Here is a 288358-nt window from a genome sequence, read left to right as displayed (position 1 = left end):
CCAGCATGGCCTGCTTGGAACAGTGACTAACTGACGCGAACAGACCCTGTCATCTTTAACACTACAAATGAAAGACTGGCTGGCTGGCTCCACAACGGACCTGCCAGCTAACAGTGCAACCAGTTCTCAGCCACCGCTAAATTGTTGTTCAAAATGTTATGCTTCACACAGACAAGATGTCTTTACATCAGGGGCGTAACAAGTTGGCTTGTGGCCCCCCCCGATGCAAAACGGTCATAGCGGGCCCTCCCATCACAATCAAAGTAGCATAATGTCATTAGCAAATTAAAGAAGTGAAAGCTTGCGGCTTTAAAACAACCAGCCACAGCGAAATGCACTGCACAGTTGACATCCAAACTAAATGAAACCAGACAGCATTCTATAAGGAAGATGAGTCATAATAGCAAAGCATATAGACTAGCCTGTGTGACCAAAGTGGTGTTGGAGCACCATAAGAGATTAAAACATAGCCTAACCGATGACAGCGCACCATCACACATATGAACACATGACCGGTGACAGCACACCTTAACGCATGTGAAAATATTATCCTGTTTTGCTGTGTAAAGTCGTTTATTAAACCCTTTAAATCCAGCTGGCAGGCAGGGCCTTCTCTGTTGACAGTGTGACAACTCCAGATTAACAGGTCTGTCTCAGTGAGCTCTTCAGGTAAGATTTGATAAGTTTGAGTTTGGAAAAAGATCGTTCTGGAGAGGCCACAGTCACTGGAATTGTTAAGAAAAGCAGTAAAAGGGTGCACACTACCTCAAAGCTTGCAGCGATGCAGTTGCCCACAATCAACATCTTGGTTAGTTCTTGTGCTGTGTTCACTTGTCAGATGCTGTCTCTTAGGGTGCTTTCACACCTGTAGTTCAGTTCATTTGGTCCGGACCAAGTGAAAAAAATGATAAAATGATACACAGTTGCATTTTAGTTCTGGCCCGGTTCAAGGTCACACTGTAGTTTTACAAACGAACCAAGAGAAGTTACTATGACGGTACACAGACTTACAGGTAACTTGTTGATTGGACAGCTTTGGCGATTGTCATCTCAATCAAACTCCAGTGACTGACAGAAGTTTATGCAGCACTTTAATGCTTCTGATCTGTATCGCAAATAGCTCATGAAGTAATAATTTATTTTTAGCATGATTAGTAGCCAAATGTTAAACAGGACATGTACACCCGAGTGCAACTGTTGCATTCACACCTGCCCAAATGAACCGCACCAAGGGGGAAAACGAACTCTAGTCCGATTCAACAACAAAATGAGGCAGGTGTAAAAGCACCCTTAAACATGTCATGTCGTTATGTCATTTTTTAAAATATGGCATAACTTGCTTGCTCAAAAGAATTTGTCTGTTGCAGCGTGCGGTGTTTCAGGCTGTAGTTTGAAAGTGTCCGGGGGCACGTCCTTGTCCTCACCACCACGGTGGATGGCGCAATGCGGTTGCTAGCAGCGAGTGTCCCCTTCAGCTCTTCTTGCCCACATTTCGTGCTTGCTACTATCCAATCTTTATTTTGAAGGAAAATTTATATTTTTGCTTTTTCTTGCTCGGCTGCTTCTTTCAATTTTAGCTTCTGAAATCCACTTTTGTGTTTGTACTTCATATCATGTTAATTTCCCAGTTTCTGTCACTTCACTACCTAGTTACTCTTCTACGTGGATTTTGCTATGCAGCAATGTGCAAGTTAATCAGTATTACCCAATCCTGTGCGGGCCCAAGTTGCACATGTTTAGCATAAAATTGCCCATGAATTCATTCTTATTTAAAATTAATGTAGATGTACCTACCATAGAGTTGTGTGGCAATAGAGTGTTTGTATGTAAAAAGTATTTAATGTTATTGGAGTAAGAGACCTAACTCACTGAGTACTATACAGCAACTCAAAAAAGATCAGTTGTTTGTATCAATTCACATTGTCAGGTTACTTTACTTAAATTAAAATTGTACTAACATGAGAGGTAAATTACAGGCCCTGCAACGACTTTGGGTGCCTATGCAACTGCATTGCCTGCGTATATGGTAATTACACTGCTACTTTACATGCTAACATGGCACTGTTACACAGATCACATAAACTAAACCTCTGATTTGCCCTGAAACACAACCACACATGTGGACAGAAGCTCAAAGTTTCTGACTTCATTGTGCTTCCTTGTTGTGTTCAGAACAAAGAGACAAAGACTCACACACACCTCTCTTTGTTCTCTAGTTTAGTATCCCTTTTGTAAGATTCATCTTGTGTGTTTTGCATAGTAAATCTTTTTTAAATAAATGCTTGTGTATATACTTGCTGGTTTCCATAATATTGCATAAGAGTGAATATGTTGCCAACCTCTTCTATGCAGAACTACACTGTCTGTTTATGGTAATTTTGTTGTAGTTATCAAATTTCTATTTTTTAAGAGCGGTGACCAAAGGAGAATTTATCTTTCATTTATATTCTACTATTAATTATTAAATAATAGTAATAATTATTTTTACATTATTTAATATGTCTTGATGCCACGTAAACCCTCATCTTCAACAATTAATAATATTCCCGCACCAAACTAAGACGCTAAACATTAACTGGTAAATATCAGCACTAACTCAAAGCACTGCTGTGCCAAAGCATAGCCTCCACGTGCTTCCAGTGTGGTTGTAAACACTAGTTCTTTGTAATCATTAATAGATACTAGTGCAGTGCCCCTTCACAGGGGCCGATGTGACACTTCCCTGTGCTTTTTGTTCAAAATGTGCTTCTCACATTGGTTTCACTCACAGCAGTGGTCGGAAACGTCTCCTCATAGTTTATTTGTTGAAGAGGTGGGAAAAAAGTGTTGGCATAAGGGGGGACCAAACACACAGCTCTCTGACTAAGCTAACCAGGTACCCCACAATTTATTTCCATCTTATGGCTTTAAAAGAAACATCCCTTTGCCAAACTTATTTGCTGCCCCTGACCCACAGCATTAATAACACTGAAACAACACAATGGCAGAGATACTTCTAGATATTTAGCACTTCCTTATAACTTAACATAAAACATAAAACTCTTACAACTCCGTTTCATCAAAGCTGCGTGATGACAATAAATCTGTTTCAACAATTCACTACCACATCAGAGCATATAAGCCCCATCCCATGACCACACTACCTCCTCGCCTGGATGGTGTTGCTAAGTCTCTGTGAGGACTCTATCAGTGCTACTCAGCAATTAAGATCTCACAGATCAAAGCAGTCTAAATGAGTTAATCCTCAGAGAACTGCTGCTCTCTCCTCCTCTGTCTGCCGGTCTCTCTCTTTCCTTCTTTATCTCTTCTTCACCCTAGTTACTTCCTCTTGACTCATCGCTCCAATGTGCTGACAGCGTTTTGATGCTTGACAGCGGTGGGTCTCCTAAATGTAAAATGGTGAATAAATGTGCATTAATGGATAACACTTTCATATCCTTAATGCCAATTTGCAGAGGCTGGGGAACATGTTTTCAAAGGTCTTAAGACATAATTGGTGATCATGAATCTGTAGTTACTCTATCTGATGCCCGCATGCAGTGAGGCTGAGCGCAGAAGCCTCACACAAACTTATGTAGAACATATAAGCACACAGGCATTTGAACAATGTTTAATAACAAATACAAATACATATAGGCCCGTATTAAAACTTATTTGTGCAACAAGCCCCTTATGAGTGTGGCGATTTGGAAATGGAACTGGCGTGAAACCAAGCAACAGTTCTGAGGTCAATTGTTATTCAAAGGAGTGTGACGTCGCTAGCTGCTTAACAGGTCGGCCATTATCATAGAAAAAGCAGAGCATCTGCCTGTGACTCCTGCGGACAGGTTTAACGAGGTAGTGCTGCTCGTCATGGGGGCCGCTTTGGCAGGGCCTGTCTGTCTCTCACCCCTCCTGCTGCTTCTCTACCCCCCCTTCTGTCTCTCTCTTTTTCTTCAATTCCTTCCTCTAGATCTGCCAAACAGGGGTGTTTGTGTTTACTGCTGCCTCTTTCCATCAGGGAACTATTGTTTCATGGCGGGCTTTTGTGATGAAAGCGTCTGTCTTTCCTCCTTTATTTCTTCCCACTGTAACTTGAATCTCTATGTTTTTGTGTGCCCGTTGTTTGCCACTAAACTACCTCTTCGTGTCCCTGTCAATGTGTCTCTCTGACTATCTTTCTGTGTCTGTTTCTACTCTAACTGCTTCTTTATACCAGCTCTTTGTTTTGTGATTTTCTGCCACCACCGCCACCTGTGCCTCTATGTCCTCTAATACATAAGACAACAGTCTTTGGATTAACAAATGTAACAAATTGTCAACACAGGTTTGTAACAAATGCGGAACAAATACTTTTTGTTAAAATAATATGCTTGTTATATAACAAAACAAAACATGATCTGATGTTAAAGGTTTGGTTCGCCCCAAATTACAAAAGAAAAAAAGAAAGACTAACCAACAAAAAGGCACCTTTTATCACTTAACCTGAGTGATATTCAGCTATGCACATAGCTGTGGTTTTATTTTGCGATATGCACTTTTGCTGCCACCTTAAGTCCCCATGGAAAATGACAGAAAGGAAATTATCCAGATGAGCTGGTCATTGTCCTTGGAAAATATTTTTTGCTTTTGAATTTGTAAGTGTAAGGGCCAACATACACTATGACATGCATCAAAACATCTGTTCCCATTGTTATCTAACTATGTAAGCCTGCATGGTGGCGGCTTATTGACCCCTGTCACTTGCGTTGTATTTCCTTGCTTTGTGCATGTGGACAATATGTGTTGGCTTAATCTTTTTATGTTGTGAGTACCACTACTGAAATCTTTTTCACCTCCACTGTAGGGTGGATGCAGAAATCTCATCGATCTTATAAATGTCTCAAAATCTGGACGAATAAAACCAAAAATATATGCATGTTTATATACATCTAGATAAGTGAGAAAATGTGGCCCACTTGTTTGTACCTAAACTCAAATACTCAATCAGTATCCTCTCTGGTGTCTGGTGGCTACGTAAAATATTAACTTTAAAGTAAGATTTTTCGGATATATCTACATTCTGTAGAGAAATTGTGTGTGCAATGTGTTTTGGAATGGGTGGTCTTTTATACATTCTACAGGTGTGTATTTAGATTTGTTTTGTTTTCCCAGTCCAAGGAAAAAAGAGAATAAACCGTTTTCTTTCGAGCTCCAGGAACTCTGGAACAGACTGTGAATGGTATCTTTTATTTATGGACGGATTTGGTCTGATACATAAATAATTTCTTCAACAGGGTGTAAGGGACTTGAGGTGCCAATCCCAGCCGGGGCTGATTTGCAATTTAGGTGTGGCACTGAAGGCCAGAAGAGCTAGATTTGGCACTGAGAAAAAATAGACAAGAGCTGTGATCGTGTGTGACACTGAATAGGATTACCATCTGTAGCCGAAAAGCCGATTGCTGCTCTAGATTGTATTGAAATGAGGGGACATCAGATTGGTTTGTGGTCGTGACAAGAAAGCAGAAATTATTTTATAGCTCTTGCTTAGTGCCAGAACCTAAACATCCTACTTAAATATGCTTATGCATATCAACTAAAGCATTTTAATTTCATAACTTTTTGCAATAATTATTATTTTTTGACACCAACATTGACTCCATCCCATCCCACGTAAAGTTTATTGTATGTCCTCAGCAATACAAGGATAGTTTCAAATGAAAGAGGCGACCTATATCATATGATTTCAAAAACAGTATTTTTATATATCTTTCTTGAACTAATGGATGGTGGCAGAGTGGAAACATTGCTTCTTGTTTAGTCTGTTCCAAGAACTCTGAAAGAGCAGTATGAAGAAAGGTATTTCCATTATGTTCCAGTGGAGGTAGCTTAACTTCCTCTTTGTCCTGTCTATTGATTCCAGTGTACTCTGGCTCTGTGTGCCAAGCCAGCACCTACCAGCTGTCCCCGCGATGTCATGGTTGTGAATACGAGTTTGATAAAGCCACATGGCATGCTGCTCCAACCCCTCCATAAGTGCCAATCCTGATGTGTTGCCACGTAAATGGAGTCAATACAACTTCTACCGCTGGAGCTGAAAAATTGGTTTAGGATACGGAGGGTCCTATTGATGTTGGTGAGTCAGTGTGCTGGCTGCGTAAATTCCCGGTGTAATGTAAAAATCCTATGTATTAGAATGACATTTTCCTGCAACCTTCAGTTTGCAATAGCAGCGCCCCCTGTTGTCCGAATTGCATCGCATGTTGCACATGTGTCAGGGGCCCGTGGTGAATAAAGAGACCGTTCTCATCTCAGGGCGTCCAATACCAACGCTTTCAGAAAAAGTGACAAAGCGTATTCATTTGACACTAAAGGTACCGATTAGCGTCTATGGGAGACGCTCTGGGTGCATCTCTATGAGACTGTCCTGGATGCATCTGTTTGAGATGCTCTGGGAAGCTAGCACTTCCGGTTTGCTAGCTAGCTAGCTATGTTTGTGTTAAAGGTGTTGACAGCCCCCCGAAGCCCCCTAGCCTTACCATAACCATCAGAAATGTTAGTGCCTAAACCTAAGTCACTGACTTTATGCATGTCGACTGGCGAACCCTACAGCTGTGTACATCGGCCGTGAGGCTAATAGCAGGTAGGGTTAGCCTCCTTTGTGTTGCTGCGACGTAGCAAACGGTGGCGTTTCATAGGGACACTGAAGGGTACCTTTAACGTAAAATAATTACACTTTGTCATGCTGTCTGAAAGCAACGCCAATGACGCACTGAGGTGAGAATGCGTTGGAATAAATGACCAGAGACTTGTGGTTTTGGAGATATAAAATGAATATATGTTTATGGGAGTGTCATTTGATATATATATCAATTAACAGCACCACCTTGGGAAGGAGTGCCACAATAAGTTTGGTGTACATCGGACAACCCTAACGTAAGACACAACATCACTTCCGGTTTTTTGTGTTCAGCGTAGAAAATTTCTATTTAAATAGGTTTTTCAGTTGTGGTAGTTTTGAAATAAAACCCCCATCATCGCCCAGAGGCATGCCTATCATATACGATTCGTCGGCACCACCCAAACATGTAGATGAAAGGTTTATGAATGTGCGATGTACCATAGTTATGAAGCAAGATGTCCTGTGGTTGGAAATGCCATTCAAATTAATAGGATTATCCCACACTATTTGAGCTTCGATTATAGCGCCACCTAAAGACCGAACTGTTCCAAGTTTTTCAGGTGTCATCAGGGGCCAATGTGGAAGAAATGGCACAAATTTGTTGGTTAGAGAAGAACAGATATTTCTTGTTAAATAGCGCCACTTAGGGGCTAATTGCACCAAATTTCACTCAGCAACATTGGTTAGCTTAGAATTGATCTGGGGACCACTAACTTTTATCAGCGTTGTCCAGAGATGGTCCGTGCCAAGTTTGGTGCCAGTGGGACTTGCCGGTTGGGAGTAGTTATTTAAATTAGGATTTTCAGATTTTGCAATTTCAAAAAAGTCTGGGTGGAAATGGGTGTGGCCTATATCATGAGATTCAGCTCGATCTCCTGAATGCATGTATATTAGGTTTTTGATAGGTATCTTCATATGCTGAAGTTCCATGCAGCACACCCTAGAGGTTGAAGTATGCAAATTTTTGCACCTGAGGTACTCTTGGGGTCTATACCTACCTACCCTATGAGTGTCGCGTCTATAGCACTTACCGTCTAGGTCGCAGTATGACTTTTATGTACGGAAGAATAATAATAAAAATCCTTATGATTACAATAGGGTTCCCAGCCCTGCTGGGCCCGGGAAATGCGATGCCCTTCTCGGGCTTGGACCTCTAATAATCCATTCTCTAATTCTATATATGGATGATTGCCTACCCAGCCCTGAACACCACACACTTTTTCCTCTTTCTTTCTTTTCGACATATTTACCTGCTCTGTTGTGCTTGTCACACAAGCCTGGGCTGAGTGCAGCCCCGACAAAACGTACTGAGATTGAACTCCCAGCTGGAAAGTAAACTCCTTTGATCGGCACGGTTGAGCCAATTAGATTTCAGCAAAAATGAGAAACTGAACGTGTTCTGTCAGGAACTGTACTAACAAGCTTGCTAAACTGACAGTTAATGCTAGTTCACTGACAGTTAGCAAGCTTGCTAACGCAGAGAGCTTTCTCCCCCTCTACAATAATTCTTAATTGCCCGAAATGTGGTGTAGTTGTGAGAACGAAATGCCAGGGGAGAATAAACAGTCCACCATAGAAAAAACAGAAAGATCTATTGTGACTAGCTATAGCATATTCCTGGCTGGCTAGCGTGCTTGAGTTTAGCTCGATTGCCACAGCTCTGTGTTTTTGTACCTATGCAAGTCCTTTAAAGGTGAAGGACTTTGTGTTGCATAAGCATATAGAGACTATATTAATAATAAAATAAAAAGGCAAAAAAATCTGTCCAACTTCTCTAAATGTATTCAGATGTGCCATTATTTCCCAACTGTATGTATGTATGTACTGTACAGTAAGTAGTTTTAATTTGCTGCTTGCAATCATTTTACAAGACTAGGTGTAACTTTTCTTCAAATGGTATCTCTTGCAACGAACAACAAACAAACAAACAAACAAACAAAAAACCCAGACAAGCAAATAAATAAATAAATTTACTTACACTGTCAGGGAGCAGGCAGCTTTTGCTCTATGAGAATAGTGCTGTTGCTCAAAGGAAGAGAAAGTCTTTGTGGAAACTACAACTCTCCATATAGAGCCACACTTTCATTCCTTTTGTTACAGTGACGTTTGAGCCAGCAGCTAAAGCTTGCTCAGCGATCAAGGACAATTTCTTGTTACAAATGAAGAACTAACTTTATGATAAGTACAGGGACCTGCAACCTCAAACTCATATTCTGAGTAAATATGTTCACAACATTAAATAGAATAGAAGCTGTAATTTTGTAATAAACGTTGTGGGGATGAAATATGGATATGAACCAGGCTTAGTATAATCATTAATATTATTTAAATGGTTTGGGGAAAAAATGTGAACCTGGGGACTATTATAGCGCCCCACATCATATATGCATGCTGCAATATTACTCACAATGTTGACAGACATAAAAGTTTAACTTTCTGTCCCTGAACAGCACCAATGTTTGGGTTGTACTGCTGGGCATTTCAAAGAGTGTCACTGATGAGCTTAATATGGATTTTAAAGCTGAGTGCTCCAACCACTTTTGCTGAGCCTCTTCTTTCCTAGATACTGAATACCCCTTGTCTTATGTTATGTTACTTTCTGTAGGTGCCACCAGTGCTGACAGTGGCAGAACACAAGGACTGCTCATGTCTAAAAATGTCCTCCTAATACCCCCTCCTGAGTCTTAGAAGTGAAAGGAGGAAGGACAAGGTGTTGCTGTGGCACGGAACAGTGGGGAACATAACTAGTGAACAAAATCCTCAGGTCTTTTCATTGTGCACAAAATTCTGACCCATGAAAAAAAAGCCTCACACTGCTCTCCAAAATTGTACCAAAAAGTCTTTATCATAAAACATTTCACTGCGGCCCTATGAAGATTTAAATGTCAGCTATTTATGATAGTATTAGAAAATATATTCACACGTATGTTCAATAATAATGTGGATGTTGCAGTTGCTGCTACTTTTTTTCTCTAAATCTGCTAAAAAAGAAAGTTGCTTTAAATAGTCCCAGGACCATACTCCAACAGAATGCAGGCCATGTAGAAGAATTATTTCCTCCGTGGCTGAGAATGTCGATGTTGGCAGCATTTTGCACTTTGTAGAGGCAGAGCAACGGTCTCAATCCAGTTGTTCATCAACCTTTTGTGCCATAATATGCATTTAAGTGCAAGAGACTTGGATATAACCTTAAAGCTTTTTTTGCTAATAGCTAAATACAGCCCAAAGCCAGGAGCAAGTGTCATAAAACACCAAGTTTATTGCACTAACATGTCGTAAAGGTAATTGTCTTTCACACACACACACTCTGGCCCTTAAACACTGCTCTAAAGCTTCTCCCCGAACTGTCACGATAAAGGGTCTCAAGTGTGCCACTTCACGTTCAGCAGAGCCAGTTCAGAGAGAGTTACCTTGAACATAACTACTGTAAAAATATAAACTTGATGGCTACATACATGATAAAGGTTAAAGCTGGTGTCCCAGTCAAAAGGTCAGCATCTTCATCGGTTTATGATCCAGGTGGAAGACAAGAAAATTAAGAAACAGCGTTGTTCTTGTATTGCAGTGTAACTAGTTAATCCTAGTATCACTTATGTGTGATGAACTTTTTGGCTGTTTAGTTTATAATACTTTGACAAGCATGCTTTGTTTTTTGTATTTTCAAACAGTATGTTTGACTTTAAATGTTACAAGAGAAAAGGCCTTTTGGATAAGGACTAACCAATGTGTGTGGCGAACGTAACATTATCTAGAATAAAAAGTTTGGCTAAAACTTCCCAAATCCAATAAAGAACAGGACAGAGGAATAGTAGCCTATACTCTGATATGGTAACATTTAGGACCTTCCACACACACCTTCCACATAGTGGGTAAAGACTACACAGTGGATGTGTTGTCTCAAACAAATATTTTTCTTTTAACCTGTAACTAGTTAGGGTTGTTAATCTATGATAGGACAATTGCTGATTTGGGGAGGAGTTTAGAAAATGGTCAATTCTTCAAGGACTTCCTGATGTTGCTAATTTATTTTCTAAGTGAAACGAATTAACATTAACATAGTTGCATGTTTTAGCTCCAGATTTACGCTGACCATGACTTATTGTTTTTTTCTTCGAAAAACGTATAATTTGCTCTGCTATAATATATAACATTCAATCCTCTCGATTTATTTCACAGTGAATAATTCATTTCAAACACCTCATTTTAGTTTTCCAAAACTTGCTTTCCAAGACAACAGTCTTGAAAAAAAGGAATTCGCTACTCTTTTCATCGACAGTGTCATTTAATGAGAGGCACTTACAGTAGACTCTAACACAATTAGGTGTCATGACAACCTCGGGAAGAAAATTAATCTCTCAAATGAAATTGGTCTCAGTGCTCAATATGTCACCCAGTGGGATGCAACTTAATTTCTATTCATTGACCCTCCATGAATTAAAGCTCATTTCCTGAACGTGTCGCTTCTCAGAGGCTCCCGCAGCAGGATGCAGGCTTTCAACTGTACCAGCTCAGAAAACCTTCCCTTCTTCCCATTTGATTCAAGGATTAGATCTGATTAAAGATTTGAGCTGGACAACCTCTGCCGACAGCCTTGCAATCTCCTTTTTTCCCCAAGACGTCTTGTCAAATTTACATAAAGCTGATGGCATTTTGGCTACTGATTCTCCCACATTTCATGGGCTCGAAAAGGATGGGTTACAGCACATTTGAAAAAAACACTTTAGTCATAGAACTAGGAAGTCATTTGTTGACTGATGTATTGTTACCAGCAACTGTTGCTTCAGTGAATAGGTCAACGGCATTGTTAGCTTTAAAATAACATTCTCCTATTGTCATTGGCTTGTACCTATCTACAAACACTTCTACACTCTACACATCTTGTCTCAAAGGTCATGTTACTACTTAATAAAATTATTACTGTTCAACAACAAGACAAAGACATGTTTTTCTTTTTCCCTTTGGTGGAAGTGTATTGTGTAAGTGTGTATGTAAACATAGTTTTGACAGCAGGTCCCAAATGAAGAGAACCATGTGCCACACAAGCAAAGAAAGAATACAACCAAACGCCTTATGCTCTCATAGTCCACATCTAGGACAGGTCGGCAGCAATAGAAAACAAGTAATACATCTTTTTGTTTTGCGTAGTCATGAAAATATCTGTTTTATACAAAAATTAAATACAGTTACAGTATGTTACAACTTTTTTTTCTCCATACAGCTGAGCTCAAGCATGACTACAAAGCCTCTGAAAAAGAAAATAAAAAAGTACTAGATTGGTACTAGTCAAGGGGCTTGATAATAATACATGTGCAGCATTTGGCAAAACAACAGACACCCTTCAGCAAAGTAAAATCACCAGAGTCACCAAAGCACAGGGAGGACAAAGTGGGGGCAAAGGGAAGAGTAAGGGAAAGAAGGGAAGAAGAGGGTGAAAAGTAAGGAAGGAGTCAGTGAGGCAAGATATTTTAAGATGTCCCCGTCCACATTATTTTTTAATAACTTCAGATGATCCTTAGAAATCGTGTGTCTAGTTTTGTACAGTTTGCTCTCAGAATGTGGGTAGCTCTATCCGTGTCTCCAGTCTGCCTTTAATGAAGTATCAGCCAATGACAATCACACAGTGAGGGCTCCAACTGCTTCCTCTGTGACATTATAAGACAGCAGTGACTTCACCAAGCCTTTCATAAATCCGTCTAGCATTCACTGATAGCAGATCAGTGCACAACCTGTTGCACTTGTAACACTGTCGCCCACAACTGTGGCCTTGGATATACAAAAGAGTTGCTTATATTGTATGCTGAGCACATTGGCTATCCTTTGTCCTTCATGTCCTTAAAGTTGACAGTTAAGTCTCAACATATGTGGTCTTAGGGTTTTGGTTGAGGATGGGAGGCCATTCAGGTCTCTCAGCAAAGGGAAACAATCAATAGTGGGAGCACTACGAGGGTAAGAGTGAGCTGGCGGCTGATGGGGGGATGATGGAAGGAGGCCTGTCCAGATAACTGGTCATCACACTCCCCGGGGCCCTGGCAGTGAGCTCTCTCGCACAGGACGCCCGTGAAGCCGGGGGAACAATGGCATCGCTGATGGTGGTGGCACGTGCCACCGTTCTGACAGCGCAGCATAGCGTTGTCACACACCCGAGCTGTGGAGACAAAGCAAAAAGGGCAGGGGGGACAGGAAGGGGTGATTAATAGATCATGCAGTAATAGGGCGGCAGCGAACATCAACAGGCAAGTTCACAGGCCACAAGCTGCCTCTTCATGTCCTGTCTGCATCGCTCTGTTTCCTTAGAGCACAGTTGACACATTAGGGAGGACAAAGCCAAGGACTTTTGTGTAGGAGTGCGCAGAGGATGAGGAGACAGATAATCAGGGCACATACTGTATGACCATTAGAGCCCGTGAAAACCCTTTCCATAAATGATTGTTTGTGACAAAATAACACAGACAGGCATTTTGTGGATTTATGGATATTGTAAGGAGCACCAAAGGTACTTTAGAGCAAATAATCCTGGCAAAACAAAAGAGCAAACAAACCATGGCAGTGATGACATGAAATGAATGATTAGTGAATCAAGGGATGCCAGATTATTGTGAAAAAGCCCCTCTGTGCAGGACAGGAGAATAACATTGTGCTTCCCTCTGGCACAATGACAGAAGAAAGAGGAGAAGACATGGGATGAAAATCTGGCTTCACCTACAACACCACTACCTTTAAGATGCAAATAAACATTTCCAGGTAATTCACGAATTGCTGTTATTTTCTTCTTTGACCTTACAACAAATAATACAACCCTCGTAAAAGAAAAGGACCTAATATCCACAACTGCGTGGCACTGTGTGGTTTTAGTGGCCACCAAATATTCTTTGTTTTGATATAGATAGACTGATTAGGACTACATAAGCTAATATTCACATTTCCAGACAAAAACTCACGACTCAATTATCCCAGGAAGCCCCTCTGCTGGCAGAGGTGAAATCCTGGAAGAGGTAATATTTGCCAAGAGATTTCAGTGTAATTGGATATCTCTCCTTGCATAAATAGTAATCACATTTTTGGTTTTCAGTAATTTCTCTTATGCATCAGAATAAACTCAACAAATAATCATTGCGCCTGCCAAAAGTAATTAAAAAGGCATTGGTCTTGCATTTAACTTATATATATTATATAATATTCCCATTCCCTTCATACAGACACCACTGTTTTTATGAGGCTTAAATGGAAAATCCACCTGTGAATATATATATGGTTTTATATGTTGTTAATATGACATGTGTATTTACAGTGTAAATCACTCTTGGTGAGATTTGGTGTGACAGCCTTCTTGTGTTTAACTGTTTATGTATTTATAGAAAGACTGATAATGATAGCAGTATAGGAGCAAATATAGCAGTTCTTCCAGTCAGTCAAACTCCTTAGTTAAAATGCCACATGTCTTTGGGCTGCGTTGCATGATAGATTTCTCCCTTTATGATTGTTGAACAGTGGTGCAAAATAATGAGTCTGGCAAGAAGCCACTGCTCTTTGATTCAGAGGCACCAAAAACCTGACATTTTGATGTTTTAGATAATTTTTTTCAACTATGAAGTTTCTATGAATTGATGCTGAATAAAATTGGCCAGATATCTAGCATGCCAAATATCTGGAGGAGTTGGCCGACTCGACATCCACATCCAGCCAATGAGAACAGGCAGCTTGCAGAGCAGGCAGCTACTTTTTATCTGCAAAACACTTTTTACTCACCTCCAGCTCTCTCTGTAACTCAGACAATCCCTGCTACCTGTGCTAATCCATTCTTTCACCCAAATTCTTTGTCTTTATAATTGCTATCTTTACAGACAACAGCTGTTTTGTGTGTAGTGTGGCGACATTTCCCATTTCACGTGTGTTTTCTTGAAAAAACGCAGTTTGGAGACCAGCATGGGGTGACAGAGCCGCTGTCAGCTCGTGTAGCGTGTGAGCCACTGTCTAATATCAGTCACATTGTGTAAACACTACAACCACTTCAAGACTCCCGTCACAAGACGGCAAGTTGTGTAGTCTGAACAGCACATTGATCTGCCAACACTGAAAGTCGTGTAATCTGCACGAGCATTTAGCAGCACACAAGTGTTGTCAAATTAGGCTTTGTCACTTTAAAAGGGTAACCTCTGACCCTGAGCTGTAACGGACTGTGATGTTTATTTTAAAAGAGGCCTCCAATATGTAGATGCCTATCACGTTTCTAAAATTGTAATTGGTTAAGGGGTGGGCCTAACAGGCAGAGCAGATAGGAGTTATGGGTCAGCCTGCTGATTTCAGTGTGTTTTTCTCTGGAGGTAACTTAGCGACAAGCTGCAGAAGACAGAAAGTGTAATTCAATTCATATACAGTGGGTCAGTAGCCTGGCTAGTTTATAATAAGTTTGTCACACTGCTACACAGTTTTGTGTCGTGTACTGTGTGTAAGAGCTACACTAGTAGCAGATAGCAACAGCAAGCTAACCTCAGACAAACACTGCCTCACTAACAGTGCCATGATGTCACCTGATAAGCACCTCTGGCTTTGAGAGAGACCATCCTGTTACTGTTTTCATCTTCATCTTTCTGAGAGGATTGCAAAACATGAGAATAGCAGGAGTGACCTGGACGAGTCTGTGAAACTAGGCTTAACGTTACTTTAAAGGGTAACCCTCACAGCCCAACACGGGCGATCCATTGAGCTGCATAACAAACAGGTGGAGGAAAGCCTGCTAGGAGCTATGTGACAGTTGGATCGTAACATTTATTAAACTCCGTGGAAAACGTTAAACAACACTGCAGGGCTCCAACCAACTCTGAAAAACTTCAGTCATCCAGATGTTTGCCCAGAGGATAAACCACCATGCCGCCTTTCTCCTCACGTGAGCCCTCAGCTGTGGTAAGTGAAATCATCTTTTATCATCCTGACTTTGTGCGGCTGCTACGTGCATGGGACAAATTGTTGTGCTGAATCGATTGATACTAGGCTATGGATTGGGGTTGTTGTCATGATGTTGTTGTCATATAGCCGCTTTCATGCTGCTTTATTATCCAACATTATTATGCAAATATCCTGGCTTGTTGCGTTGTATGAAAGGTATGGAGCCGGGTAGGGGATATATCTTGGTGGACATTCTTTCCGTTTTAATTGCAGGATCTCTGTGGAAAGTGGTTATAGAAAGGGTGTGAATCTCTAAAACGTAATCTGTGTGCCTTGTTGTTGACCTCAGTTGTGTTGAGCTCACTGCTGTTTGCTTATAGCCCTGTAGTCTCATTTGTTCTGAGCTTGGTTTTGTCGGCTTAAATATTGCATTCTAATATTGCATTGGATTTTTATGGAACTCAAAATGTTAACTGAACTGGTTTTAGTCTATGGACATTAGACAATTAGTAACATTAACTATAAAATAAGAAACAAAAGTATATCGGTCTGTGATTCCATAACTCATACTTTAACGTAGTTTTCAACTAGTCTATATACTGCATAATAGAATTCCTGAAATTCAGTTATGGCTTTTGGTTTTAGTGTGTCACCCCAGGTTTTTCAGTGGCCCCATCTGGCCACCCCTAGGAAAGGGAACTCCAAACATCGTCTCATTATACAACCCTGTTGCAAAATGACAAATGAATGTACCTTTAATTTTGTACCTTGTCAGGTGGAAAGAAACACAATTCCAAATAAATGGTACTTGTGTTGGTTGGACTGTTTACTAACAAGTTCACCAACTTCAAATCTTATAATACGTCAAGGTTTTGTTCATAGTTTGTTTCTACTGGCCGCCCAAAAATCAGTGTTTGCTGGTTTAATTTTACTTTAATTGAAATGTTTATAATCAAGCCTAACCCTAAACCAAACCTGCCTGCAAAACACTGTGTGTAATCTAGCCCAGCCCAACTATGTCTCAGGCCCAGACAGTGTTGGTCCAAGTCTGACAGGATCAAGACCTCTAGTCAGTCCACTCATGCCCAACAAAATGAAGACATTACTAGAGCAATAGTGTCTGTACTTGAACTCTGCATGCATGAAAATGGACTCCTGAATCACAGAGTGCTGCTGCACTGTCCTCAGTGGTTTCAAACAGTAATGGCCCTCTGGTTACATCCCAATCAGTCATGTCAAAGCAGCTTTCACATTTTATAGCTAATGGAAAACACATGCTCTGTGTGTTTTGGTCTAGTCTCCATTGTCTAGTCTACCCATTAACTTTGTTGCCTATTGCTGAAGGATAATCTGTGCGTCCTACAGCAGACCCTCAGGACCATTGTCTTACTAAAAGCATCTTTAGCCCAATTAGTTTGCTTATCCAGAAGCTTAAGCCTGTGGTGTCTTTGTGGAGCCACAGGGCCCTGCTGCCATGACAAAATAAAGTGTAAAATAATTCAATTATTCTGTATCACTCAGGAAAAAGCTCACATAGTTACTGGGTATGTGTGAAATAATAGAAACGTTGTAGTTTTGTCTATTATAGATAAGCTGTCAGTGACACTTTATGTTAATACAACACAGGGAGGTCAATTTGTGATTTAGGGGTATTTTACTTAACACAGTATGGTGTCTAATAAGTTGCATTTGTGCATGCATAGTAATCATCATTTAAACTTTTAAAATTTTTTAAATGTGACTATAATCTCACATGAAATAGCCAAAACTGTACCTGGAAATAGAACTAATGTTTAAAAGGCCACTTCAGAGATTTTGTAATTGCACTTAAAATTAGGAGACAAAATCAAAGCAGCAGAGCCTGAAAAATCATTAGGTTTAGTCTCAAGCAGACTTCGAAATACAGAGAAGAAGTTAATGGTGCCACTGCTTTTTTTCTTTAACCATTTATATTTTCCTGTATTTAGGTTTATGAAATAAATACTAGGATTACAGTAAAGCATTTGTCAATGTGCATTTTTATTTGTGCATAACAAGCATCCATGCGTGGGAACAAATGTTCGTAATTCTCATAGGATCCTACGGGGTCCTATACCACTTAATGGCTTCACCGCCCCCTTACCATGACGTCACAATGGGGTATAATCGCCAAAGACTATTCACATTTTTACATATTCAGTGAACACATGTTAGCAAATGATTTGTTCACTCAGATGAATCCCCTCCTGATTAAACTGTTTCACAGACTGAGTAATACTCTCTGTGACGAGTACACTGAACTTGTGTGACGTTTCCCTTTAATAATAGATAATAAAATACAATATCATGCTTTTTGAATGATTTTCTACATACAACTATATTTTACATAGGGGAGTCGACAAATTTGCCCTGTGTGACATCACTCAGTCTTGGACTTGTGCTGGCAGCAAGTGAGAAGACAGCCATTCGAATCCTGGCTAGGCACCAGTGTACTCTCTTTGAAACATATGTGCACCTAACACCTCTGTCAGATGTGTGATATTTTAGCAGTATAACTGTTATGACAGATCCATCCATGGGTCTTGGTGTCGCACGAAGCAACATGGAGAAAATTCATCAACAGTAACAGCAACAGTACAACAGAGATAGATAGGAAAGACAAACAGTATTGCTGCTTGTGGGATTGGAAGCATGATGCAATTGAAAGATTTCTTAAATTGTAATTTTGTATTGTCATACTGTATAACATTCTACAACACACTACTAATATAAAAATATTCTCAAATATTAGACATATTGTTACTTCTATTGTGACTTTTTTAGAGGATCTGGCAGTCTGTTTATGTCAAACATACTCGGACACTGTTGTCGGACACTGTGCGACTAAAGTCTCTGAGATACAGCAAAACACAGCATGATATCAGGTTAAAAGTCACAAATCGATGCTCTGGACTGTAGCTCCTGTCACTCCTTTTTGTAGAAGATCTAGATCTTATGTGGTATAAATATGTTCTATGGATTACCCAACCTTTTAAAATGCATCAAATATTAACAGACCTGATATTACATAAGTTTGAAGCCTGAAAGGGAGTAATAGTATTAAAGATCCCCTTTTTTTACAAGAAAGACCCCGGAGAGACATCAGCACCTCCATTTAATTACATACAGGGGAAAAAGCTTATTCATAGTGATTAATTTAATAGTTTTGAAATGCCTTTATAACTATAGAATCACCAGTGCAATTAACTATAACTGGAGACAGTTTTCAGATACAGGATCTGCTAATTATATTCTCTGAGACAGAATAGTGTTGCTTCAATTACATTGGATCAATATCTTTTGCCATGATGTCAGGGTAAGGTGAAACCAGCGTTCAGCTATGTCTCCTGTCATCATATTAACATTAGTTGAGACTCGAGGCTCTGAAGTTCAGTATGTACTGCAGGCTGCACAGTACCACTTGACAGTGGCAGGAATAAAAAATACTGCATCTGAAGACAGAAAGTACCAGATTGTCCTTTTACTCAAGTACAAGTCCTGTGTTATTAAATGCTCACAGCTGGAATTGGAATTAGAAAGTTACATTAAAGGAATAAATCAATTGATTTATTTTTTTTGAAATATTTTTTTTCTTGCTGAAAGTTAGATGAGAACATTGGTACCACAATCATATATACTAAGTTACAGCTAGCAGAAGGAAGAATTAAGCTCACTAATTAACATTGGATTGTGTTGGTTTAATCTGTAGACAAGGAAATGTTAAAACTGACAAGTTGTGGTTTTATGGGGAGTTACTTGGTGTAACATTCTTGGAAAACAGTAGCCAGATGCAGTGACTTCCTATGGGGTTTTACAGCATGTAATAAGATACACTGTGTAAGCTTTAGAGGTTCTGGTATGCATATTTCTGAACAGGGTCAGGCTAACTGTTCCCAGTATTAATGCTAAGCTAAGCTAAGCATGAAAACAAACAAATTCTTACTTTAAAATATAGCTACTTTTTAAGATAATTTAAAAAATACTTACAGAATATCCATTATTGTCCATGCTGCTTTACTGTAAATATTATGTATTAACACAAGAAGCAATGCATATAGTCATTAGTTTTATTTCATGGTTTCAAATTCAAGATGTCACAAAGGTATTTCTGTTTTGCCCTTCCCACCAATAACATTTTCAATTTAACCATGTTTAGGTTAGATTTAAACAGGAGCTGCCTTTTGTAAAGGCAGTCTCCCCTACACAGGGACGTTGACAGAAGGTCCGGCTACATAATGATATTCATGTTTTTTGTCCAGGATAACTTTTATATGGTAGTAGGGCTGGACAATAAAACAATAACAATAATTATTGCGATATAATTTATTTTCAATAACAATATAACAAATGTTCAATAAAAACTCAATAAATGTTGAAAAACTTGAATCATACATGAATAATAATTTTTTATGGAGATATTTATTTTGCTGAGGGAAAAAGGACTGAAAAAAGCATTTACTTAATTTTACTCATGCATTTGTTGACAAAAATTTGATAATAATTGTTTTGAATGTTCTACCTCAAATTTGTGAAGTGATCCACTGTTTGGCATCAAGTGTTGCCCATAAAGAAGAGTTTAAACCACAGTTAACTATCTGGTTTCTTCAAATTTCACTGAGGAGCAAAAATCAGCCTTTAAACTCGAAAGAACTAATAATTTGATATTTATCATGATAATTATCGATATCGAAAGATGAAACTTTTTAGCGCACTTTTTAACATTTTTTGCCATACAGTCCAGCCTTATCTAATAGTTATTAACAAAAATTGTTTTACACTACAGCAGACAGTTAACTTGAACACCAACTGTATGTCAAAGCAGCCACAGCAGCTACACAGTCAGCCAGAGGAACTAATGCATGAGAAGGAGATGAAGAGAGAGAGACAGCGCCTGGACAAGTGTGACCCGTGACCAGTTCATCACAGGTTATAATAATGCAGCGCAGTCAGGATACAGACATTTCATAGAGGAGACGACAAGGATTTGTCTGTCTGTCACTTTTAAGAGACGGCAGTCTACAGTGGCGTTTGGACACTGCACCACAGAACTGTAGAGGCTTCATTGTCAAAGTACATTTTATATCATCTGTCCATATTCGCACGTTTCCTCTCTGAATACAAATAAGTCAGGGCCCTTTGGAGGAGGGGCCTGTTTCAGTTGACACCGGAGAAACATAGCTAAGCCCTTCTCTGGATTTAAGAGTGTTCTAATTCAGCCATAGTACTAAACCTGAAACAGATCCAAACAGTCCATTAATTGTAGTTTATCAACCCTCCTACACAAAGTAATCTCAGTCCCGGCTGTTCTCATCTGTAACACCACAATGGTGGAACAAGCTACAACATGCCATCAGAGCAAGGGTGTTCCTCTCTTCACAAACTTCAAAAAGCTCTTCATCTCTCTCTCTCTTCCGGGAACCCTTCCTCTTCTGACACCTCTAACCTCTAAAATGCACTTCCTGTACTATTCTTCTTCTATTCCAATCAATTGTATTGATTTCACTATTTTGTTAACTCTTACTTCTTTCCTTAGATATTTACCCCATTGAGGCTGTACGTGCTATTACTAGTGTTTATTACTGTTCTTACTAGTATATGTTGTCACTTGTAGATCTCTTACTGTATTGATGGTTTATTGATGCTTGTATGTTGTTCCTCAAACGTTGGGCGCTTTGGATAAAAGCTTCTGCCAAATGAGAAAATGTAAATATAAATGTATCAGAAAATGCAACTACTTTGATAACTGATTTTAAAGTAAAATCTTCAAGCAAAAACTCAAAACGTTCTCTGCCTCCAGCTCCACAAAATAAGGATTTGACATTTAACAATGTCACCTTTGATATTTTGACATGTTTGATATGCCAAACTATTGATAGATTAACCAATATGATTTGTAGATGAATTAATAGTGCAAAAAATCATCAATCACAGCTTGTTTGTTTCAAAGATACAGCTGATGGAGCATACAATGTTTCTTCTCCTTTTAAAGGATTTTGCCTGTGAAAACGCTGACATGTACTACTGATATTAGGTGTTTAGAAGTGCTTACTAAAGTGCAGCCAACACAGTGCAACTACAAGTAAAACTAGACATGATTTATATGGAAATGATGCAGATTACACAGGAGCAGAACTGGTCGTAATCTACTCCAGTGCAGTAACTGGTTTCTTTTCACCTCTGACTGCAGCGAACACTGGATTATTTTCCTAGGTGCATTTTGTTCCCAGCTTTGTGAGTCCAGAAAAAAGAAGGAGATGCCCTCCTTTAATCGTGGAAATCCTGAATGTCTTCTATTTTTTTTTTTTTTTTTTTTAAATCTTCTGGCTGTGAGAGCAGTGGTGCAGATGCAAGTACATAGGATATCTGGGCTTGAGGATTAGCTGGAGATAGCTGGAGATCAATCTACATAAACCCCCCTGGAGCCTCCTCTCTCCTTCGCTCTCCTTCTCCTCTTTCCTTTTTTCCCTTGTGAACATGGCAGAAAGGGTGCATCCCCAGAGAGCATTCTGGGTATTTAAAAAGAGGGCATGATCAAAGGGGTTAGGAGGCTGGGGACTCTGATCATGAGGCAAGTGGTCCATTCCCTACAGTGTTCTTACAACAAAAGGCCTGCCTTGTAAAGACCAGCATGTGTTTGTGTGCATGCAGGATGAAAGAATCTGGGCTTTGGGCAAGCAACCTACTGCGTAATGCTATTTGCATATTTTACGTGACACTTTAAAAAAAGAATTGCCAATTAATAAGCAATCAAATCTTTCTATGTATTGTTAATGTCATGCTGAAGTTACAAAAGCCTATAAGCCTACCTTGGTTACGATTTGCAACACCAAGAGATGAAGCATTTGCTCGATCTGTGTAAAAATGGGAAAGGTTATATGTTACACTGAGTTATCATATAATTCATGCTGTTATGTAGTTAAAGCACAGGGACAGCATGCATAGATTTTGTTTTATTTTCTTCAATAATCTGTTTGTTACCTAGGCTGATTTGCCTCAGAATTATTGGAAAATGTCTGCCATGTGTTTGGAGTAGTAAATGGACTAATGTAGAATAGTGTGCATGCAGCTTAAATGACTGAATCTTCCACAAGACAAAGGCAGAGACATGTACATACAGTATATGTTAGCTGCCCTTGTTATCCAGTATGAGGAGTCACCTTCAGGCATCAACATGCGTAGAGATGCATGGTGGGAACCACGCCTTCATAAAAAATGCAAAAATGCAAATATCTGTCTGTGCACTAAGAGCAAATATTCTAGTGTGGTAGGGAGAAAATGATTCTCAGCAGTGCCTGCTGATACATTGGCCCAAACATGCAGGTCTCCTACAGTATTTTGTGAACTAGAAAGTAATTTAATCTTAAGCTATACTAGTGTTTTTGCAAGTTCTAGGTCTACTTTTTAAGAGTTTTAAGGTATTTTGTGCTTTAAAACAATGGATGCCTGGAGGGTAGGTCACCCTTAAGGCAACCATTGTTTTCCATTGGTCAGTTTTCATTAATTTCTGTACAATATAAAAAAACCTCTTGTGTGTAATTCAACACAAAGTTTATAAATGATCCATGGTCATTACATTTCTAAAGTATGACACAGGACAGCATGGTTTGCAAAACTGAATATGAACTGGCGACAACAAGAAAGATCAAGTGAAGTCCTTTAAAATGTTTTTTAAACATTTTGTCAATGGAATGAGAAAATCCCATTTGCTTCAAATGGGATGTTTAATATTAATTTCAAGATTTTTGAGACTGTCACTATTAAAACAGAGTTCGATTCATAAAAGCAGGATATTAAGATTTAAGTCTACATTAATGCCTTCTAAGGATGGATTTTGGAAAATATACTGGTGAATGATAATGGTAATGCACGGCACAATGTCTCACACCAACATCATCAGTCAAACAAGAGTTAGTCATCACTGAGGGAGGAAGCCATTAGTCAGCATGCCAATTTAAAAAGCTTGATCAACTTACGCACTGGTCCATGATTACTGGGAATACCTGCAGAAAGAACAAAGAAACGCATGTCATTTTACTAAAGTCACGAAACTGCAAGGCAAAACATTTTGGTTTGTGTTGTGCCTTGAATAATTCAAAGCCCACCAACACTTCTCCAATTGGTCCACTGTGTCCACTGATTAACAGCATCCACTGCACTGCAGAAAACCTGACCACTGTGCGGTCCAACACCCATCATCTTCTGATGATAATAACAGGTCTGCCAGGGATGAAATGTCAACAGAATCAAAATTTTAATACAAAAAAATGTTTCATTACCGTTTTCATTTATGTTTCAACTGTTTGTTGTCCTCATTTGCTACTGGCTTGTCTTAAAAGGTAGATACCGGTCGTTTTTCTGTGTCATCTTTGAATCAACAAATCTCTGAATCAAACCAGTCAAACACCATTGGCAAATAATTCAATCCAATCAAAGAAACTGAAGAATAACAAAAACACTTTCAAACATTTACCTATGATTGTCAAAAATTCTGACACACATTGTGTTGTGCCACAAGGAAAAACATCATGCTTTTTGAAGCACTGCGAGCTGGAGTTGAGTTTGGCAACCCTGATGCAGCCTTTGTCTAAAACATATGTGTTATGTGTGGCTGTGGATTCACCATCTTTGTGTTACTTTAATGTAATCAGCAGGTAAATCCTACCCCACAATTAGGGCAATTTTTGGTCCTTTTTTCAAGCTTTATCACTTTGTCCTTCTGTGACTATGTTTTGGTGGGGTTTTCATATAGCTTGCACCCCATTCATCACTTCATTACCAGTTTGGGGCTGTCACAACAACCGTTGCACAACACTGCAGCAGCAGTAAAAGCACAGATTTTAAGCTCCAATTTGCCAAAAAAGCAAGCAAGCTGTGATTCCTTACTAATAGTTGTTCTTTTAGAGAAATGGAGGGCAAACAATATTGCCCTTTAAAGCCAAAACACATTCTACAGTCTGATCAAACTCTCAGCGTTGGCCCCTCTTAACCTGTGAACCTGCTTTGGAACACAAGATGAGTTGACGCTCCCTGTAAAGTGGACTGTCAACATAATTCTCGAAGTGATTCCTCTTCTGCTCTGCCGGCAACTTACAGATTTTTACCTCCTTCTTTTAGGGAAGCCTTGGATTTGAATCACTCTCAGTCATTCTCTGCTGCTGACTGCTATGGCCCATAGCAATGCCGGGCTCCGTTTTTAGCTCTAATTTATTATCTGAAGGCTCACGTATGTTCATATATCTGCATGTGCAGGGATTAGAATATGTAATAGACCTACCTGTGAGATAAATGACTTCTATGATTAAAGAGGAAGACCTGATGACAGATGAAAGCTATTAAACCATAATTACATTTTGCACGTTCAGCATATTTGTCTTGGTATGAGAGCTGTATGTTTAATATCCTCATAGGAAATATGAGCTTCATATAATGAATAAAGGCATGTTGAGGGACCTGGGCCTCACTTATGCGAGAAATAGGAATAATTCAAGACAAAAGTGTGTTCATTCAACACCTGGGGGACCAATATTTTTACGTCACTTCCATGTGCTACATTATTGCATTTTATGCCATTGCCAAACAAGTGTTAATATTGCTTTTGATATGGCTAGACCTTGTTTTCATCAGTTCAGTGCAGATGCGGCCAAGTGTTGGATTTTTTAATAACGGCCTGTCAATCTGACAGTGAGCACCACAGTGCAGGGAGACTCATAACACAGAAGAGTTTCAGGGGTAAATCCAGCAATATCTCCTTAGAGTTCACAAACGTTCCCATAAACAAACTCAACACATGCATGGCATGCATGCACACGCGCACACACACACACACACACACACACACATCATTTTGTGCAGATACATGCATACACAATCACAGTTTTATAAGACACGTGGTCATACAAATGACTATGTGATCCTCCAATTCATCATCAACAAGTAGCCCAAAGACGAGCAAGAAAAAGCACCGTTACAGCTCAAACTCAGCGGATCAATAGCAATATAATATCTCTGTACAAATCTAATCAGAGCACCATGTCCGAGAATTCAAGTCAGACAATCAAACTGAGCATCTGAAAAACCTGCTGTCAATCCCAGCAGACTGCTGCCATGAAAATATCTGACTGTAAGGCTGAATCAGTGTGAACGGAGGACCAGAGGGCTAGATCTTCCACCATCTGGCCTCGCCTGGCCGTCCACCACCACATCCCTGAGTGGCTCTATTAGATTTATTGAGGCAATGAGCCCCCTGCCTCAGGCATGGGATTTGATAAATGTGACTCAACTCCTATCCAAGATTATAATGGGGATAATGCAAAAGAGCACCTTCTGCCTCAGAGATACCATGTGAACAGGCAGAAAAATAACCAGCATTAGTTCGCACTTGTCATGGAGCTGAGGTAGGAATAATACATTCAATGTTAATGGACTGGAAGGACTGCTATTTATGTTTACTTAATACTGAATGAATGAAACATAACTTGATATGTCAATTATTAAGTCCCTACTAAAGAAGCAGGCATGAAGTGGATCTCTAAATAACAAAATTGGTAATTTGTCGCCACTGCCTTACGAAATGACCCATATAACAAAATATTTCTCAGGGTTGTCAGGGTTTTCTGAATCTGCTTCATAAACGTACATAGACGAGAGGAAATAACAGAAAGAACTGGAGTTTCTGTGGAGTTCTGAGTTCATTCAGAGGATATTCAGCATCCAACTGACACAATCGGTGCATCTGTTGCTAGCGATAGCTATAACATAACATAGTCTGTACAGTTAGTAAAATGTGTTGTGGTCCGGCAGTATCTCTCTCTCATCCCTTGTATTTTCCTGCCATTTCCCCTCCTTCCTGTGTTTCCTGACAGTTTCCCAGTTTGTTTCTCTGTCTGGGTGTGGCACTCCGTTCCTGCTCCGACTGCCAGTCACCTTCTGCACACCTGTTACGCATCCACTAATCAAGACATTGCATTCTACCTACCCCGGCTCTTCACCTCATTTACCTTCAAATCGTTCAGCCAATGTGGTACTAGCGCTACGGCCTACTCTTCTAGTTATTCCTTGAGTTTTCTCCATGTGATCGCCTGATTAACCTTGTGCCTCCGTGTGTTCAGGTTTAATATCTGCCTTTCTGCCTCGCTCTGCACCATGGCAGCCGGATCCTCAGCCAGTACTGCTCACTCTGCTTGCCTGGATTCTCCGTGATCTGCCATACTGCTCATCCACCAATGCTTTGATCCGGACCATCTCCTTTGACAAATATATTTTTTGTGACGACCCTGTTTGAGTGACCATCCTGTTTTTTATTCGTGCTTTTGGGTCCAGAATTCTCTGTGTTTCGGTACATAAACACAAGTTGAATTCATGCAAATGTCAAAAGGCACTTAGCTCTTTGTATGAATACACCTTCAGAGATTTTGAGAGTGGACGAATGTCCTTCCATCTTTGATTCTGAGTACAGCCATTATTCACACAATAAAAGAGTAAAATGTATTCACAAATAAAAATTATGACAAAAGGGAGTTTATCCTTGGACTGTCACCAAGTGCTTGCTCATGGTCTCTGTAAACTATATAAGAAAGAGCAGTCTAGACTTGCTCTATAAAAAAGAATGCAATGAAATAACTTCTGTTATGAATAGGCGCTATTTAATTAAAATACATTGAAATTTCATTAAGTTTCATTATTCCAGCCTCCATGAGACACCAGTATCTGCTGTAGCTAGACTGGAAACGGAAACAGTATCACCAGAAAAGTAGCTGCATTGCAAGTGTATTTTTACCGAACATTAGAAATGTTAAAACTGATATACTCACATATATTTGCCGTTCCTTTGGGTATAGGGAGGTAGGAGCCCACACTCCAGGCTCTTCCGTGATAGTGCCTCTTACAGCGGCTGCAGTCTGGCCCTGTGGTGTTGTGTTCACACTCACAGCCCAGCTTCCCCTTGTCAAACACACAGCTGTTGGCATGCAGGTTGCACTTGCACCTGAGACAGAAAGATAACAACAAAAGACGAACACATGAATAGGCATCATTCTGCACCCATTGAATCAATACCCTCTGGAGGGAATACGCAAAGTCTGGCCTTGCTGCAGCATTTATTTGTGCTTTCAAATTTTTTGACAGGGGTAAATTGAAATCCTAGTGGGTTATCTGACTTGGATCGTGCCTCCACAAAGCTTCATTATGCTCTCCTTTAAAAAAACAAGGCCTCATTTGTCGCTGCCCCTGCGGAGAGAACAGCGATGCGAATAAGGTCACTTTTGCCACTTTGAGAGCTAAATGAAAGGCACTCTGTAAGATTTGCTAATTGAGCACAAAACAGGGATCTGATAGAGAGATGACAGCATGAAGAGAAGCAGCGTTGCCTGAAAATTATCTTTTTTTCTTTCATTTCAAAGTTACTGTGTTATTTGGCAAAGGAGCCTTCAGGCTGGAAACCCTTCCGGTCGGCGGAGCTGGTTTATTAGACAGAACTGTGGCAGAGCTGACAGATGCTCCTGACAGGAGAGGAGAGAAAGGCAGAAAGGCTCAACACTCAACCAAATCCACCCCCGTTCTGACCACATGGAACAAGCAAGCTTGTATTTCCAAGTGTGTGGGAAAAGTTGTTTGCAGTTTGACTCTCACTTGTGTGGTTCTAACAAACAGAATGAGCAGTGAGTAAATTGCATTTTCTCAGAAAAGAACCTTTGTTATTTTCGTTAGAGTTGTGTTTACTCCCAGTGAGGTACGCTATTGGAGGCAGAATAGGCTGTGTTTGTTGTTACATGATATATTACAGTTTCATATACCATGGGTATTCCAAATATAATTCTCTGTATTTGATTTTACTCCTAAGAGGATAAAAGGTTCCAACTAGTGACCTCAGCTTCTTGGGAGGTTGTGGAGCGATACAGAAACAGTTGGGAAAGGAGAACATGGAGTGGATCTGCCACACTACCCGTCCACAGGGGTTTTGGGCAGCTCACGGTTTCACATCATGCCTATGTTTGTTTTTACAAAGTGCTTCAGAGGAAAGATTCATTCCATTTGAGACACAGGAGCTAGGTATCTGTTGCCTACAATTGCCAGTGAACATGAGACAGAGAAATGACAGTGGTTGTCAGGAATACATCCATTCTAATTGACTTCCTGGCCGTACTGTGACATCTCACATTAATGATAGATAAGTGCGGGAAACCAGGGAAACTATAGCCTGTTCAACATAGCTGATAAGCAGCAGTAAAAGTTACTGAATAAAGTCTACTTTTAAACCCAATATTTAGCTTTTAATACACTACTGTATTGTAAAAATTATTTAAAAAATGAAAGTTCCTATATTAGGGTTTGAATTGCTCACAAATATTACATATATTACAAATATCAGCTTATAAACATGTTAAAGTGTGTTATAAATGATAATTATTACACGTTTGTGTATTAACTATTTCTAAATGTATTTAAAACCACTGACATAATAATATATGATTCTAATTATGTTACAATGTGTCATCAATCATTCATTAACTGTTAATATGCATTAGTTAAGTGTCGGGTATAAATTGTTAATAAAAACATTCATATACAAAAACGTTCCTCATATCAGTTTACGACTATGCAACAGTGTGTTACAGAGTGTTATAAACATTTTTTTACAGCCGATTTATTATTGAGAATTACTACCTCGTGATGGAGTGTTTCTTTTTTACCCCACGCAGCTTTTGTTGCATTTACTGTACTGGTTTAGTGGCCCAGGAAAGTCACAGACCAATCACATGTGCTCCAGTCGTCTCATGTGACACTGCTCAGCCAATCAAATCTGTGCATTCCGATGCTTGCAAGTCGGGTCCGCGAGATTCACCAGAGACGTTTTGGAAACACACATGAATTGAGGAGACGAAAGGGGAAAGAGATTTCACATGTTTTTAATCAAGAATGTACAGATTTCTACATGTACATTCCTCCCACGGGCAGTTCAACACCAGAATATCTCATAGATCTCCAATGCTAGCTGGCAGGAGAAGCTAGAGCTCACGTTTCTCACTGAACAAGAGAAAGTAGGAAAGAGGTTTATAAGAGGGAATGAAAGAGAAGAGGAGGCATTACAGCTGTTCATTTGATATGTTGAGTGTTTATTATAAAATTGGTTAAGACTACACTTCATCACTTAAAGCTACACTTTTTATTTAATTTTTTCTAAAAATTAGGCACTTTATTTTAGTTTACTTAAATTTAGAATTTATTATTAGAGTAGTTATTATTGTTTTATTACCGTTGTTGACTAAAAACATATGTTGATACAACTATACGTTATGGTACTGAATGATAACGCAAGTTAGTAGTTTTGATGTTCCAGAACTTTGCTTCGGGAAATTTTCTCTAACTGGACCTCTTTGAATTCTAATTGAACACCCCTGAGCTAAATGAATAAATGTAAATGTAAATGTAATACCAGAATCAGTGTTTGAAAGTCTCACTGCAATTTTAGAAATTTTACATTTGATACATGACTGACAAGTATTTATGACTTTAAGTACCAAAATCTAGTCATGTGTTCATGCAGGAATTCACATACATCTTGGAAGATCATGCAAACCTTTCAGTTCAAACCAGAACAAAGAAACCATAATTTGCATTACATGGACATCCACAGCTACAGCAACATCCTCAACAACTTCTTAAGTCTTTTTGAAAAAGAATATCATCCTCATTCCTTAGAGAGTGCTATCTCACAGCATCAACTAAATGCTTGTGCCTCTTACCATGCAGTCCCCAAAGTCCTTAACTTTTTAATCAATTAAAGTCTCGGCTCCCTAAAATTAATGACTCGGTGTAACTCTTCTGCCATGTAGACAGCATCAGCTCCCTGAAGTAAAGAGTGATGAGATTTGACCTTCCACTTAATTAAAAAACAGCAAAATTTGGATCATTTGGTCCTACTTGTGTGGGTAGAGTAGAGGATGTGGACTCAGGGGAGCTCTGAGATGTGGTGCTTTTGCCGCTGGCATTGTCATATTGTAATCAGATAGTTTTTCTGTCCCTGGTCTGGGTCACAAGAGGTAAGATATTCCCTCTATGTCCAGGCTTTTGAACCAGCACCATTACAGAGATACATTTTATAAAGTTTTAATGACCTTTTATCCCATGTACAGCCTAATAGCCATGGGTATTATCCATTATCCAAACAAGTGACCCTCCCTTAGGAGACCCTGGAGATCATTTAACGTCTATGTCCTTTCCATCAATTTCATTTCTTCAGCTGGGGGTGAAAATGTTCTTAAAGGATGAAATGAACACTGGTATAGATGCTGTGTGTGCTATTGTTCAGGTTTATGTGTGCGTTTTGTGTGCAAGAAAAGGTCAGTTCATCAAAATCACAAAAAATAATATTTTCTCCCCTCTAGTGGTTTCTAATCATGAGCTAGTCTTGTTAATTTGTTAGTTTTGAGATATCTGTGTCTGGGATTCCTGCTTCCACTTCAATGAAGGTGAATGGAATTTAGTTTGCACAGCACTGAGAATATAATTTAAAAGAAAACCAGCAACATCTTTGTCCAGAAAAAATTTCCCAATTATTATTATGTTGTAACATTTTTTATTGGGAATGTTAAGTAGTTTCAATGAAAACTGTTTACAGCGAGGTCTGGGAATTGTCTGGAGTAACTAGGACATCCCCTCTGCTGAAGTTTATAAATTAAATTTTTGAATGCTGTGAACACCACAAAAGTGATCCCCCTTACTTGTGTGTAGAAAGAGATTTCAGAGATTTAGATCTCAAAACCTGGGCCAGTGGTGGGTAGAGTATTGAAAATCTTTACTCAAAATACAAAAAATACAATTCAAAGTAAAAATTGCCCTTTGACAAGCCTACTCAAGTAAAAGTATAAAAGTATGTACATGGTCAATATACAACTCAAAGTACAAGTTACTTTGTTAATATTGTCTAATGTATGCAGAGAGAGATCTTTCCAAGTCATTTTATGCATGTCCAAGCATGTCTCAACTCTCTTTTTGGAATAATAGGTGTAAATAACAGCACAGGCACCCAATACAAAATGACTGTTCCTGAATACATGAACATAATCTTGTATCAATCAATGTAGATCTTTACAACAAGAATTATTGTGGCAATAACATGGGAGCAGCCCACTGTTGAATGAAGTAGGGTAAGTACATATAGAGTTTCATTGGGGACATTCTATTTAATGAATTCTCTGATGGGCATCGGTATAAAACAAACAGTAAACAATGCGAATTAGAGAAAATAAATAATTTCCATCAAAAGAAAGTCATGCTCTGAGGATTAACAAGAGGATTCTATTAACGTATCAGAATTAATCCTTTGGTCATCTGACTTAGATGTTATAGTGTGTAGGCTACGTTTGTTCTGCATAGACTAAATGTGCTTTTAATATAACGCTTTCCAACACAGTTACCAATGGCATCGTGTGCACGTTGAGTTACATTAGTAGAATAACCAAACCTTAAATTGAAAAGGTATCTTCCTGATTTTCTAAATGTTTGCATCTGCCCAGCTCAGTCATATCTGGCACAAGGGCACCAGTTCAACACATGCCCTTACTCGTCACATATGGACGCATACTCAAGACCCATCAGTGTCAGTTTGTAACACACTGGTGATCCCTATAGCGTGATAGTTCAACGCAGTGGGGGAAGCCCTGTAGTGTTAGTTTTTGACAGTAAAGGAAAGTTTATGATATTTAACAGAAAAAGCTGAATAAGGAGGTGGTTGGTGTGGATGGAGGGCCAGAAGCCAGATTTTGAACCAGGAGAGAGGTGTTCGTGTCCAGAGTGAAACAAAAAGTCAACATAAAATATTTTTATTTGAGTTAGGCAAGTTACTTACTTACTTAAGTTCCACAAGTAACGTCAGTCACTTATGGGTTAACTGATGTATGTAATTATTTTAACTCAAACCATGATCTTTACCTAATCTTAAACAAGTAGTTTTGTTGCCTAAACCTAACCAAATTGCAACGTTTCACAACTTTAATAACGTGCCATTTTAAGATGCCGATGTTTCAAATCGCTAGCGTTTTATTTTGAAAGTCCAATCAGATGTTGCGTATTTGTTGTTGCTAGGCGTTGCTAACTTGACCGTGGAGCCCTAAACTTGACGCCAAAGGGGTAGACAGGGCAATAAAAGCGACACCAAAGTGCCTTGATCAATCCTCCATATGTGACAAGTCGGGAGTGAGAATGTGTTGTGTCTAGGTAAGTAAGAAAACATATGTACCTTTTTTTGTAATTTGAACAGACCAAGATTTTATATTCTGCAGAGTAGGCTTGAATTTTCATCATTATGAGTGTTGTCATGACCTTTTCAATCCTTGCACAGAAAAAAACAGACACTGATTATAATATTCTGCATATGTGTTATGTCATACAGATCCTGGTCTTTATTCTGACTAAATTGTGGCCTGTGAATGTGCACACTAAATGTAACAAAGAATAAATCTCTGCAGTGAAGTACCTGAGGCGAGGGTCTAGTTTATGTTGAAATTCTGGACTAGACAGCAGCAGTGCCCTGTGTCTTCTCCTCTGGCTTCTGCCTAACCTTGGTTTCTCCTGCTTCTTTGGCACTGTGTTGACAAGCATTTCTTCCTTGTGACAGCTTCTAGCATCTCTGATTCAAGACGAGAGGAGCACAGCACTCATTTAATAAGAACCTCAAAGTAGAAGAGCCTGAACTGAATTAAGTTAACTTAACTTACTTAACTGTTAAGGAAACTTTAATTTTTAGCTAATTTTCAAGTTTAACCTTATAGTGACTTTGAAGAAAAATCTCATTAAAGTCAATGATTTCATAGTTTTAGTGAAATTCTTAGTTTTGTCAAAATGTAATCACCTTTTCCACTGGAAACCATATATCTTTTATTTAACCAGGCAAGTCCTATTTCCCCATCCTTTAAAATGTAATTATCCCATATTAATCTGCTGTGATAAGTTAGGTCACTCAGAACATTATTCCAGGAAGAAGGGGTAGCATATTTATAAGCTTGTACTGTAAAAGTTACGTGACTTACACGTCACTCACATAATAAACTTTTTTTATATTTAGACAAGCTGTTTTTTTGCCTAAACCAACCAAACTGGGCCATTTCACAATGTTAACCATGTGTTAAAAAAGCGTCTCATGCTACAGTAGGCTACCTTGGGGCATCTGCATGAGACACCGAGGGGCTTGAGAGAGCAGCATCGGTATTTGACAACCTGGGATGAGTGGATGGGCTGGAGTAGTTGTTCTGAGTGTCTAATATTGCCGTGATTGGGTGCCTTGTGCGTCTATATGAAATGCCAAGGGGCATTGACGAGGTGTCTGTATTTGACGATCTGGGAATGAGAACGGGTTACATAAAGAGCAGATCACCATAATCCAATAAAGGTAAAAAAGTTGTGTTTCCTTGCCTGGAGGGACAAACAAGATTTATTCCTAAAAAATAAACTTAATTTAAGCTTCAGCTTGGAAACAAGGTTTTCAATGTGTGATGTGAATGACAAACTCTGATCAATAATAATACCTAAATACTTACTCAATTCTAACCCCTTGAGCAGTTGAGATCTTATGAAGATTGGATGTTAACTGTTGCCATTTGAAAAAAACATGAATTTGGATTTGTCTGCATTTAATGCCAACTTAAGTTGAGTTAAGTGGGACTGAACAACATCAAAGGCAGAATGCCGTAATTCAAGGATTTGTACTACTGAAGGCGGTGAGCAATAGATGCTGTATCATCTTCACAAAATGAAATCCACAAGATTTTGTACATAAATTTTACCTGACACATAAATCATGACTGAAATGGCTGGAATACTGTTGAGTGGTTCGTTCCGAGCCTTTGTTTGTTTCCTATTTACAGTGCCAGGGCTGTGTACCAACACTGGATTATTTTTCTGCACACACAGAACTGACAGCTAGTGGACTGTGAGGAGAGATTTGCTGAATCTGACAAAAGACGTGTATTGGATTAGTATCGCTTACCCCACCTTCAAGGCTCTATAGACCCGTATTACATGAAGAATAAAATTGAATGGTTGAACCATAGAATTATTTGGGGATGGTGAAGAGTGAGCCCTCTGCTCATTTGGCTGTTTTGGATCTGGATGTAAAGACTCAGTTAAGGAACATGACGAATTTAATTAAAAGAACTAAAGCAGTTAAGAATGACTAATTTATCAATTTACAGTATATGATTACAGTCCCAAATTAGGATTTTATGACTTTTCAAATTTTTTTAGGATCATTTAATTTACTAGTAGTTTAGGAAGGCAGAACTCTGATTTAGCCTTCTTGATGAGAGGTAAAATGATTTGGGAGCTGTCTAAAAACCAGTCAGCTTGGGATTTGGATTTTCTGGCCTTAGCCCAGGCAACATCTCTCTCTTTTAGTAGACTGGACCGGGGAAAACTGATTGTTTGGGTCTTTCACTCTAAATTTGTGGAAGGGAGTGTGCTCATGAATAATTTTAGAAAAAACATTATTAAATTATTTCCAAGTCAGTTTTACATGATTAACGAGAGAGATCCTGTTCCAGTCAAAGTCCCACAAATCATGATGAAAAGCTTGCTTACAGAAATTCTTAAAATCTCATTTCAGAACAACCTGCACAAGCTTGACTTTGGGAGCTTAGCTTGTCTGACTGGAGCTATAACACAATGGTCGCTCATATCATTTGCAAAAATACTAGTATTGGAATATCAATGAGGAGCTATTGTTGAGTGGCACAATGGATGCATAGATCTTGTTATCTTCTGCAATGTTTTAATGGCACTCGACTGGAGGATTAGCGCCAACTGAGGATTGTTAATATTATTACTAACACCTTTGTATTCCTTAGGATGACATGTAAAAATGACTGCTATAAAAATGTCTCTTGGATTGAGTTTGGTGACTTTTTTTTCACAGTTCCTAGCATAACTCTGCCAACTTCGAAGCTGAGGTCCAATCGTACCGTATCGTATCAGCAGCATATTTATAAGCTTCTACTTATTAAAAGTTATGTGACTTACATGTCACTCACATAATAAACTCATTGTAACCCAAACCACGATCATTTCCTAACAATTTAGTTAGGAAATTAGTATTTAGTCCAGTCGGCTTCATGGCTTCCTTGCTACTATTACTACTAAATCTCACATTATTTTACATGGACATTTTCTAATGCTGACTAAAAGACAATACTGTGCCTGGTGTTTTATGTTGGTCCCTATGGTTTAACTTAGTGTTCTCTTTCTTTTTGTGGAGGCAATGATGTGGTTAACTTAAATGATTGTTTGTACCCGTGATAGGGTATAAATCCTGAGGCTCACAAGGCCGGGTCATACACTGATGAAGAGCTGGTAGCTAAAATGCGTTGCACCCCACAATGAAGATAAGAAAAATAAATAGCATATTGTCTACCTTTGGAAAAATAATGGCAGTAACTATAAATGTTATGCAGACATCACTTGTAAAATGGCTATACAGGATTTTAGAAGCCCCCTTTTTTTCTTTTTTCCATAACAGATTTAACTCATGACCACCATTCTGACTGAGAAGACAAACCAGTCTCCCTCAGCTCTAAATCTCCCCTGTTCCCTCACACAAGTCGCCCATGGTCAGAACCTGTAATGCGCCTCCATGCTGTATAAATTCATACTGAGGTTTCCTGAAACCTTCCTCGACAAGACACATGTAGAGCCTCACATATCCTGACCAGTGATAGCTCTGACAGATATGGAGAGATCAAGGCTGTTGAGGGAAACTTTGGCCTTGCTGAAAGTTTTTGATGAATATCAATGTGTTACCTGCGCAAACCAGGATAACCTGCCAATACCTTACAGGGAGAGGCTGTTTGATGTCTTTCACATGAAAAGATGGAAGGCTGTGATAGATGTGAGCTATACAAGGAGCACAATCTGAGAATTTCATTTAGTTTCCATTATGTTAACTAGTTGTGGGATCCTGTCTCTTACTGTTCTGTCCTTCACTGAAACAGAATATCAAACATTATGATTTGCTTTGTTGAGAGAATGATGTATTCAATAATCTTTCATTCTGTTTTCCATTAATTGGTTAATGAGAGTGCTAACATTATACAAAAGTGACACATGCAATATGTCCAAAGTGTCCAAAATGTGACAAAGATGAAACAGAAATGATTGTTTTTGGAGCCAAAGAAGAATGATTAAGATCAGTGGCCATCTTGAATCCCTTATGATAAAGACCACAAACCAAGCTAGAATTCTTTGTATAATTATAGACTTGAATTGTCAAGAATTAAAGGACAGTATGTCTCAGGATTTTATCTTTCCTACTACTATAAAGGTGTCTTTACAGGTTTTTCTAAAATAAGACAGCTGCTGCAGATTCAGAACTCTTCTCCTGGAGTCCTTATAACACCAAAAAAGTGGACCATCTTTCTCCAGTTCTGAGATATTTGCACTGACTTCCTGTGTATCAAAGAATTGAATAATTAAAATATATAAATAATAACAATTTAAGTACTGCTATTGCTTTATAAAGCACTGAATTCATGTTATATCTGCTGCTCTGTGAAGCATCCAGACCTCTCAGATTGTCTGGGAAAGGAGGACAAAAACCTTTCTGTTAATAATGTAATAAAACTATTTTTTTATTAAATTAAATTCACTCATGCTGTATCTTGCTCCACTGTAATTGTTATTTTCCTGTTTGATCTGTTTATTCAATTTCAGTTCAACTTATTGTTTATCTTCTATTTTCTTTTGCTCTTTTTAAATCTTGTCTCAATGCCATGGTTATGTTTCATGTAAAGCACTTTGAATTGCCTTGCGAATCTATAATTTTAGAAAAAACAAAAACATTTTGTTTATTTAAAGGCTGTTCCCAGTGTTCCCAGTGTTTTTTGTCACAATATATTTAAATTTAACTAGGTTTAGGCACACAAATAAAGTATTATTATAAAGTAAATATTTTCCCACTCGACTTTTCTTGTGTGGTTAAGGTTTAAGTGTGGATAAGGTTTTGAAATAGCATTCATACCTTAATGTTGGGAATAACCATCCAATAACATTTACAGAAAATATAACAGTTAACTGAATTAATGAATTATTAAATATGGGGACTTGGACTCATGACATTAAACTGTATTTTGGAATAAATGAAATTAATGTATATTCAAATACATTTTATAACTTACATTATATTTGCTTTAATGTGCAATGTAACTTCATATGAAGTTTAAGGCTCATAACAGTGAATTAAAAACAGAACCTATTCAGTTTCATAAACTACCATAAGGCAAAAGCTAAAATGATTGCATCCAGGCTGCCTTTAGAAATCTCCAGGGATAGGGAAAGAAAAGACAAAAGTCTCCATCTTCAATAACAGTAATTTGAGCAGGAACAAGGAAAATCCAGCTAACATAATGAGTTTGACAGTGTTACTTTACACTGACTCCTTTTACATTTCGGATGGTATTGAACTCTTTCATAAGGAGAGGAGGGGAGTCACAGCGTCACCTCATTACACCAGGCTGTGTCACCGTGAAATTGAAGAGTCCGATTAGGCTTGTTTTCGTCGCTCTGCGCTGTGGCCAATTTTGTCATTCTTCGGGGTGTAATGTAATACATATCAAGCAAATTGTTTGCGTCCCCTATCGAAATATAAAGTAGCCCCGCCAGGGCTCCCCAAATTGTTGGAGAAATATTAGGAATGGATCACAAGTTAATTCCCCATGCTTCAATTTTCTGCTGAGGCGAAATGAAATTTGAATTTGTGTGGCTTGGGCCGCTGCCACTGAAAGCCTGTGATTTGTTTCAATGACAGGGCCTATTATTGAAGTTGTGCATTGATGTAGGCATATAGTATGGTAATGTCTACCTCCTCAGCCCACCTCAGCCCTCATGGTGGAGGGCTGTCTCATTCATGTGATGTAAGCCGCTGAGACATGGAGGCAGCTGTGAAGAAATCGGCAATGGGAAGACATTAAAATGGAAATCGGTGGACGGCTGCATGCTCTGTGCACTGTAAGTGTGTGTGTACAGAGAAGCGTGCAAGCATTGCTTGCTGCATGCGCTCACCTACTACGCAATGAAGTACAAATAAAAAGAATCTGATTACAGAGCAGTGTTAATACTTTAATTTAACAAGAAATAAACACGCCATTCCACTGCATTAGTCAAGTGAGGACACACACACATAAACCTATACACACGTATACCATGTCTGTTACAGTTCAAGTAAAGCTATATCATACAATAAGTGTAGCAAAAGGACATGTTGATGATTTTACTATTCATGGATGCTGGCCCTCCAGTGACAGCTTATGTTGATGTACTTTCTCTCCATATATTATTTACAAAGAAAGCCTGGGCCTTAATGAGCACTAATTAAACGCCGGAGACTGGGAGTTGACTGGCAGAAAACATCACAGCATGTGACAGGCATCTGGTGGAACATAAGTGAGCAGTCGTTGCCAGAGCCGGTGAGAACCTTACAGTGGTAGCGAAGTAACGCTGAGGGCCGTGTGAACCTGCACTTGAACCTGACTTTCAAACTCTGTCAATCAAGCTGGCTACAGCTGTCATGGTTCACAGGGCACAGGCTTGGAGGATTTGGAGCGCATGTGTGTGTGTGCATATACTGTATGTGAGAGACTGGATAAGAGCCAGTCAGTTTGGGTATGTGTGCAGCTTTGTGTTGGCTCATGTGGCTGTGTGGAGGGCAAGACTGCAATTTAGCCATTTAAAGGGGCAACGAGGAAGATTCCTGTCCAGTACTACATTACTGTGTCTTGTGTTAAGCTTGACACAGTGTTTACTTTGGCTTTCACCCATATAATGTATCTCTTCTCAACTAGTCACATTTTCAACTGCTAAATATTGGACAATGCAACATAGCCTGTTCAGTAAACAATTCTGTTCGATCTTTGCTTGCTTAATTGCTTAATTCTTAATTCACTCCCCATTAAGAGATTTTTGACAACCCACAAAATGTTTTAAATTTGTATTATCTTATTTAAAATTATTTCACATTTTCTTCAGTCATTTATGCAATTACATTGCATAGTAATCTTATCTGACTAAATGATGGTATGGAAACAAAGGCCATACTTTTTGTAGAGAAATACTAAATCCTTTTTAAATTAGAGAATTAGATTTAAAATGAAATCAGAGCAGCCTTAGAAATCACCATGTATATTTGTAGAAAATAAACTCCTCAGGTCATTAAAAGCCCATATTTCCATAAACTATGCCTTGTGTCCTTGATAGTGTAGTGGACAACAGTGTGGATTTGTGCATTTTATATTAAATAAATTTGAAATTCAATAAATTCAACAGACGGCTGAAGAGACCCCAACAAAAGAAAGGGGGTGGAGAGGTCACTTTCTCTAAGTGCTATTCCTGAGCAGTTGATCGTAAAACTGGCACCTTTGATTCTACAGCCTGATAACGCGGTGCCTGACTGTTAAACTGACAAAAGGGACACTAACCAGTGATTAGCATTTCTCTGAACAGCCTATCAGAACTTCCCTTTAGAGGGGGGCAGGAAACCCTAAACTGCCCCCCCACATACATGTAACCGTGGCAATTGACATTGCTCTGTGTTCCATTACCCCATCAAAGGGATACCCGTTCACGCCTAAGTGACAAAATCCAGGACAGCCCTGAACTTTATGTAAACAAAGACTGCAGTCTCCAAAGACTCAAAGCATTAACTGTTTAGTTAAATAATAATTTAGTTACTTGATTGTTTGCCTCTATTTGAGTAGTTATGTTACCATGTTGTTGCTACCTGTTGTTGATATTATTGCTGAAAAGAATCTAAATAAGTTACTTTGCAGTGTTTTATTTTCAGCAAGATTAAGGACACTCCTTCATCTTATGTGTAACCAATGGTTGTTCACAATACTTTCTCACACAATTCCTTTAGAAATGATGATAAAGAAATGTCATACTATACTCTATTAATTGCCAGCTTGAATTTAATGCTAAATAACTAAATTCCCCAGTTCCTAAGGAAAGATTGTTCTGGATTAATCTAAGCTTTCCTCATGTAACCTGAGCTCCCCCAAGTGGACGAAATAAGTGTTACACTGCACTTTGGGGAACCACGGCCCAGACCACAAAAGAGTGACACATGACGTCACCCTCTCTCTTCTCTTCGCATCTCTTCCGCTCTGCTCTCTGGACGTTTCGGCACGCGTCCGGCATGCCTCTCCCGGCAACCCCCTAAGAATTCCAACCAGCGCAACGAAGTCTTTGTTTCGCTTGAAGCTACACACGCGAAGTGCCGCGACATCGATTTTTACCTCAGTTCCAGCAACTTTACTTGTTTTATTTTCTTTCTTTCTTTTGTTTTGTTAAAGTTATCAGTCTGTTAAGTTACACTGGTCTAATTCAGGAACGACCAAGTTCCCCTTTAAAGCTTTTTCGTCGAGCCAACTTCACCGAGGTCAGACCAAGCCACGTGGTCTCACCAGCGGCAACAAAGGAAACCTGAAAACAGCCGAATTGCCAGACGGAGGACGGCCAACCCTTGAGGTTTTTTTTCAATCAGACACAGAGAAGCCCGGAGAATCCCTAGCAAAAAGCCAGGATCAGGCAGCTAGCGTGGGACCCGTGCAACAGGCCAAAGCAGGCCGTCGACAAGCAGTAAGACCCAACAAACATTCTGTGGTCAGGGATGTCCCATAATGTTAATATTGTCTTTTTAACTCCTAAACTCATAGCTTACTTTCATTAGTTCTCCTCTGCTGTATGAGTCAAATGCTTCCCACAATCGAACCTCCATTCTCATTGTTTAGCCATTGCTTATTTTCACTGATGTATTTATATCACCTTAGTTAGTTAATAAATTCACTGTAACCAAGGGATTGTGTGTGTTGACTATTTCTACGTCCCTGCCAAGAGAATTGACCCTTTAGATATCAGACTGACTGATTGATTTAAGATAATTGAGCGATTATTAACTAACTGATCACTGGTGAATAATTGTATAATTATTAAAAGCTACCTAGAGTACCGGAGACTCTAGGATAATAACAACTCCGGTGGTGCCCTTTTTAAATGAGAGCTTTTTATATTTATATATTTTTATATATTTTATATTTTATATTTTATATTTTATATTTTATATTTATATATTTATATATATTTATTTTTATATATTTTTGAATATTAAAATTCATAATTGGGTATTAATTCTCATAAATTTATTAAATTTCATTGCTAGTTTAGACATGCTACAATAGCTACCACCTTGCTAATTAGCTTTTTGCAGATCTCTCTGAATTCTGGTGTAAGAAGGACAAGATGCGATATCTTTTTGTCACTTATAGAGGTTGTTAAGTTAAAGATACTTTATGTGTCTGGTCAACAACTGACTGGAGAACGTAGCATGTTGTTGGGGGAAACCAGAGCACCCGGAGGAAACTCACACAGACACAGGGAGAACATGCAAACTCCTCACAGAAAGGCCGGGGCAACCAGGGTTTGAACCCGCAACCTTCTTGCTGTGAGGCCACAGTGCTATCCACTGGACCACTGTGGCACCCGTTGAGTGCCTTACTGTGCTTCACTACTTACCCATGTATATCCTTGGATCTGGGCATGATATAAGACCAGGCGTGTCCCTCTCTAACTTCAAGAAGCTCTTGAAAACTCATCTCTCCCGAGAACACTTGTGAGTGACACCATGGAATGACGTATAAATAGCATGCCACTTTTAAGGACATTTCGGCGTGCCATGTCAATGCATTGTAAGGTTTTCATGTGTCATTTCATTTCATGCATATTTAATTCATGATGGTTAAGGATAGCAGTAAAGAACATCGGGGGGGGGGGGGGGGGATGTCAATGCTAGCATCGTTAGCTAGCACGTTACTTAAACTTTAACGTAGCTAGCGCTATGTCGCTAACTTACCAACAAAGTAGCATTATAACTAACGTAATGTAGTAGCTAACGTTTGCCATGATGTACAGTGCTAACTTATGTTATGTAACATAACGTACATAAAAACTAAACACTAATGTTGTGTAATTATTGTTTCACTCGGGAACCGAACCAACTTACTATCCACCCGACCACCCCTCCACCACCTTAATGTCGTACTTTCATGGCTATTTGTATCCCATTCATGCTGATTTTATTTTCAGTAGACGTAAAATGGCATGCCGTTTCGGCATAATAGAATTCAATGCAGTGTAAACGGCATGGAATGACACACGAAATGCAAAAAATGCGTTGGAATACCACGCCAAATGACTTAAAAAATCGGCGTGTTATTCATCCACCTTTGGATGATATCAGGCTGAATATGCACTTCCTGCGCTCTTCTTCTTCTATCCCCTAACAATTCTCTTGTATTGATTGCACTTTTTGTTAACTCTTACTTCTTTCCCTAGATATTTACCCCATTGTTGTGTTATGAGCTAGCTCTTACTAGTAATTATTGCTGCTCTTACTAGTATATATTGTCAGTTAGATCTCGTGCTGTAGTTGATACTTTGTTGATGCTTGTATGTTGTTCCTCAAATATAAGTCGCTTTGGATAAAATTGTCTGCCAAATGAGAACATGTAAATGTAAATAGTGGATCAACAATTGAACTCTGGCAATGGCTTCAAATAAACAGCAGGCTTTGACACAGCCTTCACCATACATAAAAAGAAAAAGTATTCATCTGAGGCAACAAATGTCCCAAAAGGGAGAGAAACAGAAATTGCTCAAAGATTAGGGTGAATATAGGTTAAAAAAAACATGTGAAAAGCAGTACTGAAGGAGTAAAAAAGTATAAAAACATGGGCTGCATTAAAAACGTAGCTACAAAGCTGTTTACACTGCGCGACTGGATGCTCTGCAGTCTTTTAGAAGCTCAGACATCATCCAGTTACATCTTACCCTTTAAGAATGTCCTATTTCAGTCCTCAAGATGGTGATATCACCATCTTGAGGACTGATGACTGAGGCCTGATGTAAGACAGAAGTAAGCTAGCTTACAATGTTAACTGTCCTGTCAGATACAGTTATGTTACCAAGTTTATACCCTAGCCCACTGTAAGTAACCAATAATGTTAGCAGTGGCAGCAACCTGGATGTAATGTAGTCAAAATATGTGAAAAATAACGAAACGTGTCGGCATCAGTGTTGTTTACACTGGGGTTGAATAGTATAAAAAAACCAACGACCTAACTGTATCTTCACATCCCAAATCTGAGTCCTTATGTCCCCACTAATTTTCAACACAAATGCCCTTGCGTGTTGGTATCTTTCTCTTGTTGCAGTAGACAAATGCACGTTATCTATACAACATGTAAGCTTAAAACAGACCCCTCTTATACTGTCTCTGTGTGTTTCTCTGCTTGTGTATGCTTCCCACCTTTTTTACCCCTAACCAATTTGCATGCCCGAATTAAGTTTGTGACTACCTTCTGCTATTAAGACAATTTACAGTGATACAAAATTAATCATAAAATTGGAAACAGAAATAAACCATTTTCAATGTGGCAGCAGAAAACTTCTTTCCTGAAAAAAACTCATTCCTGATGGCAGGAGGGTGAACAGGCTGGAGCTGGGGTGGGTACTATCCTTTCATATCATCATCATCTTAATAATAAACAAACATAGCTAAGCGGCACTTGAGTCTAAAATTACAGCTGCAGATATCTTAACATGTTTGTTGAAAAGCACATAGTCTACTTTGAATTATAACTATTCTAATTAGCACTGGGGCTTAATGATGTTTACTGTTTTAAAGTTTCATTCCCATGCCATGTGTGTGCCTGTGATGAGCTTTTGTTTTGTCTGGCTGCGATCACTTCTGCCATGATCACTACAAAGTCTCGGTGTGACATCCCCTATAAAAATTGTGTGTGGATATTAGTGCTGGAGTTTGTGGATTGGACTTTTTTGCAGTGACACTCATTTGCATAGAAAGGGTCCAGTTTTGCTCTAAATGTATGTATATTACTGATTTAAATATATATTAAATATTATTTAAATACGTGCAACTAGGTTCCAGAGCATCGAGACGCTATTTGCTTGGAAGCGCCGTTAGGGGTGCATTTCACCATTTGTGGTTTCTTTTTGTTTTATTTGTGCAGGTTTAGCAGCCACAAAAGCTAAGCAGTTCTTTGCCCATCTGTTTTTATAGTTGAATATTTTAACTATGACAATATTGATGAGGATGAAAGAGTGTCAGTTTCGGGGTTTATTTAATACATTTGGCTAATGCATTAAGAAAGAAAATTCTTTAATGAAAGTTTCAGGTAAGAAAATAATAAGAATTTACGGAATAGTGCATAAAACGTTAATTTGCACGGTTTAAGCACAGATATGTTTGTTTGTGAATGAGACTCCTCAGTTTTTCAAACAGTCTAGGTGTGCACATTTTATCTGAGTAATGATCATAAACTTGGTTTTGAACAGTATACTTTGCTACAGTCAAAAATGACTAAATATTTTCCACCCACTGAACTAAAAACTAAAAACAACAAATTCTATCAGGCTACTCAACAAAGTCCTTTACTCAAACACACAGAGGAATATTGATTTATTTCCTCCTGCTGCATTCTGTCCTACCTTATGAACTTACAAGCTAGAAAGAACGAGGGAGAGATACAAAAAGGTTGTGAGAAGGCTTCTTCTTCAGGATAGAAGGATGTGCAAATGTCATTAGTTTAAATGATGAATTGTCTTGTCACACTATACAGTGGATGAAATGGTGTAAAATCAACACGCTGCCTTTTCTTGAAGTTCCATATGCGACCATAGTAAAGCGCATACTGCAGATATCCTCCAGGTTTGGATCTTATATGGTTCAGCGGGGTGTGATGCACGTTATGCACTGTGGAGGAGTTACAAATGTAGACTCTTTTTAAGTGCAAGATACAGTTGAAGTGTGTGATATGGTACTTTTATGAGCTCAGAATTCCCACCGGGAAAGGGAGATACAGAGTTTGTCTATGGCTTGAGGGGAACATTGGGGAGCATATAATAACAGTAAAATGTGTCATACCTTATCTAAAACTATTATTCTTTTGTATCCAAATTGCCTTTGAATAACTCTCATGTATACCTCAGAGGGGAAGTTTAGGATAATTTTTTTTTGTTGTTTTTGAAAATTGCTTTTGTTTTCCATTTGTAAGCATTGAAAGTCAGTGGGGAATAAAACAATTCTCTCTTTTAAATTTCTACAAGCCTGCAGTTAACATGAGATATTCTAACTTCCTTATGTGTTACAAAGCAGAGTTTTCTGTGCTTTTTAGCAAATTCTTTGCGTCGATGCAAGTTGTTTGCAATGATGCATATAATTATATAGCACACTGTTTCGCACATCGCGCTTATGCTGTGTGCATACGACGTGATTATAATGGCACTGTTTGCAAAGTAGAGGAAGAGAGAGAAAGTAGCGAGGGACAAAGAAGAAAGTGTCCAAAGTATGGGATTATTTCAAGCTAAAAGAAAACAACAACTCTGTAATGTTGGAGAACGTGAGTTTGGGTTGTAACGTCACAGTCATGAGTAAACTTAAGCAGTTGATCCCATTATTACCCCAAAAGCTAAACTTGCTAAAAAAGTCTACTGGACAGGAATTAGTATTAGATCTGAAAAAAAGTAATTTCATTAGTTTTGATGCTCTCCACAATGATTTAACATTAATGGCACAGCACCAAGCCGTTTTGAGCCTCACCACCTAAGTTAAATCTTATAATGGCAGGGGAAATCCTGTTAATATGACCTCAGAATCATTACAGATAGGATTGTTCATTTTTGACTTTTGTGTCTTAATTTACAGATTTTTACATTTGTAGAAATTAACACAAAAAATAGGCAACCTGAGAGCCATCTCCCTTCTGTATCTCATGTATTTCATTTGTACATTAAAATCCAAAAGAATAATCTCCTCATTAGCTTAAAAGGACTAATTTGCATCTCTAATTTGCTTTACAAACCTCAGCTCCTCCACAGTCAGCACTATATTTTCTTTGTAATGTAATTTAACTATCAAGGTGTGTGAAACATGTATGTGGACAGGACAGAGCTGTAACCTGACAATTTAATGATAATCTTTTCCTCCGCTAAGAAGAATGAGGAGAGAAAATTAGCAATGCATTGAGTGTTACCGTACTGATTAACGATTGTGTGAAATTTTAGCAGCGAATTAAGTGTGACTCGAGTCCGAGTCTCAAACTCAAGTCCCCACCTCTGTCAGAATGTCATGCTGATTGTCATTATTGTAGTTCGGTATAAAATGATATCACGCATTTAGATATACTCATAAGTGAATTCATACAGCGGGACTGCTAAATAGTTAAGAGTGTCCATAATGTAAAGTCTGAGGTTTGTCAAAGTATCCTTGAGCATGACTCAGGACTGGATGTATCCAACAAATGCTACAGTTAAAAACAAAACACATGCATTCACAAGGCAGTGGAGTTTTTGGACCTTAAATAAGCATAATCTATGCATCTTTGAAGATAACCAAGTCTGAAATTAGGATGTGATACCTATTTGATAAGACCTGTGGCCCTGTTTTTATGGTTACTTTGACACGATGATTCAATAGATACTAGGTAAAAAAGAAAAAGATAGACAAACATTGAGGTAGGAAAAACAAGAGACATTGTAAGGGGAAAATAGAGAATGACATGGGGGATGAGAGAAATAACACATTAGCACTTATGGATTAGCTGCCTCTCATTCCCAGGCCCCGCTGCAGCCCTGTGGATGTGCAGCTCTGACCGCACAGCCAGCCAGTAGCGGTCATGTCTTAATTAACGAGCAGACATCTGATCAATAAGTGAGGAACGATGGAGAAAGAGACGTGAAAGGTGGGACAGCCTGCATGGTTCAAGGTTTTTGTTTTCTGTTGATGTGGAATAACATTAGAAATCAATATCATGGCTAGCCCCGCCACACACTCTGACTCTACTCAGGAGAGGTGAAAAAAAATCCCCCTTCTACCTTTTCCTCGTGGCATATTTCACAATCAATTTTCTGTCATACAAGATCATAGTACAGTAAAAATATTTTCAGTGCAATGTAATTCTGAGCCTTGTAAAGCCAGTTTTATAAACTTGTGCTCTGAGAAACTGGCTACTCTGGTTTTCTGGTTATGTTGTTATTTGTGGCATCTGAAGCTTCCCAGGATTCATTTCTGAATAAAATGTTGGGCACTTAAGTTAGGGATTTCTTACATTTGTCACAATGACCCTACAGATAATCAGCCTTAATCATTAAGGATTGATACACAGAACCAAACCCACAAATGAACCATGATATTGTGAAAAGGTTTGAACCATGATGTGTCTTAAAATCTTGTATTCATTGTCTGGGGTGAGGGTGTAAGCTGCTTAGCAACTCAATTGTTTTGAGTATTTATTCTGTGTATTTGTTTTCTCTGCATTTTTAATTTTTTAATTTAATTTTTTATTGTTGTATGTATGTATAGATGTGTGTTTTTTTGACCCTCTTGAAAACGAGATGCTGCATCTGAAGGGGCTATCCGCTAATAAATTGAATTAAATTGCATACATATAATATATAATGTTGTTTTATTTACTTCCACATAAATACATAATAATATTAATAATAGCCCTACAATATCTGTACTGTGTGTGTACACTATGGTTATGATAGGACAAGATTGTGATTTGTGATTATGGCAAATAAAATATGCAAAAGGTATGGTAAGGGTTCATTTTATTTTATTATTGATTAAAGGGGTTAATCGGAGTTCCGCTGTCAATATCTACAGTATTAGCTCAGGATCAGATTTCTCCCGTTGATAGCACTATTGCAGCACTAGATGGATATATCACGTGATCAATCACCACATTTACGTTGCTTCATTCACTGTGACAGAGAGCGAGGGGTCGCAGTGACCAGAAGGTACATATGTTACTTAAAAGGAGAATGAGCCTTTTTTCATGGTGTTCATGTTTTCTTCACTTGGATCTATCCCCTCTGATCTTCTCTGTTTGAGAGAATATAAGTAGCACAAGCTGACCAATCACAGCTCTTGCCCATGTGGTACCTCCTTAACTGCTTTCCCTCTCAACATGTAGTTACATTATTGAGGAGGTGCACATTATTTATGGCATAGCCTACAGATGCACTTAGCTGTAGGTACAGCATTACGGCAAATGAAACATCAGGCAAGATGTCTGTGAAGGTTCTCAGTCATCTAGTTATCCAATGAAGGTTAAAATCAAGGGCAATTGGACTTTCGTCCCTCACCCAAGAGATTTCTTCAGAGACAGTGCCAAAGTCTCTTGGAAAACTTTAGGCAACTAATACACTTGGTTAAAATTAGGGAAAGACTGTGGTTACATTTAGTAAAAAGGTAAATATAACTGCCAGGTCTGTGACAAACTCTGGTGTCCTCCATGAAAATCAGAGTTGCTACATGCCCATCCAGTGCCCTGACCTCCAAACCCTGGCTTTCCGCCTGACTGCATAAAGGGCTCAGTATTGGTACTGAACGCTGGCATTGGACATAAATCGGGACATGCAGAATCCTCCAATATGAATGGAATTCCTTTGATACTGGTGGACAAACTGGTATATCTTCTACTGCTGATGTTTTAAAAAGCTTACGTTTTCTGCTGTGCCACTCTATTGTGTCTGCAATTTTCCCCAAGAGAAATGACTTATCCATTTGTGACAAACTTTTATATTATCTTTTAATCTTTGCAAAGCACTTCTCATGAACCCTCGACAAATACAAAAAGTTTATATAACTTTATTTCTGAAATATAATTGTAAAATACGACAAAACAATTTACAGATGACTGTGGAGGAATAAATTAAGGTTTCTAAAGCATGCCAGTATCCATTAATTCCGAGCACTGACATTCATGAACATATCCGCAGGTTACCTGACACTGCACATATTCAGCTGGGTATGAGAGAAAGTTTATCAGCGTTTGTGGAGATTTCTGGGAATTCTCAGACAGGATGGCCATTCTGTGATAAGGCTTTCACATTTGGTTGTAGCCAGAAGGCTGCTGAGGCTGGTGGCAACTCTAATCAGTCTCTCCCCACCCGCCTCCATCACCCTCTTTCAAGTGAGTTACTGATCCACCTCTGGACAGAAATTGTATGTTTATTTTCTTTTCTTTCTCACTGCAAACTTTTGGTGGAAAATTGAATTTGATACCCAGGGGCAGGATGGAAAATTGGGCAAAATAGCTTATTTCCCCCCCAATCCAACCTTTTGCTACTCTTTGTAATGAATGGCAAAATAAGATATCTGTGGGAGATGCTATTCTGTGCTGGGTAGCAGGCCTTGCAATTTAGAACTCATCAATTCATGTTTACAGTACGAGTCTGAATACCAGAAGAGTGTATCTGACTGCATAACATTTATATCTCTCTAGTCGAGCTGAATTGGGAGTATCACATGCCACCATTATGAAAAACTTGTTGTGGCATGTGATCAAAGACAAGAAACATCATGAAGTGTTGTCATATTTTTGTCTTTTTTTTGCCAGTTATGACAGCCCATGTTCAGTGACTGATTTGTTCTGGTTTTGCTGCCAGAAGTCAAAGATCATTAAAAAATACTGAGATCTCTGAAAGTGTGCTATTTAAAGCAAAAACTGCAGCTTGCTCAGAGAGGAAACCCCATAGATTAAACCATAAATTTACTCATTATTAAACAGGGCATGGCTAAATTTGGAAGCACAGCCTGGCAGTTCTGAATGTCTCCATGTTTCACTGATGTGTCTCTGATGATTACCATTTAATCAGCTGCAAATGCTCTTAATTACAAGATTAGTCTCCTACCAATTAGCCAACGTGCTAATGGTTATAATCTGCCACTGAAGTTGACTGAATTCTAATTAGGGACTAACTGATTCAATTCACAGAGGGCCCATCTGATGGGTCATTACCAACCTAGTTACCCTCATATAAACCAACTGCAGCAAGCAACACAGGTCCCATTTTGGAAAGCAGCTGTAGAGGCTTTACGACCATCATGTGGGCCATTTCCATGCGTCATGAAACAACAATGTTTTCATTCTCTGAAAATCACAGTGGTGGCATTCTGATGACTCACTGATAAAAATATTATACACTGCAACACTGCAAGCTGTGTTAATGACATATGCAGCAAAAGTCCTTTTTATTTTACTGAAAGTGTAGGTTTTAAAATTGAAAATCAGTAATCCATAAACTTTTACCTTAAGTGGAGAACGAATAGTGTCTAAATTCAAACAGCAAAAATAGATGAGTGGCTCTCTTTAAAGCTGTGCTAATCAATATTTTAAATATTAATAATGGATCAAATGAGTTTTCATAATGGGAAGGAGGTTGCTTGTAGTGATGAACCCACCAAGAATTATCACCCAACTCTGCAGTCCCCCTCAACTCTACAAACCTTTTTTATGTAGTTTTGGATTGTTGTTTTGTTTTTTTGGCCAAAACAACACAAATGCATGCATTCATAATACTCTTTTCCAGCAATAAAATCTGATAAACCCACTGTACACTACCTGCTCAGCACCAAGTGGCACGCAAAGTTAGTGACTAGCTGGTGAAAATAGTGTCTACCTACCTACCTACCTACCTGACAATAATGCTTTAAAGAGGTCATATTATGCTCATTTTTAAAAAAAATCTTATTTAGGGCTTGCACCAGAACAGGTTTATATGGTTTCACTTTCAAAAAACACCATATTTTTTGTCATACTGCAAATTGCTGCAGCTCCTCTTTTCACCCTGCCTGTTGAATGCTTTGTTTTTAGCTATGGAGTATTACATCTCACCTCTACAGGATCTTTGTTGGGAGTTGCACATACGCAATTCCTATTTAAGGACTACTAGCCATTCAGAAGCAAAGTAGGGCACGTTGTATATGTTCCATTACCAGATTAGCAACATGGACTGGAGCAAGAGTTTCAGAGTGGTGAGTTATTAATTTGTAATAAAAGTTTTTCAACCATAAAGTTTTAACTGAGCTCTGTCTCTACATCACCGGAACAACTTTATGTCCATTAACTGCCTGGAGGGTAGCTAGTGTTTGGAAGGGAGAGGAGAGGCAGCAGGCAGACGTCTTGTTACTGTGTGCTGCAGCTCAGTGTGTTTTTCCACCGGTGATTTCTAGGGCGTGTCGGACTAGCTGCTAGGCGAGTATTATGACGCACATTTTGCTGTGACGTCACAGGGATCAATTGGGAAAAGGCTGGACTACAAACCAGCTGTTTCCAGGCAGTTCAGAGCAGTGTTTTCGGTGGGAGATGGGAACTCCCTTTGGCCTGGACTTTGGGCTTTTTCACTTTGTAAACCTCTTACATGCACAAAAAAGAGATATAACTCAATAAAGAAGAGGGGAAAAGCCAAAAAGCATAATATGACCCTTTTAAAGCAAAATATTTAACCAAAGTAAGTTCAAATGTTCAGACTTTATGTGCTGCCTGACCCAATAATGGTATTATCATATTATGGGATTATGAGATATATGTGGAACCTTGATATGTGTCAGCAATAAAAAAATGCAGCGAGACAGGCATTAAATTATTGTCTTCACAGGAGGCAATCTCAGCCCTTTGTCCTTGTCAAGTTAGGGTTTTAACAACTAATTTAGGAGACTAGAGTTCAATATCTGCTCAGGCTGCTACTTTTTTCTTGATCTAGACTCATTTTAGAAACAGAAATTTGGGCTGAGTTAAACTTATTCTAGGTCAACTAAACGCTTTGAACTTGTAAATACTGAGCAGCCATATTGTCCAAGACTAAGCCTATAGGAAGGAGGCACTGAAACTTCTTTCCTTTTTAGTTGTAATGTCAGTAAAATGCACTTAAAGCTAGGGTTATTATAGAAGTCGCAGGACTGTAATAAACATACACAATCATTTAATTCAGTGGGTAAATATTAAATTCTGTCAAAATGAAATGATTGTACTCATTACACATGAAAATGGGTTTTGGGGGAGTAGCTTTGGGGGTATATAGGCCTGAAGGGAGGGGGTAGGATTTCCTCCGGTTGGATACTTAATCTAGCTGTCTCTTGTTAGTTTCTCAAACGTTGCCTACCTGAGTTTTTATTAGGAATCCTCATCATCAAAATGATTTCATAGCCATTTATGTTTGGTCAATTCGTGTTTTCTAAAATCTTAATCAGCGACATTTTTGATGTCCTCTTATTGAAATGGGATAACGGATATGTTGAAAGTTTATTGTGTCAAAGCTGGGTGACAGTGACAGTTGATGGTGGTAACATTCAAAGAAGTACAGTGATGCACCAACAAATGCCGTGAATAAGACCGCTGACAAGTAAACGTGGTAAATTCACAATTTAAAATATTGACAGCTCTGTAAATGTTTCATGAGGAAGAATTTGAACTCGATATGTTTCTTTAGACACAATGGTGAAAAACAATGAATGTAACCACAACTTTTGTTTGTTTACCAGAAAACTCAACCAGGTACATTGTGAACTTCAAACCAGCAGCATGCTAGTTTTCACTTAAACTTAAAAAAGTACCCAAACGTCATGTCTTGATTTTATTTCAGAAATATAAATGAGTTTTACCTGCCCTGCACCTTGATGTCAGAGATGGCGTAGAAGTATCTGGACAGGTTATTTTCATCCACCATGGTGGCTCCAGTGGCTGGTTTCAGCAGCCTAATCCTCAGATCAGTGATGGTGAAGAAGTCTCTCAGGTTCTTGGTGGTATCCAGCTGGCCATACAGTGAAGCCATGTTGTGTAGCCGAGGACCAGCAAAGAGGGCAAAGCGGTCCTTTATCTCAAAACGTACTGTCTTGTCGTTCTTCCACACATAGCCTCGAGAGTAGTCCTCAGTACAGATGATGTCCAGCAGGGTGCGCTGGGTGAGGTCGCTGACTGTCTTGGGTTCCATGGTGAAGGCATCCAGGCAATCGGTGGCATAGAACTGGTATGGGGTCCAGGTCCGGCCGTAATCGAGTGACTTTTCCAGGACCATCTGCTCCGGTCGTCCTGACTCAAAGGTGAGTACAATGTCATCAGTCAGCTCGATGGTTTTGTTCCATGACAGTGTGATGTTAACCTGGAGGGGCTTTGGGTATTTCTTCCATGAGGTGGACTGCCAAAAGGTTGTGGGGTTGCGACCCTCAAAGTCAAACATCAACTCTGGAGGATGAGCCAGCTCCTCCGTGGTGGCGTCACATTCATTGTTGCACATGTAAGGATTCTCCTATAACAAAACAAATAGACACAAATGTGTAAGTGCACACTGCAATCAGGGTACGGTGCAACTCATAGATATTGTATTGTTACAATTTGTAATGACTTATTTGAGTGAGCTGTTAAGTCTAAGTGCAATGCCCTATGTCAAATATTAATATTTTAAATGTGGGGATACATACGGGGACACTAGCCTATGTAAAAAGAAGAAGAATCTGCAGTGAGGTATTACATAATCAAAAAAACTATCATAGTTCATAACATTGCAATGCAATTTTTACTTGTTGAACTTTGTTATTGGTGCATTTTTATATAATATATATACATACTGTATAAGCAGTACTAAATCATACCACCAATGACAAATGACATTGCTCAATTTTAACATTTGTTAATAACAATATTAATCAAATAGCAATGAGCAAAAACTTTAAAAAGTAAATAGTCAATTGTGGATTTATTTATTTATTAACATTCAAATATGTGGAATGTATGTGTACACTTTACATACACACAATAATACTGACAAATGGTGATAAAACTAAGAATAAGCTATTTTTAGTTTTGAAGATAACATTCAGAGGAAAAATTCCTGTAACACACATGTCAGTTATAAATCAGCTCACTGTAATGGTCCCACCCTCACGATGACAAAATTTTAAGCATCTCCAAGGTCAACTCTTGGTCCGCTTTGCCTCGAAATGTTATTTGCTTATCCAGGGACATGTTGGCTTGCCATCCTATGTTGTTTCCACCACTGTACTCAATAGCATTGAGGCCAATGTGTATTTTATAATCTGTACAAGTAATGTTGGCCCTAGGGCTGCAGGAGACAGTGACCCTATCATTAAAACGACACTGTGGATCCCATATTCTTGTTCAGCGCCATTCCTGCCTACACTGCCACCCAAATTGCCGATGTAATTGATATTCCTGTGTGGTATTTCAGCTGAGATGGGAATGGAATTCCGATGAGTGTTTCTTATGAAACACGCAAAGGGACATGCATTTTTCATGGGCCTGTGTCTGCTCTGTACCATAGACATCCACACAGTCTGGATGTTTGTGTGAGTGTGTTAGTGGGGAGAAAGAGGACCTCTTGATGTGTTTGTGTATGTTTGTGAGAGGAATAGAGAACTCTGAATGTGTTTGCTTGTGTGTGTGTACACAGGCAGTTTGCATCCTTCTGTGTGTGTGTGTGTGTGTGTGTGTGTGTGTGTGTGTGCGTGTGTGTGAATGGCAAAGAGAGAGAGCTGAAACAGAGCCAGAGAGCACAAGACACACTCCAATTGACATTCCTCTCACCTCTGCTCCAGGAACAATGAGGTTAAGTGCAGATGAGATTCAGATCAACTGTAAAGCAGTTCGATAATCAGCAATCATCCGACACTCTACACGCAAAATTATCTAAAGGTGAGAACAGTGCTATCTGCAACATTACTCACTTATCTCTCCAGTATTGCAGTGCGTTCAACACAGACTGCCACTTTGTCGAGTGAAGATCACTGGCAGGAATACTGATAAGCAAGGAGCATTATATTTTATTTGAAAAGACCAATAGCTGCTTTTTGTCTTTGAGTAAGGACTCTAAATTCCTCCCGCCGAAAGAAAAAAAATGATTTGATGCTTTATCTTCTTCACAGGAAGATCTATGTACGACTTCCCGGTTTCTAGATACAGATCTTCTCAGTCCATTTTATTTCCTGTGGGACTGTGATATGCTATCTGCGCCATGCTCCTCAGCTAGTAGTGATAACTATGCAATGAGGTAGAACAAGACTGAGGGATTGTGGGTCACTAGGCCTGCTCAGCTGACTCAAAGGAGCGTTGCGTGATCCAATTAGGAGGGTAATAAGGGTTATGCTGCTAAGACAGAGAGTGAGAGAATATAAGAGAGAGTGGGAGGGAGAGAGAATGTAAGAGTAGACCTTTCTTGCAATGTGTGTTTTTAAAAAAAAGAAAGATCTCAAGACCTCAGTTGCTAAAAGTATTCTTCTCTCATGCCCACACACTAATGCAGAGCCAACACAAAGCTTGAAAGGCCACTGTAGTCTCAAAACAGAAACACAGAGGAAGAGAGATCTGAAAGAGAGAGTTAAGGGGAAATAAGGAAGACGTTTGGCCACAGGGACAGTAAATTGTACTAGTGTCAACTGTTTGCCAATGATGTGTGCTGAGGCTCGTTATATTCCCTACTTGTGCTTGGACAGCCTTGGAGGTCTGCTCAGGGCTCAGACCTTGACCGTAAAAGGAGAGAGAGAGAGACACAGACAGTGTTAGGGAGAGTGATTTCCCTGTTGTCATTCAAGAGCCAGAATTTTCGGTTATGCTTGTTTCATTTGCTGTCACGGTAAAGTCTGGGGGAGCAGCGGGGTGGCTGCTTTTGCATCTTCTGAAATGAGAGCCTTATTCACAGAAGAAATAAAGAACTCAGACCGCAGCGTCCGTGGTTAACGAGAAAAACTATTTCCGAACAGTGAGAAGCAGAGTAAACAGAAGCTCTAAACAGAGAGGAATTTGCTTCATCACGCCAGCAGAAGAAGTGTTCAGAGACCAGTGGAAAGTCATAAATTCAATCCATAATCATTCTCTCGCTGCCTGCCTCAACTTCAGGCCTTCAGGGAAGTGATCATTCTAACCAAGGAGCCAGTTCACATATGGGAACTGGCTGGGGAAAAACCTTTCATAAAAGCCTCTTCTGTCATTAATAACACTCAATAATGTGAAGGCATTTTTCCAATCTAATATTAAGTGACATGTACAGTATTTACTGCCCAGTGAATCTGGGATGGTAAAGATTTAGAGAAAGGTCAGGACCTTTCATTGGAATTCCTGTGGTGGTTATTTAACAACAAAAACAGTGCATTATGAAGATCAATACCTTCTGTGGTCACTTAAGACCCAGGGCTTTAGTTCTATGCTGGGGGGGGGGTGCAGCTATTGAAAAACAATAAGCCCTCTCAGCTTGATCCTTTACCTGTGATCACGGCTGTGGGAGAGGGAAATAGTCAGCAGAGAATTAAAAAGAAACAGGAGTTCTGTACCAAAATGAGATATCGACCAATTGAAAAATTTGACCTGCCCTTACAAAAGAATTGTTGCCATGAAAGTATAATTTAGCCTGGATTATTATTGAGGTTAAAGGTTATCGTGGTGTCACTTTTAACTAAATGTACCAGGCTGATGTAATTATATTATTGAGAAATGCATTTATTTGTGTTTGAAATACTGTGAATCTGTATTTTGATATTTTGATGAAAGCAGCTTGCTGATTTGATTACACTTATTGATGTTTTTCATTATTGTTATACTAGTTGGATATCATATCACAGAATTACTAGTCATCCAACTATATGACAATATATATGTCTAATAATTTTACTCTATGATACCTATGCCATTATTCCATGCTACTTTATGCAGTTATATTGTGTTATATCATAATTGCATGACAGGCACTCCTAACATAAAGACCTGTTTACTTGTTACGAGGAGTCCCACTCAGCTTGCAAAAGCAGTTGTTAAATATGTTGTGTGGCTCTGGAGCAGCTTTCTGAAGTCGAAGAAAATAACCCAAATGATGTAATGGTGGTGTCATCAGGGTTATCTCAACTTGGACTGGGAGACTAAAATTTTATGAGAGGAAGTCTATGTTAGAAACTGGCAGCATATAAATGATCTATCTTTCCCTGTTTTAGTGTCACCTCTCTAATAACATTTTATTCAAAACCACATAAGATGCTTTTATCCTACATATTCTGCTTATTGTTATAATTATTTTATTCTATGTGTATGTTGAAAGGGTCCCCATTAGCATGTTACAACAGACAGATAGTCTTCCTATTTCCACACCTATTGACATTACATACAGCGCTGCAAGGGCTTCTAATGGCCCACCTTTTATTGGTATTGCTGACATATCTATTGCCACCATAGTTGCTGTGTAACTGAGCCCAGCTGGTTTCTATCAATGCTATATGATCCATCCGGGGGCAGTGGCTTAATGCTGGTTGCGGCTAATAATGTCCTGATCTCTGCAGCCTATAAGGTCAATCCAATATCAGGGTGTCACACAGTAGGAGAGCAAGAGAACAAGGAAGAGAGAGAGAGAGAGAGAGAGAGACCGATACTTGCAGCTGGGAGTGTGCATTCAAATGTCATTCACTGGAATACAAAGCGGGACATTCATCTCTTCAGACTGTCATGAAGGCTCAGTGGATATTTAAATGTAATTTCATGGTTGTGTTCAATAGTTTATTGAGGTTTCTATTATGGGAATCAACGGACCGTGACAGAACAAACAACATGGCACAGAATAAATGTTGTACACCAATTATATCAATAAAATCTTTGATATAATATTATCAAATATTGACACAATAATCAATCAAAAGTACAGCAATGAATGTTTTCTCTCTTAAATGGGCTGCAATGACAACACCCACAAAGTAACCATAAAAAAATTTGGAAATACCCACATCATACAAGAATCCATGCAAACACTAAACACACTGACATGCGCACAAACATGAGGATGTGATGTGAGGCAGATGTTTAAAAAAGGGACATATGGCCAATGACACTGAAAAATCGCAACCTGTTGATGTGCCTTTTGACACAAGATATGGCTCGGGAGATAAATTCCCTGGTCAATGACAGCTCCTGTTGAAGAATGGGTGCAGGCAATCCAACCAATCAGTTTAGCTGACAGATTTCTGGACTTAAAGCGCTGACCACAGATTTAACTTACCATAGTTTTCTAGTCAAGCCATCTCCCTTAAAGGGTAACTTTGGTAGTTTTCAAGCTGCTATTTTCCCTTTTTCTTGCGCCTATGTGACAAATTGGGACAACATTTTTTGAAACTGGTCTAGTATTGAGCGAGCTGCAGATGGCCGCAGCAAAACAGGGCTGCAAACAATCCTTGCAGGCAATTGTGCCCTCTGGTCCACCACTGCCTCGATCGGTTAGTTTGTGTTATTATGTGACTTTGGTGTTTTTAACCCTTTTAAACATCAAAGTCACACAATAACACAAACAAACTATCCGACCGAGCCAGATGTAGACCAGCAACTCCTGTGTTTAGCGAGGTAAAATTACTGTTTTATCAATGGAGTCTGGTGGCTTTGCAAGCGATACAGTGACTGTTCCTGGTTAATCAAAAAAGGATCTAATGCTTTAAAAAAGGTGTATCTGTAGGGATGTTCCACAATATTGTCAGACACTTCTAATAACAATCTGAGCCTGTCAGTGGTAAAAACAAGCACTTCAGTGGACATACTTTGATGGGGTGAATTGCCCGCAAGGATTATGTTACAGCCCTGTTTTGCTGCTGCCCACTGCAGCGCACTTGCTCATTACTGAAACAGTTTAAAAATATTTTATCTCATTTAGTCACATAGACACAAAACACGGGAAAATAAGGATAAGGAATAAGTTACCCTTTAAGGAAAGCTTGTCTTTTCACCTCTGTGACATTTTAACTTAATGTTTGAGATATGCTCACTGCATTGTTTCTATGTAAATCACTCTGGGACAAACTATTTTGCTTAGTACTGAATTTTGGCCTGACTTTATTTGACTGATGTACCGTTATCAGGAAAACAGAAGAAATATTGTGCTATCAGTTACCAAACAGCCCTGGGGGAAATTTATTTTGAGTATAAACAGAGGCCCAGAGCATATAAAGAGATCATTCTGTATATAAATTGCACAGAAATCCAGTCAGAAACTCTGGAAGGGTGTAATAATTATAAAACACAGTTTGTTAGTTGCAGCAATTAAAGCCTAACTAATCAAAGAGAGTCAATCAAAGAATCATTAAATTTTTTATTAGTTCTTATGCTAGAGTTTCCACCAAATTTCCCTCCTCATTTCCAAAAAATAAATACTGTATGGCTGGAGGAGATGTTTGTTTAAGATTATGGCAATGCACAGGTGTTTTTTGGGAATCTGAAGTTGATGACGATAATAATTAAGATGCTGGACTGTACAAGCCACATGCAGCTCTGTACCCTTGCAGGGATTATTTAAGTTAATGGTAGCTACCTGCTATTTCCTCCTATTTCTAGGAAAAACGCCTAAAATAATACCCAAAATGAATCTGGAATAACTCCTCAACCTTTTGGCCTAGATAAATAATTCTGGAGATGCAATCAAGGACAAAATAATATTTTCATCCTCGCCTGGTATAAAATGTGTATTTTCATAGCAATATCATCATCAAAACCATCATCCAACTCACTATAATGCAACAGAATATCTTCTAATACACCTGAAATACAGCTGTAACTGTAAATTTAATGAAAAGAAACAGTTACAAAATATACCAGGCGAATGTCCATGTTTTGGTCATATTTACTGTTTATATGTTCACTGGAGTTTTCTTCAAAACACTATTTCTGTCCATACAACCACATTCCAAATAACATAATGCTTCCAAAACATTGAAATATTGATAAAAACAGTGAATATTCATCAACATGTCTGTGAGCAAAAGCACTACCATACTTTACAGGCCCGTAACTTGAGAACGGATCATGCTACAGGGCTGGTAGTGGGCTCTATCTCTTTGTCTTGAGCAGATGAATTGTTTGGTATATTGGATGCAGCTACTAGAGGTCGGTCGTTAGACGATGATAAAGACCGTTTGTTCCAAAGCATCACTTCTCCTCTCCTGCAGTTTTAGGCGAACCAAAACTCAGAAAGAGCTTGTAGGGGTCTGCAAATAAGTCTGGCGTTGGGCCAAGTCAGGCAAAGTCAAATTATTTCAAATCCCTAGGCTACTCGTGTGCATTTTTAGCACAGTCGGTACTTTGTGGGACTCCTGTTAGGAAGTTTGTAAGATCGATACTAAATGACAGCGGATATTTTTTTCCTCCCATGTTAAACAAATTGAATTGAACACTTTTGCACATGCTCACAATAAAGCATGCACTGCAATGTGTTCGAGTCCTGGCGTTTGACCTACATTCATAAACCTATGGATGCTTATTTTCATTTCCCTGAGAAAATTCAGGGGAATCCAATCACATGTTTACTGATGGCTTTTTCAGAGGTGTGTCAAGCAGGCTAGAGTCTCTTTTGAATTTCCTTCAGATCTCTTCAAAGTAAAAGCTCTCAATAAACTCGACATAAAGCATTGCTGAAAAAAAGTTCTTGCACTTTTATTTTGGAGGCACAATCATTTTAGAAGAAGTGATTGTGTGAGTAACTGTTGCTGTCATGAGTGAGATCTATTTCAGCACCAGCCACTATCAATTTATTTATTTTTTATTTTTCTGCTATCAAAGCAGTCTGGCCGCGGACCAGATATTATTGCTGGCGGGCTAGTTCTGGCTAAGAGGGATTGCGCAATATCCAAAATGGTGGCCGGAATTATTTTTGTCAGCATTTATGTTTGTTGTTATTGTTATCCAGCTAATAACTCTGTGAGTTTGGTGATTTGAGTGATATGAGTTACACAGCTGATCACAGCTGGAGCTGAGCTTTCAGCTTTCTTTAGAGTGGTTAGACTGAGATGTTGGAGGAGATGAGAGATATCTGGATGGCAATAACTGCAGTCATGTACAGTGATTGCAAAGCAATTTATGTTGTGATATAAGCTCATTAAGATGCTTGGTGTTTGATGTGTCTTTGGTATGGATAAAAATGGTTGGTTTGAGATTCTAGATGAGCCTCCTAGCTTCACGGAGGTGTGTGGCATGCATAGGATAACATAATACTAGGATCTGACACGGATTTCTCTTCTGTGTTTTGCGTGAAAATGGATCTATCCACACTGTACAGGGCAGGTCAGGGCTTAACAGGTGCAGTAGACACAGTTCTGTAAACCTTTTAAAATGATAAGTAGGATTTAAATTACTAAAGACCCTAGACATCCCACAACTTATTTTGGGTTTTCATTTCAACACGGTTTCCACACCCAACAGTTTATGTAGATAATAACAATCCCTTAAAGCCCAGGAACTGTGTTTCACAGGTCAAAGATAAAACTGAGGAAGTCTAACTGTGATCACTGTTTACAATGTTCAGATTGGGTAATTAGTTTACCATTCACTTAATTTTCTCTTCCAAATAAGTTAAGCTAACCTTTGTTAAGCTAACCTTTAACCTACTGTATATGATCATCTGACTGCTTGGTCTTTTGGATTTTGTTGTTGACATTGTCACTGCATTCCCCAATCTCCACAATTAAAATCTTGTTATTACCAACAATGACGATGGCCAAAACAACTATGAAAATGAGACAAACATTGGTTTTTTTTACCAGAATTTCCCTTTACATATGGCATTTGAGGTAGCGCTGCAATGTGAACCATGCAGTAATGCAACATTAATGTATCTGTGACCTGTGTGTACTTTCATAGTTTGTGCTGAGCCCTCAGTAACTTCCTCGCTACAGAGCCTCTGTGACTGTGAGAGAAGTCTCTCCCTTTGGACCTGAGGTGTTGCTGGATTAATCAGCCCATTATCCTGCTCGGCCTTACACCTCCTAACCTGCCGCATGACACCTGCAGACCTGTCGCTGGCCCAAACCCCCTCTATCACACCTCCGGATGCCCATCCTCATTCATGGAGCGCACCAGAGGAAGAGAATTTGACAAATGACAGCTTGGTGATATCACTGGCATGTGATTCAGTGTTCAGGGAGTTGATCCGGGATCACAAAAATGATGATGATTCGCGCTGAAGCACCACTTCACAAGATGCCCATCAGAGACCACAATAAATTCTCAACTTTCAATCAGTGCAAAAAGGCAAGCTCTCTTTGCCCTGTACATGGTTCACATGGTTCCTCTATATAACCGAGGATGATACGTTTGTTGTGATACACAGAGTACTGGCCAAAAAGAATGATATCATGGTAGATCTAGGTCGGCTTTTTAGAAGAGGTAATGCTCAAGTGCATAGTGAACACAGAGACTAGGTGTTGATCCTTTCAGGACTTCCTATAAGCCCTGACGGCTGAGATGAGCCATGGTGAGATATTGGGAGAGTCAGAGCTTTGGCAGAAACTCAATAGAGCTTTAATGACCTGCAGTCAGGGCCAGCAGTGGCTCACAACAGAGCCAGGCTTTTCTCTTCTTCTGACCTTCAGAGGAATGAAGGGTAGGAGGATTGCTCATCTGACCTGTGAGTACTCCATCATATCATATCTGAGGTTTGAGGGTTATGAACGTCTCTCACCTGATAACTGATAATGGCAATTTAATATCAGGCACGTTAAAGAAACACTATCTTTCATGATAGTTTGATAACCTAAACGGTCAGAACATGTAAACCATTGCCTAAAAATCAACCCTGACATTCGGGCGTGTTAACGTTTGCCAGTGGTTTTGTATGTTTTAACTAGGGCTGGACTTGTTTACACGTTAATTAATGCCAACAATTATTTTCTCTCATGTTAACAGTTTTTTATTATTATTATCATTATTTTGAAAGTCCCTTGCTCACTGGCTCTGAATACACATAAAGTCAAACCATGGGTCACAGGAGGGGTGGGATGTTGATCAGCCTGCAAATCACTCACCCAAACAAGCGTATAAAGGCTTCAGCAGACTAGGTTGGATGCAGTGTGTGGGAGAAGTAGACAAACATAAGCGATAGTGAAGTGAATAGCTACACACTGCATGCTGATTATTATTGGGGAAGATGTCGATCTTAGGAACGTCCTTAAAACGTAGTTGCTTGGCCCTGCGGGTTCTCTTAGGTAAACAGAAAGGGAGACAGCACTCCGCGATTGAACGGCAGATGCTCTATTTATAGTAACCATGGCAACGGCTTCTGTGTGCTACACAGCTGTAACCTATTTAACTGAAGTTAAAATTATTGGCTACATAACTTTACCTGATAAGCCTACATCTAGTTTGCCATGCAAATTCCCTGCTGTTGATGTCCTTTTTAGTAAACAGTAATAAATTCTGGAAACTCTCAAACAGCGAGGATCAGTCTCTCTTCCAATGATTTGTGTCACGTAAAAAAAGTTCAAGGCAATTAAATTTTGCCAGCTGGCGAGCACAACTGCCACAGTTTCACAGGAACACACCCGCTTGTTGCTACAACTTATAAAAGAAAAATGTTTCTGCTGATACCTGTTCAGAAAAAAAACAAGAAAACTGGACTCTGATGGTAACTTGTAAAAAGCTAGATAAAAGATAATGCCCTGGCAGTGGCAAATAGCTTTGGTTTAATATTTGATTTGATTACATTAATGTTTAAGTTGAGATTTACAAGAAATATTTTATTACTACTGTGTAAAGGGAATACTGCTGGTAAAAAGCACCTTATTTGTTTAAAGTGTTTGCAAACCACATGTTATTGCACTTTTGTGTATATAGCAGTACATTTAAATTAAAAGTGCACTACTTTAGAATTCATTATTAAATTTTTTGCGTAACAATGCGATTAGTCGCAAGAAAATCATGTGATTAATCGCGATTAAAAAATGTAATCGTTGCCCAGCACTAGTTTTAACCCATTTACTAGAAATCACAGCTAAATATTCTGAAAGGCATATCAATGTGTTTCTTTTATTTAATTATTCCAGGCAACCATTCGCTTGCTTTCTTTTCTGTATAGCATGAAAAATAGCACAAACCAGCAGCTGTAGCCACGGATTGCCAACCTTGGGGTTCCCAGGAAAAGTTTTGAGGGTCACACTGTGATTGAAGAATAAATAGAATATCTCTCTCACACAGAATAAAGTTTCCTTTTTATCAGGAGACTGGATATTTCCCTTGTTTGTAGATTCCCTTTATATTTAAAATGTCTGTTTTTAGATGGCAAACACATAACACACAAATTACATGTTGTTCAGGCTGTCAGAGCAATACGCCATAGGTGAGAAGAGAGTGAAGTGATGTATTTCATTTGTTGTTGTTGCAGTTGTTTTTCAGCTTTTGAGATGGTCATTAATGTGGACTAAGTTGCACTGAAGAAGCTGTCCCCATGCTTTTACCTTCAGCCCCGTCCTGAAATCCAGCTGTAATGTCCTAGTAATAGTAGTAATAGTCATACTTGTAGTAGTTAACAGTAGAGATTTAAAGAGTCTGCCAATTGATTTTCAAATTGTACAGAAATTAATAGAAACCAATGGCTGCTTGGAACTGTGGGAAAAAAATCACATAGAATAATCTTAAACGGTAAAGACTGTATTAAAAAATTTTACTAATAGGTAAAATTTACAAAGACACATCACCATGTTCCTTTAAGTATCATGTGTGAGGCGGTGTGAAATTGAAAACATATGCATCAGGTGGTTAAGTAAACAGCAGATCAGAGGGTGTAGAAGTGATGGCTGTAACTTGATATCGGTGCAGGCGTCTGATCAAAACAAAAACACAAACTTCTCCCGCCGCTTGTGTTTCGATTTGCCACATACCAAGCACTCCGCCCTTTGGAACGTAGCCCTCACCACAGCAGTCCCTTTGAGGACTGCAGCACAACCAGTCTGGCCTTTTGAAGTGCACTGCTTGGCAAATCAACCGTGCCACGATCGAGGGCCGCAGCCATGATTGGGATTCACGGGGCGTCTGCAGACGACGGGAAATGCACTCCACATTAATTAACACCTGGCCTCATTATCTGTCCCATGTGGCAGAGTCCCACTGGGGTAAATTTAACACCACCTTATTATCATGGGGGATGGTGGTGGTGGGGGGCTTTTGTGTGTATTTTCTTGTGTGTATAAATTTTTTTTATTCAATTCTCCATATGTAAACATACAAAGTAATTTGTACATGTGCATTTGTTGTTTTTGTGTGTACTTGTTTACATATGTATACCTAACCTTAATATTTCCCTGTGCATTAGTGTGTGTGTGGCTGTGTCTTTCTGTGTGTGTGAGCTTGGTTGTGTGTGGGATTAGATTCCCTTCTGATGTCAGGATTCAATGAAAAGCTTTAACATTGCTATAATGAGGGGATGTTTAATTCTCTTTGGTAGATCTCTCTCTCTTTTTTGCGGCACTCCGTATTACAAAGCAGCCTGCTCGATAAAACACTGCTTGCTTGTGTGGTAAAAAATGATATCTCTCTTGTCAAGATACTATAGACAGAATACTTAACTCAGGCAGACATTTGTTTGTAAAATAAACACATCTCTTTTGATCCTGTAGAGATAGAGCATGACACTAACAGGGTTGTAGGTTGTTGTCTCTGCTTGAGCTGTGTGAAAAATCTTTATACCGGTCATATGTCATTGTTTCTGATTTGATCATAGTGCACAGCATTTCTCATAATTACATATTTTAAACAGCATTACACTTATACAACACAGGCACATTTTCGAGTGGTCTTTTATTGTGACCAGCCTAAGGCACACCTGTGCAATATCCATGCTGTCTAATCAGCATCTTGATATACCACACCTGTGAGGTGGATGGATTATCTCGGCAAAGGACAAGTGCTCACTAACACAGATTTTGACAGATTTGTGAACAATATTTGAGAGAAATAGGCCTTTTGTGTACATGGAGAAAGTCCTAGATCTTTTGCCTAAATTGCCTAAATGCCCTAATACAAAAGGCCATGCCCTCAGTAAGGGTAGGTGACCTTTGCTAATCCACCAGACTTCTGTGCGTTCTAAATCTTGATTGACATCTGTCACATCAAGTGTGCAACAATTTACTTTGAAACCCAGAATTATTTGCACAATGCCAGATCTGTTTCACTCCTAATAGGCCATATAGTTTGAAACAAGTTAAAACAAAATGAAAATGAAAATGTAATCCATTTGTTACCCCCAGAAAGCCTCCACCCTGACAATGATAAACTATTCTAAAATCATTGCATTATTGATTTTGACTCCTGCTAGTTTCATATAAGCAGCTTTAAAACACATGGAAATCTGCCACTGAGGGATTCTACGTGCTCTCTCAATGAAGAAAATCAAAGGACACAGACTCTTTACAATGAGATGCAGGGGTCATCGCAGAGAAATTGATAGAAACTGGGATGAAATTGAGAGAGCGAAAGAAAGAACGAGAGACAGCGAGAGTGAAATTGCTGCATTGTTCAGTGTGTTAGCTCATTGTGTGTCAACTTATCCTCCATCTTTTCAATCTGCATAGTTATTAGAGGCTTTTATTAATTTGAAATGCCAAAGTGAGGAATAAAGCATTACTGAAATGTCACCCTTTCACTGAGCATGATAAAATCACATCAGCCCCTTCTGGAAACAAACATTCTTCCCTTCTCTACTCTCCTCCCTACCTCTCTCCCCTCACTCTCTACAGCACAGTCTCTTTCACTCTTTCTCAGAGATCGATATGGCCTGACAACATGATGGCTGGGTATCCTAAGGGGAGGTAGGTCACAAGAGTTGCCTCTCATTTTGCCATTATTTCTCTCTTTCAAGTATTTACGCTTTGACTCAGTTCATAATTAAAATAAATAAATAAATAAAAATGGAAACTAAAACATAAAATTCTGCCATGTGATGCGTGACCTTTTCAAAATCACAGACTGCGTTTAGACTTCTAGAGATTTTACAGGTAAATCAATGTGCTGTATATATTAACATGTTCAAGGCATAGTTCAACATTTTAAGAAATACACTTATTTGCTTTCTTTCCAAGAGTCAGATGAGAAGATCAATATCAATGCCATGCCTATACATTAAGTAAAGAGCAGCAGCTAGGATGTCTTTAGCCTAGCTTAGCATCAAGACTGGAAACAGGGTGAAACAGCTAGCTTGGTTCTGTCCAAATGTAACCGAATGCTCCCAAGAACGTACTGCACGGTTCTGACTCGAACCCGCAACCTCGGGTACGGGAGGCGGACACGCCGACGAGGAGGGTAAAACCCATGGGCACTAGCGTCAGTTGCCAGTGCATTTCTTAAGGTGTTGGGGAGTGAGGTTTTCTAACTGCACAGCCTCGCTGGCTTCCATCACACAGAGACAGTAAATAAATAAATATACCTGCAACACTTTTGGGGGATTTTCAGGAGTGTAAATGTGCCTTTGCTACACCTGACCTCTGGGCTAGCCTCTGTTGCTATTCTTCTGTAACTAAATGCAAGCTCTCATTCAGCGTTTCTTTCATCTGCCTTTTTGAAAAGCTGTTGCTTATATTCTAAGATCGATTTGCATCTTCTACACCACTTGCTTTCAGAAAATGAAACCTTCGTGATTTTAAGAAAGTTATACAATTATACATTTTTGACATTCAAAAAACAGCAGCTCCCAGGAAAATTTACTGTCTCAGCACGGGAACTTTGTTTAATGCATGCCCATAATATTCATCAACACTCTCGCCTCAGGACATTTTTCCGACATGCCTTTACTCATAAAGTAACCACACAACGCACTACTGAGTAGAATTTTCTCTCAGGTTGGATTTCTAATTATTAGGAATTATTAGAAATGACAATATGATTTTGAATGAGATTTTCTTACTTCTGTAACAGAACCAGGAATTTCTGCTCCCACTTTGGCTCTTTTATAGCTGGAGACACTGCACAGACACACGGAGCAAAGGGAATACAGTACATAACTCCCTCAAAATCCCTGTCAATTTTACATTTACATTCACTTATTTTAGAAATAAGACTGCTTTAACGGTGTGGGCACTAGGCAACTGAAAAGAGACTATATACTTGTGTCTCCCTACAGTATTCTAGTCTGTATTTGCCAGTTGTCTGAATTATGTTAAATTGGTGAATGTGGCATTTTTAAAAAGGCTGTTGTTGTAAATCAGCTGTCTTCCCACCAACACAGAATTTTGAGGTTAAAGCTTTCAGTGTTCCTCTCCCATGAGAGATCACTGCTTGATTGCTTGACACTTCTCAGTCTGGCCAAAATTATAGCAGACAGTGTCTTGAGGGAGGGGAAGTCCTTCACATGCACATGCACATCCCTGCAAAGAAAAAAAAATATCTAAAAAACCTTTGGCAGATGGGTGAGCCAAGTTGAGTTTTTTTGGGCAGCAACAAAGACCCAGCCTGCCAAATAGCTTTTGCATAATTCAATTACTATATCTTTTACAAGAATCCCATTCAGCTTTTCAAGCAGAAAATGATACTGAATAGGAAATAATTCAATTTATTGGTGAATGAATGTCTTAAATTTATACAATTAGAGATTGGACTGTCATCGCTTTACCCTCTTATTACATTTAAATACACTCATTTGACACTTTTATCCAAAGCAACTTACATTTGAGCAACAACATACAAGCTTCAATAAAGTAAGAGATCTCCGAGTGACAATAGATCCTAGTAAGAGCTATTAGCTCCTAGGGGAAAAAGTAAGAGTTCACAAATAGTGCAGTCAATACAAGAGAATTGTAAGGAGATAGAAGAAGAGCACATAAAGTGCATGTTATAGGTTAGGGGTTAGGGGTGTTATAAGAAGAAGTGTTCAATCTCAAACTAACTGAGGCCCATCAGTTACCACAACAACATCATCACTTGGAAATTACTTTATTAAAAGCTCTGAATTACTGTTGCACTCTAAGAAGTACTGTCTTGTTGGTACTCATTGGTACAGGCACCACGCACACTGAAATAACTAATTGTTTCCTGTGTACTGAGGTGTAAGACAAACATGATGATTCACAGATGAAACATTCATACTGTTATTACAGTTATGCCTTTGCCAGGCAAGCGGCAAAAATGCCTTGGCATGTGAGTCTACAGAAAATTAGTTAAATTTGGCTGGACTATGGGAAGAAAGGAAGCTGAGTCATATCGTGAGCTAAGAGGATTCCTTTGAATCTTTCCAAAATATCATCTTATCTCCTGCAATATGGGTCCTCGAGCAGAAAATGCTAAAGAGATTTGACTCTGTCACCCTGCTTTAAAATTCAAACCTAAAGGGAAGAAAAATTATTAAATATCTTATGTAAAATTTGTTGATGTATAATTTGAAAAGAGATGAAAAGTAGATATGTAGTCAGTTTGCTTCCAGTTTGTTCATTTTCATATATAAACTTCAAACTACATTAGGCCAACTTTGTGTAAAAATACAACTGTCTTAATCAAATGAAGAGGGTCCCAATTTTATGTTAATTGGAAATTATGTTAGGATGAAGCCATGTTTTTTTCATAGCTGCACCAGTCATCTGATGGAAGTATCAGTCTAATCGCAGTCCTTGATGATACAAGTCCAGCTGTTAAATAGGTACATTGAACTCCAGCAGGTGATAATCAGACTTCAGCCTGGTGTCTGACACGCTGCTGTGATTTTCTTTTGTCACACATCACCACTTAATTATGACAAAGCTATTTGTCTTTACTTTTCCCAACTTGTAAAAACTCTTTTTATTTCCTTGACGCTGCAACATGCTCTTCTAATAAATCACAGCCAAGTGAATGTACAATATGATCAATCAATCAGTCACCTTCTGAGCTGAATCAGGCAGATCCTGATGCATCATCTTCTTATCAGTGTACGGTAGTTTCAATAACAATAACCTCACTCACTAAATATAGACATGTGACATTTTCTATGGGATATAGTGGTACTGCTTGTTGTCCATGAAGCTTGAAAAAACAATGCAATAACATAACATAAACTTAACATAAAAATTTTAGGCAAAGTTCTCTTTATTTCAGGTGGGGTTGGTGCTGATGCTCTAAAACACTGAATGAAAATTCTAGATTATTCTAGATATCCTGTGTACTGTGTATTAGGCCTACACGTTTCCTCATAGCTCAGCCTGACAAACTTGGTATGACTGGTAACTGGACTTTAATTAAATACATGTAAGTTTATGTCTGTGAAGTTTTTCTTGGATTTGGTTGAAGATACTGGAAGACGTTTTGCCACTCATCCAAGACGCTTCTTCACTTCAAACTGACTGGAAGGATGTCCCAGCTATTTAACCTCTGGTTGTTATCAAGGTGATGGATACCAATTGGTTCGTTATTAAGATGATGGATATCACTTGGTTCGTTAGTGCTCCTGGCTGTTGTAATGACAGTCGTTATGATCGTTAGAGTCACCTGAGGCCAACTCAGAATGACTGTTGTTGGCATTGATTGTTTGGTCTATCTTCTGGCAAGGGATGAAAGGATAGCATTGTAGGTGGGGGAGAAATGGTGTCACAGACATCCTCCCCCGTTGAGAGATGGGTTCTCTACTCTGGTGTAAATGGCTTTTACTCCTCTTTCAAACAATCCTCCTATCCAGAATATGGAGATTGTTGTCCTCAATAGAGTGTCCCTTGGCCTTCAAATAGAAGTACACTGCTCAGTCTTGACCTGAGGAGCTGGCTCTTGAGCCATGTGTTTGTGTAGCGTTGTTTAGTTTTCCCAGTATATCCCTCACTGCATTGGACAGCATACACTAGATTGCTTTTATTGTCATCTTTCAGTATCTTCAACAATTTCACCTTCCTTGGATATGTGGGTTTTAGCATTGCTTGCCAGTGTCAAGTGTTTACTTTCTGCATTCTAATTTGGGTAGAATTAAATCCCAGCTGTGTTAAGTGGAAACATATGTAATTTTCACTTTATCCTATCAAACACAGTGGACCAACATAATATCAAAGTACACAGGGGTTTGACAACCTGCCATGCCAGGCAGCTTGGTTTCATCATATGTGACTGAAAGTTGTGTGTGAGTGTAAAATATAAGAACTGTACAATATGTTTAACAGAATGATAATTGCTTATAAAATGCCTTTTTTTCAGTATGGATATTAGAGAACTTGAAGAGGTAAGAGAATGTATATGGATTTTAAACATTTATATTAGTCAAAGACGATGTTCTGTATGTTGAGTTTATAGCAACAAAAGGAAAAAAGTATTATTATTTGTGCTGTGAAAGTAATAATCCTGCATACACCTACGAAAGAATATTTCAAACAGACTGTCTACTTTGGAAAATAATTAAAAAAGAATTAAATACTCATGCTTACGCATTTCAGACAGCAAACATGCAATTCAAATGGTAAGCTGCTCAGAAAGACTCTGTCTAGGGGAACCACAAAACCCATCACTTTTTTATATCGCCATGCATAATTCATCTGTCTTTGTATTTACAACCCTCTAAGAATTAACCTGCCACAGATCGCTGGGAATAATGCCGACATATCTCTATCCGTCAATTGCTCACCTCTTATGGAGCATGCAACCTCCACATGTTCAAACAAGGCATGGATATTATGCATCATCAGCTGACAGAAAACAAGGGACAGGCAAATTAAAAAGCCAGGAGACAACAGAGGTGGCAGGCGAGTGAAAGAATAAATGATGACTCCCCCCTCTCCTGGAGTCAGGGGACATGTTGCATGTCATCTCGGTGTCTTGGTACGCAGTGGTGCAGTGATGATGTGCTGGGCAGGGCCAGTTGAGAACAGAGTCAAGGGCACAGGGTTGACAGGAAGCTAAACGCTCCAACTGTTCCCTGTCCCCAAACAAATATATGGATGAGTGAATTACCCCCCCAAAAAAAATGAAAGTTACAAGGATCAAAGAGGGGCAATGGCAGTTTCTGGTTTGACCTCTGAACTGTTTGTTTATTTTAGCAACTTGAGATTGACACTCTCTTCATGATACTGATGCTCAATCTGACTTGCCACAGACACCGGCTGTGTCTAAAATCACTTCCTATTTAATATATTGTGCACTATATATTCTAACCACTATTGTATTTGTTAGAGTAGGAAGTAGTGAATGAGTTAATGAGGCTGATGACTGGTTTTGGGCTATAAGCTCAAAAAGAATTGGCCAGTGGGATAAAGAGGTTATCAGTCCTACCTTTCAGTCTGCAATAGGCTGGTCATTTATTCATTTTACTGACGCTTTTATCCAAAGTGACTTACAATTGCTAAATATGTCAGAGGTCGTACTCCTCTGGAGCAACGAGGGGTTAAGTGTCTTGCTCAGGGACACATTGGTGTTTCACAGTGGAACTTGGGTCTTTCACAACAAAGGCATGTGTCTTATCCACTGCCCCATCACCACCCTCTATCAGAGCTTTTTCAGTGAAAGCAGCTGCCTTCTGCAACTAAAAATGGGGATGATGAAGAGTGCTGGGAGTAAACTAAAACAGTAAAGTTCTGTGCCACTAAACCAAATCAATGGGCTGTAAGATGCTAAAGAGCCCTATAGAGAGAGAAAACCTCAAAGTCTGGTGATAATTCTTTGTGGGTTCATCACCACAAGTAACCACTTTCACATTACAAGTAGTCTTTTTAGTATATCACTGTACTCTAAAGGTTAGTAGTATATAAACATATTTTGGAGGAGATAGAGTTACGACACTAGCCATTCTGCAGATTCATTATTTCATTCAATGACCTCACAGCCTATGTAGCGAAGGTTACTTCCCTTTCTCTAGTCTATAATCTATTTCTCTTTGTAAAGTCTATTACGTCAGTTCTTGTGGGCATGTAAGACACAGATTGAAAGTTCACAATGACTTCCGTCATTGCCTGCAAACGATAAGTCTGCTGCATTGACTGTCAATAACATGGCCGTCTCCAAGAAGCTTAGTGGGAGCTCTCGTCTCGTCTTTCCTTCTTAAGCCTCCGAGGGGCCTGTGTGGTGAACTGGCAGCCACAAACGCCTTTCATCCATTCTGAGAGAACAGAATAAAGTTCAGAGGAATTACAAGAATCTACCCAGTTAGACTCAGTGTAGCTGGAATAAGCACCGTTACTGATTCAGTCTCACAAATGTTTATACATTGCCAACATGACGTGGATGAATCAGCATGGCTGCAGATCCTGTGGAGCATGTGGGCAGATGACAACTAACCCATAGCTCACATTGGTTCATTTAGATCAACTGTCAGATCACTGTATGTTGCGGTAGAGCAGAGTGTCTCTTAACTTCTTCCTCCAAGATTTTCCCTGCCACGTTTCAAACCACTAAACCACTGGGTGAAAAGCTCTCTATTCTGTAGAGTAGTAATCCAAACACTACTCCACCATAGAAGTTGTAGTTAGAGATGCTTGACAGGGTGGAATATATTCTCCCAGCAGATTCAGATTGTGAAAATTACAAAACACTGGTGCATCCATCCGCCAATGCTTTTTTACATTTTGTGGCATAAACATGTCCATGCATTACTTGGCAACTACAAGTGAATTGTTCTAACTCTGAATTGCATGAAATTTAAACCTTCTCTGTCAATTAAGTTTAAGTAATGGTCCGCCACTTTTGTGAATTGCCTTTAAATCCACCAAAGCCAATCTGATTTACACCCAAGAGAGGGAGATAAGTGCTGTAATTAAAAACACTCTTATGTTTGTTAACCATATCAAAATGATTAGAGACAGGTTTTAGATGCAGGTGTCTTTCAGCAGGTGTTGTTTTGCAGTAAAAGCTATTGTTCATTAGGGCCCATGTGGTGTAATAGTGTAATAATTGTCTTGCTTATGACCATGCAAATGGGACTAATTGGTTAATTTGTATTAATGTATGAAAATGCTGAATATCAAAAAATGTTTTCCCCATTAGTTACAGCAGAATGCCTGACTAACAAAAATCACACACATTTGGAAAACTAATGGCCAAATACAGTATATCAATTAATCCAACCTTGCTGTTTTACCGTGTATATCAGTGGTTTAGCGTGCACACTGTCTGTTTCTGAATGTAGTTTAAAAAGGCTCCAAACTGATGTTGGATGATTGTGAGTGACAGTGCCACAGTGCACCACAGGAGAAAAGCCGCAATACCAACACATTTTGAAGAACCCCTGAAGGTCTGCAGCTAAAAATAAAAACAGAACAGGGCTAACTCCCTGATGCAGAACACCTGTGCTAGACACTGTTTATCCTAGACTACCTTTATCACTTGTCCTGAACATCCAAGCCGGCCTGGAAGAGGAACCAAAACCAAAAGGGTATCTTTACCATTTTATCCACAAAGTAAACATCCTCAAACCTTAAGTTGTAAAAGATCCACTCTTGAATGATTAATGCCCTTTTCATTGAGCACAAACTCTGTCATAACTATATTTGGCAGAGCTTAGTTTGGACAAAAAACATCCTTGAGCGACAAAGATGTGAATCATAAACACAAGACAGAGGGAGGGGGGATGAGACACCCAGGATTCTTTGGCCATCCGCTTTGAGGCAAACCAACTACTGGGAAAAGTGATTAGACTGGGCTCACAACGGCAGGGAACTTGGTGATTGGCTGAAAGAGTTCATTTGCATGCTCCTCTCATCTCCAACAAACGCTCAGGAAGGATAAGGTCACCGGTGTCAGTCTGCCTGTGTGCCAGCCGAGAATGTAAACAGATCAAATGCACAACAGTCATTTAGGTGAGTGCAGAAGGAGCCTGTGTTCTTGATCATCAGGACAATGATGACCTCCAAATTATGTCAGAGGTGATAGATATCCTGGCAGTAGGATGTGGGGACATCTGTCAAGGTACACATGTTGGGGGTTACGGTGATTGTCAATGCTACATTCTATTCATGAGGTGAACAGGATCACTTATGTCATGTTATGGCAGGTTGATAGTCTTTGTAGTTCTTGAACTGCAGTGACTACTCCAATGTCTAAAAGACAAAATGTGCATTTATTTATCTGGTGTTAAAACTCTTGACCTCTTTTTGTTGACCATTAAACTATCTGATGAACTGATGATGGCGCTACAGGAAATTCAGGGATCACCAAAGTTATTGAAAGTTATTCCGGTTCATCTCGAGGGGAACATGAACATCTCCATCTGATCAAGGCATTCTAATTACAAATGTCAAGCTCATGGAGATGCTAGAAGAAAAAGGATCACCATAGTCATTTGGATTTATCATCTGGGAACCACAAATGTTTGTACAAAATTCCATGGCAATATTTCCAATTTGCACATTAAGATGCAATTATACTGCAAGATACAGTATGGACAATGGTGGTGGACTGACCGACTGACCAAGCGACAGACTGAGATAATCCCTAGAATCACGCTGTAAAGATGGCTAAAAATGTCAACATTTGCTCTCCTTGTTTGGACGGAAACAACCGCTCCAGCAGATGCTCAATAGTGTCACAGCACCTAAATGTATGTGTAGCACCAGCTGTACATGCAGGTGACGTTATTCCATAACCACATTATCCACTAATGTCAAGAACAGATGCATCATTTGGTAGTGCTCTGGTCCTCTATGTACATCAAAGTAGACGCAGCTCATGTTATCATTCTCTAATAATTTCAAATTCAACAAATGTCCAGCAAAACATCTTGTTATTTAATTGTTACTAGCCAATGTAGTTAGCATTGTTCAATAAAAAGGGACCAGTTAGTGATCAGTCTCCATAAACACTCTCACTCACCAATAACCATAAAACATATTCTGACAAAGAAAAATACACCATAAAAGAAACATAATCAGAATAAAATATGTGACTAATTATAAAAATAATGAAGGCAGCATGTACTGTATATAGTATACCATATATTAAATTATTCAAGGAAACATTGTGACAAGGTTTCTTTAACACTACTGTCTCTAGTTTGCTCATTTATGCTCCCTGTTCTATGTTAATGCTGTGTATTTAGGATAATCTACTGGGCGGAAAAAGGTTTCACAGTTCGTTTTGATATAAAGCTTCACAGAATGTCATACACGACTGGAGACGGGCTCCTTTTTCATCCTACAGTGGCCTTAAATGTCTCACTGCCATCTGGAGCTGTGAGAATAAAAGCTCTACTTTTAAAGATGCCCATTTTAATTGGTAAATATTTACTTGCAGGAGCTCTCGGCGGGGACACACATGACTTCTAATGAAGCACTTTATGGCCTATGGGCTCTTGCTGCTTACTTTGAGTGTGATTCTAAACAAATTCAAACTGGAGATGAACTGTTGATAATGGTTGATAAGGGCCAATGAAACGCAACGGTGAACACTGGCAGTGAGCATATAGTGCATAACAACTGCACCAGTACAACTACCCTGTCAACGCTGAACCTTCCTCTGTGTGTGTGTGTAGTAGAGTGTGGTTTGACTGTGTGCAGTTGTATGTATGTAAGTGTATATTTGTCTGTGTGTATGAATGAAAAGCTGGTTGACAAAATCCAATATCACAATATTTTCGAACAATACCTTGACAATAATACTGTATATACTGTATTGTTATAAAAATGTACAATATAATTTTCGCTGCTTTCTATGGAGCCCCAGAAAATAATAAAAATAATAAAAAATAAGCTTAGAATTGTTTGTAATTTTACTGTAACTTATCTTCTATTATCTGTTTGTACTGTACATGTAGGTTTTCATGTATACCTGTGCATGTCCATGTGAATGTGTACTTGTGTGAGTGCGCTGATGCCTGTATGCCCTTGTGCTTTACTTGTTTTGGTGTGTCTATGTGTGCTAATGTGCACCTGTGTATCTTTACACCTGCTTCTCGGAGATTTGTGCATACATTGATGTGTCTCTGTGTGTGTATGTGTAACTTGTACGTATGCTGCTGGATATTAGCACTTTTATCCTAATGCAGGTTCTGTGTGTACATCAATCTCTGCTGCATGTTGCCTTGTATGCACCGCTCTCTATCCCTGACCCAGTATGCTGTGTGATTCTGCCTACAGCCTCATTTGTCTCCATCAGGGGACAGGCGAGGTTACGACTCACCAAAGCGCAGTATGTTTCTGGCGGATCTCCACACGTGATATTTGGGGGGTCGAGGGCCACTCGCAGGTACTTTGTCATGTCGGTGGCTTCAGGCTGACAGGCCATGTAGTCCCAAGCCAGGCCCTCCTCCGTATAGATCTGGGACTTGCACACGTCATAGTGTCCCCAGGCCGCCGGGTAATGTTGCATGGCATGTACCATGGTGGTGCACACAACTTGCAGAGTGAACAATACAGGCCAAAGCATCGCTAATCTCGTTCTGTATGGTTGCTGTGGAACTCTTAAAGCTGTTGATTCATCACAGAAATGTCAATATTGCCGAGAATTTTCTAAATTAAATGCAGTTTGAACGGTGCAATGGAGCAATTGGCAGCATGTTGGTACTTTTGTGTGAGCAGCGTCAGGCAACGATTAGCCCCCATTCAGTTATTACGTCTTCGATTGCTGCCACGTCTGCCTGGCTGATGAGGTGTGTCAACAATTGAGCTTCTTCACAACCGTTGAGCGCTGATGAAAGAGACAGATGTGATGTACAGAGAGGATTGGCACTCCTCATAAGTCAGTGGCTGTCAGATGTCTTAGTTTGATCTCTTGTCTATTGTGGTTTTTGCCACAGGCAGCATCCTAAAAAGACAGAAAAAAGTTTGGGGTATTAAACAAATCACAAAAACATTTGAAACAGTGTATTGAAATGTTAACAAAGCTTTAACATGGTATAAGGGCACTGAGGTGAATAAGTAGTGCTTGACACAATACTACTACACAGACACATACACAAACAAAATGCAAGCGTCCACTGTTTAAATGTACCACTCTATAATAACCTTTCCAAAATCACTGTATGCAATTCAAATCGAGCTTATTCTGCAAAGCCTAATCTACATTTGATTTTCATCCAAAAAGGCTTATTTCCATGTGTCAAGTCACTGCATTTAAGTTATTGCTTTTTCCGACTCTTGCTCCTTTATAACAGAATGTGGAGTTGCGTTTGTTACAATGCCTTCAAAAGCATTTGGGAAATATTAAAGTAAAATTGGGAGACAGAAATGGTCTATTTGAGGGATTGTATGTTTCCCAGAGCTATCACAAGGCATCAGTCAGATGGCCTAACTCGTCAGGTAATGGTGCTTGGCAGCAGTCAGTGGAGACCCACGCGATCACAATGTCTCAGGTAAAAAGTGTGTGCGGTAGTGGGGAAAATGAAATGGAGCAGCTATATACAGCTGCCTCCAACAGAGTGATGACACTGTAAATAGGAGTTAAGTTACTGTTGACTGTCAATGTGCTTGAAAAGAAGTGTGAAAAGAAGTATATGTTCACAGCATTTCAATTTAACCTTTGCCTGTTTACGGCAATTTTAAAAAGGATGTACAGTTTTCCGCTTTTAAAGCACCATATAAGTTTGTAATGTTGCATCACATTTATTCTAATGCAGATTCAGACCAGCCGGTAAATACAGTTGAACCAGTAACTTTCCGGTCAGCAGCTTTATTCTCTACCTTCAGGCTACATCCCCCACCCCCTGTGACAGAAAGTCACTGCTGAATTTTTTTTATTTTTTAGTTAAGCTGGGGTTTGAGGCATGTGGAGAGTCTTTTATGTTCGGAGGAAAGAGCCACTTTTCGATTTGTGTCAAAAGATTACAACTCTTATCAAGACATTATCAAGTCAAATCAAATTAATTGGGGAAGGAATTTAATAAAAGGTTTATCAAATGAAAGGACAAAGATTCAGATCAGATTTGGGAAACTCATCTTAATAAGATGCTGTGGCTCACACATGCAGGGTGGTTTCTGTGCTCCCCTGACATATGGAGGCATTAGAATTCAGTATTTTAACTTGGCCATCTTGACCAAAATTGTGCCAATTTCAATGGGTTTTGACCACATCTATGGCAATTACTGCTTTCCCTCTCCAACCTAATGCCCCTTTTACAAAATGACTACAGGCTTGAATACATTCCAACTGTAATGAAAGATGTTCATATGAGCCAGAGAAATCATCTGCACTGCTATTCGTGCTCAGCAGACCCTTCAAAGTGAGCCATGTCAGGATGGCAGCCTTCATTTGACAGACCTCTAGTGACAGAAAGGAAACTAGTGGGAAAAGAAACGCACGGCAAAATAATTTTGGCTCTTTAAATGTGTGCATGTCAGTCAGCAAGGCTCTTAAGAAGAGGCCAATTACAAATTTGCTAAAAGCTGGAGCTGTAAGTGATGAATAAGCCATTTCTTTCATGGGGATGCGTGGATCAAATTTCATAAATATAAATGTCAGTCCACACTCAGAGATACATTACGGGATGGACCACTCTCTCTCTCTCTCTCTCTCACACATACACACACACACACACACACACCTAGACAACCCCCCCCCCCCTTTCATAATACTGAGGTTGACTTATAAGACAATCAAATTAGGTACCAGGGGCAGGGAGGTCGCTTATCTTATTTTTATTTAATAGGGAACTTTCAAAGCTAATAAGCGGCAGCAAACGGGGTTAACCACAGGAATATTGGATTTAATTCATAGACACATGGATTAATGAAACCTATACAGATGAAAAGAAGGCGTGAGGAAGCTCAGTGAACCTTCCGTGGACAGATACCATTCAACATCAGAGGGCTACTAAGGTGACAGTAAAAGGGGAAAAAGCATAAAATGTCACATGTTTCAAATCCATATTCTGCTCACAAAATTATTATTAAGCGTTCTGACACCATTTAGAAAGCCAGATAATCTCCTACAGAGACTATAGAGGTATCTATACAAGGAGTGTATGAAAATAACTTTGATTCATAATATTTTTTTGTGCTTCCCTGGTTCTCAGTTCACATACAGCCCATAACATCAAAACCTTAACACAGAAAAACTATAAATGCAATCTCCTACCCTTGTGTCCCTTGTCCCTGCAGCTATACCTCATATTCAGTGGCACTCAAAATGCATGGAGGAACTCACGAATGTCATAATTTCACCGAGAAAAATATGAGGTCAGAATCTATATTAAAAGTCATCAATATTTGAGCAGCTCTCCGTATGCAGGGGAGAGCGAGCTTAGAATGTGGGGTGACCACCTCACCGCTCTCTCTCTCTTCCTCTCTCTCTCTTTTCCTTCACTTGTTTTTGAAGCCTCTGAAACACCCCCTTGTGTCCGCTTGCATTCCATCCCCTGGGCAGCTCAAGCATGGCAGAGTGTTTTTAAAGTCAGCAGGCAGCCCTGCCCTGTGGCTTATATTGGTTACAAACTCCCAGCCAGACTCTTAAAAACCATAACGGATGTATTCCATTCATTTTATAGTAATCCCGCTAAAGTGTGGCTCTGCTCTCAGTCTCCGAGTGTGGCTTTCTGATCCCCTCTTGGCTCCCATACAAGACAACGTGGAGGGGAGCTGTCCCCAGTCCATAGTGCTGACAAACAGGACCTCAGATCCGCCCCAATGCTCCACACTGGACCGCCAGTATCTTAAACACTGACATCAGTGTCTAGATGACACTTTCATTGATTTTAGAATAACCCCCCCCCAAAAAAGACTCTGACATCCTTGACATTTGATCAGATATGTTCTATCTGTGGTTTATCCTGCAACAATTGCTATTTTGTTGTCTTTCTGTATCAAGTACCTGGTCAGGATTTTGAATGTGCACACATACAATACTGTCTCATTGTGTTTATTGATTTTTCTGACTTCCAACCAATAACTTCTGATGCATAGCCAGTTTGAGCAGACTGATGCATTGTGGCTGGCTGATGAGTGCAACAATAAACGGGTTAATGCTTCCAACGTTCTCCAAGCCAAGAATCAACCCTTCCATATGAGTCACAGTGGGATCAACTGGCAGGCAGAAGCACGTCTGTACTGGCACACATTTCTCTTCTTATTGTCTTTCTCTCCTTCATTTCCTTCTCTATGGGTCCCTCATTCAATCTCTCATTTCTGCTCTTTTTCTCTTCAACCCTTCAAGCCTCTGTGTTTGTCTCTCAATAGCATGGTTGATGCAGTAGATCCGTAGGCACATAAAACATACAGTTAAGGGCTGCACTTTTAACTCCTGCAATTGGAGCCACTTTTTATTTACAACAAGGACTGGCAGTGGTTTCCTGCAAAGAGCTTTATCCTTGAGAGGATGTGGTTGGTGCGCTGATGACAACGTGAGGGTCCCTCAGTGAGGAGCCCAGCCAGACAGCCAGCCTGCACCACTGCCACACATGAAATCTGCTTCCATGCATTATTTAAAGTTCTTCTCCTGAACCACTAACATTCAAAAATGCAGAGCATTTTGCAAACATTTTATAATTTAGGTCAAGACATGTAACATTCATGCAATCAGAAAGACCGGATAGAGATCCAGACAAAAGTCCAATCATTTTATATTTTTTCAATTTAAATTAAAATGCAAAGAAAGAAAAAAATTGAAACCTAGATTACTTGTGGTAATCTGGGTATTTACGGTAACAGAAGATGTGTTCATTATGTTCTGGGTCAGATTTTCCGCAGAGGCGAGGCACACTTTAATGACCTGCTGCGCAACAGGTTAAAGTCACATAATGTCATTTATTAAATGACTGAGGGTAACGGGGAAACATTGAAAATAACAACAGCTTTAGATAAAGTGTATACGTTGCCAATCCAGATTTATAAGGTCTCACATCTAGCAAAAGTAAGCAAGTGTCAAGACAGTTAAAACTTCTTAAAGAGGGAAAATAGAAAAATGCTGCGGACATAAACAGCACTGTTTTTATTCAATTCCATGTGAGCCGCTCATTGTTTGGCCTATTCATTTAACCCACTTCAAACCGGATTACTGTTAACGTTTCCGCCCATGAAACAGCCCACTGTAATTCCCTTATTATTGCCCATTTAGTCACGATTGTCATCATCATACAAGTGACGGTATGCAAAAAGGAGAATGCACAATCTGCTCAAAACACAACAGTACTCACATTTAAATGCGCTCCTGGGACAAGCTGCTCATTCAACAAGTTATTTTCAGCCAAGGGTAGTTGCAGAAAGATTCCCATACGCCTTTGACTGATTCTTCTTTTTCTAATTTATTCTAATTTCTCACCAGATGGAATAATATAGGCGATGTATGCGCAGAAAGCGCGCATTCACATGGAGCGCACACAGTTTTCTTTTTCTCCCAACTTTTCTTTACACTTTTATGTCTCACAAAAGCAACATTTCCTTCCAAATAACGTTCCGGGAACTCGTTCACTATTACACCTGTTCTTTCGCGCTTACAAACGCCGCCGATTGTCGACTGGTGTCCACACAAGCTGTTTGCCTTTACGCAGCGCTGCTCTTGGCTCAGCATTCATTGGAATGGCGCACGACAAATACATCAAGGAGCCGTCAAGGGGATTCACGGTGGTCCCAAATTCAGTGGTCCATTAACGTGTATTAAAACACATCCCGGTGGAGAGCAACTCATGGGGTCGTTTGGACTGGATAGATAGATTTCTCAGCCCAGCCGAGTTGTGGATGGGAGAGCAAAAGAGAGACAAGCAATCTTCCTCAAATGGAGCTGCTATGTCCAGTTACATACGAGCGCTCCCTGGGTCCTAAAGATAATACTGACTGGCTGGCAAATCTCAACTTCAACCGTTTTTTTTTACGCGGCTGTTACTCGAACAACTGCGCAACATATCCAGCCTTCATTGAGTTGCATTTTGCCACGGGGGCTGATATTGTGTATAAAATGTAACTCATGGCTAGTATTTAACAAAGCAAATTACTAAATGTTGCAGTGATGCTTTTGAAAAAATCTTGAAAATCAATTGTCTCCCTTTAATGAAGGAAATTATTTTAAACTCTTGGAATAATACTAACTGACTCGTAAACGGAGACATATTTGCAGTGACACTAAAGTGGAATATTCTATTTAAAAGTTTCTCGATAATTACTTAGCAGTTGGCTGCGTCGTTTTTCTACAGCAGCGTCCAACTCTCTTACTGCTCAAACAGCTGCAAGCCTAAACGCACCGGTGCCGTCTGGAAAACACAGCAGTTAAAACATGGTCGACTACAGCATTCAGTCATTGTAATTACTAATTGTCCACCTGTAATAATACACATCGCACATACTGTTATAACGCCGTGCAAATTTTTTTTACGAGTACTCATATCATTATCAAAAAGGAGGCACTAAAATGACGAAGGACGCATGTGGAGAGTAAAGCCTCCGAAACTTATTAACAGAGGCGAGTCCTCAGGGCAGAAATTCACAGTACAACACAATCAGGATGTAAGTTGTTGCAGGACCACTTAAGAAGGGGGAAAAAACATCAGCATGTTTTTAGTTATTTGCCTACACAATGATATTCGCCCGGAGGTCATACACAGACTATTACAACACAGCTTTAGGACTCGACGCTTTCAGAAAACACAACAAAAGATCTTACCTTCCATTTAAGAATGTGTGGGGTTGGTACTGCGCTTGCAAAAAGGGAAAAAGTCCCCTGGTCGGAGTTGTTGGTGTAATTATTCGGTGAATTTTCAAGGCAGAGCTGAAAGAATAACTACAGTTAGGTACGTCTACCGGGCTCCCTTGGCGGAGGAGTCATAGATGTCACCCTCTCCTCTACACAGGGTGCCAAGCCGCACGGCAAACAGCCGCGGTGACAGGTCGCTTTGAACACGCATTTTAATTGTGGTGTAATGCCAACTGGTGGAGATTGCACGATAAGAACAACCGCGCCCATCCGAAGGTCACCACAGTAATTGAGCAGACCGTGTCCCGTGTCGGGGCAATAAAGGTTCAAATCTACCGGGTTGTAAAATCAGTAACTCTAACCTTTACATTCTCCATTCATATTTTTAGGGATGTGCAAATTGATTGTGTTTACTTCAAAGACAAACACCGGGGCAATTGTTTGCGCAGAAGAAATGCAAAGGTGCACACTGCTCTGGAGACCTTTTTAATTTTCTTACATTGTAATGTTTTTACGGTCTGGTGGAAATACTTGCATGCATGTTCAGCACCCCGGACAGCTCCTGCGCTCTGTAGGCAACTTCACCATGCTGGAGTGGATTTTCAATGAAGTAAACTATTATTAATCAAATTGATGTGACAGTTGTTTAGTAAAATAGTTTGTGATTCAAATAGTTTATTATACTAAAAACTAATTTGGGGATTCCAGGGGTGCCTTCCTCCCTTTTCTTTTTTCTTTTCTTACATTTCATCATGCACTTACCCCACACACACAAGCACACAAATTCATTCAGTAAGGAAGATTAAACCCACTGGAGTGAACCATCTCGTTTTCAGGGTGTCCATGTCCATTTTGACCTCCTTTGTTTCTTTCAGAAATCTGAATACAGTCTAATTTCCAAGCCCCTTTTCCTTGCTCTTCATCACTCCATTTGCAGAATATATACGCTAAGCAGCTAAATGATTAAAATGGCCCCAAACAGAACCAAAGCCCTTATTGATTTCTTGCAAATTAATATGCAATGAAAGACCTGTAATTCCATTAAAAAGTGACAATGCCATTTCTGTTCAGATAAAGGCAGATTCTGGTCAGGACCGGAGCTGAATGACAACAAGTCTCTCATCCCCACTGTGGTAAAGTGGCTCACATTGTATCAGAGGGTTCAGCCTTTGCTTGGAGCAACTGCTGCTCTTGACATTTCCATTAAATCATTCCTCCTGGAAATACTACCGTACCTCCCTGACAGTCACATACATGACTGTGCTTCCTTATTTTGATTCTAATCAGAATAGACAGACAGACAGACAGGCAGAAAGATAGACAGATGCATCTGTGTATGTCAACTTCTCCAACTATTTAGTGGACTATGAAGATAATACTACAAAATAAAGACTCTACTGCCATGCTAGCAGCTCTGTGAAGCTGCACTTACGTACTGTGGAGCTTTCAGCTGAATGCAATCAGTGACAATGCTAAGATGCTGATGTTAAATAGGTACAGTTTTTTTTATCATTTTAGTATAGCTCGTTAGCATGCTAATATTTGCTAATTAGGATTAAACACAAAGTACAGCTGAGGATGATGGGAATGTCATTGTGTTTGCAGGTATTTGATCCATTGTTGATGGGATCGTGTTGGTAAACCAAATTATAGGACAAAATTAAAGTTTTGACCTGATGATAGAGCGAGATTGAAAGTCAGAGTATCACCAAAGTGATTACAATTCATTTGTAGCTAATTTCATGGCAATCGATCCAACGGTTTTTGATCAATTGTCAAGTTCACGGTGGCACAAGAGGAAAAGTACAGGATCATCTTCTAGGGACTATAAATGTCTGTGCATTTCATGACATGTCATGCACATTTTATGGCAATCCATCAAGTTTTTGTTGAGTTATTTCAGACTGGACCAAAATGGTGGACAGATTGACCGACTGACTGAGCCAATTTGTCTGTGAAAAGTGACTTTGTGGATTTCTGTCCTTTGTTGCTCTATTTTGATTCCATCAAAATAGTACAGCACCAACTGTTAGACCATTGAATATCAGTATTTGCAAACTACAAAAGTTCAGGGTGGTGGGAATAAAATATGCTGCAGAAGATGGCTCTCCCCACTCTCTCCCAGCCCTCTCAGGTCAAAGGCTGCGGGGTCAGCTGAATGAATTCACAAAGCCTGCCTGAAATCACATCAGAGAGTCAGGAATTCCTCCGTAGCTTCTCTACGGTTTTTCAGCAGCACGCTACGGTGTACAATGAGGATGCAGAGGTGGAGTCTGCCCTCTCACCCGATGCATGTCCTCTCCCTCAGTGCCACCGAGAGCTCTGGCTGACAGAGATGGAGGGTTTGCTGTTTGATTCAGCTCCCGGGGGTCTATTGATAGTTTCAAAGTGGAGTCCACCTGCCACTGCTTTAATCATCCGTGACCCCAGCTGCATGTTGGAAGACCGCAGAGGGGGGTGGGATCAGCAGTCCTGTTCGTGTGTGTGTGTTTGTGTCTGAGCAGTCAAGAGAAAGAGAAAGCGAAGTAGGAGAGACAGATATAGACAGGATAAAGAAACACTCAGACCTAAAAAGATAAGATGGGGAGAAAGAAGGAGTCTATCGAGTCACTTTTCAACCCTGTTGTCATCAAAACATATGTGGGTTGGGATTTTCTCCACACTTGTGTCGAGATATGGAATAACATAGTTTTTATTCCATCCAGCTCCAGGATTTTTGTCTCATGGTGCATTTCTATCTGGTTTAAATGTATTATTAGAGTATTTAATCAGATTTTTCTCCAGAGGTAGAGTAGAGTGAATCAGCATGCAGGCACAACTTATGACTGCCAAATTAATTCAATCTATTCCAGAGCCTTTCTTAAGGCCAAGGTTGTAATTATGGCATGCAATTAGAGGGGATATAAATATTAGATAACTTCCCAATTCCCTATGAAAGTTAACCCAAAAGTTGTTTTTTCAGGTATTGGTGATTTACATAAAGATCTCAGAGTGCTTCTGGCTATAATTAAAGCAACGTTCACATACCACTAACAAACATCATCCATCTATGGTAGAGTTTGGGTTAGGAAGTTGTTATAACTGTTTACCATTGCTGATTCCCTGCATATGGCAGTGTAGCTGTACACAGTGCGACATAGTTGTGAATTTGAGTGGGTTGTTACCACAGATAAAAGTCTCTGTGTACAAGGAATATGTGACACTTTTCTGGAGAGTATGCCAAAGCCACTGCAGTGCAGCTTAGAACAGGAAGTGATCAGGGTAAGGAAGGAGATGGGAGTCAGGAAACAAACTTTGGAATTAGTTCAAGCACTGTGGCGTGTCCCTGTGTGTGTGTGTGCTGAGGAAAGTAATGCTTTTTTTGAGCAAGAAATGTATCCATTAAGTTTGAAAACATTCTTATTTACCTTTATGGTGGGATGTCAACGATAAAATTCACTGTAATTATTTTTCTGTTTCTGTTTCTGAGGAGAAACAATTGACCAGTAGAGCTTTGTACGCAGCATTAAAATTGTTGATGTCATCTCCCTACAAAGCTAGCTGGCTAAGTAGCTAAATCCGTGAAAAATAGCAACAGAAAAATGGCCCCAAACTGGCAACAAGTATAGATGGGATTGACATAGCTGTATGTTTGTTTAACGACATTAAGGGAACTGCTAGCAACCACTACTGTAACTTCCTGTAAGTGACCTCAGCGAGACGGATACTTCAGTTACTACCAAAAGCAACAATCTTTCCACAGTTGTTTGCAAGAGTAAAACTGCTGTTGCCATATCTTGTGTTTTTAAAGTCAAATCTATTTAATTTGGATGCAAAAATTTAGACGAAAATCTGGGTAGTGTCATTCCACTATGGTTCATGCAACTGGCCAAGAGACTGCAGCGCCATTTAAAATAATGTTAGTCCACTGTAAAATGTCACACTTATGCTTTTGGTGTGAAAGCCCAGAAACACGAACAAAATGTCAGGCTGACCAAATGAATTGAAAGGAAATTCAGTTTGACTAACACTAGCGGTATTGCTGGAGTAACTGTTTCTCAAAACTTAAACCACATTAAAGATGAACCCTGTTGTTTCCTGTTGCAAAGACCAATCGAGGGCCTTCCAGTTCCCATACTACCACACTATTTAGTATGCCAGAAAAATATTTAGTATATCCCAGACAGACATAGTATGCCAAATGCAGTATTCCAAAAATACCAGGATGTCCTACTGCATCTGGTCACATTTTGCCAGCAGTCTTTTCTGGCTATTCTCACCCACAATCATCTGCACCCATCAGTATGATCAAGAGGGTCAAAGTTCAAGGAGCTATGCGATAACAAAGTAATATGGCCCAATTTTATGCATGCTTCATGTAATAGTATGGGCATTGTAAGGGCAGCTGCAATATGTGCTAAAAGAAAAAAAGAAAATGTAGCACTTTTTTGGGCTTTTTGTTCCCCTGTCATTACCTGCATCTCTCTGGAGCTTTTCATAGGTGACTGTTCCATAATGTACCATGGAAACTTTGAAAGCCTTAGTGCATCTCCTTGTGCACCGGATATGTTCTCAATTGGTCATTTTCCTGTTTTGTACTGTACAGCAATCTGAATGAACTTTAGCCAGTGATACACAATGCAACATGCAGTGCTGGAGAAGGCTGGCATTTTCAGTTATGTTTTACTTGGTTTAGCATAATTAACATACTATTTATGTAATAACATAATGATTGGTTAACTGTACTTTTAAGTCTGACAGGCCATACATTCAATGCTTGCATCCACCAACCCAGTGCTTGAACACTGACAGCGTTTCCAGTGTGTACACACCCATTAAGATGCACTAATGGTAGCTGTACTTGGCTTTGTTAATGAGAACAGCAAAGGAAAACCACTGACAAAATGAAGACAAAGTCTGAGTAAACTGAAACAATTTAAATTACACATAGGATTGCTTTTGGGGATACATCATCACAATTTCCCGTTACTTTTAAGATAGATAGACGGAACACTGCACACTGGAGTCTGAAATCAAAAGTCTTGTTGAGTGGGTGGTACACTTCCATATCCTGCCAGGTACGCAAGCCGAGCGGGTGGCACCTCAGCTGCACCTAAAACCAGGGCATATAAGCAGCTGGAGCCCGGCATCTCTTGCCTTGAGAGAAGCGGGCAACATGCCAGCCTCTCTGGGAGCTGTGCTACATTTCACAACATGATGGATGGCACAAGTCAATTTTAACCATAACAGCAAATCAGTTCATCAACAGCCCTCCTTAGTATTTGAGAGGAGATAAAAGCGTTCTTTTACGATCAGGGGTACAATTTAAACTTCAATGAGGTGATAACTGTAAACTATTCCCATATGAGCGACAAGCCAATTGACACATTCAGATTATTTCCTGCCCCCTTTCTTTAATGGACAGTGTGACTATATGTACTGTAGATGGCTCATACTAGCCACAGGCATACTCCAATTTTCAAGACAAGATGACCTTGAATAAAAATTGTATTGCTAATTATACAATCAAGTGTTTTGGTAATGTCACAAAACAGTGAAGGCCACTGCTAGTTTTGAAAAAATGCCCCTCGAGGTAATAGACTGGAGGAGCCTCTGCATGTATTTATTTTCTTTTGCCGCAAAGCGTTGGTTCCAATAGTTCCAAAGTTTTGATTCACACGTCTACAAACCCATGTGAGCCTCTTGACATTTATTAGGTACAGCATGCCAAAATCATATTCCCTGAGGTTCTTTTGCTGTGTCTTGACAAGGTTTAGAGTTGTTTTTTATGTGGTGCAGAGGAGAGCTAAGGTTTCCTTCCTTTCCTTTCCTTTCCTTTCTGGTGGATTGACATGCTGATAAACACAGTCTATAGTATGTATGGTGGGTTTCTAAGTGTGTAATATCTGGTCATCACATGTTAATAGCTCTGTGGCTTGCTCTTTGCCAAGATGACATTTGGTTTGGTTTAAAGCCCGGTTCCTGGGCAACTGTGGCGTTGTTGGAGTGTATTGTAAAGTATATTCAATCACATCTCTTTGTCAGGGGGAATGAAAAAGAAAATCATTAGAAGGAATCAGGCCAAGATGGTATTTCTTGGCTCAACATTCATGTCTTGAAGCTTTTCTGTAGTTGTGTGACCACTAGCCTATACTTCCCAGAAGGCAGACTTAGATGGAATATATCCCAGAATCAATTATCTATAAATTGGATTGTATTACAGAGGACAGTAGCACTGAATATGTCTAGAAGAGGCACTCAGGAGACAGCCAGCAGAGTGTAACCAACCAACGCTGGGCGCATGTTAACACGGTTTAGCACAGACAAGCATTGCCACTGTCATTAATTAAAATTCTAAGCAGCCATTCATTATCCTTTGTTCGCCGCTACATGTATCTCTCTATTTTACAGGCAATTCAGTGTAGGTGTTTTCCCCAAACATGAAACTATGAATTGATTGAAGTTTTGATGTGTTCTGCCTTATTAATCATATGACTATCAATTAAGCCTGCACAGACTGTGCTGAGTGTATCTCATACATCATGCTATTTGTGTCTGTCATGTTCTGAGCGGTTCATTATTTCCCACATGGAGCATTGGCAGCCGACAAGGTAGTCATTGACCTCTACATAATCTACTTTTGATTGAGGGTAACACGATTTGAGGTGGAGTCTACTTGCTAATGTTCATGTGCACTTAGAGAATATTGATTCCATAGGTTTAGCACACACTGTAAAATAAAGTCCACTATCTTGATTTGTGTGTGTAAATGCTTCACTAAGCATTCACTCACCCATGTCTAATCTCCTTTTCATTGAGGTTAACTTATTGGAGAAGTTATAAACCACAGGGGCTAGTGCTGCTCATAAACAGAAGAAAGTTGCTAAAGCTGCTGAAGTATCAGGACGGAAGAAATCACATCTTCAAAAACTCCAGCCAGCTGAATGAATAACAAACCTCTCACTCCCACTACCTATGCTAAAGTGCATTTTCACTTCAGAAATTAGAATAGTTTGAAATTGGCTGACTGCTGTTTCTGAGATTATTATCCTGCTTGTCTTTAGTCACTAAACATGGCAAGCCATTATTATTTCTAAATAAATGTGAACCGAGAAACATTACCTACTGAAAGTTATATAATAGTCACAAATTACCCAGCATGGCTTCTGTAGCCTCAGGGATGGAGTCCAGACAACCTTAGTTGTCAAGTCAATTCTCAGAGCAAATCCAGTTGAGGTTGAGGCAAGACCAAGTCCAGATGCCACTACAATTTACATTACTTTAAGACATAAGATAAATACCTTGCCCATAACGATACATTCAAGTCCTTTCTAATGTAACACATCACTTGAAGCATAGGTTCACATTTCTTTTGAGACGTCAAGGCTTGAAACAGTGCTCACATACCCAAATGTACATTGAAAGAGTTATTGGTTGCTGCAATTGTTCCTTCTCTCTGTAATGGCCATTAAGTGGATCCCCTTGAAGAAAAGAGGTCACAAAATCCACAGTCCTCTAGCCTGCATGAGGCTTCAGCAGTCTGAGTTAGTTAAATCAAGTTGAAGACACCCCTTTTGAAGTTACAGTCTTTCTATTCTTTAGGGTTGTGTCTTATAATTTTTTGACTTCCAGCTATGTTTGTATTTAGAAAAGAAGATAGAGAAGAATAATCGCTGTTTTGTTTACGTGTTTCAGTCAAGTCAACTTTCATCTGTGGCTGTGATATGAGGAAAACATTTTTGTTTTTTGTCACAAAATGCAAAAGAAATTTGAGAGCAGCAGTTGTCAAGTTAAATAAGTCAAGAACAGACATTAAGTAGCATAATACTGCATTCGTGTAAGTTTTATTCTGTTGTAGGGTAGGGTAAATATTGGACAATATTTAGTATATTGCAAGACAATATATAAAAGAGATTTTGTGCTACTGTTTATATCCTATTAGGTTATGTGGCCATTGTGGGGCAATACAAATGAATGTCTTGATTTCCCAGGTATTTCATTCACTGGATTGGTTAAAAACAAGATACTTTGGTCTGCTTCTTTTATCTGTGAACAGGGGTTGCCAGGATGTGAATAATCCATTTGGCTGGTGTTTCAGCCTCCTCCAGCATGACACCAGCTTCATCATGAAGATCATTCAACTAGTTATTGTACCTTCTTATAAAAAGGCTGCAGAACATCAGGACCACATTTATTGACATTTTAATAACATTAAATCAGACTCACCTGGCTATTGTAAGAACATTTTATTAATGACTTATTAACATTCAAGGCAGATTACTGCCTCACTTTTGCTAATTAGCAAGTAAGAAACCTGTGACCCATCATTAATGACTCATTAATATTTACAGTGATGGTTTATTAGATGGTTATACCTATTACCCCTAACTAATGACTAACTAACATTTATAACCAGAACCCACAAATATTTCTAAATGGATTACCAATATTTATAACGGCATGTGTTTACATTTAGCCATTCAATGGTATGCTGCAGTCAGAGAACAGTTGGTTTATCTTTACTCCCAGTATTAACAGGCATTGACATGCTTCCAGCTAAGGTATTTCATCAGAAACAGGTGATTAAAAGTAGAGGGGAAGCAGATTTTCGATTGTTGGAATGTCTCAGCCACAAGTTTTTCTGGAGCATTGCTTGAGCAGACTTTTATGTGGAAGATAACTGTCATCACATATTTTTTTCTGCCAATCTTATCTACCCCCAAAAACATGATATTTTTGGAGATAGAGCTACTGTATTTTACAGGCTTACGTATTCATCCATGCAATTCTCTGTTCTCCCTCTATACTACCCCTGATATGTATGGTACCTTTATTTATTCCACCCACAAAAGCAGATACATGTGCACACAAGCACACTGATACCAACACACACACACACACACACACACACACACACACACATGCATCATTCTAACAAGAATACACATATTTGTAAACACCGCCCTCAAACGAAGGCATCCTTGTCAAACGTTTCCTGTTGTTTTCTCATTCAGGTTCGCCGTGCTCCTTGAAGTAACCTTTCTCATTCTGTGAATCTGCAATGCAGGCTGTCTTCATTTAGGTGTTTGTTGGGTGGGCAGGATGGAGACTGCATTATTTATGATGAGGCAAACCAGCAGCGAGTGATAGGCACCAAACAGACACGAGAGCAGCCCCTCGTACCAGAACGAAGCAATCAAACACAGTCCCCCTGCATTTAGTGACGCCTCATGACACCTCTTTTCATTTTAACATAAAACATTGCATCTTCCCCTGCTGAGAGCCTCGGAGAGGACAAAAATGAGAATGCTTCAGAACTGGGAGTCCTGAGGGAGCATGCCAGCAGATCTCCCGCAAATGTTGGTGTACAAGTGTTGCAGCTGATTTGTCAGTAAAGAAAGGAGTGCGTAGGAATCATGATAAACATTTCTCCAGATGAACAAGGACACCTCTATCTCCACCCCTCATCTGGAGGAAGCATTGTTTCCCGCAGAAACAAAACGTCACATCAGTGCTGAAATAGGCAGCTGTCTCCTAGATATAGAGAGATGTAATGAATTCATATTACAATGCAAATAGCACCCACCCATTATCATCCACTACTGAATCTTTGTTTGTCGGGATATACATTAATCCCAGAATCCGACGAGTGGCTGACAGATAGAGACTTACTTGTGTGATGTTCATGTTATGGAAAATGAATAAAGCATGAAGGTGAAGTGTTTGGGTGCCGACCAGGCTTTGTGGAGAAGACAGGGTTGGGTTGAGAGATGTGGTGGGTGTGAAGGGGGTGTTTTGGGATGGAGGGTGATGTGGAGGCCACAGGGTCCGCAGGCCAGGTCTGCCGAGAAATCCTCAGTTTTTCTTCAGTATGCAAGACAGGTGCTGGGATCCAGCGAAAGCTCTTAAATATTAAACGCCAACCACCTGCAGTTTTTCTCTCTCTTTCTATTCAATAATAGAGGAGAGCTGTCAAAGATGTGATATTTCTGTATGTGAGATTGTGATGGTTGCATAACAGGTATTAGTATAAAGCATGTATACAACAAAAGCAAAACATTGCCAGCCAATTGTGTTCATGTCACCAGGACACAGATTCTGATGGATGAATAATTAACATAATTTGCACCTCTACTGAATCACCAGGTTTCCCTAATGATCATGAACGGCTCTCGAGGAACTGGCTGGCAGGTTGTTCTTTTTATCTTCTGATGGCTAAAATGTGACCAAAATTTTTATTTCAAAACATTCCTCCTTAAGACATGGCTACTCTGCAGCAATAGTCTCATTTGTGTCTATTTTACTTAATTAGACAACCACAGGCTTTGCATTTGACAAATAGTTTGTTGATCTTTTCATTCCCAGAATTGACTTCAATCCCCAAAATGGATTTGGGTATTCCTCTGGAGGCCCTGTGTTGGCCTCATTTCCTGATCAAAAGAGTTCTCTCTTCCTGTCTGGGACCGATCAGGGATTAAATGGCTATCTTTGATGACTCACTTAGCAAAATTACAACCCTGTCTCAAAACATTACCCTCCCCGCTGCTTTCTTTCCCCCCCTGTTTCTGAGGTTCGTCCAGTTAAAAGACTTATTTTTTGGATGTCAACTTAAAATAAGAGCTTTTTTGGTGTAGTCATGAGATTCCTTTAAATCTTAATCTTTATGCATTCAATTAGATAATGACGTCTAGGGAAAAATGTAAAAATGTACTTAGCTCAGTAAAAGAATATAATCCATTCAGAAACATATTCACAGACATTTCTTGGTTATATCTAGCTCTAAACAGTTTAAAATAAATTAAACATCCACAACAAAATGTCCCCATGATGGCAATCTTAAATGAAAGCAAGAATTAACAGATTAAATATTTAAGACTTACCCAGAGGTCCAAGGGAAGAGTAAGTTCTAATGATTGCATATTCAAGCTTCCTCTGGAGAGAGCACATTTACTGCTTCTGTTTAAAAACAGTTTGGGATTTTTCTTTGAGTTTTGAGTTGTCACTTCCTGGGAATAAAGGTGACCAAACCCAAAAACCAAACATAAAGAGTTAGTTTGACATTTTGTGAAATGTATTTATTCCCTGTCTTGCTAACAGTGAGACAAAAACATTTATATCACTCCTAAATCTTTGTATGTGTGTAGTATGCAGCTAGAGCCAGGACGCTATTAGCTTGCCTGGCTCTGTCCAAAGTACAAAAATATGCCCACCAGAGCTCACTGATGAATGAATAAAAGCTTGAAAGTGACCATTAGTGATTTTACAAGGATTTTAGCGCTGAAGCTATTTCTTCAAACAACAGTGTTGCCCAATGACTTCCCAGAGTTTATTCTTTGTTGTTTGACAAGAAATGGTTACAGCAGAACCTCTCCAAATTGTTTTTTTTCTATTTCTATTTTTGTACAAATTAAACAAACAAGATAGAACCTAGAAAAGGCTATCAATAGTTGCACACACTGTTCTGACAATTATGTAATGTAGTATTGAGGTATTGATGTAAAACACTACATGTGATGCCTTTAACAAATGGCAAGGCGATGGTATGAATGTTCAGGGGCTGGCCAAGTGTCTATATTTGGCACAAACAGCTTAGTGCTTGAACACTCAAGACACAAGAGTGGTATCAATGTTCTCTCTTGATCTCACTCTTGGTGAGTAAATTGAGAGCAAACAAGCGTATTTCCCAAAATGTTAAACTGACAAATATGATTTTCTATTTTCTCTTTAAGCTAGAGCAGATTTAGCATGTAATTTACAGTATGTGCTATGAACTGAGTCATTAATTTTTCTTCAGATTAGTTACTTGAAGAGTTCCTCATGGATACTTCTCTTTGTCTTACTTTGGAGCTAATGGGAGAGCAGAAAATCAAGGACCTTGGATGTTGAATGCAACTGAATAAAAGAATGTCATTTATATGAATGTCAAAGATATAAGGAAGTATTTCCATATCCCATGGTGAAGCTGTAGACGATAAATATATAGAGTACAATCTCTATTGCAGGGGGGTGGGTTGGGGAGCAACATATGGAAATGAGCTTCCTTCAGGCTTTATTTCTTTCTAATATGGTGGGTAGTCTAGAATTAGTGCCTGGCAAGTGGGAATATCATGTTGTACAAAAAGCGAGTGCTTACAAGAACAGCAAATGCAGACTCCCATTAAAGATTTTCAATCAAGCATTGAATTGTTTCTTCTAACCACCTGGGTCAAGCCTAGGTGTTCATGTTGATAAGCGTATCTTCTATTTCTCCATGCTTATATGTCACAGCAAGTTAAATAATAGATTTTCGACCCTTACATAAGTTCAAATACAAAAAGAAAGGCAGGACAAAATAACAGCACAGTGGCATTGTGGGGGACAGCAGAAGCATACAGGTCAGAGAAGCAGTTGTGTTACCTTTATGTCACCACATCTCTCTCTAGTTCCTCAATGTCTGTTGCCCAAATTCTTTTTATCAAGGCGCTTTGTTTCTACTTGCAGGAGAGGAATGTCAGCATGTCGACTCAATCTGGCTAAATACTTACGATATTTAAATCTTGTGCTGTGTTTGTTTCAGGATGTCATTGGCTGCATTTGTTTAAAAACTATAGTGACACTGAATTGATATCTAATATGGTAACATATTAGTCATGCTAGTAGCAGTGGCTCTACAGGGATGGTAATGTTGGTGTGTCAGTCGGTTGGTCCACCACACTGATCAAGACTGAAATATAGTTTCAATACTTCAAATGAAGAATACCATGTGACTGATGACTTCAGAATGGGCTTCGTTCAGTTTGAAATGTTTGCTGTATGTGATAAAATATGGTGATACCTTAAGCCTAGTTCACACTACACAATTTTTTGCACGATTTGCCGCTCGGCGAGCTCGGCGACCTTCAGGCTGTGATCGGGGGCAAATCAGCGGTTGATTGGCGCTCGCCAGTCGTTGTGTGTGAACTACTCAACGGTGCATCAAAACGACTCCCTGACACATTTCTGACACATCGCCGACGTCTGCCAGATATCTAGCATGCCAAATATCTGGAAGAGTCGGCCAACTTGACATCCACATCCAGCCACTGAGAGCAGGCAGGTGGCAGAGCAGGCAGCTACTTTTTTACCACAAAACACTTTTTACTCACCTCCAGCTCTCTCTGTAGCTCAGATGATCCCTGCTACATGCATCTGCTAATCCATCCTTTCACACAGATTTTTTGTCTTTATAATTGCTGTCTTTATAATAACAAACAACAGTTGTTTTATGTGTAGGTTCGCGTCATTTCCCGTTTAACATTTCATGTGTGTTTTGTTGACAAAACGTGGTTTGGAGACCAGCGTCGGGTGACAGAGTCGCTGTTAGCTCGTGTAGTGTGTGACTCCCTGTCAACGATCAGCCACGCAGTGTGAATGCCACAGCAACTTCAAAACTCCCATCACAAGAGGCGGCTGTGGCTCAATAATAGATTTTTGACCCTTAGATGGATAAGTTCAAATACAAAAAGAAAGGCAGGCTCAGGAGGTAGAGCGGCTTGGCCGTTAATCGGAAGGTCTGCGGTTCAATCCCCGGCTCCCCCAGGCTGCATGTCGAAGTGTCCTTGTGCAAGATACTGAACCCCGAATTGCCCCTGGTGGCTGTTACGCAAGTGTATGAATGTGTGTGAATGTTAGTTTCTGTTTGAGCACTTAGGCTCAGTGTGCGAATTGTGAATGCAGATGTAGTGTAAAAGCACTTTAAGTGGTCAAAAAAGACTAGAAAGGCGCTATACAAATACGGAGCATTTACAAGACGCCAGGTTGTGTAGTCTGAACAGCACGGCCGTCGGCCGATGCAGAAAGTCGTGTGGTCTGCACAAGGCATTAGAAAGACATAATCGCAAGTATGAGAACATGTCCACCTATTTCCACTTTCCCCATCAGCCTTGTAGTTTATACACCTGCCCATTTCCATTCATTCTCTGCCGGATCATGTATTGTGCTACTGCCTTAGTGTTCCAGCAATCTGTTACTGCCTGATTGTGTTCTGCCTGCATAACCCCCTGCCTGACTTCTGGACTTCTGCTCCTCAGCCTAACCCCTTTCTCGATATGTTTACCTGTTTTTCTCCTCCTGCATGGTTTTGACTTTTGCTTATCAACAAGTAAACTTTTTCTTTTTTCGTAGTTGTGCTTCTGGGTTCAGACTTGTTTCCACTGATCTTTTCAGACCTTCTCCAATCACTCATATGAAATGTTGCATAAATATCAAGTATGATGTTAACATGCATGAGCTCACAATGGACATTGGGCCTAAACTATGCTTTTTGGACAATGCATTTATTAATTTTACTGTAACATATTGCACGATAACATCTACATTTAATGTAGCATTCCTGAATAAAAGTATTATAGATTAAAAAACCTACAGGTTTCTTGAACTTTTATTACAAACATGAGACTAAAGCAATTAAAATCAGTGAGCTGCTGTAGTGCTTTTGACATCAGTCTAGGCACAAATAGAAAGAAAGCCCCATAGTGTCGTAAGGCTTCATCTCTTGACAACTATTAACTGATAACTGAATTTGGTACAGATATTCATATTTAAATTGGCTTGTTGCCACACTAAATTAAGATGGTGAGTAGTGTAAACATTTTACCTGCTAAAGATCAGCATGTTAGTATAGTCATTGTGAGAATGCTGATGGTAGCATTTAACTCAAGGTATCACTGTGCTTAAGTAGCCTCACAGAGCTGCTAGTATGGTTGTAGACTCTTAGTCTTCCTTACCTAAAACTGCAACATTCAGGAAAAGATATTCGATATTTAAGTTGAACCACATAGTTGTGAGTAAAGTCACAAATGTCAGTTTTAACCATTGGCAGATTTTTTTACAAAATATTACCATGTGGGATTTTATAAAATTCCCTTTGTAAATACCAGGAAATTACCTTTAAAAGACTTGTTACCCATAAGATGTTACCCATACATTATTATAAAATATTATACACAATGTGTCTTTATAGGGCTTTGGGGCTTTGAATATGTACCATGTGTCCACAATTTTGTAGCATATGTCCAAGAGTTATGTAAAGTAAGCATAGAGAACTCATTTTATTAATTCTTATCCACAGGTGGTTGTAAGCATACCATAAAAAATATTACCAAATTTTTTGTATATTCCCTTCTTTCGTGTCAGGCAACAAGATCAGATGCCATTAAATACTTACCATGCTACTGAACATGTTTTCTGTGTTAGTTGCATTTAATAACTATGACAGTCTTTTGGGATAGTATTTTGTAGCCTACATGGTGAATATACAGTAAAGCTTGGGTGTTCTGTACGAAGGACAGTCAGGAACAAGAAAAGTTTTCAGTGAGGAGGGACACTGGTATATTGATTAACTGTCCACAGCAATTCCAACACACTTTTCCGGGAATTTTTTTAGATACAGGACAATGAACAAACGCCTCTGACATGCTGACAACAGCCCGCACAGACATTGTGCTTAAACCCCCTTTCCCATAAGACTATTATATCTCAATAAAAGAAAATTCCACAACATCCCCTTTAATAGAGTAGTCCGTCAATTTCCCCTCTAACTCCATCATCCCAGATGTGTACTTAAAAGTTAATCCCATTTCGAGGGGCAATTGTGAATGTGGCACACTATTGATAGGCTATAAAGCCTTTTCTTGGTTTAGGGGTGATAATGGTAACAAGGCCCAACAGGGCACTATTAGGGTGCATTTCAAAATGTTGCTATCCTGTCATTGTGTTGCGTGACAGCTGTGAATGGCAGAGACAGAGAGGTCATAACAGGGAATTTCATCCGCTGTCTGGAGAGGGGCGAGCCGAGACATGTGCACCTCTGTCAAGGCAATCCAGAGCTCGGCTGACAGATAACTGATACCTGGGCTTTAAAAGAAATGAGAATGAGAGCAAGTCTAGGGCATCATAATCCCTTTGGAAAGGTTTTCCATCTGTCACAAACGGTGGTGACCGGGCTTTGGTAATTTCCCCACAGGATTTACAGAGAACATTAAAAAAAGAGCCATGTGATATTCCCCTTACCTCAGAGAGCCTGGCAGGTAGGTGGTAGCAACAGTGCCAGGTATAGAGGGATATGATGATCCACCCTTTTCATTTCACATGAAAATCCAGGGTGTATGTTTGACTGGACTGACAGGCTTGCATCTGTGGACAGCTATTGTTTGCAAGGATCAGAAATGACATTACTTACATCCATGTATGTTGTTCTTAGGCAAAGCTTCTACAATATTGTGTTGATTTCAACAAGATAATCACTCTCTTGTAAAAGCCACTGTATGGTGTGGTTTGATCAGACTTAATTGACAGTTATTTGACTAAATATTGTTAAATGCAAGCACTGTTAGCTTGTGATCGAAACAGAGATGAACATACAGAGTTTGCAAAGTTTGTCTAAAGTTAGATACAGCTACAGTTTTGGATGGTCATAGTTCTGGCACGTTGTCTTATGCACATCTATTGAACAGGTGTAATAATGCCACAGAGAAAGCTGATTAGATGGGCAATGCGACATTGGGGGTTGGTAGTAGCTTAGTGCGTAAGGACTTGGAAACCGGAGGATTACCAGTTCAAGTCCCGTTTGGACCCGGTATAAAGCAGCAGCCCCTTAGCACTGACATTTCTCCATTTGTTGCTGCATGTGTATAGGTCCTGTTTCAGCATGTGTTTGTATTTTGGACCTGTGACAATAATTATTACAGCAGAGTGGAATAAATATTGAATTTGAAGTCGCTTCCGGTGCATGCTCCACTCTCAGGTCAGCTAAATAACCATAAATAAACTGATAATAATAAACTGCTTTTTTACGTCCCCCACAGGACTTAACGTGATGCGTTCTCGGTTGTTTCCCTGCTGCAAACATTGTGACAATAGTAGGTGACTGGTTAGCATTATCCAAAACATTGAGAAAAATTCGAATGCATTGATCTTGGTATGTATTCGCTGTCAAAATGGCTACCGTTGTCAATATTGTACCTCTGAATCATACAAATTACAGAATGTTACACGTGTGTAAGTTATCTTATTTGTCGTTCTACATAGCTAACGTTATGCTACGCCAACAGTGGCTAGCTTTAGTTCCTGAAGTAGTATGGTAGGATTAGCTTTTTTTTGTTTTTGGATAAGCTACTGTGTGTTTGGCTTAGCATAGGTCTGGATTTGTCTTAATATGTTGACTATGACGCTCAGGTTAGTTATTTGTCCAAAAGAAGATAAAATAAAGATATCGTTTAGACCGTTTGGTGTAGCTTTTTCACACTTAAACAGCGTGCTGGCTGTATGAATTCATCTTACTACGAAATTATCATAAAGAAAGGCGCCAGCCGACCCCTGTATTCAGCTATGGTTCGTTATCTTGAGATCACGAGAAAATTATCCTGTTATCACAAGAAAACAACAGTCGTTATCTCGTGATCTCGAGATAATGACTGTTGTTTCATCATCATTCTCTTCAACAAAGTTGTTAAGAAGAGATTCAGGGGAATCCAGTCACACATTTTCCGATGGCTCAAAGCTTCTGAAACAGCTGTCAGGAAATGTGTAGTTAAATGGATTCCCCTGAATGAGAAGTGGATGAATTTCCTCTGCCTGGGAATGATGGGGAAATGAAAAGTCCATAGGTTGATGAATGTGGACCAATCGCTGGGATACGCACACTCCAGCACGTGCTTAATTGTGAGCATATGAATCAGTCATCTTCATAACAACTTTGTTGGAGATGAATATGAAAAATAATTTTTAAAAATATGCCTCCTATGAGGATTAAACTCACAATCTTGACTTTGAGTCCTGTGCCTTACCAGCTGAGCTAATCAGTAACACTGGAAGTACTGTGAAATTACCATTAACAAACGTTCTTACCAACCCATGCGTTAATAGTGTAAACTATTGTTTAGTTATCTCAAGATCACAAGAAAACCACAGTCGTTATCTCGAGATCACAAAATAATTATCCCGTTATCACGATACTCCTTTTCTAACTGTGTAATCTGTGTGTTTACAGTGAATAAAGTAAAAGGATTATAACAGTACGCTACTAACTTTTGTGTCACCATTAATTTTTACAAAGTGGATATTTAGGATATTTACAAAATTATCAATACAGGTATACATGTTGTATTGCATGTGTGTGAATGTGTTTTTACAGATTTTACAGTTTGATATTCCACAAACTGTAGTCCATGTAGTCCTGCAGGGTTCTAGTTACGGTCCATAAGGTGGGTCTGAGCTCTTGAGGAAGCAGTAAAATCATGCATCGGAGTAAACTTCCTGTTAATAGGGCTTGTGAAAAAGACACTGCTACTAGTTGAATTATTGAAACAATATACAGTCGGCTTTGTTTGGCACGTTAAGTGCTAAGTAGACAGAATAGGCTCAAATCAGTGTGCTATATTTAAGGAATTAGCCTACTAGTTTTCACTTACAATGTTGACTAATTAATTAAATATAAATCAACGACAAAATCCCTTCCCCTATAAGTGTCTACATGATGAAATTTTATCATTTTTGAATGCGTTTCCTGTCAAATCGCAAAATTTTATTTTGTATTTGTATTTCCTGTCCTGACAGTGGAGCCGACCTGAGAGCAGAGCCGGCACTGGAAGCGGCTCCACATTGGAGGTCTGCAGTTAGACACTCTCGACTTTTTCTTTTGCGTGAACAGTGACAGAAAATTAGTTGACTGGCAGAATGTTCCAGCTGTGATCTGCAGTGACATTCCGGATATTAAGACGTAGGAACAGACAAATCGGCTGTGGGGTCAGGGGTCACTAGTGTTCAATCCCCTTGACAAGCTCCTGCCTTCTATAATTGGATACTGCATCATAAACGATGTTGTTTAAAAGATGGAAGGAGAGACAGAGTGGAAAAGGATTTGCCTGCGGCTGATATTAATAGGCCATTGCTTTCTTGTGTGCAAAGAGAGTTTCACAGAGTCCATAGGCTGTTTCAATTTTTAATATGGCTTCTGAAATACATAAACAAACAAAACAAAACAAAAACACCTGTTAATGTTTGAATGTTCTAAATGACTCTATATGATGGTATGTATTTATATGAAGGTTGTCTAATTTTCTGTACTTTGCAATCAGTAATGTAATTTTCCTTAGAAAGAAAACTGCATGGAGATGTGTACAATAATTCATTAAGCCTGTTTAATGATACTAATTTTGCATTTACATATTGTGAGTACTGTTTACAAATGACACTCAAGGTCTTTCCCTGTGTCCTTACTTAGCACCAGAAGGAGACCTATGTGTGTGAGAGCCTGTGGCTTGTGTTTTGAGGTGTTATTGTACTTCATACACCTGCCTATTTTGCTTCCCACCACCTACTGTTTGGCAGCTGGGATAGCTGGTGGGTGGCATTTGCTGCCTGAGTGAGGGTGATGTGGAAGAGACCTGTGGACCAAGAAGAGACCTGTGGCTGTGATAGACAGATGCTGGGGCCTATAGTGCTGTGTAACCAACTCAAACCTTGTGTGATATACTGTATGTTTCCACCACCTTTGCCGAGGGGCAAACCTATGTGGGAAGTGTCATATCTCCCTGATGGTTGGTGTGTGTCAGGTACAGTATGCTCTGCTTTGGGAAGAGACGCGTGGGTACGAAAGACTGGTGCTTTTGTCTTTATGATGTGGTGCACCAGCCCAGTGGCAGCTTGGTAACCCACCACGGCAGTAGGAAACGTGGGATGTTATGATTATCCTGGTAAACTTCCTGTAAAGTGACAGGTATGTGCTTTAAGCAAAACACTGCTGCCCTCTTGCCCTCTGCTGAACAGCTCTTTGAGTCTACAGCATGGATGTATTAAGAGAGGTAATTCACCTACAGCCCAAAATGTGCTATCCCCATACAATAGAATGCTCTTGGAACAGTGGCATTACAACTATTGATAGGACACAAACATGAACTGCAAATTCTGGCAATATAATAACTGTTGTTATTATGACATTTTAAAGCATGAAAATGCATGGAGTCAGTGGGACAAGCAGGCAAACCATGCACACATATGTTGTAAGCCATGCAACGTGAGAGCAAACCTTCGTTGGGGTGCACTGGGAAAGCAACTTTTATCCGAATGAATGGGTCCAGTATCCAGTTATCATACATCTATCTATCCACAATTAATTTATGGTCTATAGATCTGAGGGGCTGCAAGATGATTAAGACAATGGAAAAGCAGATTTTCAGATTTTCCACTAATCTATTCTTATGGAATTTCTCGTTAATTTTACCTTGTTGGTCCTCAAAAATGTATTTAAATAAAACAAAGTAACAATTATTATTTTGGTTAGACACTTCACTATACTATAGGGATATGCAAGCGTACACTCAGCTTTTATAAGGGATCAAAACAAAAAACAATTATTCTTCACTGGAACACAAATTCTGAAGACAGAGCCCTATAGAAGCCCTCAGCTTTCCTGCCATCCCACTCCTCCACTAGCCCAAGACAGAGCCAGCCCCCATATGTTTGAGCTCATGAACACTGGCTGAACAGGTTCATGGACATTTTCAGAACACTGAGTCGTGAAGACAAGTTGAATAGACATAGACAGAGCAACACTACATAGCTCCACCTGAGCTCAAACAAGCCTTGTATTTGCATTGGTTTTCACTATGTCTTCAATTTTTTCTCTACATTCTCATCTATGTGCCCAGTCAAGTGGAGACTAATAAGTATGAATATATGTGTGTGTTTTAGCCCTTGTGATGAACTGTCAAGGGTGTCGCCATGTTTTCTGCACTATGTATGTTGGCACATGCTCAGACTTCTGGACTCTAAAAAGGTCATAGAATGGGTCTGAAAAAAAGGCTTTCTCTACATTATTTATTTTGCAGTCAAAAACTACAGATCATGATTTCAAGGTTCTAATGCAAAATATATAACAAGCCCCAATTGTTTAAATTGATGAAACATTGATTTCAGTCTTACCTGTTCACTCTTCTCTCAGCTAAACAGGTAAACATGGCCCAGAATAGTAATGAGAGCAACAGTGCATGGCCTTGAAATTATGCCTGTCTGATGCTCACCCTTGAGACACAGTTGAACAGTTCAGCGCTGAACCAGAGCGGAGCAGCGTGAATGAATATGCACTTTGACTGGGTGAGTGGAAACCATAACCCCCTCAGCCAGCCTGTCTGACAGCCTCCTGCTGTTCAGCACTTGACTTGTGGCAGCTTACAAAGTTTTTGTTTTTATTATGGATGGTATGTTTTGGTGCATCACAGGGTAAGCCACTTTGAAAGGAGATGAGCAAAACTTTTTTAGGCTGAAGCTGTTAAGCTGGCTCAGCCTCATTTACCACTTTATTATTTGGACAACTGTCAGGGAAGCAATGTGGACATGCACACCAAGCACCAGTCAAATCATTTTTTCCCCCTTTTAATCCAGTTTATTTAACCCGTTTATTCTAAATTGTGGTCCTTAGGCACTAGGAACTTAATTTTAATGCACCAATCAGGATGGTAGTGATTTATACCTGAAGTGACAGGTAAATGCAGTTATCACACTGTTAAGAGAAAACCAGCAGGATACTGGTTCCCTGCGGACTATCAACCCATTTATGAATGTGTGACTACATGACATGAAAATACAGGTGCCAGACAAGTTGACACAGAAAAGTGCTTAGAAAGCACATTTAAGTTTCAGAGCTGTTCATACTGTTATATTGTCAGATTGTAGATACTGTATACCAAATCCACCTACCTCAAGTCATTACTCCTGCACAAAATACATTTTTATTCCAGCATCCTTTGCACTATGCTTCATTGCACTGTGTACATGTATGCATGTATATGTACCTGTATATCACATCCTCCTCCGACATGTACATACTCCTGCATCCTTTGCACTCTGCTCACTGCACTATTTGTCAATATGTCTAGATTGTTTTTGTTTATAGTGTGTATATTTGTGTTGTCTACACTGAAGCCTGTGTCTGATTTTATTTTATTTTTATTATTGTATATTTATTGTATTTTGTATTTTTGTATGAGTAAGCACATCGTGAGCAATATACAAGCCAGAGTCAAATTCCTCATATGTGTACACATAAATTTATAGTAGGGATGCACCGAATGTTTGGCCACCGAAGTTAATCGGCCTAAAATAGCAAAAATAGCACTATAGGTGTTATAAGTCAAAACACCGATTAAATTTTACCGAACAATTACGTTGACATGTCGGTGTGGAAGTGTGGAATAATTTTAAAGATCGCCGTTTGCAGACACTGTTCTGCTGAATTGTCTCCTAGCACATCCACTCCATCTGTGGCTGACTTCTTAGAAAAGGCAACAAATTGTTTGACCCGCTTTGAGTGTTTCTGGCTTATCACTGGTTTTTGAGAAGGCGACTAAGCCGCACCCACATTTGGAATGCACATGTATTCAAACCCTTATGGTAAATCCACTAAAACAGACCAGAGCGAGCTGACAGGCAGGTTAGCGACTTTATCCTGTCACTTTCTCTATTTACAAAGACAAGTGTTGCAGTATGAGAGTCTTGCCTGAAGAGAGGCTATGAAGTCTTCATGTTAGGCCATACGAGAACCACATACAACATTTATCGTGTTGGGTCGGACTTGATGAATTTAGCACGAGATACACATGTGACAACGTCCGGTTTTCAAAATAAGGTGTCTATACAGGATGGAAATAAGACTGGATTATATTCACAGAAAGTATAAAACATATTACATGTGTACATTAAAAGTAAATGGACACATGTAATTTATTTTACCGGACCTTCTTAGGCCTTGGACCCACCACCATAGTCTTTCCAAATCTGGAGGGAAACACTTAACACTTAAAAGCACATTTTGACTATTAAATTCATGCAACGATAAAAAAAGTCAAATATGTGAATGTACTTGTTCGGTATTTGGCAAATTTTTTCATTATATTTAGTTTTGGCTTTGGTCAAGAATTTTCATTTCGGTGCATCCCTAATTAAAAGTTGCTGTATGTTCATCTAGCATATCCCTGGTTAGATTTTTTAGTAGTTTGTGGTTCCCCAGATAGTGTTTCTTTGCTGAACTGTGAGTTCCCGGCAATCACGTGAATATTTATTGATGCAAAGACAAACATAACATAATAAATAAACATTCAGAGAACTTTGTTTAATGGCCAGCGACTCATAGTCTTTCAACCTACATGACGTTTGTCCTGTATTAAGCAGGATTTGAAAAAAAGTCAATTCCATTTAATTTCACTCAGGTATCTGCATTAATCTGTTCGTCCTCTGCAGGCATCATACTAAAATATATTAAATACATTTATTTTACTACAATATTCCATTTTTTATCCGTTTTTTTGACCCCTCTGTGATATGCAAGTTGTTCACATTCTACATAAGTGATTAAACACACATATATGGTGAAGTGGTGCTTTGGCTGTATTCAGTGGCCCACTGTAGCACTTTCTTCAGAAATAAAACCCTTACAGTAAAGAGGAAGTAGACTCACTGTAATGCACTGCAATGTACGGCCTGTCACAATGAAGAGAAGCTCAGTGGAGCGAGGACAGAGGACGAGAGGGGATGTTGAGGGGAGGACTGGGGCTAAGTGTTATGCGGAGACAGGCGGTGACCTCGTGGGAAAGGTACACACCATCTCAGTTCATGAATTGGCTCCAGATGGGAACTGGCAAGTGGCAAAACGGAAGAGAAGTGTATCGACAAGCAATGCCTGGGCAGGCCCAGAGCAAGGCCATTAGCCATGTTGCCAATTCACCAGGGAAAGCTCCATCACTCTGAGATTTCACTTTACCTGTGTGTTGTTGGAAGCTCTCTCCAGCCACCCTGCCCTGCAGCCAAACATTGAAGTAGAATCCCAATCAAGTGGCTGATGAGAAAAGCACCACAAAACTAAAGTAATAAATACGGAATGGATTGGGATAATGGTCTCGGCCTGCGCTAATCTCTCTCTTTTTTAATGAGATTATTACAAGGTCCTATTACCCAAATGACTTGTTCTGTCCTTCCTTAACTTTTACTAATTCACACCATCTATTGTTAGTACCTGAACATTGGGAGGCTATTATCACCAGAGGGCTCAGCAGGAATGCAGCATGTACTTTGTGAGTTACCTTCTGGCTGTCTTTAGAGGAAGGAGACTTAAAGGGCTACAGAAAAGGTTGCTATGACTGATGTGAATTTTAGATTTTGGTTTAACTTAATCAAACAAAAGATTAAAAACATGAAGTCAGTGTGGTGGGGAATGCACCCCTAGTGTTGGCAAATATCTTACATTGACAAGAACTTAAAGCTAATTGGTTGTTCCATTGCATTGCATCAGCAGAGCTGCCAGAGATGCCACTGCCATTTTGGACTGAAGTCAGTCCGCTAACTTGTTGCTAGCTTGTTGCTGGCTTGTTGCTGGCTTGTTGCTTGCATATCACAGAGGCGTTATGTTGTGTAGTTTGTTCCGGTTTACTTCTTACAGATATGTGATATTTTATACCTTAAATGAGGAGGAACTTTCAAGCCTTCAATTCAGAATTATTGCTTGGATGTTTTTTTTCTACCTTTATTTACCCAGATGATCTCATTGAGATTTAAAAACTCTTTTTCAAGAGAGACCTGGCCAAAATAGCAGATGTGTTTTATTTATTTATTTATTAGCTGTTCACATTATTTTTTAAATGTGGCCTGTATCGGATTCCAGTGTGAACTGGTCATGGTCCTGAACTGACACACATGTGCAAAAAAGAAATAAGAAAGACTTAACACACAGCACGCTGTCGTACTGAAGTAAATATGGAGGTTACTGAAGTCAGAGGTTATGGCTTTATTTATATGTTAAGCCAACACTTAAACCTTTCTCTGACACTGCAGCCATGTTCTTCTGTGGCACCATTTGGCCATTTGATTCAATATGCTTTCAAACATGGAACGGTTACAATATAACCCCTCAAGTTTTGTTTATACAGTAGTGTCACCCCAAATACTTGAGTTCTAACACCTCACTGTCCCTCCACTGACTACCTCCATCACCACTATCTTCCATGATTGTATTCACTGTGACTCCCACCAGCGTGAGAATGATGTAATTGTCGCATGAATTCCAATTTGAATGTTCATACTTCACTTTGTGAAAAAAACGTATCAGGACCACATATAAAAGTGTCCCAAATCAGAATTGAAAAGATCCATGTGATGTGTGCTGTGTACAGATCTTAGTCACTTATGAGCAAAAATAAAATCTGATTTGGGCCACTTTTGCCTGCAGTCTGAATGTAGCCTTAAACACTGATTCATGCTGAAGTCACTGCATTTGTTGATATATTTTCGGCCATTTCCAATCCACTTAGAAGGCCATATTATACTTTGTGTATAAAAAGTCCAGACCGATACTTAAAACATGGTCTGAGAAAAGAAAAACTGACATATTCGAGAGTTTAACAAGATGTTACAGGCCATCGCCATGTTGTAAAGTGAGCATCCAACTGCAGTCCCCACTTTTTGACAGTGGTGACAGACTGTGATGTGGAGCTCGCCTAGCAGTGCTGAGAGAGGTGTCTATTCTGATCAGCTCCACTTGGAGCAGGATATTTGGAGTGAACACTGTCAAAACCCTCTGCAGTCCTCGTGTCAGTTGAAGACAACTTGTGCCACAGCACATCAGTCAAAGAAAAGGTCTCAGTACCTCTGTCGCCATGAGAGAAAATTTGGTGTGAGTGTGAATACATAAAAAAGTTTGCAGATGACATTTTTTCTTTAATACATCTGGGCAGACAAGTCTCAATCAATTTTTAATAAACCCCACCATGCTAGAAAAACAGTTGGGTATAACATTTTTTAGGAGAACACTGAAAATATTTGTAGCATTTGAAATGGTACAGAGATTTGTCACATTGACAGAGACGCATTTTAAACAGGTAATAGGATTGTGTGATTAATAACAAACAGTAAAATGAATTGCACTTACTGCACATTTGTCTATGCTTTGCTAACTCCCTATCAATCCATCTGCCAGCATCACCTTATACAGTATGTGTGCGGATGTGTTCCTCCTCTTAGATGTCTATCACCACCTACAGTATGTGTTGGCGTGTGCCTGTGTGTATGCATGTGTTTGCTGTCTGACTCTGTAAGCCAGGGGAGTCGAGGGAGTTGTCAGAAGGTGGTTGCCCTGGTTTCCTTAGTAAGAAAGATGAGCATCTCCCGCACAACCTGAGATGCAACCTGCTTGACTGTAGCAGATAAAAAACAACCATCAGGAAAACCTGTGAAATTCACCACCAAAGCCAAAGAAAATAGATTGGATCTGATAGTACTGCGACTAATCAACACTTCTGCCTTCTCTTTTCCTGTTATGTACCTTCACAATATATCATACCATGCAATTTTTCAGTTCTCATCTGATGGTGAGCAGCCATTGTGACAGAGGATTGAAACTCTTCCATACACTCATCTCGGCTTCTAGGAGGCAGTTTGTTTGCCAGCTGATGGATTTTACATATCTCGCGCATAGCCTCCTTGGGCTTTGCTAAATGAATTAGGGGGGCCTGAGTAGCTACATTTTTAGCCTCATGCACTAGATGCACATTATCCTGAGCCGTTGAAAGCCTAAATACCTGCTGGGCCTCGCTATGACCGTTTGGCTGCCATCAAGAGCCCGCAGAGACGTCGAAGAGGAAGAGAGACTGCACAGGATAGAGAGAGCACACAGGAGAGAGTGGCTGATGACAGCAAAATCGATTAATTGAATGAGTGGACAACTCGGACGGATTGAGTTGCACTGTTGTGATAAAACAAAGTGCACATTATGTTTTAAAATGAGTAAAAAAACGAGTTAAGCACCTAGAGGCCCAGCAATGGTAGTGACTGCATTCACTACTTAACATCTTTTATAGTTGCAGAAGCTCCCTGTGCTTCGCTGCAGCTCAGGCAGACGCAGAGGCACCAGAAGACGCCTTTGCTTTTGCTCCCAGGAGAGTCACATCCTCCATCAATATTTAAGTTTGTTTATGTTTAGCAGTTTCACTTTATTGACCATGCTCAGGCTACTTTTATATTTTCTTTGCCTTATGTTAGTTTGTTTTATGTTTGTTTTCATAATGCAGCAACTCTCACCCGTCAGATTTGTGTGCTGTTTTGTGCAGAACTCGTACTTTTTTAATTCAGAGGTTTTCCTAGAAAATAAGAGCACAAACATTATTCCATGTGTTTTAGTTTTCACTCTAGTATTTAAATAATTTACACAAGCTAAATATATATATATATATATATATATATATATATATATATATATATATATACAGTATGATCCATAGTGTTCTGCTAAAGTATATCATCAAGGTCTCCTCTTCCTCTCTAGTTCAGTGATTTTATAAATATTAGTACTTTTTTATCTTGAATTTACGCCCCTTCCCCAACAGCATTCACTGTAGGGTGATCATGGTTATCCTCAATAACATCTAGTTTAATGCCTACTTAGGTGATCACTAATCAGTGGTCTATGACAACCCTATAACTCTTACAAGAACCTCAGAAGGTGAACCGTATCTGCGATTGAGATAGATAACCAGATCACAGGTGCACTACATCAGTCTCTGCTAGTGTCAATGGGATTACCTGTCCTCTGTAGCCCAAGCACAGAGGGAGGGATGAAGCAAAGAAGCTGGGGAAATAGGTCAAGCACACTGATAAGGACAGGTGTTCTATTGAAGATGTCGCTACAGTCTCCAGGGGACCAAGTACAGCAAAACATTACTACTTAAATAAAAATATAGAAAGCCTCTGTTAAGATCAGTGAAGCAGTTCAAGGGGTTTGCTTAAAATCTAAAGTGAAACTACTAATGTTACAGCATGTCTGAGCCTTGTAATTAATGGCATTAAGAAGACACACCCAGCGATGCCTTCTCCTTATCTTTCCCCCTCTTTCTCAAACACACAGATAGTCCAGGATATATATTAATTACCTATACATATTTTCAAATATGCCTTTTTTCATTAAGAGCATTGCAAATCCACAGGTCCCAAAGGTCTTATCTCCCAGATAAGAAGACAGCAAAGCAGGATAAACATCTGGTTTAAAAAGGATAAACATCTGGTTTAAAAAACCTTCTTTCAGCCAACACTCACAAACGGACTAAAATGCTATGCTCTAGTGCTGTAGGTTCAAGTGTTGTGTGCCTGTGTATACTCGATTCTGGACATCTAAATGCAGATCTTTCAGGCCAGTATGTGGGGCATAGCAAATTGACATGATATGCAGGTATCAAGTGGAAGTACACAACATACTGGTGGAGTTTGTAATTCAATTCAATTCAGTTTTATTTATATAGTGCCAAATCACAACAACTGAGTGCTTTTCATAGAAGAGCAGGTCTAGACCGTACTCTGTGATGTTATTTACAGAAACCCAACAATTCCCACCAAGAGCAAGTACTAGGCGACAGAGGCAAGGAAAAACTTCCTTTTAAGAGGCAGAAAGTGATGGGAGGAGAGAGGAGATGGACGAGAAAGCACAAGACTACGGGAAAGGGAAGAAGTCAAGTTAGTAACATGCATTAATGGAATGAGGTTTCATACAGAGGGAGAGAAAGACGAGGAGAGAGGAGCTCAGTGCATCATGGGATGTCCCCCAGCAGTCTAGGCCTATAGCAGCATAACTAGGGAGCCAGCCCTAACTATAAGCTTTATCAAAGAGGAAAGTCTTAAGACTACTCTTAAACGGTGTCTGCCTCTTGAACCCAAACTGGAACCTGGTTCCCCAGGAGAGGAGCTTGATAGCTGAACGCTCTGGCTCCCATTCTACTTTTGGAAACTCTAGGAGCAACAAGTAACCCTGCATTCTGGGAGCGCAGTGCTCTGGTGGGGTAGTAAGGTACTATGAGCTCTTTAAGATAAGATGGTGCCTGACCATTAAGAGCTTTGTAGGTGAGCAGAAGGATTTTACATTCTATTCTAGATTTTACAGGAAGACATAGCAGAGAAGCTAAAACAGCAGAAATGTGATCTCTTTTCCTGATTCCTGTCAGAAAACGTGCTGCAGCGTTCTGGATCAGCTGAAGAGTCTTAATGGACTTCTTCGAGCAGCCTGATAATAAGGAATTGGAGTAATCCAGCCTAGAAGGAACAAGTTTTTCTAGTTTTTCTACATAATTTTTAGACAGGATGTTCCTGATTTTTGCAATATTACATAGGTGAAAAAAAGCGGTCCTTGAAATTTGGTTAATGTGATAGTTAAACAACATGTCCTGATCAAAGGTAACCCCGACATTCCTCACAGTGGTACTAGAGGCCAGGGAGATGCCATCCAGAGTGACTATATCTCTAGATAATGAATACACAATAACTAGATTCTAACTTCAGTTTTATCTGAGTTTAACATTAGAAAATTACAGGTCATCCAGGTTTTAACATCCTGAAGGCACATTTGAAGTTAAGCTAACTGATTATTGTCTCAATGCATGTGACTGAATGCATGTGTTTTGTGTCAGACTTCATGGTAGCGATGCGATCTCTGGAATTACTTTGGGAAGAACAATGTTATCATGACCAATAGGAATTATGATCAAAACTATGAAAAATACTAAAGAAAGTCATCAAAGAGCTTTTTCTGTGCAGCATATATGACACCTTCTATCATAAGACCTTTGATATGTCCCAAAAGGGAAAGAGGCGGGATCCCTCTTCCAGGATGGACAGACATGCAATAGATGTGTACGGAATATACAGAAATAACAGTAGTAAAATTACAAGTTGGAAAACCAGAATGACAATATTGATTGATAGATTACAAACACATATGAAGAATATGAATAGAAAATTGGTCACTGAGGGAATGTGTTAGGTGCTAAAATATAGGAGAGCAGCTCACAGAAGAACTTTGAGTTGATAATGGTGCATATTCTGGATCAAAACAAGAACAATAAAATGGTGTAAAACTCATTTTAAAATCATACTCATGATATAGCAAACCCTTATGTCTAAGCGGGACGTTTGATTAAACTCTCCTCAACAACAGGAGTGATATATAGGATTTTATCTTAATATGCAGCATTTCATTTTAATGAGAAAAGTTCTCAGGTGTAGCCAGAGGGATGATGTCATTGTGATGAAAGGCAAAGTGGTCATGTCTTTCATGTCGGCAATCCCTCCATTAAATAACAGATGAAAGAGCAGCTAAAGAGAAAAGAGAGCTGGTCACGCTGGATAGAAAAGACAAAGCTAATGCTTAGAACAGGATTTCAAGGACAGGTGGCATTGTATCGCTGCACTGACAATGAATCTGTCGACCCCTCTGTCATCTTGGGAAGAAGCTTTGACCTCGGTGACGGATTTTGCATTTGGCATCCTTTTGACTTTCCCCCCAATGCCAACATGAAATAGAATCCAGATACTTTGAAGTTAGGTGTCAAAACATGAGTCCTCACTTGCTAGTGAATAAGTTATGACAGTACCTCTTGTGGTCAAACTTTTATTCTTCAAGGTTTGTTTGGAACAAGTTCAAAACACATTCTGTATACTGTTCAGTTGGCTTTCACTTTTCACAATTTAACATTAGAATTATAGTAATAAATTAATGCATTGCTTGGCTTATTTAATACACAAACCACAGTTTTCATTGAGTTTAGTAGTGGAAAGTAATTAAAGTACTGAAGTACAATTCTGAGATACTTTCCTCATGATGCTTTTTCTGACTTCTACTCCAGCATTTCAGAGGGAAATATTATAATTTTTACACATTAACAAACATACAAGCTTATAAAATACAAAACTGGGATTCCCAACTTTTTGACTTGTGACCCCGTGCAAAAAAAGCTGTGACTGGTTGAAGCTTCATGTTACACTTCAAGGTCACATAAGTTATAGCGACTGAGACCGGCAAAGAAGCTGTGCACCAGAGCATCTGCAAAACAACAATAAATCAAAGTTGAACGATTGCATCACCATTGGCTTGTAGAACAAATCTCTCCACATTTACTTGTACCGTTACATCATTTCTTACAGGCTAAAATCAACACTTTGACATAATATCGGTGGTACATAGGATAATAATATGGACCATGTTAGCTGGTGAAGTAATGTGGCAAGCAATACAACGGTAGAATTTTGCACCGGATAACGTTAGCAGCTGGTCGGCGTTAAGCAGCCAAACTAACATTATCTCACTTGAGCCAACTAAAACACAAGATCACAATATATTTCACATGATTTGTCTAAATTTTAGCTTAATTTTCCATTAAGATGAAAGCCCACTCTGGGTCAGTTTTTATATTCAAGCACATAAACATTTTTTATCCTTAAGTCGAGTTTGTGTTGTAGTTGGTCTTTTGCTGCAGGCCGGTTGTTTTCTGGTGTTAGCGGACTCCAATTCTTCATCTGTAGACATAGGCTAGAGGCTAGGGAGCATGCATGGGCATCGCAGCCTACTTAAGCAAATTAATTTCTGACGCAAAATCTACACGTAGAAAGCAGCATAGAGGCCACCCAATAAAAATTTATTCATTTCAATAAAAAACTACAAATAGCCCCGTTAAGTAATGAAAACTAGCATTTGTACTTGGTCTTGTCTCGGTCTCGGGCATAGAGGACTCGGGATTTTATTTCCTTTAAGACCTGTCAAGACCATAACTTTGGGAATATCAATAAAAAGCTTTTTCAATGTCTGATTATTTGTTAACATCCTAACTTTGATTGGATGTAAAACCTTTTGCTTCAAATGCAACCAATAACCCTATTTAAAAATATGTTATTACTGTTAATAACGACTGTCACCACTCCCTGCGATGGTTAGCATGGAAAAGGAGTGTTGAATTAAGATGCTTCCGATGATTTCAGCTCTTAAGTGTAATTTATATTTCTGCGTTGAATTGACGGCGTAGCCTCTGCATAGCCCCCTACCCTACGCTGTAGCCTGACGTACACCTCCTCAAAACTGTAACTACACGTCGAGGCGACGCGGACCGTAAGCACTATGAGTGATCGGCTGGGTAGCCTCCATAGACAGTATAAGGCCAGTATGAAGCCAGTTTTGGACCAGTAAAATACTACTACAGGGCTACTTCCTGTTGGCACCAGCATCTCCTGTGTATGATCGCACAGCATAACCGTGGTTTAATAACGTAGAGCAATGGCAGAAACACCATAATTCTGGTAGCTGCATAGCTGCACCAACAAAAAGTTTCATGGTTTAGTGTGTTTGTCTGACACGGATCGTCGCTGTTTAATCAGCCCACCTACAAGGCTCACCTGCCAAACACCAAAGTAGCTTTACTGATGGCCGAATAGTTGTTTTAGATTCACTGAGAGTTTATAATCTAAGCAATACGGTTACATCTCTCATGTGCGACGGAATGTCACAGGGCTTTGATGTCATTTTTGGGCCTACATGGAACCGTCTATACAGGCTTTGGTCGGCTTCACTATTTCAACTGTGGCTTACCCCCTTGGTAGCCTCGCAATGCCTCCAAGCCGACAGGAAGTGCCCCATGCTTTGAAGTAACTTTTACTAGCAGCCAAAACAGCAGCTGTAACACGGTGGAGCAATATATTTGACCGTCACAACCCGAGCGAAATGACTCGTTTCGCTATCAGAATGCGATTTATTCGGTCGATAACTTTTGAAAAGGCTATACTAGCCACACATATACAATTTTACCCCCATGTTAGCAGAGGTCTAAACCGGAAGTTAGCCTGCTTGGCCAGCAAAGTCAACACAGTGGACACTGTAGCGCTACCGCTGACTCTGGTCTTGGTCTTGACTTGGTCTCGGTTTGGGCGGTCTTGACTACAACACTAATATACAGTAATAATAACATATGTCACAGAGGCAAAGTACTTTTACCTTTAATACTCAGTGTTGATAATGCTGTATTTAAGCATGGGTTCTGATGCAGTACTTTTACTTGTAATTGAGTTACTTTCTCAAATAAAGGATCTGAGTACTTCTTCCACCTCTGACTGGGTTATTCCAGAAGTATTTTTCTGTCCAAAAATATATTCTGGTAGTGAGTGGGTAAATCAATCATCTTAAATGTGGGACAGCTGCTACCCAGATTAATTATTACACTCACACACGTACTGTTTACCCTTCTGGAGGAATCTTGAACCAACTTTAACAAGATGTCAGTGACAGGAAGATGCCCACTTGATAAAACCGGTGGGATACAGTGTGCTCTTCCCCTAGCATTTTGCTTTAAAATCCAACTCAGTTCATTTATAAACAGCACAAGGGAGCGGTTATCCGTTTCTGTTAAAAGAAAAAAGTGTTGCAACGCTCTACATGTAGCTCATTATACTGATTTCAAACAAGCCATCATGATAGTGTATAGCACTTTAGCTTGCCAAGATCTAATTGTCTATTTCTGGATGCTGCGTATTCACTACAGCCCCCTGTCTCCTCGTCTCAACATTCCCATCCCGCCCCCTCATTAAGTAAATCATTTCTTGAGATGCTCTGATGGCTCCTGGAAATAGTTTATGGGCGATTTAATGTGTGTGTAAGGAATCCTAATAAACACTCTTGGCACACAGACGAGTAATTATACGTTTGGCTAAATAGATAATTGGATGGGCTTGAAGATAGATTAGTGCATTTGTGGAATATTGGTCTTGGAAATACAGTAACTTTTGAAGAAATGCAAGCCATTGAATTTACAGTAATTGCATTCCATACTCATACTATGAGGATCATTGAAATGTTGCTTGATTTGCAAGTTAATGAAAAAGGACGAAATTGCTTCATTTGGACAAATTAAACAGTACATTTTCAGATTTACAAAAAAATTGCGTATTTTCATCATGTTTTCTCGGCAAAGAGCAAATATTAAACCAATTTCATCTCTGCAAGTGTGTTTACAATATTTCCTAAGCTGCCGTACTATTATAGTATACTATTATCTTCACTCAATAAGATGAACTCTCTCTGGAAATATCACATATTGTTTCATTTCACAGAGGAATACTAACCTCTGGCATAGAAAGGAGTCTTTCACTATTGAGGTCAAGCACAATATAAAAGCAATCTAGTCGCAAAGAGACTGTAATGTGTTAGAAATTGAATTACTCACTTCTTACTTTAGTCTATTGATTCATAGTATTTATATTTTTAAACTGTATTGACCAGACTAATAATATTGTCAAGTAAGAATGAATGAATGATTACATCTGTAAAATTGCACTGTGTAGTCAAGTCTGTAGCAACATAAACATTTCATCATATATGTTCAGGTTAGGCTTGAACAACAACACTGACCATTGTAGCACATCCATGGGCTTGCGTAGAAGTTTTCAACAGTGGAGCATCAAACAGCTTGAGACTGTGTCAAACTGAAATCTCTACTCGGCAGAGCCTGAATGATTTATGCATTTGTCATTTCTCATTTGTTGAAACAAGTTGTCAACGTTTTTGTTCCACCGCACCAGTCAGGCTTGCAGAGATGAAGAGGTAAGGATGGAGCAAATGCCCTTGAAGACAATAGCAAAGTCAACTGGGCAATTTGTCCAGACGCGCCTCTTTTCTCGAGTTTTGTCGTGAAGGCGCAACGGTAGTAGACAATCACCTTGTGACTCATTTTTAAATCCCCTATGTCCTTCCGCAGTGATCTCACAATGCATACTTGTACATTGTCAAAGCAGGAGGAGAGTAAATGCAATTGCTGTTTTAAGAGAAATGATCTCAGTTGCTTTTGAAAATACCCACCCACTGCAGAAACTGATGTCAACTGCTTTAAGCCACTTTGACTTAGATAAATAATGAATTGATCAAGTGCATAATTATTTCTTTGAGTACAACATTTGAACTAAATTGCTGAATGAATACTACAAGGTTTTCTTTCCTTTTCCTTTTTTAGAATTTGCTCAAATTACATGAACTGATGTGTATCATTGAGCCATGCTGGCACTCACATACTTTTTCATTTCCTTAATTAGGAGCACTTTGCAATTGAAGAGGGAAACCAGAAATAGTTAAAAGTCTAAAAACTTTGAGAACAACAATCCTTTAGGTAATGACAATGAAAAATAGGGCTCAAAAAGGATTAATCATCTTGTTTTACAGTTGCCATCGTGCCATTGTGTCCGTCCATCATGCTAAACATGATGAAACAGATGGATCCTAAACATTTTGGTCACTCAGACATTCATAAAATTTGTTACAGGAGGATATTGAAAACACAAACTCACCACAGCCAATCTTCCAAATAAGAAGATTAAATGAGCTGGGAAAACATGGCAGGCTGATGTAAAGTGACAAAAAACATGTTAAAGTCTATACAAACCTTGTAAAATTTAATATGGCACAGGTTTTCATGCTTGCTCATCCCTTAAGTGCTCAGCATCAGTGTTGCCTCTGGTGTCTGGCAACATGTGATCAAATTACTACTTTAATCAGTAATATTGCTGCAATACATAGAGCAATTTATACATCCCCTATTTTTGGTGAGTATTGTTATCATGGTGAGTTTATTATTAGTATTTAGTATTAATACCTGAGTGATAAAAATGTTCACGTTCCATCTGCTAGCCATCCAGGACAGTGATAAATAGTGTGGTGGTCCTGTTTTGCCGAAGACTTTGATTGTAAAAAGTAATACAGCCTATCATTGATAAAAAACTGGAAAACTGCAAAAAAAAAAAAAAAGCTAGACAAAAGCAACACAACCATATAGAGATATTTTAGATCAATTAGCTATTGTCCAAAACAATTTGACTAGTTCATATACACATGTTGTTTAAACCAATGTGTTTTGGACTCACATTGAAATTATTTGACAGTGAGTATTATATGGCCACCCTCACTTATGTGACATCACATGCATGCAAAAGCATGGAAGGAAGTACTGAATTCACACAGCTCAATCTTGCATATACTCACGTACACCCACACAACTTTTGGGGAAGCTTGGCCTCATCCTGTCAGTTCAGGAGCTGACAGACAGGCTTTTGCTGTGTGTGTCAAAGGAAGTGGTCCAGTATAGACTTGAGGGATTCACTAACTGAACACTGAACAGGGGAAGAAAGAAAGTGAGAGAGAGGAGAGACAGACAAAGAGAGAGAGAGAGAGAGAGAAAGTGACAGACAGAAAAAGAGAGACAGATAAGGAGAGGAGGAGAGCAGCGAGGGTTGTGTGTATGTTTGTGTGTGTGTGTGTGTGTGTGTGTGTGTGTCATGGAGGGGGTTTAAAGTGCCCCGGGCTAAACCACGTGTGAAGATGGCAGCGCCTGAGAACTCCCTGCTGCTGGGGAAACAAGACAAAACAACAAGCCCAAATGTATAAACTTTAACACCCTGTCCTTCCTTGTAAATGCATGAGCAATAGCCAAAGCCCACTTTGACATTTCACTAACTCAGTATGGGATAGAGCACTTTGAAGCTGTGGTTCACATGCAGGCACTGTTGACAATAGGTTAAATTGAAATATCTTGCTGAATTCTGGTCAGAGTTAAATCCAAGGTCCAAGGTCAGTGGACCCACAGAGGAGTAAATGCACAATACCTGAATTTGGTTACTACAACATACAGTTCTGTGTAGGGGGGTCAATTTATGGCTCAATACAAAGTTAGCTGCACAATTAAGGGCTTTCTTTTTATTTGAGCCACATTAAAGGTTCAGTAGATAACTTTTCTAAAACTAACTTTTTAGCATGTTTGCTGAAACTGTCTATATCTACTTATATCCTGATAGTAGCACATGGGACAGATAATCTGTGAAAAAGAATCTGTTTCTTCTGGCTCCTCCTACTGCTCCTAATACCATTTGCGAGAATCCACCGCGACTCAGTCAAAACAACCAAGTAGCGCGGTGTCAATCACTGCTTGGGCACACGCTGGGTATTCCCCCTTCCTTGCGCATGCACTCACTCAGTCAGGCTCAATAACTTCAGCACGAGGGGCCGCTATGGTCCACATGATGAAAAAAATCGTCATCAGAGTTTGTACGCGTAGAGAGAGAGACAGAGAGAGAGTGATGCGGAAGGTTGTTCAATTATTACTGACTGTTGTTTTAATGAGGTTTTTAGTATGACTAACTAATTTTAAGGATTTGACCATTTGCTAAACCTCTTCCCTAAATAGCGACTGTCCAATCACAGCAACCGAAACAAGGCACAACAGGTCTGTCAAGCTTTGGGTTTGTCCACAGGCCTAAGTGGTGTGCATGGAAATGTTGTGCTTTTTCAGATCTTTACCAAAATGACCATCAATTTTGATTGGTAAACCAGCCACCATTATCAGTGTAAACTGCGTATGTGCGGTGTGAGAACTAATGTAGCAACACCAACTAAGGGACGAGGCTTCTCTGACTTGTTGACGAATGACTCATTTAGATGTGGACAGAAAATTGTTGTCCATATCCTGCATCACCTTAAGGAAATCAGTCAACATTAGGGATGAAACTGTATGAAAATTTCATATTACGATTATAGTGACCAAAATGATCACGGTTATCAGTATTGTAATGTAATGCAATGTGCTGAAAAAGATTAAAATCTACTGATACACACAGTGAAACCATTTCAACAAGTTTTATATTGAAAACTACAAATACAATTGCCATTTTGTGTGCATAAAAAATAAAACAACAGCAAATACATTTTGTAAACATATATAAATCATCAGTGTGCAGGTAATACAATGACCCCGCGGACAATTACATGAAAACAAATAAGTCTTTAGAAGACAGTGATAGTAACTGCAATGAGCCCAACAACTGACGTAAATACAGAGGCGTCTGTAGCGTTTCTAGATATGCTGGTTGGTAGACTGAACTGCGTAACGTGTTATCATGTGCAGTGGATGAATAGACTTTGCCGACACACGACGCACACAGCAACAGAACAACGTGTAACGTTTCTACAAGAGCAGCAACACTGAGAGCTTCAGTTTACACGCTGTTAGCAAGTCAGACAGACAAACCAAAGCTAAAAGTTAACTCACCCTGCGTTCACTATAAGGTAATTTTCATTTTTTTCCCTCAGCGCGCTCATAAAAACTAAAATACAACCGGACTTCAGAGTGACTGAAAAATCTCTGCAGCGCTGTCTTTGACCCAAACAAACCCACGTTGCATTCTGCGCATGCGCACCTGCTTCTGGGAGACGCTGGACAGTGTTTGCTGTGAGATTATAACAGTGCGGTTAACCGGTTATCATGGTAATTCAAATGTGTACGGTAATAATAACCGTCGGGAATTTTACCAATCGTTTACCGTTAAACCGGTAATCGTTTCATTCATAGTCAACATACAGTATCAAGGCACTGACAGAAAATTTTCCAAATCTGAGACAGGACACAGAGACAAGATACTTTGAAAGTCAAAAGGCTAAGGGCGAAGGAAATGACTCCAGCACAATAGTAGTCTGCTCAATGTTCAATTATTGCTGATGAAAGGGACATTTTGTGGGGCGGACATCAGAGAGTGGGATTAGTGAAAGTGATTTCCTTGTCCTGGGTTGTTTGACAAAGTCTGCCTGTAATCCTCTTGAAAACTTTGGTCTTGGCTTTTCCTGACTGTGGGCTTCCTCTGAGCTGAAGATGGCACACAGAGCAAAGAAGGAAAAAAAAGATGTCCACTTGGGATCAAAGTCATACACACAAAGATTTTACAGTGTAGATTTTTTTCAAAATGAATGTATTTTCAGTATCAGCTGAAAAATGAACAAAATTTCAATGCTTCAGTCTGATTTGTTAGCCAGCCCACCACTGGCTTTGCTTTCATAGTGATGGATTGCATTAAAGACTGGTTGAATTGATTAATTAAGTGTACAGGAAGCATAAAATAAAATACTGAAGCATGGATGAAATGTACCATCTTCATTGTCCTGTATCTGCTGCTACTTGAATAGAATAGCCAACTCATTCAATGCATGTTGACAATTTGTTACACTTATAAGTATGACAAGGACAACAATCTATGCGGTGTCCACAATATATGCACCACTACCACTTGGTTATTTTGTATAAGGAGGCCATGAAACAATACAAATTATTCCACTGTGCTGATGATGATAATTAAATAAATGTTTAATGCAGACATGAATAGTTTGGATATTGCTAAAAGCATGCTTTCCTTTCCAGAATCATTTATGCATGAATATTTTAGCAAGGGCACTTTTTTGTAATTCTTTACCAATTACTTTAACTCTTTGACTGTTAACAATATATTCAGAGGGACTGAAGCTTAAATACTGAAAATCAAAAAATGAGATTAGCTGAAATTGGTTCAAGTCTAATTCAAGTCTAATTTCAATACGTTTCTAAAACTGTGATTGTTTTTTTGTGGCTGTGTCTCCTCCAACTCCACGATCCAGCCACGTGTATCCAAAGACATGAGGATTTGATAAAACACACAAACATTTGGCAAACAGTCACTATTTGAATAAGGCAGGATTATAAAGATGGAGCATGCTGATAGCAGTGAGATCCTGACTGCCTGAGGCTATCACAGAGGAAAGATTTACCCCAGGGTGTCCTTTCTGACAGGGAATGAAGAAAATAACACCTTCTTCTATTTCACATTTGCATGTGCATTCCAAAACAGAAAGATAGATCCCCCTCCTTCCCAGCTCCAAGCACATTGTTCTCTGGCTGACCTCAGGCTCTAACCTCCCTGTGAGGACAAGTGAAAAGAGAATTTCCCTACAGTGATCAATACAGTATCATATTTTCTGGCTGATATCCCACAGGCAGTACCATCATTACCACGAAAAGGCTGGGTACTAAGTCTAAAGAAACTGTTAGGGAGTTTGATGTTTGATGTTTCCCCATCACACCTGTGTGAGAAACTTTACCCTGTCTGCCTCATTTTGCGAGAAACACAAGCATCCAAGTGAAGTAACAATAAGCAAATCAGACTGGAGGAGGACTTAAACAGTCAACATTTGTGATCATGACTTTTCTCCTTAATTCATGGTGCAGAGGTATTATTTAAGCTAAAGACCTTTTTGCAGTGCACAAGGTCCTGGATACAAATACCTCTTATTTAATAACTCCTAAAGAGGATGGAAGATATTGGCCAGCATGAAGCACCAGCAACACAGCGCACAAGACAATGTCACAACATTAAGTTCAGTAGCTATCTTTGTCACACGATTTCTAGCAGTTATACATTCGAAGCAACAGCTTAAAGACAGGTCTATGTTTTGCCCTCAGGGACTAAAGATTGGAGCTCAAAGATGCAAAATGCTTCACTCTAAAACATTTGGTGTCATCCCCCTCTGTGCAGCTAAGAATTATGGTTGGAATCTGAACTTGGTCACAATAATAACTAGTGATGGGGATCAAGACCCAGTTCCAAAATTTCTCAAAACCCAAAAAATCAATAAGGTTCTAGCTTATCGATACTGCTATGAGACTTGCAGGTCCTATGATGTAATGTTATGTCTCGAGTGTCAAATCTGATTTAATTTGAAATGCAATGGAAAAGAAAATCATCAGGCTGCAGTCTCTGCCTGCTCTCTGTCGGCTCCTGCACACACACACACACACACAGCGGCAGCAGAGTGAGGGGCTGCGCCGTTGCGGTGGAATACGGTGAGAGTTAAGTTAGCTCCAAAGTACTGTAGCGTTAGTTGATGACAGCTACGCTCGTTACTGTACATAAGTACATGCAATAAAACCTTCACGAGTAAAAAGACAATACTTTATCAATACACGTTACCTGCAGTCAGCGAGAGAGGAGGAGAGACTGATACAGACTGATGTTATTCTTTCTAAACGTCACTCACTACTTGTGATGTGAAGTTACTTTGCTGTTGTAAACATTAATGTTGCTGCTCTAGAAACATTTAGTTGTATTTAAAATATTAAATTAAGAACAAACAGGCAGTTAATATGTACACTTCAATATATGTTTATTTATCGCAAGTGATATGTCATCTCAATATATAACGTTTTCGCATATTGAATATTTTCCTCATGCTGTGCAGGCCTACCTCATGCCCCTTGGGTCTGGTCTTTCCAAATAACCATCACTAAATAATAGTAAAGTATCGATAGTGGTATCGATAAAGAATCAGATCTTTAAGCAGCCTCAATAAGGGTATCAATATCAATATCAAAAATTAACGATCCCCATTCCTAATAATAACACTGGTAAAAATATACATATAGATAATTAGCACATCTTTGATTCAAGTTTGGTATAAAAATCATGTCAAAAGCACATCAAGATGACCTCTAATAATCATAAACATCATGTGCAAATTCCTCCTTCCTTACTAAAATTATATGAAGAATCTTGTTGCCTGGAAATAGAAAAGGTGCTGTACATTGCATTTATTTACACAATAATTATTAAAACCTTCCAAATTATTTGACAAAACCTGCAATGGTGAAGGTCTGGTGTACAGTATGTGTCAAGTGTCAAAATATTTGAAATGACGGTGGATTACTGCTTTAATCTCCACACTGGATTAAAATGCCACAGACAGAGTCTGGGCAAATCCATAGCTCTGGATTCAGCGAATAGCGCTGGCCCCTACGCATATGTATAATCTGTTTAGTATTCCCGGGCAGGTCCAGTGCATTTCCTTCAGATGCTCATCACCTTTCTCTCCATCTATTGAATTGTAATAGGATATTTAAATTTAAAGAATGATGTTACACATTAGGGGGGGGAAGAAACAGTTCCCTGTGGTGGCCATTACTCCCCAGACTAATGGGGGAACACACTGGAGAGATATACAGTGAAGTGTTATCTGGTGAAAAATGTTTGTTTTATGCATTGTGATTTTTACACAGTAGGGACTGACTTTTCTTTTGTGCAATGTTAAAAGCTTTTAAGTCTTACTTTTGATTGACATCATAGACCCATTTCCACATCAATAAGCACTACTCTAAATGGGAGGATCAAACCAGCAAAGATGATAATTACATTAAATATTTTAAAACCAAATCCATTTCCAGACATATAAAAGCCTAACACAATAAGCTATATGCTACAGTACTTACTTCCATAAGCCAATTTCCTATCTGTGTTGAATTAATTCTTGTACAGAAAAAAAAAGCCAAAATTCCCCATAGGCCTCTGGCTGATTTACATTCTCATGTTTTAGGCCATCCCCCTTACACTTTCCACACTTAAGGAATACTTCACCAATTATTTACTGCATGTTGTCAATCGTAGGGCTGTGTCTTTAAATCACTGTTAAATAGAGGTTGAGAACAAAATAATAAATATACTGAATCACAATTGCCAGCTGACCACCTTTCATCCAATATATTCTGACCTTTGTGGATGATGGAAAAAGTACCCTGTGGATTTGGATACATTTGGTCTTGTTGTCTCCTGTTAAAAAGCATTAGTAATATACTAGAGACTTTTATCACAGCAGACATTCTGACATTTAGCAGGAAAAGCACAGCAGGTGTAATTAAAAACACTGATAACCAATTTAGGTGTCTAGTTTCAGGGTCGTGGTATTGTGCATGCTGGCTTACTGAGACAATTGATGGAACAGTGCTAACCTTAACATTATTAGTTACACCTGTGCTTTCCACGCCAAGACAAGTCAAAATGTCTGCTATGAAAAGGTCTGTTGGAGTTGAAACCTGTATTTGTACTGCATCATAACTTCCTACTATACTGTTATCTGCAGTAGACTTTATGGATTACTTGACATAAAATAAAGTTGATTACTGGTTTAAAGTTCATCAATGAGGAAATGAAAAGACAGTAGTTTTTTTTCCATTAAATATTCTAAATAAAATGTTCGGTGCAGGTTTTCATTGTGTGTATATTCAAGAGGATGTAACATAGATTATATAATTAATAGAGCACCTGTAACTACATCATGTCTTTTCATTTCTGCTTTCCACCAAAGATGCCATTAGTTTTTTCTATTGTTTATTCTTCTCCTCTCTCAATCAACCCAGGTGGCCGTACTACGAAGGGAGTTTGACCTACTCAGATTTAACGGGGTTATCAAGCAAAGGTTGACAAACTCTGACTCCCCACACTGGTGTTAAACAGTACTACGACGGTAAATAAAATGTTAGTTGTTGGTTGAGTTGGTGTTAACTTAATTAGAGTTGGTGCGCATTCACTTAAAAGTGTCTTGCAGGCAGAGTTTTTTCACAATGACATATGCTCCCATATTTTCCCCAGAAGAATGCCCGATGATAGTGTCAGGATATGAGGAGTGTAAAGAAATGTTAATGGCCAAATGTAACACTGTGTCGGCCAAAAAATACAGGTTAAGCTTGTTGGCAGTGCAGTGTTCTTGTTGTAAATCTCTACTTAATATTTTACTCTTCTTTTATGTATAATATGATTAGGATGTAAAGGAAAAACTGCATATGAGGTTCACTGTAATAAAACCAGCCAGAAGCCAAGGGAATGGGGTTGGCCTAATAATCCGAGGAAAAAACTTACACACACACACACACACACACACACACACACACACACACACCTCTGCTGTGTATTATGCATGCAGTGAAAAATTGTAGTACTTCTCAATCGGGTTTAGCAATGAGGAGATACTTGTGACTTCAAACTACAATCACCATATTATCAAATACATTGCATTTTTTTTTACTTTAATCTCAGGGAACTTTTATAACAAGTCAGGATGGCATCTAAAAATATTTTATCAAGTTGTATGTATTAATTGATCTCGTTAACACTAAGTACAGATGTGGTTTGTAGTCCACGTATATGGGTAACTTCAAGTTAACCACAAAGATAACCTGCTTGTAGCAGTTTAGAGATGCAGCGTAAATTGCTATGACAGCATACCTCGGTTAACACCTATCCACCTTTTTGTTTCGGGTTAACTCCTGAAGTTACCTGGATAGGCCAGGTACCTCGCTTCGTCGTACAGACCACAGGTATCCCAATCCAGCCATGAGCGCATTCACATAAAAGGGGCGGTGTTTGCAGCAGATTGCAGCAATCACAAACATGGACAAGTTTACCTGCAGCAGAGCATCACATTTTACAAACAAAGAGCAAACTATAATATTAAACAAATTCAAAAAAGCTAAACACATAGTCCAAACTAAAAGTAACACCGCTGCAGCTGCCACATGCAGGAAAACAGAAAATCGCTGACTGTGTGAATGCGTTAAGGGCTTAGTATATGAATGCTTAAATGAATTCTTGTATGAAAATTTTTGCCTTATTCTTTCAGCTTGGCTGATGCGTTCACATCACTTAAAAGATCCGATTAATGTATTTAACACATTTAAATGTTCCAAATATTGTTATAAATTAACTTCATAAAGCAAAAAAACATTGCAACTCCATTCTTGCTATAAAACGTGCTCAAATGTGGTTTGAGTGTGGCTGAAAGACATCTCAACAATTACTGAAAACATTAACTATGCCCATATAGCAAAAGGTGGGGTGCTACATAAACAGTCTCTAAATGCAACCTAAAGTTATAAGCAAATTCATATATAAATTGAAGTGGTAAGTAGACTTACTGCCATGTCTTAAAAGTGAAAGGCTTTAGTGCTTCAATCAGTCTCAGTAAGATAATATCAGTATCCCCGCAGCATTCTTAATAGTATAAAATTGTCTGATCTTCTACAGATCGTGATGTCATTTTCCAAGAGAACGTATTGGTCAGTAGGTGTCATTTTAATAGTGTTGATCTCTATGTCTCAAACATAGCCTGCTCTGGAGAAGATTAGCCAGTCGGCATAATTTACCATGGCAATGTATGGTAAGAAGTGAAGTGCCGCTGTAGGACTGAAAATCTAGGGTCAACATCAAATCCAATCCATCAAAAAAATCCATTCAGGGTGCTGGTATTGTGCATGCTGGCTCACTGTCACGGTATACTGGGACGCTTAATGGAACTGAGCCATTGTTAACACAATTTGTTTCACCTGTGCCTTTTCTGTTATGACATGTCAAAATAACTGTTGTGAAAAAAGTTGACATGCTGCATCTTAACTGGCATAAACTCTGCATATACAGAGTCTTTCTTCAAAAATATAGGCCGATTAAAGGACAAAAACAGGAGCAAGAGAGAGAGTTGACTGTTTCTGTAAACTAACACTTTCCTTGTTATTTCCCGCAATGTATTTTCTCAATTGCTAAATATGGCCAGCATAGTTACTAATGTTAATTAGCAGTGCTAATATGGGAATTTAGTAGTGATTGTAGACATAGGAAGGGGTCTGGAAATGCGGTTGATGACATAAAAGATGACATATCACATAAAAAGAACACAAAAGACTGACTGTGCAGTCCCTCACGTAATTACCATTACTTGGCATTTGTAATTATAAGCGCTCTAAACTTAAGCATGTTTTCCTTTCTACTTTGGTGAAACTTAGAAAGTAAGAAAAGGCTCATTCAATTCTCCAGAAAACTCAAAACTTTAAATCCTTTCATAAAGCTTCTTTCCCAACAGATGTGACTCCATTACAGTAGACAAATATATGATCAAACATATGATGTTGATGTGAGGAAATTTACTTTCTGAATTCACTAGACATCTTGGATAATTACCTGAGTGCCTGAGTGTGCTGACAAAAAGCTTATATTTACATGTGATGACACCCAGCAGAGCAAAAGCAGAGGAATATTGTCACTTTTTAGGGGCATGCATAAAGCAGTAGAGGGCCAGTTGGTTTGAAAGTAATGTATATGGCGCTGAATAAAAAATAAAATAATATAAGCAGAATAAACCAACGGGGGCAATGTAAAGCTTTTATGATCCCTCTGAGCTCATCAAGTTCACTGTAGTAGTGAAATGTTTTTAAATACAATAGGATAGGATAATCCCAGATTTACCACCAATAGTTGGATAATTTTATACAAATATACAAATTAAGTTTGATGGCAGTAACGTTCGAAGAATAACAACAAGAATAACAACATTTAACCTGTGACTAATCGTTATTGCTGATTTATACTCATTTAGCAATGTGAAAATTAAGGGTGCTGAGATCTTAGGGAAAGTAAGAATTTGCTGGTTGCTCAGTTTTGAATACAGTCTGTCAGTCAGTGTTGGGTTATGACTCGGACCTTTCCCTACCTTTAAAGCTGCACTAATAAATCATTTTATCTAAACAATGTCTCAAATGAAAAGTGAGAGGGTTGACTCATACATAGTTGTGCAGCCTCAGTCATACTTTAGCCAGACCACGAGTGGATAATGAAGGACTAAGCTCATTTCAATTAAATTCCAACACATTTGAGGCAAAACCATACAGTTAAGTTTGATCATTCTTTCAACTGTTTCTGTCCAAAACATATGTTGCTAATGCCAAATAGTTAGTTCACATGTTGCAACTTGCGAGTCAGAGGGTGGACTGTTATATTTGTTGGACTTTTTTAAAGCAGCAATAATAGACAGCCAACAACCAACTCTTTTTCAGAGTGAGTGGACAGAGGTGGTAAAACAACTTCTGTTAATTTACATACCAACACAACACACATAATGGATAGAAGGCTATAATTATCACTGGAGATAAAATGCAGATAAACAGATGCGCATTCAGCATTAAACCACTATTTCCATTTGTCTCTCCCCATGGTCAACTTCAGACCTTCTTTATTTTCAGATTCAAGTCTTTAAAGTTATTGTTACCTGTCTTCTTTTGAGATCTTTTTTAAAACTACATTTTTTAACATTCACATTAGCATACCTAAATTAGCATGCTGGGTATATTATGCTATGTGGAGTGTGCCATTAAACAACAATGCAAAAACAACAGAAAAAATGTAATTATAACCTCAAAAACAACAAATTATTATAATGAAATTAACAGTGCGCATGCTAAATGACCTAAACAGTTGAGTCACTGTAAGGCAGCTAATATGTTTAAGTTCACCAATCTTCACATCTCTTGCGTTCCAAATATGTCACAACCAAAACATCAGGGAGCCTTCTTCACATCCATCTCCCACACAGGAGTCAGCCAAACTACAGGGAAGCTTTGTACATTTGTCAGTGTGTGAGAGACAGAAACAGAATTTTTCACTGGAAGAATACATGATGATAAATGATTGTATGAAAGATAAACCATCTTTCAAACGTTTGTGTGGAAAACGAGAGCCTGAGAAAACTGTCTATGTGCCAATGTGTTTGCTCTGACACTCGTGAGGTTCCGATACAAACTCAGTCTAGACAAAGTCAGATGTTCACCATTGCAATGATGCTTTATGTCCACAACCTTCAGTTTGTAATGCAAATAGGCTGCAAAAGAAATGCTAATAATCTAGTATCCAGTAATGCTAAGAACCATAAAAGAAAAAAACTTTTTTTATGCAATGTGACACAACACAAAAGTTGACACCATATAAGCTTAAACAGACACTGTATAGTACAATTCCAGCACATGTTTGATGGATCAAGACAGAAATTTAATTTTAGATTTTATATGAAACTGCTTAAGTGCCGTGTATTTTAATGTTAATGTGAGAATTACATATCGTATGCAACTTTATGCACCTAATTTGCAACAGTTATTATGTTTTGAAGGAAGCATAAAGCCGCCCAGATTACATTTTATATTAACATAATGAGGAAATGTTATTAAGTATCATTCGTTTTCTGACAAAAATATCTTATTTTAAAATACAATATCATAGTGACTACAGCATTATAAACTTTCTTATGGTTATGTTTAGGTACTGGACACACTTATTCAAAGTTAGATAATGATTGAGGTCTGGTTTCATACAGAAAAAGTCCACAGTGACTTGAATCACAAAACAGAACCATGATTGTCAAGATTTAAACTAAACAATCATCTTTCTGAAACCTTAACCAAATCCATTTTGTTGGCAGAACCTAATTACAGGCAGGAGTCTGGATGCAAACCCCAGACTCTTGTGTCAAGGTTCTGTGCTCTGTATATCCACCTTCTACCCCAACTACTTAAATGTGATTCCAGTGTGGTACATAAATTAACTATGAAAAAAACATTGCCCATGAACATAATCTAGGTACATTTGACATCAAAAATAAAAATCTGTACAGCAAACAACATCCTCTACTGTTGGACCCTTGATTTAGGAGAAACTGCACACACACACAAAAACAACCTTAAATAATAAAAAATATGACAAACCTCAGGTAGAGCAACAATGGAGGGATAACTTTTCCAGGGAGTAGGTGCCACATGCAGTGCTTGAAGTGAACTTCACACACACACACACACGCGCGTCTAGTTAAACTGACAAAGTGATATCATTTCATTACTATTTAGTGCAAAGAATCCTCTGTATTTTAAGCCATGTACTATTAAGAAACAACATTTGGAAAGATTTATTCTAGGTTAAAATAACCATATCAGTTGTTACTTCAGAGATGGCAGAGAAAACATCTTAGCACCTAGGAGCACCTTGCACCTAGGAGCACCTTGCACATCTGCCGGCCCAGAGTCACCTCAAATTTCCTTTAGTTGGTCTCAGCAATTGAAATGGGCAAACCTTTTGTTTTATCTTAAGCTGCACTGAGTTTTAAAAGTTTCAAAGTAAAGTTAGGTGCTGGTTATGGCCATTATGGCCAGAGATTTCTGCCCCTTCATCCAGTATTAAATAGGCACAGTAGTTTGGATAAATTACATCGCTTGTGGGAACTTGTGAAGTGAAAATGGAGAACCAAGTGTCTGTTGATTCCATTTGTGGAGTTTGTTTTTCTTTCATTTCACTGTATTATCACTATAACTGACACTATATTCTGTTTTTTTTTATTTATTCATTTATTCATTTTATACTGTCTTTTAGTAACTTTAGTCTTCTCCTGTGATCCTGCAATATGAAATCCACTTGTTGCCATGAACCAAGCATTTTCTTTCAATAATATAAACCATAGTCACAAAAAAAAGAAAAACACAATCCCAGCTGTTAATAAATTGCATCTAGTGAGCTCTGATTTCATAGAAAGCAGTTTCTTGGTAAAAAAACAAAAAAAACAATCACATTTGGAGGACCCCAACTTTAATCCTTTGGTGCTACTATACATGCATAGCCACACCATTAAGTATTTTTCTTTCACTAACTTTTAGAATTTGGCATTTCATGGTGGCATAACTCCATGTTTTTTTTTATTTAAGCTAAGATTTCAAACATTTGTTTACAAGCTGAATGATGCATTGCTAAATTATTGTACAATTTATCCTCAACTCTTCTTTACTGTATATTTGATCTGTTGCCTCTTGACATATGTACAATTTTAGCCACAAACCATCATTAGTAAAGAAATCACATAATGACAAGCAAGATTGTTTTGGAATTCTGTGAGTGGTTCAACATTTGGAATCATATGCACGAATCTTCTTATCATAATATTTAGCCAGGTTTAAAGGAAATATGGCAAAATCTTTTGACAGCATTGCAGCATCCAAACGACAGAAGGTGACTAGAAATGAGAATCGGTGCACTATTTGCTAGACTCTCAAAATCTTAATGGTGATTGACAGCCATAAACACCTACATACATAACGTGGAGTTCAAAGGGGTTCATTTGCATCCACAACAAGATAGTTTTTGACAATTTCCCAGCTGCTCACTGTGGGAAACTTTCTAGAGATAATGATCCTCCCTGACAGATTTGGTGCAATCAAACTTGTTTCTGCAGGTTCTGTTCATTGCGCATACTCCACACTAACAAGGACATTTTCAAAGCTAGGAACTGAGAATGTGTGCAACTAGGATAAAAAAAACCTTGTGTGTCCAAAAGAAAGTTTAAAAGATGATAATGCTGTGGGAATGCCATGAGTATGTGGCAGCACGAGTAAGTGGCAGCACTCTCAAATGTCGAGCTATGTTCTGATAATCCAGTTGAGCACCTATATTAGATTAAAGCATTAAATTGTGGGGTTTGTCCAGTTTACCTTTACGATTTTCAGATGACCAGCCCTCAAAGACAGATGTAACTGTCAACAGGAGCTGGCATGTTTGAAGTTTACCAAAGGACGAGAGAAAGCCAGGCAGGGAAAGATAGAAACAGAAACAGATGGAACGAGAGACGCCAGTGATTCATAGCATGTCACAGAGCCTTGTGATGGTGAGGGGGAAAAAAAGAAACTCACCCTCACCCCAAGAACAGTGCACTATTCTCTTGATCATTATTCCAACCACATGTGGTCTGCATGTTGATGTGATGTGGTGTTAATGTTTGAACTGGTGCACCATACATCTCAATTTGTAACAATAAATCCAGGTCCACAGTTTGAAGGCTTATCAGACACTAAAACACTGCAAAGCTGTTCACTACATGAGATAATAACGTATATTATGAGAAAGGACGTTTCTAGACTGTCACTGGTGATTGACAGGCATTTTATCATGGCAGCATTGATTTTATTATTGCAAGTCCAATATCCCATCTTCCATAGTGTCTCTTTAGCTGTTAAATGCTCCACTATGTTCATCACATGTGAGAGTGAACCAAAACAAAAGAATCAAGTTGGGGCCGAAGAGCTGAACAATGACCTGAAACTTGCTCTAAATCTAAGCAGCTAAGCAGTTTCCTGAAACAGCTGGGCACTGTAGTAACTCAAACACCAGTAAATAGTGCATAATTTGGAGACAATTTTTACCTATGGATTAAAATGCATTTGGTGCTATAGGTGAGTATGTTCAGCAGCTGGATGATTTAAATGGGACTGACTCAAAATAAACTGTGTTCATGGAAATGAAGTAACATGTCACTCAATGCAACAATGCATTTTAAAAAGGTGCTATTATGCTTTCTGGCTTTTTCCCTCTCCTTTATTACCTTTTTTGTGCATGTAATAGGCTTGCAAAGTGAAAAAGCCCAAAGGGAGTTCCCATCTCCCACAGAAAACTCTGCTCTGAACTGCTTGAAAACAGCTCGTTTGTAGTCCAGCCGCTTCCCTTTCATCCTTGTGACAACACAGGGAAGAAAGCTAAATGCGCCTCATGTAAGGCTTGCCAAGCGGCTACTCCGACACGCCCTCAAAAACACCGGTGGAAAAACACTGAGCTGCAGCACACACCTCTTCTCTCCCTTCCAAACATTAGCTAACCTCCAGGCAGTCAGTGGACATAAAGTTGTTACTGTGATGTAGAGACAGAGCTCAGTTAAAACTTTATGGATGAAAGATACAGTTGTTACAGATTAATAACTCACCACTCTGAAAATCTTGCTCCAGCCAGGCTGGTCGTCAACAGGTACAGCTGAAACAAAGCCCTGTTTGCTTCTTACTGACCCGCCCTTCTCTGCTTCTGATTGGCTAGTAGTCTTTAACTAGGAACTGCACATGTCCAACTCCCAACAAAGTTCATTTAGAGACAAGATGTATCACTTCATAGCTAAAACGAAGCCTTCAACACAGGGTGAAAAGAGGAGCTTCAGCAATGTGCAGTATGACACTTGTTAGAGGAATCATTTCATTCTTAGTTTTGGCCTTTTCATGGGATTTGCTGACAAGAAAACACATATTGTCACTTGGCTTACCCTACAGAAAGCAATAAATGCTGTCTGATATTGACCAACGACTACATTCCAGTGTTGTGATAAAAGCAGAAAGATATAAGCCAACAGGGCACTTTAGCACTTTAACTGATAACACTTCAAATTCCTTACAAACTATAATACTGCTGTGTAATTGTAGAATAAGAAGCTTCTCACTCCAATCCAACTGAGTCTTCAGATTGCAATCCTTTTCCAAACACAGCCAGGCCAATCGACAGCACAATTGATTTCCTGATTAATGTCCTGGCCCACCTACTAGCATTGAAGCCTAGAGACATAATTTCCTTGTGAGCATGATCAATAGCTGCATCAACATAAATAAATGCTGGAAGAAAAGAAATTCTGTTTAGTTGGGGCACCAAGGCCAAAAACCTAAGTAATAGCTTTTTACCTGTTTGTCTAAAGATAAATTTAGGATCTCAAATTGGTTTTCTGTCTGAATATTTTCATGGAATTAAATTACAGAGTGCATACTGGCAAAAACAAAACAAAAAAGTGACAATGCAGAAAACAAAACAGAATTAATAAAAACAATATTACATTCAACACTCTTGTGTATAATGTTTTATTTTAAATTAGTCAAGGTAAAATTACCTTAATAAGCCAATGCTTATAATGTATTGCTAACTCAAAGACATAACGGCAACAACTGAAACACAAAGAAAAACTAATCAGCAGTCAGGTGCAAAATGAACAGAAGAAGTGCAAGCTCGACGTGAGCATAACATTTGCTGGTGACTACATCGGTACATGGAGGTAGGGAAGTTGCCTCGGTGCTGGACTGCTGACCTCTCTCTAGCTTGCCTTTACATGATGAGTAGAGATAAAATATGCAGTAGGCAGTTGTCTAATTTTAGCTTCCAGCTCTTTCATCATCACTTTCTAAGTTTTTTACTTTAAAAAGGTCTTTTGGACTCATCCTCATCTCATCAGTGTAAGACAGATTTGTGGTTTTAGACTTTCGCCTGAAAAGGTTAACATGGTCAAGAACTGTAAGGGGGGGGAGGGAAATAAACACATAGTTGACACACATTTAAAGTCTAACTGAAATCACAAGCCTCACTTTTTGAAGTAAATAGCCATTGCCAATATAGAGATCTATCTCATTTTGTAACCCTTTAAAACAGCCAGACAAGCTGTTTCCTCCTGTTTCTAGTCTATAGGCTGAGTTAAGCTAAAAGGCAGCTGGCATTAGATAACAGACAAATGTGATAGTGGTACTCTCTAGTAACAAACAGAGTAACATACAGAGCAGAAATCCATGCTGTAACACGCTAAGCCATTTTATTAGGAGTTAAATATGTTTATCATAAGTGAATCAAAAGCAATCTTTCAAATGCACACTGATTTTTAAACTTTACTGCATCCAACACCAAAACTTCCACAGTAGCTATCTTTTATCGTCAGAGTCCCTGGTGTCGCGAACCGACCCTAAACAAAAACTGTGATTCATTTGTAGTATGCTCAAGACCAGTATTGGTTCCAGCCACTGATGACTTTGAGAGAATAATTAAAGTGCGGCCTAAGTGTTGCTCGGGGATATTTTACATGCAGTAGAAGGGATGGGACGGGGAAGCGGCCAGAGATATTGATTACTGCTGGGATTACAGCACCATGAGCATCGCTCTCAGTCCAACAATGTAATCATCAGCCTTCTACTTGTAATGCACAGGTCGCCACAGCTTTACCAGGGGAGGGAAGAAGAGAGGCAGAGGGAGAAGTGAAAGTGGACGCAGAACAGATGGATAATGTTTCATCTCCCATTGTCCTTCAACTCATGATGAATTTAAGGTTGAATTTGCAGACTGGGAATTTGTTTTCAAATAAGGTTTAAAGGAGCTGTGTGACACACTAATTACTTGGATATCAGTGCCTGGTGTGTATTTATGGTCAAAAATATCTTTAAGAAATAACTGTTTTGTCTAACACCTGCTCTGTTAAATAAATTACATCCATTTCAGTGGAATAAGGCTGTATTCTTCCAAGGGTTTAAGCCGATTGTTTCTCCCTTGCTCAGTGACTGTCACCATGACTGCTAGCTCTAGATTGGATTCAGAGAATGCATTGATGTAAGTTGGCAGATACTTTTAAAAAAATGCTCCTGTTTGAGAGTTTAATCTTCAAAATGCATGACAGTGCTGATCCAGCAGTTTTCCCTTACTTTTTCACAAATATTTTCCACTGTTGTCTATCTCTCAAAACTATCAACTTTCTGAAAGAGGGGTGCATTACATTAATCCTATAAATATTTTTACCCTGATATCTTTCAGACATCTGGATTTGTTGTGGAACTTGTTGTGTAGTCAGTAAGATGCTTCATCACAATCTGATTTTCCTTCTTATAGGTAATCCTAGCACACAAATAAAACAAAAGCAGTATGGAAGATGTTATCACACTGCACCTTAAAATCTGAATGCATGTGAAACTTCTATCTGGGTATCTGAATGGGGAAAACACATTAATGTAAGTCGTAAATGCATGCCGAATACATAATGATTGGAATGAGATCGAATCTGCCAGACCACATCTGGAACATTGTGATCACATCTCAGCCAGGTATAAAAGCCATCCATACTGTGTGATCACATTCTCAAGAAAAACATCTATGCTGCAAGTAGAAGGATCACCAAACTTTAAGCTCTTTCTGCTACCTTAAGCAAGCCAGAATTAGCTAGCAGATACTTCCCTGCTAAAAGTGATGACATCCATCCATGTCACTGTGTCCTTCGACCTGGAACACCAAGTACCCTCCCTCCCTCAAAATGTGGGCAAAATCGAGAGAATGCTTATTTACACCAGGTCTAAATGCAAAAGCCTGTGGATTGGATGTCATTTTGAGATAATGTTAATACATGCAAATACCAGGTGCAAATGGGGCTTGTAAGGACATTTTTAAACGTACACCTGCATTAATTGATTTTTAGGCCACTTGGAGTCATCTCAACAAAGTGTAAACGCTACATTTTCACCATCTAATGCTGATATAGTAAACAGTTACATATCCAATAGTACTAGCAACAGATACATTAGCATTAGCATTCATTTAGAGTCCTGTCCCAATATTCACTCTGAGTTTTTGTCTTCACCAACTCATGAGAAAAGGGTTGTTGCTTACGTTGTCCCTCTGTCGTTTAAAGTGAGTTTTTAGAGCATTTTCACTCAAAATAGCTGATATCTGCTGTTGCTGGAAAAAGATGTTGATTAATGCAGTGAGATTCAACCAAAACAGTGAAGTAGTGGTTGGTAAAGACTTGATTGGTAATTATTGTTGGTTCATTAGAATGACCACTTTCACATTACACAGTCATTTGATCCATCCAAAATGTGTCTAACAGCAGCTTTAATTCTCATTACAAATATATATCTCTCAGACTTAAAAAATAAGACGTGTTGTTGTGGAAATACAGTAAAGTTTACTTTCTTTTTAAACTTTCATACTGTATCTGTGACAGATTTTTAAGCCATTGCCTTTTGAGATTTAAAGTCACATTTGTCAATGTACAATCATAAAATTCCCATATAAATATTTGACATTATTGTCGACGCTGCACAGTCAGCAAAGTAATTGTTCTTTGTTTGAATGCACCTGCACTTTGAAGAAGAAGTGCTTTCGGGACGGTCAAGGGTATTTCTTGGAGTTCTTTGAGGCGCCGTAGCCCTGGGGCGTCCCTTGAAACAAGCCCCCATCTGAGGCAGAGAAGCCGGGACATCTGAAGTAAGCGGGCCAGGTGACATCATGGTGTTCCTGTCTTCTCCTTGCAAAGTGTCACACTTGCCAACTGTCTGGCAAACTTTCCTGCAACTTCTTGACATGAATGATTATATAAATGTTACTGCTAAGGTAAAAGTGTGCTAGTCTTCTTGATATGAAGTCTTTGGTTTTATAATATCTGAACATATTCTTCATCTGTATGCAAGAAGCAGTGCCAGGATGAGCGCCAGAATGAGCACCAGAACCGGAGTAGAGTGAACCTGGCTCAGCAGCCTCCCAGTGAACATGGACCAGGACCAAAGACAGCCTCTGAGACCAACAGAGGCCAGTTTATTTTTTTCTGTGTTTCAAACAACAAGGCTTGACTTGACAAGTTATTACCGTGATGTTATACTGTGTTGAAATAAATTAACTAAATTTTCAGTCTCCTTGCTGGTTGTTCCGACACATTCAGAATCATTATCACTTGTTATAAACAGGTGGCTCGCTTAGTAGAGACTAATTATTACAGTTTTGTATTTTCTGTAATGTACCACAGTGTTAACAATGTTACTTATAACATGCTTTCTCAGCCCTGAAGCTCAAACCATTTTCTGATGCCCTAAAAATATATGTTCAAATAATTAAATGTATATATTAAAGGGGCTATATGTAGTTTTTCAGTGAAATCATCCATCCATCCATCGTCAACCGCTTATCCTGTGGGGGGCTGGAGTCAATCCCAGCTTACATTGGGCGAAAGGTGGGGTACACCCTGGACAGGTCGCCAGTCCATCGCAGGGCCTCACATAGACAGACAACCACTCACATCCAAACCTAAGGACAATTTCGGAGACACCAATTAACCTAGTCCGCATGTCTTTGGACGGTGGGAGGAAGTCGGAGCACCCGGAGAGAACCCACGCGGACACGGGGAGAACATGCAAACTCCACACAGAAAGGCCGGGGCAACCGGGGTTCAAACCCACAACCTTCTTGCTGTGAGGCGACAGTGCTAACCACTGCATCACCCATCGCCCTCAGCGAAATCACTCATTAATAAATAAAATTTTTACTGCCTTTTTGTCAATGGGCTGTAGCCTCACTTAGAAATGGAGTGCATGCCTGTTTTCTCTGTTGCTTGGAACAGACACTATTCTTCTATTCTTTAATGTGAAGGTACAAGGCTGGGATGTACCAGCATAGATTAGTTCAACCTCAAGCTGATAATAATATTACTGTAATGTTGCAGTGGGAGTTTACCTGAGTTTCCAACATGTGTGAAGCTGTCTCTCTGCCTGTCTATAGCCACTCTCACACTGCCTTTTTTCCGGGAGTATTGTGCCAATATGCAGCTCGCTGCGCTGTATGAAAGGTACGGAGCTGGTGTTGATATGCCTCCATGCAGGGAAGTTGAAGTAACCTGAACATGTAGCCTAAACATGTCTGGAGAAGTGCCACAGCCAGCATGCTAGTGTTTCCGCGTTTATTGCGGGATCTCTGTATGAAAATGGTTGTGTGTCGGATCATGCTCGCTCATGAGTTCAAGAATACGCACACACCTGGTTGCAATCTTAAAACCGCACCACAAGTGGCTGCTGAAAACTACACATTGCCCTTTTAAACATACAACAACTATTCAACTAATGGCTTAAACTAACAGCCACTAGTTGACTAGGAAAATCTTTGCGGGTAGCCTTGAAATTAAATTAAATTAAATTAAATTAAAACAGAGTGTACATCTTGCATTAATGTTTGTTTGTGTGTTGCATGCTGGGACATATTTAGTTACTGAATGGATCCATCACCAGGTGGCACCTACCCGTGGGTTTATCACAAGTGGCATCCTCAAGCTCTCAAGATTGAAGCCAACGCGGAATTAACTTAAAACTGCATTCTTTCTAACAGCCAGCAGGGGATGATTCCTGTGGTTGCAAAAAGAAGTCCGGTTCCATTAAAAAAATAATCATAATGAGTTTATGGTCTCAATCGCTAGTTTCAAGTCTTCTTCAATACAGCATGATTTTCATTTAGTAAATTATGGTCACATTTATAAAAAATTAGACAATAAAGCAGAGTATCAGAGAAACTCAGGAGGATTTTCAACAAACATAACATCCCTGTGTTTTTTAAACCCAAGAACACACTAAGACAGATGCTGGTCCACCCCAAAGGCCGCACACCCAAACACAAGAAAAGCAATCTAGTGTATGCGGTCTAATGCAGTGAGGGATGCACAGACCTGTATATTGGGGAGACTAAACAACCACTACACAAACGCATGGCTCAACACAGAAGGGCCAACTCCTCAGGTCAAGACTCTGCAGTCTACTTACATCTGAAGGACAGAGGACACTCGTTTGAGGACCACCAGGTGCACATTTTAGACAGAGAAGATGGATGGTTTGAAAGAGGTGTCAAGGAAGCCATCTACACCAGGGTTGAGAAGCCGTCATTGAACAGGGGAGGGGGTCTACGCCACCACTTATCCCCCACTTACAATGCTGTCCTTTCATCACTTCCCAGGAAACTCAACAAACGTAACCTATTGGCCTCAGGTGAAGATACCAACGATGGTCGTTCAGTCTTGGCCACAGGTAGTCTTAACGACTGTAACGACTGTCGTCACAGCAACAAGGAACACTAACGAACCAGCGGTATCGATGACCCGGGCCAACGACCCCACTGAGGTTAAATAGCTGAGTTTCCCTGCCAGTCAGTCAGAACTGAAGAAGTCCTTTGGATGAGGGACGAAACGTCTTCCAGTATCTTCAACCAAGTCCAGTTGCCCTTGATTTGAACCTTTGTTGGATAACTATGACCTGGATGACTGAGAATCTTCATAGACATAGACAATAAAGCAGCTTTTTCTTTAGGGCGGGACTACAAGTTGCTACTATGGCTACTGGAGTGACTCTTATCTGCTGCACTGTGTAAATTTAAACAGCACATTTGAACAAGCTTATTACTAGTCAGGTGTTCATTTTTCCCAGTAATTATTTTCTGTGTTAAGCCTGCTTTAATCTAGTCAAAATTACCATTCCTGTTGAAATCACTGTAAAGTGACTTACAGATGTGCCTACCTAACCAAGCTCATCCAAACATGATCACGTCTGGTGCCTGGTTTGAAAAAATGGACATGGCAGCCGTGCAATATTCAAGTCTTTAGAATGGTAGTCAACAAACCAGTGGGTGACGTCAAGGTGACTATGTCTACTTCTTTTATACAGTTGGTGGTTTATCATCAGTAAGGAGAGACCGCAGTGTATGCTGTCACTACTCAATCCAGTCGTGCCTGGTGGTGGAGGTAAAAGAGATCTGGATCCTGTATAATAACACAATCTAGCCTCATAGGAAGAAAGGGGCAGTGGGAGAAGAGGTAGATAAGCATCCTCTGTGTGGCTCCCATCTGACTGAATATGAAAATGAACAGATAAATTGTTGGTATTTTTTAGACGTGAGACACTAAAACCCCAATATCAAATCAAATATGATATTTTCATGTGAAGACAAATATGCAAAGGACTCAGACCTTCCTAATATGTACCTGTAAAATTGATGAATGAATGAATAAACAAATTTGGCTTGCAAAAAGTGTCTCTCAACTCAAACAAACAAACAAAAAAAAAGAACCAACAAAGGCTCCTCAAAACATAACACTAATTCTAACTGAGATACAGCTGGAATGTAAGCACCGGTAATTGTGTTGGGTCACCCCTTACAGATGCCAGTCAGTGAGATTACACCATTTGTTTAAATACAGCTTGGTCAAAAGGATAAAATCAAATCAAACGGAACTGAATTGCCCCCTCAGTTTCCACCCTTTGTGTGTTTGCGCTGGCAGCAGAAAACAAGGACAACTGGCACAATGTTGACAATCATCAAACACAGATGTTCAAACCCATGCAAAGGTATTGCTGCTTATTTGGTTGCGGTCCAGTGTGCAGAGTTAGATAAGAAAACAAAAAATTATCATATGTCATATGGTCAGAACAAAAGAATGGAATTTTCAACAGGCTCTCGCAAAATCGAGCGAGTTTCTTACTTTTAAAACATTCCTGTGTAGAAGGTATAATCAACTCTGTGTTAACATCCAGGTTATATTGCAATTTGCGATCAATTATTGCTCTCCTCAATACAACAAAATGAACCTGTTATTTGTGAAACTGAGCAAAACATCCGTCATGCTTGATCTGCATCGCAGAAGACAGAAAAAGTAGATGTGTGAATTTCTCTGTTTAGGGAAAGGAGCGTCTGCAAGGCTTCTCTGAGGTGGCACTTGTCATTGAAGGAGTAGAGAGAGCTAACCTGGGGGCCTGCAGATAAGTGAATCTAAAGACCTCAATAAAGCCTGAGCCAGGAGAGGGGGAAGACGCAGGCAGGTATTAGTCCATCCATCATTTCCTTCACCCGATCAGAGAGTACAAAAATATACCACTCTCATCTAATCTGCCTAGTTCTCTCTATCTTTGTCACGTGTGGCTTCAGATAACCAGTAGAAGCTGATCCCCAGCTCACTGTTGAATAGAGGTGGTGAGCGATGTGAGTTTACTACTAGAGGGTCTTCTTCAGTCCTTCTCCAATGCTAAAGGAAATAAATTAAAACCTAAGTTTCTTTTATGTAGTTATGTTCATATTACATAATTATTACTGTAATCAAAACATTTTACAAATCAGTTTCATTACAACATCATTAAACACAGTCTGGTAGGACAAATGTGACAAATATGAGTCATCAGATGAACACATGCATAGTAATCACAACCAAAGTTTAAAAATGATTTTATTATTCTGTTACCCTAATTGGTTATGACGGATTTTACTGAGTCATTTAAATGGTGAGATTTGGAGAGATGGCAACATTAGAATTGTCCTTAAATTCATGAATACATAAGCAGGACTGTGTAGGTAGCATTTTATCACATTTGATTGACAGTGGTCTGCTAACTAATGCAAAAAAAACTACAACTGCCATTAGATTGTGATTTAAATGTTTCCACATCATAATTGGTGCACAGAAGCACGTGACAATTTTGACACATTTTTTTCCAACTGAGATCCGCCCACTTCACATCAGTGAAAGCAGACTTATCAGGAAATCTCTCAAATGAATGAACCAAAACTGTTCCAACTTTGGCAGAACTGTGTGTTCATGTCCTGTATGACACCATGACTCACATTAACAAGCTGGTTGTATGTAACACGTTTCAGGGTCTTTAGAGGCTGGGTATGTGATTCTGGAAAAATCCAATACCATGACAAAGAGAGAACAACGACACAGTAGTAGTGTCTAACTAATGTTAGCTTAGTTGTGGGTTAGTAAACTGGTGCTACAGTTGCTGCTGCAAAGCTAACAGGCAGAGAGGAGGAGACGGTTCGAGAGCCAGCACACCGGCTCCAGAAAGCGATACTCACAACTCTTCTGCTACTACAGCTAACATCACAACAACAGCATGTCTTGGTGACCTAAAAAGGAAGATGAATAGCTGCGGGAAAGTAATTTAGCGCAACCTGACACACAAATCATGGCTGAAACGGCTTGAATAGTGTTGTGTGTTGTTTGTTTTTGCATTTACAGATCCAAGGCTTTGTACAAACACCACATTTTTTATTGAACGCACACACAGAACAGACTGCTAACTGACCGTGAGAGATTTTCACTGAATTTGAAAAAAAGATGTGTATTGGATTAGAAGTGCATAACCCAACCTTTAATGACGCTTACAACAAGACCAAAATTACTTTTGCTATCATAATAAGCAGACATGGAGTAAAATGTCACAAAATATTGTAAAATAGATTTTGTACTACCAACATGCTTTCAACTTCAGTGCAGACACTCGATGCATTGTGGCAGCTGGTGATACACTGAAAAACCGGTGGGCAGATGATGAGCCACACAGGATCACATGAAAAGGTTTTTGCAAATTTTGACTGTTTGACATGTCTAACAATGGCTGGTTCTATAGAAAGAGATTTAGAGATTATCCATTCATTTTCCCTACACTTTGACAGTGGCAGACTAATTGTGTTATATATTAGGGAATTTCTCTGTCAAGGAAAAGCAGCAGATTCAAACCTAAAGCTAAATTATGAAATGACAAACACGTCCTCAAGAAGCAGAGGTGACAGATTGCCAATGAATGAATCATTCCTTTGATAACGTTAGAGCAAAAAAGCATGTGCAACACGTCTGACTTATGCATACATCAACATGCAGTGGCGTAGAGGCAGTACTTGGTATTCAGCTGTTGTGCATCAAAGTGGCACTGGAAATTTTGTAATTACAAAGAGAGCACAAACAAATTAGTGAATATGTCTGCCAAACATGATGGTATTTAATGGTGGGTGAGTCAGACTTTTCTTTGATATCGAAGTTGCTGGAATGTTAAGCTTATGGGCAGAGAGCTCAGATGTGTCAATATTAAAAAGTAAATCAGATTTGTTTATTACGTTGTTATTTAAAAATCTTTATAAATATAGGCTTGTTGTTCAAATGTATTACTTATTTAAGTTGTTAACCAAATTTTGAATGGTGTTTGACAGAACATTTTCATATTCACAATTTCAATTTAAATACTTGATAGACAGCATAAATATATCATTGCTATTGTATAGTATGATATTTTAAAAAAAGTCTCCCCAAATGCCTACATTGCCACCCATCAAAGCATGACAGGAAGACTTGCTGTAGAAAGATCAATAACAAGCTGACCTTTGTCACAACCTACACAACATTTAGCGCCTCACTTTAAGGTCATTGTAAGAGATCCTGCTTGTTCCTGCCCCATTTGATCTTTTATTGTGGGCTTTGATGAAGAGTATTAAAACAGGTCATGTGCTTTATGTCCCTCTCTGTCCCATCAGCAGGCACACGATGTTGGCTTCACTAAAACTCAAGCCAGAGGTCGACATCAGTGAATTAATTGTGGAGCCCGAGATACGCTATTCCCAGAGAACATATTGATCCAAGGATGTTGAATATGCTAAACGTTTGTCTGACAGAGGTGCTTTGAAAATCAGCCATACTACATCCCCAGAATACCAGGAGTGAATCCGTAGGGAACTCTGTTAAATTATACTACTAATAAATGATGCAGAATTGTTGTCATCAAGTATTGAATGATTTGATACCAGCAATTACAATGTTAAATAAGTACTTGATTAAAATTCCTATGTATATATGTATCTAAATACATATCTCATAGTGAAGATGCGTGTGCACACATTCTCCTGTTCTCATCTGTATGCTTGAGTGTATGTACAAATTCTTATGTTAGTGCAGGTTTCTCTTTTCTATCTCTATAACTTTTTCCAAAAGCCTAGAAATCTTGTGATTATATAACTTTTAATATTTGCAATCATTTGTAAACAGTTGTTTCTCCTTAACTCATTTTTCATTGTAGTTGTAGTAGTTCACTGTTGTCGCCTTTTGTTTCTGGTGACATCTGCTGGTGTTGAGTTAAGGGAAAACTTCACAAAGTAAAGAATAGGCTAGGTGGTTAGAGGTACAGGTTACCCCATTTTGTAAAAGTTTGGTCCCTGCCAAATCCCAGTTGATGTGTGTCTAACTGTCTACCGTGTCATACATACCAAGTGCCTTGAGGAAAACATATCCAAAAGAACATGAAATAAGTTTTGACAGTCAATATTTGAGTTTAGACAAACAGCCTTGTATTTCAGCAAACCAGATTGTTTCCACCAGCCACAAACCCTGCAGGGTACCATATCCATATTTGATGTTGAACTTTATTCTGTTGACCTGAGTGCCTATGAGTCTAGAGTCTGTCATTAGTCTGAAGTCTGAGTGAAAAAAAGTTCTTCAGGTTCCAGCAGTGTGAAATGAAATGACTGTAAAACCTGTTTAATTGCCTCTAGTTCCATCTGAAACCCGTCTCAGGACTTTTGTTCCACTGCAGAGTGAGACGCCCTCACACTGTGCAGCCTTCTGTGATTGAGAAGACATGCGTTTGATAGCCAATTGATGCTGTGGGAATCCCTGGGAGGGGAAAATGTGGAAGTTTCCTTTTGATTCTTGGAATCAGAGTATCATGAAATGTAGGTTTTCAGATCTTTTGGAATTTTAATTATTAACTCCCCACTGTTTGTTTCAATGTCAAATAGGAGTTGCTGATTTGTGGTGCACATTATGACATCAAACAAGCACCTTCCAGCAAATTACACTTGATCACTTATCACCTGTAAACTTCCCAATACATTGTTATGGTGTTTTTGAATTCCTATATGAATATTATATCCATTTGTATCAACAAGAATGGTAAAACACTAGAGAACAGTACATTTACTGTGAATAAAGAGGTACTCCACAAATTTAGCACAGATTAAAAATAGAAGTCGGTACAGATGAGAGCTGTAGAATGAGCCAAGTTACAAAAACCCTGGATCCTACTTTCCCATAATGCAACTCAATAGCATCTTTCATCATATAGTCCTTATCTGGTAAACCCACACTTCTATCAAACTCCACATCCTTACATTGTAACACAGGCTGTCTGTCAACAATTTGTAGTGTCTAAGCCTAAACAAAGTCACTCGAGTCATTTTCTCAGACTTGCAGCAGCCACAGAAGACATTATACATGTGTTTTCCACAAGCGGCAACATCCGGGGTGACTTCACTGGTTGCAAAAAAGAAGTCACATTTAATCAATGACAAAATGACCCTACTTCTCACTCAATTTATTATTACCTCAGTAAACACCTTCCTAATGAGTTTGTGGTCTCAATGGCACGTTTCAAGTCTTCTTTAATTCAGCCTGATGTTTTTATTATGGTTCCATTTATATTAAAATAGTTCAATTGTAAAGTAGCTACACTTTAGGGTGTGACTGCAATGTGAGCTACCACAGCGACCTGTCAATCAAATTAGAGGCAAATCGTACACACTGTTTTTTACTAGCCAAAATTTGCATCCCAAATAATATCAGAGTAAACGCAAATTGCGGATGCAACTTATTAACCAAGCTAGCTAGCTCCACCCTCTCATGCAAATATGGTCACTTCTGGTTCCAAAAAACCAAGATCCAAAATGTTGAACTTGAGGAGTCCATTCCATGGTTTTCACAGGCTAAGAGGTACTTCCTGAATGGTAAGTTGACATGTAAACTGGTAGAGGTCCCCTTTAAAGACTCTCTTCATACTATGTCATCCTCAGCCTAATCTAATAACACGTGTGAGGGAGGTGTGGAAGCCTAGAGTCCTCTACAGCTGCTTTTCAGCAATCCCATCACATCTGCACTATTTGATTAAAATCCATCTAGAAATTACACTCCACCCATGTATTCAGCTTCAATCAGAAATCTGTTGCATTACTACTGTTAGGCAAGTCACTTAATTTACTTCAGCTACTCATTACATTTTATTAAAAAATTGTTACAGTACCATACTAATTATTATCTATACCTTGAAAATTATAACGTGTTTGTTTACTTACCCCAAATCCATCAACAACTTTGACAACTGCAAAGCCTCCCCATCCACATGTAACATCTTTTGAATTTAATAAAAGATACTGTGATTTCAGAAGCAGCCAGCCTATAGTTAGAAGGTACTGGCCATTAAAAGCTAAGTTAGCTAAGTTAGCTTAGCCCTGGTGACTAACCACATGCAACTGAAGGTTTAAGTCCAATAGACAAAGCTAAGATAACACAACATGCAAATAAGACAACTGTTGATATACGCAAGAAATTAAAATCAACCCTCATTCAAAGCTGTTAAGACAGTGTGGTGTCACAATCGACTCAAATTGTTTAAGTAACGCAGCGTTCCTGGGATAAGTAATATAATTATTAAATTTCAAATGAAAATCGCTCAAACTACTTGTTACTGGAAAAATAATCACATTACTATAACACATTTCTGAATAATGAGTTACTACCCAATGCTGTACACTACCGAGAATAAAGACACTCTGCAGTTTCACTGTGAGCTTAGTGTGACCCGGTTGGATTTTCACCATACAGAAGAAAATTTGACAAACACCTCAAACTCTCTGTCACCTCTGCTGTTTGGAAACTACAGACTGCAGCTTTAAATGTGGTAACAGAGAACAAAAAGGAAAAAAACATCTATTGCAGAGGACGACAGAATACTGTCAAGCACAGGTCAGAGCTAATGAGAGAATAAACCTAGTAGCATTCAGCTCATTATGCTTTTCCTACAAACTGGGTCAGAATCAAAGGTCCATTGGGGAAACAGTGCTAACCACTCAGATCAGAGTGGCCAGAGCACTTTCTCTAATAGGCCTTTGAGAGGCCTCATTAGCCACATATATTTGAACTCAGATCTGAAACACGTAGTAAACGTCAAATTTAAAAATACCAGACTTAGAATGCACACAAACAAGAAATGGATACGAACGTGCAAAGACTTGCAATCATGCACATACAATTTTTGAAGAAACACATACACACACATACTTACATAGAAGCACTTGCTCTCCTGCTATAAATGCCACGTTTCCTGTGAAAAGGTACAATACAAAAAAAAACAATAATTAATATCAATATTTATTTATTCTTGCATTTTCATAGGAAGAAAATTGTTAAAATAAGTTGATTTGTTATATTTTCTCATTGAATCCTGATTGTTAGATTTCTGTGCTTTTATTTTTTTTATGCTCTTCTCTCCTATTTCATTATGCATTGTGCTTTCCAGCAACTACACAATACAAACCAACCATTCCTCCAACTAACATCATTGTCATGCAGCAATGTTGCTCTCAGTTCAGTCATATTCTCCCTTCACATCTCCGTACCAAAGCCCCCTCACAAAGCCTTATAAAAATCTGTGCCCCGGGAGGGAGCAAACTGCGGAATACCAAAGCTTGCCAGGTGCCGCGTTTAGAAAAGCAGGACTCTGCTTAAACAGAGATGCATTATTTAAAAGACAACTGAGAGGCATAAATAGAGTGGATGCATGACAAGGCCCTACAATCTGTAGCCCCTAATAGGCCCCCGGTGGTTTTGATGTGGTCTTCTTGTGCGAGATCAGTCGACTCGGCCCCCAAACATGCTGTTTGTCTTAGTTTGACCTTGAGCAGCTATTTCCCAGTCAAACCACGATAATTTAGCTCAGTCGGGCTGCCATCTGAAATCATAGAGTTGCGTTGAATAGCAATAAATGCTATTACCGTTACTGTATTGAGCACTGTTGGCCATGCCTCAGAGGTCCCTCAAGACTTCAAGGTCATGTCAATTAGAGATACAATGCTCTACTGTGTGTGTGCTTGTCTCTACTGATTGGATGAAATATTCTCTTTGATTGGACAAAGATGACTTCATTTACATCTACAGAACAGATTAAATTTCCATCTGAACTGTTGTGCATCATCGCCTGTAGGTCCCTGCAGTACCTGAAATCTGGCTATCATCACCACTGGCTCACCCTCACAATCACATCATTGTCATGTGACACAGACGCTACAAAGGCAGCTACGCCAAGCTGCAACCACATGGCAGAAATGAATCGCTCACAGTCAGCCATGTGGCCGGCAAAGGCCCAACTATAGCTACAGAGAGAGAGAGATAAGATAGCCTGAATCACAGACACTGTGAATCACCATCCACTGGGAGCCATATCCAGTCTGTACGGCAACCTACAGAGAGCCAAATGACCATCAAACACATGCTAAAAAGAATTAGAAGTAATACCTGATTAGCTTTCGGTGTTGCTCATTGTTAACAGAGGGAAATTCCAGCAGTGCTGCAAAGCAGGAGTCTTGGCCAAATCAGCCAGGCTAATGCATTTAATACAGCTGTTAATGAAGTCAGTGCTGCATTTTAGGCACTCTAAGGCTCTTATATGGTACTTTACTCAGGTCTTATACCTCTCTAGGCTCTAGTGAGCAATCCTCACAAATCGCTGGAGTGCAGGTGTGCCACAGAGACTCACATCTCATTAAATTGTGCATTACCCCCTTCCTGTCTCCCTATCTCCGCTCCTACCCAACCCTGCTGTAACCATATGGACCCCATACTGACTCTCATTATACAGCATGAAGTGAATTCATTCCCAGCAAGACAAGGAAGGCCCAGAAGTCTTTGCGTGTTCAAGGTGGCATGTTTATTATCAGATCTGGGAGTGGAAAAAGGCTGTTTTGCTGACTCATTAAATCATCTCTGATTAGGAGATGATATGGCTTATTATAGATGTGACATGAGATTTGTTACCTGACATAAGAGCCACACAGTAACTATTATCAGGTAAACCCAGGGTTAACATCATTAATGAATCTGTAATATTTTTGTAATACAAAAAACACTGTAAGTATTATTGTCTCATATAAAACACAGATGTAATTCCAGAGGCGTGTGACCTGTGACATATATATAAATTGTTGCTTTGGGTAAAAAGAGTCGGTTAAATGAGTAAATGTAACGTAATTTTCCGACTGCCTATTATTCTAAAACCCCAATAGTCCGAAAAATGTCTCATGAGGCCGAAAGCCCATTTGTCTAATAGCCCTTTATTCAAAAACAAGTGCTCATTACTCCAAAAATACACACTCTCCCTGCAGTTGGAAGTTCACTGACTGCAAGCCCCAGATGTCCATGGTGCTAAATCAGTGACCTATTCAAAAATTCAGTCTGAGTTGTCTTAAGTCTTTTTATTGTATGGTTTTGTCAAATGGAGCATATTTGGACTATTGGTGTTTTGGAGTAATGGGCCGTTAGCATCATCTGTAGGTACCCCTTTTATCACAGCTGCTTTGTGATTGTTGATTTGTTATTTAGTAGAATTAGCTGCTAACAAAGCTAGCCATTATACTAGATGTCTGAAGCGAATGTGTAATGTGTCTAATGCAATATTCTAACTAGCTGTTAATATACTGTTTTGGGCTAACTGTTACTGCGTAGGCTAAATATCACTGGTGATACTTTGTTTTATCCTAGCATGAGGGAGAATCTAGCAAATTTGAATGTTAGTCAGTACATTTGTGAATTTAGCTTCCTTGTCTCTGTACTCATTCATTTCCTCAGTACCTTTGGTCTAACTCATGTTTATTGTATTTCATCTTTTTTTATTTCAGTGAATCTTGGAAGGCCAACTGCTCTCTTCAACTTTTATTGGTAGTGTGTTTAGCTTGCTGCGTGCAGTAGCTATGCTTCTATATGTGAGGGCAGAAGACATATTATAATGCATATTGCATTATATACTTTATTTTATATTTACATCCGTGATTTGTTAAAATATGAGGCAGAATATTTGATGAAGAAATATCAAAATCTTATTTCTAACAGGTCACATTGACTCAAAATGTATTTAAATTTACTTATTTAGATTATATATATTTCAAAATAGATTTTGAAAGCATTTCCTCTATAAGTACAAATACATCTGGATTTTGCAAATCTGTGCATCGAGACATAACATATCTCTAATGCTGGGTACAAACCAAAGGATTTTTTTACATCTTATAAGATTTTCAAAATGTGATAGACCACAAACATGACAAGAAAAAATCCTAGATTTAACCGTTTTGCTCCTATAGTGTGTGGTGTGCCATGATGTGACAAAGGCAGCACACCACACACAAACAGATTTTCAACCCGAGTCTAGACTGTGAACACAGGAAATCTCGCAAAATCTCGTGAGACTTCAGAATAAGCATGGTGGACGATATGCAGGAAGAAATTGCGATGTTGAACAAACATTCATGCTGTTGCCACAGATCTACAAGATGATCCTCCATCTCTGCTGTCCATGACTGTGTTTCTTATGCTTCCGTCTTCAATCATCTCGCTTTCTGATTGGATATTGTTTCGTTTCACGTGATAATCTCCAGAACGTGCGCGCGTTTGTCCTCGGGGATCCCCCCACACATCAGGATTTCTTACGATTCGCGATCGGGGCACCTCCGACGTTCTTCCAATCAGGTTCGGACACTCTTAACACACCTCACACCAAAGGGGAATCTGATAAGATAATCTGTAGAACCATCAAGATAATCGGGACATAGCTAGGATTGTCGGAAGGGGAGAAATCTGCCCAAAATCAGCCTGATTATCTTTTGGTGTGTACCGAGCATAAGCATGCAGTATTCTAAAGGAAAGAAGATACTGAAAACATGCATGTACAGGTTGAGCAGACATACGGCCTTTAAAAGTCACATACGCATGTACATGTACCACTCACTCCATCCCTCGTTTTTTAATCCATTACATACTCTGAAGTTACATGTCCTGCGAGGCGTGGGTGTACCAAAGCACTCTCTGCTCTCAGTCATTAACCCCCTCTCCATCTGCTGACACAACAAAGTGAACAACCACATAATCAGATGACAAGTGATGGAAATAAATTAAGCAGGAGGAATGGGGAGGGTGGTGGAGAAGATGTCTTAAGCTTTCCTTAAAAGAGAGCGCACAGCAGGCGGCTCATGAGGAAATTGGGGTGTCAGCTAGCTGTCAGGGTGCATTGACCTAACAGGGCTAGTTTGCCGGGCAGCTGTCACTGACATGTCAATCTTGCTCTCAGCCAATCAGTCTTTGGCAGAAAGTGCAGCAGCTCTCACAAAGAGGGGAGGGGAGGACCTGTCACTTATCCCATCATATATAGATATAATACTATAAATCTAAAATGACTTTTTTATTTACCTTCACTTTCAAAGCACAAAGAAGAAAAGAACCAAATTCAAGCTTCTGACTATCATCAACATATAGTATACACTACTGCATATGAACTTCAAAACAGCTTTTGCCACGCCCTTCTCTCACATAAAAAGTTGACTCTTTTCTCAGTCGCTATTCACCCACCAAACCCTGTTGTTGTGTCTGAAGGTCAAGCGAGTGGTCGTTGAAAGTGTGTGTTGGTGCAGCGGAGGAGAACTGCTGCATGTGTTTAGTACTGGTTCTGTCTGGGTGACCACAAAGCTGCCTATCTCCCCCCATTGCTCCTGCTCCCCTCATCCTGGGCACGTCAGCTTTCTGGGGCACAGCGGCCTGGCTCCCCAGGGAGAGGAGACAAAGAAGGAGGGAGGTGGGGTATAGGACATAAATAAAATAACACTTGTGTTTCACCTTGGAGAGGCTGGTTGCCGGTTGTTGTTTTCCTCTATGCAGATTTAAATCAAGAAAAGCTCATGAATAACCCTGGAAAATGTGACATCTTCCCTTGGGTTTACATGTCTTTAGTCCATGGTTTGGTGATTGTTTAGGAGGGTTGCATTGTGAGTGACAAGTTATCTACATCTTACATTGAACTACACTGGCACAAAAGCTTGCTAATTAAACTTTTATACACACAGCGGTCATAACGAATATGGTAACCAATGGATGAATCACATGCTGCACCGTGCACATAGAAAGGAAGAGAAAATCAAACAAGTGTAGGGGTGAAGTAATTAAACACAAATGCAAAGTATAGTGAGTGCCTGATTTTATTTAAGAATACTTTTACATTTTGGTAAATACAGGTTTATCCCTATTACCCAGTCTGTACATTAAATATGAAGCTACATATAGACAACATTTAGTTTATCTTAGCATAAAGGCTGAAGCAAATACATACCAGCACTTCTAAAGCTCATTAATTAATACTTTATATCTTAATAGTTTAAACAATAATTCACTTTTTAATGGGGGCTAAACTAAGCTAGCTGCCGGCTCAAGCTTCATACTGCCGTGATAATATATCTTCTCATCAAACTCTCAGCACAAAAGCAAATTAGAGTGTTTCCCAAAATGTCAAACTATTCATATAAGCAAACATACAGGTGGGCATAGGTGGCTGACTAAGAGCCAACAACCATGCTAGCAGCAGACAATGTGTACACAAAGGTGCTTTGAGCTAATTACCAATATCAGCATGCTAACATGCACAGTGACATTACATCAGCAGATAATGTTTACTGTGTTTATGTAAGTTTGACATTTGCAAATTAGTTTTAAAAAAAATGTACAGCCAAGGCTAATGAGAATCTCTTTTTATTTTGTTGGAAGCCTTTAGTCATAAACAAAGTATTGGACAAATAAAAAAGTAGAAATGTTCAAATCAAATCATCAAGTTTTATTTGTAAGTGACCATTTACCGTGTGAGCAATAGTGGTGGTTGGGCTGCACAGACAGTTGTTGCATACTGACTGTTAATCAGGTTGACTCTTAACTATTGATGTAGAAAACATAGGAATTAATTTAAGGAACAGGCTCATCATTTCGAAATGGTGTTAATCAAAAACTGCTGAACTTCGTGTTTTTATAAATTAAACTGGGAATACGGTGGCAGAGCACTGCGCTGGCTGGGTCACAAAACTGATTTTGTCATGCACTGTCTAAACCAACCCATACAAGTTTAACGTTATGTGTTCCCCAGAACTGCCATGTGATTGGCAGTTAGGTGGAAAAAGGGGGTTTTGAATTGCAGAGATGAAAATAATATGGACTGAAAATGTAGCACTAATTAGATATGAGACTACACCTACAATTTGTCATGACCTTCATTTTCCACACCAATGCTACATACGCAGACAAATCCAGTGTGTTTACAGTAGTCCTCCAAGAAGTTTCAAGAAGTCCACTCGTCTTGAAGAAGTCCCTGACCCTGAATTACAGTACAGTAAGTATGTCAAAGTAGCAGTAATGACCTGCCACTTGGCAAAATCCAGTGATGATGAGGCCATTCCAGCACATCAATTATGAGAAGCGTTTGTTGAGGTAATGTGCTGCACGCAAGGCAATGGGTGGGGTGGACAGGACCTGCTGCACTATTTATGTCACCATCTGCTCCCTTTCAGAAAGTCTTGCTCCACAGGCTTGTGGGCTCTGGAACCAGGGTTTGCGCCGCTGGTCCAGTTCCTCCAGCAGTGCTTGGAGGAATGTGATTTAGACCAGCCAGCACTCCGGCCTTTACTGTTTTGATCTCAGCTATACCACCATATGCAATGCAAACAGCCAGGTAGAGCACCTGGGCAATTGGAATCTGCTGGAATGGGGAGAGAATATAAGGGAGCAAACAAAAACAGCAGGGGTCTTCCATAGCAATAACAGGGATCAATAAAGAGAGCACCAGGGTGACAGCTGAAAGGGGTCATCACATAAGATTCCTGAGCCAACACATGAAATATAAATGCTGCTGAAATGGGCAGGATTTCTTTTTGGAACATATTTCCAAAGACCAAATGTGCTTTGTGTTATGAGTCATTTCGATCTGTGTTAAACCCTGTATCTAAGGCACTTGTCGGCAACATAACTCAGGAAGCTGTTGACCCACTGCCCAATTTGTCTTTGAGGTGATTAAGACCTGGCAATGGTCTAATTGAAAGCCTAAGTTTGCCCTTCTCTTAGTTTGTTTGTAAAGTAAATCTGTGCTCTGATTAAATGTAATATCCACAGTGAATATCTATGAGAGGGGGCTATGTATCCTGATGGAGGCATCTTATCAGTATGCAAATTGAAAAGCTCACTTTGCTCATTATATTAAATGAGCCGCGACTGAATGAGTTTGTCTCAATTATTTCAAAGTTGTGCTGGGCTCCCGTTTCACATAGTGGTATTTTAGCCACATATTAGAGTCTGGGTACACAATCCAGGGCTAAGTAGGGCTTGTCACACTCTACATTTAGGATGCCTGAGGTACAGACCACACACACACACACACACACATGCACATCATAGACTAAATATTGGCCACCCTGCGGGGTGTCAGCTATAAAAGATGACTTAGCCAGGCAATGATATCATTAAAGAGTAAAGCAGAGAAATGTATGAGGACACAAAAGGCCAACCTTCACGTTGCTCTGTGTGCTGCTGTATAATCTGTTGGTGGGGGGTACGAACAAGCTCACAGCGCAAGGACAGCAGAGGTGTTGGAAAAGGGTAACTATGACACAGATCAATGTACCAATGTATCAACACAATGTCATGGTATTTTCTATTCTCTTTTATATGATTAAAGTGGAAAGTTTTTTCATAGACAGAATGTATAGCATGTACTAGTAAAACAACAGTGAGGTTCAGCTCAGCGTATTTAACTTATATGATACTTCACTTTCTTTGAGAATATTCTTATTCTTGACATTTTACAGCATCATCTACAAATGATTAGAGACCTCTTGAAAATAGGCCTATTGTGGTTCATTGTTTTCTAGTTTTACAAACTAATGATTGCATCCTCATAAATTTCATTTCACTTTCCTTTAAATAACCAGGCAAAATTGTCATTGAGTTTAAAATGCCTTTTTAAGAGAGACTTAATAATAATGCCAAAATAAACACATGGAAACATGAACATTATTAAAAATACATTACAAACATAAACAGGCTATGACGACACTCAGATGTTATAAATCAATATGAATAATATCCAGTCAAGATGCATAAACAGGATTCAAAACTACAAATTAAAAGAAACCTCCTTTTTCCTCCTTTGCATTCAAAAAAACATATATATCCTAAGAATAAGGATAACTGAATCTAAGTTGTGTCCAGTATTTTTCCCCCATCTTTTCACAGAACAACTGATAAACAACACAACAGCTAAATCGTGCATGCCATGTAGCACCATGCATAGATGCCACAATAAATCCACTGGGATATAACAAAGAGAACAAAAGAAACGGTATCACACCACTGTCTCTGTGGTTTTGAATTATTGCTATTGAACATTTTTTCTTCTTCCACGAAGGGTTATGAGGGAATCCGTCATGCCTGGTTGCAACAAAGGATTTCCCACCTAAGCTTCTCCACAACGCAGTAGCAAATCAAAGCTGTACAGCAAGTCGGACACACAATCTTTTTGTTTAATTAGAAAATCATTTAAACGCATCTGTTGATGGTGTGGTCCTTGCTATTGAAACATAAAATAATGGTTTCTTTCATTCATTTACTTGATTTACATCCTTTTTACTTGAAGACCTAAAACTTCTTCTTCTCTAGGCTGGCCCACATTAGATCAGTTAGAGTAGATATGTGAAATCTTAATTCACCATTTTTCTGAATCACTTTTCAAACTACTCAAAGACAGTCTGTTTGTAGATGTACAAGTTGCCATAGCATGTTGCCATGGTGAAAGTGCCTCTACACAGTGATATGGTGTGACGGGAGAGGAAGCTGGAAGCTTGACAGGACTCACCAGTGACCAGAAAATGGATAAAGATTCTATCAAGAGCTTGGGATCAATACCTCTCTGGCATGAGTTCTTCTAGTTCTAGTTGAAACATTTGATGTTAATATACAAATAAACATTGGACTGCTCACACTGAAGGCAGGGTTTGTATCAGCTGGGGGCAAACACTACCAGTCCTACATTATGCAGTTTTGCATGTATTAAGTTTGTATGAGCAATACGGTCATACATCATTCACCTCTTTTATACTGCCATTGACAATATATATAATTCATGCTTAATTCATAGAATTAAACATCAATGATAAATTATTTTCGCATCGTCAATAATTCTGCATTGAATTCTTATGAATCAAGCAATTATGAAATAAATTTTACAGAGAGCACAATATCTCATGGACCTTTTTAATCCTGTTTTGGAAAAGCTTATGTTTCATAGTTCTTGCTTCAATACTGCCCCCATGTGATATGAAGCTGAATATTACCCAGGTACCACACTGCTCAAAGGAATCATGTTTACTACAATAGTTATCAACAAAAAATCAGCACCAATATACTGTGATAAAGCCATATTAAGCCAACTTTTTTCTTTGTTCAAACTATGTTCAAACAGCAAGGTAACAATTTAGAATTTGTCATACTGTAATTATATTTAAATTGACAACGTTGAAAAGCTCCAGTTCCTTGTCTTTATCAGAGCACAGCACGAACCTGAGCTACACTCTTTTTGACTTTCTTAGAGCAGTGTGAGACAGCTGAATAGATCCAAAAACTCAGTTGCTTCGTCTCTAAGTTGATGACTGTCTTTCTCCTTGGGTATGTGACAGGCAGGTCTGGTGCACCATATGAAATATGAAACAGGATGGGGACACCGTTGACAGTCATGTCACAAAGCATCAGTGAGGATGACAGGACCAAAGACCCCGGTCTGCTGTGCTGACATCTCTGCAGCTAATCGGAAGGTACAGGCCCTCACAGCTGCCGGACCATAAGATGGAGAGGGGGTCAATAATTTAGCAGTTGCAATATGTTGAGGCTAGTCCAACGTTAAGGTCTCCTTCCATCCTTCTCCTGCTCTCTCTGTCACCCTGACTTTCTCGCTCACACATTTTGTGAACAAAGATTCATCACCTGCCATGTACAGTAGAGCTTTAAATTAAACAGCAATCCACAACTTAAGAGGACTGCGATGCTGAAAATAGTTTCCGATGAGAGGAGAATGATTTCTGTTGTGATCTGCATGACTTGATTGACATCCTGAAGTGTTTTAACATTTCTATCTGTATATTGTAAGGACACATAACAAACCATATGACCTGTCCGTGTTTACACCATCATACTGAGTCAGCAACACTCCCTTTTGAATTCATTGCTATGCCTTATTCTTGAAGCAATAAAGAATTTCCTTTCTATGAGGCATTAAAGAATCTGAGTTTTCACTGCTCATGGGTCACGTTGCCATGACAACCGAGATGAGCTGAATGTTCTGGCAGGCATCACCTTTACTGTCTCACCTCTGGTGGCTGGCACTCCAGTGTCACCGGTCCAGAGCTGCTGACGGGGACTCAGTAGGTGGGCTGGGAAGGTTGAGACAGGCAAAATGCGAGGGTGACGGGACAGGAACACGGGCAGAGAGAGGAAGGAAGTAAGGATGGAGAGTTAGCTCATTGGCCCTCTGGGCCCCGACGCTGCCCTAATGACAGATGCCAGTGTTGCACTCAGGTGAAACTGCAGTGCCAATGGTGTGATGGCAAGGAGTGGTCCCAGTGGAGGAGAAGAACACACAATGCAGGAAGGACATTTGCAGGCATCTCAGGTCTTGTACAGGACACTCATTGACCATGTAGTCCGATTAAACATCTTTAAAATAACTAAACCATTTCATTGTCATTCATACATCAATTCCCAAAACAGCAGTTGTCCAATCACAAAATGTTGAAGCGGTGTGAATGTGGCTCTTCTGAGAATGATACTCTTTATATACTGTTTAAGAGTCCTTAGACTTTACAAAACCAAAACAAAAGGAGTAAAAGTGTAAGGAATGAGTTAAGCAGTATCTGTTCTAATGGAAGCTGCAAACATTAGGATCTCTGGCTGGTTAGTGAGCTCTGATCATCATTTCAGTCAACAAAACCCACAGCTAGAAATGAGAAGCCGCTTTTGTTTGCCTCTGTGTGAAATTAAAGACATTGTTGGAAATGTGGTTTAATCTGCCACAGTTGTCACTGTAAACTGCATAGGTGCCATGTGAGAAGAGAAAGCTAACAGGCGTAGCCTATAAATAGTAGACTACCTAAGGGGACAGGGCTTAGCAAACCGTCAGTTCATTTTTTAATTTCAATTTAAGTCTAATTGCAGCTTAAAGCTATGGTTAATAACGATGGAGAAATTAGCAAGAGGCAGCCAGATTTTGAAAGTATAAAACTGAAAAAATCCAAGCCCCTCCCCCAAAACACAGACAAGCAGGTAAGCCAGCCAATCATTTTATTAATTTAAGTAATTTTGTAGGACCATGAATTGTAAGATGTCCTTGAGGGTTTTGCAAGGCATCCCCACATAAAATGTATTATTTGGGCTGTGCTTCTTACTTCTTACAGTTCTGTGAGAACCAGAGATAAACGATCCCCCCCCATTCTGTGTCAGGACATTTGCTCAATTTCAACAAATTGAAATTCAAACAAAAAATGCTTCAGACATAAAGTGCCTTCACATCCTTTAAGTTTTTGATATTATTTTAGAAGTATATTATTGTTCTGGACATTATTAGAGTTTATGCTGTAGCCCAACTCATTTTACACTGGCCTTTGGTGTAAAAGTTTCTGACAGTCTATTAGGTACCAGATTGCAGCAGGACAGTTAAATGATACTGACATTTACTAAACACTGCTTTTTGAACAGATGGTGTTCAAACGGTATCATATAGTTCTGCGTGCCTGATCTGACCACATTATACATACAGATGGACAGACATTTGTGCCTATGGGTAATTCATGTATGTTGCCATTTAAGTTTGTAAGGATAGACGCCATCTTGTATACGATACAATCCCTCTCACACATGATGGCTGCTATGAATGGAAATGCTGATTGTGCAACAAGCCATCACAATTTTATCACCTTTTTGGGATTTTTATTTTTTTTCTGTTTTTCGTGTTTATGCATAAATGGCAGAAGCAGACCCTCGATACAAATGTAAGTTTCCAAAACTATATAGTGTTTTGTGCAAGATAAAAGCAAACTAAATTCAAGTTCATCATTCTACTGAACAATAAGCTTTATTTTAAGTTGCACAGGATGCGTTTACAGCTTGGAATCAGCATGAATAGCAATGAAGGGGTCCTCATCTCTGTTGCTGATGTTGAAATGGGTGCGGCCATCACCACCAACATTGATCTGTTTTCCAGTGCACCTGTTTCCTTCCTTCTGGCCAGAAATTACATCACAGTAGATTCCGCCAGGCATGCCAGTGTTCAGGGTCACATTCAGATCCCTGCATGTGAAGACAAGGTATTGTTTAAAAAAAAACAAAAAACAATTCACACTGTACAGCCAAGCAGTTACCGTATGTACAGAAACTGAGAAATAGTAAAAATGTTACATTTGTTAGAAGTTTTGTGTACACCTACAATACTAGTTGTACAATTTGTTTGCAGTTTTTATTAAGTAAAAGTAATGAGATGTTTTTTTAATATAAACAAAGTTTGATAAATGGGTAAAAGGCCCATGTTTAATATTGAAATGATTTTAAAGCCAACAGTGTATTATAAGGAAGTTAGTGTAAGATATAAAATAAAATCTATCTTACTGAAAGATTCAGACATGCATCCTATCCAGTTATTACATCTGGTGTTTACTTGATTTAAGGGTGAAAGTAGTATTTTGTCAGTACCAGTAAGATAGTTCTTACCAGTCATCATTGTTGAAGATGATGAAACCACGATTGCCACGTCCAAAGGCGACCTGGTTGCTTTCATTGTCCCACCAGTTGGAGTGAGGCTGTCCGTTGACTACGTTACGGAAAATAACCATGTTCCTTAGGGGAGATATCACAATGAAAATGTACATGTACATAGTGTTCACATCCATATGTTCAAGTAGAAGTGAATAATGTTCTGTGTGAAATGTCACCAGTTCCCCGTCTCTTGCTTCCTGAGAACTCACTTGATCTGACGCCATCTGTGCTCACACACCCATCCGTCTCCACAAGTCTGGTCTGGGTTGATGGGAACAGACTTTGTAGATCCATTACTGTGGCTGGGGGGGCCTATCCAGTCATTCTCATCCTACAAGATAATGATAGATGAATGTCTTCAACTATTTTTTTTACAAATACACACTGTACATGGCATTAAATCATTGTTCCTCCTTAAGGGAATTTACCTTTCCATTGACAATGTGGCGGTTCCAGCGGAAGCTAGACATCACCCGGGTTACTCCATAAGGGTGAGCCAGCATGTAGGCAACAGCCATCTTGTAGAGCCTGGGCTCCCAGAAGGTAACAATGGATGCACCACCAGCACCGTGGCCTCTCTGGTTGTCATGGTTGTCAATGAAGACGAGAGCATTGCCGTTGGGCATGAAACCCCATCCCTCTCCCCAGTTCCTGCACATGAGAATACAGTTTTAATAATGAAGCGTACACTTCCAAAACACAAAACTTTGGACAAATTATTACCTAAAGTAATTTAATTCAGAAACTCGAAAATGCACCAGTCAGTGATAAACTATGAATAATTTTGTGAAACATTTCGTCTCAAGAAACATAATTAGCAAGTGACCAATTCGCTAATTTATGCAGCAAATGGGATTGTAGCTCATGGTTAAATAAATATTCTACTTTGTCAATTTGATATGTGATTTAGGCACACCAACAGAAACACACATACCTTGTGTAAGACAGCTTCTCGCCGTTCCATTTTTTGAAGACAGTTCCCAGTTTGGCACCATATTTGAACTCAGTGACCCTTCCCAGATGGAAGTACTCTCTAACTGTGATAGCCTCACCTCCCAGATCAATAACCTAGAAGGAAATCAACATAATTAATTAGTCCTTAACCACATGGTTTAGATTAACTGCACCATGTCTATAATTTGTGGGTTGACAAAAAGTATTTTAACAAGTAAGCTTTTTAGATTCAGCTGTTTCTGCTGTTAAACATTCATGTTTTTAGTGAAGACAGAGCACACTTATTTTTGAGATCACAGAATGTTCTTTCAGCTTACAACCTTAGTTTTTTGAGTTTAGCGCATCTGGCTTCATCCTTTTACCTGTATTTCAGCAGGCACTTGTCAACTGCTTTAATGTGTTGTAATATTAAAGTTGGAGTACGGGACCTTTACAGATAAATAAATGTGTTTTACATTCAAGCTAGTACACACACACAGCTGATTAAGCCTATCACTGCCAGGTAAGTCTATTTGCAGTATACCAGAGGTCTTAAATCTGGGGCGAGGTAAATCTCAAAACGTTTTGCACTAGTTTGCAATGTTTTCGGATTGAACACCACGTTTCCTTGCAACGTTCCACAACGGGCTTCGAGGTATGTTTTCTACCGTTTGGTTGTGTGTGTCACAGGTGTAACCCAATCAGCTGTGACAAGTTTGTAAACAACGGTGATAAAAGGGGCAGGAAAATGCAGTGCACTTACTACACTACAGGGTAGTTGAGGCACCAATGTTTCTGTTGAAATAAAAAAAACAAAAAAACAAAAAAAAAAACTACTTGCTACCTTTTGTGAGGGCTGAACTCGCCCCTGGTGTCTATGATGACAGTGGTGACAATCAACCAGTGGTGATTGGTTTACCAGAGCTGAAGGGGGGAGCAACTCAGTCAGGGCGAGAGCTCCACAAACTGCCATCGCGGGAAACTGCACTACCCCAACTTTGTGGTCCAAGATGGCTGTCGGGGTATCAGCAGTTAGGGAAAGCTGTAGTTTATACTGTTTATTAGCACTTCTGTGTATTTGTGCGTCATAGAAATTTTCGTACACAAAGTACTGTCCAACGGCTGTCTGGTGGTGTTGCTACATTGTTTAGTATGCATAAATACAGCACAATGCATTTTTTTTATCAACCGGTATAACAATGGCTAACCTGGCTAGTTGGAAACAACAGCTGGTCGAGTGAGATTTTCCGACCTGTTAACTGGAACGTCATTCCCAGCTCCGACCTCCGAATTCTGAGGTAAATGGAACACAGCATAAGGGCAGACATGACTGTCACATTTCTCCACCTGGACAGGTTGGCATTTGTAAAATATTTGGAGTAAGCTATGTAGCTACTACATACTCTACCAAAATACTGGATTATTGTCTTGGAACTGTGGAAAAGTTTCTGTATTTCTGAACGTCATAAGCACACGTCGACAACGTTAACTGCTCTCACTGCCTGAAGGGGAGACAAAAGTTCCACACAGCAGGATAAACATCTGCTCCCAGAGTACATGTGTTTGTCATCTTGATTTCTGTGCTCATTTTCCCACGGGTCTGTTGACTGCCGTTTTGCACTATCAGTCAAAATATTGGTCATGTGGGAGGTTAGTACTCATCCAATCACATGCTTACATGTAGATTAGATGGGAGATGCCCAATCATGTACTTAAATGCAAATTAGTTTTGCTGGCAGCAGTTTATGTTTGCTCACTGCATGTTTCTTGCAGATCAAGTCCACATAAGTTCATTCATCCTTTTGGTTCTGCAAGATACCAGTAAAGCATACAACTATCAAAAACAGGTGAGCTGATGCCATGCATTTAACATGATGATGCATGCAGATCCATGTTCTCAATGCTATGTATATATTTAATGGAAATTAATGGTTGTATGCTAGTTGTTATTTTTTTTTGTTGACATTATTTGGCCATATGGGTGTGGAAAAAACATACCTCCTGGAAGATGAAGGGTCTGGAGCCATTAGGGAACCACTTGGTGTTTAGGTTGTGCAGACGACCGTAGATAGCTTCCAGGTCACCGGGCCACATGTGCTTGACGGCATCCACTCTGAATCCAGCCACACCCATGTCAATGAGCTTGTTCAAGAAGTCGGCCACCTTGCCCCTGACGTAATCTTTCTCCAGGGCGAGGTCCAACAGACCAACCAGACGACAGTCACGCACCTGGAGCAGTAAAATTGGAAAAAGTATTGTGAAATGTAAGACGGCAATAACAGCAATAACAGCAATTTTTTCTGATTGACAGTCATTACCTGATTGGCATCACTATAGTTCTCAATCTCGCCACTGCCAGTCCTACATTTGTTGTCATTGAAGTCCCAGGAGGAAAACGGGACACTGGGGAAGTCCCTCTTAGTAGCACTGAACCAGCTTCCACATGAAGAGTGGGTTCCCTCTCCAGCACTGGTGCCACACATGTGGTTGACGACAGCGTCCACATAGATGTTGACCTGTGGGTAGATACAGGATTGTAGGTGCAGTAAAACTAAACACCTCCCTTCTATCCCTCTTCACTTTCACTCATTTTCTCAGTTCATTCTCAGGTCATAGGAATATGCTGAAGCTGAAGCACACCTTTCTGACCAAAAAAGCATCAGCTAAATGTTGAAGAGTGAACGGCATTAATTCATTAAAATGTTGCGCTTTGTTCAAAAATGTCTTTTGTCTTAAAAATGCAAGGTGCCTGTTATTATACATCAGTTTGATGATGATGCAGAAAGTGTTATGCAATGTATCTGGTAATAATTTGTTGTCTTTTACAAGACTGTAGATTTATGAGGTGCTGTCAAATGCAGAAGAGCATTGTTCCTAATGCCTTTCACTAAATCACTGTTGTGATGTAGTTTACCCCAACGTTGTTGCATCTGGTGATCATGTCTCTTAACTCGTCCTCACTGCCAGACCTGGAGCACAGGTTGTAGCCGATTGGCTGGTATCTCTGCCACCAGGGCCTCCAGGGATTGTTCAGCACAATGTGCTCGTTTGGAGGAGAGATCTGAGCAACACAGAGGGAAGACATTACAGTAACGATCACTTTTAACACAACTACCTGCAAATAGAGGATTGTTGCTAAATAGAGTGAATATAGTATAAAGTATAAAGTTATTAAAGTGGCACTCAAGCCACATACAGATGGTATTGCACCCTTCCAAAAGGCTGTATATTCTAATAATAAGGCAAGATTTGTCTTCTTTTTTTGTATTTTATAATCAGCCTAAACGGGTATCACTTTTCCACTAATGCAAACTAAAGTGTTTTGTTTGAAATTAACCATTTTTCATACAGTGAAACACATTTTTCAACTAAAGTGTCACAATTCTGCCTGTCAATTCTGCTGGTAGTGCCTTCTACCTTTGCTACACTTTTGGTTTTTAATCTGTTTTGTTCCGACTTTATTGCCGAAACACATATTGACTATGACCGATATCAGTCATTGGAAAAGGAAGCCAGGGTTTTTGGATTAAGAGCAGCAGACCATGATTCACCCAGCCCAACAATCCAGACCAGGCTCCACGACGGGTGTGGTGAACTCGGAGGAGACTGAAAAGGAGCCATGTCAGCCCAGCTTTGATTTAAGGCTGCTCCTAAAGGTCTGGACACTGCAAACTGTTGTGCCCAAATCCTTACAGAGACGATAGATAGATATCTATCTATCTATCGAGTTTTATTTTATATGTTACCATATTTTAATATACACATAGTGTAGCTTGAAGGCACTACGAACTTTGTTTCATTATACAACCTTGTACCTTTTGCCAGTTCTGTGTCTTTGGAATACGTGCTCTGTTGTTGCTTCTGTTTGGCCACTCACGACTGTTTGAATTGTGAGTTTTGTAAAGAATGAAGCCTGGGAACTGAAGCGGATCCTGTTTGTGTCCTGGATTTGGGTCCTCAGCCTGCTTTTGCCTGTGCACTCGACAACAATCCTGACACAGAAAGCTTAAATCACCTGTTACCTGTTGATATTTTACTCCTCTGATCAATGTGATATAATTTTATAAAGTGATCTCAAGCTGTTGGGCAATTACTCCAGCGTGCGAATTATATAGTTTACCATGTGAAGTTTTTACCACGTTAAAAAGAAAACCCGCAAGCGCAGGATTCAGTAAACTAAAATGTGCTTACAATATCATTTAATGTATGCAGTCTGTAGATGATAAATCAAATTCATTACTCCAGTTCATGTGAGCCCCATACCACATGATATCTTTATTAATCAGAGGTCACTATTCTACAGTAAAACTGCCAGAAAGTCAGACACACAACAGCAGGCCATCATGACCGCTCAAAACAGACTCACACAATGCTGAACCAAAGACATTATCATACAATACAGTCTGCATTATCATATCTAATTCTTAATTCTTATCATTTCAAGTTTCAACTTTAAAAACCAAATATCTCCTTTGCTCTTGCTCATGTCGACTTTGAATGAAATGTAAAGTGCCTTCAATAACGAAGTTGTCATACACTGGGAATTTTGGGGTCTTTTAGGTCTGTGCAATGAGAAGCCTTTTGTTATGACTTGGCGCTATATAAATAAAACGGAATACATTTGAAATAACAAACCTGGATTTTAACATTTACCAGCTAAAACTCCTGAACAAATATCATGCCTATTGTAGAAAGACTCACAAAATATTTCCTTTCTAAATTTGTATCTACAATAACTAATCCTCAATTTCACTGCTCATGCCTAAGCACCAATGTTGGCTAACAATTAGGCTACATAAAATATAAAATGATATAGCTAGTGGTAATGAAATGCGTTATGAGATCAGCTAGGTAACATCACATAGCTCCTTAAAAGTAAAATAAATGCTAATAACGAAACTCTAAAAGTAGTAAGTTCAGTGTGTTGACCTGCAGCATCTCCATTAGCATGTCATGCACTGAACAGGAGCGCTGCAGACAAGACGTTCAACTAACGTCAAGGTTAGGAAACGGTATGGTCTATTTTAAGATTCTTGAAAATGACGCAAGAGTATGCGAATCCCCTCCCCCCCTCATGACATATTGGACTTATCTTTTCTGCCGTTTGTTACCACATGTGTGCAAAACCTGCCATTTTCAGCTTGCAGCTTGATTATTTATTGACTGGCATCATTTTAGAATAGAAATAGAAGGATGCGTCCTCCTTCTCCAGATCTTTTCCGCCTTTGTTAAGCCATACCTGAACTCCACCAAAGCCATTGGGACCCAAGAAGCGCTCACACTCTGCAGCGATGTCCGCCCAGCGCCACTCAAACAGGTGGACGATGGAGGTCCTGCCCTGCTTGGTGTGGGGGTTGTGCTGGGCAAGGCTCAGTCCAAACAGAGCCACCAGAATTAACAACTTCATGCTTTCCACGGATGAGCAGGAAAACCACACTCACCTGCTGCCCCACCGTATTTATACTCATTTTCTCTCTCTCCTAGGCCAATGAGAGACTCAGCATGGAGGTTAAACAGGTGCTTCTTTCTCATGGCTTGTTTGAGGTATGTACAGATTGGAACCTGTCAAACATGTGGTGTGAATAACGTCTTTACCCAAATACAAAAACGAATTGCTTACAGAGAGTGAAAATTTGCCAAAGATCCTCAGGCTTTCTTGTTAATTTGCTGACAGTGACCTACTGTATCTGTTGCACTGAATGTGATCCTCTCTGCAAAACAAACTCGAACATAAACTTTGCTTTATTATGTGTCAGTAACTTCAAGGCTTTAACTGCAACATTTTCCCATAAAAAAAAACATTATTTTAAACATTCTTTAAACATTACCATAATACCATCTTTGGTTATTAATTAGATTTATCTGATTCAAATTTAAAGACATAAAAAATATATATAGTTTAAAACTCTTACTGCTCAGAACACAACTGTTTAGGTCTTTCCTGCTTTAGTCTTGTGTTCTCTCAGTAACCAGATGATGTTGCAACAGCTAGTTGAAGCTTATCCTGAGTTACAAAACCTTGTTTTGGAACACAAATCTTTTTTGAACAAAGCAAATACAAGGCTGGGAGAGAGTTTTGAATCAGAAATAATTTATTGATCCCCAAGGGGAAATCTTGTGTCACAGTTGCACACATTGCACATCGAATAGATACAAATATTATAGAAGTTGGTAGGTAAAGAAATATATAAATATAAAGTATAAATATAACATATAAAGAAAAAATATAAAAAGGAGTATTAATATGTACAATAATTACATTATTAATGGAATTGTGGTGAACAGTGAATAAATGGAAGCAGAATTGCAGCACAGAATATTGCACTTATATGTGTGCACTACAATGCCCAGTTTAATAGTTTAATAAGTGTCCTGTCAGACACTTTGAGGGAGGAGTTAAAGAGTCTGATGGCCACAGGCAGGAATGACTTCCTTTGGCGCTATTATGGTGCATTTTGGGGGATGAGTCTTGCACCGAAAGTGCTCCTGTGTTTAACCAGCACATCATCGAGTGGGTGGTGTTTTGATGGTGTGTGTGTTTGTGTGTGTTTTGGAGGATTATGGGGTCAAAGGTACGTGTGGAAAAGCAAATACAGTCAACAACATTTACTTTTCCACATTTTTTTTAAAATTTATACCTAATCAAACATGCAAAGGTTTATGTAATGAAGTGACTGTCCTTGACATGGATTAGCCCCAAATGTTGAATAACATTGATAAGGCAAGGCAAGGCAAGTTTACTTGTATAGCACAATTAAACAACAAGGTAATCCAAAGTGCTTTACATAAAACATAAAAGCAACGGGGAAATATGTAAAAGTTTAAAAGCAACATAAAATATAATAAAAGTTACAGTGTTACAAAAGAGTTAAATGGAAAAGAATAAAAAGCTAAAAACAAAGAAAAAGAAAACAGGACAGTGAAAGTTACAGTGCAGTGTAAGGTATCAGTAAAAAGAAAAATCGTAAATATTTAATTAAAAGCAATGGTAAAAAGAAAAGTCTTCAGTCTTAATTTAAAAGAACTGACTGTTTCAGCAGACCTGCAGTTATCTGCGAGTTTGTTCCAAATATACGGAGCATAATAACTGAACGCTGCTTCTCCTTGTTTAGTTTTGACTCTGGGGACAGAAAGTAGACCTGTCCCAGATGACCTGAGAGTTCTGGATGGTTCGTAACGAAGCAGAAGATCAGAAATGTATTTTGGCCCTAAACCATTTAGTGCTTTATAAACTAACAGCAGGATTTTGAAATTAATTCTTTGACATACAGGAAGCCAATGTAAAGACCTCAGAACTGGAGTCATGTTATCCAGCTTTTTGGTCTTAGTGAGGACTCGAGCAGCAGCGTTGTGAATCAGCTGCAGCTGTCTGATGGATTTCTTAGGGAGCCCTGTAAGGACACTGTTACAGTAGTCAAGTTGACTGAAGATAAATGCATGGATAAGATTTTCCAGGTTCTGCTGAGACATAAGTCCTTTAATCCTTGATATATTCTTCAGGTGGTAGTAGGCTGACTTTGTAATTGTGTTAATATGGCTCCTCAAATTCAGGTCTGAGTCCATGACTACACCAAGATTTCTGGCTTGATTTGTGGTTCTTAACATTACAGACTGAAGTCGAGCACTGACTTTCAATCGTTCCTCCCTGGTTCCAAAAACAATAACTTCAGTTTTATCCTTGTTTAATTGAAGAAAATTCTGGCACATCCAACCGTTGACCTGCTCAATACAGTTACTCAGCGCCTGTATGGGATCATAGTCCCCTGGTGAAATGGTTATGTAAGTCTGTGTGTCATCTGCATAATTATGGTAACATACTGTATCTGTTGCACTGAATGTGATCCTCTCTGCAAAACAAACTCGAACATAAACTTTGCTTTATTATGTGTCAGTAACTTCAAGGCTTTAACTGCAACATTTTCCCATAAAAAAAAAACATTATTTCTGTCTTTAAACATTACTATAATACAATCTTTGGTTATTAATTAGATTTATCTGATTCAAATTTAAAGACATAAAAAATATATATAGTTTAATACTCTTACTGCTCAGAACACAACTGTTTAGGTCTTTCCTGCTTTAGTCTTGTGTTCTCTCAGTAACCAGATGATGTTGCAACAGCTAGTTAAAGCTTATCCTGAGTTACAAAACCTTGTTTTGGAACACAAATCTGTATGGGATCATAGTTCCCTGGTGAAATGGTTATGTAAGTCTGTGTGTCATCTGCATAATTATGGTACCATATTTTGTTGTTTTTCATAATCTGAGCCAGTGGAAGCATGTAAATGTTAAACAAAAGAGGTCCCAGAATGGAGCCTTGGGGAACTCCACTCTTAGCATTTTTGTCAGCTCAGATGTGTGATTACCTATAGACACAAAGTAGTCCCTGTCCTTTAAGTAGGATTCAAACCAGTTTAGTACTGTGCCAGAAAGTCCAACCCAGTTTTCAAGTCTGTCTAGTAATATGTTGTGGTCGACCGTGTCGAATGCAGCACTGAGATCCAATAATACTAAGACTGAAATTCTGCCACTGTTAGTGTTTAAATGGATGTCATTAAAGACCTTAACAAGAGCTGTCTCAGTGCTGTGGTCGAAAACCTGACTGGAAGACATCTAAACAGTTTTTCAATGATTTTACTTAAAAATGGGAGATGTGATATGGGCCTATAATTGCTCATTAGTGAACTGTCTAGATTGCTCTTTTTTAAGAGTGGCTTAATGACTGCAGTTTTCAGGGCCTTTTGGAAAAAAATTGAGAGGAGAGACATGTTGACAATTTGTAGTAAATCTGAGTTGGCAGGATATCAAGGCAGCATGAGGAGGATTTCAGATGTTGTATTATGTCCTCCAGGTTTTTATGGTTAATAGAATCCAATTGTCTCATGCTATATGAATTGTTTTTAAGTGGACACAGGGACAAGACATATCCTGTTACTGACATGGAGGCACTGATTGCTTGTCTAATTGTTTGAATTTTGTCTGTGAAGAAGGAAGCAACTTCATTGCAGGCCCTGGTGGATAGAAGGTCGGAGGCTACAGACACAGGAGGGTTGGTTAGCCTGTCGACAGTAGCAAACAGGGCACGTGCATTATTAGTGTTTTTGGTGATGATGTCAAAGAAGAAGGACCGCCTTGCATTTCTCAGCTCTAAATTACAAATGCGAAGTCTCTCTTTATAGATGTCATAATGAACCTGGAGATTTGTTTTCCGCCACCTGCGTTCAGCTTTTCGACACTCTATTTTTTGAGTTCTAACCAGCATGGCATTTCTCCATGGAGATCTTAGACACCTCTATTTTAACATTTGTATGCACACAGAGAGCACTCTCAAAGAAAACACAGGAATGATCAGAGAGAGCAACGTCAGTCACCGCAACCTTGGAAATGTCCAGACCCTTGGAGATGACCAAGTCCAAAGTGTGCCCCTTGTTGTGCGTGGGCCTCGTCACATGTTGAGTCAGTCCATAATTATCAAGAACACAAAAAGAGTTCTTTAGTCCCTCTTTCCTGGGGGTTGTCAACATGGATGTTAAAATCAGCAACAATAATCACACAGTCAAAGTCAATACAGATTATAGACAGCAGTTCACCAAAGTCATCAAAAACGTTTGCACTGTATTTAGGGGGCCTGTAGATATTTAGAAAAATAGCTCGAGAAGAGGAATTCAGCTGAAAAGCCACATATTCAAAAGAAGCAAAATTCCCATAAGACATCTTTTTGCATTGGAGGGAGTCATTAAACAAAATGGCAACTCCACCTCCTCTCTTATGCACTCTAGCTTCACTCATAAAACTGAAGTTGGGAGGGGTAGACTCAATGGACAGCTGCACTGTTATCTTGGTCCAACCAAGTTTCAGTTAAAAACATGAAATTAAGATTGTGAGTTATTATAAAATCATTAATTAAAATTTTTTTTCCTGCCAAAGACCTAACATTTAACAAAGCTAATTTTAGTGTGTTAAAAACATTATCTGGCCCACTTTTTTCGACAGGCTGCGGCTGACGAGGAATTAATACTAAATTTGCAGGATATGTTGAGTGCTTCCTTTTTCTTAACACATTCACCATGCTTTTTCTGTTACCAATCAAGACAGGGATGGAGAAGACTACCAGCACACCGGGCCCCAGCTTGTCCTGGGAAGAGTCATGAGTGCTATTTTCCTTGTAGCCTGGACCCAGCACATATCAGACAGAGCTCACTGGGCTTTTTCGCCATTGCGGAGCGGGAAGGCGGGTTGTGCGCTGTATTTGTGACACGTGTCAAACCTTGAGGACCAAGAACCAGTGGTGGAGGTGGATGGTGAGGGGGGTTTATGGTAGAGAAAATGGGAGTGGAGCGAGGGAAGGTGCGGGGAGTAAATTTGGTCCCAGCTCTAACCAGGTCTTCCATGTGATCAGTGAAGTCCAACAGGGGGGAGAGGGGAGAAAGTGTGTCTGAAGGTGGGGATTGGGGAGGTAGAGATGTTGAATCCTCACTGTTGGTTTTCAGTGAGAGAGGTGGAGACTCTTCCTCTTGGCTCAGATGTCTCCCGTGATCAGAGCTCTCTTCCTCTGGGGGTTGGGGTGGCTCTCCTTCAAGGTTTCTGGTGTGTTGTGTTATGTCTTCTTCTTGTTTTGATTCCTCTTGTCTCTTGTCCTTGGCAGAGGGAACAGATGAGTGACGCAGAAAATAAAACAGGTTGGAGCTGAACAATTTTACTCCCGACCTGTTAAGGCGAAGTCCATCTGCCTTAAAAAGATGTCTGCGGTCCCACAGAAAGTAAAAGTAAAAGTTTTCGATGAAATGCACTGAATGGACAGTACATGCCGTTGAGAGCCACATGTTCAAAGCCATCAATCTGCTGAATCTCTCAGCTCCTCTTCGGATTGGCGGTATAGGGCCACTGATAAACACCTCAGCATTCAAAGAGCTGACTGTGTTCAACAGATTAATAAGGCTGAATTAAGATCGGTCCAGCAGAGAAAGAACAGTATTTCTGTTATATCACAAGTTTTTAAATGGACATTTGAAAGCATTCCTTGCTTTCAAGAAATTAAAAAAATGATTGTTATGTTTTATTATCATTTTAAAAGATGAATATCATTTCAGGTTTTGTGACCTGTTCATCAGGTGTTACACCTGATTGGTCTTGTCATATTGAATTATCATAGTTGTGGTCAGTTTCACATTACTGATGTTGTCATACACGCACACAAAAAATGTTGGTGGTGCAGCAGTTACAAAACATGTTCTTCACCATGTTATTATCCGCTTATCAACCATGCAAACCAATAGAGATAAGCTACACTTGAGTAAGAAGGGTAGAATGTCAAATGTGTTATGCAAAACAAGTTAACTAAACCAGCCCTGTCAAAACACAAGATTTTTCCCACGAGGGGCGTCTTCAAATATGACCCTCTGCTTAGTTTCTATATGTAGGTAAAGGGGCATGCTGCCAGTTTATCAGCTCAGGAGAGACATTTATGGTAGTACATAAGGTTAATCCTCAAAATGAAATGCTGTCTTTTGCTTGTGAATCCGGTTTTTGGTCTCAGAGTTTGGAGAGCACTCTTTGTCTGCCTCACTTGGTTTTCTCCCTGTCTCCACCTGCCTGCCCAGCTCACACTACCTGTCTGCCCACTCACGGAGAATCACTGTCTGGAGATATACCTTGCAAATTTATTGAATTATTATAAATAAATGCCCTGTGATTTCTCCTTTTACAACTGTCTCCTGGTCTGCATCTGAGTCCTCTCAGCCACCAAATGCCTAACAATTTAACAGGCTAAAACACAATCTGCAGCTCAAATAAAGGCTGACTGGTCAGATTGCATAATTTCACATGTTTATCTTGCTGGTCATAGATTGATAGATTGTAGTACTGTAGTTGTACTTTACTCAAGTATTTCCATTTTATGATACTCCACTACATGTATAATTCAATTCAATTTTTCAATTTTATTTATATAGCGCCAAATCACAACAACAGTTATCTCACAGCGCTTTTCATAAAAGAGCAGGTCTAGACCGTACTCTGTGATGATATTTACAGAAGCCCAACAGTTCCCACCAAGAGCAAGCACTACTATAAGACTGCTTACATAGTTTTCAGATCAAGATTTTATATTTAAACACCGGAATAGTTTATAAACCCGGCATTACTGCAGATTAAATTACAGTGTATAAAGTTATAATTATCCTACCATAACAACAATAAATCATTAGTAATAATATTCCAGTGATATACTGTATGTATGATAAATACAACATTTGATACTGCTAATACTTGCTACATTACTTGAGTAAGATTTGGAATGCAGGATTTTTACAGTAAAAGATCTGAATACTTTTTCCATCACTGCCTTTCTACATTTCTACTATAACTACAGTACCATGTACTACTGAATACTCATTGACCCTTTTTACTGCTGCATTAATGCAACACTGCATGAATGTTAGTACAATAGGTATTGAACATTGAGTGTTAAATAATACACGAGGAGACAGATCTATTGTCAGTAAGTGCTTCTGTGTGTGACTCGGTTGTATTGTGTAAACTGTAAATTACCGTCTATATAACAGTGCTTGATGTTTTGATAAACAATAATTTACAGTATATGTGGTCATGCACAGCCCATATGATATATAAAACATAAAATATTTTCTTATTTGGCACAATATAAATGCTTCATGGTCATTTGAAGATCATCAAATGTGCATTTAAAATTGATTCATTTTGCATTTATTATTTGGGGGTGCATTTGTGATTCATGAGCAAATGAGCAATAAAGCCATTGTCAACAAAATACAAGGGTTAAAATTATGTTAATTCTATATAAATGTGGCATCATAACTGTCCTGAAATACTACCACCCCATGGCACATTGTCACTGCCATGTCAGTTGTTACCCTGTGCAGCATGTTAGAATGGTTGTGATGGGATGTACTTTCATTAAACAATAGCTCCCCCAATGGTTCTTGAGAGAAACTGCTTCATTTAAAACATACACTGTATATACATACTGTACTTCCCTTTTTCATTAAACTCAGGTCCTGTAGTATAATAAAATGTGGATATACTGCTATGTAAATATAATTCCTTTGTTCATAATATAAGCTCTTTCTAATCGTTCTAATATTAGCTCTTATAGAAATAAATCATAATAAACTACACACTTTGTAAACATTATCAGCTGTATTGTTGATTGTATTGAAGTACAATATTACAGCAGCAAAGCAATATTAAGAAGGTTCAGTTCCCACAACTAACAACACAAAAATGTATGTTCCTGTGTCACTGTGGGTCCACTGGACTAAAAAAGGCAGTAAATGTCATACTGACGGTAGGTTTGTGTGTGTTAAAGCTTTTGTAAATAAGGCCTGGTGAGCCTCATCATGCCACAAGCCACCTGCTTACTATCTGACCCAGCTCCTGCCCCTCCCGTCCCCCCTGCGGAGAGTATGTCAAACGGACATCTGACCTGTCTTACTGGGTTTTGTTCCGGGTCACTACTCCCAGCGGAGTCAGTATGTCACAGGCATGTAAAAGTGAAGGTTCCCCGACATGCTTGCGGTGGAAACACTCCTTAATACCTCATCTTGGCATAGACTGTGAGTGTTGTCACATAAGGGCTAAAGGGATGAAGATGTAATTTTACAGTGTAGGTTTTGTTCTTGGGCTATGATGCCCTGTTTGCAGCACTGTTCTCTGGTGTTCTTTGAAGCCGACAGAATAATCCAGACAAAAGTAGACAAGCACACATTTTGTTTGTGGAGAGGTGAAGCTGTGTTCTATTTCCATTTCCAAATTGTTTGTTCTTGCAATATTCATCCTTCAAAGTCAGGTCAAATGTATTTTTTTGGCCACCTGGGGGCAGCGGAAACAAGTTGTGAACATTGACATGTCATCCCCTTTTAAGCTGATATGGTGAACTTAGCTAACAGTTGCTTATGTATACATCCTGCAGTTACAGAACAACACTATCCATCTGTTCATCTGAAGGAAATATCTGGCGCTTTAGCTGCTAAATGCTCCACCGCGTTAACCAGCTAGTCGCTAACTGTGTCCGTCTGTCATTTGGTGCTGGACAGGTAGTGTACAGTGGATTTTTCCTTTTTGGTGAAAACAGCTGCCTCCTGCAGCCAAAAATTATGCTATTAGAGTCAGAGTGAAGCAGAACAGTAAAGTTGCTGGACAGCTAAACAATGAGCTGAAACTTGGTATAAAGCAGAGGGAGCTGCAGATTCTGGTGATAATTCTCTAGGGTAGGTAGGTTCACCATTACAAGCAATCCCACTTACATTGTCACATCGTTGTCACGTTGTTATTTGATACATTGTTTTATGAAAAAAGAATTATAGCCATTTTAAGGTTTCTTCTGAATTACTGGCACAAGGTTTTTACCCTAATGACGCAGCATGCTCTGTGGGAGGAAAAGTCAGAGGGAGCTTTAAGGCCCTAAGTCACTCACAATTTCCCATGGGCCCCCAAAATTCCAGGCAGACCAAAGTCCTTTCCTGTATGGACAAGACAGATCATACCTCCAGAGGTGATGAAGGGTTTGGGGGACAAAGCTTTCTTTCACAGCTCAAGCTCTGAGACCAGGTGAAAGGAGAAAAGACGGTCATTTGATTCCCGCCCGTGGTTCTGTCACGGGAAAGTGGAAGAGTCATAGCGAAGGGGGCAGGGGAGTGAGGAAGAATAAGAGAGAGAGAGAGATAGAGAAAGAATTAGGAAGGAATTGGGTCAGCAGGTTAAGAGAGAGAGGACAGAATGGGTGAGAGAGTGGGTGTGTGGTGTTAGCTGAAGACAAATGAGGAAAATAAGAGAAAAGAGAGTGCATGAGATGGTAAGGGGGGGGGGCTGCTGTAGTTCAGGGCAAATGAGGAAAAACACAGAGGGAGTGAGTGGAAAAAGAGAAGGGGGAGGTAAAACTGTAAAGGAAAAAAGCAGAGTTGGGGGAGGATAACAAGCTGTATGTACCTCGTCTTCTCACACCTCAGGTCGCTCTTTCAACCAGACAGCTCAGGTTTAAGAGCTGTTGGTGAACAGATAGCACATGGTATGCTGGATAAAAGCAGTGACACAGAGTACAGAGCTCAAATGGGCTTACTAGTGTAAATGATATTGCAGACACAAAGCAAGCAGGGTTGTATTTAACACAAAACTCAATGGGCAAAGCTGCATCACTCACTGGTTTTGGAAATATGAAAATCCACTCTGAACTGGGCGAAGAAGTGTCAAATGAAAACCACATTTATGGTCCGGTAATAGTCTGATGTAAAGCATTTGTCACTTCACTGGGTACTACAAAAATTTACTGCCCTTAACTTTGCATGGCTTTTAATGATCCCAGTAATGCCATCAAGTGTACTAACAAGTGTTTCTTGCTCTGACGAGAAGTGTGTCACCACATTTTTCCCTTTACGGTTTTAAAATTTTCAATAAATGAATCGCATTTTGGGAACTTTTCAGGTTTCCTAAACTAAACTAAGCATACCAGGGAGGGAAAAAAGTCATATAAAGTGAAATCCACAGGCTCTTCCAAAGGAACATTTCAGTCCAGGATCCCTCTTCTTTTCTTTTTTCTTTTTTTTGCCATGATGATATGTTGTGCAGATGTTGGGAAACGCTTTCCATCTCACTGCAAACAATAACAGCAGCAGCGGAAGTCCCCCAGGAGAGGTTCACGCTCTGAAACGTGCTAACACACACACCTACACACAGGCAGACACATGTGCACGCACAAATGGGAGCACGGACACACACATGCGCTTTTACAGACACAAACTCAAACACCTTTAGATTTTTAGACAAGTCATGGATTCAGACACTGTCTCACCCGCTCTCTCTCACGCACACATGCTCTCCATTCAGTTTGAGAAGACACTTATTGTAGAGACATATGCTTCTCGCATTGAGACATTAAAGAAACACATGTAGACCATAATCCTAACCATATATATTACAGTGTTTCACAAATTATTCATGTCGGCGCATCTCACCACTTTAAACAGTCGACAAAAGTAGTCTAAAAATAGTATTATTGGCACAACTGGTGTTTAGTTGCATAATCAGTTAATCTTTTTATATGTTTTTAATTCTTGTCGTAAAGTCTTGTCGTACTTTTTCTCAACTAAAGTAAATGCTTATGCTGTATGACAAAGAGCAAAACCTCATCTCAAATCTCCAAAACCATTAGCTATTTCTTCCTTTCACTCGGTTTTAAATCGCATGAAACACTTTTTTCAAAACACTACACAGAATCCTCTGCCTAAGACACAAAAATCTAACAGGAAGTGGCTTGCTTTCCTTACCCAAATACAACCAGTCAAAATGCTACACTTCTTCGCCAGGTCACACACCCACTCCTCACATGTGCAAAGACTAACTGCTTTACTGATCACTAACCAATCGCTGCTTTAGTATACAATAGACCTGTAAATAGGTCAAATGTCAGATTACCTGTTTTGAACAATGGTTGCCAACAATGGACAGACAGCAAGGGGAGAAGGAGGGAGAGGCAGGGGACGACAACGAGGACAAGTTCAAGGAGGAAGAGTTGGAAGAGGAGGAGGACGAGGGCAAAGAAGAGAAGGAAAGACAGCCATCACTGATGAGTTCAGGGCCGCACTTATTGATCATGCGGTCAACCTCAGGTTGCAAGCATTTTGACTGGTTGTATTTGGGAAAGGAAAGCAAGTCACTTCCTTTTAGAGGATTGTGTGTAGTGTTTTGAAAAAAGTGCTTTGTGCAGTTGAAAACGGAGTGAAAGGCTAAGAAATAGCTCATTTTTCTGGAGATTTGGGGTGAGGTTTTGCTCTTTGAGTGAGAGGTTTCAAAAATTGTTTGACATGTAAAGATTTTGTGTGTAAGCAGTTGTAAAAAACTGTAAAGCAAATTTTCTCTACCTGGTGGTGGAGGGTCTATGACTGAAATTTATTTACAGTACTGTGGAAAATCTCTTACAGGCAATGAAATTGGTCTGTGGTGAGATAGGTGTGGAGTGTTACAGTAAGGCTGCATCCAGCACACCAGAGGGTTTTCCTCCTTTGCTTGGCAAGGGACAAGGTTACATGTGATGTGGACGAAGTCCTCTGGCCAGACCCAGCACAAAGATGTGATGCTGAGGCAGAATGAATCTCTCATTGACTTTTATTTTGCAGTTGCACGCTTTTTTTGCACACATTTTTGAGTGTAATAGGCTTTTCATTTAGAGTTTTCTTTGTTCTTTGGGCTTACAGTACTGTATTTTTATGCAAGTGCTGAATATACAGATATTCAATACTGTATTACTTGCAGTACTTACAGTATACTATATATTTAGTATACTAAGTTGTGATTAATATACTTTTTTAAATTGGAAAATGTGTTTCCTATAAACAAAACAGATTTTAACTACATGCCATGGACGCTGCGCTCAATTTTTTGATGTATGTCTAAAGAATGCTCTGTATACTGTTTTATATATTGATTGGCTGTGTTTATGCTTTGAAAGCAGTGTTTGGGGAGTGTATTTTAAACAGACGGTTTTAAGAAATGTGTCTTAGCAATTGTGAAAAACTGTATTACAGCTCTAACCCCTAACCTCTGCACTTCCTGTGCTCTTCTTCTTCTATCTCATTACAATTCACTTGTACTGATTGTATTTGTTAATGCTAACTTCTTTCTGTAGGAATTCACCCTATTGATGCTGTATGTTCTAATAACTCTTATAGTATTTATTGTCACTTTTAGATATCTTACTTTATTAATGCTTTATTGATGCTTGTGTGTTGTTCCTCAAATGTAAGTCGCTTCTGATAGAAGCATCTATATGAGTAAATGTAAATACACAATTTCATTGAAACAAAAAAAATGCACAGAAGGGAAAAAATACAAAAATGCACAGCCCTGTTCTAATCCATATGATGTTTCAGCATTGGGCCACATGTTCTCATCCACATCACATCTAATGTCATCTCTCGCTTTGTACCTGGACACTTTCCCTGGTTCAGATACTCAATTCAATTCAATCTATCTTTATTGGCATGAATGTAAAACAACAATACTATTATTATATACTCCCTCTCCCTGGCCCAATTCTTCGTCTCCCTTGTTCAGACATTATTCTTTCTTTCTCTCCTCTGTGTTGTTCTGTATCCACATTAGATAAACTCAACTCCAGAATGTCCCCCTTTTACTGCATTGTGTATGTAATTGAAAGAACTTCAACACATGGCTGTCTCTGGTTGAGACTGGAATTAGCTGTGGTATCTATTTTACCCAAATTACAATAAATCAGCTATTTCTCAATGTTTCAATGATAAGTTCATTTAGAAATGATGATGACGATGATGATTTTGAAAATGATGTCTTAATTTCTGACATAACACAAAAAACATACATTTGGTATTGGGTAAACTTATATGTAAAGACGTAAACAGCATTTTAGAAATGGGTTAATTGACTGCATATTCTGTGGAAACAACATGAATTGTGTTAGTGGTATGGTAGGAACAGACCGATGTAGGGCTAATTGTGTTTAGAGTTTTAAAAATGTGATTACAGATAGGATAAAAGGATGTTAGCAGTTGTAAAAAACTGTAATTTGGAGTTGTATTTGTCTCCATCTAGTTAGTATTGCACTTGGTTGTTGGACATGGGAGAGACAGATGATTTACAAAATGGTCAATCTTGACACAGCGAGACAGAGAGAGATATATTCACTTTCAAACTCTAATACAAAAAAAAAACGTGGATCTTTTTTTTTTTAACACCACACCCCCAGCTGAATGTAGAAACAAATACAAATAATAAATTAAGAAAATTGAATAAAATCAACTAATGAATTATCATTATTATTATAAAAAGCATGAAAAAAGGTGTCTCAAAGCTTCAGAAATATAATGTCAAGTCAAATACCCATGATAGTGCACAATCAAACCCAACATGCCATGATATTGCACGCCATCTCTCTTCACTGTCAAATATGGCCGAATTTGCTTGAATTAAGACTTAAAAAGAGACGTATGTGAAACAGCTATCCACAAAAAGCCTAATTTATCCCTAGGACATGCTATGCAATACATGCCTTCAAGTGAATTTTAATGGAACTTAATAGAAGGAATGCCGTTGTGCTGCTGGTGACTGGAAAGTTCACCATAAAATTACAGATGGAGTCAATTTTATGATCCTCTTTCACAGTAGTCAGCGGGAAATGAGAGCTTTGCTTTCATGGTCATAAGCTGTGCAACAGTTTTACTGTGAGGAAAATCCCAGAGCTCCCCTGTACTGACTCTGCTTCTGAAATCTTTGTAGTTTCTCCTCCTTAGACATTTGTTACCTTTTATACTACAATAACAGAGAATTGAAGGGTGCAGAGTTTCAGCTGTATGGCCTTTGGGAAAGACTTCAATCCACCTTTGCCTCGTTTTCTGTGATTGCCTTCAACTAGTGTTTTCATGCTTTTTTTTAAGGAATGTTAACGCTGGGCAAGAAGTGATGATGAAACTACATTGTTGATTTTAATGAACTATTTATACAACACGTTAGAGGGGAAAGCCCAGAATGAATTTCATATGAATGCAAGCTTAAGATAAATCCCTTTTACTAAAAGATCAGTGAATTTTGAGAGAGCAGCAGCAATCCCCTTTAGCCTCTCCCACACCTGACTGACAGTCAGCCCTTTCCATGATATCACTGCTGGCTTTGAGATATAGAAAGTTTCCTTTGTTTGTTGTTGTCTTTGCAGTGCTCTTCCAAAGTGAGAAGGGATGAATATGAGAGGAGGATTGGTGAGGGGGTAGAGCAGGCAGGCATCTTTCAGATATCACAATATATCAGTCTTGCTTTTATCAAAATATGTGCTGGAGTCCTGCCTTAACTCACCAGCCCAAACATGCCCTCCAACATCACTTCAACCTCACTCTGCTGGTTGTCCCTAGTTTGTCTTAGATCATTTTCAGCAGACACCAGTGTTCACTAAACATAAAGAGAGCATAAGGGACAACTGCTCTTAGAATATCAAATATTTTGGTGAATGGAAATATAAGGGGTTTAACTGGCAACCAAGCAGCACCCAAAATGCTCACATGATGAGCATCCTCGCCACACTGCAGCAATGTGCGGGACAGATGTCTGTCTGTGGCACAGGAGGTAGCATTACAGCACTGAAATCATCTCTTAAAACACTGCTCTTGCTCAAGAAAAAATAGTCTTTAAAGGCAAAGACGCATTGCTGTAGGTCTCAGGCTTATACTTAAAGAGGAATAATCACAGGTTGTATAGTCGGTACAGAGAGGGAAGTGGTTGGCTGTAAACCTCGACCTGATCTCACACTAATGAGCTTTTGTATAAACACGTCGAGCACCCGTCATTGGTTCTCTGCAGGCTATTCGCTTTCAGTTGTAAACTGTTTAGTCCAAGATTTGCCAGATCTGTCTATGTTCCTGTCTTCAGCTGGCTGCTTCTCTGTACTCGCTGCCATAACAGTAGTCAAGAACTATCTCTGTGCAAGTCACTGGCATAGAGACACGGATACACACACACACACACACACACACATACACACACGACTGGGAGTAGGTGGGTCAATAGATACAGTATATCTTGTCTTTTATTAGAGAAACGCTTGACTATCATGACATAGACAGAATTACAGTGATTCCATGTTTTTTCATTTCAAATGAGACTCGGCTAATAAACCTTAGCAACAAAAAGTTGCCTATTATTTGATTATTAATGATTGATGATTGATTATTAACTCTTAAATCCCTTTCAGCCCATGTCTTAGTCACAAACACTGAGCACTCAACTTTAAAAGTGAAAAATTCCAACTCATATCCTTCTTTACACAGAACACCACAGGAGGTGTAGATACTTGTAACTCCTAATTGATAGCCTATGTGGAGGGATGTCTTCAGCTATTAATGCTTCAAACATTGCACTTCCCTCAGTCCTGTGTGGGCCAAACACATGGTGTATTAATTAAGAAACAATGCCCCCTTTCTCAGAGAGACAGAGAGAAAAGGGGGGAGGAATAGGGGGGAAGAGGAGGGAGAAGGAGAGACAAGGAGGTGGAGTAATAAAGCACATCCCTTTTCCATATTGCAATACGTTTAACCCAGTTTCTCATGAGAAAAAAGTGAAGCATTAGTATCAGTGTGCCTGAAAGTAAGGGCACACTGATACAAACCAGTGACAAATTTTTAACTGCTGCTATATAGCAAATGTTTTCCTTGTTTGTACTTTTTTCAACATTTTACTGCTGTTTCTTCTTTCTCCCTTATTTTCTATATGGATTTCCATATTTCTATAATACACTCATAAATACACAGCACCACCGTAAAGTTTGCCAGAGCACCATTTGGGTATGAGAATGGATGTAGACATAGAGGCCCTGTAGAAAATCCAGGAAGTTAATTTTGGAAGACTTCCATGAAGCATTCTGGAAAGATCAACTTGCAGCCAAATAAATTAGAACCTCCAGAGTTGTGAGAGTTTGCAGATGAATGAGATTCACCCCATCCAACCTGCCTCTGGGTGTCTAGTTTCTGTCTATTACCTTCTCATCCCAGAACACACTGCAGTCACAAAGAGCCATCACACACCATAAACACCACTCTTTGGGCATGTGAGTACACTTTCATGTTTCCAACAGTAGGGGTCTCTCTAAGGATTTGCTGAATGAAAGCCAAATTGCTCAGCAATTAGACAACCCCTTGTTTACAAATTAAGCTCAACTCCTCAAGCATGGGGAGGGCAAGTAACTAATCTTGTGCCCAGTGACTCCATTGGTGCAGCCTGGAAGTAGGCAGCAAGTTTATTGGCTCTTGAAGCTTACAAAGGAGAGAAAATAAGATTTATGTTTTTAGATTTAGGTCTTTCCCTCACTCAGTTGTTCCAATTTCTCAGTTTGTTTTGCTGGCATGAAATCTGAAATATGCTGCCAAATCAGTAGTAAAGAAATCAGGTGAAGAAAAAGAGGGGGAAAGAACAATTTCTCTATTTATCTCTTTGTGTGCGTTAGTTTTATTATTTCAGCTTCTTGTTTTTCTTGTCAACCTTCATTGGTAGAAGCACATTTCATCAGCTTTTGCACTTAAGTACAACTTGGGTATACTGTACATTCCCCATTTTGATCCATTTTGTGCCACTTTAAACCTCTTTAACTTTACAGTTGAATATGTTATACAAAACATAAGATCAGGCTTATAAATATAATGTATGTCTTGAAGATCTACTCAACTGCAGGGCCATAGTATTTTTTATTAATTTAATCATTAATTAAATTAAGTTCAATTATATTTTATGTATATTTGTCCCCTTAAAGCCTTTGCCATTTTGCTGAGATATTACCCTGAAGGGAGAAATATCTCCAGCTAATATATTTTAAGTTCAGTTAATATTTGTTGTCTAACAATAACACTAAGAGTCAACAGCCATGCCAGGAGCACTGTAAGGGCTTCTCTTAAGAAGGCTGATGTTTAGCAGTTATAAAGTTTTGGTGTCTAGGTTTAATGTGTTACAATGCTAACAGTTGCTAATTAGCACTAAACACAAAGTTTCGCCGAGGCTAAATGACGTTCATTTTGCAGGTATTTGGTAATAAATGAAAAGATTGGACATATTGAAAATTTGCCCTGATGATGGCGCTAGATAGGAAGTCAGGGGATCACCAAAGGTACTATTATTTATCATGTGGGGGACATGAATGTTCGCGCCAAGTTTTATGGCAATCTATCCAATATTTGACGAGACATTTTATTTTAAACAACTGTCAACCTTATGTGCCAAAGGAAAACCCAGGGATCACTAGGAGACATCGTCAGGAAACCATGAATGTCTTTACTTCCATCAGGTAGTATAATACTTTTTATTTGAATAATTCAGGACTTAGAGAGGTCTAAATACTCTCACTGCTTTAGTCCTCACAGCAAAGACTGAAAAATAATAGATGATGCTGGCAGTGTTTTAACCTCATCGACACTATGGGTCTGGCCAAAACACAAAATAACTTTACTGAAGCCTTTTCAGAAGTTGAGTCACTGCCCAGCATTTACAGTCAATGTTTTTTTTATCAGGAAAGTGTTGCGCTTAATTTCACAGACTCTATTGCAAATCAGATTTCAAATGATCAGAACTTCCATGTTGCATATAAGTGGTCTGTCAGTCAGTTGTAACTGCTTCTTTATTGAGTGTGATCAAGCTTTAGCCAAACATCTGGAGCCAAACCTAACCCCAGACTATTATTAAGTGTATGTGTAGCACATATCTGGAGCTTGTCTGACAAAACCACCCAGTATGGGGATATGTGGGTAACAGTGGTTTCTGTAACATAGCTGCAGCTATAAGGCATTGATGTGACATCATGTCTTGAATTACACCGAGATGATCGTGGGCTGACGAGGCCACTTGTCACATTTGTCAAAGGAGTAAGAGCTTTCTATGAAACCTTCTCCCTGAAAAACAGAACATAGTTTATCCAAGATGAATTATGTCATAAAATAAATATAAAAGCAGAAGATTCATTCATTCACACATATCACTTCTGTCTCTTTTGTTGTGTTTACAAAGGACTTTTTCCTTATTCCAACTTTCAAACCTTCAATCTCAAATCTTATTTTAGGCTTTTCGTCTCACTGAACTACAGCAACTTTTCTTAGAGACTGAACAATGTGCCCACATTTCTCACCCACTTACACCTAAACAGGAACTTTCAAAGTATAGCTTTTACCGCACTGTGTGTGTATGTCTGTGTTGTATGCGTGCATCTCCATCCATGAGTGTAGTCGTGCATGGGTGTGCGTTTGCTTCACAGTTTATGCATATATGTGATTTTCTACGTTATATTTGTTCCAAGGTATCAATTTGGTGAGCAGAGCTTGACTTGGTGGCCAGTAATAAACTTCTATTCCAGTGCTGCCTGTGCAGTGGCCTTCACCACAGGCAACTATGTGGCTGGCCACCCGTGCCACCACAAGGAGAGCCATACATTTGACTGGTATGAGTTACTGCCCATTTACTTCAGCTCTCAGACACAGGGCCACAAAGTGGTGCATCAAGATGTCAGGCTTCAAAGTAGCTTTGAGTTTCAAGAGCAATCATTTGGAGGGTTTAAATTGAGATTTTTGAAAAACTTAATTTTATGTTTCTGAATGATTACGCATGACTGACCATCATGAATTCTCTGAGGGCATGATAGAGTACATTGTGGTGTCTGGTTTGAAACAATGTTATTAATTTTATGGAATAATTTTGTTAATAAAATGTAAGGTTTAACAATTTAAAAGTTTTAGCTACTAATATACAGTATGTAGCTTTTTTGGCTCATGTGCCACAAAAAGAGACATAAATGGTGAAGCAAACTTCAGTCACTGCTCTTTGGCTTTGTTTGGCAGTTTACTTAAAGATATACTGTTTACTGGAAAAATGAGAAGACAGCATTCAGCACAATATGAGGTACTAATTAGGAAATTAGGGGGAAAGGGGGAAAAAATTCAGCTTTACAAATCTTAAAAATGAACAATTTTGCTTAACTGCAACATGTTTTAATCAAGAACTCTTTCTGACAATCAGCAATGATGGCAATATTCTATATTTCTTTGTTGCTGTCAACTCCATGCCATGATCTTTCCAGAATGCCATGAAAAGACTGACACCAACAATGACTTGATCCTACTAACAATTATTTTCTGTGTAACCAAAGCCTGATATGTTTCTTAGGGCTCCATTTGTGTCCAAAAGCTATTAAAAACAGGTGTTCCTTCATTAAGATAAACTTGGGCACTGTAGTTTATACCACCCTGCTGCTTATATTCAGAGCACCAAATGTGTATTAATCATCAGCTGAAATAGTCCCCAAGAAATGCACTATTTTCTCAACTGTTAACTGTCTGTTTTAGGAAATTACTACACCTTCTATGAATAAGGGTGAAACTATAAATTTGTGACCTGGTTTTAAAGAATCATTAGGGACTGGGAGTCACAGACAGGGTAGGGAAGTCAGAGAGAAATTGACTCATTTGGTTTGGGTGTTTTCTTAGGCTTTGTTGACAATATAAAACATCTGAATAGGTGCTTTGTTGATTGACTACAATGCTGTTGTTCTGTTTCCTGTATGGCCCCCACTCTGCAGGCTTTCCCTCACTCTCCACAAAATGGGCCATCAAACACAATTATTAGATCAAAACAATAATAACTTCCTCCTGAATTCAATCCTGGCATTTTTTTTAAAGACCTGTATAGCTGACAGGAAAAATGTAATATATAGGAAAAAATGCTACCTGAATCATGGTGAAAGCAAAGCTGCCTTTGGAAACAATGACACTCCTATTGGGAGGAGAGATTCCACATGCAGGAATGTGTTCTCACTCTGTTTAAATGATTCCAGACATGCTGCTCTTCCTATTGGCTTTACGCAGGGTGCGCAGGCAGCGTGCATGAGACTATGGGCGTATGCATGCGTACACTCCCACCCCCTCCACTCTCCATCCATACAATCACACACTTGAATATTTTTGTAGTCGGAGCTCCACTGATCTGTAGCACCCGTTGCTGCATCACTTGTCAGTGACTTTATGGCACGACGCTTCTGAAACCAAAATGTACACCCAGCTGCTCTGACACTTCTGTGTTTGAACCTTATTCAAAGAAGTGAGTACCTCCAATGGAAAATGCAATGGATCAATGTCACTCAAAAATGCTCATAATGGTCTTTTATGTTATTGCAGGTCCACCCAGCAGCTTCCTCTCCTTGGATTTGGCATTCTTTGACAGCCAGATGTTGGCCAGAAAAAAAGACTTTTGGGTGGTGCCAACTTCTCTTAATAAGAGTAAGAGAAAATTTAAGGAGAAACAATAGCTGAGATGGGTTGAAATAAAGATATGGATTTCTTTAGAGAAGCTGTAATCAATATATTTTATATTAAAAATGGATTATATGACCACTTGTATATGACAGGGGTTTATCCACAGAGAAATATCACCGAACTCTGCAGTTCGTTTTTAACTGCATGCAGGTTTTCAGCTAAAAAGCTCTGTTAAATCCAGTTTAATGTTACACTACCTGCCCAGCACCAAACGGCACACAGATACAGTCAGCAACTAGCTGGTGTGCATAATGGAGCATTTAGCAGCTAAAGAGCCAGATATTACCCTCTGGAGTTGGTGTAAGTTCAAACTGTGAGGTGCGCCTCCCCAGGGGGGCGTGGGAGTTTAGGAGCAACAGGAAGGTGAGACATGCTTAAGTAGAAAGTGCAGGTAAATGCTTTGTTATAAAAACAATGAGAGGTTAGCTATTGTAGTTTGGCTTGCTGATTTGACCCGTTTATCAACACATTCAGGAGTTGGAGCAGCAGCAGTGGATGGCACATACGGCTCATGGAGATAATTAAGGTCCAGTTCTCTGAGTCATAATTCAGTTAAATCTGAATAAACTGACATAATACACATATAGATTAGATATATAGATTCAGCATGACTTACACCTTCCGGTGATGCTATTATATCCGACCTTAAACGTCCTTACATCGGCTTAGATGTTTTAAGTTTTCTTCAGTATCAAAGTAATCCAGAGATACCAGTCTGTACATCCATTGGTACATTGCAAACAGAAACTGCTAAAAGTTAATTCGGCCATACCTTTAATAATTCCCATTTGCCATTATTTAAACAGGCTAAAAAAAAGTCTCCTAAGTTAGCCCACAGCTGATTAACAGACTCCATGGCCACATTATACTTCCTGTTTGTGTCCTCAAATCCCGCAAAATATGGGAACTGTAGTTTCAAAACTTGATTGTCTCATATCAACAAAAATAAAATAATAGTAGGACTGACAAAACCCATAAATATTAATTCAAAGGAGAGTGAATCTTGGACTAAATCAGGTGGCCAAAAAAAAAATCTGTTATTGCAGGTTTAAGTTAAACGTTGTTACAGTCGGCAACAATTGAACATACAATGCAAAACCTTCTGGGTCCAGTGTTGCCAACTCCTCAGCAATTGGTTGTCCTAAAAGTTGCTAGAAGTAATAATAAATAAAAGAAGTTGCTAAATGGTGTCATCGCCTAATTTGCATAATTGGCCATGTGCAAGTAATTGTGGTGGATGCTGTAGGAGAGCGGAATAACGTTGCGGGAAAGACAAAAAGTGAGTAAAAAACACCCCAAATATGTTTGGAACAATAGGATCGATAGATTTGTCGCCAGTCGCTTTTTTGGAAAAGAGTCACTAGAGGGTCTGAAAACTCGATAAATATAGCAACTTTTATAGCAAATATATCGCTAATTTGGCAACACTGTGTGCGTCTCTCTCTACTGCTCATATCAATCTGCTAAGCCCCTCCCACCAAACCCACAAGTTCATAGGCAGCAGAAGGAGCCAGTTGCCCTACGAAACTTCATCCCGCATTGGTTCACTTTCCATGGCAAAAACCCCAGTCCCTCTCGCTTTGACTTGTCTTCTCAAAGACACTCCTCCCACACTTCGTGGCCCAGGGCAGAGCGCCCCTGGCTTCTGAGGCAGCTGTGATAATATATCTAACAGTGGGATGAGAGGATAGTAAACTACTGCCCCCCCTCAAAAGTTATTCTCCACTGTTTGTCATCATGCCTCTTTGCCAGTTGTTGATACGAGTGACGTGGAATTGAACATAAATTAGCCCAAAGCTCCGTGTGGAACCGTGACATGTTTACACATGTGTTTTGTAATATACGCTATTGTTGGAAAAGGAGGCATGGGCAGTTCTTTCATTGCTGGTCGTTGTTTCTTAGCCATTGTGCAAAACATCTGAAGTTGCACACTGAAGATAGTGAGCTTGACTAATGAGAGCGTGTGCAAGGAGGAGGGCTGCACAGCTTATGCATGAGTAGCCAATAGGTGCGTTTGACTTCATTTGGCGCTACTCAGCGCTGACTTAGCGTGACACAAACGTCGCCATGTCACATGACATTAAAACTTTGCAGGAGCAAGGTGGCTGCAGTCACTGAGTCCGGCGACCGCAGTTGTTTTTCTCCGTCTGCACAAAGTTGAAATCACGTTTTGCTAGATCTCGCAGCATTTGTTTGCAAAGATCTGTCATTGTTCTAAGCTCACAGGAAGCTCACACAGGTAGATTGTGTCTGACTTGACGGCTGTGTTTTTATACCCCGTCCGTGCAGTTGCAGCTCACGTTTGACTATCAAGTCAGCAAAGTCAGCCGCAGTCATCTGTAATGCATCTTTTGACACTGCGTTAGGAGCCCATTAGGAGCACTAGGAGGAGCCAGATAAACCAGACTATTTCCACAGATTATCTGGCTCATGTAGTACTACTGTCCAGATATAGTGACAGTTATATGACAGTAATTTTAAAAAGATTTCCCTACTGCTGCTCTAAGCTGAGAGATCATTTATTTATTTTTGTTTTTAAAGATAAAGAAAGAACCCCCCCCCAACTCTTCCACCCCAGTCCTGCATAGAAGTATGACGGCTCTTGATTGGCCTGTTGCAGATGCTTGTGGAGGGACGCATAGGCACCGCAGCTTACCAGCACCGTGGAAACAATGCTCCATCCAGCTGGTGGTTACTGTAACTCAAAACCACAACGTTGGAAATCACCCAATCCATACACAGTAGGAGGCGATGAACATGGAAAATAGCATGCTACTGCTGCTACTGCTGCGCCTGCTTCTACCTTTTCCACTGTAACTGTCAGTTAAAATACCGTTAACAATCAATTTGGAGGCAATATACAAAAACTCCTGGCCACAGAGATGAATCAGTTCGATATAGGCTATCTACCAAAATTACTCATCGACCAAATTTTATGGTATTTTATTCAAGCAAAGCATTGTTACAGTGCCATGAGTGGAAGATACAAGGGCCTCAGTGCAAGTGGAACAAACTGGCCCATTCATATTCTCAGTGTTGTGGGTGATATGAGTGCAGTCCTCTATAATCTACTTCATATGTTTTTCCATATCTCCAGCCACAGTCGTGTCTTTGGTCTTCCAAGGGAGAACACACAGCCGTAATCAAGGAACCAAGCCAATGTGGTTTAGCCACTTTTTGCTTTGAGGTATGGTGACATTGTCTGTTGGCCACTTTCATTGCAACACATCTGAATCTTCTGGCCTTGATTTTATAGCAATTTATAATTTTTACCAGTATATCTGATTGCCTTCCATGTATGACACACTACATTCAAATAAGCAAAGGTTAAATTAACACTAATCTGCTAATTGCAGCAACAGTAAGATTAGTGGAACAGCTTTAAGCCAGGATCATAAAAATTGCAAGTATTTTTTTAGAAATGTGATCCTTTATTCGCAACATTTTCCTTACTGTTAAGAGTTGTGCAGCCCTTCAAGATGTGACTAAACAGAAAAACATGTAATACAGGGTGTGTAATTTGGAAGCAAAGTCACGATTTAAATTCTTGACACTTAAAGGACTTATTTAGATGTCAGCTCCAATCCTTGGCTTCCACCATGACCCACATTTTTTGTGTTATATTTTATTCTTAATCAACTTGTTTTGAACATGTCGTTACTCTGAGGAGTGACCTGGAAAAGATATCAACATCATTTACAAACAGAAGGGTAAAGAACGTGACTTAGTGTGCAAAGTGTAAAGGTTACAATGATGATTAAGTAATATGGGGTCAGCAAAGTTATTATAGTTATTTCTGTGGGGAACAGGAATAAATTTCATGGCAATCTATCCAGTAGTTGTTGAGATATTTCACTCCACGATGACAACAAACCATAGCCTCATTGTGGCACTAGATGAAAAGGCAGTGAATCACCAAAGTTATGAGGATTCATCCTCTAAGTACTATGAGAATCTGTACCAATGTTACATCTGTACAAAACTGAAAGGCAATCCATCCAGTTGTTGTTGGATTATGGACCAAAATGCTCGACCAACCAACGACCAGAGAGCGCCATTACCATCCTTAGAGCTACATCAGATTAAAAATAGTCCACATTGTGCCAGGTTTGCATGATTCAGATGTTAATTTATTAGGCAAAGCTGTGTTTATACTCTTTATTATATTTCTTTTGCATCATTCTTTCCTCTTATTTATTCACATAATAAAAATCATGGATGTCTGTTAATGAGAATGACAAGCCAGGGCAGGTTTTCAGGCTGGTTTGAGAGGACACCTGGAACTCAAATTGTTACTGGCTCGTAAGAATATGTGTTCAAACAGCTTCAAGGACTGCTAAAATTAGCCAAATACTGAAATGCAGCTCAGCACACAGCTGGGCTCAATAAATATGCCTATATGTATTTGTGTGGAGCTGTTATCTTAAAAAGGTGATGGCGGGTTGAAAAAGGCGTCTCCCCAGTGACTATTTTTATGACTGGAAACCCTGCTTGCATACCCACTCATTAAGATGTCAGAAGAAATATACCTGCTGCAATAAAAAGTTAGGCAGCAGACATGTGCTTAGTCACTAAACTGTAAGCAATGGCCTTAAACTCCAGCATAAACTTTCACTCCTGCCTGAGTATTTGGACAGTTCTCAGAAAAACAGTGGAAAGAATAACCCTCTCTCTGCCTGAATGTTAAAAAATTCCCACCAACCTTGAACAATATCACTTCTCCTCTTAGTCCAAATAAGCCTGACAACATTCAAGACCATACCAACCCACCTGATTTTCCTGGGAGACTCGCGTTTTTCACTGCCCTCTCCAGGTTCCCTCCCAGGTCACAGCAGTATGTTTTTTCTTACAGTAGTTGAGTGTTGGCGGCTACGCTGTTGACAAACCTGATTTATTTAAGAAACAGTGTGGCAGTTCTAGTGAAGGGTCCGATCATTTCTCCCTAGTTCATCACTTACTTACTGATTTACTTAACTAACTTATTCTAAATATATCTGAGCTGCGTGTCTGTAGTTACAGTCCAAACCAGAAGGGACAGCACAGCACAGCCTCCAGCCAAACAAAGTTATCTAGCTCCTCTTTCAAATGTGCAACAGTGTGAAATCTCAAAGAAGTCATGTAGTGGTTGAGAAATGTTTTCTTGTAGCTTTGGATAGAATGTAAGAGTGTTGGTAAAGGGATAAACTAGATGTGAATATGCTACATAACACTAGCCTCCTCTGGTCTCTGGTTAGCTTGCTTGTCATCTTAGATCATCTTCCACAATATTTTTACCCTGATTCTCCTCCTGGCTCCTTTTGAACAGATGGCACATGTCTTACTGAAGATGCCTCCCTCTTCTCTTCTTCTTTGTTTAGTTTGCGTTTACTGCAGCCACTACTCTCACTTACTTTGAACTACGACAACTATTCCTATAGTCCGCTCGATTCAGCACTGGGTTATTTGATGACTAACTTTAAGGGCAGGTTGTTACGTGTTTTCCACACTTGTGTTTGACCAATCATATAATTTGGTTTAAATAAAAATATCAGCACGCTTTTTACTGATGATGATGTTAATATCTGAAATGTAAACAATAATAAAGGCACCTCGCTTGAGCCCCAAGTGCGCATGGGCCCCTGGGCTTGTGTCCATAATGCCCATTGGATAATCCGGCCCAGGGAGGATTGATTACAGCAACCAGTACTTTCAATTTCAAACAGAGAAAAATACCTGGGTCAGCTTTGTAGCTAGCTGGTGGTCTAGCTTGATTTTACACACTATTTGAGAGATGAACATGTTCACAAATAATTTCCCACTCAGCCAGACACGGAGGATCATCAGACTTACAGTTGTTTATAATTGATATTCCACGTAGTTATTTTATTGAATGTAAGAAATACACAATAATGCAACTTTAAAGAACTGAAGGTTGTTGAGCTACATTCACATGTGGTAATTTAACAGATTTCTGATTTACTGTTTAGTATTTCAAACCTTGCCTAATTCCCTCTTGCCCTATCCCTCTTTAAAGACTGATCTTCATCTGCACACACATGAATGCTTGTGAGAATAGTCTCAATTGTACAATTGCTATTGTACAGTTGTCAGAATGAAACTGAATTCTCTAAATAAAAGTTTTTATTCAGAGCATCAAAGACGACAGAGATTTATGCTTGACCACAACAAACAACAGTAATGAGGAACATTCATGGCCTATAAAAACTGCTTGCAGTGCTCCAGATCCAATAAGGTTTATGAGTTCAAGCATCTTCAGTGCACAAGCCATGTGTCTTCATCTGCCAAGTTATCTGCTTTTTGTTTTTGCTCTTTTTTTCATCTTTTACAGTATGTCTCTTGACTTTATGTGACTTATTTGTTGTTCTAGTTTAAAGCTGAAGACCAAAAGTCAGTAATGGGTTTATTTGACACCCCCAACCCCCCCCCCAAGTTTGATTACAGGACATGACTCAGCGATTGTCTGTTCTTAGTTGCGTTTGTAAGCTTCCACATTCAGCGTCAGTCAGTCCCTCTCTGCCATCACTTTTTACTGCTGACGGCTGGGACAGGGCTCAGGGAGACTTTGGCTCATGAAACACGAGATGCTTGGGGCATGTTTAGATTATCACAAACCTCTCCACTTAACTCACCATAACACTCTGCTGAGAGGAAAGTTATTCATCACAAAGACTTGACAAGAAACATGAAAATAGGATGGCCTTTTTTCATCTATGTCACTCTTCCGGCACCCTTGGAGGTTGAGCCCTGTCTTATCTGATATCTATTTTTACAACTATACAGACCTCTGTCATGCTATGAAGAAATTGCACCTTTTATCATGCTATTGTTATCATTAAATTTTATTATTTATATTCACTAAACATTTGTAACTGCTATCTGCCCTGTCTCAAGGTCCGATTCACAAAAGATATTGATGATATTACACGCCCATTAGGTTTTGCAGCTTAGTGCAGTTTGATCTTGTTTTGCGCCTGTAAAATGTTCATCTGCAATTTTCTGTAGTGGACCCAGATCTGCGGGATGTGCCTTGTTTTTCTATGACTCACTCTGTATTGGGTGTTTTGTCAGAATGATTGCTTTAACTGTGTGCTCCCCCTCATTCGTCTGGGCTGGAGAGCTACTCTGCTTTCTGCTTGACTGTTAAGAGTGCATAACCATCGTCTCTACTTCTCACAGCACTAAGTTTTATGTAGTTTTCCAGTTTCATTCCCTCGTGGTGAATACCAGGTATTGTACTGTCTGTGCCATGTGTGCGCATGATGTGTACTGTTTTGCACTATTGCTTTGTCTGGCTACAATCACTGCTGCCATTAACACTGGAAAATCTGCGTGTGACACCCCTTATAAATGCGCAACTCTCTGAAGGCGTTACTATTTTCACTCTAACTGCATGTGGCTATTAGCGCTGTTGTTTGTAAATTTGAGATTATTTGCAATGATGCTCATTTGCATGGAAAGGGGACTTTTGCATCAAATGTGTCCATACTGTAAAACTTAATAGTCATAATAAAAAAAATTTATTATTACTATTGCTTCAGTCACTGAACTCACCCTGCCTATATTTGAGACAGGTAACTATATGGTGTAGTATTTAATTTGTTTCTCAGAAAACTCTTGTTCAGCTGTCGTGGAAAATAGGCTAGAAATGATTTGTTTATTTCAACAAATATAAATATTACTTGTATAAAAGGCTATAACACATCAATTACAAATCATTCATTTGTCATTCAGCTGATGGGAACAGTGTTTGTTCTCTCTTGAGGTGTTCATAACACTCAAATGTAGTTTAGTATTTTGTTGGTCTGTCAGTCCACCACTTTGGTCCGTACTGAAATAGCTCAACAATTCTGGCATGGATAGCCATACTTTTTTTTCATGTTCCCCAGAGGATGAATCCCATTGACTTTGGCAATTTCTTGACTTTTCCTCTAGTGCCCCATGAAGTTTTAGTAAAATGTTGCAACAACTATTGGATGGATTGCCATCAATCTTTGGTACATGCATTCATGTCTCAATCAGGCTGAAATGGTCAAAATATTAATCTGCTTAAATCTTTAAAACCAAATACCTGCAAAAGTGACCTGTCAGCCAAAGCTGTACCTCTGGTTTTGTGCTAGCCTTCTAACACTCTAAACTAAGATGGTCAACATGGTAAATATTATAGCTTTGTGAGTAAGTTATTATGTAATTGACAAATTGGGCTGATTGTTTAATTTGTTTGTTAATTCTTAATATGATTGCTTGACATATATAATGCTGTCTCATCTGGTGTTGTGTTGGCAGTTTCTTTCCTGACTAGCTGTCTAGTACAGCTTATGATGACTTTGCAGCTTAAATCCTTGGGACTTTACAGACTTTGAAAGTGAAAGCACACCTTCTCTTGTACTAGCAAACTCCTAGTAGGTGAGCCTATCTGGGTACCACATGCACCTATAATAAGTATGCCCAAACATACAGTCCACTCAGTGGTTATGTGGTCTGCAGTGTCTAGTATGCATCCATCTACACCTTCAACCACCCCCACACAGACTTCTAGATGGATAATTCATAGTAACGAGGAGCTCTTGAGGTTACATCTGCTTGTGAGCACATCTTAGTTCTTCTGTTTTTTACTGCAGACATGGATTCAAGGGATCCCTGTCATCATTGAAGTAACTGTGAGCACCTACTGAATTTTTATTTGCTCCAGGGTTGCAGGCTGCCATAAGGAGGAAGCAAGTGCAAAGAGTCATCAGTGAGGTTGTATAGAGTGTTGTGAGGAAATGCTGCTGTACATTTAGATAGAAGATATGTTTTGGACATTGTATGCTGTTTCACAAGGATTACAAATCCTGATAAATATATAGACATACAGAAAAATGGCCTATAATGCATTTGAGAGACCTCTTGTAAAACTCCTGAACTCAGGCAACTGTACATCTGCAGAGAAGTGTGTTAGTATACTGTTTCTGGAAAGCAGCAAGAGGAATTTTATTCTGAAACTTGAAAGCACTCAGATTAAAAGCTGCCTCCAATAGAAAAGCAGCCACCAGGCAACATTTTCAAGACATTTTTGTTTTTATAGCTGCTCTGGGCTGAACCATGCAAGGAGTAGAGACTCAATATAGAATAATTATACAATGTCATCTTGGTACACATTGGCAGTAAATGCATCAGTTGTAATCATATGCTTTCAGCTACAAGGAGGGCAACTCTAAACTCATGTCTTTCTGAAAATTGTAGACTGAGTCTGAAACAAGAATCTATAAGGAGCCGCTGGACATCTGTCAGTACATTTTGTCGGCTGTCCGAGTCCTGTTTGAAATGAAAACTGAAGACTTTAGTTTCAGTTGTTCAGATTTCCTCTCTGCCAACGCAGGAGGGCTTGTCAAATTAAACCAAACATTTTAAGCCACAGTCCCATGGAAGCAACATGAACAAGAGGTTTTGGCATTTTCTGCCAAACAACTTGAAACAAAATGACAAAAAAAGAAGGCCAACTGTCTGCCAGAAAACCAATATGCAAAGCCAGGCTGCTTTCAAGAAAGTTTTTGTTACTGCTGACCAAGCATAAGGTCATCAAATGGGGTCATAGATAAATAATGTAAACAATTCACATAGTCCAAAATCACGAAATTAGCCCCAGAGAGCTTTTCTATCCCACCTAATATTTTGAACAGTGACCCCTTCCTGCTGTATGATTGAAAATAAGTATATACAATTTTGTGGGTAATTACCTCCAAATGATTTGCTCCAAAAGTGAGAATCAAACCTTTTTCAACACAAGTCACTTTTCACTCCATTAAAACTATGTATGGCATTGTCGATCAATCTGTCTGTCCACCACTTTTGTCCAGACTGGAACATCTCAAAAACTATTTTGAGACTATCGACATTTATGGTCCCAAGAGAATAAAGCCCTCTGACTTTGGTGATCCCCTGACTTTTTCTCTAGCGCCACCAGCTGGTCCATTTTTACAATTATTCTGTGAAATATTATAACATCTGCTGGATGATTGCCACATCATTTTGTACTGACATTCAAGGATCTTACACGAGGTATCCTAATGATTTTGGTGATACCCTGGGGGTTTCCTCTTGGAAAATTGTTGTACGGATTGCAACAAAATTTGGCACAGACATGTCCCACTCAGAATGAATTGCCATTGCATCAGGACACCTGCAAAACTAATGATTATAAGTTTCATGCATGCTCATCATGTTAGCATTGTCATTGTGATGTTAGCATGCCAACATTAGCATTTAGCTCAAAAAACAACTGTGCCTCAGGTCAGCCTCACAGAGCTGCTAGCTTGGCTGTAGACTTGTAGTCTTGTTTAACACTAGCAGTCAATTCACTGTTCAACCCATTAATACCGTGCATTTGTCTTGATCACATTATTTATTTTCATCAGTAGCCTACTCAAGTTCAGACAGGGTTGTCAGCAATAAGTTTACACCCTCAGTCAGGATAGAAAGTGATATAGTCAAAGTATCTTAACTCAGCAGCTGCCTCCAACAAAGTGCCCATGAGAAGAGATCTTCTCTTGTCCAGGAGCTGCACAGTGACCAATAGCAGAAAACTGTGGTTTTACTGAGTTGCAACCAGATGTGAATGTGTTTAAATATACAAATCATCAGCAAATTTCAACGGGTAACTAGATGTTTAAAACATGTGTGGCCCTAATAAATCTGACCACTAGTCCTGCACATCCTGGAGTCTAAAACAACAAATCAAAGCCACATTTACGCACACACCATCAATAGACCTTTTTTTTTTGAAAGGAAGTCAAGGCATGTAGTCATTGATCTGCATTTATTATACTTAATCCCAATAATTCATCCAAACTTATTTTTAAGTAGCCACACTAAACAGTGGTGTACTAAATATTTTCCTCACCTTACAAAATATCTGCTAAGTCTATGGTTCTAATTTTTGTGTTGTGATAAAACACGTAAACACAGATTTTCCATAATGTGGTTTGAGTTTGAGTGAGAATGGCTGCCATCACACTGATCTGTCTTTCATCGGTACATATGGAAAACCAAATCAAGGGGAGGACTCTATAGCTACCACCTGTGCTTCCATTCTTTGTTCCAGTTATCTTTAACCTTTAATTATTTTCAGGCCTCAGGAGCCCTGCAGTCCAAAAAAATCTAAGGGCTCCTTGAGGAAACTCCTAGAGTCTGGAAAACATTTCATTTTGGCCATTGAGGCTTTTATATTAGCCGTTGGCCCATTTAGATGCTATTTGGGCTCTTTCTTTTCACATTCTTAGGCTTTCAGGAAACGTCTGAAATAACAGCTCCACCCCACCACTTAATTTGCATTTAGTATGTTGCATTTAGTTTAGTGCCTCTCCTGCTCCCTGCCCATTCAAATCTTTATGGGGAAGGTTGGGGCAATTTCCTTTTATTTGTTGTGTTATTTTCCTTTCAAACTTTTTTCAAACCTTAACTAAAAGAAACGTGTTTGTGATTTTAGGATAGTCTGATTAGTCTCAGTCCTGTAATTAGGTTGCGTTGGGATGCAGTGATGCTCCTCTTGGTGCTGTTCAGACATCTTCCAAAGCACAGGGGGCGGGTCCCGAGACAACTTTCCCGACTGGTGATTTGATGAACGGAGGATTTTCCAGTGTCAGTATCTTACAATCTTTTCAGGTTCAGTGTTACGGCGTTTGTCCAGCCTCCTGACGGCGCGCAACTTTCAGAGAGCAGAGTGGTTTGCGCTTTTTCATGAAAGTCCCATACAGTCAGTCTGAGTCCTGGGCTTAAGGGGGAGCAGATCTGAAGGGCCCAGTCTGGCTGTGAGAGGCATCCTTATACTTCACACATGGCGTTGTAGAATACGCACACTTTTGTGGATTGTGGAAGGGACCGAATTTTATTAAAAGTCGCGCTCACAATGGAGATGCAAAGGTGGACCACCAGGTGGAAAACGAAAAGGTGGCTATGGGATTCGACGCTAATCGCTGTGGTCACATTATTTTTAATTCTACAAGCTGCCAGTGTCAGAGCAGGTAAGAAGCTGCATGTTATCCGACGCCAGAGTCACTGTGCCAACTCCAGTGCACCCCAGATAACTCCAGAGTGGCCTACAGGCTGGCTGCCAGTCCATAGGTGGTATAAGGCTTAGATACTAGCTAGCGACTGGACTTAATTTAGTAATCGCCATAAATCAGTTTGCCAACATTTTCAATTGCTCAGTAGACCTATCCACCTCATCCAGCAGAACAGGTGATGCTTTTTGTATGTTTTATTTTTAATATTCGAGGCAATATATCTTATGACGAGGACTGAAGGTCGTTTTTTAGTTTATTGTTGAGTGATACCAAGTTGAGCCCATATTATATCACTGCACCTGCATCCAAGTTTCCAGTCATTTTTAAAGGGGTTTACTGTGTCACCACAGTTTTGTCTGTAAGCCTTGTTGTTGACACTGAAGTAGATACCGAGACTTACCTGAAACCTTAATTAATAGGCTGCCTACATAGCTTGATTGCGTCCAAATTCAATTGGATTCATTGGCACAAACCGACGGGGATGCTTGGTTACGTCTGCCACCCAGGTGTGGTCAGCGAGGAGAGAGGAGCGTCTTGATTTTTTTCTTCTTCTTGATACAAATATTCTGGTGGTCTGCGTAAAAGTGTGCCCTAAAAATTGCCAGTGAGCGATGATGGCGCTTATTAGCGGTGACTATACTGCTGTAATTTACACTCTGCTGTATAATTTTGGAAGCTAATGTTATCACAGACAAACATTCTTTGTTAATTTTGTGTTCCATTTCACCACTTGGCTGTACTACTGGAAATCCTTATGGTTTTACGCATAACTTTACGCACGTCGTTTGGTGATATAACTAGGTACGCACATAAAGTACATTAAGTTTTTCCAAAATATCAGTGAAGTAACAGCCTAATAGCTAAATCAGATTCACAAGGAATATAAATTAGGCACAACATTTTGTTTCTTTTAATGTCTAATAAACTGGCAGCTGCCTTGATATCTGACTGCTGTCAATAGAGTTTACTGTAACACAGTGTAACGTTAAACATGTAAGTTTTTGGGATTCATATTCTGAGCATTTATTTAATACAATAGGCATATCACTATGACATTTCGGGGTGTGAAATTCCTATTCTGGCCTGAAGGATCACCATCTTTCCGAATGATCTGGGATCCCACTAAGTCTAAGAAGGGGCTTTGATGGAAAAAAAAATGGAGTATTGGAGTATTTTCTTAAAAACATATGTGTGGGTCACATTAACTGCTTATTTTATATCCCTTTGTGTCTGGAGGTGAACAGACATTCATAGCCTACTGTACTGCAGCTTTATCCATGATACATTTGTGTGTGTCAAAGATGTGTGTCTGTTTGGATGCATGGTGCTTTTTAATAGTTGTGGTTTTGACATCAGATCAGTTGTTATGCAACATTTCAAATACTTGCTTTCTTGTGTCAGATCCATAATACTGACAGAAACAAAGTTATTCAAAAAGATATTTTATATGGCTATTAAAATGTTAATCAGAGGCTAATAAACAATAGTTGGTCATTCTTGTAATCTGTTGCATCCTGTCTAGACATGTCTTAAGTCCCACCCCGTTTTGAACCATCACCATCCATTATTTTTACTGTACAAGTCCTATGATACAGTACATTAAGAAGCCATTCAGCAGAGGGCAAATTCAGAGAACTCCCCAAAAATGAAAAGATAATGAAAATAAATTCCACATTGGCATGCCTTGCTCATTGCCCATCTTTCTTCACTCTGACTGATATTTAAACTAACCATAATTGCATGATGTGCTAGCAAACATTTACAGGCTTTCCAATGTACTTTAATTGCTGCCTATGCTGCCAACTCTCAGTAGATGGCAGTGACACAAAAAAGATGCTGCTGCATGACCGCGGGACCACAGAGACATTAAGTCAGAATGTCATGGATTTAAAAGTTAATCACAAGTCTAAACTTAAACATCAAACTGTACTGCCCTGATGAGTTATGAGATGAAGAGTACTGGGAATTTGGCCTATACAGCTAAAAATATGGTATTTCAATGTTAGAGGGTCTGCTGGTGGATTTGCTTTAATGATTTTAACAGAGTTCTTGTGTCACTACATGATTCGCTGCCTCAGGGGAAATCACACTGCTTTCTCATAGTAGCTTGTTAACATGGAAGATAGTATATCACAAGTCCCTGGCAGCAGTCAGGAAGATGTGTCATTAAAAATCAGAGAGACTGACAAATTACCTCTTAGACAAGACTGTGTCTAGTCTGAAACTGCTGTGGTACCTTTAGCACGAGAGAACTGTCTTCTCTTTCTTGTGGGTTGCACCCTTATCATTAGAGTGTGGTTTATCCCTTTTTAAAGGTGGAAGGATGGGAGTCTTTTTCCTTTCAGGATGTATTGAGGGTATAGCATGCCGGCTCAAACTCCTATGAGGCTGAAAAGCGTTAAAAAGCTACGTCTTTTCATTTGGGGTCTTTAATGGTTTTGGATATTGCCTGTTTTTCAGGGCTTCTGTGAAGCCAAGGCTGTGGAAGGAGAGGGGCTGAAGAGTCAGTGGTGCGGGTGGGCGGGTGTGGGGGGGTTCCTGGCCAATTCTGCACATCTGGAATATATGAGGCCTTGAGGTATGCAGTAATGCAGAAAGGCATTCTGAAACTCACAAAGAGACCTTTAGTCCAAGCTTTCTTTTTTTTCAAGAACCAGTAGCTCTGTACTTGGGACAATATTCAGAAAGAGCCACAGACTATTTTCTTTTTTATGAGGCATTTGGTGTGAGGTTTAAAACTTGGCGATGGTAGATACTCACATTTGTAATTTATTCTGTCTGTGTTCAAGTCAGAAGTCACTCTGGTAGTCTTCAGGACAAAACAGACTCTGTCTGTTAAAGTGCTCTTTGTGCGATGTCAGCCAAAAAGTCTATTTACGCCACCTCCTTCTCAGTTGATAAAATTCATTGGGGGACTGATTTCAATAGAAATCAAAAGTAAAGACATTCTGACTTGCTTGATTTCCCAGCAGTGCAGCTTGCATGATGCTTATACTTTTAAAATTTTAAATTCATGAAGTCTGGCATCAGATAATCTGGACTCATATCAGCATAAATTACTTAAGTCCTGTCCATCACTTAAAGAGCAGATCCGGCCAACTTCAAATGATCCAAAACTCGAGACGCGATCCCTAAGCATGTGCTCAAAATCAAGCAAGTTTTGATTCACCACTCAAGCTGTGATTTTTCTGGTCACAGGAGAAGTAGCTACAGGGATGGGGCCTTCTCAGTTTAGTCTCATGTATGTTTTAGTAAGGGGGCATAGGGAGTGGTGCCAGTGCCATAATGAGTTCAGCATGTGGAGTTATAGCTCCACCCATCAGACCCCCTCCTGGTTACTAAAAGCGAACTGGAACTGCACAATCAGCACTTCCTGGCTTCACATGCTACATGACTTAGAAAAACAGAATATAATCACTATAGATTAACGTTAAAATGTTTAGCAAAGAGGCACTACAGAAAAGTATGGTGAAAGAACTGACTGATTTTTTAACAGTATACTGATTTTTAATTAATATTTTCACTACCAGTGGACGCTATTTTGTCTTTATCTATGTCTCTTGACCAAACTCTCCTCCTAGTGCGCACAGGTTTATGCAGTATTATAAGGCAGATGAGGATATTTCCTGTGATGTGAATTTCTGTCTGATCCCTTTAAATAATTTTCCCACAATGTTTTGAAGCCAGTATCAAACACATGGATCTCAATTTTTGCCAAGGAAGGGAGATTTACCATTAAGCCTGTTATCTGCCATTATTTAAAGGCTTTATCTTCCCAGCTGACTATTCAGACATTGTTTATTATTGCTGGGCCTTTGAAGAGGATACATCCTGCCTCTTGACTCACTAAAAAGACAATGAGTAATGTGATGTGTGGACGTAGTTGTGCTCGGTTTTGCTGCTGTGGTTTTGTAATAGTTAAACAAGTAGCGTTTAATACTTGGGTTGCACTGAGTTTGGTTTGGAGTGGAAATTTAGCTGTAAATTAAATGTTTTGCATTGAACCTCTGTTAGCTTTTAATATTGCTTTCTTAGTTGTACATCTCATTTTTCATCAGGCCAATACACACTGCAGAACTGATGTTAAGTCTTAAAGATTAATCTCAGTATATTAATAGTATAAAAGTACAGAGACAGTCTTACATGTTGTGGATGTCATTAAATTACAAAGCAGCAATCGTTACAACTATGGTCAAAGAGTGTTTGATCTGTCATTTCTTTGAGTATATGCCAGCCAATTTATAGACCTCTCACCAACATGCATATGAAGTAATAAATCTTAGTTTTATTAATCAATTTTGAAAGAAGAAATAACCCATTCTGCCTTTCACAAATGAAATTGAATTCATAAGCAATGAAACGCAGCCTTGCTCATTTCACTAACTCAGGGGTTTTGCTGTTGCAGCCTTACTTGGTCTGGTATGACCAGTAGCTTAGGGTGGTTAATGTTAGCAAACTTTCAATAGATAATGCTATGTATAAAACCCTTTAAATAAACACATCACATCTGCTGTTTCTTATGGAGACCGATGGAGGTGTAGCAATACCTGATTACCTAAGTTGACTCTGCCAAGTACAGATAAAACCAGCACCGTAATAACCTACTGTCAGAGCAACACTGTCACAATTACAGAACATAAACCAGAAATAAACAGTTTGTTCAAACCTACACTTTTCTCATGAGCAGTTCTGTGTATTTACTATTTTACCCAGTACAGCGCCCATGATTATTTTGAATTAAAAGCCTCCTCTTACTGGATATTTGTAAGGAAATGCAGCCTCAGGCAGACATGCGTTAAATCACGAATGACACTTTGCTGTATGTCAACACTTCTGTTTATACACTAGCCTTAAAACAAACAAACAAAAATAACCTTAATAGGCTTCTTAAATTTCCCATAATCACACTGTAACTGATGGTGTGCCTCTGGGAATAAGAGAGACAGGGGATAGAACAGTTATAGAATGGAACAGAGTAAAGACAATGAGAGAAAAGAGTAAAAGGTAAAGTTGGACAATGCAGGGGTGAGAGAAGAAATGAAACCGTGTTTATGACTGCATTACACAGTAGTTTCACCCGAGTTCCAGGTCCATTGATAGAAAAGAGTCTAGTAGTGTTAAGAAGCTTGTAAAGCTGCCCCCCCTCTGCGCAGTCCTTATTCCAAAGACTTAGTGATCAACAGCAATGAGTTTTATCATCCCATAGATACTGTTGCTTTTGGCTGTGGGGGTAACAGTGGTGGTGAAGAGGGGGGCAATTATGTCTGCTGAATGGTTCCTAACATTTTTACTGCTCCTGTGCCAAGGTAGCTCATAAACGAACAACTGCTTGAACTGACAGATTTGGCCAACAGTCCTTGCACAGGCAAGGGGTGTAATGGGTGTAAATGTTGACTTATCATCAAAATGCCAAGTCCTATTAGATTTTCTGTTAACTGTTGAAATATGCTTACTGTGTACTTTAAAATTACATGCAGCTTGTACACTAATAATAAATTATATATATATATAATCCCGTATAATCTCATTACATTTATTTATATTTGAATGTTATATTTATTATTTTTATTTTTATTTAAATAGCTTCTGCATGTAGGGACCACTAACTTAGCACAGGAGCTTTGGACAAATGCATTCCCCAAATAACTTATTTCTATACAAATGTCATGAAACTTGTATATAGTATAAGTATATAGTATAATGATGAGTATATATGAATAATGAAATCAATTCTTTGTTCTGCCTCCACAGCCGAACCAGTAGATGTACTGAAGGTTCTAGACTTCCAGAGCTCTCCTGAAGGAGTAAGGAAAACAACAGGCTTCTGCACAGCCCGGAGAGGATCCAAACCCGACATAGCTTACAGAGTGGGAAAACAGGCTCAGATCAGCGCTCCAACCAAACAGCTCTTCCCAGGTAACCTCACGCCTTACCTCAAACAGATTACATGCATTTACACTGAAGGTCAACCAAAACAAGCTATCCTGACTTTAAGCTAAATGCTGGCATGCTGACATGCACACAATGGCAAAGTTAACACGTTCAACGGGTTCACCATCTTAGTTTACAATTTTAGCATGATATCATTTGCTCGTTAGCACTAAACACAAAGTACAACTAATGGGAATGTCATGAGGTTTGCAGGTGTTATTATAAACCAAAGTTTTGGACGGACAGGCCGACCAACAGATCGACATTGCCATCCTTAGAGCAGTGCCTAAACTAAAACTAGACTAAAACAAATAATTGAAACTGATGTTTTTATTTACTGTCTTAAACAACTTAATTGGAAAATAAAAACGTCTTCAACATATTTCACTTTCACAATAAAAAAAGTGATTTAATGGGTACCTGTAATAAAACCTATCACTACAAACACCTGTTTTCTAAAATGCAATGCAGACTTTCGGCAATTCATTTCTAGAAGATCCTCATGAATGTGCTGGTGTTTCAGTAGGCCCCAAGAGCCCTTAAGGGATGAGAGTCACTCAGCACTGTGTATGAAATGTCATGTAAACATATGACTCAAGTAAAAAGAGTAACAACGGATTTTTGTTATTGGGTATTTGGGGGAAACCAACAATTTATTACAGCAAATCACTGTGAGGAATATTTCTTTTGATGTTTTGTGGACAGATCTTGTCAATAAAGTGTCTGTCCTCAAGTTTGATTGCTGGCAGACATGAGTATGTTGTATTTGGCGGATGTAGTGAAATCTAGCAGGGTTTTTATACTGAAAGCACATTGCCTGACTCAAAGTTTGCTGCCCAGCCGAAATAAAGCCATATTTATTTTATCAGGGAGGAGTTCGTTTAGAGGAATAAAAAAGCTATTTGACTGTGTAAGTGTTTGGTTTGCTACTTTCTTCATTCAGCGAAATGATTCATAACAAGGCGACAACATTAGGGGTTGAAAAATGAAGCCAAAAGTTCCAAAAAGTGCTGTTTATTGAATGGCCACTTAAGTCTGGCTCCAAAAGTGAGTCAGTCCCCACAGACCCCCATGTTTAAATGCCCAAGGGGTAAATTTTTATATGACTTACCCATTTATATTAAGGCTTAACGTTAATTAATGCATAATTAATTAATGCATAATTAATTAATGCATAATTAAGGATGTGGCCGCTTTGAGTGACACATCCTTAATGCTCTCTCAGGTGGCTAGCCACTAGGTGGTTCAACAATCAGGCTTCATTCCGCCCACCTCAGCTCCACCTCTTTGTCAATTTTATTTTTACAGAAACCTATGGGTGACGTCACAGACACTACATCCATGTTTTATACCGTCTATGTTTATAACAATAAAGTTCACATCCATTGGAAGCTGGTTAAAGAGTTAAACTATTTTTCAACCTTATTTTCCCATGTGTTTCTGTCTATGTGACTAATTTGGAAAACATTTTTTGAAATTGGTCCAGTATTGAGAGAATGCTCTGCAGGGCTACAGCGTTATCCTTGCGGGCAATTGTGCCCTGTCAAAGTACGTCCACTAAAGTGCTTGTTTTTGTCCAGGTTGAAAAGTTACCCTTTAACTTGGGTTATTTCCATTTGGCTTGATTTCAAATTATAAAAAACTGTTCAAAATAGAGTGATGTATTAGAACTAAATTTCTGTGATTTTTGGCCTGCCAGTCCACCTTACACTTTCAGTAACGGAAATTTGAAGAATATAATTAAGCTTGAAAGGTGAGGCGTTGGAGGTGCCATGGAAGCCAAGCGTCAAAATGTCCTCAGTCAGAATAACTGGACTTTTATTTGATCAGGATTAGTTATTTTGTCATTGAACCAAGCTATTATGGTTTTAAAAATATGACATTTGTTTGAGTATTTACAGCCCTTGTAAAATTAATGTGGCTGCATCACCACTATTGAGTCCTTTCAGGGGATGCCAAGGTCTCTTTCAGCTTCCTTAATAAACACTGCTCTAGGTCCAGTTGTCTAGACACTGGGGGTTTAATGTGAGGAGAGAAAGTTAGAGAGCTAATAAACTTGCCATTATTCAATTTAGTCATTACAATACAATTGGCCTTGTAATGTAGAAGATAGATGTTTAAAAGACAGAGCATATGGTGAAATCTTCACAGAAAGGAATAGCAAGTTTTAATTTAAAGGAGTTGTTCTTCATTTTGGGAGGGTTAGATAAAAATATCAATACCACTATCATAGTATCTCTATGCTAAACATGAAGCCACTACCAGTAGCCTGTTAGCTAGCCTAGCACAAAGACTGAAAAGGAAACAGCTAGTCTGGCTCGCTCTGTCCAAAGGTAACAAAACCTGTCTTCCAACAATCCTAAAGCTCACTAAATAACAGGTTTTATCTTGTTGTTTAATCTGTATAAAATTAAACAGAGGGAATAAATGACATGTTGTGTTTTTACGTGGGGTTATGTGCTGGACTAAGCTCACTGGCTGCTGGTGGAAACTTCATATTCACTGTACAGACAAGAGAAAGGCAATCAATCTTCTTAACTCTCAGCATGAATAAAGAAATGTCTTTCTCAAAATGTCAAACTATAGTTGTAATTTAAAGAAGGAAGGCAGTCAATACACCTTTTCTGCAACATCCTCATAAAACACCCCTTAATCCCCTCAAGACTTATTTAATTAAAATACTGGGATTATATTGGGCAGTTCCCGTGTGTTATTGAATGAATCTGAAATAAAACTTTTTTTGATCAGATTTTGTAAGGCAAGGCAAGGCAAGTTTATTTGTATAGCACATTTCAACAACAAGGCAATTCAAAGTGCTTTACATAAAACATAAAAGCAACAGGGAAATATAAAAGTTTAAAAGTAACAGGGAAATTGAAAAAATGCACATTAAAATATAATAAAAGATACAGTGCAGTGTACAATCAGGGTTAAAAGAGTTAAATGGAAAATAAAAACAGGCTGAGGGGTTGAGCAAATAATTGAGTTACAATTATTTTGAAAAGAGAATAAACAGAGAAGTACACTTAATCTACTCTCTCTAGCTAGTCTGTACTCGGGTCCATAGCAATCTTTGGGTCCACTGAAACTCCAAAAACCCTCGGACACTACAGAGAAACCAGGACATGTCTGAAAAATCTTAAATATTTAATTAAAAGCTATGGTAAAAAGTAAAGTCTTCAGTCTTAATTTAAAAGAACTGACAGTTTCAGCAGACCTGCAGTTATCTGGGAGTTTGTTCCAGATATGCGGATCATAATAACTGAACTAAAAATCCTTTTATTTACTAACATACCAACCTTGTACCTACTGCTTGTTGCACCTTCAGGGGGAGTTTTCCCAGAAGATTTCTCCATCCTGTTTACCATCAAGCCCAAGACTGGTCACCAGTCCTTCCTGCTGTCCGTGTACAACCAGCAAGGCATCCAGCAGCTCGGCGTGGAGGTGGGCCGTGCCCCCATCTTCCTGTATGAGGACCAGCATGGCAAGCCTGCCCCGGAGGAGTACCCCTTGTTCCGCTCCATCAACCTTGCTGACGGCAAGTAAGTGACTGAGTGCTTCTCAAGAGGGCTTGAACACGTTGGAGGTCAGATGTGGGTGGTCGATTTTTGTGTCCCCTGGATCTTTGCTTTTTGGTTTCCCATTTTCAGTGTTGAATTTAAAATCTCATGTTTGTTGTGAAGCTCGTGAGATTGGCTCAAAACCAAAGCAGCACATTGTGAGGCTCATCTTGAACTCTTTATCTCAATTTATTGGTTATTTTTTATGCTAAACAAAACCAATCTGCTTAACTCATTTTCTCAAGCACTCAGAACGTACTTAACTCTAGCCTAGTAAGCTGACACACAACTCCGAGGATTTATTATCATCTTATGTTTGTTCAGTCATTAATACCATATGGAACAAGTCAGACAGTAATGGCAAATAAATTGCTGCCAGCAATTTGATGACAGTCTTTTTTGTTCCAGATTATTTACAGAAGTGGTGTACTGATATGCAGTAATGGGCAGGGTCTTCATAAATCACATAGCTGTGCAATGACACTGATCATTGTTAAAAGCTGCTGTCTATTATTTGCACCAATGCACAGAAATGTGAAATTGAAATAATTTCTTGGGTGGTTATTAGTCTGTAATGAATTATATCATGAAAAAAACACTGTACAATCATTACATTACAATTTCGCTATACTGTATTTGTAGCATTTGTAGTGTGTAGTTTATGTATTTTGACACAGTTCAAATGCACCCATCCCAAATGTATACAAACAAATAAACAAAGTTGCCTCTGCGTAATGAACCATGCCAAATCAATGATTTATCAATTATTCATGTGATTTTTAATTCAATTGGGTTTACTTAGAATTTTTCTGATTCTCTCCGAGTTACTGTATCACCAAACCAACCTGTAGAAATTCAAAAGAATAGTTCAAAATCTTGGAAATTACATTTCCTTTTGTGCCAAGAGTTAGTTGGGAATGTTGCTATCATTCACGTGAAGCTACAGCCGACAGAAGATTAGTTTAGCATAAAGTCTGGATACAAATGGAAATGGCTAGCCTGGCTCTGTCCAAAAAATACCCTACCTGTAGCCTTAAGATAACTGTTAACACGTTATATGATGTTTGTTCAATCTTTACAATAACAACTTGTGGTTTTGGAGGAAGGTATGTTACTACTTTAAAGGTGAACAACAGTTTATCTGTTCAACAAGACTAGCATTGTGTTAATTTGTGAGTTTTATTGCTATTAGTTGGTAGATTTTGTCGCCTGGTTCCAGTCTTAATGTTAGGCTAAGCTAGGCTAATGAGCTGCTGAAATATGAAAGTGGTATTGACCTTCTCATCTAACTCTCAGCAAGGAAGCAAGTAGAAATGTTCCTATTCCTTTATCTATAGACTGTGAACATTTTCTTCAAAGGATAGGAAGTGCCAAAGTATTCTGCTTGTATTTCTGACCTCCTGTTTTGCTCCATTGCTGCACAGATGGCATCGTGTAGCTATCAGTGTGGAGAAGAAGAGTGTCACCATCATTGTGGACTGTAAGAAGAAGGTGACCAGGCCGCTCGGCAGAAGTGACCAGGCCATCATCAACATAGAAGGCATTACTGTCTTTGGCACCAGAATCCTGGATGAGGAAGTCTTTGAGGTAAGGCGGCCATATTGAATCCCTATTCATCTGGATTATGCTTGCTGCATTGTGATGACTATGCTGTAAATTGGTTTAAAGGAAAGGTTTGAGATTTTTAGAAATGCGCTGATTTGCCTTTTTGTTGCATGATAGATGAGATGATGGATGCCACTCTCATGTCTGTGCTTTAAGTATTAAGCTAGTGCCAGAGGGTGATTAACTTGGGTTAGCATACACACTGGGAGCTGAGCTACCCTGGCCTCATTGTGCTCTGCCAGATAAAATATGAAAGATAAAATACGTTTCACCTCTGACACTAAAACCTGAGGTACAAGTCTGTTTCAGAATCTTCTCGTACACTGGAGTGTGATTTACAAATATTATGCAGGCATTCACCTCTACATTGAAGTAATTATGTTTTGAGGGAGTTTGGGAAAGCTTACTTAGATGCCAGCAATTTCTCCATCCTGGTTAAGTGTTGATGTAATTGTAAGCATACTGTGAATCTTACTCTGAATGAATCTCATTTACCATTGTGAAAAGGGACAATTTTAGTGTCTAATGCTTTAAGTCCAAACGCTTTAAGGCCAGATATTTTATTTGTCTTTCATTAACTTGTGCATACAGTTAATGGTGAATTTATTGGCCAGAACAACAATATTGGCTTTGTGTACTTGGCAAGAGCCATGAGCAATGTCTGTGGAAAGGCTACTTGCACAGTGTGTTGTTCAAAGTTTTTTTCCCCCTCAACACTGGTTGTATTTGTTTGAATAGTTGACTTAATAAAAGAAAGACTGAGGTCTAATAGGCTTAAGTTGTACATATTGGATAGTGTTTTATTTGAGATGCTTGGATTGTGCAACAATTTCTAAAATGATTCCCTCAATAGCTGCAACTACCAGAGCTCAGAATCAGAGGTCACAGATCAGAGTATAGTAACTGAGGTGGCAATTATGAGATGGAAGGTTCTTGCTACCAGATTTAGCACAGGTAGCTGTGTGCTGAGTGGAAAATGTGAGCTGAATGCTAGCTCCGAAGACAATGGCCTCTCTTTGAAGTCTGCATGTGGAATGCTTGCTAAGTAGAACAGCCTGCAAAAAGTTTGCCTCCAGGTCACATATGACTTTCCACAAAGCGGCCACTTGAAAATGGGATCCCACTCTTCTTCAGTGGTTTTTGGCGAGCAGATCACATTGCTAGAGACGTGAAACATGTAGACACGTTAAGGTCATGATAAGAAGAGTCGATACAAAGTACAGCAATATTTTTGTACATTTGACATACTTTGACATACATTACTACTAAAGTACAATGAGCCCAACTGCAGTAAATGAGTTTTGTAACATTACCAGCAGGTAAGGAACATAAGAGTGAAAGCCATAGTGATTAGAGTTGGGATTGTAATTAAGGTAATTGAGAGTTAAGTGGAGAGGATAAATGTAGCCTAGCATTTTCACCAAGCCTTTTCTATTTTTAATGCTGATTTATTACCAGCCATTTGGCTTTTGTGAGTGCTCTTTGTTTGAACATATATTATGCTAAATGGTGTTGGATTACAGAGTAATATGTTTTGTTCTCTGTTTAAACACCTGGAGAAGAGAAAATGATTCCTTTTTGTTCCAAGGGTTGAGGCTTTTTGCACATTGAAAGGTGGTTTTGATCAGTGTATCGCACAATAGCAATACTTTAGTGGCGTAGATAGAAATGCAGCCATATCTTAAAATGTAATTATTTCCACTTTAAGTTTAATAACTCTAGATTTGTTGAATGCAAACTGACTACTTGTAGGCACACTGCACTGATTATGGCAAAAAGTCTTACTTTCCACAAGGGTCTTTGCTAATTACTATATATTCCTAAAGATAAAAGCTGTTTTTTGGAGAGATTATACTTGCATACATTCTACAGCTGTTGTAAAAAAAATACTATAATCAGTATACCTTGGGGCTATAGAAACACAGCTGGCTGCATTATCAACTATTGATTTACACAATGTGAAAATTTTAAACATCTCTGCAGTCAGGTTATTGAGTCCAGTTCCTCCAAGGTCTTGTATGTAGAAAAATGTATTTAAGTTTAAATCTTATAGAGATCTGCCTAAATTATGCCTTTAATATTACATTTTTAATTGATTGTGATTCTTAGGATTAAAATCCAGTTTCAATGTGTAGATGTTAGAAAATGCATTTGCTAAAACCTGTAAAGCAGGTTATTAACGTGTTGCATCTTGTTTGTTTAGACATTCAAGTTCTGGTTTTAGGGGAACTTCTGTGCTGTGCTATTAACAGCCAGCCAACAAAATAACCCTTACCCAACCCTGATTATCCCCAACCCTAACCAAAGCATTACAGTTATCTACTTCATTTACATACCCTGTCCTGTACCTAAACTTACCTTGGTAAATGGATCCAACAAGAGGCAAAACACTTACTGTAGCTTGTCTTCCACTGGACTATCTGAAGAATTATAGATTTACAGCTATGAGAAAATACCTAATACCTAACACATTAAGAAATTGTGGCTGTTTAGCATACCTAGCCTGAGTTGCACAACTTTGGAGCCATTCCAGAGTTTAATTACTGACATTGGCTATGAGCTTTTTCACTAAAACTGCTTTGAGCTGTGAGCACATGGCTACATCACTGCAGTAGATTGCATAAGCAGGTGTCAAAGCTGGAAGCACAGGGAAGAGTGAAGGCTAGGGGAAAATATGATCAGTGTGTGCTTAGTCTTGGCTCAGCTTACACAGCTGTTTAAAAGATATCCTCGCTGAGCAGGCCCCCAAATGGCTTTTTCCCCCTTTCTACTGCCTTTTCTTCTTTTATATAAAAGCCACAAGATATTTGAATCATCTCTCGCTTTTATGCAGATCCTTTCTTTAGACTTTAAAGGACAGGGTGGGAGTCTTTGTTTTTGCAGAATGTGTGTTCACATGTGTGTTGTTACATATGTGCAAAAACGTGTGTGTGTGTGTGTGTGTGTGTGTGTGTGTGTGTGTGTGTGTGTGTGTGTGTCTGTGAGGAGGATAGGAGAAGAGAGAGGCAAAGATAGTTTGTTTATGTGTCTGTCATTTCTGCATAGTAGATTGTTCCAAAACGCTGTCCCTCAAGCAGGACAGTCTTTGGCAGAGGAATCTAACAAGGCTGTGATGGGCTCTAAGCTTTAGAGTGAATCATTTTTTATGGTTGAGCTGGCAGGACGAGAAACAGTCTGACTGTTTCTCATATTCCTTAGTCACTGTTCACCCTGCTGTACTTGTCACAAAATGTTTTGGTTATGGTTGTGTAATAGGAACATAGTAATTGATTCATACTTGTTTGAGCGTCACTGTGACTGTGAAGGTCTTCATATATATCGTATTTTAACTTTTCCAACAGTAATAAAGCACATGATAGTACATTGTCAATTGTTGTCAAATTGTATCTGTATGTGACCTCCTTGTCCCTTGTGCCATGACCTTAACTGGTCCAAGTACAGCCAGGAAGTAATGGACCCCAGGTGCTTCTAAAAAACATTTGCCGATGGAAAAGACCAGGGGGAGGAAAATAGAAAGACAGATAGAGAAAGAGTGAAGTGAAGAAAAGGCGTGCAGACAAGCAAGCAGATGGTTCAAACAGTTCAACAGTTTTGTGAGCTACTGGCAGGCAAAATGTTTTAATAATCGAATGGTGCAAGACATTTGTATGCCCCTAGCGCTTGAAAAGAAACTTTATCCCTGCACTGACCACAAAAGCTGCATTTGATAAAACAGTGGGAGAAATCTGGAGAGTATTATACATTTTTTCCTCTTCTCTACTTCTTGGTTAATTGTTGTCCTTGTACAGTTCTGAAATTCCATCTCTCTTTTTGTTCTTTCATGATGTGATCCCCTCCCAGAGTTTGGAAAAGCAGGCTTTTTTTTGCTGACATGTGTGTCAAATGTAGGTGCAGGAGATAAAATAAAGAACATACATAATTAAATTATGGCTACAAAAGATACTGCAAGTTTGTACAATAGGCATTTTAACAGCATCTGCAAGAAACTGTTGATTTGAGCAGCCAGTCTGCATGGCCTCTGAGCTGGCAACAACTGGCTGATGATGCCCCTGGACGTTCAGTGTGACAGGCGTGTCACAGTGACACCATTAAAGGTTTCACTTGAACTGTCATGTACAGTAGGGATACTTAAAATTGATCATACAAATATTCTTTGTGATCATGACACCCTTTTTCCTCCAGCCTCTGCATGTATGCATTTGTGTTTTACTGGGTCAGACTGCAGATGCTTTGGGCATATTTCCAAATGTGTGCTACAGGTGCATTAATATCCCCAGCTGTTCCTGCAGGCAAACTGACCTGCTGCACCAGGCCGCAGATAATAACATTTCAACCACCTAATTAAGTACCTACATGTTGTTCTGTAGGAATTAGTGAAAACTACATATGATTTGTGTATAGTGAAGTGTAGGGCTGCAAAGTGGGAATGTTTTTGTTGTCGTTGATGCTGCCAATGATCTTCTCAATTCATTATTTTGTCTGTAAACTTCACAAAAATAGTCAAAAATGCCTTCTATAATCGACCTGTCCAGGGTGTACCCCGCCTTTCGCCCACTGTAAACTGGGATTGGCTCCAGCCCCCCGCGACCCTGTACGCAGGATAAGCGGTTGATGATGGATGGTTGGATGGATGCCTTCCATAATTTCCCAAAGCAAAAGACGATGTCTTCAAATGTTTTGCCTTGTCAAATCAACAATCAAAAACCAAAAGATATTCACTTTACAATGATATAAAACAGAAAAGCAGCAAATCCTCACATTTGAGAAGCTGAAACCAGGACATTTTAGGCATTTTTGCATTACATTCTGTAAAAATGGGGATTACGCATAGGGATTACTTTAAGCAAAAAGTTTCCATTAAACGGAAAGCAGATTGCTATTTACGTGTTTCCTGTAAAAACACACAGCTAATGAGGGATTTGTCGCAGATATTGATTGCCAATATAGCCAGTAGTTGAATGTGGTTACGCCCCCTCCCATTCACGCAGGCTCTGAGACTGACGGAGGCCAGTTTGACCACTGGGAATACAGTACGAAGGTGGTTTTCTTGCCAGTTTGTCTCTTGTCACCCCAGGGCTGAGTCAACTAATGAGGCTGTGTTCAGACCTTTTCATGTCGTGTTCACTTGGAGGCTGCTGAGCGCAGTTTCGTTGCCCGCTCGCCCGGCGCGGCTCCCTGCAATCATGCCGGGTCCCCCCGCCACTGGCATGAAAACCTCCAGTGCTTGAGTAAAGGTGTTTTCCGAATTCCCAGTATGGACAGAGTAAGATAATTTGACTAAGCTAATTAGATAATGTCAGCTAGCTAGCAGCATTTAGCTGACTTGCTACAGCAACAAGTAAAGCTATCTGTCCATCAGGGGAGTCAGTAAATCACAGAGTTGAGGCAGAGCAGCAGGAACATCAGAGAGAAAACCAGGAAATATTTTCCATCAAATATGATCCAGTTTCAGTAAAATCTATGAATAGAGGTGTGCTTTCATATAGTAATCAGTGGTGCCCGGTCCCAAAAACACTATTTTTCAGTAGTCATAAATATTTAAAAAGCTTTTCATTGGACATTAAATGAATGCAGGCCCCCCCCCAGTGCAGGATGATTCATCAACATTTTAAAATTGTTTTCCAGGAAATGACACACTCTAAAATGTCTTCAATAATACATACAAAACAACACTTTTTGTCACTGATGGGCGAGATCCTGCCATATGACTTACGGCCTAGTGCAAGGCATAATATAGAAACATTTAGGCCTAAACATCAAATTTGATTTCATGGGAATGGGATATTTTATAATTGTATGTTTCTCTAAAAATACACTGAGCAGACAATACATCTTGTCAAAGTAACTAAAAGTAATCAGGTTACATTACTTTTATTTTATGGTACTTGGATTACATTACTGATTAAATTTCTTTACAAGTAATTAGTAATTGTACCGGATTACATTTTTAAAGTAACCCTGATTATGACATGTTCACTTCAGGATTAAGCATAAATGTGGGAACTGCATGGGATGTCCTCTAAATTTTTACCAACTGCAAAACTCTTGCTGCTTTTTCTAAGCCTCCCAGGCAGTATAGGATTTGTTCTGCCCAAAACAAAGTCTACCAGTCAAATACTTTAAGTCATACATTATTATAATCTTTATTTAGTCAGGCAGTCTCATTGAGATTAAGGGAGACCCAAGAATAAACAGTCACAGCAACATCAACACACAGAATCAACACAACTACACAATAAAATAAAAAAATATTTTTTTCAAGAGTCATAGAAAACATCAGATGATAAAGCTTTAAAATATCCAAGGGTAATTAAGACTGCAGTTTGAAGGCAATTTGTAGTTGATTCCGTTTTTCTTTGCCAAGGACAGATGCATGGTTAAAGGTACATGTGTTAGAACCATGGTTAAAGACGGAGCATTGATGGTTTTAGGATTTGCCAACCCTTGCAAATAATGCAAGATCTGAGAGAAGCATGACAAGAAGGTCTGCCTTTAAGGCTTGATTTGGGGCAAATTTTCTTCATGCACTAAAAAAAAAGAAGACAAAATTGAGGTTGGGATCCCTCCAGCAATTGATACTAATGTTGATAAAGTAAACTAAATCAAGTATGGTCTTCATTTTGTAGAGTCAAACTACATCTTTGTTTATGCCTCCAAATTACTCCAACAAATGCTGGATGGGAAAACACCCATGCTTCCTGTCATCTCTGATCCAGTGCCAGCAGGAGGCTATCTGCATCTAATCACAGTTGTGTCTTGATTTTTGAGGTCGGTCATGTGCTCTGTTGCACATGGGTGACGTAATGCACCATCATAATCAGATGTCCACTATTCGCTTGATCACCATACCGCTATTCTTCTGAATGACATTCAGAAGCTCATACTTGACATACTATTAACAATACAATGCCAACGACAGATATTATGGTCTGCTGAGGGCTTGTAACACCGGCTGTTATTAGGTGATAATCCATCTGCCAGTTAATTGCCTTAAGTAATTTTAGTTCCTTTGGTGTGTGCTGTGCTTTGGGAGGTTTGCTCTTCCCAGGAGATGCCAGGGTCAACTAGCCCAAGGACAATTCAGTGGTGTCTGTCCACTGTTTCCACATTTCATAAGTTAAAATCAGATGTGAAACATGTAGGCTTGAGGAAAAAACAGTGGTGTGTTTCCCAGACAAAAAACAGGCATGTTCCTATAATGGTTTGCCTTTGGGTCAAATGCACATGGAGGGAGGGATTCGATGATGATTCAACTCGCTTCTCTCGTCTTTAATCGGTCCATCCATCCATTTCAGTTTGTCCTTTTACGTATTTATCTTTGTCGAATTGTTGCTGCTACAGTGTGAGATTAAGGCTAACATATGTCGAAGCACGTTGTATTTACACACACATGCACAGACCCATTAAAGCATCGATTGTAGTGTAGCCTAGACAAATGATTTATCCCATTGTGTCTGTGCTAGCTCTGAGCAGAGCCAGGGCATTGCTGTAAATCATTCCTGGAATTCTGAGGAGGAACCTCAACAGATGCCAGAGAGATGTGCAATGCAACCCAGACAATAACATCAACACAAGCACTAAGATGCAGACAAAGGAGGATAGGAGGGTTAAAAGAGAGAGGGTGGACGGTGAGGGAGAAGATGATGGGGAAGTATGGAAGTTTTTGAAGTGTGTGTGGTCTCTTGACAAGCCCTGTATAACGTTTTTGGACTCTCCTGCAGATAATGTGTATATCCACACATTTGTTTTCTTGTTGTGTTAACTACATTACTTGCTATACCATATTTTCTTACTAAATATACACATAAACAAAGCTTAAAAATAAAGTGAATGAGTGAGACTGAAAAAGGCAAAGTTGATGACTGTGCACACACAGGAAGACACTCTGTGACACTCTGTGTCTTCCTGTGTGAGGAAGCAGACAGAGATCTTGCCAAATGCAATGTGTCTATGTTAACTGTCCTCTCTGGCGTTGACTGGCTTTGACTTTGGATCCATTTTCTTACAGTATGCAGTTGCTGAATGACTGTCATTTAATTGAGACCTTGTGTTTCTCGTTGTAGTTTTTCTTGTAGTAAGAGGTTCAGAAGGTGCAGGGTGAACTCATGTGAGCAGGGTTTTAGGACTTTTTTACTGAGTGTTCAAGTTCAATAAGCACAAATTCTCTTTTGCAGAAACCGCTCCACACTCGGTTACACACATTCACGCCTGAAAGCGGCCCAGTACAACCACAGTTTAATCTGTTGGCCACAGTTGGTTGTTAAATGCCTTGCTCAAGGGAGAGGTAAGAGCTGTTCCTCACCCAGATTTATTCTGCAATCTGGGGATTGAACTGACAACTTTTTGGTCTCACGTTTTTTACAATTAACATTTCTTCTTCTTGCAATTGTTCTGGATAACTTCCCAGCTCCAAACCCAACACAAATAAGGGTTGCAATGTTCAGATCGTGGGTGTTAACTGAAACAAATTTTTTTTGTCGCATTTTATTACCATGTGGGCATGGTCTTTCCTTCCCTAATGAGACCTGAACTACATTTTACTCCAAGATTGTGTAAACTGTAGAGATTCTCCACCTAATACCCCACAGAGACTGGTGGATGGTGAAGGAACCCCTGCACATCTTATATTGAGGAATGACCCATGCGTATAAAATATCTCATGTACTGTCTCTGTTTTCTTAAGCCGAAGTGCGATCTGCTAGTGAGCGATAATTAAATGTAACTTAATATAGCATTACTGGCACAACAGGTAACAACTGTAGGTGGACTGAAGCTTACACAGCACACATGCAGTATTCCATTTGTAAGATTTCAATGTGTTTTTTCAACCATTGTAGTTTGATTTGTTCAATACCATGTTGAGATTTTCTGATCACGATGGGAGCATGGGGTGGTAAATAACTACAGTAATGTGTTCCAGAGGTCTAAGCTTATACAGATGTTGTCTCCTGTAATTTAATGCTTTCTGCATGTATGTGCTTCCTCTTTATGGGCCACCATGAATGCTGCCTTATTTTACCTACAGATCTTGGGTATTTTCTATATTTATTGGCCCTTTTTGTTACTTACTCCAAGTGGATTCTGAAAAAGGTCAGCTGAGCTGCCCATATGGTAGATAGGTATAGATAGCATGCTCCACATCAGTGGCATAGCAGTTCCTGGTTTAGAAATTCCTTAGGAAACTATCATGGAAAAAGAACCTTTGGCTGATGGGAAGGTTGGGAGTGGGGAAATAATTTCCTTTTCCAAAAGCTCATGAAAAACAGACGGCCTCTGATAAGTACGGACCTTGGTTATTTATCTGCTGTGTAAGGGGACTTGCCATCCCTAATGGCTGTGAGGGGACTGTACAATAGTTATTGTTTAAAAGGTTACAGGCTTCCCTAAAGCCTTGATTTATTCCATAAAGTTATATGTAATTAATAGTCAAGAGATTACTGCCTCTGGTACTGTGTAATAGCTGCCTTGTTGTTTTATTGTCACATTTTATTATCACCACAACGGTGCTAAGCTGGGGCAATCAAGTGAGGAGGAATAGATGCATACTTCATGGACATCAACATTTGGTTTCTATTTGTAATCATGAAAGACACGGACAATGTGAGTCGTCTCTGGAGATATTTGATCGTCAGGGCTCAGGAAATAAAAGTCACCTTCATTGTCTGGACCTACAGTGTTAGCTGATTGGCAGTTGGCACACTTTCAATGCTTGGATGGGCTTGAAATTCAAGTTGAATCCTCAGTACAAAAGATTAATAACTGTGTCAGAAAATAACCTCTTTCTTTGATAAAAAAAGTCAAACCCTGAGCACATAAAAATGCAGGAAGACAGATCCGCTACAACCGCCAAGGAGCATTTCCCATCATATTCAATCACCGAGTTTAATATCCTGTCACAAGTGCGAGCGGTTAACAGCAAGTGGAAACTAAAGATTACCCTTTGTAGAAACTTATACTAGATTCAGAAGTGTAAATTCACGTCTAGATTCTGGATACATTCTGGAGGAATCCAGTAACTGTAGTGCCTTGTTTTGTTCCCAATTGCAATGACAATGTGTTCTCTATTGGCTACAGCTCTTATTCAGGCCTCAGTCTGGCTTTCCTCAATAGCAACAGTGGCTAAGGCACCTCAGTATTGTAGTATTTACAGCCATTTGCCAAACTGGAAAATCTTGATTTCTCTGAAGCTTTGATAAGCTGTAATAAATAATACTGATCGCCATAACATAAACCTATAGTACTGTATATTATCCAACAGACTGTTTTTATGTTGGGGAACATTGAGGATACAAGAAAACTTTGACATGAGAATTTACAGTGGGGAACAATACTTTCCAATTCTTGACTCCATAACCTGTAAACGTTGTTGGCATCTGCTGACATGCTGCTTCTCTTTTTCTTCTCTTCTTCAAGGGTGACATCCAGCAGCTGCTGATAGTGGCAGACCCCAGGGCAGCATATGACTACTGTGAACACTACAGCCCTGACTGTGAAACCCCCAACCACCACGACACCCCCCAGGCTCAGGAACCTGAGGAAGAGGTCAGTATGTGGAAGGGGAAGAAGGCAGGCAGCGCGGAGTTGATGTCTGGAGGAGGGGGAAGTATGAGTGGTTGTAAAGAAAGTTGGATTGGGGAGAGAGGGGGAGGGAGAAATTGTTATAGTGAGGAAAGGAGGGAGGGGAACAGGGAGGGAGAGAATATGGGAGCTGGAGTTGGAGATTTAGAAGGATGATAACAGGAATTTGGAAAGAGGCTTTTAGACTTGGGTGTTGTTAGTAGAAGTTATGAAGCAAAGGATGATGTAAGAGAATAAATTGTGAAGCTTGGATGGATAACAATGAAGTAGATGAAAATGAAAGACAGAGGAACTGAAATTTGAATTCTCACTTTTTGTGGAAGGAAATTATACTATAATGATACTGCAACTACATATGTGTTATTTTTTGGCTTTGGACATATCTGTGGTAGTAAAGTCTAAGTTTTAAGCCTTCTAGGCGTTTGCCATGCAACAGTTTAGTGACATTTTAGGGCTGTTTTTGGTAGGAGATGCGCTGTCAACTTAATTGATGTGTTGCTGATTGGAGAATGTAATAGCCTTTTATAGCTCACAAACATTGATATTTCCCCCCTTTTTCAACTAGCATACGTAGCAATGCTTATGTGCTGTTAGCAATTTAAGGCTTCTATCCCATTGTAACATTTGAAGGACCCTTCATGCTGTTAAATTTGTGTTCCACATGGAAGCTAGTAAGCTAGGCTATAGCTCCCACTCGGAAAGTAGAAGCTGTTAGCTAGGCTTGCTAAAGTTAGCCTGAGTCCCACCAGATGTTACTTTTTGTTCATGTTATTTCAACTGCTGAGTTATCAGCACCCCCTTCACACACAGTGTTGTGTTAGCCCCACATTATACAAAGGACGGGGTCTCGCTAGTTTTAGCATCTGTCCTTCATGGGTCCAGTTGTGGTGATGGCAAAACCCCTACTGTCAAATCTCACAGCAATATGTTGCCCTGTAACCTCAGCACTAGACTCCATGTGATTCAAATAAAGACATGCAGTAACCAGAATAACATAGAGACTCTCTCAGCTGGTTAACTGCCTGTGTCCGTTGGAATTGAAGCGATTTTATGAAACATTATCAGTGTATATTGCTCTAATCAATTTACCTGTACGGACATCCAAAAACAGAAATTCACCTCTGGAGAACACTAATGTAGGAGGCACTATGGCAGGAAAAAAAATAACCTAATTTTCTTCTTTTTGGTAGGCTACATATGGTACAAATATCATATCTACTGATGTCTTAGCAAAAATGCAGGCTGGGAACAGAGGGAAGGGGGTTGGGTAGTCTGGGTTATTTGAGATACACCAGCTAAACACATCAAGTTTCCCTGTTTCCCCACCCCAATTTTGAACGTTTTTCCTTTAACCGTTTTATAACATAAACAGCGGCCTGTGTCAGGTTATAGTAGGCTAATAGTAGATAACATTTGTCCTGATTTAAGCAAGTGCATTTTAAGTCTGCTGGAAAACCTACACAAAAAAGCACAAAATATTCTCAGCATAGGCCTATTGTGTGATCTTAAAACATTTTACAAACATTCCTCCAGGCAAAAGTACTTTGACAGAGATAGACTTGTATGAGTTCCTGTGTAAACACTAATCTGTCGCTTTCTTTAGTCTATTTTTTTTGCTGGTGGAAATGTATCAAAATACGTCACATGTTGAGTTTGAACCCATCTTTTGAAATTAAAATTGTATTGACCAGCGCCAAAACATCCCTTGTAGCTTCTTAGCCAGATCTTTGTGTCAGGGCCTCAATTTTTCTTTTTCATCACCAGTTTTTGTTATTTTGCTGTTTCAAGCCTTTTTGTCGGCTGACATTTTCCTTCAGTATTTCACTAAATAACTGATGAGCTCACACTGGAAACTTTTCCTTTTTCCCTGCCACGAAGTCTGAGCCCACTTTGGAGTGGCCCCGTGATTTATATCACTAACGAGTTCTGCAGGCTCTGCCCAGACTCCCAGGGAAATTTAAGCTTTTCCTTCTCCAGCTAGACTCCCAGTACCTGGAAAAGTAGACTTAAGTCCCTGGTTCAAGAAAAAAATCAGGAACCGGTTCTCTATTTGAAAATATTGGCTGTACAGTGGGTACCATGTCCTGGAAAATATTACTTCATCATCAAGTTACTCTTCAACGCCAAGACAAGAAGCTTGTCAATTCTAAATAGACAGCAGGGAGCAGTTTGGATGCAAGAACATTGTAAATCTGGTTTATTCATTGTTGGTTTCTGTACAGTTTTAACAGGAATGTTTTTCTTACATTCCAACTCAGTATTTTAAAGAATTAATTTCCTCCCACACAACTGAAAATAATCCAGAGGACAAATCACCGCTGTGGAAGTTCAAATCGCACTATACCATTTTTTGTAACTGTAAAAATTGTTTGTGTAAGTTCAGGTCTGAACTTCTATCCCTCAGTATTTCTTAAACTGAAGCACTACAATTCTACAAAATAGTGGAGCATGGCTATGACGATAGCCTCTGAAGATGCTCCTTGACCTAAAGCACGCTGCCTTTGCAGTCGTCAGCCACATGTCTACAGCTGGGTTAAAAGAGGTAGAGGGAGTGATGCAAGAGGAGGAAGGGGGAGCTCTTTTATGAGCACACTTCAGTATTTACGCCTTTCATCAGAGCCTGCGGTGAAGGCCTTCAGCTCAGCCAAGCGCTTCAACACCATAAATCTTTATAAATCCTTCCTTCCTTCATTCTCTATCTTCTCTCTGACCCTCTCCTTCTCTCCTCTGTCAGTCTAGTTGGTATGGCCAGGGCTTCTCTCTTGTGTGACCCCTCTCTCTCACTGGGCCACTGAATGGAGGCCAAGCCAGCACTGCAGCAGCCTGTGGATCTTGTAATATTTTTATGAGTTTAGCAGTCATCCAGGGACTAATATTTATCCCTGTGCTGATAGAGCGATGCATATCAGGGGCCGGTCTGTTAACTTAATCTACCGCGCCTCTTTTTGACAGTGTTAGTAGAAATTTAAGAATAGGGCAAATCAGGAGGAAGTTTTTGACGTTAGGCTTAATATTATATGGTTTGTGGGCAGTGAGCCACAAAATGGCTGTCAACTTTGGTGATTTAAAGGATTAGACTTATTCGCTTTCTTGCCGAGAGGTCTATGAAAAGATCAATACCACTCTTATGTCTGTATGGTTAATATGAAGCTTAACCCAGGAGACGATTAGCCTAGCTTAGCATATAGACTTGAGGCAGGTGGAATCAGCTAGCTCTTTAAAATGACAACTTAAAATCTTTACATTGTTTAATGTAATATACAGACAACATATAATGTGTTTTTTAGTGAGCTTTCGAGATGCTTGTAGGCAATCTATTCAACTCTTGAAACTGTCGAACTTTTCTTTAAAAGAATAAAAACAAAAGTTTGACATTTTCAAAATTCTGTCTTATGTCATTACATCAAACCGCAACATAACACACAAAACAGACCACATTTTAACTGTCTTGGAGATCCAAAAACAAATGTTCTGTTTAAAAAACAAACAAGGTAACACAGAGACTGGTTTAATGCGCCAACATTTTTTAACAGTGGTTTTACCCCCTGCTACTGTATTCTGTATGTTCCCCATAATTTACCAACATGTGTTGAGTCAGGACAACTTATGGTTTCTGTTTTAAAGGGCCCTTTAATGAATTCTCATGGCCATTATTGGCATGCAGAATTAAGCGGTAGAGGCAGATAAGTTTTCACTGGCATTACATTAACCCTCCAACATCCTGTTGGAAGCAAACAAGAATCTTAATTGCTGTTTGCTTGGTTACACACAGAAACCTTTCAGTAGGGTCATTTGAGGCTCAGAGGGAGGATTGCTGCTGTCATCCATATGCAAAATTGTTCAGTTTTCTTATATGGATGTTATAGTTCATGTACTACATTTGAACATGCTATTTCCAAAATAGCATGATGACAGAAAATCTTTCAATAGTTTAAGGGTTTAAAATTTGTTTTAAACTGTTTTAAGAATAATAAGCTCCTACATGACATGTAAATAACTTGCAACATGTCTCTGAGACATTGTGCTGCCTTATTTACATGATTGCACTAATTAATTGATTGCACCCGTCCCTTTTTCCTTACAGTACACTAACTATGACTATGGTGAGTTTTATGACTACACTGAAGGAGAGTTAACCACTGATGCTCCCCCAACTGAAAGAGCCAAGACTGAGGTAACGCTTGACTAATTCAGTTATCATGGATGTTGCCATGAATAACACATATGCAAGCACTTGATCTCTTGTTGTTAACCTTGTCTCTCATTTTCAACTATCTCTCTTAACCTCTCTTTCTCCTTTACTCTCCTCTACTGTTATAATTGGAGGATAATCATGTCACCCTTATAATCATCATGTTCATGGTGCTGTGGAAAGAAACAAAAATAGATATGTGCATTAACAAAAGCTCCCGAATGTAACCTAAATTTGGATTAACCAATCTCAGATATGTGTAATACTTTTCTTGTGTGCTGCCTGATCTTAGACAAATGTGGATGAGGACTACACGGGTGAGTATGACTACACCACAGTGGAAGGAAATCCGCCTGAAACCCCCACTGATACTGCAGGACAAGGCCAGGTAACCTTTTAAATATGCATATTGTTCACACAGCTCAAGATTTGCTTCATGAAACATGTTTGATAACTGTGTGTCTTCAGTAAAGTACAGTATGAAATGATAATCAAAGCTAATAGCACAAAGACATTAAGGATTATTTCTGGTTACTCATATGCCACATATGAAATATCAAAACCGTCATGTTGCAAGATTTAAAATTTGTCCGGAAAATTGTCACTGTACTGTACCAATTTATACAAAACCGTCAGCAGATTTTAAGGACATTTTGAAATAATATGAGATTATATGGTAAAAAGCTGTGACAAATCCTGGCCAGTAAATGCACTTTCTAGAAAAAAAATTATAACATCTGTAGATAGTTGGTCTATAACCTCATTTGGTATTATAATAGAAGAATAGAATTATTTGTACTCTTGATTTTTGTGAAATTAGAAAGGTTCAGACCACAGAAATATTTGCCCCGTGGGATAAACTTTTTATTATAGTGGAAAATTATCTGTGCATCACTGACTTTAAACATCCATTCATCCAATTACCATCCAGATTCCTATTTACTGGTTTATAAAGAAATTTCAGTAAAACTATCTTGGCATCACAAACAACAAAACATATTTTTATTATCGTCGTTGGAGGTTGAAACCCAAGAAGTCCTCACTAAGATCAAACTGCTCTCTCTATTTCTTTATTTCCATGAGAAAGCACCTCTATCAAATAGAGTCTGGAGAAAGGCCCAAGCAGGAAAATGTTGTCATTTAATGAACCGTAACCAATGGAAAATCAGGAGAAAGACGCATCCCCTATGTTTCTGCCATATCCCGAATTTGGCAGATCCTGTCTTAATTTGTGCTAAACCATCACATAAAACACAACATAATGAGGAACATTTGGGGGTAAAACTAAAACAATACGGCCGTGTGATCCGGCAGCCAAATGTCTGGTGAATGTATTGTGATGCACCTTGAGGTGGATAACTCAGCTTCAGTCAGCTTTAGACATTACATTAATTTTAAATGACAGGCTAGAAGACTAACCACGGATACTAAACACATGCTGCCCAATGTTGGAACACTTGTCTGATTACTGTGGACTGTGACGAACTGGATAACTGTTAGAGAGTCATATTGCTCGAAGACCTAACACAATATATAAAAACTATTGGTGGATGCTTTTAATAAAAGTGTGTTTCAGGATTGTGTTGCCAGTGGATAGTCCAATATTACTGCTGTGCTCCATTGTCTGCACATGCATTTTTATTTCTTTTTGAGTGCATTTTACACTGGGTGTGTCTTTTTATTATTGTTAGAAGGTACTGTATTTTCTGCTGGCTCAGCATGTTGTTCAAAATATTCACCCAGATTTAGTATAGTAAAATGGACTGGTGACCTAAACGTTGAGAGTTTAAGACCTGTGTTTGCAAATCCTGAAAAAGGTACCTGATTCATTGACTGTTCCGAACATGGAAGCCTTTTACAGAATGTTTAACCTCGGAGCAAAGTCTGATTTACATGGCAAAGCATGTAAATCAAAGTGCAGTTGTTCCTGTACAATCACGTTTCCTCAGTGCCTCCGATTCTGTGCAAATACATGATTCTTAAACATATAAACATCTTTCTAGTGTTTGTTTTTCTAAACAGCACTGATTTTTACAAATTTGGTTCAGAGTTTCACTTCATTGGATCCTTAATAGTTCTAGTTTGTGTAAATGTTTGCATTTGACCTTTTCACTAATATTGAAGTATTTGAGGCTATGCAGTTAAATTTCCTCACTAGTCTGTCATACTGTAATTATACTGCATGAATACATTTGACAATATACACCATTTCTTTTTCATATTTTACCATATTTTACTGTTTTTCAAAACATCAATGTTTCAATAGTTTGTATTTCAAATTAATACTGCATATTTTGTATAATACGAAATATGATTATAGATGTCAACACTGCCTGATGACAGACATATGTGGAATTTCACATATGTTGAGTTTTGGATGTTGTCCCAAATTAGACACATGTTTGTGTGCACAGCTGTTGAACATTCCATTAATGGTGTTTCACTTTGTTGGTGTGCAATAATTTCAGTATAATAAAGTACTAAATACAAATGCTTTGACTTTAAATCGTGTTATCAAAAAACATGTGAATCATTGACGCTGTTCACATGGCTCCACTTCACTAACCAAACCTCTATGTTCCCTCCCATCTTAACAACCCCTGCCCCATCTTTGCGATGCCTGGATTGATGCCAGAGCTATGAAGGTGAAATAGTGGATGATTACATCACCGGTGTGGAACAGGTTGGGGTGGACCCCACCCCTGCTGTGGAAACTGCCGCCCCTGTGGACACCAAAGAGAAGGTGGATCCTGCCACTGACGTGTATGAGTTTAAGGAATATGACCTGAAGGAATATGACAACAAAGAGTTTGTAGAGAAGCCATACGAATATGGTGATTATGGCGACTATGGCCCCACTGACGCCCAGCCTACATCTGTAACATATGACGGAGAGTTTGGCCCTGGTGTTCCAGCAGAGACCGACATCAGAGAGAGCAGTGTAAGTGCCAGAGTGATTAGTGGTGACGGGGTTAGGTGGGTGTGGGTTGGGGGGGGGGGGGGGGGGGGGGGGGTATGGAGGTTGTGGTCAGGAATGTGGAAAGATGGAGAAGATGCTGGTGGCATTTGTTTCATGGGTTGTTCATGGTGCCCTTTTTGTTTGTAGTTTCTAATGGCATCCGGTCACAGCTTTGAGCATTCTGCATGCAGCAAACACAAATACTCCAGCAAACATAAACACACACCTTGTCTATCTAAGGCTCCTACAGATAACCAGATGCGGACCCAGCTGTCATTACAGACACGCCCTCCATAACCTCTTGGCCTCAGTGACCTTTGCTGTTTATCAAAGACATGCTTCTCTGTGGTTATCCCACCAAAGATCTTTGCAGACTTTGCAATGTTTATTTCATCAAATCCATCTCGATCAATATCTAAAACCAGACACAAATATATGCTGAGCCAGTGTCTGTCATGGCTTGTGTCAAGCCCTCTTACTTGCCTCAGGATCCAGATTCTCTGGCAGGAAGTGACACAGTCCCTGTCTGGATGTTGGCTTGAGATCTGTCTGCCTTGGGTTAGTCTGAATCGCTCTATTAGTGCTCTCCACTCTATAATGTCAGGACACTGCAACCCTGCTCCATGACTTTCTCAAAAAGAGTTTCCTCTTCAGGCTAAACTGTACAATCTAGTGGTTTTTGGACATACTGCTCTAGGTGGTTTGTGAATTCTTCTCATGTGAAGTCATTGTGTGGATAGTGTCAGGTAACGACCTCTGCATTTGTGCACAGTTGGGGTCTTTTTTTTGCAGTTCATAGCTTTAGGGAAGCTTAATAAATAGAAGTCTAAATTATAGCTTCTTGCAAAGTGATTCTTGAGGTTAATTTTTCCAGCATGCAGGAAAAAAAATCTGCTTTACGCCTTCAGGACTACCTAAATCCTTTAAAGCATGCAGAACACTAGTCAGCATTTTGCCATGCTTTTCTTAGCAGTTTTGTTGGGGCTTTAAGTAACCTCTATAAAAGAGAAGACACCCAACAGGACAGGGCATCTGCTGCTCACTCGCCTCAGTTTTTCCATTTTGGGCTTTTAGACCATTTCTGCTCTGCCTTTACATATAAATGTCTGTCCTGTTACTGTGTAAAAAACTTACCTGGTCTGTCTTGTGTAGATGGGCGGAGGTCAGAGTTACCTGGGAGAAAAAGGAGAGAAGGGTGAACCTGCTGTCATTGAGCCAGTAAGTGAAGTATTACTCTGCTTTGTTTTGTTTTTTTGCTGACGATAAACCTCACTGAGGAAACATCAGCTCTGTCCAAGCTACTTTTTTGGGCCAGGTTAAACTGCCTATGTTGAAATTCACATTGACATATGTAACTATAGGATGCTTGCTATTTGCTAAATAGCTGGAAATGACCGAAGATTCTCGGTTATCCAGGTCATAGTTATCTAAGGAGGGTTAAATCAAGGGCAACTGGACTTGACTGAACACTTGATTGATCTTCAAGTCCTCAAACTAACACGTCATTAATTTATTTAACTAACCCACAGCTAATTTGATAGGCCATGTTTTGTAAACTTTTATCTAGCAAGCTGTTTAGCTGTCTGGGTTAGCTAGCCAGAACTCCATCTAACTGTCTTATGGTTGGTTGCGCTGTTATTTTAGCCAACTAAATGTTTACTTATTTCAAAATAAGTGTCGACTGGCTTTCTTATCAACTGAGACTTTCCAGCAGTTGCACCCAATGATTTATACATCTATAAAAGTCCTGCATCAGATTCTCTGCACATTTTCTTGAGAATGCTTTACATCCATATTTATGTATGTTTATTTATTTCAGTTTCAATGCAACTGAGCTATAGATTTATTTCACTAAATCAGATACAAACAACACCATAGACAAAACAACTGCAGGCTACATAAAATGCCACAGTACCTTAGTTCTTTAAAGAGCCTTAATGTCCCTCCTCCCATACCATCTGTGCCACCACAGGCTGTCATCCAAATCAAACCACACACAAATACATGCACATTATAGAACATCAGATAACTCATGCATTGTTAACATCTTAAGCTTGTAGGTATAAGCAAACTCCTCAACCTCAAACCCAAAGCACCCACTGTCTCTAACTTTCCCCCCATTCTCCTGTGAATTTACAGGCTGCCCTATAATGCTACTGTATCCACTCTTTCCTTTTTTAGGGGATGCTTATAGAAGGACCCCAAGGACCCCCCGGCCAAGCAGTGAGTATCACGTTCTCCCACACTCCTGTCTGCCTTCCACAGATGGAGAACAGCTAAAGAGGGAAAAAATGTCTTTATGGAAAGAGCATCAGCCCTGATCGCCAGTGAAGCTTGAGTTGGGAGAGACAGTCAGAATGTGTATTTGTGCAAGTGTGTGTGTGTGTGTGCAAGAGAGAGAAAGAAGGGGGGTTGGGGGCTGTTTTATTTTGAGGCTTATTTCTTTTTGAACCCATGTCTTTGCTTCTGTCTTTGTTGGCCTATGTATATGAAATACTGGATAGACTGACTGTGGTTGGAATGCTGGTTAGCAGCAGTTCGGGATATAATATGCTAAGTGTCTGTGTGTCTGTGTGTGTCTGTGTGTGTGTGTGTGTGTGTGATCTCAGGGTATTCCTGGTACCCCAGGATTGCAGGGTCCCCCAGGTCCTGCAGGAGATCATGGTGAGAGGGTAAGTAAACACATTTCACAGCTGATTACAGATGTTTCTGAGAAGCGCTGTCACCCATTCTCCAATCATCGCAAACATTTAGCAACAAGTTTAATTTTCCTCAAAGAAGAATAAAACAAATTTGTCCAATTCCATTTAGGTTCAGATAAGTTGTATATCAACTGAAACACATACTTTTCCCATCTCTAATTGATACAGAATGTACTGAAATACTAACTTTACCAATTCATCTTACTTGTGGAATTATGGGAGTCAGCACATATATAAATGCCCCTGCATGTGTGTTCTTCTTACTGGATAGCTGTGAAGTACAGTGTCAATGCCATACACTGAATAATACAATTGGACGCAGCTTGTACTGCAGCAGTAGGGGGGATTAGCGACGAGTGGTGCAGGGAAATGAGATGCCCATAAACTGCCAATATAGCAACAAAGAAAAGTTCTGAGAAACAGCTATCTTGCTATGCTACAGGACTCATGACAAGTTCAAGGAGTTTGCTATAAAATATGTAGATGCCTAAACTTTCTCAAACCCCTTTCCCAGCACCGTGGTATTCCACTCATTTATTTGATTGATTGGATGACACAGAATTAGTGCCTGTCCCCTCCAGAAGGCTGGATCTCAGCTTGTTTTTCCCAAACGTGGTGATTGCCCCGCACCCCTCTTTCATCACCCGTTTAGCACATCTATGTGTCTCTGGAGGTTAACCCTTTAATTGCCAACACAAAAAAATACCCTCAAACACGCCTCCTCCGGTATGAACAGCAGGCGTTGCCCAAACAAAAGGCTTATTGTTCCACAGGGTCAAACTGATCAGAAAATATTTTGTTGGTCCAAAAGTCTTTCCCCCTCCCTTCATTTCCTCCCATGAGAAACAATCTTGCTGAGGATTGACAGGGGGATTAAAAGTGACTCTTTCCTGTAGTCTGGTGGTTTTCCGTTGCGCAGGATCCGCTTGGACTTAACGTTTGATCGGCTCATTTCTCTCATAACCACCGTCTGCCTCCTTTCCACTCAAACACCACTTTCCCAGCCATGTAGGACCGCCATTAACGCTAGATGTCGCTATACTAACTATACCAGCAATGGATGGAGAGTATTTACCACCTCTGGGAAAAGGCAGATGGGAACACATGGCATCAATTTGAGCCAGCAGTCTGAGATTGCTGCACATAACAAGAATGCTAAATAGATCCTGGTTTGTCAGGAAACACCGGGTACTACTTAGTCTTGATCTTTTTAGATACATTTTTTGTCTTTATTAAATTCAAATCTAGTCTCCAATACAATTTGACTGTCTATCTGTATTATTCAGCATGAGCAACTTGTATGCAATTATTTTGCTTTTTGGTAGTGTTTAGCCACACATGGCTCCAAGAGAGTCCTTCGGTTTGTCAGCAAAATATCCCTGAATAATCTCAACGACTTAGTTTTGTTGATGGATTCCCATGAAATTTGGTACAGACTTTCATTGTCCCCAGAGGACAAATGGCTTTTCATTTGGCACCAAATATGCTTTTCCACCAGTCCAAATGAGAAGATTGTCCTAAACCTCAGTCTCAGCTGTGCTTTGACCTTAATGCAAATGCACAACACTTCCCATTCTTAAACTTACAGTTGTTAGCATGTGAAAATGCAAAGGTAGGCTTGTAAATATGCTATGCTAAAGATGGCATATTAGCATTAACTTTCAAACACCTAGCCTATAAGCAGAGGCAGAGAGAGCACAGTCTGACAAGCTTAGTCTGAGATGTCCTATAATAGCCACCGTGATAAAGATTTATCCTTTTAAATGTATGTAACAACATTATCTCTCATCTGGTGCCACCCATAGGCCAACCATTTTTGCCCCACTAATGGTAAGCATCTAAGAACAGCAAAACTCTCTCTCTCTCCATTGATCAGCCAGTTGTGTTTTCTGGAATTTAATGAGCATTATAGCCCCATTGGGCCATGACTGTGGATTTTTAGTCTCATTATAAAGTTGGTGCTCTCCTGCAGCCAACATCCCTAGGCCAGCTTAATGGAAATACATTCTTTGTCTTTACTTGTGATTGAATCCCCTGTCTTATTCTTCTGAGTAGGATTAGTCATTTATCTCTTTGGAATAAGCAACAACAATGAAGCAAAGCACCTTCCCTTTGAAATTATTGTTGTAGATAAAGAAGGGGTTTGCTGTGAAAAGATTAGTTGTTAAGTCTTTGCACTGTTTTTGTTGTTTGTTAGTACTGTTATCAGCTTTTCAGTTCAATTTGCAGAGCTCCTCCAGGGGATTATAGAGAAATAATCATACGAAAATACATGACTGGCTTATTAACAACCACATCTAATTAATTGTTCCTAGCAACATTCACAGACTGGTATACAAGCCAGCGAAACAATAGCTGATTGTTTGAATTCAATAGTTTGAGGATGTGTTTGTTAACAATTCTATAGAATAGCATTCATTTTGAAAATAATTATTGTAGTTAATGGGGATGTTTTATACTTGTTTGTTTTGTTACTGACCTCAGCTCCAATTGCATTATACATTTCACATTGAGAAATGTTTGTACTTAGAGAAGAACCAACTCTCTCTCCCTCTTCTGATTCTCCAGGGTCCTCCAGGGCGTCCGGGTATTCCTGGTTCAGACGGTATCCCTGGGCCTCCAGGTACCATTCTGATGCTTCCAGTAAGTCCTGCCACTCTCCACATGCCCCCTGGACTGTCTGTCTTATTTTCCTCTCATACTGTACACCCTTCATCTTAGGCACAACCCTGTGAACTTGCTTCATTTAGTAAGTTTACCTCATAGCATCACCCGTAGTATAAGGGATGGCAGCCTTATTTTCTTTGGGTTAAAAATCACTTACCTTGTAAATGTCAGCCAGTGCAATGGAGTGGAACCAGTGACTGAGGATTTGAAAGGCTTGGTGACACATATTTATGTGTGTGTGTGGGTGTGTGAGAGAGAGAGAGAGAGAGAAAGAAAGAGAGCTGCCTGTGCTTGTGTGCCAGCATATGTATGTGTGAATATGTGTGGCCTGGTGACAGCTTTACAGTTTAACAAAAAAAGATTTGAACACACTCGCCATGGGAGATCATTAGATGTCTCACTCTGTAAAAAAAGAGACAAGTCAATTTGCTTTTAAGCAGGTTTCTATTTTGTTTGTTTTTTTTGTTTACAGTTCCGTGCGGGTGGTGAGGCGCACAAGGGACCTGTGGTTTCTGCCCAGGAGGCTCAGGCTCAGGCCATCCTCTCTCAGGCTAGGGTAAGTATCAGTGGTGAATATGACCCCAGTGCCTCCTTCTCAGTTTAGAGGATGCTTTACTATGATTTGCTGTGTGTCAGTTTACCAAAAAGTTTTGTAAAAGGAAAAAATGTAGTGACCCAGAAAGTATAGTAAATAATAAAAAGGAGGAATCATTATTCACAAGTCCCGCTCATCCCATAAACTGTCTGAATTCCAAAATATGGACCTGTGTCAGGTTAGGTAGTACATAAAGCCACACCAGATGTTCACACTCACTCAGGGGTCCTGATAACCATAGCACTGTTTGAAAAAGAGCTTGAATATGTGGCTGTAAGCAAGGTGTGATCTATAGTGGGGACACATGGAGATCATTAAGTGTTGTACAAACACTGAATTTTCACAAATTCACAACACTCTATGGAGCTGGAGGGTTGTCAGACTGGTGTTTAGTAATGTCTTGAAAGCACTTGTCACCTTTCTATATTCGTCTTTTATGCCAGAGGTTTGGCCCAGGCAACAAAAAAGAAAAAAAGCATGGCAGGAGTTGCGAGTTCTTCAAAATGTAAAGGCAAATTGTTGATCTTGTTGAATTCTCTTTGACCTATTTGCGCTGTGGAAATGTTACCTCACACCTGCAATTGACAACCACAATGCAAATGTAACTAATTTGTGTGATTTGGTCTTAAGTGTAGCCTAGGGCGTGAATTGTTTTCCTTTGAATTAGCAAATTTACTCATTCACTAATAAGGCTGCAAATAAATCCCAGACGACTTCTTTGGCAGAACAAGACTGTGGTCAACAATGAACAAGAACAAAGTAAAATACACAGCTTTAAAGGGGAGGGAGGTTTTATTAGTGAATTAATGTATTTATTCTTTATTCCTTTTTAGTGTTTAGCTCAGTTACTTGAGTGAATGTCAATTTTAATGTTCCATACCACGTTCATTTTGCAATATTAGAATAATATACAAACAAAAATGTGCACATGGCGGTCTTCATTTTGAGATTTAAAAATAAAAATAAAGCTGACTTATTATCGGAAGTTTTTTATCTATTTAAACTATCTCCATCCGGCTAACAACAGACACTCTGACACCCACTTAAATGGTGCAGATAAACTAAATGCAAAGAAAACCTCATAACGTGCAGACATGCCTGCCCTTCAAATACAAAACGTACAGTACATTATCAGAATCCTTCGTGTTAGAGGGGGAAATACTGTTTTTTGATCCTTTCAATTTGTCTAGACAGGTATAAATGCAAGGGTGTCAATATTGTCAGCTGACCAGTTGGGGTTATGGGTTGTTTCTGTCTGATCCACAGCTGGCTATGAGAGGTGCTCCAGGGCCAGCAGGCATGACAGGAAGATCTGGTCCTGTGGTGAGTAGCTTTTTAAAGCCTTCTACCTGCAAACGCAGACACACCATTGGTCTAGTTATTGTAACATCCATTCGTTTCACAGTTAGGTGATTAGCGCCTCTTCCTGTGAAGGATTCAACTCCAGGCATTTATCATGTCCTTACGCCTGTAAATGCTCACACACAAACCACCCTCCTCCCTAACTGTCTGTGAGCAGATTAGATTCTGTTCCATCAACATCCACCCAGAATAATTTGATAAAAATAAACAAATAACAAACCTGTTTATTTACATATATATTCCTGATAGTTCGGGATAACGTCCCGCACATTCTTAGCTGAAGCCTTCCTCTTGTTTTGGGAGCGTCCTTCACACAACCAGAGCCTTCATGCCTTTCTCAAACAACACATGAATGTTCCACCAATTCGAGATGCTCCAGGAGGTCTTTCTGTTTTATATTCCCAATCCAAGTTTGAAATCTTGTATTATGTGTGTTTGGATTTGCATTGAGATCTAGTCCAACGTAGACTACAGAGAAAGAGAGAAATGATGAGATGACAAAATATTTGGCTTCAGTGCCATATTCATTCATTAAATCTTGTGCCTGTGTGTATGTTTAAAAGGGACTTCCTGGTGCTCCTGGACTTAAAGGTGACAGTGGCGATCCTGGGCCACAGGTGAGTTTTTTTGTTGGTGTTTTATTTTTTACTCTGCATTGTTCAGTGTTTTATGCATTCGTGTTTTCCCCATAGGGACCCAGAGGTCTTCAGGGTTCGACTGGTCCGCCAGGGAAAGCAGGAAAAAGGGTAAGTGTTCTTTCCAACTAGGCTCAATCAGAAGGTTTGTATACTTTATTATTTTATTGATTTATCTCCTCCAGAGCAACACTGTTTTGTAGGATCAGAACTGAAGAATATGTTTAAATTTCTAATATTTCAAGCCAACAAGGGTCCAGTGATCAATGCTACAATGCCCAAAGAGAAGAGCCTGTCTAGTTTCAAACATGGCCTCATTTCAAATAAGTCAGCTGCACCCAATAATCATCTCTGCATCTTGTGTAAATTCATTAAGTCATGTTTATGCAACTATAAACTAGTTAGAAAAATGAAAACATCTTCCCTGTTTTGTATTCTCTAAAATCCATCCAAATATAATTGAGTATTTTTTTAATGTGATTTCCACGTAGCCTAACATGATATTCGCGTGTTCTCCAGGGTCGAAATGGAGCTGATGGCGCTCGAGGAATGCCAGGAGAGGCAGGGTCCAAGGTAAAGAACACACCAGGTTATCCAGTAAACCAGTGAGAGGCTCTGGGATGCATTTGAAAAGTTGTTCCGCCAAAGTGATCGATAGAGCTAACCATTTGTTACTGTGCTGTTTCAGGGTGACAGAGGTTTTGACGGTCTCCCTGGTCTTCCTGGAGAAAAGGGGCACAGAGTAAGTATGAGGAGAGGTTTAATGATGTGTGTTTTACGACCTTGCCCATGCTCCAACGACTTCTACATGTCTCCAGAAATACGATCCTACAGTCTTTTATTTTTAGACCCAAATCCTCATTGTTCACAGTCACTGCCGTCCTGTACTCTGTCGTTACACCAGCATCACAGCTGATTGGTAGTTCAAAGGCCACCTCCCATCCATCCCATGTACACTCCAGTGTTGACAGATTTGAATTCTGAACCAGTGGAACTCATTAGGGCGTATGACCCACTTATGAGAGGTGGGACCGACTCCAGAACCACTTGGGCTGTGTGTAACCAGCCCTGGAGGCGAATGAGGATTGCTGAGTTTGGTGTTTGTGGAATTTGGGCCTGTCGTATAGAGCTGAAAGAGAAAGGACAAGAGATCACAGAGGGGTATTTCTAGACAGGCTGTCATCTCTTATCCTATACTGAGTAATTACAGGGACACCAGAGGTAGGCAAGCCTGTATAGAGCGCTACAAATAGTGGTAACCATCGAGGTCCATGCCAATTGTGGTAACTATGCTTGCTGTAGATTAAAGGCAGTTTTGTTTCTCCCTTTTAAACATCGTTTCTCTATGTTTTCTGAATTTTTGACCCATATATTTTTCTAAAAATAAAAAATTAGGAACAGTTTTCTCTTGTGGCTGCAGGGATGAAGCTTGTTAACTCTTGTGATCTGCCCCTTCCGCTCTTTGCTGATATTCCTGTTTTGTGATTTTTTTTTTCCTTTTTAGGGAGAACACGGTCCTACAGGTTCTCCAGGACCTCCAGGAGAGGATGGCCCACGAGTAAGTAGATCATCATTCACCAAAGAACTTACCCTTTTTTTCAAACGTCTTAAAACTACTCTATATTGATAAATAACACACAGTTTCTCTTTCTATCCAAAGGGTGAAGATGGCCAGGTTGGACAGAGAGGTGTGGCTGGAGAGAGTGTAAGTGTATTTATTATTACCCGATGACGCAGTTGGACCAGATTGTTAAACTGCATCTTATTTAATCAGGACAAAGATAAGGAAGAATATGATAAATATATGACCATCATTTTGCTCATTTCCTGTGCTGCTGCAGGCCGTATCTCCTTATTCCCTCCTCCACATTCACTTTGGCAATTATTTCAACACACAGCCCTCCTCTCTTCTTGCGACTGTAACAACATTCCTGTCTGCAAGGACCATTGTGTTTGAAAAGTCAACCTTGCCCAGGCAGAATGGAAATGTGTTGTTCTGTCATTATCCAGGAGAAAATACCATATTCTACCTGGCTCAGTTGAAATGGACCATGCACTTGCATGAAAAAATGGTTGTTTCCAGTCAACAACATTGTCCTTTTGAAGAAATAGTTGCACAGCATTTCATCACACACGCTATCCATAAGATGAAAGAGCACAGTAAGTGCAATGACTGTAAGTGCACAACTTTAGATTTTGAGATAAGATGTTACTTTAATGCTCAATTCCCCGAAATGCACCTGCAGTTACCACATGTAACCACAAGGGGTCAGTATTTTCCACACTTTGTCAAACCAGTTTTAAGTATTTTCAGTGCACCTATAATGTTCAATATATAATGGCAATTTTTTTATCGTCTGCTTATTTCTAAATACAACGCATTGTTACAGACTATACGTATAGTTATTATTTTACATGGTTTTCTTTAACTTGTGCTTGTCTTGATGTACAGGGTCCTCGAGGTTTGCTTGGCCCCAGAGGGTCTGCAGGTCCTGCAGGACAGCGTGTAAGTACACCTCCTATATCACTTGATTCTTCTACTACTCATAATTTGTGTTCTAGCTCAACGAGATGGCGACTTTCATTGTCAAATTCTGACATTTTCAGGGTCTTCCTGGACTTGATGGGCAATCCGGTCCCAAAGGGAACATGGTGAGAAAAATTGATCATTTTTAAAATCTAGCTAGAGAGAGATAAAATCACATTGTCAGAAAAGGGAGTTTTCCTGCGCACATATGTCAAAACCACCTAAGCAATTACCATGTCATTCGGCCTGCCTGAGGCTGATTGCAGGTCGGTGACCTTTTACCCCTGTGCAACATTACATGAATGGAGGTCATAGGTAATTTGCGGATTAGAGATGGTAGATGTAGGAATTGTCTTGTCATAGTTGTCAGGCATTTCCCATAACTACAAAGCCTTCTGACTGAAGAGGCCATACGCTTTAGTAAGGGATGAAACCGAAAAGCCTATCTGTGCATGTGCTGCATTCTGCTTCCCGGAGGTTCTCAGTGGGACGTTTGAATGAGCGTAACAGATCATTGGTCAAGACAGCTGGACAAGCCCACGCATTAGTCTGTGGTCACTGAGTCACTGAGTCGAAGAAAGCACCTGTTAAAGAGACAAAAAACAATATAGGAATATGGTGTGCTTCTCATTAGTGTCTCCAAAGTTTGTATTGATCTCTCTAAAAACCAAAGCAGAACACTTGAAAGTATAGTACACAGTAGTAGAGCTTCCCAAAGGGTTTATAAACCCTCACGGTACACATACCAGCCTCTAACATGTGGATGTTTTTAAGACATCCTTAACAAGTGAGGAATCCAAATGTTTTTACTGACTACCTTTGGATCCTTCCCAACATTTTGCTCTTAAGGCCCTGCTGCTAACAACAACAGTCAGGCAACCTAAAATTCTCTCAATCCAGCATTTGTATTTAGTTTTGTTGTAACAGCTGGAGCAGACTGCTTCATAAGGGTCTTGCCTGTTTTTGTATATATTTGGTTTGTGACACACTAAATCTCAGCAGGAATACCAAACAACCCACCATTCCAGTTAGTCCTATTAGCCTTAATCCATACCCAGATGGCTCTGTAGCCCCGGAGCATGTATTTAGATAAAGCTGTATTTCATAGCAGACTCTGACCAGCCACCAGATTTCAGGACTGGCTTTGATGGAGACTAAACATAGCTATGTATTAGGCCAGAAACCAGACAGCTCTGCTTCATGAGCCAGCGTATTGCATTTCTTTTCACCATGTGCACCTTTTTGTTTCACAGTCTTGACATAGATTGGAATAAGCTAGTTCAGCCAATCTATCTGTGCAAGGTCACCCAGAATTTTCACTAACCCAAGACCACAGATTTGAAGTGGAAACGTAAATTTCTTAACATCTAGTACCTTGGAAAAAAAGACTCTTTAAGGTTTGCGCCATGTTGCCCCATAAATTAGTCTTCTGTATTCAGAAGTAATAGAATAAATGAACTTAGTGTCTTGCAGTGATTGGAAATATTAATTGCATCTTTCTCTTTCTCTTTGTTATGTACAGGGTCCACAAGGAGAGCCAGGGCCTCCTGGGCAACAGGGTCTGCCTGGTCCACATGTAAGTTTCTTTTCTTTCCTCTCGTTCTCTCCGTATCTGTCTCTTTTTTTAAACCCTGTCTGGTCACTCTGTCTCTCCTGCTGTGTCCCCCATTCTCTGCTCTCTTGCTCTCTGTGCTATCTGCCTCAGTCTGTCCTTTTCATGCTCCGTCGTTGCAGCATTATGACATTGTGCAACGGGGAGAACTCAGGGGAGAACTCAAATGATCACTTGCACTCCTGTTTTCTTAATCAAACGTCCACAGGCATATTATTCTTTTGCTCTATTTCCTTTTCCTTCTTTCACTCCATCCTTCACTCCATAAGTTGCAGCCAATCCGCAAAACTGACACCAAAATAGAGCAAAAGACTCTCTCTCCTCCTGAGATGAGACATTGTACTGATTTGATAGCACTTAACCTGATTACGGTGTCCAGTTGGTGGCCCAGTGAAAAATATTCCATTTTGAAGTCATCTCTAAAACAAAACAGTACACCCGATGTTGTAGCCAGGGCTAAATGACTATTGCCAGGTGAGATTTCCAGTCCTGCTGACACTCACAGCCTGGACAGCATGGCATCATTCGCCTGGAAAGTATTAGTAGGGACCTATCCTGATGGTATACAGGTTGAAAAAATTACTTCATTTTAGTTATACCTGGCCAGAGGAAGATTGATGCCTTCCAGGGAAGGCATTGGCCCGTAGAAAAAAATAACAAGGCTTTCTTATTTTAACTGTTAATACTTTTTTTATTCCTCATAGGGTGAATTCTTTAGAAGGTGCGTGACTTCAAAATGACTGTAGAAAAAGAATGAACCTCCCTGTGGACAGAACTGAATAAGCAGCATGAAGCAGCTAAGCTACAAAAACAAGTGACTGGAATTGTAGAAGGAAGAAGATTAACACATTACAAAACAAGCAAATTACAAATACAGCGCACACACAATTAGGTATAGATTTCCCCAAACTGACAAAACAGGTGTTCTTTGTCCCCAAATGTACCACTTCCTTTTGGGTTAATAACGTGTAAGGCTGATTAGGGAAGTCATCTAACTGTTCTAATTACAGGCCTATCTCGATTGTCTTTCAGGGTCTCGTCGGTCCTCAGGGTCCAATCGGGCCTCCGGGAGAAAAAGTAAGTAAAGAGGGAACACAGTCACCCCTTCAGTCTTCCCACCACAATTCTGCTGCCCCGATAAGTGAATGTTTCAGTCAAGACCTCATAAGTGATTCTGCAGATGCACTGCTGTCTGAGGCGATAGGGCTTTGCTAGCTTCTCTGAAGATTAAAACACTCACAGACATGCACTCACACACTCACTGTATACACATTACCATAGGACTACTCCTGCATAAGCACTTACTTCGTCAAATTTAAAGTATATTCTTTTGGTGGTTTTGTGGATATTTTAATAATATTTTTAAGCAGATGAACTTTTGGCAGTCTTCAGAATACTGTTATAGACTGTGTGGTATGAACTCATCTATCTGTCAGTCTGTTGATAAAACTTCCTATTTATCTTTTGCTTTGTCTTCATAGGGACCTCAGGGGAAACAAGGTTTGGCTGGCCTCGCTGGTGCTGATGGCCCTCCTGTAAGTAACACACCTGACTCATTTTTCATTTTTACACCATTCAGACAAAATACCATCTGAATCTCTTGGACTTCTTTTATAGGGTCACCCAGGAAAAGAAGGTCCTCCAGGCGAGAAAGGAGCAGCTGTAAGTATAATATACTATGGTTGTAAATAAAACTCTTCTGGATTTTACAGGAAAGTGTGTAATTACAGTTGTTCGCAAAGATTCATCAAGTGTGCCACTGCACAGGGAAACAGCTAGATATGGCCGACTTTGCAAATGATTCAGTTTAGCATTTGTTGAGCCTACATAGTGTGCCAGTGGGGTGAGGTTTAATACAACCACACAATTTAGATAATATCTGGTAAGCTGTCCCAGAAATAGAATAAACTAAGGTGACCTACTCATTCTTCCTGTAATTGGCTAATCTCGTGATTTTCTTTGATTGCCTGGTCACCTTGTTGTTCCATGTGATAAACTGCAGTGAGCTGGCACCTTCAAAAGAACAATATAAATCAAACCATGAAAAGTAATTCCAAAATGAATGTAGAAGTTTATATAGGGTCACTATAAAGAGAGAGAGAGATCTGAAAATATGAGCTAATTTTACACATGGTCATAAAGTTATTTCAACAAAAAAAGAAAAGAAAAAGAAAAAACACATGAGAACAATTATTAAAATCGTGCCATTATTTGTACAGGACAATTTGCTACAGGTGCAGCATGAGTGGAGGTTCATACTTTTTTCAAAGTTTGGATTTCAGTTTACGTCATCCATCTGGTGTTTTTTTTAATCTTCCCTATCGTGTTCATTAAAAGATACACATTACAGGATTAGACCAAGTATGATCAAATTTAAAAAAACTGGTGAATACTAGAAATGTATTCATTTTAGTTTTTTTTAGCAGTTTACCAAAGTTCACACGTTTATTTTTATCCAGTGTATTATTTCACTACTGGATATTAGAAGATTATATCCATTGCTTATTTCCATATGCATAACTTTAGCTTTTTGAGGGTTCACTAATAATTTGGAAATCAATGGAAATCTATGAAAATCTAATAAAGTTATATAATACAACAGAGAGACGTTACAGTAAAGGTTGATGCATTGTAATAGTTACTTCACTTAACACATGACACCTTTTTATAATCTTTTAGGGTCATCCTGGTCCTCTGGGATCCATCGGCTACCCCGGGCCTCGTGGTGTGAAAGTAAGTGCTATCTTAGCCATAAGCCATGATACATTTCCATTTTCCCTAAATTTCAGTCTGACTACATTTGCCTCTCTCTCCAGGGTGCTGAGGGAATTAGAGGCCTCAAAGGTGACAAAGGAGAAAAGGTAAACACCTCTCCAGCCTCAACATGACAACATGACTGACAGATGTCACTCTTCTGAAAATGGACCCATAAGAGTTGTAATTGCATCTCAAATGAGGCTTCCTTGGAGTCCAGCAAGTGGAAAATCTCTTAAGGGACCATTGGGCTGGCTGATACGTCCTCATGCCACTGAGCTGTAATGGGGTGTGGAACATTAAACTGGAATGAGGCTGTTTGTAGGGTGGTTTCGGTGAATATTGATCTGTTGCCATTGTTTTCTTCGATTGAATGAGTGGTTGAATTTAGCCTGCTGCTACCTCGGTGCCACTGGATCGATTTTCCTCCCAATTGTCAGGAAACTGAAGCTCTTCAGAGATTACCTAAAAATTCTGAGCATGTTGTTTAAAGCTCCTCTACTTCGATGCTTCTGTCTTACATAAAAATCCTGTGGGATGAGCAATCCAAAGTTACACATTAGCTTAAATGCTTGTCATAATTTATTATCTTAGTAGTTTCATGCATAAAAATGTGACAGAAAATTGGCATCAATATATGATATATACACCTGTCAACCAATGAACCAATGATGGACGTGCCTGTATAAAAGACTGAAAACTGCATTCTGAATTGTAACCACCAGATGCCAGTAGAACAACACAGAGAGAAAGAGAAACAGCAATAGGCAACTTCAAATGCTTATGTAAGTGGCCACTAGGTGTCCGTATTAAACTATCCTAAGGAACCCTTATACTCTTGACTGCCAATAGAGCTATTAGACTGCATTAATAAACTTTCATTATTATTTTGACACTTAAGTGGTCCATCTGTATTCCTCCTTTTTTTGCGATTTAAATATTTTAGATGTTAACTATTTTACTGGAATTTGTTCATTTTGTCTCTTTGATACTGGATCAAACTCTAAACTCTGAACATCTTGTTCCTTTTTAATGCTTTATCTGTTTCTTCATGTGTCTTCAGGGAGAGGATGGATTCCCTGGCTTCAAAGGTGACATGGGTCTTAAAGGGGACAAGGTGAATCATCATCTCTAAAGAGAATACTGGTGTTTGTAGTGGCAGAGAGTGATAGGGTAGTAAAGATAATAACACTTCTCACAATTGTTTTCTTTGCATCAAGGGTGAGGTTGGTGTAGTAGGACCCAGAGGAGAGGATGGCCCCGAGGGCCCCAAGGGCAAGTCTGGACCCAACGGAGAAGCTGGTCCTTTAGGATTAGCCGGAGAGAAGGTAATCAGCTTGATAATCAATACTTGTAAAGGCTGAATCGTAAAACTGGATTTTCATTTTGATTAAAGTGCTTTATTGGCATGCTGCAGTTCATGCTCAAGTTAAAGTTTAATTGCATATGGTAATTACACACATATGCGATTAAAATGCTTTACAGGGCGATTAAAGGTTAAAACATACGAATACTCATATATATGAATAAATTGAGGAATACACGATCTTTTCAGCTCTGTTCAGAAACCAGACAAGGGGCAGGATTGCTCTTTTCTTACAGTAATAGGGGTCTAATGACATATTTCTTTAATGGACTGGAAAGAAAGCAGTCTGAAGAGTTTTACTAGTTTTGTAGCTGCCCTGATAAACTTGAAGTCAAGATTTTCTCCACCTCCCTCAAGCTCTACAACAGTCCCTTTCAATTATCTTGTCTTGCAAACATTTCTCCAGGGAGCTTTGATCTTGCCACACAGTACCTTGCTTCGTGGTGCTGCAGCATTTACACACTAAACAAATTAGTATTAACAGATAAAACAACATCTTCAGATGAAAGGATTAGAATATAAACCCAAGTAATGACTTTAAAGAGACACACCAGTTTATAAAGAGTTTTGATCAATGAACTCTTTTCTTAAATAGGCTTGGATCAATCCATGTTGTGGCTAAAATGACATGATAGAAACACACAATGACCACAGATAGACTTACCAGCACCGGAGTCAGAAGTATTCGATTTATAACAAAATCAAAATAATAATATATGCCTTGACCTTAGTTTAAAGGCACACAGGGTAGTTACATCAGATTCCATGTACTTCTTAATGTCCAAAATGGACCAAAGTGGAATGACATTTTGGATTAAAAGCAGAATAGCCTCTGCATGGATGATGTCATGTACATAAACATGGTATTAAAAAAATGTCCCACACTAGAAGTTAAACTTTATGGTTTTAGGTTTATTGCTTTTTGTAATGCTTCTGTGAACTTTACCGCAGTCTCCAACCATGTCTCTGGTGACACAATGAGAATTCATCATCTGTGTTTTGTTTTTCTTCGCTCCTTTTTCAGGGAAAACTTGGAGTTCCCGGGTTGCCTGGGTACCCTGGCAGACAAGGCTCTAAGGTGTGTGTTGGGAGTAATGATGTACTTCACTGATGAATGCAGAGAAATTCTTACTGTGTAAACCACCACTCCAACTGGGAGGTCAGAGTTCAAGACCAGCTGTAGGTGTTCATTATCTTGGTCAAGGGCAGTTCAGCAGACGTTTGCCAACTCAGTACTGTGTGCAGCTGAAGGACAACCTCTGTGTTCGCTCACTACACTGCCTTTCAGTCTGAAACTATGATGCTTATGTGTGTGCACTTGCGTGTATGTGTATGTTCCTGATGTCTTGTCTACATAAAGCATATGTGACCAGTATATATGCATGTGTATACATCTTTGAATGTTAGTGTATATGTGGATGGATTCTCTCTCAGTGACTACATAACCTTCTAACCATGTCTGTCTGATTAACATCCACTCATATCTAAACTTGCTCTCAAGTAAAATCTGCTGACTTGCTGCCTAACCCTTACTCACACGAACCCAAGCAGACACCCACTGTACACTTGGCACAACTCTTATAGGAAGCCTAAGTGGCATGGTCACCTGCTGGAGTCATCAGCTGTCCTCCCTCCTTAAACTCTTCCAGGCATTATCGTCTTGCATTCCACTGCACTGTAGCGCTGACCACTGTGCAGCAGCTCCACTATCAAGATGTGCTGCTGCAGCTGGTTCCCCTCTGCTGCTGTCAGCACTGACAGCTTGGCACTGATATGATGGGTCAGATACACCTACTCTCACAACATCCGGATAGGCAAGCCTCCCTCTCTGTCTGTTAATGTCAGCTGGATCTGAGCTAAACTGGGCACACCAATTAATAAGAGCCCTGGAAAAATTACACAAAGTGGGAGAGACACAGGGGAAATAAGATACAGTTACAGTTAAATGTACAGTATTCTTTCCAGTACTTTGCAAGCAATTGTATCACTTCTTTTAATTGCTGGGTATTTTACTCTTGAATAAAACATTTCACTTGTGAAATCAAACAAATATGTAGTAAAAGAATGCAGACTAGTGATGAGAGAAAAAAAAACACAGAGGATATTCTTTTGTTTGTATCCATAAATAATTTTGAACAAAGGCTGCCCACAAAGGTTCCCAGTGGAGCCCAGGATCAGATCTTCTTTTTAGACTCTATATCCTTCAAAAGAAGAAGTTTTAGGAGAGACATTAAAGGCAGCCTGACTTTGGCATGGTATAAAGAATGCCATATTTTCCTCTCTATAGCCTGCATTTGAAGAGTTTTCATAAAAGAGAGAGAAAGATATCCAGCATTTAAAAATTGTGACACATTCTCTAAGTCAAAAAAGTAGGAGGTTGCTTTTATAGACAAAAATCTTTCAAATTCTTATATTTGACTGGAAGTTAATATTCCTTTCCTTAGTTTAATCATATAATTTAGGAGTGCAACTGCTGTTTTCATTTTAAGAGAGAAACAGAACCCCCCACATTTTCATTACAAAGTATCATCATTATTATAAAATGTCACATTGTCCTCATGAGTAGGTTCAGGGTCAAAGTCTTGGCCCGCTTGCAGCCTTTATCCCCCTTGATCAGCCTGTGCATGAATCCCTCCACTGGCTGTGTTTTTGGCCGCTGTGCCCCATCACTCTTTGTTAACAGCTTTCCCACACCGTTAATTCTGGATGCCATTTGCAATAGCTTCAGTGGACTGTCTTATCTCTGTGGCGCAAGTCAGGCTTGTCCAGTACCAGCGCTCCTTTCAGTTAACCATAACTGCCCCTCTGTGAAAAACAAATTAGGCAGCATAGATCTCCATTCCTGCTGTCTCCACAATGTTGGGATGTTTACCTCTTGCAATTCTGCCCACGCTGCCTTGTTGTGGTGCCCTTGCTTATACTGCACCGTATTATGATTCGTATACATATGCATATGGGCAGTAATGAGCACTATAGATGTGCATGGCATCAGAGTACGTTTTAAACTCAAAACACCCAGACATGCACATGACCTTGCAGTGCAGCAGAGGCAAAGAAACACTGAACCTAAATTAGCTGAATATATATTTGTGCTACCTAATGCTGCATAAAGTTGCATTGGTAAGCTGCTTGGTACGCTCCTTTTATTCATTGATTGCCTTTCTAGTATTTGTTTGACTGGCACCATCTCCTCTATCAGAAGGCACAGCCTGCGAAAGTCCAATAACTAAATTGCTGATGGGTATCAAGGGGGATCTGCCGTTTCCCCTTCCTTTGTCTTTATTTGCTCCCACTGCCTTTTGAATCTTGCTATTTTGCTTCCTTGCTGTGCTAACACCTAACAGCACCGCTGTGTGTCTGTGTGTCAGACCATGGTGAGGAGGAGACTTTCCCTTTGGGCTCCTCTTTAGCATTAAAAGACAGTTCTCATTTATCTATAGGAACTCAATGTATAAACTGTAGCCCTATTATACCATATCTGCTTGCTAGTATGGCAGTACTTATGTTCAGACTTCACAGTTTCTCTAGTAATTACCCTTTGTGCAGCTCCAAAAGAATAGTGGGATTTTCTCTGAAGCGTCTGTCACATTGTTAGTGGACACAGTAGGGTAGACATCTCTTTTTTTATACCCTTTCAACTCTGATTTATTTCTTTCTGTTACTCATGTCTTTCTCTGACTTTTTTTTACTCTTTGTAGGGCTCCAATGGTTTCCCTGGATTCGCCGGGGCAAATGGCGAGAAGGGGGCAAGGGTGAGCCACAGAATTCATTATTCTCTGTCCTATTAAAGACACGCACATTTGGTGACTGTGGGCCTTTTTTGTGTAGCAAATGGATTAAGTGTAGGATTCCTCTTCCAGGACAGACATACATGCAATAGCTGTGTACAGAAAAACATTTTAGGAATCAACTGTGTTAGTATTTAACTTTGTTAATGAATCCCTGAAATGTCACTTTGTATGTATCACTGTTTTTAAACCCAACTGTGTACTAAAAAGTATGTAACACTCAAAGTATGTTGACACCCCAACAACTTATGTCAAAAACCACTGACATTAATTTGCTGCTATAACAGTCTCCACTCTTTTGAGAAGACTTTGAACAAGATTTTGGACCCTGGCTGCAGGGTTTCGCTCCCATTCAGCCACAAGAGCATTAATGAGGTCGGCCTCTGATACTAGGCGCTGAAGCCTGTTGTTCCAGTTCATCCCAGTGGTGTGAGGTCAGGGCTCTGTGCAGGATGGTTAAGTTCGTCGATATCAAACTCTACATGCCATCTCTTTACGTACTTCCCCTTGTAATGTCGAAACAGGAACGGACCTTTCCTGAATGTTTACCACAAAGTTGGTGACACACAGTTGCCTAAAATATCATCATGTGCTGTAGATTGTGTTTAAGATTCCCCTTAGTTATGACTAGGAGGAGAGGAGAGGAGAGACAAAAAATACAGAAAAGTGAGAGAACAGGGGTGTCCACATGCCTTGCAGTGTAATCAGGATTTAGCACTCGAGGGACAACTGACAGCTGTATTCAGCTCTGTAACCGTAGAGTGGTCCAGTTGAAGAGGGTTACAGATGAAGGTATGTGGGTTGTAGAATAGTGGAGAGGGTTATTATTGATGAGACAAGCTCGTCTTTGCTCTCAGACAGACATTGAGAGACAGACGCCCCTGGCCCCAGCGTGCGAGAACTGACAGGTAGTTCAAGCTGTCAAGTGCGTGTGGGTAACCACTTACCGCAGCAATTTGATTATTTATTTTTGTTCAAAGATCAGCTGAGATGGTTCTATTTCGTGTCTGTCTGATGTTGGGGTGTATTTTTTTTTTATCATAGAACTGCTTTAGCTTAAACATCTAAAAAAGAGATGAAAAAGTACTCACATTGGTTGATGCTAAAGGATGGATTTTGTCCTAAATCAAAGCTTTTGTTTTTCTTTCTCAGGGAATTGCTGGCAAAGCGGGCCCAAGAGGGCAACGTGGCCCAACGGTAGGCATTTCAGCCGTCTGCCAAATCAGCCACAAGCCCTCCACATAAATGATTTGTTGTGTTTCAATGAAAATCTCTGCCTTTGTGAAGTTGTGCATGGGATTTAAGTTGTTGTCTACTGAAGAGGATATTCACCGGGTGGGGAATTGTAGAGATGGGCGGGGAAGGCACTAGACATTGATTACCTGTGTTTTTGTTTTCATTGTTTTGTTATGTTTTGGGATATTGAACAAAACACTGAAAATGCCATTTCTTTCCTTGTGATTTCTGTATTGTTTTACATACTGTGTATGTAGGGTCCACGTGGTGGGCGTGGTGCTAGAGGACCAACAGGAAAGCCAGGTGCAAAGGTGAGAGCCAGGGCCTTTTTTGAATACATAATGGTGGGGTAAAGAAAATACATTCAAGTTATCAGAACATGAGCAAAATCAGTAGTTCGACTGTAACATTTACTCTACCTGCTATGATGTTTGGCATGAATGGGTTAACATATTATACATAGTTTAGACTGTAAATCACATAAAACAACTTCTGCAGAAATATAAATGTACAAACAGGCTTTCTGTATAACCTCAGTGCTTTGCATACATTTTATTCTCACTTCGACAGTTCTGACAAAGTTGACAATGTTTAATGTTAGCTGGATCTGTGCCTTTTCTTTCTCTTCAGGGCACCTCAGGCAATGATGGACCTCCTGGCCCGCCAGGAGAGAGGGTTGGTGTCAGATATTTTTTGATCAGTGTCTCTTGAATGGTTGAAAGTTTTTTGCACTGAGTTAGTGAAAGTACATCAGGTGCATTGTACTGTGTAATCTTAGTGAATTACAGCTGTTTGTCAAATCTAAAGGTGTCTGCTCTCTGCAATAGCTGCTGATTTCCAGCTTTAACAATGCATATATAAATGCATGTTCTGTGTACATCACTCTTTATCAAGCTGAAGCTGCTGAACAATCACATAAATATCTAAACATTTGTAATAAATATGTAAATATAAATTATTACTAACTTACTTCCCAGGATAACCATTTAAAGTTGTGTCATGTTTCTTATCCAGTCTTCCCCCTACTCACTAATAATTTTCTTTTCATTTAAGGGACCTCAAGGACCACAGGGACCCGTCGGTTTTCCTGGACCTAAAGGACCCAATGTAAGTAGCTGCTGTCAAGCTGTCTGGGAGGTAGCACAGTCCACAACAAGTCCATGTTGACACTTTTCATATAAGCTTTTTAAATATTAATACGCACTTATGACCTGATGTCTTGATTTTTTATGAACTGTCTACCTGTTTACCCGCAGGGCCCACCAGGAAAAGATGGGCTGCCTGGTCATCCCGGACAGAGGGGAGAGACGGTGAGTGCAAAGTTTCGTCCATGAATGGGTTGTGTTGTGCCGTGCCATTTGACCCTGAACATCTTGCATTGGCCCACTTCCTCCCTACTCAATCTTTCAGATAGGTTACACAGAAAATAAAGCCAGGAAGAGGGTAACTGAAAGAGCATTCACATTTTACTCTTAGTGCAATAATAAATCAGTAAGAGAACGGAGAGTAGGGACGCTGCAACACAGCTGAGATCATTTATCATCACAACAGATGATAATCACTTATTTTAAGATTATTGATTTGATCACTGATCATGACACCACCCGTTATCAAGGCCTTTGATGGGCTTCACACGCCGTGTATACGGTTCTATACTGTCTAATTTGTTTTACATGCCATAGTAGAAGATATAGTAACATACACATTTTTTATGCAACACTGTCTTTAATGTGTCCAAAACTTCAGCTGCATACTGAGAGCAAGCGATTCTCATATTTTTTTGTGCACATACTTTGTTTCAATGACCGTAAGGTTGGAGTGAATGGAACTGAGTTAAGTCATGTGTGCTTTTATAAGTAAGTATTTATATACAGCAAGATATTTTGTCTATTTTTTTAGCATACTATTAAAGTGCAAATAAACATGTCATAAGGTAAATAGTTTTTACTTTTTCTGGAGTCAAGAGTCATTTTCTTGATGCTAGTACAGTGATCTGCTTTACAGCGTGAGGCATTTATTTGCAGAAACAAACAGGAAAGTAGCTAAGTACATTTACTCAAGTACACTTTTGAGGTACTTGTACTTTACTTAAGTATTTCCATTTTAATCCTCTGGATAATTTGTTGCACTATATTTCAGAGTGAAATATTGTAATTTTAACTACACCATATTGTTATTGTGTATATAAAATATATAACAAAACAAATAATGTACATTGGTAAAAGTAGCTCCACCTTGACCAGCTATAATAATGATAATCCCATAATATATATAATTACACTCTGGAAGCTGCCTGGAGGTATTTTTACTTTTGATACTTTAAATACATTTTGCTGATAAGGCTTCTCTACTTTTACCTAAGTATATTCTGGCAGGACATATAATGAAGTATTTTTGCATTGTGGTATTGCTATTTTTACTTATGTAAAGGAAACGACTACTTCTTCCACCACTTGAAGGAAAATACCAGCTGGACATAAGGGAAATGATTTGGATGTGAAATGATCTTTCTTGCTTTAAAAAGTCATTCTTACTGGCTGATTATGACTTTGCATACTGTACAGCACAACATAGAGCATACAACACTATATAATACTATGTATGTACAGTCAGTATTATTTCTGTTTTCCCTTTCAGGGCTTCCAAGGAAAGACAGGACCTCCAGGACCTGGAGGGGTGGTTGGACCACAGGTAGATTTACAGCACAGTCCACCTCCTTACTTATCCTGTCTTTGTTGTTGGAGAATTATGAGCCACTGAAATCCAAGTATGTACCTGTAACAACAGCTGAATCCTGAAAAACAAGACCACTTTGCGCAGAATGTAATCAATATGCATCAAATGGTTTTGAAACAAATTTTCAATGCATACAGTGAGCAATCTTGTCTTTCGAAAGAAATGAAGCGTGGTTTGAAAATAAATTATTCCATCTTATTAAGATTTCCATTTACAATGGGAAAAAGCAAAAAGTAGGTTTTAAAAAAGTATGATTTGTTGACTATTTTTAAATGTGAGATGTCTAAATATCTTAAGTACGACTACTGTATAAACATAATTTCTCATTTAGGACACAGGTAAAGACATTTTAGAGAATACTGGCCTTAATATGTCTCTGTTGCCGCTGGCAGGGCCCAACTGGAGAGACTGGACCCAGCGGAGAGCGAGGACACCCAGGCTCCCCTGGTCCACCAGGTGAGCAAGGTCTACCTGGAGCTGCTGGAAAAGAGGGTGGAAAGGTAAATGGGAATGTATCTTGAATGCCACTGTGGACACTAGATCCTGGCTTCTTTGTTTTTGTCCTTGGAAGTTACTTGTAATTGTTCTACCCGTTGCATTTTAATGTAACAAATGTATTCTAATCATAGTTATCTCTTAATGAAGAGAAAGTTTATTTTCCACTGTAACAAAACTTGTTGTTAAAAATGAATGAGTTCAAAATTTAACACATTTTTGGAGAACAACTGAACAGGAGGTCTGAACACAACTGGTACAACAACTAAAAAATAGACATGCTGCCTTTGTTTAATACCTGAGGTATTCTAGTCTTCATTATTCGTTTGATATCTGTATGTTAAACTGTGGCACATCTCTTTTTTGCCTTCAATTCTTAATTACTTGCTGTTGTTCCCACATGATAATAATAATAATAATAATAATAATAATAATAATAATAATAATAATAATAATAATTTCAGCCTTTATCAAATAGATCGATCACTTATACTGTCTTTCTCTGACTTTCCTCTGCCATTCTCACAGATTCAGCTCTGCTCATAGTTTTTGCCTAAAGCAGTTCTACGTTTAATCATTACCTATTACCAGACGGTATATCAGATGTCTGAGCGGGTGTTATTTTTTTCTCCTTCTGTAGGGTGATCCAGGTCCTCAGGGTCCTGGTGGCAAGGCAGGACCTTCCGGCCTGAGGGGCTTCCAGGGTGCTAGAGGTCTTCCAGGGGCCATGGTAACATTCAGACCACCCAACATCACACATCCTGAGCACACACCCGGTTGAATTTAGCTCCAAACCCCAATTACTATGCTAACTACCTGCTGTTAAACCAAATGTCAGGCTTGGCAGTGGACCTGACTAGAAGGTGCAGAACTGGCTTACATAGAAGCAACGGAGAGGACTGAGCCAGACACAATATTGACATATTTTATCATCATTAATCTCAGCAAGGGTATAGAAAGTTCTAGTCTGTTGTCAATATATCTTTGGCAAAGAATTTAAACTAGTAAAATGTCTATGTAATCAGCTTTAGTCTGTGCATTTTAGAGGCATTTAATTCCACCTTTAGAGCTGCTCTAGTTGCAGATCCTTTTCTTGAAGGAATCCCTGTTTTGTTTTAGGTTGGAGGATGAGTCAAAGCCCTCTGATTATGATTCAAACCCACAAGTTTGTGAGTACATCACATGCACTCTTCCCTGCTGAGTAAACCCGAATTAATTCTCAAAAGAAGTGGGTGTGGGTGAGAAAAAGTTCAAGGTGAAAGTGGATAGCTGTTAGAGGCTGACTGAAGATCAGCTTGAGGAACTGAGGCTGAAGCTCATTTCAAGGCTGACCATTAAGGGAGCACACGACAGCACTGCAAAGACTTATTACCATCCGTTATGTTTGTCCCATGTGTGCAGAGAGATGGCATTCTCTTCATAACAGCGGCACACACACACACATATATATACACACTGCACTCCACAAGCAAGTACAGCCTCCCACTCTCTCTTCAAGGGATCCCATCCAATCACGCACAGACACAAACATGCATGAACATTCACACCTGTTGTATAAGCAAGAACATAAAGGTTCCTCTGTTTGCTGAGAGAGTGCAGGTACAAACACAAACATTGTGCAAGCACACACATGCAGATAGTTTATTTTTCTCTTTTGGAAAGGCACAGAGAGACGCACACATAGACCCATCTCTCAGTCTTGAGGAAAGGCACAGTAGCAATATATGAGCCAATAAATAACTTTTTGTGTGTCCGGCAAAGAAAGCTCCTTCCAGCCTTCTAATGCACCGTGGGGAAATGTGGGAGCTGGAGAGCTGGAAAGGGCCGGCTTGGCAGCGTTAGCACCCCCTGGCTCTGTCGGAGCTTGTAAATTAGTTATTATAATGAAAGTCTTTACTGCCTCTGTTGAACTGTGTTTTCCATATGCAATCTCAGCCTCCTGGTGCTATGATTCAGCAGCACAGGCATTGCCATTCAAGGGCCGGGATCTCAAGGAGATGACAGGGGACCAGAGATAGACTGTACCTGAACTTGTGCCCCACCGCAGGCTTCAAGAACCTTGTCCCCCCTTCTCTTTTTCATTTCCTTTGAAGCTCATTGAATGGCTCCTTTTGCATTCGTAATATAAGTACGCCTACAGACTGGGCTATATCATTATTTATTAAGTAGTCGCCAATTTTTCTGTGATGGAGTCAAACTGCAGCCTAAGTAAATGTTTTGAAATCATGGCATTTTATGATTGAGTATTTCTGTGCAATATCTCTCTCCACAAACAGTGGCCACTTTACTCTGGATATTTTGCAGACCTCACTGTGAACAGTTGTTATATGGAGTATGTCTTTGGCAGAAAGTAATTCTAAAGAAATCTGTTCTATTGGACATTTTAAATGTATTTTTTCATCACTATGAGCCCCATAAACAAAATCCTACTAACCAAAGGTTTTTTGGGGTGACAGCAGACATCTTTTATATTTATATTGCGAAACTTAGACAAACAAAATCTAAAGCAGTCTGCAAAACTATGCACCAGTAGGAATAGGTGAAATATGAGGAATAGAAATATGTTTTTTGTTTGGAGGTGTATTTTATGTGACCCTTTAATGACCTGCTGCCTCAGTAAATTGGGAGCTACATGGGGATAATGAGCTCAGATTCACTTAAAACAAATAGCATATTTGATTTCATGTACTTAAATCTGGAAGGTATACTAAAAGTAGGATTTTGAAAACTTTACTTGAGAGTCAAAACAAGACAGTAGACCTTGATCAACTGCCATTATGTCTTTTGGTAATGATAACATCATCACTAATATACAAAAAGACATACTTAAAGTAACTACTGAGAGAAATGCCGGTGCTCCGCTCACTCTGTGACAGAGAGACGTCGTCAGCAGCTGAAGCAGTAAGACAGACGAAAACTGGGAGAAGATAGGGAAGGTTTGGGTTTGGCCCGCTGGCCGTTTAACGTTTTCTGTATTTGTGTCTTTTGTTGTTCCACATGTTCAACTTTTCACAGAGCCGACCTGCTTGTCCCTCGCTTTTTGTTAATCAACCAATTACAGCCTGGATGGGGCGGGACATTAAAAAAAGTTTGAGGTGTGAAATTGTGAACAATATGATTATGGACAAGTAAGGACGTAGTATTAAGAAATTAGAGACCAACGTAGATCCTTTTTCCTGCACAAGGATTTATCGAATAAAAGCAACCCACAGAAATAAAACATAGTGGTAAAAAAGTATACTATTATATGAAATTATAATGAATGTAGTATTAGATATTATTAGTTATGCTAATACACTCATGTGCAGTTCCTCCTCCAGGTTGTGGATAGAGACTCTGCATTACACAGATGTACACTGAGCCGGTGCCAGTGTGCCAATATTTGCTGCTTCTAGCCGCCTCCTCTGTAGAGCAACACACTCCCCTTGTCCTGTTTTACATCTGTTTTACTAGTTATTGTTATAAATATTGTTTATTGTTTAACTTTGTTCAAGTTGAGAAATACGCATTTCAAAATCAGTCAGTATTTTGTGCATTTTCCTTGACAATCAAGCAAACATTATAATCGAATGGCAAATCGCAATATTGTCCACAATAATCCTAATATAACTTTTTCTCCAAATCGTGCAGCCCTACCTCCATACACACATGCACATACACAGGTATAAATGTATCTAAACATACACACGTGGGCACACATACACAGACACGTTAACATTTAAAGGCCCATTTGACAGCTGTGATTACTGCTCTTTGAATGGCATTGAGCAGCGGCCCGCAGTGAATGAGATCTAACCCTCTCCTGTCCTCTGCTTTCAGGGTCCAGCTGGCTTAAAGGGAGGAGAAGGGCCTCAGGGTCCCCCCGGCCCCATCGTAAGTAGCCCGTTACCATGGTTACCTCATCTCTCCTGCCTGAGATTGCAGTGAAAAGTGACTTGTGCTCTTGGAGAATAGAGTTGCTCATGCTGCGCTTAGCTCCATTCTCAAGTCAGTCAGCTGCATACATGGTATGAACTGCAGTGTTGAGGGTGGTAGAGTAAGGCGCAATACAGCAAGTTAAAACGATGTTCAGTATGAGTATACATGTGATATTAAATGTCAAATGTCGTTTTTGTTTAGTTAGTTGGTCACTTTAACCCCTGTTTCTTTTGTCCTAAAATGGATAATACTCAGTTTGGGTATTAGATTATAATGGGTGAAGCCTTGTAAGATACACAATATGCACATCTATGATCACACACCTCTCATAATGATATTTATTGTGTTTTTGTTTTTCTATTATATTGCTCAGGAGAAGATAGACATTTCAGTTTTATAAAGATTAATTTTTAGCAGTTTAAAATGAGAGGCTTATGAATTTGTGTACTACAGCTTATTAAAAGCAATTTGGTGGTTGATTTATGGTGTTTTTAGAACCGCTAATTCTTAGTGCCCAACAACATCACTTTGAAGCATGGCCTAATCATTGCTTCATTGCCTAATTGAACAACAACTAGTTTCATCCGAGTAACTTGATTGGTCTGAAATACTTTCCTCTCACATTTAGCAGTTACTATAGCAACTCCTGTGGCGCAGATGGAAGTTTGTGTCTCTTTCATGTTTGTATGATCACTGCCTTTAAAGAAACTTTTCACTCACTTGATGCACACGTAATACACTTAGGATGTTTTTCGATGTGATTATGGGTACTTTTGTTGCATCTTCTGCATCACTGATTCACCCCTAATAACAGTAAAGGACATGCTCTTAGATATTATAGCTGTATTCATATATTCTGCACTGTCTGCCGAATCTGACTTGATTTCACATAGTTTAGGACCCTGAAAAGGAACGGGAGTGGCAGTGTAATCCATAAATAAGTGGGGCGCTTTTTTCCTGCCTTTGTCTCTGAGCCCCTCAGTTAGCGATATATGCAATGAAAAGCCTCGGGAGCTCCGGCGGTGAATCTGTACAGAAAGCTGACTGACAGGCAGCTTTGAACTGTCTGACATTTTGTTCAAGCGTTAAACACAGGCTCCTGATAATTGCCCCTGCTCACCAGCGACAGAGCAACACCAGATTAGATGACAGCGGATATGCACAGCACGGATGAAAAGATGATGAAAGCGAGAAGAGGGGTGTTCTCTGAATGAGTGAAACCATTTCCACTGCAAAATGAGATAGTTTTCTTAAATTGGCTTGAAAGTGAGCCATTGGCTGGGAACACGTGATACTGTTTTGGTAGTGGTGGTAAAAACTCCTCGAAAAAGAGGCTGGTGTGCAATGCCCACGCACACAAGAGATCTGATATTTTCCTCCATCGATTTCCTGCCGGAGATTGAGCTGCTGTTGTGCTGTTGGAAAGAAAGTCTGTGTGTTTGAAACAGACAAACCAAGAAACCAAAAAAGAGCACAGAAAGGGGGGAAAAAAGAACAGAAAGGATGAATGCAACAAGTTGAGTCAGAAACTTTGGAGGCATGTCTGCATGTTTGTGTGTCGCAGTTTTGATTTCTAGCCAGAGAATCACGTTCAGCCAGAGAAAAACATGGGTGCAATGAGAGGGAGGGAAGCAGGAAGAAAGAATGTGGATATATGTGAGTCAACGAAACTCATGTGATTGTGTGTGCAATTGTGTGTGTGTGTGTCCTGGCAGGCGAGGTGGCAGGCTGGAGATGACATTTTGGAGCTGTGTGTGTGTGTCATCGGCAATGTCTGTCATGAAATGGGCCAGGCATATGAGTGCCAGGTGGCAGCTCACATCAGCAGCTGAATCATTGTGTGTGTGTGTGTGTGTGTGTGTGTGTGTGTGTGTGTGTGTGTGTGTGTGTGTGTGTGTGTGTGTGTGTGTATCAGCGTGACTCTGGCATACATGTGCATGTTTTATCTGACAGCAGCCTAACCCTATCCCTGCCGAGGATGCCGTAATGACCTGCTTATCAAAGATGTAGTCACAATTTATTGTGATTTGGGCCACAGCGATGAGCACCCATCTGGGAATACCGAGGAGCAGGTTGTAATAAGACACGCTCATGTGGGAAAGAATAGGTAGACCTTCCATAAACCCTTGACAGAGGAAAGCAGCTGAATCTTTTCACAGTAGTTAGATAAAGAGTACACCAGCACATCCCTCATCCTAGTGAAGCTCTGAGGCTAACAGCAGGGCCAGTGCACTTTTATTACTCTTCGTACTTCTGATTTTATTACATTGTTATTGTTGTAAGGTTATATGCTATATATACTAATATGTGCTTGTTACGAAAGGTCTAAATTTACTCTAAACTTGTGAATGGTGTCCATGTGGGCATACAATTGTTTTTAATCCTTTGGGTTGTTTTGTGAAAAAAAATTAAAACATAATTAAGTATATTTAGGAAATTTTACATTATAGTGGCTACAGTCTGTGGAAAAGGTATTACTTTCTATTGTCAGAATTTTCATGCTTCAAGTTAAACCAAGAACACTTTTTGTGGCTTTCAGCTGTTTCAGGCCGGTTCTTCTAGTTAGCTACCACAGAATGCAACAATGACTGATGGGTTTTTGTTCTTCGGTGACAGGGTTCTCCTGGAGAGAGAGGTGCTGCTGGCCCTGGAGGTCCCATTGGTCTGACAGGACGCAATGGCCCCCAAGGACCACCCGGCCCTGCTGGGGAAAAGGGCGGTCCTGTGAGTATTTCTGTCGTACTCTCGCTCAAGTCAAACACTTCTGTAACTCTCCACACACTGCAGAGTTTGAGGAAAATGTTAAATTTGACTTCTGGCAATGCGGCACTTGTTAACGAATGTCATGAATGTTGTATTTAGGGAGAGAAAGGTCCCATGGGCCCTGCTGGCCGTGACGGCATTCAAGGTCCTGTTGGTCTTCCTGGGCCGGCTGGTCCTCAGGGTCCCCCTGGAGAGGACGGTGACAAGGTGGAGTAAAGATATGATACTCTGGAATACTAGATATCCCTGATTTAAATATCAACCTCAGAGAATTAGTGATGTTTAAAACAAAAACTGCACATGGAGAGGTAAGACAAGGCAAAACAGATGGAGACATCCTCAGAGTACCACCTCAACATCTGTAACCATCAGCTCCTGCCCAATGAGAGCAGAACAATGTAGTTCAACTACAAATATTTCTGTAACACAAAAAAACATCAAAGAATACCACACATGTCTACAACTATCCTCACAATTTGTCCAGACATGTGAGGATGCTATATGCACTTCTTGGCACATGATCTTACTTTGTTTCTGTGGTATTTTTATACATAGGTCTATTGTTGTAATTACCTACACCATGGATATTTCACACATGCTGCTGCACTGTTGCCGCAATAAACATGTACTCCAGTGTCATACAGACACGGATATCTCAATTTACAGTGTAGATAAAAAGAAAATACTGAATTTAACACACACACACACACACACGAACCACACATGAACAAATAGCCTAGTTGTTATGCCTGAAGCCTAGAGTGACAGAAACTTAGATTGTTGCATTCAGTATAAGAATAAAATAAAATAAAATAACAAAATAAGCACACACTGGAAGCATTTCTGAACACAAACATAAATAAATAGATGAACTGAAATTGCCAGTAGCTTACATACCCTGTTTAGCCGCAGGCCAGCAAATCCCACATCCACAGCGGATAGACTGAACCACAGATCTGCATCTTTACATTTGTAACCATCATGCCTCTCCGATCCAAGTCACGTCTTCCATCGCACCGTTTTGTCAATCATAGTGCCAATGGGGTTAGACAGGGAGCCAATCAATTAATTGCAAACACTCGCCCAAGGTCTTTGTGGGCCAATCAAATTAGAATCTCTTGAGAAATATTTACTGCTCGATTGTGGTAAAGGTGACACTTTAAGATATTAGACTTTGACTAAACATGGGAGGCAAGCGCCTCTTTAAGATGGAGAGGAGAGATGTGAGCTCTGCTGTTTGTGTTGCACCACAGGGAGAAGTTGGTGGACCTGGACAGAAGGGAAGCAAAGGAGACAAGGGTGAACTTGTGAGTCTTTTTTCTTTATTTTTTATAAATATATTTTCATATATATATAAGGCATAGAGATATGAAAGATAATCCATGGTAATTGAGCAAAGAACACTAATCTTAGCTGCAGAATTCTCTCATGAGCTGCATAAATCAAAGAACACAGGTTACCTGGCAATGACTCATCTTAGGTCCCAACAGTCTGCAGCATATAAAGTGAAGTGCTGCTATGTTTCCTAAATGGTTACTTAGTCGCCAATAAAAATACCAGTGTGTTCTGTCCTCATCTTAAACATTTGTATTTTTCAGTCATCAGAAACATTACTATTGGAATATATTTTCCTATATTTCCTATATTTTCCTCCTTCAGGTAGACAGTCTGTATGAGGATAAACAGCTTTAGCATGCAGTTGTTTTCATTAACTTCTATCTTGTGTGTACTAATAGTCCTACTGCAATTGCCAAGGCAACAACTAATAGGGATCCCAGTTAACAATATGTCACTGTTCCTTGTGTTTTAGGGTCCACCAGGCCCAAGTGGTCTTCAGGGTGTGCTCGGAGCTCCTGGTCCAGCTGTGAGTATTGCTTCCTCTGGTCATCTAATGTCAACTGTTCCCTCTGCGAAATATTATGCACTCTTATTAATGGATGTCACATTCAGGAATAAAACATGAAATGAAAAGAGAGTAGCAAAAGCCCACTTAGTAACCCATGCATATCATTATTTACTCCAAATATCATTTTACATTTTCTAAAAGGTTTCCAACCTTTATTTGGCAGATGATGAATTTGCTTGGAATTTAAAATATTCCTTTTGTTTCCAAATCTCAGTCTTAAAAATTGTTCTTCTCCTAATGGTAGCTCCTGCTTACCATGGTGGGTTCAGTGTCAAAACAGTGAAATGGCAAATCAAGTTTGAAATATTTACTCCAATTCAAGGCCTCGTGAAGACTGTGAAGATGATGAATTAAAAGAGAAATTGGAATTGGACCAAAAGGCCTGAGGGCAGAGCTTTTTAACTAGTTGTCTTCAGCGATGTAGTGTTAGCACAAAGTGCTAAAATCACCAGACATATCTGGTATTGCCACACTTGACCCTATTATTTGGTAGTTCAAGAACAGTGTGTACTCAATACAGGTTTTTAGTTTTACTTTACCATTTCTGGTTGATGGTGTAATAATCAGTGAAATTAGCTGAAAAATGGACACCATGCTCTTAATGGGACATAGTTGGAGACCCCTGTTACAACAAGGGAGCGTGATTTAAAAAGCAATGTTTTATTCTCTGGATGGGAAGCACTTAAGTACAGTTCCAGCCAGGTCAGGGATACAATATGCAAGTAGTAGAAGTAGTATGTTTTACTGTCGCCTCTGCAGCCCACAAACCTTTGGCTGCAGTCTCCATTCGTTTAAGAATCCCGATCCCTTACATCATCCTAATGTTACACAAATTTCATTTTAATCACGACTTTTACTTGAGGCAACGTATTAATATCAGGGTGCCCCACAAAGAGTTTTGTGATCGCAGTTGTTAACTGCTTGTCCTTTTAGTCTATTAGCAGTTACAAATGTGGAATTTCTATTGCTTTTCAATTCTTAATAGGATTAAACCTGTAACCTTTCAGTTGCAAAACCATCTCACAAACCACCATGGTACGCCAACCCGCCAATCATTATATGCCTAATATGGCACCAGGTTTAGCTGCCTTGTATGCTGCAGAACATCCTCTACTCATCCATCTCATTAACACAACAGAACAGTCCTGTTTCTACAATAGCTGATGGCCTGAGGGCAACTAAAAGCTCATTGCTGTAAATTATCAGGCCTTAACAACCATTCTAGCAAAACTTCAGCATTTGCAGGGCTCTGTGGGGGCTACAATAGACCCGGTGAGATGAATTGCCGCGAGCAGGTAGTGCACCCAAGCTGAATAACAAATTATTTAACAGTTGTTTGTCCTGGTGAGTCAGTCTGCTCATGTGTATTCATATTTTCATAACTGAGACCTGACTCTTGCTGTGTAGTTTCAACATCATCTGCCCTCTATTTTTTATTGTTTTTTTATTGTATTGTTTTTTTATTTATTTCAAGTCCTAATGCTGTTATCAATTTTGACTATTCTACCTACCCCACCTCTCAATCCAGGAAATGTGTTGGTGTTTGTAAGAAATGATCCGATTTCCTCAACTAAGGCTTAACAAGGTTTAGAACAGCACAGCCACCAGCATTGTCAAGATACAACTAAGGTCAAGCAGTTGGAATGAAACACTCTGTTAGGGCACTATTGATCTTCATCAGGATGTGGTAAACATCCTTTTCTATAATTAAAGTGTTTTTTAGCATCTAATAAAAAGACAAAAACTGCAATTTTATGATGTAAAACTTTTATTTGTCAATCAGAACATATATTAAGTTAGATGCATTTCAGGTGAGTCATACATTACACCAGCCTCAGCAGTGCCCCCAAGGCCTAAGCATCTCTTTTACCCACAGGTACAATGCGTGTAGTTGTGCTGAATCATATCTCATTCAATTACATCAGCTACACGTCCAATTTCAGATAGACCCATACAAAAATGATTACAGTTCTGAAAAATTAAACATCCTCAGTTGGAAAGTTTTAGTACAAGTAATTATACATTGACTTTTGATGATTAAGGCCCCTAAGAAAGCATTTTTCCAATTAGAACTTCATTGTGTGTTGAATGCACATATCTTTGCAGTTCCTTCCCTCTTATAGCTGTAATTCAAAAAATAGTGAGACAGTTTTTCAGTGCTGGAGAATATATTTTTACAGCACATTCTAAGGATTTAGCTTGTCTGACTTTCACCATGTGCACTATACAAATTATCTGTTTAATGGAGACCAGAAATGTGCTGTGAGAGCTTCGAATGACAGACTACAGTCCACAGACCTTGTGGACATTAGATCAGGAATACTTTGGACTTTTCCAAAATTCGTGTTGAAACCAAATCATCTGTACAACTGGAAGTAGGAAGTGTACAACCGGAATCATAACCACCCTTTATCTGGGGCCTTCATGATAACATAAACACTTCACATTCCCTGTTGTTGGAACATTTCACTGTTCATCAGGAGAAGCAAGCTACACAAACCAAATTTTGGCCATGAGAACTGTTTTAAGCTTTCCTCCAAACAAAAATAGAGGCATGCATGTGGTGTTACAATGAATGACACATTGAGGAGCATTTAAATTCAAACACTCACTTTCTGATTCTAGTCTCCCTGAGGAGCTGCTGGGAGTCAGATTTGTGACTCTTGTGGTTTAAGTCCCTCTAAACTTCAGTCCACCTTGTCTCCAACTCTTCAGTTCAAAGCTGTACTCACGCTACCTGTAATCTCCAAACATTTCCGTCTAAACTGTTCTGCATTCAATAGCGGGCCCTGAGGCTGCCTACATGTCCCAGGGCTCAGCGAGAGCTCCACAAGCACTTTCAAGTGCTGACATGCGTTTGAACTGAAAACTCCCAGTTTGTCAGCACTTCACTCCCTCCCTGTAGTCTCCCCTTTCTATCCTCTGCAGCCCTGTGCACCTGTGACTTCACAGATGAAGTCAGCATCTTTCACATACCCTCTTTACCACAACCCTTTGGCTGTACTTACAATATCCTGCATTCCCTGATGAGCAGCATTGGTAATCTTGCTGCTGTTTCCCCAGGTAGCCCAGCAGCACAGTGGATCAGTGGCTAGAATTGTTGCCTCTCTCTCATGTTTTTTTGTTGTTTTTTTGAGTTTGCATTTTGTTCCCCGTGCTGAAAGATCAGCAGGTTGGCTCTAAACTTTAAATGGGGTGTGAGTCTGAACGTCTGGTTGTGCCTTAGCCCTGAGATAGTCTCACATAGACATATATAGACATAGATCTATCTCCATCTGTAGGGGAGGAGAATTCAGTCGACCAATGGCAGGCTTATGCCTACAGCTGTTGACCTGTCCAGGGTTCATGCTGGGAAATGCTCCAGCCCCCTCATGACCCTGAGCGATAATATGTGGTTGTAAAAAATTGACTGATGGATGGAATTTCCATAAAATGACCTTCAGAAAAGGCATTAAGGTAAGTGTCTGCCCTGATCGGTGTTTGAATATGGGCATCGACCCACCCTCTGCCACGTGAGCTTGGATAAACGCCATAACCTTGGCAAAGATTAAGAGGGCAAATGAATCCCAGAGAAGAGGAATTCCACATAATACGAGTGTACTGATATTTGCTGAATCTCCAGCTAATGGGGATCAGAATAAAGATGTTTGGATTTAATGAACTTTCTCCTGCTACAGGGCAGTGATGGTGAGTCTGGACCGAGAGGACAGCAGGGTATGTTTGGCCAGAAAGGAGACGAAGGACCCAGAGGATTCCCCGGTCTACCGGGACCTATCGGACTGCAGGTCAGTCTATATCAAATCTGCGTCTTTTCTACACACACACACACACACACATACACACACACACACATGCTGATTCTCTTTCTCTCATTCTCTGAACACATGACAACCAGAACACGTTGAACCTAGCCTAGTAGGTATGCACATTGCTCTTCCTCTGTCAAAGCCAGCCAGAGCAGAATGAGTTCCTCCACACCCCTTAACATTTCATCTCTCCTTACATCATTTACATTACATGAAAACAGAGCATAATTTATTAATGCAGCCTCGGCTCCCAATAACACTTTGTATTGCTCCTGGGCAAATAATGCTTTTTCCCCCTCAAGGACTTTCCTTAGCATAGACAGTGCTAAAAATCCATCACCATTGCTAGCATTTTGCATTTGGCATTTTGCCGCGGCGTTAATGGTGGAGGGGAGTCTGCCGTTGGTTATCCACTCAGACTACATCATTATCATGCAGTAAACCGCTTCCCTGCAGTGCTCCCAGACCCAAGTAAGAGACCCGCTGCTATGGTAGCCTCTATTCAATCAGATATTTGAATCAATGTATAGTATAAATTAATTTATCTCTCGCAAATATGTCTCATAATAGACATATTACAATACACATACATTATTCATTTCCTGGAGGATTTACTGAAAAGGGGCAGCAACTCTGAAGTAGGCAGTGAGAGTTTTGTTAAAGGATCCTTTTGATACTAGGATGGACACATTTGCTTTGTCTGTCTAGCCACCAGTACACCCTGCCTACACAAACATGGATTATGCATATGAAAGCCAGTGGAGTAGAGTAATATTTGAGGGCTTTTATCAATAAATGACCCACAGTTTTATTTTCCACTTCAACACACATTGATCTGTGGCTATTTATCTTATTTTTAATGGTAGTAGTTCATTGATTTATAGAAAGTGTTTTTCTTGGAATCATGCACAGTGTAAAGCACCCATTTTTGCTATTAAAATGACCCTATGTAACTTTTGAGAGAAGAAATAACCTGTTGTTCCTCTTGTATATGAAAGGTTAAAACAATAACCAATAAAGTTCACCCTTTCCTCCGGGTTTTTTGCACATACAACCTTACTTGGTGTGGTATAACTAACACATGGTGGCCAATGCTCACTAATGATAGGAAACATTAGTTAACTGACATTGCTGAGTCACTTTGCTGAGTCATTTCACTGACTTGATCACTCTTTTCCTCTTGTGCAACTGTTCCACTATGTTTTGGTATTTACTATTATATCTATTATATATGTCACTTGTGCCAACAGTTGCCATTCAGCAAAAGTGACATGGTCTAACTGAACAGTATACAGCATATTCTGTGTTTGCTTTAGGGATGAAATACTTAGGCTAAGCTTTATGTGACAACTGGCCCCACTCTATGTAGCTCTATTCAGCACTCTTTTCCTCAAAACTGCAACAGAATGAAAGAAGAAATGGGCAGAGCATTGGCTCATTTAAGCCAATGAGCTGAAGCTGAAGTAGCTTGCTTTGGTGGCACTGAATAAAGAAACAGACCATAGAATATCTCAAAGTCAATTAGCCAAGGACTCACTGAGGATGAAATTAGACCGAAGCCCTGCTGGTCAATAGGGCCAGATAACATTGTTATTAAGTGCAATTGGCTTTTAATTGGGCATAATGCACTCCATCTCCACTCTTTTAATCATGTTTGGCTAAGCTGCCCTTCCATAGATGGCTGTAGCCACTACAAGCTCAGCTCTTCAATGCAATTATCTGTAGCATTAATGATTTTCACTGTGGGGAATGAATGGCTTCGGTTTGAAAGGCTTCCATCATTCGTGGCTGTTTGCTGGGGAATATTGGAGTCTTCGCTGACTGCATGGATTCTTCAGATTAAGAGGTTAAGATATGAACGCAAAGGAGAGTAAATTTCAGATTTTATTAGACGAGAGTGTTATAGTTCAAGACTAGTGTGGAAAATAGGGGAAATGCCAAATCATAAGTAAATATTTATTGATTTGCTCTGATGTGTGTGCCAAAGAGTAGCTGTGTGTGATTTATGTTAATATTACTCACAATACGCCTCTTATTCATTCTAATCCATTAGTACACAGATTTCTCGAAGAAGTCTTACAAGTTTAACATTGATCAAGAGCCTGTCACATCCCAAACATTATACATGCAATAAGTTGACGCTTTCTTTCTTTTTCCATTCATACTACCCTCCTGCTTTATTACTGTGACTAAAATCCCAGTCAGAGTGTATTATAAATTAGCCCTCTCTGCCATTGCAAAGGTACAGTAAATCAACAAAATGGGCTGAAACTACACATACGTGATCTCAATGATTGATATTCACGTCACTTTGATTTTACAGCAACTTATCATTACCGCTGCTATTCACCCACCTATTGATTATGCACGCTCAATCATCAGAGCTTAACTAACACAACAAATAATAACTGCAATTATGCATATAGACAATAAGCTACAATAGCAGGTGAGAGCTTCTTCATTTTCGTTGCAGATGCATCTTCCCAAGTTGTTTTCAAACCTTTTTAGTCTAACATGATTGAATCCCAAAACTGGATAGTGCACACCGATGCGCTGTCCCCTTTGTTTCCACTTTCCTGTGGACATAGATGGATGGAGCTCCAACCCTGTAATTTACACAGGCTGATTATACCCAAACCTCCCATACCCTTTAATTATAATAGGTGTCCTTCTTGACTAATTGTGTGTTTACACTCTGGGGTTCTGCTTGTATTAATGCATTCTCCATCACATTACATCCTAAAGCCCACCATTCCATACACATCATCTGAAAGCACCGGTTAATGAGCAGCAAAAATGTATTTATGCTCCTGTCGGTGGATTTTTTAAAAATGTGCGGCATTGTTTCAGGTGCTGCCTCACATGACCTTCTTCTTTGTTCTGAAGAATATTTGTCTTCTTTGCAGGGTTTGCCCGGCCCTCCTGGTGAGAAGGGAGAGAATGGAGACGTCGGACCAATGGTGAGTGTAGCTCTGTCTGTGACTTTTCTCTTTTACAGAGATTCACATTGTTTTCACGTACAACCCGGTGAGGTGGGAAATTGCGCTGATTGTTCTGAAGTTTTGGCTGGTGGCTGAGTTTGGCAACTCCACCAGCCACTTGACAAATGTTTTTGAAGTCTGTGGAAGATGTACAGAGACAAACATTTGTGCTGGTGAAATGTATGCTCAATTCCCATGCAGTATACTTTTATCTACTATCTTTTATTAATTTTGCAGTACAGTTAGACTAAAAATACCCTCAATATAGTACAAAGGGGTGAGTTCAGTAGTTGGAAAAACAGTATCACGTACAGATATTGTATGGGGGATTGACTTTCTGACATACCATCACAGTAGCAGTTGATTGCAACGAACAGAGACCTGAGCTGATCTGTGTACAACTGTTCACATTGTCAACTTTTGGATCCTGGCTGTGGTACACAGAGCTATAGCCGAGTATTAGATGTTCGGCTCACACCTTAAGAGTATTGCCAAGATGTGGTGTTGTCTGGCAATAATCATACAATAATGAGCCTTGAATAAAAATAAAGCACGCAATTTCTCTTATCTACAAAATGTGCCACAATCAAGTACATTCAATTCACAGAAACCTTCAAACTTGTGCAAGCAGCCACCAGTTTATACTTAACATCATGAAAAACCCACCACTGCATGCATCAGTGAGTGCTTGTGCCAGTGGGCAGAGATTCTCCCACCAGCAGCACACCAGCACAAGTAACGCTCTGGTTCAGTGGTCGCAACCTCTATTTCTATAATACAGCAGGTGTTATCAAACAGAACAAAAGTGGAAAGTCAGAAATGTTTCGGAAGATTATCCAGTCCGATCTTCCTTGTATGGCTGCTGTGTTTTGGTAAGACATTGTCTTAAAAGAAAGATACGATGCTCACTCGAGATAGACATGTTTTCTGCATGTGTCCCATATGTTCAGTGGTCTTCTGTACTGTATTGTTATGCTATATATCACACGGAAACTTACTCACTTCCCCTGTAAATTTAGTTACATATAGTATATCTGCATAACATTGTGTAATGTTTTGTAAGTACTTACAATTGTTGTTTTCTTATTATGATTTTTCCTTATCTCTCTTCAGGTCTCTTCAGCTGTCTACTTTTATGTTTCTATTTTCTTGCTCTCTTAATTCTTCATTTTACTATTCTGACACCTGCACCAACAGAAAAACACACATGTACTTCATGAGTAAAGTCTGATTTTGATTTAGGTTCTGGTACTCATTCAAAAACAACAACATTGTAGTACCAGGTGATTCTTTTGTGTTTATTATTTTACAGTGTAAGGTAGAGTATATGTTTAGTTTGCCTTCTGCATCAGATAAAGAATTCCATATTGGCGATACTGAACATTACTCCTGTTTTTGCTGAAAAGGGTCCACCTGGTCCTCCTGGCCCCAGAGGTCCTCAGGGTCCCAGCGGAGCAGATGTAAGTTTGTTTGTTTGTTTTATTTTTATTTTTTAAATTTTTTTAAAAGACTTCAGTTTTGTGAAATAAAAAAAACAAATGTCTCTCTTTCTTGGTATAATCCCTAACTGTCCTGATTGTAATTTATCCACAGGGTGCACAAGGTCCTCCCGGTGGTATTGGTGCAATGGGAGGTGTGGGTGAGAAGGTAAGAATGTGGCCATATGATTTTGGAAGCACTTTCACCTCCTAAAAATGCATTCCCTTCATTTACTTTGGTTTGACCTGCTGCAAAACAAGTATATTCTTTGGAATGTTTCTTTTTCTGCTCCTGAAGGACACTGCCATTTTAAAACCATGTAATGCCTCAAAGGGTTTATATGTTTGACATGACAAAGTAGAAGATACAAACCAAAAGCACAGAGCTGACAAACACTGTGTGGGTTGTTCACTGCCAGTTTGATGATCCTCATTTTAACACATTAATCCACATTTTCACTGTGACGTAACAGGGAGAAACTGGTGAAGCTGGAAACCCAGGACCACCTGGAGAGCCTGGTATTGGAGTAAGTAAAGTATCATGTTAAAGTATTCCTCGTCGAATTTCAGGTTTTTAATTCCCAGAAGCAAGATAACTGACCATTCATACATCCATACATACATGTAAACAGCCCTTAAAATGCATAGCAAGTAGCACGACAGCAGTGAGCTCTTGTGTACAATTAATCCCATGTATAATTTTGGACTGTTAAAACAATGTCCATGGGTGAAGCTAATTAAGTTAGGTTTATTATTTGACATATCATTTGTGGCGGGGCTGTTCTACCGAGTATTTTACCTCCACATTACTGTAGGTTGACGTGTAGCAGTGCTAACAACCTGAGGGCTTTTCAGCAGATAATTAGCTCAGCCACATTTGGACTCAAAAGTCAGGATATCTCAGGGGTTACTGTGTGTGACAAAAGCCTCACATTAGCATGTGTGTACATGTTTCACAGTAATATTTTGTTGTTTAACGTCTCCCGGAAGTTACGTTAAATGGCAGGAAATTCACCTTCTCATAACTCGTTAACATTCACTCACTGTATATAGCCATCACCTGCATCAATACACATAATAACATCAGTTTCACATTGCAGCATACTGTTTGTGTTTGCCTGCAAAAGTGCCTTTTACTTTCCAGTGGTATAAATAATGATAAAGTATCCACACTAGGCATCTCGGATATCTCAGATCAGCACAGTGCCATTGATCCAGGCTAAGCAGTAGACATTGGTTGGGTAGACAAGGCAGGCCTTACCGGAGATATGGGTATGGGTCGGTCACGCTCCTTAAGTCTGAGTCCATCAGCTTGTATTGACGTGTGCATCTGCTGCTGCGGATCTGTTTACAGTGACAGATAGAGTCTATGTTGCATTGCATGTCACATCGAGGTCAATTTCAAAGGTGCCATTCTGGCATCGACTGGAGAAGCGCTGTGCTCTAATGGGCCAACTAACGATTCCGGGCTTGTAATTATGCTCCAACTGCTGCCCTGAGTCATAGCCAGCACTTTAAGACACTGTTGCTGCTACTACTAGAGGGAAATACATATTGTAATGATTAGACCATTAAGTGTAATCATTTAGTGGATCAAAATATGATTTTAAAATGAAACTTAAGAGCAGATGATCAGAGAAAAGTAGGCATAAAGCTTTCTATTTTCAGCTTGCCATACTGTCTCGCTCTTTTAGCGCCAGTTTGTTGTGTGTTTTGATGCCAGTTTGAGTTACAGATGGAAAAAAACCATATGTCTTGTGCCTTATTTAGCGCTCTTGTCAAAGTGGTGTGGATTGCCCTCATGTGGTCTTCATGGTGACAAGCCTGTGGTGGGGTTTTTTTTCTCAGGGCCCCAGAGGAGAGACTGGTGAGAAGGGAGAAACTGGCCCACCCGGAGCTGCTGGACCCGCTGGTGCACGTGGACCCCCTGGAGATGACGGTCCCAAGGGTAACCCTGTATGTCAGCTCCACTGTCACACACAAGCACAGTCATGACTGTTATTAAAGTTGTCAGCGACAGAATCACTGTGCCATATTTCTCAGTCAAGCTGTCTGCTGCCAGAGCTAGTTGTTGACGTGATGTCAAATATCTGAGTCACACTCAGTCTTCTCAGTGTCTCAATCTCTCTGCAGGGTCCTGTTGGCTTCCCAGGAGATCCTGGTCCCCCTGGTGAGCCCGGTGCTGCTGTAAGTGCTACATTTATCCCTCAGCCTATCTTATGTTTATGTTTAGGATATTAGACCATTCTATGAATATGCTTGGAATTAATTATCCTCACAGCATAAACTATGAACAATACCCCATACAGTGGACGTGAAATCAAAAGCAATAAAAATGCCTTTACCACCCATAAGTTTTTGTTTTTCTCTTTCATTCTTGATTTTCCCATTTTGTGTTACTGTTATTGTGTGGTGTTGCAGTATGTATATGATAGCTGACTAATTTTGTCATGTTTGGCTCCATCTGTGTGTTTTGTTTAGGGTCTTGACGGTTTATCAGGTGACAAAGGAGATGACGGAGAAGCCGGACAGCCTGTAAGTCTTACGTGATTTGAAATAGTAGAAAACATGCCAAATAAGCAAATCAGAAATATCAGCCAGTCATATTCAGCCACTAAAAATAATTTCCCATGAACACAATGATGTGCATGAATGCAGCAAGATTAATTAATTTGTCCAGTAAACTCAGAATTCAGAACAGTTTTAATAAGCCGCACTTTGAGAATCTAGTCATTTATTCATGGGGTTTCTTCAACATTCAAAATCTAGAAAATGATGGAAATTAAACTCATCAGTGCCATTTGAAATCATGTTGCAGTTTGTTGTACACTCATAGGGAAGCAAATGTAGCAACAATGGGGAAAGGAGCCAGAAAGAGACAAAAAAAAAAACTTGTTGAGGTCACATATCTGTTCTGTGAAAATGGATATCACTTTTTACAAAAGTAGAGATATCTCATTATGTAACAGAACACTTCAGTTTTCGTGTGGAGTTAAGTGGAGTTAAGTGTTCTATCCACTCTCATTTAGGGCCCTCCAGGGCCATCTGGTGAGGCTGGAGTACCAGGACCTCCTGGCAAAAGGGTGAGTGCATTTCAGAAATTATGCTTGAGATGTTACTTCTTCTAAGCTCTCAATATGGTCTCTATTTAAAATTCACACCCACTGTGAGGTAATATACATTTATGATGGTATTATATGTTCGGATTTTAAATTAATAGACATGTGTTTGACATAAATGAAGCCCATTAGGTACACTGAGTGTCTAGAATATTCAGTAATTGCAGATAGCAATAATGTAAAAAACAGTAGGACTGCTGCTGCTGCTGCTGCTGCTGCTGCTAATGTCATGAAATTAACTTGTCACTTTAATTTCTGGCCCATGATGCCCTTTCTGTCACGTCGGACTTGAGCTGATATTATTTAATTTCACTAGTGTAGCATTGTTTACGATGCCCTTCATTTACTGTAATAACGTTTTATAGTTAGCAGTAAAGAATGCCATGATTTTACTCTGTGACAGGTTGGCACTGTATGGAAAGAGAGAATAGAAACTTTGATATTGAAAGTGAACTCATTTCATTTTGTGTACTGTAGCAGAGATGATGCTCAGTAAAGTCTAACGTGTCCTTCAGAGCATAAGTGTCAGCCATCTCTGTATATGAATGCAAACATCGCATACAGTGCATATACAATGCAGTTCTTGCATGTCATGGACATATACTGTAGTTATAATAAACACTGATTTATTTTGCGTGGGTTTATGAATATGCAGTGATAGAAAATAATTAATTATTCTTACTGGACATATTTGAGGACATTGTACTTTACTTAAGTATTTCCATTTTATGCTACTTTCTACTCCACTACATTTCAGAATGAAATGTACTTTTTACACCGTGCATTTATTTCACAGTTAAAGTTATCAGCTGCTTTTCATTTTAAGATTTAACATATAATTATATATATTACATTACATTGAGTGCAAGAGATTAAACCAGTGGTTCCCAAGTGGTTTGTGGCCACTTGTACTAGTACTTTTACTGTACTTTTAATATTTGTGTACATGTACATTTTGCTTATTATACTTCTGTTATTTTGTTCCAGTAGGACTTTACTTGTAATGGTGCATTTTTACATTGCTGTATTGATTATTTTATTAAATGTAAGTAGACTACTGTGTAGACCACCACTGTGAATGTGGGATCAGTCAAAGAAGCCATGCATCTAATAGACCTGCATTGCCATTTTGCTGGCCTTGTAGATTTCAAAATATGATAAAAGTATTGCCTGTTGTGGAAATGTTCTTTGTTAAGCATCAGGTACACTAGTTTGCATGTTTTCTTGCAACTTTGTGGAATGACTTAAAATGCAGGCTAGGATGGTTTATCATGCATTTTAAAAACGCTGGTATAGTAAGCACTTTTTAGACCCTCAATTTGTATTCCAAGGAATAGTATCCAGGTGACAAAGGCTACAGAACAAATTAGACCTCAGTTACGTGTTCATATTAATGGACTTTGCAATATGATTTTTCATCTTTCACCAAGGTAATTCTGGGCTAGTCTCTTTCCCAATATTTCTTTGAAATTGACTCAGGTTTGGGACTCACTGATGCGTGTGGCTGCTTGACTACATTAGCACACATGCATGCACGGGTGCACACATACATGCCTGCACACATACACATACACGCATTCACTAATGCACATACACGGTTACCAGGGCTCATAACCTACATTGAAGACCGGTGACTTTTGTTTAGTCTATTTGATTATGGTTTGTAATGGAAAATGACAGCCCACTTGCAAGGTTTTGACCAGAGGGTGTTTGGTGAAAATGCTGATGTGCTTTTAGCTCAGTATGTTTGGAATGTAGGGCAATTTGCTTGCACTGATGTTGCCTGGCCCTGCGTTACCCTCCCTCTTTAAAAGATTCAAGGTCAGAGCACGCCTCAGCTGAACAATTAGTATGTACATGACACTACTGTGTGTCAGCAAATGCTGGATGATTTCCCTTTCACGGAATAATTACATATTGTGTCCTTTTTAAAAGTTTTTTTGTCAAGTGTTTTGATGTGATGGACTGAAGTTAGTTTGTTAAGTACTATGAAGTTCAATGAAATTCATGTACCGAACTATAATTGCATTTTATTGTTATTCTCAGGGACCTGTTGGACCAACAGGTCAGGAGGGCAAACAAGGAGATAAGGGATCCAAGGTAAGTTGCCCACCATCTTGATTTCACCAGTAGCTTCACTTTTACAAATTACAATGAGCTACTGAAGCTGTAGTTCTTATTCTTGCTGAGATCAGGGTTGGATAATTATATGGAAGCAAAGAAAAGCCTCAATTTGAAACTTATAAGCAACTGGACACCTAATTGAAATTTAGACGCTACTGAATTTACTTTGAAAACTAATTTCTGAAATCTAATATTATTTGAAATCTAAATTTCTGTGACTTCATTTATTTATTTATCTGGATCTTATTACCAAGATGAAAAACTCTCACTTGGAACATCCGGGCTACCAAGGAAAATTAATTGAGCCTTAATGAATTCGATCACACCTTTGTCCTATCAGGTTACATTCTGTCAGTCATGTGATCCAAGTGAGAAAGGTTGAGATGAGTAACTGGAAACACCAGACATTTTTTGTAAATTTGCACTAATTACTGGAAAAAGTTAATTTGGTACATGTCTAATTATTAAATGAAGTCTAATTACTTTCTAGCATAACCTTGGGAGTCAGTGCACAGCAGTTTCGTCTGAACTTGCCGAAATGTGAAATGTCTCAGGCGCCATACAATTACACATACACCGTATGGAGAAAAAACATTCCAGTAATTAATGAATATTCATGGCTAAAAATTAAACATTCATTCATGGAAATTGCTATTTTCCCAGTTATTTGTAACAAAGTACATAAGCAAATCTGTGTGGCCTTTCTTAGCTGTCTGTGAGAATAGATGTCCAGTAGATGATCTAAAGGGCAAAGTAACACCGATTCAAACCTCTTCCTCTAATACGCCCACGTATTAAAAAAACGTGGGCTGAAATTCTGTATGTTTGTAAAAAACTGGTGAATTAGTCTCCCAGAAGAGGCAGTGGGGTTTCTTGAGGCTATCAGTGGATTTGATTGCTTTTTTAAAATCCATAACATGCGGTTGTTTGAACAGTTGAACAGCATCAAACAGGAAACATCTTTGTAAGCCGTAACGAAATTGTTTGTCTCCAATCAGTTGTTAAAGAAATGCACAGAAAGAAAACCTGACAAATCTCAGACATAGCCCCGATCTTTCTTTTGTTCTCTCTCACACGGCCGCACAGACACACACATATACAAAGAGCACATTCTATCCACATAGAGGTAAAGGATTAGATTTGATTTGATGGAGACAAGACAAAGCCTGCGCCGTGATCCTAGAGTGTCAAATCCAGGCCTAATTGGTTGTCAGAACAATTTAATCCCCTTCCTCCTATGAGCCTAGTCGATATGACATCTCTGAAACTTCAACACATAAAAACTCGCTGCTCCTGCTCAGAGACAATAGACAAGATCTGGTAACGTTTGATCTGTTTCGATGTTGCAAATCCTCGCATCCTTCAAATCGGAGGTTTTGTGAAAGGAAAACATTGCAAAATATTGAACAATGTGACTTACGGATACAGGATTGCTTTAATTATCAAGTTAGATAATAATCTTGTTGTCAATGATGGAGAGTCATATTTGACTTTTGTGTACTGTGTGTAGTTTATGACCACTAGTAGCACTGTGGAGCAATGTTTTTAAGACGTACATACAGTATATGCACACGAAAAAGTGTAACTTTCTTTGTTTACAAAAAGACATGTATGACACATTTTTTGTGCCAATGTTTTACAGGGAGAAGCTGGAGCCGAGGGGCCTGTTGGGAAAACTGGACCTGTGGGACCTCAGGGGCCCGCTGGAAAGGCTGGTCCTGAGGGTCTGCGTGGAATCCCTGGCCCTGTTGTGAGTACAATTTGTTCAAAAGAATCCTTCACTTTTTGATACCGCAGGTTTCACATTATAACCATTTGGCAACAACATACCTCAGAATTTAAAGTGGTGAATTAATTCATGTATATGATGTAAATAACATGATTGAAAAGTAATGTTACTATTCTTGCATTAAAATACTGGTATCATGTAGATGTATTCCTTCTTTAAATTCACAGTTTAGTGTCTCTAAAGTCTAGTATCGAAATTATTCTCATGTTAGTAACCAAACTGTCTGTTATTTTTTCTTAATTTTCAGGGTGAGCAAGGGCTCCCTGGTGCTTCTGGTCAAGACGGCCCTCCTGGACCTCTTGTAAGACATTTCCTTCTACCTCCTTAGAAAAAAGAAATAGCTGTAGTTATTATGTAAGTTAAAAGAAAATAGCTCTACTGCTGATACTGCAGCACTACCCGCCCACCCCTTGTTGAAAAATATTTAAGTTTGCATTCTTTATTAGCCATTAAATAACATAGAAATTGGTCACTGGACAGATAATGTTTTTCTAATGGTACTCTATACCATTGTTATATATATTTGGTGTGATAACATTGAAGTATTATATAAATGCAACAATTAGTCATTTATTTTTTTAAGCAAAAATGCAAAATATTTGCTGGGTCCAGCTTCTTGAATGTGAGCATTTGATGCTTTTTTTTGTCATATATAATCAGAATAGTAAACCTATATAATAATAATAATAATAACTTTGGATTTCAGACTTTTTGTAAGTACAGTGGTTGTTGCAGTACCTCTACAGGATCACAATGAAAGCTTGCATGAGATGAGATCTGCAGTGGCTGTCACTGCAAAATAATGTGAGTTCATTTCACTGTCAGTTATGCTTTGAACTGATTCTTTCCCTCCACAGGGACCCCCTGGACTTCCTGGTATGAAAGGTGACTCTGGATACAAGGGAGAGAAGGCAAGACATTATTACGATGCTAATCTCAAATTGCTTTATTGTGTATTTCTCATATCTGCTCGTGCGCCTTATCGGAGGCTTCCAAAGTAAGCAAACATCTAGGCCTGTTGCCTCTATCTCTTTGTTCACTCTCTCGCAGTGAGATGGAGGAAATATTCTACTCTGTTAAGGGTTTTCAGGCAGTGATTTAATGCAGTGAATGAATATGTATAAGTCCAATAACATCATCTTTGAAGTGGTCATTGGTTTAATGCCAGCGTGCAGTAGTCAGAAGCAGATGGCCATAACTCTGCCCAGCAGCATGCGCCGAGACACACCACCATTGTTAATTATGATGACCACTATAAATACACTAATTATTTATAGGAAGAAATAAGACAGTACTGAGGTCGTCTTGTCAGCCACTGCGCATAAACCTGCAGGTGAATGTGTATGCGGTCTCGAATGATGAATGAACTAGATATTAAAGACTTTAATAAAAATAATTATAACAAATATTGTTTCACTCTCTGAATTTTATTCAATGCTTTTGTCTGACTTTTAATTTTTTATTTCCTTCTCTTCCTGCTCCAGGGTCATCCAGGTCTAATTGGTCTGATTGGGCCTCCTGGTGAGCCTGGAGAGAAGGGAGACAGAGGTTTGCCTGGACCTCAGGGCACTGCAGGTGGCAAGGGTGACGCTGTAAGTCAGTCTCTGTGTCAGGCAGAGTATGCTTTCTTAAAATATGCAGTGTGACTTTCCTGGACTTAGAGGTTAAATTCCCACAAGAACAACATATAGTCATAGGGGAAGAAGTGAACTTTTGTTAATCACAGATATATAGTTATATATAAGTAGGGCTGAGTGTTATTGTTCATAAACTAAGAAATAAGTTATTTTTACATGTGTGAAGAGTCTGGTACAGAACCCAGTTTTTTCGCACTGAGCGTCAGCATTTGCTTATTTTCTAGTAATTTTTTTTCACGCATTTGCCACATTTTGATCTGTATCAGTATTGAAAAAATACTCATATATCAACCAATATTTCAACCTTATCTCCCAATTCTAACTGCAAGATATTTTGGACAAACACATCCATCAAATATAGCTTATGAGACATGTATTAATCACATTCTGACTGATGTCATTTCTTGTCTGTTATAAGGGTATTGCGGGTCTCCAAGGTCCTCTCGGCCCTCCTGGTCCCCCTGGTATTTCTGTAAGTTCCATTTCTTATTGAACAAAAATGTATTTCTTCCATTTTGTTACATCAGATGTTGTTCATCTCTTAATATTGCTTTTTCAACAGGGCCCTCAAGGACAGAAAGGTTCCAAGGGATCAACTGTAAGTTGTGTTTTTCAGTTTTTTGATGCCATTCAGTCATTCATTCAAGAGTTTTATGAGAATTGATTTCTTCTTAATTATGTCCATGATACCTTGTTTTCTGTCAGGGTTCAGCAGGTCAGAAGGGAGACACTGGAATGATTGGACCACCTGGACCACCTGTAAGTTACCTTTTTTTTATTGTCATTAAATTTAGATAGATCTACCCAAGCATTATTGTTATGCACATTATTCTCTAAGAATGCCCTAAATGTGCCGATAGCATTATGATTAGATAATAACTGAACTAGAGTTGAAACCATTAATCAATTAGTCAGTCATCAGAAAACTGTTTTGATTATTGAGAATTCAGTTCTGTCACAACATTTGCTGGTTGCAGCCACTCAAATATGAGAATTTGCAGCTTTTTTCTGCTTTATAGAATTGTAAACAGATTATTTTTTAGATGGAAACAGTACCTTGGACTGCGTGGACATTTTGAAGGCAGTTTTATGCTATTTTAGGACATTAAACATGACATAGACATAGTTGGCAGATTAAACAAAAATTTAATAATCGTTGGATGCAGACCCAGTACTGACCATGTAATCTACCCTAGGATTGACAAATGCTGTACATGCTTTGGAAACCATCCTTTAATGCATATGTATCAACAAATGTGTGTCAATAGCAATAATGTGTTTGCCCTTCACCTCCGTGTTGCAGGGTCCACCTGGTGACATCATCCAGCCGCTGCCCATCCAGCAGTCTGCCAGAAAGACCAGGCGGCAGGCTGACATGCAAGGAGATGAGGCGTTGGCGGACTATGGCATTGATGTCATGGGTATGGAGGGAATGGAGGATGTCTTTGGATCCCTTAACAACCTTAAGCAGGACATCGAGCGCATGAAGTTCCCCATGGGCACCCAAGACAATCCTGCCAGGACCTGCAACGACCTGCACCTCAGCCAGCCTGACTACCCAGATGGTAGGATGGAGACAGTGTTCATCGAAGTATTAAGAATGAGACAGAGTTCAGTAGTAGAATTTGATCTAGTTATATTGGTAACAAATGGTAAATATACAGTATAGATCAAATGTGTCACAGCATTTATTCTATGCTTTGTATTTGTAGGAACCAGTTTGAGTTATTTTCTAAAGTCTCTCTAAACAGTGTCCTCTTACCATCCAACAACCAAAGAGAGAAGTTAATAAAAATGTTGACATACTCCCCTGACTCACCTTCAATTATTCCCAAGAGCTCACAGCAATTAAGCTTGATAAGCAGCAGCAAGTGATTTTGAAGTATTTTTAATGCCCTTGGTTTTGCCTCTCAGGCTACTTACGAGCTGCCCTGTCATGATGAGAGGAAGACTGCAGGCACTACTCAGGGTTGAAAAAGAAACGCGTCTCCATTTAAAAAATAATTTAATTTACATCTTTATTTATCTTTAATATTCTCTTTAAACCAGCATCAATTAAATGGCTTCAAGATAAAAAATAATAACAATTTAGGGTCTCTTTAAGGAAACTAGCTAACTTGTTATTTTCTAGATTCATATAAATGCAGCAAATAGCGTTCCCCCTATTTATGTTTGTGTTTCGCTAACCAAACACTTCATTGTTTCTTTTAAAACCATTACGGGGATACAACTAACAATTATTTTCATTATCGATTAATCTACAGATTATTTTCTCATTTAATCGTTTTCATCTTTAACCATCAGGGGAAAAATCCCTCCAAGAGCACAAGGTGACGTGTCGAAAACCTTAAAATATGCAATATATTGCAATGCAAGTCCATACATACATCAGCGTGTTTTGAGAGTGTCGCAGTGTTAAATAACAGCAGTGGTACTCTAGAAGGCCAAAGCTGTGCTTCTGGCTCTGTCTCATGGCTGTGTTTCTCTCAGGTGAATACTGGATTGATCCAAACCAGGGCTGCATAGGAGACTCCATCAAAGTGTTCTGTAACTTCACAGCAGGTGGAGAAACGTGCATCTACCCAGATAAGAAATCCACAGGAGTAAGTAATGGGCAAATGTTAACACTGATACAGTATCAGACCTGAAGCAAACGCTGTTTTATGGTGATGGTAATTCAAATTGTACCATTCTGACAAAATTGCAAATGATTTGCTGTGAATTCTTCTGATCAAGTAAACCCCACTCATTAGGTTATTCAGTGAGGTTAAAAAACATGTATGAGCTATCTGTGATCTGTGTACAGATATTGCAGTAGTGGCATTCTCTAATTGTCCTTAATTGTGTTTTTTGCTTGTTTTTATTATAGGTTAGAATATCCAACTGGCCCAAGGAGTCTCCAGGTTCATGGTTCAGTGAATTTAAACGTGGCAAAATCGTGAGTCAACCCACATGACATTTTCTTTTCTTATTTTCTTTTCTATTACCTCCCAGCAGACATTCACATCCTTTTTTAGATAAGTTTTCAATTTTGCTCCTTTATCACTTTCTCTCATTTACAGCAACTCTTTCAAACCAGTGTCTCTCTTTCCTATGCGTATTCCCAGTCATACATCCTGCCTTACCTTCCTCTTCCTTCCTTTTCTTAATTTCCTCTTTTCCCTTCTCATGCCCTTTGTCTTTCTCTCCATCTATGTGTCCCCAGTTGAACTACGTTGACATGGGAGAAAACACCATAAACACAGTGCAGATGACCTTCCTGAAGCTCCTGAGCTCCTCAGCACGGCAGAACTTCACCTACATTTGCCATCAGTCTGTGGCCTGGTACGACGCCATGGCTGACAACTATGACAAGGCGCTGCGCTTTCTGGGTTCCAACGATGAGGAGCTGTCTTACGACAATAATCCCTTCGTCAAGCCACTGATAGACGGCTGCTCGGTAAATGATCATTTTCTGACTTTTTTCTGAATCCCATGAAATCCTATTAATCTTCACAAATATGTAGACTGTTGTAGAAAAATGTCATTCAGCAATGTTATGCAGCAATGAATCAGATTTTGGATAAGAAAACAAAGGCAGTTCCTCTTTGATTTGTATGCACTAGTTTTGCAGTATTGAATGGTTTGTAATGGAAAGTAGAGCTGAAATGATAACATGATTAACCATGGAGTATCTTTCTGTTTTTTTTCTGTTTTTTTTCTGTTTTTTACTCTTGGTCAAACAAAACAAGCAATGTAAAGAAATTATATTTATGGATTAAATAATGAATTGATTAAACAAAAAAATAATCACTGATGAAAATAATCATTATACCTTCTTTAAATTATTATCTCCAGTTCGATCAGCTTTCCAAAACCCCAAAATATTTAATTTACAATGATATAAAGAAGAGAAAAGAATCAAATCTTCACATTTGAGAAGCCGATTATCAAAATGTTTGTCGATAAATTGTCTGTCAAACAAATCGAACCATGGTTCAGCACTGATTTGTACCGACAATACAATCAGATTTCTGCTCTTTCAAGCTAAGCATATTATTTGTCCATCCAGTCGTCCTTTTTTTATATACCTGCCATGTCAAGGTCATTAGGATCCCTTATGTTTTCCCTCCCACAAAAAAAAAAAATAAAATAAATACCTAAATACCTTCTCCTTGTCTGCCCTTTATGTTCGCAGCTGAAGCAGGGCTATTCAAAGACGGTGATGGACATCAACACTCCCCGCATTGACCAGTTGCCCATCATTGACGTCATGCTGAATGACTTTGGGGATTCCAACCAGAGGTTTGGCTTTGAGGTCGGCCCTGTCTGTTTCCTCGGCTAGACACGCCCCTACTCCCCGCTGAAGGACAGGGTCAGAGGGTACATATTAACACCCACATGCTGAGATCCGACAACCTTTAACTTCACTCCCCGCGAAGTTAAAACCTGTGTTTTCTTTTGTTGCCGAGAAGATCCACTCAAGCCCGGAGAAGAAGAGTGCCCCTAGGCCCTGTCATGAAAGCGCCAACCAGGGGGAACTACTCCTCGCCCTTGTAGGGCCAGAATCACATGACTTTAACTTACATGTAGTAATGGGAGTGACATCAGGAAAAGGACATTTGATGCCGTGGCGGACAGTGGCGCACTTTCAGCAACAGAGAGAGGATCCACTCACCCCAAGCCCCATCCTCCCTTGTCCTTCCCCTCCCACCACGCCTCCCTCTCTGGATGCTCCAGGTGCTGCTCTGAATACAACCACAGAGGTGCTTTTGTGCAGAATCACAAAACACTCAAGGTGCTACAAAAAGTGCTTTTTGATAAAACTGTAATTATTATTATTATTTTGTACAATATTGTTCTTTTCCGAATCCACTCTTACAACTTGCATGTGCCCCAGCTCTTAGAGTTTAAATAAAATTTTGCTAAACTATATAGAAATAAATCCAATGAATATATTTGATGTGTGTTAAAAATTAATTTGCTAAGAATTATAATGTCTTTTGAAAACATTCCAATTTGTAAGTATAAAATAATCTTTTTGTAAATAATATACCCTTCAATATTTGATTTTTATGAGAGCAAACCAAAGTGGAACATAACACCTAAGTCTAGAAGCATTTTGTCTTTGTTTCATGACATACCAGTTGGTATGCCCATCAGGACATTAAGCCATAATAAAATGAGATATTAATATAAATATTGCAAGAAAAGGCCTGTTCTTCTAAACTTTATTCTCCCAGATTTTATCTATATCTCAGTTTCTTTTAAAAATGTGGACACATTTGGCTCTTAAACCATGTTTGAATCTTGATAACACAATCAAGATTGACCCTTATTTGTGATGGCTAACTTACTAAAATCTTTTTTGTGTGTGTGTAGAGTTAAATTTGTTTAGTTAAATTGTTGTTATTTTTAATTCACGAAAAAAAAGCCCTGTCGAGTTTTTCCTTGTAACAATGAACACAATGTGCCTTGAATTGTTCGTTCAAAAATATTAAAACTGGATTCTGAAAAATGTTGGGTTGAATGTCTGTATTGTTGGCTATCTGAGTGCAGAAATGATTAGTGCTCTTGTGATTCTGCTCCTCCTGACACATATTACCTTCCTTCACCATGATAATTTAAGATTAGGAGGATTAGTGGTTTGATTCATGTGATTGATTCTGCTGAGCCCAGGCACTGTGATCTCTACCAGTTTCTTTCTCTGACTCAGATTTGACTTTGATCAAGATCTGTTTGCATCCCCACCTCCTTGGCTTTAAGCTATGATAGCGCAGACTTCAGAGACGCTTTCAAACCTGTGTAATTACAGTATGTTTACAACCTATGTACAACTGAAATAAATGTTTGGTGCTTTGCCAAATGCACATTGCAATCTTTGCATTCAATTTCAGATTATAATTATATATATTTATAGCAAGCTGAGTCTATAGAACCAGTGTATCGAGCTACCTTGCTTGTTCACACAATGCATGTCTGTTGAGATCTTACGTGCCAACACTGAATGACAACACTCCCCAGGCTGATTAGGCTTCCTAACTGCACCACTGGATTTTGTAGAAAATACAGTCAGACCACATGTCAGACATACATTGTTCCCTTGCCTCAAAAATGTCCCCTTTTTCAGCCCAGTTGTCATACATTGTTAATGTTCTCTTATGGGTTTTGAACAACTACAGCTGAAAAGTCTTTGCTACCTGTGAGTGTGAGTGACCCTTTCAAAATTCTGGTCAATTTAAAGCACGACAACCACCAAAACGTTCAATTTTCTGAGACAGCACAGTTCAATTTATATATTTCAAACAACATCATTCCAGAGAGTTCAGTGCAGCTACATTTATCCACATACAGTAATCCACATAATGTTGACATAATAATAATAACTAGCGGAGTGTTTGTCCATGCTGCTGAAGAGTCCACAGCAAATGCAAATTGACAGTAATTATCTTTTCTTCCCAGGGAGTTTGTCATTTTAGCAGTGGCTAGTGTGAAGGAACAGATTACATTTATGATAATGAAGGATGTAAACCATAGGATATATTTTTACAAAATAGATGTTAGGCAACAGTGAATATGATTTTCCATCACTTCAAAAACAGCAAAAGAACACAACAAAAGGAATTGTGTTTGTTTCTTGTGCCTGTCGTCCTGTAGTGATGGTGAATTTAATATGATATGTGAAGGGTTTCATTTTTAAACGTTTTAGAGTTAGGTTTTAGTGTTACTTTAGAATAAAGGAAAATCTAAAAATTATTCATCATTAAAGCCTTTGTATTTTTAGGAAAATATCCAGAAAGAGCCAGAGCAATATATTAGTTTTTTTAATCCTTACCAATAATTTTCCCAGCTGCAGAGGAGGTTGGCTTTCAACACTCACTTTTGACACATCTATGATATCAACAATGACACAACTATGACAATACAAATACCTCTGATGATAAAAGCGTTCATGTTCAAACTATTTCTATGACCACTGTTGGATAAACATTCACCAAAAATCTTTCAGGCTTTCAATACAGTAATAAAGTGGCATTACAGGGTAAAACGCAACAAAGGATATTGACTACAGTCAAAAACATAAGTTTAAGCATGGTTCCTGACATTTCATGCAGTATTACGCTATTGTTTTACATGTCTTCAAATAAAACTATTCTACTTTACTTTACAATTTTTGATCTGACACACAGTACAGAATTACAAAAGCTACATGCAATCAGTTGAATGTATTTTGGAATTGTAGTTGTACAATACTCCCATAAACAAACCTATCTCACTGCCTCGTCACCCCCCATGTCTCAGTAATGTTTTCACGCCTACATACAGCAAAACCAATTTTGTGAAGTCTGCTTAGTTTTGGCTTTCTGCACAAAAACTGTTATCATTCTGCTGTGTGAATCATTGCATCTGTTAGAAGAGCTCTGTGCGTACTTCTTAAACCTCTATCGTGTTTTGGTCAGAGCAAGCCCATATGGTGATGAGTAATTATTAAGTGTGTGTGCCTGACAATTTTGCTTGGGCTGATGGCAAGTCGTCATTTTCTTCTCATTTTTTAAATGAATACAGTGCCACCTGTTTTTCATCTTTGAAGGCAGAACAACATGTTTTGCTGTTAGGTGAAAATGGCTACAGCATCAAAACAAGAAAAAGAAAATAATGCTGTTGTCCAATGAGAGGGTGTTACTGGGGTAAGGGGCTGCTTGCGTATTCCAAACTTATCCACTCCAAACCCCATGCCTAAACCCAGCTGGTCACAGCCAATCTGTTTGGGCGGCCACTTTGGTCAACATGCCTGAAATATTCTGTCAAAACTCCAGGGCTGCCGTGGGCTGCAGTCACATCTGATGAGAGGCTGTTTCCAAAGAAAGGGGAAAAAAGGGGAGGAGATATTATTTTTATTTTTGTCTATATTGTGGAACTGTTAAATTCTCCCTCCTCTGTTCTTACACATTTTCTCTACCCATTTCATCCTTTCCAGTGTCATGAAGAGCTGGACCATTGTATTAAGCCAGAGGACAAGAATGCACCCTGGAAAGTTTCCACTCTGTGGACTAACATGGACAGACAGACAATCAGATTTAAGGCAATGGACAATTCAGAGTCGGTTTGTCTTACTTGGGTGGTTTAAATTGGAAGAAACACCAATGACCCACACACAAAAAACCCCAAACAAACAGACAATTGAGCTACCTCACCACATATATTCTCTTACAATTGTACATTTTGTTTTACAAAATATATATACACACACATATATATTTACATATAACAATGTGGGTTGAGGACTGTGTTTTGTACTCAATTTGCAACATCCAGAAATGTAATAAAATTTAAATTAAAATGGCATGTGTCCAAGCTCATCCATATATGGCAAATGTAGGGTGCACAGGCAATCCTATTATGTTAGCTAAAAGATATAGCTAGTGTAGCTAATTAGCATAGTATTGCAGCTAATTGAGAAAGTTGGCCATTTGATAGAACTTAACAATAAATCAAGGTTTTTCTATGTAGTTTTTTTTTTTTTTTTGGTCTGTTAAAGTCAATTCATGGGCACATTCAAGAACCAGGTTGTATGACAGTAACATTAGCGATCAAAAATGTTTCTCTTAATTACCAGTACAATTCAGATGACTGATGATGATGATTTCCCCTTTTAACTTAATCAGTCTTCAGATAGTTAATTTAATTTGATTAGCCCAAAATCAGAACTGGCTTTTAAAGGCTTTAAAATCTGTACTGCATACAACACGTTATATCTTTAGACCCTTATAGTGTTACTTCAACACCGCAAATCTCACTGGATAGATGAACTAGATGAACCTGGATAGACGGGGGCAAAATCTGGGCAGCTAACTGACATTAGGCTGCTCTTGACCAAGGTATTTATCAAGTGTAGAAAACGGCAATTGTACTGTAAAAATACTAGGTGTAAAAGTTTGTAACTGAATCAAAAGATCAAATAGAAGTGTATACTTTCCTGGATAAAGGAAGATAAAAATGACTTGTTACCATGCCACGTTATTTTCAGCTATT

General features: G+C 39.3%; 3 protein-coding genes and 1 long non-coding RNA gene across 7 annotated transcripts; 1 reads left to right on the top strand and 3 right to left on the bottom strand.

Moving 5' to 3' along the window:
- Nucleotides 1-11589: 11589 nt before the first annotated feature.
- LOC119901835 (netrin-G1-like) lies at nucleotides 11590-82762 on the bottom strand. Its single transcript, XM_038717544.1, has 7 exons — nucleotides 82166-82762; nucleotides 77221-77844; nucleotides 53046-53689; nucleotides 27352-27524; nucleotides 23515-23541; nucleotides 22348-22392; nucleotides 11590-12785 (listed from the first exon to the last, which is right to left on the bottom strand). Exons 2-7 carry the CDS (start codon nucleotides 77464-77466, stop codon nucleotides 12547-12549), a joined length of 1374 nt encoding a protein of 457 aa, XP_038573472.1. The 5' UTR covers nucleotides 77467-77844; nucleotides 82166-82762; the 3' UTR covers nucleotides 11590-12546.
- A 78254-nt stretch (nucleotides 82763-161016) lies between these two features.
- Nucleotides 161017-168149, bottom strand: amy2a (amylase alpha 2A). The gene is made up of 9 exons (XM_038717543.1): nucleotides 167892-168149; nucleotides 165567-165713; nucleotides 164971-165168; nucleotides 164651-164881; nucleotides 162654-162787; nucleotides 162148-162370; nucleotides 161929-162050; nucleotides 161675-161800; nucleotides 161017-161257 (listed from the first exon to the last, which is right to left on the bottom strand). Exons 1-9 carry the CDS (start codon nucleotides 168057-168059, stop codon nucleotides 161068-161070), a joined length of 1539 nt encoding a protein of 512 aa, XP_038573471.1. The 5' UTR covers nucleotides 168060-168149; the 3' UTR covers nucleotides 161017-161067.
- Nucleotides 162794-164644, bottom strand: LOC119901834. Its single transcript, XR_005444254.1, has 3 exons — nucleotides 164056-164644; nucleotides 163861-163945; nucleotides 162794-163666 (listed from the first exon to the last, which is right to left on the bottom strand). It is a non-coding gene; the product is annotated as an uncharacterized LOC119901834 (long non-coding RNA).
- On the top strand, nucleotides 168063-284845 carry LOC119901832 (collagen alpha-1(XI) chain-like). 4 transcript variants are annotated; one of them, XM_038717541.1, is made up of 68 exons: nucleotides 168063-168196; nucleotides 188347-188448; nucleotides 206277-206441; nucleotides 209785-209998; nucleotides 211441-211603; nucleotides 222035-222163; nucleotides 226284-226373; nucleotides 226684-226779; nucleotides 229027-229332; nucleotides 230503-230568; nucleotides 231532-231573; nucleotides 231960-232022; nucleotides 234621-234695; nucleotides 235192-235275; nucleotides 236581-236637; nucleotides 237240-237293; nucleotides 237369-237422; nucleotides 237831-237884; nucleotides 238000-238053; nucleotides 238816-238869; nucleotides 238972-239016; nucleotides 239764-239817; nucleotides 239919-239963; nucleotides 241361-241414; nucleotides 242483-242527; nucleotides 242932-242985; nucleotides 243068-243112; nucleotides 244130-244183; nucleotides 244267-244311; nucleotides 245268-245321; nucleotides 245425-245532; nucleotides 246595-246648; nucleotides 249269-249322; nucleotides 250511-250555; nucleotides 250852-250905; nucleotides 251225-251269; nucleotides 251648-251701; nucleotides 251851-251904; nucleotides 253232-253285; nucleotides 253723-253830; nucleotides 254466-254555; nucleotides 257645-257698; nucleotides 260360-260467; nucleotides 260606-260713; nucleotides 261760-261813; nucleotides 262317-262370; nucleotides 266090-266197; nucleotides 269125-269178; nucleotides 270606-270659; nucleotides 270793-270846; nucleotides 271151-271204; nucleotides 272526-272633; nucleotides 272811-272864; nucleotides 273159-273212; nucleotides 273707-273760; nucleotides 275843-275896; nucleotides 277563-277670; nucleotides 277957-278010; nucleotides 278567-278620; nucleotides 279194-279301; nucleotides 279765-279818; nucleotides 279909-279944; nucleotides 280052-280105; nucleotides 280650-280911; nucleotides 281837-281949; nucleotides 282216-282284; nucleotides 282552-282785; nucleotides 283524-284845. In XM_038717541.1, exons 2-68 carry the CDS (start codon nucleotides 188397-188399, stop codon nucleotides 283668-283670), a joined length of 5406 nt encoding a protein of 1801 aa, XP_038573469.1. In that variant the 5' UTR covers nucleotides 168063-168196; nucleotides 188347-188396; the 3' UTR covers nucleotides 283671-284845. The 4 variants fall into 4 exon arrangements, with proteins under 4 accessions (XP_038573469.1, XP_038573467.1, XP_038573466.1 ...); XM_038717539.1 differs by lacking the exons at nucleotides 168063-168196; nucleotides 188347-188448 and adding an exon at nucleotides 199860-200483 and having other exon boundaries at nucleotides 283524-283708; nucleotides 283801-284845; XM_038717538.1 differs by lacking the exons at nucleotides 168063-168196; nucleotides 188347-188448 and adding an exon at nucleotides 199860-200483.
- Nucleotides 284846-288358: the final 3513 nt, after the last annotated feature.

The sequence above is a fragment of the Micropterus salmoides genome, unplaced genomic scaffold, assembly GCF_014851395.1.
Source record: "Micropterus salmoides isolate LMB-PRFRI ecotype aquatic unplaced genomic scaffold, ASM1485139v1 Ms_hic_scaffold_14, whole genome shotgun sequence".
Classification (NCBI taxonomy): domain Eukaryota; kingdom Metazoa; phylum Chordata; class Actinopteri; order Centrarchiformes; family Centrarchidae; genus Micropterus; species Micropterus salmoides.
The sequence above is the reverse complement of the archived record's forward strand: the minus strand, read 5'-3'. Positions and strand labels throughout refer to the sequence as shown.

Excerpts from the sequence above, each read along its gene's own strand:
- LOC119901835 (XM_038717544.1), bottom strand. The coding sequence starts at position 77,466 with ATGCTTTGGCCTGTATTGTTCACTCTGCAAGTTGTGTGCACCACCATG. Across the intron at positions 23,542-27,351 it reads CAAAGGAACGGCAAATATAT|GTATTCCCAGTAATCATGGA; the intron begins GTGAGTATATCA and ends TTCTTTCTGCAG. Across the intron at positions 22,393-23,514 it reads CAGTAATCATGGACCAGTGC|ATCGAGCAAATGCTTCATCT; the intron begins GTAAGTTGATCA and ends ATTTTTACACAG.
- amy2a (XM_038717543.1), bottom strand. The coding sequence starts at position 168,059 with ATGAAGTTGTTAATTCTGGTGGCTCTGTTTGGACTGAGCCTTGCCCAG. Across the intron at positions 161,801-161,928 it reads CACAGATGGCGTCAGATCAA|GAACATGGTTATTTTCCGTA; the intron begins GTGAGTTCTCAG and ends ATCTCCCCTAAG. Across the intron at positions 161,258-161,674 it reads ATCTTCAACAATGATGACTG|GGATCTGAATGTGACCCTGA; the intron begins GTAAGAACTATC and ends CTTCACATGCAG.
- LOC119901832 (XM_038717539.1), top strand. The coding sequence starts at position 200,369 with ATGGAGATGCAAAGGTGGACCACCAGGTGGAAAACGAAAAGGTGGCTA. Across the intron at positions 244,312-245,267 it reads AAGGTGACAAAGGAGAAAAG|GGAGAGGATGGATTCCCTGG; the intron begins GTAAACACCTCT and ends ATGTGTCTTCAG. Across the intron at positions 277,671-277,956 it reads GTGGAATCCCTGGCCCTGTT|GGTGAGCAAGGGCTCCCTGG; the intron begins GTGAGTACAATT and ends CTTAATTTTCAG.